Source organism: Spermophilus citellus (assembly GCF_964194105.1).
Source record: "Spermophilus citellus genome assembly, chromosome: 2".
NCBI classification, from domain to species: domain Eukaryota; kingdom Metazoa; phylum Chordata; class Mammalia; order Rodentia; family Sciuridae; genus Spermophilus; species Spermophilus citellus.
This window is the reverse complement of record NC_138183.1, coordinates 68,292,609-68,580,966: the sequence shown is the minus strand read 5'-3', so window position 1 is coordinate 68,580,966 and position 288,358 is coordinate 68,292,609. Positions and strand designations below refer to the sequence as shown.

At 38.0% G+C, this 288,358-nt stretch overlaps 1 protein-coding gene and 1 long non-coding RNA gene across 7 annotated transcripts; one reads left to right on the top strand and one right to left on the bottom strand.

Annotated features, from left to right (window-relative positions):
• Nucleotides 1–97,319: 97,319 nt before the first annotated feature.
• Nucleotides 97,320–249,825, bottom strand: LOC308642992. The gene is made up of 7 exons (XR_014020677.1): nt 249,640–249,825; nt 247,908–248,450; nt 172,155–173,491; nt 165,126–165,275; nt 162,872–163,103; nt 151,632–151,784; nt 97,320–97,479 (listed from the first exon to the last, which is right to left on the bottom strand). It is a non-coding gene; the product is annotated as an uncharacterized lncRNA (long non-coding RNA).
• Nucleotides 247,700–281,124, top strand: VLDLR (very low density lipoprotein receptor). 6 transcript variants are annotated; one of them, XM_081282509.1, is made up of 21 exons: nt 247,702–247,825; nt 248,277–248,419; nt 261,177–261,296; nt 265,819–265,941; nt 267,272–267,394; nt 269,079–269,450; nt 269,553–269,675; nt 269,760–269,882; nt 270,561–270,680; nt 270,785–270,910; nt 271,391–271,562; nt 272,176–272,394; nt 273,296–273,414; nt 274,878–275,017; nt 275,342–275,483; nt 276,712–276,858; nt 277,171–277,194; nt 277,710–277,793; nt 278,173–278,253; nt 279,100–279,269; nt 280,480–281,124. In XM_081282509.1, the coding sequence occupies exons 1-21, from the start codon at nt 247,725–247,727 to the stop codon at nt 280,513–280,515; spliced, it is 2,808 nt and encodes a 935-aa protein (XP_081138635.1). In that variant the 5' UTR covers nt 247,702–247,724; the 3' UTR covers nt 280,516–281,124. The 6 variants fall into 6 exon arrangements, with proteins under 6 accessions (XP_081138638.1, XP_081138640.1, XP_081138635.1 ...); XM_081282513.1 differs by lacking the exon at nt 247,702–247,825 and adding an exon at nt 247,984–248,111; XM_081282512.1 differs by lacking the exon at nt 267,272–267,394 and having other exon boundaries at nt 247,700–247,825.
• Nucleotides 281,125–288,358: the final 7,234 nt, after the last annotated feature.

Genomic DNA, 288,358 nt, shown 5'->3' with positions numbered 1-288,358 from the left:
GCTCTCTATTGTAAGAAATTGAATAGAATTTCCCCAAACCATAACCTTTTCCAAATGACAATCTTTTAATGGGCTTCCCCCTAACAAGTTTCCATGTATTTACTAGCAGACTAAAGGCATTTCCCATTTTTCCCCTTATTGGTTTAAATTTTGGCTTTTCCCCATTTTTTCCCATTGTGTTTCCCATGACCCTTCACCATGCAAAAAAGGTGTATACCTGTGCATATGTGCAAGAAATGAAGGAAAATTAATAAACCGGCAAGAGAATTGGAGGGCAAGTTTTGAAAGGAGGGTGAGGAGCTAAATTTATATAACCTAGAAAAAGAGAAGGCTCTGGAGGAACATGATAAAGTTACACTTCACAGAAGCAATATAAATGAAGGGAGGGAATTATTCATAATCTCAGAAGATGGCAGGACGAAGAACTGGCCCCAACCCATGGCTGGGAAAGGAAGTCAGGATGAATCATAAAGCCAGGAAGCCAGAGAGCTCTCCTGATGTGGAGACCATGACTCTTCCTTCTAGATCATGTTGGAGGGACAGGAGGGACCCAGCAATGTCATCATCAGCTGAGTAGTCTCACACGGAGCTTTCCCGCTCACTGCTCCCTGCCGGTCTGCAGTGTTCTGCAATATGATGGACAGTGGGGGCAGGGGAAAAGATAAATATGTATCATGTGGTGTGTGTGTGTGTGTGTGTGTGTGTGTGTATCCCCCCAATATGGACAAATTTCTGGAAGTAACATTAAAGAACCAAATTCCCTCCCTAAACAGAAACAGAAATAATTTCAAGCATAACACTCTAGTGACATGTGTTCATTTTAAAATTCTCTCTTGCTAGGTTTTTGATCAATTGGAGCTATTTTAATGCTTGTGAAGCCAAAAATTCAGGAGGATTCCTTTTCCACTGAGCTTGATAGCTTGGGTATTTGGTGGCTGATAAGAGGGCTCAGTGCCGCCAATATTGTAACAAGAACTTACAGGGGCACCTTTGCTACAAAGCACTGACTCTTCACTTGGGCCTGAAGAAGCCCAACGGGTAACTGAAAGCGGTATAAAGCTGGGCATTTCTGCCTTCATTGTATATCGGTCTTCTTTATTATCTTAAATGTTGACTAAGCTTCCTGCTCAGCTCTCACATAGGCATGTTACTCATTTAAGGAGTGTTCATCTAAAGCTGGTAATCTACCCCCTTCAAGGCTGGAGACACCAAGAGGACAGGGACTCAGGCATTTGCAAGATTTAAAGGGACATTCAACTGCTAGCTTTTACAGTGTCCTGTTTCAAACCCCTGAAACAGGGTACAGAAGTCGTCAGTCATATCCATTCATCTTCCAGGAACAGAGGAGCCTTAAACACCCCATGATGAGACTGCCACCCTAAGGAGGACAGATCATCACATGGGAACTGAATTTCCCTCTCCTAGGATCACAAGTCTGATAAAAGGACATCTCCAAAGCAAATGGAGACTTACTGCTCATTTATCAGTAAGGACTTCTCCAGAGTCACGCATAGAAACAGAACTGAGGTAATGATCAACAAGACCACAGTTTGACCAAGACTACTTATTTATGCATACTATTCTTTCCTACCCCCATTTATGCCTACTACTCTTTTCTTCCTCTATTTAAACCTAAAGCTCATGTTAGTATACCTGAAGATAGGGCTGTGCCACTTACTTGCCTTCCCAATATGGCCATATCAATTAAAGTTCCTTTTCTGCTTCACACCATTCATTACATGTGCCATTTGGTTTTTGGAATAACTGGAACTGATTTGTTGGAACCTCCAGGATTGAGCCTCTGGCCTAAGACCTTGACAATAGTACCTTTAGTGAATGTACCAAATGGAAACAAGAATCAGAAGACCAAGGTTCTACTTCTTAACTCTGCTGTCATATAGTCAGTCATGTGTTGCTTAATAATAGAAATATGTTCTGAGAAATTTTTAGACAATTTTTGTCTAAAATAATGTTGAACACATCATGCGTGAGTGTGTTCACACAAACCTAGATGGCCTATGTCAGTCACTCAGGCTGGCCTCTCAACTGTAGTCACAGGAGGCACTAAACAAGAGACGAATGAGCCTGCTGCTGGTGTAGCACAACACAATTTTACAGTGCACTTATTTTCTAAGTAGAAGGAATACATTCTAAAATAATCATAAATTGCATAGTAAATACTTGAATCAGTAGCGTACTTATTATTATCAAGCATTATGTGCTTAACTGTATACGCTATACTTTTATACGACTGGTGGCACAGTATGTTTGTTTTCTTCACGTCACCACAAACACATGACATCCTGTACTTGTGCTATGAAATTAGGACAGGTATGACATCACTGGGAAATAGGTCAATTGGAGCTACTTTAATGTTTCATCGTAGTCTTTGGGGACTACTAGATTTGGTCCACTGTTGACCAACTCTCATTATGCAGCACTGCATTATCTATTGCTTCATAATAAATTGCCACAGAGTTAAGAGTGTAAAACAATACACTTCCATTATCTCATAGTTTCTGCAGGTCAGGAGTCTGGATAAGGTTCAGCTGGGTCTTCTACTTCCAAGTTTCTCCCTAGCTGCAATAAAAGCATCATCTCAGCGTAAGCAAAAATAACTGAAACAGGAGCAGACCTCAATGGATCAGCAAGCAGTCTGTAATAAGCAGAAGTGAAATGGCACATGGCACATTTTCAGGAGCGAAAATGGTGACTAGCTACAAGAGGAGTCTGTCTTTAATAGGTTTTAGTGACAGTTAATCATAGCAGAATGTTTAGTGTGACTTAATCATTAGAGACTGAGAATATGCTGATTGGGCAGTCAGGAAAGTAATGGTGCAAGTTAAAGATCTAACTCAGGAAAACAGTTGTAAAAGCTTGAAACTCACAATACTGGGATGAAAGTCCAGAGCCCCGAGCCCATTGTTTGCCCTCCCCTCCTCCCCTCCCAGATCACACTATCCTCCTTTTCTCCCTGTGGGCTGTCATTTCCCTTTGCTTAGGAGATGTTGTTTTCCATATTCTTCATTCTGGTCTGTCCAAAAGGCTGTAATAAGTAATGTGGGTGGATCCCCAGGCATCTCAAGGCTTGACTGTAGCGGGATCCACCTCTTAGCTCACCTAGTGGTTGTCATCAGAAATCAGTTCCTCATGGGTTGCTGGACTGAAGCATTCAATTCCTTGCTAACCACTAGCCAGAAACTACCATCATTCCTTGCATGTAGGAGCTTTGCTTACAAAAGTATGCCAGCCAAGAAGGCAAGAGACTGAGAGTGCCAGCAAGACAGAGCCATAGTCTTTTTTAACCTATGTGTGGAACTGCCGTTTTTGAAATCATTTTTACTGTATTCTGTAAATTGAAAGCATGTTATTAGATCTAGCCCCCACACAAGTGGCAGGAATTACACAGAATGTGGATAACAGGAGGTGGGGACCATTGGAAGGTACATTAGAAGGCTGCCTCCCACAGCCTTAACCAGAAAAGAAAATTTGAAAGGTGGTTGAACCAGATGAGGGTCAGAAATTCATCTGTCTGCCATGGCCTGGTAGGTTGCATTAATTTGTGAAGTGAGTCACATGTGAGATAGTAAGCAGTGTTATGGGGATCCAGATGAGCTGTACGCACTCTGCTAAATCTGTATTATTTACAATCAAGTCACTTAAAAAGATATGGGCCAACCAGTGAGAATCTCAGTCCACATTGGAGCTGACACCATTCTAGCTAACATATTCTAGATGAGTGGCACATTCTCCTATTAACTGTATCACTTTCCATCCTGTGAAAGCCAATGGCAAAGGTGATTCTGTAGGTCTTAATTCCTAACTCTTATGAGGCATCAAATGACAATAACGACCACTAAAGCACTGGATTATTGCTTTAACAAGTAAACTTTGGTCACCAAGGGGAGGAAAGATGACTATCTGCTTCTCCTTATTCACACTTAGTCCTACTGGTATCCCTCCTATTGAACTAAATAGAGTGGCATTAACTAAAAGAAAGTCGTGTTGAGTTGAGGTAATAAATTTTGGTACAGATTGAGCATCCCTAAACCAAAAATCCAAAATTTAAAATGCTCCAAACTCTGAAACTTTTTGAGTTGCCAACATGGCATTTAAAAAGTTTTAATTTGGAGCATTTTGGATTCTATGTAAATATTCTAAAATCTGAAAGAATTCAGAATCTGAAACACTTTGGGTCCTGAATTTTAGATAAAGAACACTCAAACTATAATAAAAATCATTGGCATATTATCACTCCTTTGACAAATATTTATTGAGCTTCTTTTCTGCCTAAAGCTGCATGAATTCTGGGGATAATAGGATGTATAAGACATGAATTGTCAGACACTCCCAATGCACTGTGATATGTACCAGAGAAAAGGGTGTAATCCATAGAGAAGGGGAGGGAGTGGCTAGGTCTGTGTGGGGTAGCTTAGAACATGGTGGTGGGCCTCACCTTCTCCCAATAGGTAGGACCCACAACTCCCATTTCTGCTTTTGATGTCAGTATGTTTTACAATGGGATTATATCATTAATCCTCCTGACACTGTGGTTGCAGGAAAGACACAGGTATTACTTTGCCTAGTAGGATATAACCAAGTGGAAATCCTATGCCATAAATACAAGTTCTCCTAAGGACCACTCTGGCACCTAATGAGATCCCAAGGTAGGGGTATAATCCAGTCTCTGGTAGCAGTTGGGTTTATCAGCTCTGCTATACTCTAGAGAGGAGCTGGTTTGAAATCATTACCCATTGCTCCTTTGGGATGAAATACATTATACAGATGTGGCTAATAATAAAAACAATTATAACACTGTTATTTGTATAGTGTTCATAAAATTTCCCATTTGATAATAGTACAGGGTTTCAGTTTAGAAAGGGAAAACATCATATTGTTCCATCAAGTCTTAAATGGCCTGAGTTCAAAGCTCTTATAGGGATGGTTACTGACTTGGTTTTTGTCCCTGATGCAAATTCTATAATGAGGACAATGTTTTGAAGAAAAGGAAAAACAAGTTTTATTGCTTCCCTAGCAAGGATAAACATAGAGAACTCCTGTCCCAGTGGCTGTGATTCTGCTCGTTGGGGAGAACAGAAAATTTTAAAGAAGTGATTCATTCTAGGCATTCCCTGGATGTGTGTATGTAGGGAGGCAGGGGTTGTTATTCACTTGTTCATTTGAGGGAAACATTTTTGGGGGGTACTGGGACTTGAACTCAGGGGCACTTGACCAATGAGACATCCCCATACCTTTTTGTCTTTTATTTAGAGACAGGGTCTCATTGAGTTGCTTAGTACCTTGCTTTTGCTGAGGCTGGTTTTGAACTTTCGATCTTCCTGCCTCAGCCTCCTGAGATTACAAGACTGTGCCATTGCGCCCAGCTCATTTGTTCATTTGAGAGATATCCCTTTCTTAGATCTTCCGGGGTCATCCCTGAACTCTAATTTCTTGGTTTCTATGGTGGGTGTGTGCTCAAAGAAAGATAACTCAGCCTAGGATGGGGAAAGGGTAATCCTGTTTTCTACACACATAACCCCCAACCTGGGGGGTGGGGAGAAGAGGAAAAGAAAACCTGTCCACTTTAAAATAAGTATCAATGGCAGAGCAGCAAGGGCTATATCAAAGCATGAGATGACATTTTCCCAAGGTCAATTTCTACATTCCATTTCTATGGTAAAATGGGCGATGACATCTCTAAGCTCCTTCCTGCTGAGAGTGTGAAGTTGAATGGGGAAGTGACCCAAAGGCCTCCTTTTCTTTTCTTTCTTTTTTTAAAAATCAGGTGGGGCATGGACAGCTAAGAGTATTTAGGATCAGGGCAGTCCAGAGGTCCATGGTGGCAGGTGGTGGGTGACTTCATGAGTCATACATAGCATAGGGATTATACTAGGACACAATAAACAAGAGAGCAATGCATTACTTTTTTTGTAATCAATTAGAACAAAAGCATTTCAGTCAGTCTCTGAAACATAGGACAAACTTGTGACTTTAGAGTCATTTGTGATAGTTATTATTAGGCACTACCATATAAGAACCCTTTCTTTATAGCTTTCAACTTTACTTACTTTGGGTAGGGCTGACCCATGTGTACATCTTAAGTCACATTAAAAAATTTTTCTTTCATTTTTAATGTCCAGGTTTGAGTATGCTTTGGTTTTACTCTCTTGCCAGGTGTTTAAGACTAAGTTGGTCAATTTGACCTCATTCTTATCTACTCTTAGGGTCAACTGAGATTCCTCAGAGATCATTCTTGGGAATGTGTGAGAAGTCTCTTGGCTCTTCTAGTCGTCTTCTATCTATTGTGCCATCTGTCCAGATGGGTCAAAGTCTTGCTGACAATATGTGGCATCCCTTAGAAACATCAGGGACATTTCGCTCTTTGATGAGCCTCCTCTTTGCGGAGTGTGCACTGTTTGGCTTCCTGCTCTCTAGGGTCCTCATGATCCTCCTGACCAGAAAGTTGGGCTAATTACTGGAGTTGCAGTGCCCTTAGAGGTTTCTGTCTTTCCCTGTGTCCTAACTGACCTTAGAGGGCAAGGTCCATAACATTGGCTTCTTTTTCCTTGGCCCTTTTACTTTCTTCACTTTGGTATCCAAGTTCTTGGTTTTAAACTTCCATCAGGCCAGCTTCACTAGTCTTAAAACAGGAGTAATGGGTTTTTAACTTTAATGTCTAGAATTTTATAGTTATCCCTTCCATTTAGTATTTGCACTGGAAGTTGGCCTTATATCTTGTCTGTCCTGTAGGTGATGGCTTCTCAAACTAACTCAAGTTGTTATATTAGAAGGAGTACTTCTGCAAAACATTAACAGGTAACAGTTATAGAGTTTACAAAATAAAATTAACCAGAGTAAAAATATATTCAGTTTGTATAATAGTGATAAATCAAGAAATGTGATTTTTATAATCTTAAACCTTTACTTAGTTATTATGTATTATATCTCCATTGAGGTGACGGTACTCATTACAACAAAAATCTATCATTTGAACATAACTTTAAATGAGCTTAAATTTGGTCTATTTTGGAGCCATTCTAACATGGAGTAAGTTGAGATACAGAGCTTTATCTCAGGTATGGTGGGGCTCTTTACAATAAATTCAACACAACACAACATCTGACACATGAATCAAACAAAAGCTAAGAGAACTCCTAACTTTCTTTTTGTGGAAAAAGTGGCAAAAAGCTTCCATGGTCCACATGGTCAATCTTTAAACAAGTCAGGATCTCCTTATCATCTTTTGAAAGTATATTTAAATTCACATCCCAGTATAAAAAGCAACACAAAATTCTGTATGTATCTTATTGATAACAGGTTACCTTAATCCAGTTACAGAATATTAAGTGGCATAAATAAATACCCAATTAAATTGGCTATATATATTTTCTATATAAATCTGAAGGAGACCTGCTATAGATGATGTTAGTTTGAAGAACACCAACTTGGTAAAATGCTCTCTTAAGCTTTACATTTTAAAAATTTATATATTTGAAGAACATGATTACATCTAACATACAGAGAAGCCAATGTCACAATTACATAGATGGCCTTAGCTTTCACTTTTAAAGCAAAATTCAGAATCCACAGTGTATGATAACAACAATTACAGGTCTGCAAAGTTTAGCAGTAGTAGCAAAAATCAGAGTAGTCTTAAACCTCTTATCCATTTAGGAAACAATGTTAATGGTTGGAAATAGATTTAGTCAAATCAATCAGATAGATACCAATTCTAAAAGTGTGTCCCTTTTATGTCAGGTATAATGTATAAAAGAGAGCACTTATTTGCCTGTAAACCAATATGAACTTTCATTTTATAAACTTTTACAGGCTTAGATAAACATATTTAGTTTCAGATGTATACATATGTGTGTGTGTGTGTGTGTGTGTGTGTGTGTATATATATATATATATATATATATATATATATATATATATATAGTCACATATATTTAGGTTATTCATGAAAATCAAGCCTGGTCAACATTTTAAGTCATCTTTTTCTCTGCCAAAGAAGTATCCTAAAAGCAATTACACCTTATACATTTTATAACTCTGAAGTCTTTCACAAATTGGCACTCATTAGTATTAGGTTTCTTAATTGGCAGAATAGGCATATTGTAGGTATCTGGTGAAACTGACTCAATTCACATTTTAAAAAAGTGTCAAGAAGAGACTGAATCATTAATGCCTCTCTTTTCAGGGAGTATTTCTTTTTTCTTTGTGGGGAAATCTTGGTTAAGATAACATGGGTAACCTTTTTTCAGGGTCCTTTTGGTCTAAAGGGCACTCATTTATAGCAGACCTCCAGCAGAGCAGGTTTTGTTTACTTTTCCTGGAAGGTACTTGCAAATGAAGTTGTTGCCTTTTGGGTGAGGATATTACCTGTACATTTAATTTACACACACACAAAAAAATCTTATTCCAGGAGAGGATTGGACAGTCTGGCATATACAAATAAAAACAGTGCCTTACTTTTTTTCTTCCCAGTTTACATTCAAGTGGTTGGAGCATGAGATGTTGCTGGGGTTTTCCTGTCTCTCTTAGCATTATTAAAATGCCATGTCCCTTATTATTATCACAATGTCATCAACTTTAAGCAAGTTCCCCCACCGTCAATTGTACCCAGAGACTTTCTTTCTTTTTTTTTTTTTTTTTAATCTCCAGGGCATATGTCCAATGAAGGCCACATTGACCATACAGAGATGGTTATGGACCTCTTTCTGCAGAAATCAGCAGGACCAAGACAGTTCCCATGCATACATGGGAACTTATATTTTACTTCTGTGGGCAAAAGATTAGCATTCCACCTAGATACTAAAGGGAAGAACATTTTGTCCCCAGGTTATAATGTAACCATGCTGGAACCCATTGCTATGTCCTTTTTGACTGACAGCTTTCATCACCTGAATAAGATAGGATAGTTCGTCATCAGGCAATCAGGGTAATGGGCTCAGATTAAGATTTTTTTTTTTTTTAATATAAAGGCTACCCTGTAAAGTTGAACATTCCAGTCAACTCCTTTGTCCTAGACCTCTGGGGAAAGGAAAGTGAGGGTGGATCCAATTGCAGGTTACAGAAAAATTCAGACTCAAGGACTAAAAGAGCATAGCTAATTAGAAAGTGACAGGCCAAGTAAATAGCCTTGGAGTGCTCCCAATACCTGTACAACACAGATGCCAACCATCATCCCTGACAGTTTAATACCTGTTCAGCATCAACTCTGATCAATACCTTTATCCAGAAGCCAGAAGCCCCCAGACTAGTACACTCACGTGGAAAAAACCCTCCCTCAGTTTCCCCTTCTCATTGCCAGAGTTCCATCTTTTCTCCTCTTTCAAACAAATCTTATTCCTCTGACTTTTTCCCTCTGGTACTATTTGTGGATTTCATTCTTTGAACCCACGAAACAGGAACCCAGAAAGAAATCAGTAAGGCCCGCAGCCTTCTTCTGCCAGCACAAGCAGCAAATTGAACTCTGTTCTCAAACCCTAGTTTTGTTCCCGTGGGCAAAAAGGGGCTGGAAGGCAGGGCAAAGGCCAGGTCCTCTTTGCCCATTTCTCTATAGCCCAGGAAGCTTTCCTGGTATTTCTTTGTTCCAGCCCAGAGCTGGTGTTCCTGACCAGCTGATTTGTGACTGCCTGGGGCCAGGCTGAGAAGCAGTATTGGGACTGCCAGTACGGGCTTTAAAGGATTTAAATCATTTTTTTAAAATTTTTTTTATTGATTATTTAAAACATTACATAGCTCATGATATATCATCTTTCATACATTTGACTCAAATTGTGTTTTGAACTCCCATTTTCACCCCAAATACAGATTGCAGAATCACATCTGTTACATATTCACATTTTTACATAATGCCATATTAGTGACTGTTGTATTCTGCTACCTTTCCTATCCCCTACTATCCCCCCTCCCCTCCCCTCCCCTCCCATCTTCCCTCTCTACCTCCCCTGCTGTTGTTCAATTCTCTCCCTCCACCCCCCTTGCCCCTCATAACCTCTTATAATTTTATGTATCATTGAAGGTCTCCTACTATTTTCATGTGCTTTCCCTTCTCTCTCAGTTTCTCTCCCCCCATTCGTCTTTGTTTACTGTAGTCTTTTCCTCATGCTCTTCCTTCCTGTTCTGTTCTTAGTTGTTCTCTTTATATCAAAGCAGACATTTGGCATTTGTTGTTTAGGGCTTGGCTAGCTTTGCTTAGCATAATCTGCTCTAATGCCATCCATTTCCCTGCAAATTCTATGATTTTGTCATTTCTTAGTGCTGCATAATACTCCATTGTGTATACATCATTTTTAACCCTTTCTGCTGGTGTATTGCTGTCTTTGCATACTAGAGGCAGTGCCTTTTATACTCTCAACATCATTTTGGACTGTTCCAACTCCTTATTATGCAACTGCGTAAAGGCCTGTACAGATTTTTTTTTCTCACTTACTTTACCTCTGACAGACCAATTCCAACTTTAGGACTATACAATAATTCAGAAAAAAATTTCAAAGGCCAGATTGTTACAGTCAAACATTGTGGTTTTCTTAGGCTTATACCTATTGGTGGCCATTTCAGCCAATATCTTTCCCCAGAGACTGCCTATAGGATCAATGCAGTATTGTCAATGTCTTAAAAGGGGCAGTAATAGATAGAAACAAAAACATAGACAACCAGAGAGGATTCCCAAAATGATGGCCAACAGACAGAAAACTTTAAAACAGACAACGAGGGAAAATCCCCTATGTTCCCAACTTTTGCTTAACCATGAACAACAGTGGTGCCACAGATATCCCCATGAAGAAGGACCAGATGTTCCCACAAAGGGGAACCAGTTCTGTAGAATCAAGGGTCTCAGTGTGAACACTGGGGGAATTTACCAGTTGACCAAGGTTTTGCAACTTAAGTAAGTTCAGTTTTCTTTTTCTCAAAGTACACCAAGATGGAGCATTCCATACATTTCATGGAGAGACTATAGGAGTTCCCCAAAGCAAAAGGGGCTTCAGTAGCTGCTGCAACAATACTTCGGTCTGTTCCTTTACATGCAGGAATATCTCCTCTGATTCAACCAAATGCAAACTCACCTGTCTCCTAACTGTCCAGAAGTTGGCTCTTAACAAGTTTGCCTTAAATATTCAGCATGGAAATGGAGTTGCTTGGAGTACAAGACCTGCCCAACAGAGCTGGAATGGCAAGTTATTAAAATTCATGATAAAAAAATGGAAATACCACAGGTACCACTGAAATACAGAGGATAATCAGAAACTATTTGAAAACTTATACTCCAATAAACTAGAAAATCTTGAAGATATCAAGAAATTTCTATAAACATATGACCTACTCAAATTGAACCAGGAGGATATAGAAAATTTAAACATGCCAATTTTAAGTTATGAAATTAAAGATGCCATCAAAAGCCTACGAACAAAGAAAAGCCCAGGACAGGATGGATACTCAGCTGAGTTCTACCAGACCTTTGAAGAATAACTAACATCAATTCTCCTCAAATTACTGCACAAAATAGAGAAGGAGGGAACCCTTGCAAACTCATTTTATGAAGCTAGTATTACCCAGATGCCAAAACCAGATAAAGATACATTAAGGAAAGAAAACTTCAAACTACTATTCTTGATGAACGTAGATGCAAAGTTTTAAAAAAATACTGGCAAATCTTAAAAAGTTAGTGCACAATGATCAAGTGGGTTTCATCCCAGGTATGCAAAGTTGGTTCTATGTATGAAAATTAACAAATGTAATTCATCACAGATTTAAAGATAATAATTACATGGTTCTCACAATAGATTTAGAGAAAGAATTCAATAAAATATAGCATCCATTCATGTTTAAAACACCAGAAAAACCAATGATAGATTGTAAAAGCTATATATGGACAAACCCAAGGCTGATATCATTCTAAATGGAAAAAAATTGAAAGCATTCCTTCTAAAAACTGGTAAAGATGGATGCTCACTTTCACCACTTCTACTTAACACAGTCCTTGAAACTCTAGCCAGAACAATAAGGCAAATGAAAGAAATTAAAAGGATACAAATAGGAAAAGAAGAGGTCAAGTTACTTCTTTTTGCCAATGACATAATTCTAAATTTGGAAGACCTAAAAAATTCCATCAAAAACTTCTAGATTTCATAAATGAATTTTGCAAAGTGGCAGGATACAAATGAATAAATCATGTTTTTATATAATAGTGATGAATCAGCCAAAAGAGAAATTAGAAAAACTACCCCATTCACAATAGCCTAAAAAAAATTCACTACTTGGGAATCCATCTAACAAAAGAGGTGAAAAACCTCTACAATGAAAACTACAGAACACTAAAGAAAGAAATTGAAGACATTATTAAAATGGAAAGATCTCCCATGTTCATGGACAGGCAGAACTAATGTTGTCAAAATGGCCATACAACCAAAAGTGCTATACAGATTTAATGCAATTTCTATTGAAATTCCATTGTCACTATTAATAGACATAGAAAAAGCAGTCATGAAATTCATTTGGAAAAATAATAGGCCAGAATAGCCAAAATGATCTTTAGCAAGAAAAGCAAAGCAGGTAGCATCACAATACCAGACCTTAAATTATACTACAGAGCTGTAGTAACAAAAATGGCATGGTACTGGCACCAAAAGAGACATGAAGACCAATGAAACAGAATAGAAGACACAGAGACAAAACATACAAAGAAAGGTATCTCATACTGTAAAAAGTCACCATAAACCTACATTGGGGAAAAAATAGCCTCTTTTTTTGGTGCTAGGAAAACTGGAAATTCATACGTAGCAGAATGAAATTGAACCCCTACTTCTCACCCTGCACAAAACTCAACTCAAAGTGGATCAAAGACCTGGTATTAGACCAGAAACCCTGAACCTACTAGAAGAAAATGTAGGCCCAACTCTCCATCATGTCAGCTTAGGAACCGACTTTCTCAATAAGACTCATAATGTACAAGAAGCAAAATTAAAAATCAATAAATGGGATGGTATCGAACTAAAAAGCTTTTTTTTGCATCAAAGAAAATAATTCAGTGCATGAAGAGAGAGCCTACAGAATGGGAGAAATCTTTGTCACCTGAATCTCAGATACGGCATTAATTTCCAAGATATACAAAGAACACAAAAAGTTTAACAACCCAATCCACAAATGGGCAAAGAAACTAAACAGACACTTCTCTAAAAAAGAAATATGTACAGTCAACAAATACATGAAAAAATGCTCAAAATCTCTAACAATTAGAGAAATGCAAATTAAAACTACACTGAGATTTCATCTTACTCCAACGAGAATGGCAATCATAAAGAATACAAGTAACAAAAAATGTTGGTGAGGATGTAGAGAAAAGGGTAAACTTATACATTGTTAGTGGCACTGCAAATTAGTGCAATCACTCTGAAAAGCAGTATAGAGATTCCTCAGAAAATTTGGAATGGAGCCACCATTTGATTCAGTTATCCCAATCCTCAGTATATACCTAAAGGACTTAAAATCATCATACTATAGTGAGCCACATCAGTGTTTATAGCAGATAAATTCATAATAGCTAAGCTACAGAGTCAATCTAGGTGCCCTTCAACAGATGAATGGATAAAGAAAATGTGAGATACACACACACAACACACACACACACACACACACACACACACACACACTGGAATATTACTCAGCCATAAAGAGGAATGACTTTATGACATTCATTGATAGATGGTTCTGGAGACTACCATGCTAAGTGAAATAAGCCAATCCCCCAAAACTGAAAGTCAAATGTTCTCTCTGATGTGTGGATGCTAACCCATTGCAGAGGTGGGGGCATAAAAGTTCAGTGGAGTAGACAAAGGGAAATGAAGGGAAGGGAGGGAAAGACAGTAGAATGAATCTGAATCTGACAAAAATCTCCTAGGTACAGACATGAATACAACACAGTGAATTTTACACACACACACACACACACACACACACATACACACACACACACACACACACACGAATGATTTCTACTATCATGGATAACTAAAAAGAACAAAGAAAAATTTAAAAAGAAAGAAAGAAAGCCAAAGTGGTGGCTATTCTCAGGTACCGTCTCCGTTGCAGTTTGTTACCAGAATCTCAGTCTGTGTCCACGATGCCAATTCAATAATAAGAACACGAATTTGAGAAAAAATGAAAAGAGTTTTACTGCTTTGATAGCATAGGAGAAACACAGAGGCTCCTGGCGAGAGGTGATTCTACCCATCAGGGAGAACATAGGGTTTTTAAAGAAGTGATTCATTCCAGATGTTCCCTGTGTGTTTGTGGTGGGTTTGTGATTCACTTGTTCATCTGGGAGATACCCGTTCCTTAGAGCTGCTGGGGCCATCCCTGAAGTCTGAATTACTTGATTTTTGTGGTAGGCACATGATCAAAGACAGATAACTCAGCCTAAGAGGGGAAACAAAAGGTAATCCTGTTCCTCCCACCCCCAGGTTAGGGAGGGAGAGAAGGAGAAGAAGGAAAGACAACATGTCTATTAAAAAAATAAGCCTCAGTGGCAGAGCAGTAAGGGCTAAATTCAAAGCCTGAGGTAGACCACTGTACAGGATCACCAAATTTTGGACTGGAAGCATCAAGTCCAAAATTAAAGATAGGGTGCTCATATGAAATGTATAATTACTTAATATCAGATATAACAGTTTCACATGTTTTTCTTATGATACAGGAAAAGGATAAAGTAGTATTTCTCTCCACATTTATTTTACCTATACCATCTCTAATTTGATTATTATTGTTGTTGTTGTTATTATTATTAGCAAAATTCCTGCTTTGTCATTAGATACCTGGCTAATTCAAAAAAGAAGCATTTGCATATTGAAAACTACACAGAAAACTGCTTCAGCTCTCCACCTTAACTCTGTGTCTATCAGTGAATCCAAAATACTCTTTTTTGTGATCAGAAAGAAGGAAAAAATTCCTTGTATTTATTCATCTGGGAGCGGTTTAATCAGTCACTCTGTCTACCAGCCCTGAAAAGCAGTTCAAACAGCATCTATTCAGATTGAAGACCAATTAAATAATTATCAAAAGCATCAGGAAGACAGCAAGGATAAGACTCAGAGGAACACACAGAGTCTGGCAGAAAAACATGGTTGCTGTTTTGAATTTTCCCCTCACTCCCCATTTACTAAACCATGTGCTGCCATTGACCTCCACATATCAAACAGGGCCTTGGGCGGGCTCCGTTTGAATGCACAGACCTCCCTGAGCACAAAGGATTTCCCTGGTGTTTTGCAGGCTTAAGAGGAGATGCAATTTTTTTCCAGCTGAGCTGCCAGGCCATTCAGGCTTGCAAAAGTGAGCACTTGGTTCAGGACTGAGTGAAGCCTGCATTTGGTGTCTGTGCGTGAGGAGCTTGCTCCCTTGAACCATGCCTGGCACACTTGGTCTGCCTCATGCGGCCATAATCTTCAGATTGCTCAGAGCGGTCAATTCAGATCCTGGTTCTCTGTGGATAGTTTGTTCTTTGACATTTTCATTTTGTTTCGTCCTTGCACACACACACAAAAAAGCAGACCCAGGAAAATTTGAAGCAGTCCCTTTTAAAAATGAACTGAACCAGCCTACTCCATCCCAGCACCTGCCTGGGGATCTCCGTGTGGACTGCCCATTATTTTGCTGTCCCATGGGTGCAGCCATCCTGCTGCAAACAAGCCCCACACATTCACCCTTGCAGGAGACACAAATGGTCAGTAAATGGCCTATTCAGGGTGGGTTTGGAACTTATCATCTGTCTCAGAAAATGAGAAATCTCTGAGGTGGCCCAGCACAAAAGGATGCAAATGACAAAGGGTCAACAGCAGATGCTGAATAATGGAGTGGGAACAAATAGCATTCACAGGCTTCTTGTTTTTGGTCTCCCCCTCATTCTTGCCAAGTCATTTTCAGTCTCAGCTATTCCTATTTTCTTGTCCAAGGGAGTCGTGTGAGGGGCATCTGGACTGATTTCTGGGGAGGTTTCCACCACTGGATGGAAGTGGGCCTTTGCACTTTTTTGTTGAATGGGACATGTGTCTGCAAAGCTTTGTAACACTGGCTCCATCCTGCCCCATGTCACAGAGATGTCTGTATTTTCATGCTGCCCGCCTGACTGCATTGACGTAAACTTTGCAGAACAATTTGAAATCTGGAATGAAGAAAATGCGGATTTGCAAGAGTTGTCAATGAATTTGAGCTTAAAGACAAGGTACTAGATCTGTAATTTTTATCAAACTTAGACCATTCTTCAGTGTCAGAAACCAAGGTGGCGATGTGTACACAAAGACACATCCACATCTCTCACCTCTATGCATGTGATAAAGAAGCAAAGGTTACCAGATGGGAGGTACTGTATCACCTGAATGCAGATCAGTGAAACTGAAATAGTTATAAATGAAATGGCAGATGTAACAACACGAAGTCAAAATCAATATAGGGACACATTTTCTTTTTTCATGCATAATGCTAATAATGAAAAAATTTTTAGAATTGCTTAATGAAGATGTTTTTCAAGGGACAATTCCAAGAGCTTTATCAGAGTTATCTATGAGGTAGATGCTCTAATTATCTCATTTCTTCCATGAAAAAAATTAACGAAGAACATGAGCTGAGTGTGGAAGACCTAGGACAGAATCCCAGGAAAGCTTGCTCCAAACCTGGCTCATAATCAGAGGGCTTAGCAGTTTAGCACTAGGAAAAGTTGCATATTAACAGCAAAGTAAAAATAGCAAGAGCCAGTAAATGTATAGGTTTATTTTATTTTTATCTCTGATAAAAAAATTTTGGAAGCAGTGAGCCCATCTGGGAAAACAGACAGAGGGTTTTTAAAGAAGTGATTTATTTCAGGTGTTCCCTTGTATGCGTAGGGGGTTGTGACTAACTTGTTAATTTAGGAGACAGCCATTTCCCAAGGTTGGTAAGGCAACTCCTCATCATTGACCTACAGGTTCCTTCTTACTTTCCTGGGCCACCACCCTTACCAAGGCCTGACTTCAAATATCAGGATCACTTCAGGATACAAAAGTACTGGAACCTCAGTCATTATACTCAATTCCTGGAAGCAAAGAGGAGGAAGGAGAAGGGCAAAAATATACCCAAGCAGCTTTCTGTTTCCCCCATAAGGAGAGTTTCCAGAAGGCCCACCCAACCACATCCATGTCCATCTTACTGGCTTGAAATTAGTTATATGGCCACACCCACCTACAAGAGAGATGGGGATATAGGAATTTTAAGCAGAATACATTGTCACTTTGAATGAGATTTTCCTTCTCAAAAAGAAAGGGAGGATAGATATTGGTCGGGAGCCTGCAGGATATGCCATGGGTCCCAGATGGCTTCACTGGAGATTTGGGTACACCAGCCACAGGATAAGACAAGTGGGCCCTCATCCCTCCTGTCCACTTGTCTACTTGATCCTTTGATTATCATGGAGCCTCCTGGGAATACTTCATACTAGTTTAAATTGAACTTCAGACTTTTAGCACCTGACATGTCTGATGGTCGTGGCTGGGTGAGGTGAGGAAGACCCCAGAGACCTGTCAGGACATGGCAGGACCTTGAGAGAGAATTCACCAGGAGGAGGAAGGAATCTGCAAGCCTGAGTGTGAGGTGAGCCGGACTCTGAGCAAAGCTTGGTGGCTGATGTTAAGACCCCCCTGACGCCCCATCCCCCCACTCTGTGTGCTTGTCACCCTGGGGACAAGCATGCCTTTGCACGTCAGCTCACATGACTCTATAGTTAAGCTCAATAGCATGTCTGGAACAGCCTACTGTGGAGCTCCCATAACTCAGTATAATACAGAAGGAAGGAAATCATTTCTTACTGTTATTTCATGAGTCATTGTTGAATCACTCAGGTGACATGATGACTAAGTTTGTGACACCAGGGAGATCTATAGGGATGTGTGCCTCACGGAGGCAGACAGGGAAGGCAGCATTGTAGGAGCAGAGGGACAGAGAGCAACACCAAGCGACGTACATAGGATACTCCCAGATAATCTTTTTCATATTATTGGCAGGCTGTTTTCATGGGACTGGAAATTCAGTATATGGATATCAAAGTAACTTTCAGATTTGACTGTTACTATGTTCTCATTTATTCACAAGTATATGGATGCCTGGGGATATTTGGGTTATACCAGGGTTTACACAGGTTTCAGCTGAATTCTATTATTTGCTCAAATACTGAAGACTGGAAAACACAACTCAAGTCAAATGAATTTCACTTTGCCATTTTCCTTATCCTAAACTTCCCTGCTCAGTTCCATCCAATCAAATAAAAAGCTTTTCATAGAAAAGAAAGAAGATAAGCAAGACCATGAGATAAACAGAGGCATACAGAAGAGGCAGATAGGAAGGTATAAGGATGAGGGGAACAAAGTCATAATTCTTAAAATCATAATCATCATCAGAACTAACAATGGTAAAGTGGTAAGAGTAATGACTATTTTTATTTTCAGGATGGGCATTATATAACTTGTGAGATGATAGGCTGTTGACAGTTGTTAAAAAGCATCATCCTCATAGTCCATTTAAAAGTATTGGAATATTTCAGCACACCTTTCAAAATTCTAATTTTGAGACTATTTTACATTAGAGTTACTTACTGGCCATTGTGTTTAAGACCAGGACATGAAAGCAAAGTCCTGGCTCATCGGTCCCAATTGCTTCCTCTGAAAAAGGGCCCTAACTGTTTCTGCTTTGCTTAGCTGACAAAGATGATGAATCAAATTAGAAGATAATGATTAAAAAGTGTGTTATGATTTAATGTGATGTCACCCAAAAGCTCATGTGTAAGACAATGCAAGAAGGTTCAGAGGAGAAGTGTTGGGTTGTGAGAGTCTTAACCTAAGCAGTGAATTAGTCCCCTGATAGGGATTAACTGAGTGGTAACTGAAGTGGTAGGTGTAGCAGGAGGAAGTGGGAATTGGGGAATGGTTTAGGGATATATATTTGTATCTAGCCAGTGGAGTCTCTTTCTCTCTCTGCTTCCTGATCACCATGTGAGCTGCTTCCCTCTGTCACACTCCTCTGCTTTACCCCAAGGCCCGAGGAGTGGAGCCTGCCTTCTATGGACGAAGACTTCTGAAACCATGAGCCTCTCAAATAAACTTTTCCTCCTTTAAAATTGTTCTGGTCAGATCTTTATAGCCACAGCAGTAAAAAAGTGAACTAAAATGAAGTGTTTTATAAAGTTACCAGTTGTGTAAATATATAAAAGTTAATTCATCTGAGATTTTAAGACCCAGGCTTCATATAATCAAGCCAAATTCCTTTGAGAGAGGTCAAACCTACCTGATAATTATTTTCACTTAAAGATTTTGTAGATGTTGCTGAGTTCTACCAAAACAAAAGGACAAACCATGAGATACACACAGCATTTGGAGATGCAGAATGTGTCCTTTTGGATTTCAAGCCTGACAAGCAAGTACCAAAATAATATCCTCTGGACATTTCAGAATCTGTCATTTCAAAGACTCAACAGTGTTGTATGAAACATTCCCAAAACAAACATGCACACACACATATTTGGTTCTGATAATAGGAAATTAATTGATTTGAACCAGAACTTTAGATACATACTTAAAATTTTAAAAATTCTTTATAATATTAAACAGCTCACATAATAAAAGGAACTTGAATCTAAGTAAAAGTGAAATTTGGAAAAAAAAAATAGCCTGAACATTAAAGCCACTTTTATCTTTCAGGCATTGACAATTCAGGCAATTAAAAAAATCCCCCTTAAATTAAGGAGGATAGAAATTAAGGTGACCACATCTCTTTTGGATCTCAGAGGGAAACTCAAGGTAGACCTGAACCTGAAGCAAACTCTTATGGATACCACCACCACCACCCTTTACCAAATGATTGCAGAGCAGAATGCCTTGGTGCTAGACAGAGCAGGTGCAAAATGGAAAGTGTATCCTTAAGAAGTTGTGGACCATAGCCAAGTGAATGGTCAGATCTGTTACTTGGGTTTACATAGCCAGTTTGACCCATGGAACTTCAAGTTGTGAACTCGTTTTATCTTTCTCCGGTGTGTGTGTGCTAGGGATAGAACCCATGGCCTTGTGCATGCCAAGCATGCATTCCCACCACTGACCTACATCCTCAGCCCATGGACTTGTTTTAACGTGACTGATGACTGATATTGCTTTCAAACAGGAGCAAGTACAACTCTTCTGTGAACAAAGGCACTTTTACTCTAAGCCTTAAAAAATCCTCACAAGAAAATAATTTAAGAGAAATGAGCGTTACACAGAAAAAAAAAATCCAAACACAAAGGCAAGAAAGTGCTGTGAATGAGGAGAGGCAGCAAAGGAAGGAAATGGCCCCACAAAGATTTCTAACTAAAGTATAATTGGGTTAGCTGGTTCAATATTCAACAAGTTTTATGACAAATTATATTGTTATGGATGCACAGAGTCCTTCATACACATACATGGTTCAAATAACCAGAAAGTTACTTTACACTTTCATTTCCTATTTTATATTTAATTGACACATAATAATTTCACTTATTTACGTGGTACAGTGGGATGTTCTGATATGTGGATAGGATGTATAATGGTTAAATAAGAGTAATTAGCATATCTATCACCACAAACATTTGTCATTTCCTGTATTTTACACTGAAATAAACATATGTTTACATAATTTATACTCAAGCTATATAGAAAATATTGACAAATCACATGATGAATTATCAAATTAATTATCTGTAGGAAATTTTTAATACATTGCTCTTGAAAATTGATAGAATAGGCAGACCAAAAAATGTTACTGATATTACAGAATATTTAAACAAAATGATTAGCCAATTTGACTTACTGAATTTATATGGAATAGTATAACCAATAAATAGAAAATATACATTATTTTGGAGTACGCAGGGACATTTTTCAAAAATTGGCCATATCCCAGACAACAAAGACTCAACAAGTTTTAGTAAGACAGAAATGATATATATCCTGTTCTTTGGCACATTACAATTAATCTAGAAATCATTAGCAAAAAGATAATTAGAAAATCCTTATTAATTCAGAAATTAAAAAGCTACTTTTGAATAATCTATAGGTCAGAGAACAAATCATAAACAAAAATTTAGAAAACATTTTGAACAAAGAAAATGACTATTTTCTGTTAGTGGGCAGACATAACAGTATTTGGGAATTTATATCTGTAAATAGTTATATTAGAAAGAAATGAATAAAAGCTGAAAATTAATGAGGTAAGCATTTATCAATGGCAATCATAATAGAAACCAAATAAACTCAAAGAAAGGAAAAGGAAAAAAAAGATAAAAGATATGAACAGAAATCAATTTAACAGAAGACAGACGCAAAATAAATTGAGGCCACAAAGGCAAAAGTTGATCTGCTAAAAAGATAATTTAAAGTTGAGAAATTTCAAGCAAGACTGAGTAAAAACACTGGGCACACACACATACAAAATGAATGTCAGAAATGAAAAGATGGATATTCCAGAAATCTTACAAACATTTAAAAATGAACTAATTGGATACTTTAAATACTATATGTGAATTAAAAAATTGATACCATAATTAAATTATTTAAAAATACTGTTCTAATTTAAGGAGAAATAAAAACCTGAACAGTTTTTATAACCATTAATGAAATGGAATCAGAGTTCCTGAATCTTCTAAAGAAAACCACTGGTAGTTTCTATCACTGATTTAAGGGAAAACAAAATTTAATTTTATAAGTTCTTTTGTAAAAACACAGATTTAAAAACGATTCTAGTAAGGGTAATTTTTGCCATGCTTTAGCCGTCCTCCATCATATAATTATTCCATCTGTAATGCAAGTTGTCTATATGAGAAAATATGGAGAAGGTGCCACCAGTCTTAAATGACAGGTGGTGAGCATTCTTTGTACTAATGTTTCCATTGGCCAGCATAACTGTAAGGGAGACTGGGAAGCATAGTCTTAGGAATGTAGAGGATGTAGAAAGGGTGTAGCATACACATAATGTCTATGCCACATAGTAGTCACATTTTATGAGCCAACACCACTCTTTAACTAAAACTTCACAAGGTCAGTAATAAGAAGGGTAAACAATAAACCAATCTCTCATATTAATGAAGGTAAAAAAATCCTAAACAAAATGTTAGCAAATGTAGTGATATATACAAAGAGAAACACATTGGGACCAAACTGGTTTTATTCCAAGAATGCAAGGTTAGTTCAAAGATTGATTTGGAATACCAATTAATGTAATTAGCCACATTAATATGTTAATGAAAAATTAAATAATGATGTCAAAGGATAAAAAAAGCTAATGATAAAATGCAGCCTTATTTATGTTAAAAAATCCCTTAGTAAACCATTAGTAAAGAGGGAAATAACTAATTTAGAAAAATAGTATGTACAAAACACCACTCAGTAGATATCATGCTTAATGATGAAATGCTTTATGTTTTCCCTTTGAAATCAGAAGCAAGAGAACAACTATTATTACAATATCTGTTATTTCACCATGTACTAGAGGCTTTAGTCAATGAAATACGCCAGGAAATTTTTTTAAATTAACAATTGACAATAAAACTTCCACTATTTGTAGATGATATTTTATTTTATTTTATTTTTTTATTAGTTACACATGACAGTACAATGATCTTGACAATTTATACATTTGAATCAAATGGGGTATAATTTTTCATTTTTCTGATTGTACAGGTTGCAAAATTACATTGGTCATACAGTCACCTATATACATTTAGCAATAATAATGTCTAGATGATATTTTTTAAAAAATATATGAAACTTGTAGGAATAAATCTAACAAAATACATGTAAGACCTATAGAGACAAAAAGATTAATCTTTACTAAGAAAATTAAAGACTTAATAAATATACAGATGCTGTGATTGTGGACTGAAAGTTTCAATATTGTGAAAATTGTCAAATTTCCCCAAACTAATTTATAGATTCAGTAGAACTAATGGAATTTAACAGGTTAATTCCAAAAATGTTATACATATGGACCAAAATAGCTATATATACCCCCGAAGAAAACCAGAGTAGGAAATACTATTCTACTGCTTTTTGCAACATATTTTAGAAGAATTTAGACAGTATATGTGTAAGGAAATATACAAACATGCTGAGACAGAGCAGATAACCTAGAAAACACATCCATGCATAATGGTGTCTACGTACATGAAAGAGAAGCCCTGAGAAAAAGTAAGATGGAAATTATCTTCAATAAGTGGTGTTAGGATAAATGGGTAGCAACCTAGAAAAAATATTATTGGATTTCTATGTTATATCATGCAAAAAATGAATCCTAGTTTCATTAAAAATCTGTGAAAAGAAAGTTTACAAAGCTTTAAGAATTAACACAGGAGAGTATGTTCAGGCTGAGGCAGAATGGAAGATGCTAGAAAGCACTAAACATAAAAGAACAGTGTGATAAATTTAAATTAAAAAAAAATCAAGGGCCAAGGTTGTGGCTCAGTGGTAGAGCACTTACCTAGCATGAGTGAGGCCCTGGGTTCAATCCCTGGCACCATAAAAAATAAATAAATGAAAAATAAAGGTATTGTGATCTATAACTAAAAACATATTTAAAAAAATGATAATCAAGTGGGGCACGGTGATGCATGCCTGTAATTCCAGCATCTCAGGAGGCTGAGGCAGGAGGATCAGGAGTTCAAAGCCAGCCTCAACAAAAGCAAGGCACTAAGCTACTCAGTGAAACTCTTGTCTCTAAATAAAATACAAAATAAGACTGGTCATATGGCTCTGTGGTTGAGTGCATCTGGGTTCCATCCCCAATACCACCCCCACACACACCGCCTAAAATCAAGAACTTCTTTTCATTAGAAGACAATGACAAGGAAAGCCACAGCGTGGCTGTTTGCATATCACATATAACTTAAGAAGGACTAGTGTACAGAACATAAAAAAACTAGAAATCAATAAGAAAATCAAAGAACCTGAAAGGAAAAAAGGCAGAAAACTTGAACAGGCATTTCAGAAAATAAGGAAATTCTAGTGGGCAATAAACATGAAAAGATCTCAAGGTCTACGGTTATCGTAAAAATGCAAATTAAACTGTATGGTGATAATATACCTGCAGATATGCTTAACAAACAGGCAAATAAAATCTTAGATATTTGATAGTGTCAGTGTTGGTAAGAATATTGACCAACAAGTTGGAGTGTAAATTTATGAAAATCCTTGGAAAAATCACTCTGTAAGTATCTACAAAAGTAACAACTGTATCCTATGATCCAGCAAGTCCATTCCTACATATGTACCCAACATATGTTATGACAGTACATCTGGTATGAGACTTTTTTGGATAGAGTTCCAAAATAGACAACTCTACCCTTTAGCAATATTTAAGTTTTATAGCAATTTTTAAGAAATTCTGATACCATAGGCGGGGGGGATAGTGGTAACTGATGGGGGAAGAGGGATGGTTATGGACAGGAAAGGCATATAGGAGTCTTCCATGGGGGCTGGCAAAGTTCTTTTTCCTGATGTAAGTCAGAGAGAGAGACAGACAGGCAGACAGAATGACTGGGTATGAGGAACTGACACATCAGGTGGCTGTTAAATCACACCATTTACCCTGCACAAACTGGAGATCCAGGAAAGCTGATGAGTGTAATCGCAGTCCTAGTGAGAAGGTCTGAGAACTAAGGAAGCCAATGATATAAATCCTTGTCCAAAGGCATGAGAAGACTGGTTTACCATCTCAGGCAGGCAGGCAGGCAAGCTGGAAGAATAAAAGGGAAAATTCATTTTTCCTCTACCTTTCTACTCAGGTCTTCAATGGAGTTGATTATGCCCATCTACATTGGGAAGGGCAATTTACTGAGTCAAACTGATTCAAATGCTAATCTCATGTGGAAATACACCAACAGACACACCTAGAAATAATATTTAATCTAAGTACCATGTGGCACAGCCAAGCTGACAGACATTAACAATCTCAACCAACAAACTTTCTGCAAAGGGTCAGATAGTAATTATTTTAGGCTTTATGGGCCATACATTTTCTGTCACAACTATGCAACTATTCCATTATAGTCTGAAAGTAGGCATAGACAGCACATGAAGGAATTGGCATAGGTATGTTCCAATAAAACTTTATTTACAAAAAATGGTATCAGGCTGCATTCAGTCCATGGACCATATTTGCCAACCATTGTTCTACGTGATGGTTACCATGGGTGCTTGCTTTATAGTCATCTGTTTCATGCATTTTTTGTAAGTATGTCATATCTCACAAACACAAAAGAGCTCAGACTAAAGAAAGAAATTTAGCTCAACTGTTAAGTTTTAGGGTTGCAGAGTCAGAAAGTCTGCATGTGATTTGTACATTAAATTGCACAAGGTCCTGGGCCTTTAGCAACATCAGGCATACTTATACATTGGGGTCATGCTAGTACCCATCTTATTTGCTTTGAGACATAATTGAGGTGTCAGGTTAGGTGCTTAGTAGAGATCCTAGCACATATTAGCTCAGGGATTTTTATTTTCCTGTCAGATAAAAGATAGTCATTAAAGCATGTTCAACTACTCTTAACAAGACTTGAAAGAAGCTAAATGGTGTTGGCAAAAATTATCTCCTAGGAAAGAAATTTATAGAAGAATAGAAAATATACATTATGTTCTCTGTATGTAATGTTGAAATATCATATGTAGATGTTGTATGCTATCTACTCTTTTTGGAAAGTGCTTTTTTTGTAGCATACTTTGGGTATTAAACAGAGGATTTATGAAAGCATTTTTGCATGCATTCCAAACATAAATTATAAGAGAAAAAATAGTGTAAAGGAAAAAATTAATTACTCATTTCCTAACCAGAATGACTATGCTTTATACTTTAGGGAGGTCTCATTGAGGGAATAAAATCTGACTGTCTACAAGAGGATAGAACATTGTGGCAGGCAGAGCAGTGGTCCCTCAAAGATTTCCATATATGAGTGTCCTGAAACTATGAATATGTTCCCTTATGTGGTAAAATGAACTTTGCAGCTCTAATGAAGAATCTTGAAATGGGAAGAATATTTTAAATTACTTGGGTATCCTCAATGTAGTTATAAGGGTCCTTATAAGAGAAAATGGAAGGCAGGAAGATCAGAGTTTGAAGATGCTATGATACTGGCTTTAAAGATGAACAAAGGGATCATAAGCCAAGGAACATAAGGTCTCTAGAAGCTGGAAAAGGCAAGAAATTATTTTCTCCTGGTACAAAAGAAATGCAACCCAGCTATAACCTTAAACTTAACCCAGTTAGGCCCATATTAGACTTCTGGCCTCCAGAAATCTAAAACAAACTGGTGTAGTTTTAATCCACTATATTGTGGCAATTTATAACAGCAGCAATCAGAAACTAATAGCACTGTGCGTTCAATGGATAGAGAGTATCCAATTGGGCTCAAAAAATAACTCAAAAAATGTCCCCCCATACTTCATATTATATATTTTTATAATTTACACAAAAGGTGCTTATTAATGACCTGCTAGATACCAGACATTAGGGTTACAAAGATGAATTAACATGGCTCTAGTTCCTAAGCTTACAATATAGTACTGTGGGAAACTGTCTTCTGTTTCTACACATCTTTCCAATAGCTGTTATTCAAGCCTATCTTTTAAAGGACGTCTGTTTGTGTAATAAACATCCTTGGGATGGTAGAGATAGTGTCTTCCTTCAAGGCAGACATGCTTACAGTTTAGATTCAGTTTCCTTAAGCTTACATGTCCTCTCTTGTCAGGTAGTCCATTTCATGTTAATGTATCCTCTTGCCATCTTTGTGTCATCTTGTGGGAAATGGGATTGGAAAAATCAGCTCAAGAAAATGCTGCTTTTCTGTTTACTGCTCTCATTATAAGTAGTTCTTTGTCTCTAATCCAGATGTTTCATTCATTCTTTTAGCATCCAATAAATTGAAGTAGGTTAACTTGCTAGCTTACAGATATCAGGGTAAAATCAAATGCTTTGCTGTTTTCTGACAGTGTACACAAAACACATTTCTATGAATACCCTGGGTCAGGATTTACTAAAAATATTTATAACAGAAATGGAAAAGAAAGTGATACTACATTATATCAGGCCCTTTATAAATGTCTCATTAAGTCTTACATTATTCTGTAAGAGAGCTGTTGCCTGATATTTTAATGTCCACCCAAATGTTAGGTAAGATAACTGGTCACTTATGATTCAGATAAGAATGGTTCAATCACATCCCAATGATTTCACTCTTACATGTCTGTAAGAAAATTCAATGCCCCCAGAAGACTCCAGATGAATGGTTTTCAAATGGGGTGATATTCCTCCCCCCATCCACTTGGCAATGGCTGAAGATATTTTTGTGGTCACAACTCAGGGTAGGGCCATCACTGGCATTTAGTGGTTAAAGTTGCTGAACATTAATATGACAGCCACACAAAAAACTAGCCAACTCAAACTGCCAGTATTGCTGAGGTTGAGAAACCCTGCCCTAGTATATAATAATCTGACTCTGATTTCCTGCTGACATTAATATGTTTTGCTCTATTCTTTATCCACTAAGTTCTTATCTCACCTTGGTATATATCCAAACTCCCATTCCTCTCTTCCAAAAGGAGGGCACCCCCAATGTAAGCCTATTGCATGCAGAAGAAATTTTGCTGAAATTTTTTATGTATGAGGTAGAAGAGTAAAAACATCACATTATACAGCAAATGAATCAAATAGCATAATTAGTAACAGCCCTGCTCTTAAAGTCCTTTTAGTCACACAGGGCTGGACTCTTTCATTGTCTTTCAACAATCTGCTGGCTCCAGTCTTTGTGTAACCCCTTACCAGACTGTACAAGAATTTCAGATTCCTCTCAGTCTATTCGGAAGCCATTCAGTTCCCTCAAGACTCTACATCTGAATTCAATTCCAGGCCTTCTTTTAGCTAGAGCGGAGGGTCCTCAAACTTGAGTATGCATCTTTCGCCTGGGGGCCTTGTTATGACAGTTTCCTAGTTTTGATTCTACAGTTGTGGCTGTCAATCTGCTATTCTTACAAGTTCCCAAGTGGATTGATGCCAATGGTCTGGGATAACACTTTTAGGGCCATTATAAAAAAACACAACAAAAAGTCCCACATAAATTTATCTAAACAAAACAGCCATTATGTCTATAGCAGGACAAAGGACCCATGGATGCCTTGAAATAAAGGTCTTTCTATTACCTTGATCAACCCACTCCAAAAGGATGTGGAGATTCTGTATAGCATTCCCTGAGAGAGGAATTGGGGCTCAGAGAGCCTAAGTAATGAGTGAGGGCTATGACCCAGGACCTAGGTCTGTCAGTTTCTTATGCCCTTTTTTTATATAAGAGGTATTAAATGGGAAGTAAGTAACAAATCCCTCACTTACAATCAAGTACCATGAAGCAGACTTGGTGTGTAAAATTCTCAAACATAACTCAAGATGCGTTTTAAAATAGTGTATATACCAGCAGTAAGGATATGGACCTTTAACTGCCAGGTTTCATTATCAATAGTTTCCTAAAAAAAGTACAATAATGACATCATCAAATTCATAGCAGTTGATGAGGCCTGTGGTGGTCCTCGATGGCAATTAGGAGATGTCTGCATGCTACTACTGTTGGTGTGCAGGAGGAACCTGACCTGAAACAGTTGATATCCCTATAAAACCTTTGGGAATTGAGGCATAAATGACCTTCACAATGAAGAATGAACAAGTTGCAAAATGTCATGATACTACACATAATTTTCAGAGAAAATAGCTTACTGATGCCTCTTTTTCTTATTCCCCAAAGAAAAAAAAGCCTAAGTTAATCATCTGGAGTAAACTGGGTCACTGGAGCAGTGCAGGCTAATCCTGGCTGGAAACTCAGCTTTCTGGGATTTCATATTGATAAGAAAGGACACAGCACTTCTTGGAAAATACTGGTTTCTGGACTGCTTGGTATGTTGCTGTGAGTTTGCTTCATCTATCTTATTGACAGGTTGCTACATCAAATTAATCTTACACCCAGTTATGGCTGCTAAGATAAAAATCAATTCCCATGATCACAAAAAATGCCTATTTTCTGGACAGATGGTGAAACAAACACAGAGGATGTTCTTGATTATCACAGACAATGGCCAATAAGTGACCATATGTAAGGCACACAGAATTCAGTTTGATTTGAGGCGAACAATGTTCGAATGCACAGAAACTTCTCTTTAGAAGGTACTTGTTCGGGTATGATTTTGGATATACACTCCTCTCTACCTGGAATTAAAATTTTAGAGATAGAATGGACACACTAGCTTTGGTAGTGTTTGAAGTGCAAGTGATCCAAAAACAAACACTATGTCAGAGACAATGATTGTCCAAACAGGCAATTCCCCTTTCTTGGACGTTCCTTGGGTCTGGTTCATTTCAATGAGCCCACCCACCACATGATTGACCAGTCAATGAAACCCAGAACAGAGGACAGAAAACAAGTCACCAAGCAGCAAGAAAGTTCAGAGACAAGAAGTAGAGAAGAAAGGCATGGAAAGAGAAATTGGAAAAAGCTGGAGGAAGGGCTAGGCATTTATCAATTTCCCTGTCCTGATATAAGAAAGTACCACAAACTGGGGGCTTTAGCAATAGAAATTCATGGTCTCATAGTCTAGGGGCTAAAGACCCCAAATTAAGGTGGTGTCAGCAAGGCCATGCTCCCTCTGAAACTTGCAGGGAATCCTCTTTGCCTCTTCCTGGCTTCTGGTGGCTTCTGGTATCCCTTGGCCTATAGATGGTTTCTCCCTGTGGGTTTATGTTGTGTTTCCTGTGTCCAACTTTTCTCTTTTCATAAGGACGTCAGCCACATCAGATAAAAGCACCCCACAGAGACCTTATTTTAACTTGATTAGCTCTGCAAAAGCCTTATCTCCAAAGAAGGTTTCATTTTGGGGTTCTGAGAGTTAGAACTCCAAGCTTATCTTTATTTCTGGAAGAAAGAGGAACAGAATTCAACCTAGAACAGGAAAAAAAGAGAGAAAGGAAGCAAGATGAAATAGGGGAAATGAATAGACGTATAGTCTAAAAAATTAGCAAATAATAAAGAGGAGAGAAAATGAGAAGAGAATGACTTCGCAATTTTAAGAATTCAGGTGTTTCCCAATCTCTGACCAGCTGCTGGCATTCATTACTCCTGGTAACCTATGTCCAGCTATTGTGCAAATACAGAGAACAAACACAATACCACAGGTACTGAAACTGTTCAGTCCCCAAACCACATGATTGAATATTATATTCCTATCCAAAACAGTTCTATGAGGGACACTTCTCCAGTTGTTAAAGAGCAATTCTTAGTCAGGTCTGATGGTACATCCAATGACTCAGGAAACTGAGGCAGGAGGATCACAAATTTGAGGCCAACCTCAGCAATTTAGAAGACCCTGCCTTGAAATAAAAAAAATAAAAAGGTATGGGGATGTAGCTCAGTGAGAAAGTACCCCTGGGCTCAACCTTCAGTACAATAAGATAAAAAACATAAAAATAAATAAACAATAACAACAATAAAAATTTCTTTTTAAAAGTCAATACAAGTCAGGTGCAGTGGTGAACACTTGTAATCCAGAGACGTGGGAGGTTGAAGCAGGATGATCACAAGTTCAAGACCATGCTCAGAAATTTAGCAAAGCCCTAAGTAACTTAGTGAGTAATACGACCCTTTCTTAAAATGAAAATAAAAAGGGCTGGGGATATGGCTCAGTGGTAGAGCACCTCTGGGTTCAATTCCTGGCACCAACAAACAAACAAAACCAAACAAACAACAACAAAAAACTCAACACAATAAATGGAAATGCCATGAAGAATTTTCTAGGGCTTAGATTATTAAAATTATTGACCTCTGTAGATTTTAATTATGTTCTGCATCTAGGCACAAGGGGACAAATATGAATGGTATAAATAGCAGTATTCACCCAACAGTCTGGTTTTCAAAAGCAAAAAAAAAAGTCAAAATGATAGCTTATAATAATAGATCTCATCACCTCTTATATAATAGATAAAAATCTGAGACTCCAAAATAAGTCTTTCTAGATATCTACTGTACTGAAAAAAATGGGGCTATTTCTATAGAAAAATATTCATTTTTAAATGTATTCAAAGTTGTCTAAAGGGCTAAGATCCTGAGTGAGAGCCCCAGCTGAGACAGCAGAGCTACACAGCTTCAGACTTCCTCTCTATGTCACATGCAAAGCACATTTGAAAGGGTGCACAGAAACCACCAAGAAATTTTTAAAATATTGTACTTCAGTTTCCACCATAACGTATAAATACCACCAACAAAACCTGATTCGATTTGTCAAAACCTCAATACAGTTTTATCATGTAAGACATCTACAAATGGCTCTGGATTGTGTCTTGAAAGGGTAGTTTTCAATCCTGCTATCATCACTGGATCCAAATTGGGAGAAAGTACCTGTTTTCCTCCCACTTCCCCACTCCCCAGCTCCTTCTCTGAAAGCCTTCCTCCATCCAGGGGCCTCTCAGAGGATGTGACATGCATGGCTCTTTCATCTTTCATATCGTTTATTTTGTTTTATAATTGTTTAAAAATAAAATGAACTTGATCACACTTTTAGATCAGATGTGGAATTTCTTGCTTGATAGCAAAATATTGGTTTTCACTGACATTTAAGTAGATATCTTTGGGCCTTTTTAACACAGATATTATAATATTGAATTTTCCATGCCTTACACACACATTGCTACAGTCCCCTAAGGGCTCATATATTGGAATCTTGACTCTCAGTGTGATGCTATCAGGAGGTGCTGAAGACATTAAGAGGCCAGGCTTAGTGCAAGGCAGTTAGGTCACTGGGGACATTGACCTCAGAAGAAATTAATAGAGATCTCATGGGACTCCACTTAGTTCCTGCAAAAGAGGGTCATTATAAAAGAGAAAGACTGGCCCCTTCCCACTCTCTGGGTTTATGTCTTGCCATGTGATGACCATCACAAGTACTCTTGTCATCATGACACCATTTGCTATGACACCCTCCCCAGAGACCAAACCCAGGGAGCTAGTTGATCTTAGAATTTTAGCCTCCAAAACTGTGAGATAGACTTTTTTCTTTGCAAAATACTCAGCCTCTGGCATTTTTTTGTAGCAGTGGAAAACAGACTAGTATACACATCTTGGCACTTAAAATACTTAATCTACATTAAATGATTACCACTCTTAAAAAACATTTTATGACTTTACATCTTGATTATTTAAATTGTTTTGGTAAATAAAGACAGTACAGGAAAGAAAATGAGAATCACCTATAATTCCATCCTCTGGGGGAAAATCCTTGTTAATTGACATTTTGGTATGTTTTCTTCTAGATTTATTTCTAGGCATATATATTATTTTTCATCACAAAGTATACACTGTGATTTCAATGGCTATGTAGTTTTCCTGATATAGTAACTACTATGGTGAATATATTGTTAATTATATAATAAATTGTTAATATTTGGCTTGGAGCCAAAACCCTAGAGCTTCCAAATACAATTTCAAAGACCTCAATAGAATTTCCCTATCACTTCCTAGAAGCAGGCTCTGATGTTTTTATTGATGATGTACTCACAGTTTTGTTTTGTTAGGGCTTTTGCTCTGCTTTCTTGACAGGGTCAGCCAATCAAAGATTTGTTTGCCTTTACAAGTGTCCAACACAAGTTCAATAAAACTTGTACTTCTAAAATTGACTTCCCTTCCCTTTCCTACAAAGTTGTAGAATGGTTGGGAAAGGTGATTTGCCTCTGGTCTCTTCATCTCTCAATTAGCTATTTAATCCCTCAACAAATTTTTATTGAATATCTACAAAGAACAGGCTTTCTTTAGGTGCAGGGTTATAGCAGTAAATAAGACTTCTACTAGCTTGGTGCCTCCAGTCTGAAAACTGCTTATTCACCTGTAAACTACTATTTAAAAACAAGATCCATGTCCGTCCCACCTGAGTATCCATCAGCTCCAGCAAAGCACCTCTGTCAAAGTAGTAACTTAATACCATAGCTATTTGCCAAATGAAAAAACTGAGAACAAATTTCTTCAGAAAATAAATCAGTTTTGCCACGATCTTTGCAGATTTATTTATTTGATATAGAGTAAGCTAGTTGTAGTAAAAATACAAATATCTCTAGAAGGAATAACATATGAAATACCTTTTAGCCATTAATAGGGTAGTGGGAATAAATCTCTCAACCAACTGACTTCTAAATTGCAACTGTGAAAGAAAAAAAAGGAAGAGACACCAGTAAAAGGAAGATCAGGAAGAGTGGTTTGGGACAGATATGGGTGTCATTCAGTGATCAAAAATGGTACCTAGGAGGGTCAAAGTGAAGGTAGAAAAGCTAAGAAGACATGCTTTGCTGATTTCATAATTCTATTCATTGTTCTTATAAAGAGAAATGTATAAGACCCTTAGCATATTAAAAATGTTTGCCAAGAGCCTGCAGCACTAACTATGGAAGTGACAAATAACATGCCCAGTCCCATTTGGGAGCTGGGAGACAAAGACAAAATGAAGTCCCTCCCCTAGCATCCCTCTACAGAGAAAGATCCTGCCCTGAACACTCACCTACTCATACTGTGATTTATTTTCTGATTTACAGAAAGTATCCTAGTGGGACATTCTCTGTTAGGCAACATTTAGCTGCTTGAAATCTTGGTTTTGTGAAAGCTAGAATGTCAGCAAGCTGAGAAATATGAGCAATGGGGGTAAAAGCCACAGCTTGGAGGTAAGCTAAAATGTGACATCCTTATAAATAAGCCCTGTAATTTCTCCCCCATTGAGATTCTATTTGTTAATCATTCATGTAAACCTTAATGGAAAACAGATGCAGAATCAATTTGCAAGTAATAGTGTTCGTTTAAAAATCTATAAAGGTACTTTTACTATAGTGACACAAACACACAATTCACAATTATATTATCTATATAAATTTCATATATATAAAAAGTTAGAGCTGAATTGGCACAAAGAATCTGTGTGTGTGTGTGTGTAGAAAAAAATTCCTGGCATTATCTAGTAAATTTCCATAGGATTTATTGACTTGCCAACTTGCAACCAGAATGTCTTAGGTTTTATGTCCCTTTTGGAAGCTTTGACTATCTTTGGCTGGTTTGTAGTCTTTCATTCCAAGGGACTTTATCTCATGGTTTAAAGCAAGAAAACAAATAAAATGGAAGAAAAGGAACATCTAGAATTTTCTAGACATACCCAAGAATGTGCATTCATCCACACAAGTACTGGCAGATAAGCACACAAAAATACTTCCATCAGATTAAAATAAGATTTAACTTAGTAAAATGCCTTAGTATAGTTTAAGTGGGGTATCATTTAGAGGATCAGAATTCCTAAAATTCAAATTTAATTACTTCATTTCTGTACTTAAGAAACATCTGAGAATCCTCATTGAATTTGGACTGATGCTTAAATCTTGGCACGTTGTATCTTTTATAATTCATTCTTTAACCTTGTCTCCTATACAACCTACCCATAAGCCTACCTTTCTTTTCCAAGGAAAGATGATACCTCCTTTAGAAAAAATCTACCGTGAATCTTCACACTGGGCCTAGTGACTCTCTGCTCAATCCCCACATCACCTCTGCATGGCTCTTATCATCCACAAGTCTGTTGTCTTCATTGAACTGTATGCCCTTCAAGAGTATGTACACTATTTACATCATCTCTGTAGCTCTAGGATGTGGCCCAATACAACTTAAGTTAAAAATAATTACTTGTTAGACTGAACAAAATTGCACTCATTAAAACACTTCCTCTATGCAGATAGCTAAAACCTACCCAAGTGGAGTGGAACCTGAGTTGACTCTTCCAATGCTGGGCAAATTCCCACTTGGACAGGTTATGTGTCTACATGATACACACCTGCATTGGAGACGGTAGAAGCAGAATGGGTAGGATGATTTCTTCCCTTATTTTCTTGTTTCTTGCTCTTTAATCTCTCCCCTTACTCTGCCCTCCATGTGCCATCTCAACACACATGCACCCTCTCATCACGCATGCACCCTCAGATACCCACCAAAGTAAAATGGATTTTGAGGCTGACTGGCTCACTCATATGGAGACCTGGCTTAGATTAGGAGAGTTGGGTTTAAGTATCTTTTAGAGTGAAACAGTAGCTGTAACTATGTGAAGAGCATTAAAACAGACTTTTTTTTAAAATTGCTTACCAAGAAAACCATGGCCAACTTCTCTGTTTCACTGACTGTTTGCCAGTGTGGGACCTCGGTTTAGACTCTTGGTGAATCTCCCATAGCAGTTCCCAGAACCCAATGGCAAGGAGTTCAAAGAGGAGGAAAAAACAGGATTAGCATAAACTTTATTGGAAGGGTGTGCCTCCTACACATAGACTTACCCTAGATTGTCACCTAGCTGGTGAGAAAATACATCCATGGATACTTACAACCTCAGAGGTTAATGCCTCTGGGTCTACATGAAGGTTTTTAATTTTGTTTATTCTTGGTTCTGTGTATTTATTTATGGAGCACCATTCATAAGCCAAGATGGGCTAAATAGTGGATAAAGAAATAGATATGATTGCTGTCCTCAAGGAATTAATGGAATAGTGAGGGAAGACAGATATCTATATTTAAAAGTGTATAAAAATGTTACAGGGCATATGGGGTCTATATGAAGAAAGTGGCTCTTCCTATCTGGAGAATCCAGAACAAGCCCCACTATGGGAACAACCCTGGAGCCACATCTGAACAAATGGACAACAGAGGTATCCAACAGAGAGACACTTGCAAGCAATCACTTTAGCATGTGGGTGTCTTAGAAGAATGTGGAGGGGATTATTAGAATTTCTGTAGGCCTTGAGAGATATAGAGAAACATAAAAACTTGAAAAGCAGACAGAATCCATATTATAAAGACTTTAGAAATCAGGTTGAGAATTTTTGACTCTGTAAGAAAAAAAGTATTGTAAGTACTTTTTTGTAAGTATTAAAAGTATTGTAAGGTTGTAAGTATCCATGGATGTATTTTCTTCAAATGAGCATTTGAAGATGTGGCAGAATGATTTATTGTAATTATTTATCTGCATTTTCTGAGAGAGAGAGAGAGAGAGAAAGAGAGAGAGAGAGAGAGAGAGAGAGAGAGAAGAGAAGAGAGAGAAGATAGATAGATAGATAGATAGATAGATAGATAGATAGATAGATAGATATCCTGGAAGCAAGAGGCAGATGAGTGAGAGACATTTCTTCAGGTGGTAAGGGAATAAGTTGTTAAAATCTGGTGACGTGAATAGTGAGAACTTGGATAGTTACTTCATAGGTGTATCCCATGCACTGATTCTCCCATCTAGACAGAAACCTCTATCTCTCTGTGGGGCAAAATAGCTGTAGAGATGCCTACATTTTAGGAGCCATGCAGGTCTGGAAAACGAGGATATGAATAGCAGTCAGGACAGATGGAACATTGGAAACTACTTTTATTTTCTGGGCACTATGTATACATCCTGAATTTGTGGACCACTCTAGGGAGAGGAAAGGACCCTCACTGAGTACTATGATTGAATTTTTGGACAGCTATAAGAATAGGGATTTAGATTTAATAACATTTTTTAAAATGTGGTATTTCTCAAAGATCCAAGTCTGTGGAGTGATATTTATGTAGGCACAACAAAGTGTTTTATAAAGGAAAATAATAGGATCAAACTGTGCTTTTGGAAGGATAATATTTGAGAAAATCCACCTGGCATCCATGAATTTTATTGCAATTGGAAATCAGATCTTTCCAGAAATAAATAAAGAGGGACAGGGAGCAGAGAGGTTCATAAAGGAAACAAAATATAAGACTTTAAGAGAGGTCAGCCCTTCCCAGATGGAAGGAAGATAATCTAAAATTTGTGTCTAAGGAATGAGAAAGAAGAGATGGAGGCCAATGTCAGGCATGTCCTTGAGAGAGTTTAAGGTATAACACCAAGCCAGCCTGCCCAATTCAGCTCAGTCTTGCAGATAAATATGTAGAACACAGATATCTAAGAGTCCCAAATTTGACCATAGGTCTAAAAAACAACCTCAGTGTTACTGGATCCAAGTCCATGACTTTAGACATAAAGTATTATTATTATTCCAGAATTAGAAATAAGAAATCTCAAAGATTAAATTTTTTCATTAGGAGATCCAACATGGCGGCAGGCGCGGAGAGATCAAGTCTCTGACCTCTTCGGCTGTGCGGGCATAGGGAGTCGTAAACTGTCTAAATGCTGTTTGCTCAGGATCACTAGGCAATGCTGAGCTGACATGGATCTGGGGAGAACAGTCTGGGCTTCTCAGAACACACACCGAGCCTGGATCCGTTGCATTCAAGTTCCGGTTCGCCTGCTTCTCGTGACTCAGCACTAACGATCCCGCTGAAATAACTGGTCGGCCCTTCTGAACTAACAGAGGTAAAAGCCAACCGAGCCTTCATAGGCAGTGGCCAGAGGATTGAAACGGGGCTTGGGAGAGACAGTCAGGACCCACCCGTTGCATTGGTGACCCGGCAAAGGGAACGAACGGTCACCATTTGCATGGGATACCACCATGGCAGAGAACTGACGTCATGGGCAGAGGAGATAACTTCATTGAAACCAGCGGTGACAGGTGTGTAATCCCCTAGCCATCCCTCTCCACACAGCGGGGAAACCTTAAGGGCCCCTCCCAGCTCTCCCGTAAGGGCCCCTCCCAGCTCTCCCGTGAGTGTGATAGCCAGACCGAGGGAATCAGGAGTGGCGCGGAACTCCTGGCTACCGCTTCCACCAGTGCTGACAACTGAGGTCTCTTGCACCACAACCGGGAACGTGGCTACAGGAGGGCAAGTAAAATTCGCTGAGGATTCTCAGCCCCAAGCTCTACAAACTTAGGGTCTGAGGGAGGCAAACAGGGAGAGTGTGCCCAGGCGTTCATGAAAACAGGGCTCCCAGAAGCAGCAGACCTGGCGTGTAGCCAGTATTGTGGTGAGCATCACAGGTGAGTGGGGCCTGGCTTGAGGAAACACAAGAGAAGGCCCTAGACACTCAGGATTGGAGACCCGCCCAGTCTGGGAGGAGAAGCTGCTGCACAGTGATTGGTTCCCACCTATTGAGAGGAGAAGCTTGGCCCAGTGGGCGCAGCTCCACCTACTGGAAGAGAAGTTAATTGAACTCTATGACTGCATTTATTATTATTATTATTATTTTAATTTGTTTTTTTCTTTCATTTTCATTTTTGTTGTTGTTCTTTAACTTTTTTTAATGTTTTTAATTTTTTTAAATTTTTTTATTTTATTATTATTATTTTTTAATTTTAATTTTCATTTTTTTATAATCATTATTATTTAAAAAAAATTTTTTTCTTTCTTTCTTTATTTTCTATTTTTTTCTTTTGTCTTTTCATTTATTTTCAATTTTCTTATTCCCCCTTCCTTGAATTCTACCTGCCTACTCTCATTCTCTTTAGTGACTTCTTCCCTTCCCTTCTAATATCTTTCCTCCCAAGCATCAAATAAATTTATAAGAGTAAACAGTAACTCAGCAGTCAAACAGAACAAGAAGTAACATGAGCAGCATAAAAAAGCAAGGAAGAAAAGGAGTACAAAAAATGAAGGACAGCCTAAATATTCAGGAGGACCTAGAGTCATCAGAAAAATGGTCATATGAAGAACTCAAGGAATACCTTAGACAGATGGAATGGAACCTTAAAGAGGATACAAGACAGCAAATTCAAACAGTGAAAGAATACATTGAAAATGAATTACATAAAGAGAAAAAAGAAGAAGTTAAGCATCTTTATCAGGAGATAGAGATTATAAAAAAAAATCAAACAATAATTCTAGAAATAAAGGAAATGATAAACCAAATTAAAAACTCAAATGAGAGTATCACTAACAGAGTGGAGCAAGTAGAAACCAGAACGTCAGATAATGAAGACAAAATATATCATCTTGAAAAGAGTCTAGCCAACTCAGAAAGGCTGGTAAAAAATCACTAGAAAAACATCCAAGAGATATGGGATAACATTAAAAAACCAAACTTACCAGTCATCAGGACAGAGGAAGGTACAGAGATTCAAACCAAGGGAATGAGTAACCTGCGGAATGAAATAATTACAGAAAACTTTCCAGAAATAAAAAAGGAAACAGATATACAAATTGAAGATGCATACAGGACACCGAGCACACAAAATCACAGTAGACCAACGCCAAGACACATTGTTATGAAGATATCCAATATACAGAACAAAGAGAAAATATTAAAAGCTACAAGAGAAAGGAGGCAGATTACATTTAGGGGTAAACCAATAAGGTTAACAACGGATTTTTCATAACAGACGCTGAAAGCGAGAAGATCCTGGAACAACGTATTTCAAACACTGAAAGACAATGGATGCCAACCAAGAATTCTGTATCCAGCAAAATTAAGCTTCAGGTATGACAACGAAATAAAAATCTTTCATGATAAACAAAAGCTAAAAGAATTTGCAGCCAGAAAACCAGCATTGCAAAGCGTCTTGAGCAAAACACTACACGAGGAAGAAATGAAAAACAACAACCAAAACCATCAGTGGGAAGTGCCTTGGTAATGACAGAGGGCAGGGGGGAAAGCTAATCATGGAGAAACAAACTAAATTTTAGAAAAAAGATAAATAATCAAACATGGCAGTAAGTACAAACCATATATCAATAGTAACTCTAAATGTTAATGGCTTAAACTCTTCAATAAAGCGACATAGGCTGGTAACATAGATTAAAAAAACAAATCCAACAATATGTTGCCTCCAGGAGACACATCTGATTGGAAAAGACATACACAGGCTGAAGGTGAAAGGTTGGGAAAAAATATACCACGCACACGGTCCTTGTAAGCAAGCAGGGGTGGTCATCCTCATATCGAATAAAATCGACTTCAAGACTAACTTAATCAAAAGGGATAAGGAAGGACATTATATACTGTTAAAAGGAACCATTCACCAACAATACATAACAATTATCAATATTTATGCACCAAATAATGGTGCTGCGACGTTCATAAAACAAATTCTCCTCAAGTTCAAGAATCAAATAGACCACAACACAATAATTATGGGTGACTTCAACACACCTCTCTCACCATTGGACAGATCCTCCAAACAAAAGTTGAATAAAGAAACTATAGAACTCAATACCACAATCAATAACCTAGACTTAACTGACATATATAGAATATATCAACCATCATCAAGTAGATATACTTTTTTCTCAGCAGCACATGGATCCTTCTCAAAAACAGACCATATATTATGCCATAGGGCAACCCTCAGTAAATATAAAGTGGTGGAGATAATACCATGCATTTTATCTGATCATAATGGAATGAAACTGGAAATCAATGATAAAAGAAGGAAGGAAAAATCCTACATCACATGGAAGATGAACAATATGTAACTGAATGATCAATGGGTTACAGAAGACATAAAGGAGGAAATAAAAAAAAAATTCTTAGAGACAAATGAAAATACAGACACAACATATCGGAATCTATGGGACACAATGAAAACAGTTTTAAGAGGGAAATTCATCGCCTGGAGGTCATTCCTCAAAAAAAGGAAAAACCAACAAATAAATGAGCTCACACTTCATCTCAAAGCCCTAGAAAAGGAAGAGCAAAACAACAGCAAATGTAGCAGAAGGCAAGAAATAATTAAAATCAGAGCGGAAATCAATGAATTTGAAACAAAAGAAACTATTGAAAAAATTAACAAAACTAAAAGTTGGTTCTTCGAAAAAATAAATAAGATCGACAGACCCTTAGCCATGCTAACAAAGAGAAGAAGAGAGAGAACTCAAATTACTAACATACGGGATGAAAAAGGCAATATCACAACAGATGCTACAGAAATACAGAAGACAATTAGAAATTATTTTGAAAACCTACATTCAAATAAAATAGAAGATAATTAAGACATCGATAAATTTCTTAAGTCATATGATTTGCCCAGACTGAGTCAGGAGGATACACACAATTTAAACAGACCAATATCAATGGATAAAATAGAAGAAGCAATCAAAAGACTACCAACCAAGAAAAGCACAGGACCGGATGGGTATACAGCAGAGTTTTACAAAACCTTTAAAGAAGAATTAATACCAATACTTTTCAAGTTATTTCAGGAAACAGAAAAAGAGGGAGCTCTGCCAAATTCATTCTATGAGGACAACATCACCCTGATCCCGAAACCAGACAAAAACACCTCAAAGAAAGAAAACTACAGACCAATATCTCTGATGAAACTAGATGCAAAAATCCTCAATAAAATTCTGGCGAATCGGATACAAAGGCACATCAAAAAAATTGTGCACCATGATCAAGTAGGATTATTCCCTGGGATGCAAGGTTGGTTCAATATACGGAAATCAATAAATGTTATTCACCACATCAATAGACTTAAAGATAAGAAACATATGATCTTCTCGATAGACACAGAAAAAGCATTTGACAAAGTACAGCATCCCTTATGTTCAAAACATTAGAAAAACTAGGGATAACAGGAATTTTCCTCAACATTGTAAAAGCTATCTATGCTAAGCCTCAGGCTAGCATCATTCTGAATGGAGAAAAATTGAAGGCATTCCCTCTAAAATCTGGAACAAGACAGGGATGCCCTCTATCACCACTTCTATTCAATATAATTCTCGAAACACTGGCCAGAGCAATTAGACAGACAAAAGAAATTAAAGGCATAAAAATAGGAAAAGAAGAACTTAAATTATCACTATTTGAGGATTACATGATTCTATACCTAGCAGACCCAAAAGGGTCTACAAAAAAACTACTAGAACTAATAAATGAATTCAGCAAAGTGGCAGGATATAAAATCAACACACATAAATCAAAGGCATTTCTGTATATCAGCGACAAAACTTCTGAAACGGAAATGAGGAAAAACACTCCATTCACAATATCCTCAAAAAAAAAAAATAATAAAATACTTGGGAATCAACCTAACAAAAGAGGTGAAAGATTTATACAATGAAAACTACAGAACCCTAAAGAGAGGAGTAGAAGAAGATCTTAGAAGATGGAAAAATATACCCTGTTCATGGATAGGCAGAACTAACATCATCAAAATTGCGATATTACCAAAAGTTCTCTATAGGTTTAATGCAATGCCAATCAAAATCCTAATGGCATTTCTTGTAGAAATATATAAAGCAATCATGAAATTCATATGGAAAAATAAAAGACCCAGAATAGCAAAAGCAATTCTAAGCAGGAAGTGTGAATCAGGTGGTATAGCGATACCAGATTTCAAACTATATTACAGAGCAATAGTAACAAAAACAGCATGGTACTGGTACCAAAACAGGCGGGTGGACCAATGGTACAGAATAGAGGACACAGAGACTAATCCACAAAGCTACAACTATCTTATATTTGATAAAGGAGCTAAAAGCATGCAATGGAGGAAGGATAGCATCTTCAACAAATGGTGTTGGGAAAACTGGAAATCCATATGCAACAAAATGAAACTGAATCCCCTCCTCTCGCCATGCACAAAAGTTAAGTCAAAGTGGATCAAGGAGCTAGATATCAAATCAGAGACTCTGTATCTGATAGAAGAAAAAGTTGGCTCTGATCTACATATTGTGGGGTCGGGCTCCAAATTCCTTAATAGGACACCCATAGCACAAGAGTTAATAACAAGAATCAACAAATGGGACTTACTTAAACTAAAAAGTTTTTTCTCAGCAAGAGAAACAATAAGAGAGGTAAATAGGGAGCCTGCATCATGGGAACAAATTTTTACTCCTCACACTTCAGATAGAGCCCTAATATCCAGAGTATACCAAGAACTCAAAAAATTAGACAATAAGATAACAAATAACCCAATCAACAAATGGGCCAAGGACCTGAACAGACACTTCTCAGAGGAGGATATACAATCAATCAACAAGTACATGAAAAAATGCTCACCATCTCTAGCAGTCAGAGAATTGCAAATCAAAACCACCCTAAGATACCATCTCACTCCAGTAAGATTGGCAGCCATTATGAAGTCAAACAACAACAAGTGCTGGCGAGGATGTGGGGGAAAGGGTACTCTTGTACATTGCTGGTGGGACTGCAAACTGGTGCAGCCAATTTGGAAAGCAGTATGGAGATTCCTGGGAAAGCTGGGAATGGAACCACCATTTGACCCAGCTATTGCCCTTCTCGGACTATTCCCTGAAGACCTTAAAAGACCGTACTACAGGGATACTGCCACATCGATGTTCATAGCAGCACAATTCACAATTGCTAGACTGTGGAGCCAACCCAGATGCCCTTCAATAGATGAATGGTTAAAAAAATGTGGCATTTATACACAATGGAGTATTACACAGCACTAAAAAATGACAAAATCATGGAATTTGCAGGGAAATGGATGGCACTAGAGCAGATTATGCTAAGTGAAGCTAGCCAATCCCTAAAAAACAAATACCAAATGTCTTCTTTGATATAATGAGAGCAACTAAGAACAGAGCAGGGAGGAAGAGCAGGAAGAAAAGATTAAGATTAAGCAGAGACATGAGGTGGGAGGGAAAGGGAGAGAAAAGGGAAATTTCATGGAAATGGAGGGAGACCCTAATTGTTATACAAAATTACATATAAGAGGTTGTGAGGGGAATGGGAAAATAAACAAGGAGAGAAATGAATTACAGTAGATGGGGTAGAGAGAGAAGATGGGAGGGGAGGGGAGGGAGGATAGTAGAGGATAGGAAAGGTAGCAGAATACAACAGTTACTAATATGGCATTATGTAAAAATGTGGATGTGTAACCGACGTGATTCTGCAATCTTTATTTGGGGTAAAAATGGGAGTTCATAACCCACTTGAATCTAATGTATGAAATATGATATGTCAAGAGCTTTGTAATGTTTTGAACAACCAATAAAAAAAGAAAAAACTTCATAAAAAATTTTTTTTCATTGAAGCATTTATTCAATGAACATAGACTAAACACCACCATAAGCTAGATACTCTGCTAGGAACTGCCTTGGAGAACTCTGGTGATGGGAAACAAATATATAAGTAAAAATACATTAGATAGATAGTTGTAGATATATAGATAAGTACTATAGCAGGTTTTGATTGCCCCTAATAATGACCCAGTTTCTTTGAGAATTCTCCACTGTCCCCTTAGTGCAGAAATTTTTACAACTTAATACAACATCCTTGTTTTAATTAATTCTATCTGGCATGTATATAAACTGCAGAGTAGTCAATTAAATTCTTCAGATAATTTAGAATAAGGCCTGAGAAATAGTGAGTCTGAGCTTGTCTCTGAGGTCAAAGACAGCTTTAGTAAATTATTCATTTCTATGAATTTCATCAAAACTTTGTAATTTATTCATATAAAGTCATTCAGTATAACTTATCTTTTTAATATCTGTGACTTCTATACTGCTAGCCTCTTTTGCATTCCTAGTATTGACTATTTGTGCTGTATCTTGGTACTGCCAGAGATGTGTCAGTTATATTAGCTTTTCAATAAGTCAACATTTGGTCTTATTAATTCTCTTGATTTTGTGTTTATTTCTATTTCATTAAATTTTGCTGTTATCATTATGATATCCTTTCTTCTATTTCAGTTTCTTCTATTTTTTAGATTATTGTCCTGCTCATTAATTAACCTATCTTCCACTCTAACACAAGCATCCAAAACTATAAATTTTTAAGTACTTTTAAAATTGCATTCTACTTGGCTTGAAATCATTTTCTTGTGGTTATTTTGAAAAAATATGTTTCTGATTTTCATTATAATTTCTATTTTGATTCTTGGGCTACTGAGAAGAGTATATCTCAGTTTCCATACATATAGAAAAATTTCCTAAGTGTCTTTGTTATTGACTTCTGGGTTTATTGTACTGTGTTTGGACAACAGTTTTAGTCTTCTGAAATTTTTGAAGTCTTGCCCAGAATATGGTCAATTTTTATGACTGTTACATGTTTTCTTAGAAAAAGAGAGAAAGAGGGCAAGAGAGAGAAAGAGAAGGAAAGTGAGCACATTTTTATAAATCTTGAGTACAATATTATATAAATATCCTTTAGGTCAAATTGTTCAAATATCCTATATACTTAGAGCTCTGTGTGTGTGTGTGTGTGTGTGTGTGTGTGTGTGTGTGTTTCTGTGAATTCCTGAAAGATGTATTTTTAAAAATCTCCTAATATGGTCATGGGTTTACTTATTTATTCTTGGAATTCTTTTGTTTCTTACTTTATTTATCTTAAAGAAATATTATTATGCTTTTTTGCTTTATAATTTATTTAAGAAAATATTATTATGCTTATACAAACTTTAAAATGAATCCAGGGCCTGTGCATGTAAGGCAAGCACTCTACCAACTGAGCTATATCCCTAGCCCCAAGTCTTTGTTTCTTAACTAGAGTACTTGGTCCACTTATATTTAGCATAATCAGTCACATATTTCTATCTATCTACTATTGTATTTTGTGTTGTTTCATCTGTTTTGTCTCCTATTATCTCCATTCCTGCCTTATTTTGCATTTATGAGGCATTTTCTTTATTCCCTTTTGTCCCCATATTTGTTTCAAAGTTATATACTCTGATTCTATTCACTTGATGAGTAAAATTATAATTTTCAATATGCATATTAACTTAGCAAACTTAATCAATGCCCTTATGATTTCCTTACAAGATCTTAGGCCTTAATTTAATTAATTACCACATCCATAAGTGAAATGTTATTTTTTTATTTTAAATCTATTTACATATTCTAATTTGTTATACATGACAGCAGAATGCACTTCAATTCATAGTACACAAATAGAGCAGAATTTTTCATGCCTATGGTTGTACACAAAGTAGAGTCACACCATTTGTGTCTTCCTTCATGTATTTAGGGTAATGCTGTCCATCTCATTCCACCATCTTTTCTACCCTCATGCCCCCTCTCTAGCCCTCCCTCCCCTTTGCCATATCTAAAGTTCCTCCATTCCTCCCCCACCAACCCCCCCCCATTTATGGATCAGTATCCACATGTCAGAAAACATTTGGCTTTAATCTGACTCCAGTCAGAATAGCAGCTATTAAAAATACAAACAATAAGTGCGAGGATGTGGCGAAAAGAGCACACTCATACACTGCTGGTAGGACTGCAAATTGCAACCAATATGGAAAGTACTATGGAGATTCCTTGGAAAACTTGAAATGGAACCACCATTTGACCCAGCTATCCCTCTCCTAGGTGTATACCCAAAGGACTTAAAAATAGCATACTACAGGGACACAGCCATGTCAATGTTTATAGCAGCACAATTCACACCAGCTAAACTGTGGAAGCAACCTAAATGCCCTTCAATAGATGAATGGATAAAGAAACTGTGGTATACATACCCAATGAAATATTACTCAGAATTAGAAGAGAATAAAATTATGGCATTTATAGGTAAATGGATGGAGTTGGAGAATATCATGCTAAGCGAAGTAAGCCAATCCCCAAAAATCAAAGGCCGAATGTTTTCTCTGAAATGTTATTTTATGTGATTAATATATTTTCAGATTTCCTATGTTTTAGCACTTTTTTTTTTACTTTTCCTAGTGAACATCCTTTCAAATGCCTTTAGTGAATATCTCCTATTACCATATTCTCACTTTTTGATCTATGAAAATATTATCATTGAAAGATATTTTGCATTCATTTAGAATTCCAGGTTGGACATTATTATCTTTCAAATCCTTAAAGATATCATTCCAGTGTGTTCTGGCTTCCATTTTTATTGTTGTGGAGTTGGCTGTCTGTTACTCCTGCATGGTATTATGTAATTTTTCTCAGGCTGTTTTCAGATCTTGTTTAAGTGTCTTACAGTTTTTCTATGCTATGCATAGTGTAGATTCAATTTTATATATCCTTTTGGGGACTCATTGAGCTCTTAAAAAAAAGAAAAGAAAATCCTCAAGAATTGGACACTGCATCATTGTGGAAACTACCCTTTTGCCTTATGGTTTTAATTTTTTATGTAGTCTATATGTGTATTACCAGTATACACCACTGTACCTAGCTTCATCACACCTTTAAATATTGCCACTATGAGATTCTCTTTGAATCTGATTTGATTTTCCTCCATGAAATCAAATTAGAAATATGTATCTTAGGAATGATGGCAGATTAAAAGAATGGTGCATTCTCTAACTGCTCCTCAGCTTAAGATTCAAACAGAAGAAATATGGCTACTCAGTGATGTGGGTAACTTGGGGAATTCATTGAAATTCAACATTGGACAGTAAAATAATCAAAGACACAGAAATTTGGAGGATTTCAACATAAAATAAAAAGAATATGTTAGAGATGTGCCAACTTGGCTTGGGGCAATGGCACCAATGCCACCAGCCCACTGCAGAGGAAAGGAGCACAGGCAGAAAGAGAGGAAAGTGTTGTGAATAAAATAGGCTTGGGGGGAACCAGTGGAATATAGAGGGAGGCTGATCCTAACTAAGCTAGAGATGGTGGGCAAGTGGGTGATTGAAGAGTGATCAGAATTGCTTGGCTGATGAGCAGAGTCGCAACCAAAATCATTTGACCTCATGGCAGCAAGAAGAGGCAGGAGATCAGGAGCTTAAAACTAGTATTTTCAGTCTGATGGAGCAGTTACCTGTTCTAGGGTCCAGAATGTTCCTGGACCAGTGTGATGAAGATTATGCATAGGGTGATCCAGCCTGGGGATATTGAGGGAAGAGAGCTCCCTTTGTTACTAGTAGCCCAAATGAGCAGCTGGGAAGACACTAGAAACCAGTTGGACAGGCACATCTGCACTCCTGGTCTGATCCTGGGTATTCACATCCACAGCAGTGGAATATGTTAGACTTGTGGAGCAGTGGAATATGTTAGACTTGTGGAGCAGTGGAATATGTTAGACTCCATTCTAAGAGGAGAATTTGGGGGAGGTCCCTGAGCCCAGCTATCCAGCAGAGCCTGCATCTGGACAGCAATAGGGAATGTGGATTGAATCCCAAATATCTTTTGACAAGGTTCCAAGATACAGCGAGAACTAAACCCCAGACACAAGAGCTTCCCATTTAGAACTCTGTATCCGCTCTGCTCTGGGAGTACATTGACTTGTCAGTACTCCCCAGACAACCCTATCCTGTACTGTCAGACGAGAAACTGAGAGCCAATACAACCAGCTTTGGCTTCAAGCCACAACAGCTAGCAGCTTGGTGAGAAACACAAATAAGTCAGATTTAACAACCCCCAACCCTGATCAAAGAGTTACAGGGCACCCCCAAAAAGAATGCAAAGAATGGTATAATAGCATAAACAATAAAAATCCATCCTTGACAACAGTTTCAAGCACCTGAGAAACAAGTTATTTCTCACTAAGATTTTTTCCCCAATTAAAAAAATATATATATTTTTTTTACTCTTTTCCATCTTGTGTGATTGTGTGTGCACACATGCATATTCTTGCTGCACTGATAGGTTAAGTGTGTGTGTGTGTGTGTGTGTGTGTGTGTGTGTGTGATTTTTCTCTCATTTCTGCCCCTTTATTCACCCAATTTTTATTTAACTTTTTTTTTTTTTTTGGTGGGGTAGAGTATTATCGGTTTTGATTTGGCTTGATCCTTTTTTGTTCCTTTTATTCTTATTACCCCTTCTTCATTTTCTTTCCCCTCTAATAGCCAAATTTTCATGTCCCCTTTTCCTCTATTTCTTTATTACTTTTTAAAAAAAATTTATTGCTTGCTTTAAAATTTCTCCTTCTTTATAGCTGTCACTTGTAACACCTCTCATGATTCCCCTCTCTTTATTCGCTTTTGAATTATTTGACACTTTCTCTTGCCTTCCTAGCTTATTCTGTCTTCACTTAAGGATGTGTACGTGTGTGTGTGTGTGTGTGTGTGTGTGTGTGTGTGTGTGTTTCCTGTTTCATGCTGCTGTGGTTACTAATATAGTGTATGATATAGTTGATACCTGCTGTTAATGTCTGATCTAGTTCAAGGGTATTTATTGTTGGTTCTGAGTGTTAAAGCTGACCTCACTATTCTGCTTCAAGAATGAATTAGTTATATAGATGTCACAGTAGGCATTGGACATGTATTTAAAGACTACACATTGGTTACTACCATTATTGCTATTTCTTGCTCCCCCTTTCTGTAATAGGGTCTTGGAAGTTATTGGGACACTGTAAGTTTTCAGGGTAGAGATTCTGCTGCTAAATTTAACTCACAACTCTGCCATGTAGCAGTAAGCCTCACTCTACATGCAATCTAGCCTCATTTGAGCTCCAATATATTTCAACACATAAAATAGGGAAGATGAAAACCTCAAACCAATGACAATGCCCCAGATAGGAACATCTAGAGGGGGACCTCAGGTCACACTTACATAGCAAAGACAGTGAAGCCCCTAGAACAGAAAAGATAACAACACACCGAAGGGCACATACATCAAAGAAGAGGAACCCATCTCAACAAATGTGCAAGTTCAAGACCTCTAAAAATATGGAGAAATAGGCAAACAAGTCTCTCACCGAAATTTATAACTCCCACAAAAAAATCTACAGATATGGAAGAGGATAAATTTTAGAGAAAGATTATAAAATCTTAATTATTAAAATGTTAAATGAACTAAAGGAAGATCTGAGATATGAATAAGATAGCAAACACAGGAGGTTAAAGACCATTTTAATGAAGAAATAGAGATACTGAAAAGAAATCAATCAGAACTTCTGGAAATGAAAGATATGGTAAATAAAATTAAAAACTCACTTGCAAATATCACCAACAAATTAGATTATGTAGAAAATAGAACTTTGAGCCTCAAAGAAAGTACTTTAGTCCTTTCAAAAGGGCAAATTAACTTGAGTACTTAGTATGCAATAATGGAGGAATAAAGAAAGATCATGATCAGAATATATAAGAACTCTGGGACAATGTCAAGAGACCAAATTTGAGAGTCATGGAATAGAAATACAAACTACAGGCATTAGGAATTTTTTCAGTGAAATTATAGAAGAAAATGTTCCTAAACTTAGAAATGAGATGGACATCCACATGCAGGATACATACAGAACCCTAAATAGACAAGATCATAAAAGGACCTCTCCAAGACACATCATATTCAAAATGCCTAACATAGAACATAAGCAGACTATTAAAAGCAGCAAGAGAAAAGCATCAGTTCACCTTTAGAAATAAACTAATAAGGTTGACTTCTGACTTCTCAAACCAGACCTTAAAATCAAGGAAGGCTTTAAATGAGATATTCCAAGACCTAAAAGAAAACAATTGCCAGTCATGACTGCTGTATCCAGCAAAGATATCTTCCAGAATATAAGGAGAAATAAGAACTTCATGAAAAATATAAAAAGAATTCATGACCACTAATTCAGCACTACAAAAAATATTTTAAAATATACACACAGAAGCACTCAAAAACAAACTCCAAAGCTCCCAAATGGAGGAAGACTTTTTGAAGAAAGACTACAAGAAAATTAAGACCAAATTAAATGTATTAAGCAAACCAAAATGGAGGGAAATAACAAACTTCTATCTGTAATAACACTGAATGTAAATGCTCTCAACTCCCCAATTAAAAAACAGAGTTTGGTAGAATGGATTTTAAAAAAAAGCTAGCTCTAACTGTGTTTTATTTGCAAGAGACTCATCTTTTAGGAAAAAAAACCTATAAGGTGAAAGTAAGAGGATGGAAAAAAATATATATCCCATGAAAGTGGAGTCCATAAACAAACAAGAATAACTCATATCTGAAAAATCAGATTTCAAGCAAAAATAAATCAGAAGAGACAAGGTCACTACATACCATTAAAGAGAACAACTCAAGAAGATGACATAATGATAGTAAATATTTATGCCCTGAATGTCACACACATGATATATATGGATAGATACATACTTATTGACATTAAACCCCAGAGAGAACTCAGTACAATAATACTGGGTGATTTCAACACACCCCTTTCACCAATAGATAGTTCATCCAGATATAAAATTAATAAAGATATTTCTGATCTAGATATGACTATAAATCAAATGGACCCAACAGATATCTATGGAATATTTTACCCCGAAACAGCCAAATTCACTTTCTTCTCAGTGGCTCATGGAATATTTTCCAAAATAGTCCATATTCTAGGTCACAATGTAAGTCTTAACAAATACAAAAAAATTGATATAATTCCATGCATTTTATTAGATTATAATGAAATCAAATTAGAAATAAATGGAAAAAAATCATACGAACCACATAAACATAAGGAGATTGAACAATACTCTTAAGTGAGGAATGGATCATAGAAGAAATGAGAGAAAAATAAATAATTTCTTAGAAACAAATGAGAACAGAGATACAACACATCAACAAATTATCTGGGATAGTATGAAGGCAGCACTAAGAGAAAAGTTTATAGCATTGAGGGCCTATGTGAAAAAATGAAAGATTCCAAACAAATAATCTAATGCTACATCTCAAGATGTAGAAAAGAAAGAACAAATGACTTCAAAGTCAGTAGAAGACAGGAAATAATTAAGATTAGAGCTAAAATTAATGAAACTGAGAATACAAAAAAATACAAAGGATCAATGAACTAGAGTTGGTTCTTTGCAAAGATAAGCAATGTTGGTAAACCATTAGCCAAACTAACCAAAAGAAATGGAGAGAAGACCTAAATGAACAAAGGAGATATCACCACAGACTCTTCTGAAATTGAGAGAGTCATTAGAAACTATTTTGAAAATTTATAGTCCAATAAATCAGAAAATCTAGAAGATATTGACAAATTTCTAAACAGAACATGATTAAGCAATGGTATGGAAGCAGTGATTAAAAGCCTTCCAACAAACAAAAGTTCAGGACCAGTTGGATTCTTGGCTGAGTTCTACCAGACTTCTTAAAGAAGAACTAACATCAGTCTTCCCCAAATTATTTCACAAAATAGGAAGGGAGGGAACACACCCAAACGCATTCTATAAAGCCAGTGTATTCAGATACCAAAACCAGACAAACACACATCAAGAAAAGAAAACTACAGGCCAATATACCTGATGAACATAAGTGCAAAAAAATATCAAAATATTAGCAAATTGCAATAAAAATGCATCAAGAAGATACTGCACCATGATTAAGTGTGTTTCATAACAGGGATGCAAGATTTGTTCAACATACACAAATCAAAAAAATTAATTTATTCACCATATAAATAGAATTAATTCATCTCAGTAGATGCAGAAAAGGCTTTTGACAAAATCCAGGAATTTCATGTTAAAAATGCTGGAAAAACTATACATAGAAGGAATTTACCTCAACATTGCAAAAGGCTACATATGACAAACCCAAAGTCAACATCAAAGTGAATGGAAAAACTGAAAGCATTTCCTCTAAAGTCACAAACAAGGATGTCCACTCTTACCACTCCTATTTAATATAGTTCTTAAAACTCTAGCCAGATCAATTAGGCAAGAGAAAGAAATTAAAAAGCTTAAAATTAGAAAAAGAAGGAGTTGAAGTATCTGTTTCCTAATGACATGATCCTTTATTAGGAAGACCCAAAGAACTCCCCTGGAAAACTTCTGCAGCTGATAAATTCAGCAAAGTAGCAGTATACAAGATCAACATTCATAAATTAAATTTCCTATACTCCCGGAATGAATTTGCTGAGAAAAAAAAAAACAGGAAAACTGTTCCATTTACAATAATCTCAAAATAAAAACAAAAACAAAGCCAAACAAAATATAAAACAAAACAGAACCTTGAGAATAAATCTAACTATGGAGTTAAAATACCTCTACAATGAAAACCACAGAACACTGAAGAAATAAATTGAAGATCCTAGAAGATAAGGAAAAAAAGAAACTATATTCTTGGAGAGGCAGAAATAGTATTGTCAAAATGGCCATGTTGTCAAAAGCATTATATAGACAATCCCCTTAAAAATACCAATGAAATTCTACATAGAACTAGAAAAACAGTCTTAAAATTCATTTGGAAGAATAAAAGACCCAGAATAGTCAAAGCAATTCTGAGCAAGAAGAGTCATGCTGGAGACATCCCATTAACTAAACTCAAATTATACTACAGAGCTATAGTAACAAAAACAGCATGGTACTGACTGCAAAATAGACATAAAGACCAACAGAATAGAAGACACAGAGACAAACCACATTGTTACAGTTATCTGCTATTTGACAAAGGTGTCAAAAATATGTAGAGAAAAGATATCCTTTTTAAAAAATGATGCTGAGAAACTATCCATATGTTGAGAATAAAATTAGACTCTTATTTCTCATCCTGCACAAAAGTTAAACCAAAGTGTATCAAAACCTGGAAATTAGATCCAAAATTTAGCAATTACTGAAAGAAAACATAGGCACAACACTTCAACATATTGGTATGGGCACAAACTTTCTTACCAAGACTCCTAAACCTCAAAAAATAAAACCCCAAATCAATAAATAGGACAGCATCAAATTAAAAAACTTCTTCATGGCAGAGAAAATGATTGAGAGTGTAAAGACAGAGCCTACAGAATGGGAGAAAATCTTTGCCAAGTACTCCTACAACAAAGGATTAATATTCAGAATATATAAAGAACTTAAAATGCTTTATACCAAAAACAAAATAAAATAAAGACAAAACAAAACAAAACAAAAACACCAAAACAAAAACCCCAATCAATAAATGGGCAACAGAATTAAACATATTTCTCAAAAGAGGAAACATAAATGACCAACAAATACATGAAAAAGTGCTCAACATCCCTGGTAATCACAGAAATGCAAATCAAAACTCTATTGAGATTCCATCTCCCCAGTTAGAATGGCAATCATCAAGAATACAAATAATAAAAATTGCTGGTAAGAGAATGGGAGAAAAGGTGCACTCACATTGTTGATAGGATTACGGATTAGTAAACCACTCCAGAAAACATTATGGAAGTTCCTCAAAAGACTCCAAATAGGGCCACCATGTGACCCAACTATCCCATTTCTTGTTATGTTTCCCAAAGAACTAAAATCAGTATACTGTAATGATACAGGCACACCAACTTTTGTAGCAGTACAGTTCATAAAAGCCAAGTTATGGAACCAGTCCAGGTGTCTATCAACCAATGAATGGATTAATAAAATGTGAATGGATTAAAATGGATAATAAATGCACAAAATGGGGTTTTACTCAGCCATAAAGAAGGATGAAATTATGGCATTTGCTGGCAAATAGATGGAACAAGATAATATCATGCTAAGTGAAATAAGTCAATCCCCAAAAACTAATGATCAGAAAGTCAGGGGTCAAATGTCTTCTATCCTATACAGAAGCTAGAGACAAGTAAGGCACAAAAAGTGGCAGGGGTTAGGTGGAGTTGAATCTCATGAAAACTGAGGGAAGATCAGTTGAGTAGAGGAAAGAAATCAAGAAGAAGTGAAGAGGTATAGGAAAGGGAAAGAAATGGGGAATGATTCTTGAGAAAATTATGCTATGTATATATACAAATAAACCACAACAAATTCCACTTTTAGATATGACTATAAAGTATCAATTAAATTGAATAAATAAAAAGAAGAAAGACAAGCAAACTTGAGAAAGGGGAATGGGGAAGGGAAACAGAGGGAAAGAGGAAACAATGGGACTAAAATAGAGAAAACCAAATTCCATGCATGTATGGAATATTAAAACTAACCCCACTATTATGAAAAAATATAATGTACTAATAAAAGCATAAAAAAGAAAAGAAAGCAAAAAATAAATTAAAGATTTGTGGGCAACTAGCCAGGGACTAAAAAGTAACTCAGAATAGTTTTGGAAACTGACATAGTAATGGGAAGAATAAAGTTATGTTTTGATAGAAATTACAGTAATTTAATTATTTCAAGGAAAGTCAAGGAATCTACAAAGTTAAAAAGTTAAAAATTATATATATAAAGTTAAGAATTTTATACACATACACATGTAACCATTTCTTAAGTATTTAATCTCATTTTTCATTTTTTCCCTTTATATTCTTTCTATGTTTCATCTTGGATAATTTTTTTACTTATTTTGTAGTTCATTTACTCTTTTTCCAGTTCAAATAGGTTTGTTATTCCACTTGCTGAATGACATTTTAAATTTCAAGTACTATATTTTTTTATTTCTTGAATCTTGACTGTTTTTTTAAATATTCACTTGGTTATTCTTTATAGTTTTTTTGTGTAGATATTTTTATGCTTTATAACTTCAACAAAATAAGCATACTTATTTGTATTCTAGGTCTCATAATGCCAATATTTGAAATATTTAAGAATATTTTGCTATCTGTTGTTGCTATTTTTCTTGTTCATGAAACATTATTTTCTTGTGTGCTTAAATTTTTATGTTTATTGAATATTTTCCCTGGGAAAAAAAATTATTTCTAGAAATTCTTTGAGGATATGATAAAAGCACATTTCTCTGGAAAGAATTTGCTTTTCCTCTGTCATGAATCTGTGAGTACTGTACGTTTGTGATACGTTAAGAGGAGGAAAAATAAGAAGAAACTAGTAGTTTATGAAAATGTTATGTTACTTGGTGATTTGAATTTGGGCTATAAATCCATGTGAAGTATTTTATTTCTTGGCTGCCCTTATTAAAACATATAATCACAGACAGTGTTCTAACATCATAGGAGACTACCATTAGGCTCCCTACGTTGGCAAGGTTAAGCTTTATCCTCTCTACCTTACACACAGATTCCATGGACACTTAGACTCAAGTCTATTCAATTTAGAAAAGTAATATCAGCAAGATGGCAAAATAGGAGTTCTCAGTTTCCCTCACAGAAACCCAAATAACAACTATTCCCAGACAAGAATATCTTCATGAATATCTCTGAAAGCAAGAGAGAGGATAAGATACCTGATTAGGCCACAGTACTGAGAAAAATCATATTCAATGGGAAAAGAAATGATTTAACTTTGATCCTGTCACTCATCCCCCAAGTCAGGACAGTACTACCCACAGAGGATTCCCCTAGGATGACAATTTTGGCAATAAGAAAAGAGTGGGTGAGGGGCAGCTATCAGTCTCCCCACTGTTCTGGGACTCCTTGCAGAAGGCCATGGGAACCACTGAGAGCACCAGCAGGATTAGATTACTTGGATTCAATTAAAAACAAAGGATGGAGGAGGGTCTCACAATGACCAATGCACAGATTTGGTAGTGGCTTTGTAACCCAAAAATGGAGGTGCTATAGCAGAGAAATCAGCTCAAACATCACTTTGTAGGAAGCACAGGTCAGAGGCCTGCCATACTCAAGTTCCTAGCCAGTTTCCCCACTCAGCCCTGGCACTCTATATAACTCATGTAACTCTTGCTCAGACCAGGGGGGTTTCAGGTCATAGACTATCTGGAGAGGGGAACATCTGACTTTGCCTAAATCCAGTGACTGAGTAGTGACCAGTGCTCTCCTTAAACCTTCTTTAGAAAGAAGGCAAGCACAGGACATGAAGTGTCTGCAGAGTGTAACTTCTTCAGCCAAGCAGTAAAGTCATCAAGTCTTGGTACTCAGCTTAAGTCTTTTCTGGGAAAGTACATGTCAGTAATTACTTGCAAAGCAGAGCATCTGCTTCTGCCCAACCTCTGGTACAAAGCAGTGACCCCACAAAGTCTCAGTGTTCTGCTTAAGATTTTCCCAAACCAGAAGACAAGATCAGTTCTGTTTGTCTGTGAACCATGGCCTCTGGCATGGCCCATCCCAAGTGACTGAGTAGTGATTTCAGAGACCTCACTCATTCTTAGAACCCAATGTATGGCCCTGCCCAATTACAGATTCCAAGTGGCAGCCTAGAAAGAGCCTGTAACTCTGCCCAATCAGAGGTGATCACAATACCCAGCTAATAGCTCCAAACAAAAATTTCTACAGACCATTGGTATATCCAGTAGTTCCTCTCAAGCTCAAAGATAGGCAGATTTGGACAGACCAATGCCAGAGCTCAGGCCCCAGCCTAAGACCACTCCCACTGACTGGCAGACACACTCTGGAGCCCAGGCTCAGGCCTAAGAACACCTCCCAAACCATGAGGGAGCCCTGGCCCAGTTCAGGCCCAGCACCACCTAGTGGGCCCACCTTGGAGCCCAGGCCTCCATCTTAGGACATTGCAGTCATTGCTATAGCCCTCCCCATGCAGCAGCCTCCACCTCTGACAACAGACAAGTCCTAGAGGCAGCTGCATCTTAGGACAAGCAGCCCAAAGCCACTGTAAGGCCATCCTTTCAGCCCCATCTCTGAAAGTGGTTGCATCCATCTTGGGCACCCCCACTCCTATCTCAAGTTACCTCTGCTATTGCCACCACCACCTTTAGTTGCAGTAGCATCCATCCTGTGACACTATCAGGTACTGGAAGTCCAACACCAAGGTGAGGTACAGGTAATCTGCACAGACACTGCAAGATTATAGGGTAGAAGCTATAATACCTCAGATCCACACTGCAAGAAAAGAAGTCACATAAGCAACATGAAATAACAAGGGAAGAAAGTGCCCCAAACAAACCAAGATACTATAACAATACAATCCATGGTCAACACAGTTGATGAAATGTCAGAGAAGAAGTTCAGAAGGTTCATAATTAAAATGATCTGTGAACTAAAGAATGACCTAAGTGAGCAAATACAAGCAAAAACTGATCAGTCCAACAAAGATATAAGAGAGCACATATAAGCAACCATCAATTATATCAACAAAGAGATAAGGGAGCAAATACAGGTAGCAAAAGATTAGTTCAAGAAAGAGAGAGATTCTGGGAAAAAATAATGAGACATTCTTGAAATAAAGGAAAGAATAAACCAAATAAAAGCGCAATAGAAAGCATAACCAACAGACTGAATCACTTGGAAGAGAGAATGTCAGATAATGAAGATAAAGTATACAATTTGGAAAATGAAGTTGACCTCATAGTGAAAATGATAAGAAACCATGAACAGAACATCTAAGAATTATGGGATAGCACAAAAAGACCAAATCTAAGATTTATTGGGATAGGGGAAGGAACAGAGAGTCAAACCAAAGGAATGCACAATCTCTTAAATGAAATAATATCAAAAAAATTCGGGCTGGAGATGTGGCTCAAGCGGTAGCACGCTCACCTGGCATGCATGCGGCCCGGGTTCGATCCTCAGCACCACATACAATCAAAGATGTTGTGTCAGCCAAAAGCTAAAAAATAAAATATTAAAAATATTCTATCTCTCTCTCCCTCTCTCTCTCACACTCTCTCTTTAAAAAAAAATTCACAAACATGAAGAATAAATTGGAAAATCAAATACAAGAGGCTTACAGGACACCAAATGTACAAAATTATAACCTATCTACACCAAGACACATAATAATGAAAATGCATAGCATACAGAATAAGGATAGAATCTTAAAGGCCACAAGAGAGAAGAATCAGATCACATACAGGGGGAGACCAATTGGGATCTCAGCAGAAATTTTTCAACCCAGACCCTCAAAGCCAGGAGATCCAGGAACAACATATACCAAGCTCTGAAAGAAAAATGGATGCCAATGAAAAATATTTTATCCAGCAAAATTAAGCTTCAGATTTGATGATAAAATACAAACCTCTCATGATAAAAAAAAAGTTAAAAGAATTTACAGTAAGAAAGCCTGCACTACAGAGCATCCTCAGCAAAATATTTCAGGAGGAGGAATTGAAAAACAACAATGAATATAAGCAAAGGGAGGAACTATACTAAAGGAAAGGCCAACCAAAGGAGAAATAAAGTCAAGTGAAAAAACAAAAATAAACAAAAATGTATGTGAATACAAATCATATTTCAATAGTAACCCTGAATGTGAATGGACTAAACTCATTAATTAAAAGACATAGACTAACAAATTTGATTTAAAAAAAAAACATGCAACAATAGTGTTGACTTCAAGAGACTCATCTCACAGGAAAATACATTCACAGACTAAAGGTGATAAGGCTGGGAAAATAGTACCACTCACATGAACCATGTAAACAAGCAGGGGTTCCATCCTTATATCAGATAAAGTACACTTCAAACCAAAGCTAGTGAAAAGGAATGAAGAAAGACATTTCATACTGCTTAAGGGTTTATACATCAATAAGACGTAAAAATCATAAATATTATGATTGATTTTATGTTAATAATATTGCATTTTTAATAATAATCAAAAATTATGCCCCAAACAATGGTGCATCTATGTATGTCAAACAAACCCTTCTCAAATACAAGAACCAAATAAATCATAACACAATAATACTGGGTGATTTTAATTCACCACTCTCATCACTGGATAGATCTTCCGAACAAAAACTAAACAAAGAAATTTAGAACTCTCAATAATTTGGACTCAACAAACATACATAGAATATTCCATCCATTAACAAGCAAATACACTTTCTTCTCAAAGCACATGGATCCTTCTCTAAAATAGACCATATATTATGCCAAAAAGCAATTCTTAGCAAATACAAAAAAAAAATAGAGATAGTACCCTGCATTCTATCTGACCATAGGGAGTGAGATTTGAAATCAATGATAAAAATAAAAATAGAAGCTACTCAAATACCTGGAGACTAAATGATGGATGGATAACAGAAGATATAAGGAGGAGATAAAAAAATTCTTACAGGTAAATGAAAACTCTGAAACAATTTATCAAAATCTCTGGGACACGATGAAGGCAGAGCTAAGAGTAAAGTTCATTGCATTAAACTCATTCATTAAAAGAAGAAAAAGTCAACCAATAAATGACCTGACATTATATCTGAAAGCCCTAGAAAAAGAAGAACAAAGCAACACAAAAGTAACAGAAGACAGGGAGAATTAAAATCAGGGTAGAAATCAGTGGAACAAAAGAAACAAATCAAAAAATTGACACAACAAAAAGCTAGTTCTTTGAAAAAATAAATACAATTGACAAACTCTTAGCCACCCTAATGAAAAGGAGATAGAAAACTTAAATTACTAAAATTCATGATGAAAAAGGAAATATCACCACAGACACTATTGAAAAATAAAATACAATTAGAAACGATTTCGAAAATTTATACTCCAGTAAAACAGAAAACCTTGTAGACAGCAACAAATTTCTAGAGGCATATGATCAACCCAAAGTGAGTCAAGAGGACATACACAACTTAAGCAGATCAATTTCAAGCAAGGAAATAAAAGATGCCATTAAGCACCTACCAACCAAGAAAAGCCCAGACAGATTCATAGCTCAGTTCTATAAGACTTACAAAGAAGTATTAATACCAATACTCCTCAAAGTATTCGATGAAATAGAAAAAGAGGGAACCTTTCCAAATTCATTCTAAGAAGCTAGTATCATCCTGACACCAAAACCAGGCAGAGACACATCAAGGAAAGAAAATTTCAGACCAATATCCCTGATGAACATTGAGGCAAAAATTCTCAATAAAATTCTGGTAAATCACATACAAAAACATATTGAAAAACTTGTGCATCAAGACCAAGTAGGGTTCATTCCAGGGATGAAAGGTTGATTAACATGTGGAAATCAATAAATATATTTTATCACATCAATAGGCTTAAAGATAATAATCATATGATTATATCAATTAATGCAGAAAAAGCATTTGAAAAAATACAGCACCCTTTCATATTGAAAACACTAGAAAAACTAGGGATAGTAGGAACATACCTCAACATTATAAAAGCTATCTATGCTAAACCCCAGACCAACACCATTATAAATGGAGAAAAATTAGAAGCATTCCCTGTAAAACCCGGAACAACACAGGTATGCTCTCTTTCACCACTTCTAATCAACATAGTTCCTGAAACTCTAGCCAGAGCAATTAGACAGACAAAAGAAATTAAAGAGATACAAAATAGGAAAAGAAGAACTCAAAATATCATTATTTGCTGACAACATGATTCTATACTTAGAGGATCCATAAAGCTCCACTAGAAAACTTCTAGAATTAATTGAATTCAGCAAAGTAGCAGGATATAAAATCAATACCCATAAATCAAATGCATTTTTATACATCAGTGATGAAGCCTCTAAAAGAGACATTAGGAAAACTACCCCATTTACAATAGCCTCAAAAAAAAAAAAAGTTGGGAATCAACTTAACAAAAGAAGTGAAAGATCTCTACAAATGAAAACGAAAGGACCCTAAAGAAATAAATTGAAGAAGACCTTAGAAGATGGAAAGATCTCCCATGCTTTTGGTTAGGCAAAATTAATATTGTCAAAATGGCCATACTACCCAAAGTGCTATACAGATTTAATATATTCCAATTAAATTCCCAACATCATTCCTTATAGAAATAGAAAAAGCAGTCATGAAATTCATTTGGAAAAATAAGAGACCCTGAATAGCTAAAGCAATCCTTAGCAAGAAGAGTGAAGCAGGAGGCATCACAATACCAGACCCTAAACTATATTACAAAGCTATAGTAACAAAAACAGCATGGTATTGGCACCAAAATAGACATGTAGACCAATGGTACAGAATAGAAGACATAGAGACAAACCCACATAAACACAGTTATCTCACACTAGACAAATGAGCCAAAAACATACATTGGAGAAAAGATATCCTCTTCAACAATGGTGCTGGGAGAACTGGAAATCCATATGCAGCAAAATGAAACTAAACGCCTATCTCTCACTATGCGCAAAACTCAACTCAAAGTGGATCAAGGACCTAGGAATTAGTCTAGAGATCCTGCACCAAATAGAGAAAAAATAGGCCCAAATCTTCATCACATTGGATTATGCCCTGACTTCTTTAACAAGACTCCTAAAATGGAAGAAATAAAATCAAGAATTAATAAATGGGATGGACTCAACTAAAAAGTTTCTCCTCAGCAAAAGACAATCAATGAGGTGAAGAGAGACCCTACATTTTGGGATAAAATTTTTACCACATACATGTCAGATAGAGCAGTAATCTGCAGGATATATAAAGAATGCAAAAAAACTTCACACACACACACACACACACACACACACACACACACACAAAGAAAAAAACAACCCAATCAATAAATGGGCTAAGCAGCTAAACAGATACTTCTTGGAAGATATACATTCGATCAACAAATATATGAAAAAATCTTCAACATCTCTAGTAATTAGAGAAATGCAAATCAAAAACTACTCTAAGATTTCATCTCACTCCAGTCAGAATGAAAGCTATTAAAAATACAAATAACAAGTGTTGGCAAGAATGTGGGGGAAAAAGGCACACTCATACACTGCTAGTAGAACTGCAAATTGGTGCAACCAAAGTGGAAAGCAGTATAGAAATTCCTTAGAATACTTGGAATGGAACCACCATTTGTCCCAGCTATCCCACTCCTTGGTCTGTACACAACAGACTTAAAAATAGCATATCGTAGTAACTTAACCAAGTCAATGTTTATAGCAGCTCAATAGCTAAACTGTGGAAGCAACCTAAGTGCCCTTCAATAGATGAATGGATAAAGAAACTGTATATATACAAAATGGAATATTACTCATCATTAAATGAAAAAAAAAATGGATGGAGCTGGAGAATATCATGCTAAGAGAAGTAAGCCAACCCCCAAAAAACAAATATAGAAGGTTCTCTCTGATAAGTGGATGCTTATCCATAATGGGAAGGGAGGCTTGGGGAAAATGGAGGAACTTTGGGCAAAGGGGAGGGAGGGGAGAAGAGGCATGGGGCAGGAAAGATGGTGGAATGAGATGGACATCGTTACATGTATGACTGCACATACAGTGCAATGCTATATCATGTACAACCAGAGAAATGAAAAGTTGTGCTGCCATTGTGTGCAATGAATCAAAATGCATTCTGCAGGCATATATATCTAATTAAAATTAATTAATTAATAGTTTTTTTTAAAGACAGGAAAATTTGATAAATGTCCTTAGGTCAGAAACAACTTCCTTGTGTCTCTTACATCTCTCAGTTTCCACTCTAGATTTAATTCTCATAAATATATTGTTCCTTTCCTCTTACCTCTCAACTATTTTCAAAATAGTTTTCTATATTTTATTAGTTATTTTTGATTCTTAACATTAGAAAGGTTAGTATAGATGTTAATCCTAATGTATTAACAGAAAAAAATCTTACTTTTACTCTAGAATGGTAAAATAGCTATTATTCCTTAATTTTCCTTTTTGTTTAGAATTCTAGGACAAGAGTTATTTTCCTTAAAATTTTAATATAGTATTTTATTCTGTTTATTATTCATTTATTGGACTATTGTTGATGTTTAATATAGTAAAGATTTAAGGTTCATTACTACATTGTATAGCTGTTATTATAAAGATTTTTTATTTGTCTTTGTAATTTTATCCAAGTACAGATTTAGCTATGTCCCTTAAGTTTTGATATTGTTCTACTTTCATTAGGCTCGGTTAATATATTTTCTAAAGTTCACTGATTACTTTTTCCTTGATCTATTGGATATCTAAAAGAATACTGCTGAATTGAAAAACATTTGGGGATAGTCAATTTATCTTTTCTTATTGATTTTTAGATTGCTTATAATATGATAAGAAAATAAATTACTTAAATAGTTAAAATATGTTACTTCTTACTTCATAGCCAAGCAAAAAGCTAAATTTGGTAAATAGTCCATGTTTGTTTGAAAATAATGTATTCTGTAATTGTCAGGTGCAACATTTGATACACACTCACGTTTGTAAGCTTTGTTGTTCATATCCTCTCTGTTTTCTTTGCTTCTTTTATAAGTTATTTAAAAATGTTGCAGGTGCTAATGCCTCTTAAAAATTCTCATTTCTTGGGTAGTGGTGTTCTTCTGTGATCTTTCCTGAACAGGATTGAACCTAGTGACTTACCTCTAAGGAAAAGTGATAGGATGGAGCTTCTAATACAAAAAATATTCATAACTTCTGTTGGTCGTTAGCTTCCTCATTGTGATAGAAGTCAGTTGCCATGCACTAAGTAGCCTTATGGAAGGTTTTTTGCTGCAAGAAATGAAAACAAATTTTGGTCAATCACATAGAAGTGAGACCCTACAAGTCCATTGACTTTCAAAGGAATGAGCAAATACTGTAACAACAATATTGGAAACTGATGTTTTCTAAGATGACCTTTAAGATAAGGTTGTTGTATAAGACTTATTAAGATGTAGGTACCTTCCAAGATTCACAATCTACTAAAACTGAGACAAAAGTATTTATAGTTCTAGTAATATATATATATATATATATATATATATATATATATATATATATATATATATATCATAAGATTCCCCATCTTAACTAATTTTTAGTGTACAGTAATGATAAGTACATTCACATTATTTTGTAGCCAATCTGCAGAAATATTTCCATTTTTCACAACTATACTCTATGCCCATTAAGAAATAACTCCCCAGTACCCTCTCCCTGCTGCCCCTGGTAACCTCAATCCTACTTTCTCTCTCTATGAATCTCACTATACTGGTTACCTGAAGTAAACAGAATCATACAATATTTGTCTTTTTTGAGTGGTTTATTTTACCTAACAAATGCCCTTAGGGTTTATGCCTATTGTAGCATATGTCAGAGTTCTGTTCCATTTTAGGGCTGAATAATATTCCATTGTATTCATATGCTATGTTGAATTTTTAGATACGTACTATTTCTACCACATTCATTTGTTCATGGACTCTTGGGTTGCTTTTGCTATTGTGAACAATGAACAGAGGTGTAAAAACCTCTAGGACCCTGCTTTCATTTTTTTGGAATGTATGTCTAGAAGAAGAATTGCTGGATCGTATGTTAATTCTGTATTTAATTTTTTGAGGAAATGCTATACTGCCTTTCATAGTGATACACAATTTTTTAATCCTACCACAAGTTGAAAAGGGGTCTAATTTTTTTTTGTATCCTTACTTTGTTATTTTCAAGGGTTTGTTTTTATAGTAGCCATATTAATGGTGAGGTGAATTTTATTACTTTTTTGCTTTGGATATTTTGAAATTATGTTAATAAGTGCTTTAAATTCTTATAAAGGTCTGATTGAGTCTTTTATAAATATAAAGTGATCCTCTTTCTTTTTAACATATCTATTGTACAAAACTTATAAAGAGTATACTTTCTCTGATAGTAACAATGCTACACTAGATTTCTTTTTCATTGTTATTTTCATATATATTTTTTCCTGTTTCTTTTTAACATTTAAACTCCTGCTGTCCTTATATTTAATGTACAGCAATTAGGTTGAGATGTTTTAAAATATAATTTGATAATCAGTCTTTTAAAATTGAAATATTTTGTCCATGTATATTTAATGTAATTACTACATGTTTGAATTTTAACATATCATATTCTTTTTGATTTCTATTTTTTCCAGTTAGTTTAAAAATTGTACTTTGATAAATTAGTTTCACAATTTTGTATTCTTTTCCAAGTCTGCTTTGTCTTTTTCTAAGAGTGTACTCTTCTCTCATTTTTGTTTTCTTCTTTATCATCATTAGGAACATGTTTATCTTATAATTTCTTAAATTTATTATTTCAGTTTTTGGGGGAATACCAATCCCATTTTATGCTATCATCAATTCCTTTTTGTTGTAGGTGGATTTTTTATCAGGTATTTTCTAAGTTTTATGGTGAGTTTATCACAAGTGTTTCCTTTGCTTTCCCTGAGAAGATCAATATGCATTGAGTTAAAAAAAATCTTTCTTTAAGTGGGGTGTGGTGGTCACAGGTCTGTAGTCCCAGCTACTTGGGAGGTTGAGACAGGAGAATCATAAGTTTGAGGCCAGTCTGAGAAACTTAGTGAGAACTTGTTTCAAAATAAAATTTAAACAAAAAGGGCGGTGAATATATCCCAGTGGTAGCACATTTGTGTGCGAAGTCTGTGTTCAATACTTACTACTACAGAAAAAAACAAGAAACAAACAAACAAACAAACGAAAAACCTTGCTTTAGTTGAAGTGTACATTTTTTGTTCAGGTCCTGATGCTGGGTTTATTATTATGCCACATCTAGTGTACATATTGATTTGCTATGTAAAATTTCTATGCCAACTGGGCAATCTAAGTTAGAATACCATTTATGTTTAGGTTTTATTAAAAAAAATATTTAACAGGAAATTTTTTGCCCAATCCCAAGGACAAGAAGAGAAGAAATTCCCAGCCATTTCCCTGGTCCAGGACTTGGAGTTTTCTAATATCATTTTGTGGAGGAAAACAAAACAAAAGCAAAACAAAGCAAAAGATACATATAACTATTTGGGTTCTTGTTTTTACACAGTTTTCTACTCTGCCTGGGCACTAACCAAGCCTTCTCTCCCTGCATGTATGTTAAAACTGTAGGACCCCCAACCTAGTCTAACATTCCCTTGGGAAGCCTGTCCTGGCATTAGCTTCTGCACTCATCATTCTGGGGATATACTCTGTTGCTTGGAAATGAGGAATTTCTCATTCTATTAAGTTCAGCCACATTAATTTTATTTTTTGCATTTATTCATATTTGTATCAGGAGAGAATAAAAATCTATACTCAGTTCAAAATGGTGTTGGAACTCTTAAGTCCTACACTAATACAAAGGGACACAATAATGTCTAATGTCCCTTATGTACACTTGAATCAATCTGTGAAATATGGTATATTAAGAACTATGTAATGTTTTTAACAACCAACAATAAAATAATTAAAAAAAAAGTTCTACTATTTTCAGTACTATTTACTTTCGTGTATGAACACTCATAATGAATTCCTGTAGTTTTTACCTGTTACTAATTCCTTAAATACCAGATACTCTTATTGGAAGAATTTCTACAAGTATTACATTTTGTGATTTACGTTCATAAGGTGCTAGATTCAAGTTCAGTTCCATATTAGTGTCTCAATGAATGATGGAAAGTGCGTGACCAGTTCTTTGTCTTTTTTTTTTTCCAAAATATGAGATCTGCATTTGTTATCAGTGTCATTAAGTCTATTTAGGATTATGCCACCTCTCTTTTTCTTTGAAGCCTATGGTAAGATTGTCACTCTGCACGCCCCCACCCCCAGATTTAAGGCAGTGTGACTGGCATCAGTCATTGAAGTATGAGTAGATGATACCACTTCCTGGTGGAAGCTTCAAAAGTTAGTAGTGTGGGCTTAACCACATTTTCTTTTCCCTCCTTCACATGTTGACAATGTTCTTTATAGTGTTGCTTCTTCAGCCTAGGTCCCAGAATGAGACACATGCAGAGTGGTGTTTCTAACCACCTTAAAACTTACATGGAATCTCACTGAAAATAAACCTTTGTTTTTTATGTTTTGGGGGTTGCTTGTGATGGCAGCATAATTTAGCCCTTCTTGATTGATACAAGAACAAGGGGGACAGCTTATTTTCCACTGTATTCCCCATAGTTTAGCACAAAGCCTAGCACAGTCAGTGTTTGTGATTTACTGAGTCAAATTTTAGAAGCAGAACTCTTAACTCCTGTGGTAACAGTACCAATATAGAAGCTTTCTGATCTTTTCTCATATTTGGTCTCAAATCCTCAAAATATTCCATCCATCTTTCCATCTGGAGTGAGTGAGAAGAACATTTGACTTAGTTACAAATGAAAATCATTTTGTCTGGTACAAAACCCACTGGAAAAAGGAAGATGATGGGCATTTCTTTCAGTGGGTAATCTATTACTACATGTCCTGTAAACACTAGATATTCTATTCTGTTAACCTATAAGAAATAGAGCTAAGTAGAGGAAGAGGCAACATTTTGTTTTTTTAATTTGAAAGAATAAGAGGAACAACACTTTCTGAACACAGAATTCTATTTGGGAAGTCTTTTGGCAATTATTGAGTCTACTACTCTGAATACAAGAAACCCATCTTGAAAAGTATGTTTTGTTCTGAGAAGATATGAAGCCATTTTTGGTATGTGAAGCAAGATGATTGGATTTTCCGTTAGAAATGTGTATCCCCTTGGTCATACAAATATTTTGTGGATTTATTTTTTTTTCTAGTAGGTAGAATAGCTGTATTATATATTATCCAAGCATAGAGACATTGGAGAGTTAAAGAAGGCACTGCTGTTAATTATACCAGGACAACGAATAAACTGATATTTTCCAGGACAAACTGTATGAATACCTTACAGATAGGGACATGTATAAATGTGAATTTCATAGCATATAATCAAGGCTTTTAAGTCTTTTAAGTTTTAAGTACAGCCAGCAGAGTGATCAAAAAGCCAAGGGCAGAAAACATCATCTTCAATAAAGATTTCAATGAGTAACATCATTTTTCCACCAGCTGATTTTCACTAACCTTTCCTCAGACAGGCCCCTAGTGGGAACTTTCATGCCCCACAAATTATTTGTTTTCCCTTGAAGGACCTTTTGGCACCAGCAATCTTCTACCTACACCCCAAAGCAAACTAAATGTCATTTCCTCTAGGATGGCTTCTCTAACATCCCTGCACATGGCTTGTCTCTGGCCACTGGGATTCCCCAACACAATGCAGACATTTCTCTAGCGGTACAACCACATTATATTGCATTTCCCCACGTTTGTCTGCATTCTCCCAGGGGCAGAAACAATGTCTTACTTCTTTTGATGTCTAAGAAAACCTTTTTACCTAAAGGTAATAGGAAATCATTGAAAGACTAAACCCAGAGTTCTAATCATTTAAAAAGATCATGTTTATAAAGACTTCCCAGCTTGAGCATGAGCTAAAACGAATAAAAACAATGAACTGGTTTGCCAGCTGTTTCCTGATTCACAGGGAAAGAGAGAATAATTCTGAGGTTGAGGTAGGGGAGAAACAAAACATCACTCCTTCATTTTAATTACAGTTGACTGGGGCGCCATTGCAGGATGGAACTCACAAAGCTGTGACTGCAAGAAGCTGTGTGTTTATTATGTTGGGGGAAACAAGGTAATATGCCAATCTTTAAGAGATTTTGAAGGACTGTGTTGTAGTATATCTTCTAGGAATGAAACTGAATCTAGATCATATCCCCCCAGTGGCAATTACAGAAATTAAGAGATGTGGAGAAATCATCTGCTCAGCTCTCCCAGCACAGCAGGTACAATGTCACCTGAGCCATTTTTATGAAGCTCCTGTCACTTCCCAGGAGTAGGCATTGCTCCTAGCAGAACAGAGCAGACTGCTTTGGAAATATAAAACAGGCACTTGGCTCCTAATGCTAGGTGGCCTTGGAAAAGGATTGTAATTTCACAGATGTTAAATTGGAAGCACGATTCTACAATCCAGGAGTTAAAACTAATGCTTGAACTACTGAGATTTATTTGTATAAATTTATACAAACATATAAATATATGTGTGCGCATGAGAGAGAGAGAGAGAGAGGAGTGAATTCTTTTTTCTTCAGGACCAAGAGGATAAAGGAAAAATCTGCCTTTATGAAGCTATTTTTTGTGAGAGTTGATGAGCTGATTTCACTGAAGCCCATGGAATGACAGGCAGAGATACTCAGAGTCATGTAGTCCTATCTACAAAGCACAGCACAGGACATGCAGACTTATGGGGTTCCTTTGGGCTTCAATTCTGGGCTGATACTTAAGTGATGAGAAGCATGAAATATCAATGTTCCCCACTCCCACCCCCAGGGCTGAAGTTTGTACAGCGCAGGGTATAGGAAAGAGTGCTGAGGTCATGGGAGGTGGCATTAGGAGATGGCACAGAGAAGCCATCTGACATCCCCCACTCCCTGCAATGAGTCCACCTCAGCCCCCACCATCCTCTGTTCCTTCAACAAGTACCTGCAAGACCTCTACTATGTTTATGGTGCTGTGCTAAGTAGTGCAGGACTAATGGCAAAATTGGCAGCTTTGGATCTTCAGATTTCCTGGTCTGATGGAGAAGGGAGCCACAAAACAGATCATCATCATCATCCACCGTTGATAGGCATGCTATTGAAAATGTGTGTGGTTGTGGCAACATGGCCAAAGGAATCTCTCATTGTGGTTATAATTGTAGAGGAACTGGAATTTGGGGAAGGCTTCATATATGGTTCCCTGTTACAAAAACCCTATTTTCTTAGTGAGGTATTCTTGGTCCTCCTATCTATGTCCCCAGTCGTCCAGTCTCCCATCATTGTGCCAGACACCAACTCTCATGCAGTCTGCATGATTCTCAGCTTTGTCTTCTTTGTTTCCTGACTGGAATGTTGCCATTTCCTCTATTGATCTGAATCTGATCTGTTGAAGAGCAGCTGAAGTCCCACCTCCTCCATGAAGCCATACCTGATTATTCCTGCCTATGGTGATGTGCCCATTCTGGCCTCATTTTTTGGTTTTGATTTTATCCTGCATTTTGACATCTTTATATCCCTTATCCAAACACTTGGGACCAGAAGCATGTCAGAGTTCAGATTTTGGGGGTTTGAAATATTTGCGTACACATAATGAGTTATCTTGGGGATGCCTCTCAAGTCTAAACACAAAATTCATCTGTTTCATGTACATCTCATACACATAGCCTGAAGGTAATTTTATAAAATATTTATAATGTGGCTGTAGTTTGACTGCAATCCATCACCTGAGGTCAGATGTGGAATTTTCCAGCTGTGTCATATAGGGGAAATGAAATTTTCAGAATTTAGAAATTTTGGATTTCAGATTCTCATAAAAGAGATGCTTAGTCTGTTTTGCTATAAAGCTCTTCTAGTATTGATTTAATACATGCATTTTTCTTTTCTCACTAACTAAAATTGAAAAGCACTAAATGACGGAATCCATTATCTAATATTCTATTCAGACCCTAGTAAAGTATAGGACAGAGTACTCAGTAAATACTAGTTGAATGGATGAACATAGGCATTTTGCCCCTTGAGGGAGATTCAGGATGAAATTGACCCCCCACACACACACACACACTTACTAATATTGAGAGCCTTACTTTTCTGTGGCTACAAATCTGTGTAACCTTCCCCGCCCCCCCCCCCAAACCTATCCATACATTTATCCATTCATCAAAGTCTTTCCTGAGGGTTTGCTATAATCCCTACTTGGTACTTGCGAAACAGAGATGGACTGACACCCCAAATGGGAGGACCAACTCCTAAAGGGGTAAGTGGGTTAAAGTGTTATGAGTTTTCTGTTAGGGTGGGGTGGGGGCACAGGGAATAAAAGCTGATTCTATCACAAGAACAAACACTGATGTCATGAGGCAAGGGATCTTAGGCTCTTTAGTGTTGACTAAGGAATGATGTAGCTGGAGTTGGAGGTTTGGGAGGAGAAGCAAAGTGAGAAGAGCAGTATCATAGAGTGAAGGCAGCCCAGGGGGACCACATGCCCTGCAATTTGAAGAACAAAGCAAGGAACCTTGAACATCAGCCAGCCGTTTTGTCTTGCTTTGGCTTAGGATGTGCCCTTTCGACATTCCAGACCTGATTCCTTTGTTACCTTACATATTTGAACATGCCTTTTTCCTACCTTTACTGATGATGTGCTTGACACTTTGCCAGGAGGTGAAGTTCATGGCTGGGAGTAATTTCTCCTCAGCATTCTGAGAGCATTTCACAATTATTTCTCATTTTCACTGTGGCTGGAGTCAAATGCCATGCCATGATTTTTGATATGTGAGATTCTTTTTTCTTCCCAGCTCACTCCCAGAGTTTTTAGGATTCTCTTTTTCCTTTGCTATCACTGAAAATCTGCCTCCGTGTGCTTTGTTTCAAAATTGCTTTAGTTGTGATAAAATATACCTCACATAATTTATCACCTTAAGCATTTTTAAGTATGCAGTTCAGTGTCATTAGTATATTTATATGTCTGTCTGTTATTTTTCAACTCACGGTTTTAAGCAATTGATGGGTTCTTACAAGATGGAGATGCACTTTTTATTTCTTTAAATAATTTCCCCTTCTTTTTTTATTTTTTATTTTTTTTATTGGTTGTTCACAACATTACAAAGCTCTTGACATATCATATTTCATACATTAGATTGAAGTGGGTTATGAACCCCCAATTTTACCCCAAATGCAGATTGCAGAATCACGTCGGTTACACATCCACAATTTTACATAATGCCCTATTAGTAATTGTTGTATTCTGCTACCTTTTAATTTCCCCTTCTGTTTTCTTTCCTCTCTCTTTCTAGAACTTCTGTTGGATCAATGTTTGATTTTTTTGAATGTACTTCTATGTCCTATCTCTGATTATTCCACTCTGATCATTTGTTCTACTTTGAGATTTACCTTGTCTTTTAATTCTTCACAGAATATTTTATTTCCACTATGTTAGTTTTCTATTTGTTGTTTCTTGCTCTGATCTTTATTTTATTAAACAACATCCCATTTTCTTATTGATACAAGATATCATTTCTCCAAGTGTAATACTTGTGGTTTTCCTTTTCTTTTGTTTGTGGCACTGGGGATTGAACCCAGGTGTTCTCTACCATTGAGCTATACCCCTGCCCTATTTATTTATTTTTATAATGGAAGTTTGAACCCAAGGGTGCTTAATCACTAAGCTACACCTCAGCCCTTTTTATTTTGAGATGGGTCTCACTGAGTTTCTGAGGCTGGTCTCAAATTTGCAATCCTTCTGCTTCAGCCTCCTGAATTACTAGAATTAGAGACCTGTTCTACTATGACTGGTTGTGATATTTTGAAGTGTTCTTGTAAGTCCTTTCTTTACTCCATGAACCTTTTAATTTATCCTGTTTGCTGCTGTGAGGGTCTCTTTCCCACTTTGGGGGGTTTTCCTTAAATATCAGTGGCTGGCTACTTGCTCTTGGCTAAGAAAGTGTCCCTGGGCAGCTGAGTGGACCATCTCTAGGCATGGATAGAGCTGGTTAAATCAGTCAGGGACCTAGTAATTTTCCTGGTGAATTGTTGGCAAGTATCAGTGGACTTTTCCTTCAGCTAGATTTCAGCAATCTAAAAACCCAGCCAGAGAAGGACAAGCATGCATGTTTTATGACTTGCCACGTAGACTTTTACTTACTGTTTTTAGCACAGTAATTTCATTCCTGAACCTGATATGCTTACCTTTAGGACCCATCAGGTTCATCTTTCCCAGTAAACCTCTCAGCCCCTCTGAGCATGAGGCAGGGAAGGGGTCTGGGTGCCACCTACTTCTTATAACATCTCTAAACTAAACCCTCCCACTTTAATGAATTTTGAGAATCTTATCACCCCTCATTTCTAAGATTTTCCAGATTTTTGCCCATTAATAAGCTCCCCTGTCAAGCTTTCTTCATTTTGCTTAGTTAGTTATCATTTATATACTACTATCTTCCAAAAGTTTTTGAAACCTGTCATTTACTGTCTTGTCCTATTCTCACTTCTTTATGGTTTTTTGTTGATTTGGTTTGGTACCAGGATTAAACCCAGAGGCATTTAACACCTGAGCCACATCCTCAGCCCTTTTTATTTGTAAACAGAGTCCTACTAAGTTGCTTAGAGCCTTGCTAAATTGCTGAGGCTGGCTTTGAACTTGCAATCCTTCTGCCTTAGCCTCCTCCTAAGCTGCTGGGATGACAGGGGTGTGCCACTGAGACTGGCTGAGTTTTTGTTCTCTATTATTCGAAGAATTTTCTGGATAGAGTTGAGCTTGACTTGTGGGTTTATGTACCATATTTAACCCATACTCTGTTTCCTTATATTAGATTATTAGATCTTAGATTACTCCCACAGATTTTCTTGGGGGATCCTCTTACCCACTTCTTCCACCCTATGTCTAGAGCTATAGTATAATGTTGCCATATTTAGCAAACAAGAACACAAGACACACAGTTAAATTTGGACTTCAGACAGATATTACATGGCACATACTTATTCTGGAAAATCATTTGTTGTTTTCTGAAATTCAAATTTAACTAGTTATCCTATATTATATTTGAAGCTTATCTTAGTTCAGGCCAGTACAAATTAATGGTTTTTTTTTTTTACTCAATATGTCCATCCCAGTTTTATTTTTTATTTCAAATAAGTTTCATTTGATGAAGTTGGAAATACTAGGGTTACTATCTTAGATCTTCATTGTTACATGTTGATTTTTCACTTTAGGAAGAGAAAAGAGAAATTCTTATAGGAAATAATAAAAAAATTAACTATTTTAGCCTGCCTCCTATATACCAGGCCTGCTTCTGAGCTCTTTACATGAATCATTGAGATGAATGAAGTGTCAGTTGGCACAATTTAAGGTCCCAATCTTGGTAACATAAATACAGTCATACGCCCCAAAAGAATGTTTTATCCAATAACAGACTGCATGTGTGAAGGTGGTCACATAAAAATTATAACACTGCTGAAAAATTTCTATCACTTAGACTTTTGCAGCTGTCATAATGTTGTATTGCCATATATCACTTATGTGTTTGTGGTGATACTGGTATAAACAAACTTACTGCACATTCACTGGCTTTTCAACAACAAAATTTATTTTCTTACAGATTTGGCAGCTGAATATCTAAGATCAGGTGTGAGCATTGTTGGGTTCTAGTGAGGACCCTCTTTAACTTCTTTTTATTACGTCACACAGCAGAAGAGGGACAAAAAGAGCTCTCTGAGGTACCTTTTATAAAGGCACTAATCCATTTGTGAGGGCTCTACTTCATGAACTAATTATTTCTCAAAGACCCCCACCTGCTAATACCATCAAAGTTTCAATGTGAACTTTGGGGAACACAAATATTCAGTCCATAATACAATCCTACATACAAAGAATCTTCTTATCTAAGCTTTGGCCTTGTATAACCCAATACTTACATGTAATGTCATAGCGTATGCCTGAGTAGCCCTTGTCTGTTTTGTTAATGCTGTTAATGCTGAGAAGACAATACTAAATATTTACCTGTGGTTCAGGGTTTCTGTGCCCTCCTAAAACAAGATAAGTAAAATATCCGCTCTAACATTTTTCTTCTGCTAAGCTAAAGACTTTGAATTTAATCCTTAAAGCTTTGGAGAATTGCCACATATTTTTGACAGTGAAATAACATGATCAAATTTGGATTTTTTTTTTAATCATGCTGTAGCATGGAGACTGACAAGCCTGAAGGCAAAGACTTTTAGGTGACTATTGTAGTGAGTAATCTGAGCAAGAAAAGATAGCATCCTGACTAGAGAAGAACATGTGAGAATGAAAAGAAAATGCAAGGAATATTAAAGTAGCGGCTATTGACTTGGAAATTGGGTAGCTGTGCTGAGGAGGGAAAAGCTCAAGGAAGTGCCGACTTTCTAGCTTAGGCCAATGATGGCGAGTAAAGCCTGCACCAAGAAAAGAATTTCAAGAAGAGGACAGACCTTGGGGCAGCAATTATCACTGGTTCTCTCCCAAATGGTTCTCATTCAATGGGATGTGGGGAGGTTCTTCTAGGAATCAGGAATGTCTTTAGCTTTTCCTAAACTCCAGCAAGAAGAAGCCATAAAGATGCATTCAACTTACTGAAGTCACCTGCAAACTGTTGCTCCTGCCCTGGCTATGAACTCAGTCGTTGAAGGAAGGCCTTCCATTTCCCAGGTGATGGTGCTGTCCTTTCAAGTGTAGGGACATATGTCAGCAATGGTCAGCTCAGCAACAGTGGCAAAAGGCCTCATTTTGCTCTGGCCCATGATTATCAACAGGACTGAGAGGAGCCATTTTGTGCCAACCTGAGTTGAAATTATTCATCCTGGACTGGGACCTGGTGGAACCAAATGGGACTGACTCTAGAGGGATCATTTTCATGCAATCCAGGAGCCATTCCCCTTTTGCTTTCTCTCTTAACTTTTGGATGACATCATTTGCATCAATCTCTCTCCCTGCACTAAATAATCTGCTTGGAATAATGACGTCAGGAATAATTTATCAGCCACAATCAGCACCTGCCACTTGCTCAAGACCTGGTCACAGTATGAACTCTGTTGTTAATACTTTTTTTGCTCACATCAAATCTCATTATTGAGTTGATTGAATTGGTTGAGAGTTTAACATTAACTTTCATGCCAGTTCTTTGCCCTGTTAATAACCAAGCCAATAAAGGCACCTGCTATCTCTGTTAAGCTAATGAGGCAGGGGAAAGGGATGGAAAGGATGGCAGGTGAGACCAGTTCTTCATCCCCTGAGCCAGCGTTGCCCAGGCAACTTATCCTGCTACTGTAAATGGCAGTGTTTTGCTTTTCAATGTTTTTTTTCTCTCTCCCCTATGTTAGTAGACTTCCATTCCCTAAGGATTGGCCCCTTTGCTTTGTTTTCTCAAAGAACCTATAGGATGAACTGGAGCTAACAGTCTCATGGCAATTCTAGACATAGCTTCTCCATTAATTTCTATTGCTGTCAATTCAATTTCTTTTTGAAAAAAAAAAGTTGTACAGAATTGGCAGCACAATTTTGCATGCAAAATTACCAGCACAAAGCAGCAAATGATTGTAGTGCTTGGGAAAAGGAAGGCATAGGTTGAAAGACACATTTAAAGAACTGGGGATGGGGAGGCGGTTCCGAAATGCATATCTCCAGCTGAATAATTGTAATGAGTGCATAAAGCAATAGGAAAAGGGTTTCCAAAACTTGCCACGCTGTGAATTCAAAATGCATTACTGTGTTCAAGTTTGCCTTATCAAATAAATTGCTAAACTCAAGTCAAAGGACAGGGAAATAATAGATAACGAAATAGAGTTTTACGTGGGTAGCTTAGAATATGGAATTTCAGTCAAAGCGGATATTACATCTTACTTACAGGAATCCAGCAGAAGTGATCATTGATCAGTCTATGTGAGTGTGTTATTGCTTTGCTTTTTAACAAGCCCACCTTTCATGAGGAAATCATGGAATATAATGAATGAAATCTAGTGTTCAAATGCTTTCTCTCCTAAAAGACTCACACTCACCAGCTGGCCCTGCAAACAGTCCACAAGTCTCCATGTCCTAGTCTCTGTCCGGGTGTAGTGGTGCATGCCTGTAATTCCAATGACTGGGGAGGCTAAGGAAGTTCAAGGCCAGCATCAGAAACTTTGTGAGCCCCTCAGTGTTTAGTGAGATACTGTTTCAAAGTTAAAAAAGGGCTGAAGATGTGGCTCAGTGGTAGAAATCTTCAGGTTCAATCCCCAATACTGTGGGGGAGGAGGAATATGGTGTCTGGAATAAAATGGATTTGGAGGGAGAGCGTTCATTCTGAGCCTCAGTGTACTACTCTGAAAAGTGGGAGCAAGTAGAAGAAAAAGCCAGGAAGCACCCATGATTGTGTAGCAATAGCTACACTGCTATGGTTCAGAGACTTGCCTGTAAGAGTCCTTTCAAGTCTTCCATTCTCCAACTGAAGGTCAACACACACCATCCGCTTCCTTTGTTTCCTCCTGGGAAATGCTTCCTAAATCCTTGCCCCCCCCCGCCCCCCCCCCCCCCCCCCCCCCCCGCTTTTTGTTGCTGGCCACAAAGACTCCTGGCTCTGAGTAGGTGGAGAGGCTTGGTTATTTGCCAGACTATGATGAGGATTCCCCTGGAGGACTATGTCAGAGGCGCTAATGAGTCTCTGTTTAACTGTGACTGTGTGCTCCCCTGGCAATTGGGACAGAGAGAAACACCTTGCACAACAATTAGCTTTTCACAGCCATTAGCAATTTGTAGTCATTAGCACAGGCAGAAACAGCAAATAACACTCAGGAAGCAAATACCACTGTGAGTCACAACAGGACTCCTGAGCAGCATCAGCCCCAGCAAGTCAGGGCACTGAGGGCCTGAGGTCCTCTGTGCCTACCCACTCCAGCTAATGAATTTTGTGACCCAAAGTGCCTCCATTCTTTCCCATCCTATCCTTGAAAATGCCTGCATCAAATTCATTATTTGTTTCAATGAAATGTAAATCTTTCAGAGAAAAAGTCTGGAAGATCTAGTGCATAATAAAGCAATTTTGAATTGCCTCAAAGATCAAGAAGCCTAAATAAGGCTGGAAGGAGCCATGTGAATAATTGAAAATTGAATTGAGTGAAACCTAGGGCAGTGCAATGATTTAGTTCCAGAGCTGTTGAAAGCAGCATTCCTGAATACTGAAACCACGTATATCTCTAGCACTAGGGATCAGTTAAATAATTGTGCTTCACCCATCTGATGGAATATAATGCACCTTTTAAAAGACAATATTTTGGAACTAGAGTAGATTACCTCAAAAAGGTTATAAAACATTATTAACATATGATTCCATTTTTATAGTGAAAAAATTATAGACACCTTCTAAAATATTAGTGATCATCTCTGAGTACTGGGAAGGGCACGGGTGGTTTTTGATTTCCATTCTTTTGCTGTTTTTTTTTTTGTTGTTGTTGTTGTCTTTCTAAAATAAGCATATGCAACTGTTGGGACTAAACATAGGGGGAAAGAGAGCAGACTGAGAAAGTAAGCCCTGTTTGGCTTAGTGGGCTTAACATGACTAAAGATTTTAAACAAATTATTTATTGAAGTGTAACATCTGTACATAAAAAGGCACATATAGTACATACACAGTTTTAAGACTTTTTTTTTCCACAAAGTGCATAAACCAGTTGCAGATGAGTCTACAACGATGGTTATACTTGTGGTTCCACAAACATGAGTCTGTGTGGTGAAGGGTGACTGTAGGAGGTCAGCTCAGAAGGGGTCAGGGATGCAAGCTGGCAGCCCAAGATGGGAACCCTGAGAGCAAAGGTGGTAAATTTCCATTTTATAGATGTAGAAACTGAGCCACAGGGAGTGATCATAACTTGAATCTGACAGCTGTTCAGTGGAGGAACTAGGATTCATTCCCAGTAAGGCTTTGGTATCCATGCCTCTCCAAGGAGAAAAAGTACAGCTGGAGCAACTAGCTGAAGGCCAGGACATCTCTAAAAGCATAATGATGGGAGAGAAGAGAAAAATGTCTTTAAGGGATGGTGGGAAGGCTCATGTTAGGGGAGAGGGATAGAAAAGACAGTTTCCAGCAATTTCTACAAAAGGCAGATTAGTGAGGAAATAAATTGTTCTAAGTTTGGTGCTTTTGTGCACTTAAACTCCATGTGGAACTGAGAGGTAGTTCTTGAGCCTGGGGGACCAATGGTGCTGAGCACAAGAGCTCTGGCCTCCTTTGGTTGGCTAGGAGGAGAATGGGCTCTGATTAGTATTTTCTTTGTATGTGATGATTGGTAGGGAAGCAAGGCACTACCCATAATCTTCCCAAATATTCACCCAAACTCCTTTTCCCCTTGGATTAGCTGTTCTGGGAGAACCATGCAGAGGGCACACTCTGGGCTAGGAGTGCCTCTAGAGGATGTGAGGTTCATGTTGAAGGCTGAGTGTGACTACAGCAGAAAGTCACCTTCCAAAACAGACTCGGCTCAGGAAGGCTGAGCCTGGGAAGTTTCCATTTCACCATTTTGTGAAGATCGCCAAAGATAAATGCCTAAGAATTCAGTTTTCTTAATTAACTCAGTGGTAACACCATGCTATTCTAAGAGGACTGGGCATGAGATTTGTGACCACTTCCATGTAGGTCAGTAGCTTTGTATTGGCACTTAAGCTTTTCATGGATAGGGGCTGTGTGGTGGTTCATTTCTTATCCGCAGTGCTTAATCAAGTGCCTGGTAAGTAGAAGATATTAAAGAAATCCTTACTAAATGTACAAAACACACATCCTAGGTTTTCTAGAGCAATATCACTTTAAATACTCCATGGCTACGTACACTGACTTCGGTCCAGAAGGAATGATCACCAGAGACTTAGGTCTTAATGTGACTGACAGGAATTTCTGGGAATCTTCAAGAGACATTTCTCAGCAGTAGCTACTATACCAGTAATTATTTATATATTCATGACAGGTAACACTCTATGTTTTTATTGTGGACATTTTTCATAGTTCTTCTCAATAATTCTTTTTTCCTAGTAATAGAAATGAATTTGAAATGAGACAATCAAAGTTTCACAGAACCTAAAATTGCATCTAACACCTTTTCAATCAATTGTTAAAGTCTTACTAAATGCCAGTCTTATACTCAGTACTAGGAATACAAAAATCAATAAAAATAGAACTTACAAATGTGAAAATGGACAAATTACAACACAAGTTGGATAGTGTTTATATGACACAAGATGCCTTTGGTTGCAAGTAAGATAAAAATACTGGCTACAACAATAGAAAATTTTAATCATCTCACAAATCATGGAAAGTCTAGATATAGATCATTCCAGATTAGTTCAACAATTCAATAATATCATCAAAAACTCCACGTTCTATTATTGTTCTACCTTTGCTCTTTGGACTGTTGGCTTATGATCACAAAATAATTGTTGCAGCTCCAGGTACCACGTTCATACTGCATCTAAGTCATGGAGGAGGGAACTTGCTGCTTCTCTTTATAGCAGGAAGCAAAAAGCTTCTGAGTCGAACCCACCAATAGACTGTCCATTTGATCTTATTGCTAAGAACTAGGTCCCTTTCCCATTCCCAAAGTTATCATGGGGAAAGGAAAATAAAATTTCCATGCTTGACATAAGCTGACTACCCTTCATTCCTTCTGGCTGGGGGAAGGGCTCCATCCTCCTTTAGCATGTTGCCTTGCCCTATAAAATAGGGAACCTAGAACCTAAAGAAGATGAAAAGGGGAGAAGACATCAACCAACAGTGATTGCTCAGGATTGAGTATATAGTTAAATGTGTCAACGTATTTTATTTTCTGTAACTTGATATCATGTCTTCCCTGACGAGTGAAGGCTACTCTAAATCCCTGGCCTTTCCCTACCACTGCCCTGACTTGACTGCTTCAGTGCAGGGAGTGAAATGAGCAGTCGGATTCAACTCTGGTCTTACCCTTGAGCTCTAATAACTGTAACCATCCAGCCAACTCCAAAACTTGGCTTGTTGAGGTGAGTGAGTGGGAGTTTGGGATGCTGGAGGGAAAGGGTGAAATTCAGGTGAACAAAAGAGATTGGAAGTGGTTTTCCTCCCCTAAAAGCAAGGCTCATATCAGGACTCTGTATTCAGTTGACTTCTCCTGAATGAGAAGGAAGGAGACACACTTTGAGAAGGTCAGAATGGTTCAGCTACCTTCTTGTTTCAGAGGAAAACTAAGTGGAGCCCCAGATTCTATCTTCAGAGTACACAGAAGAGAGCAGTAAAGAATGGTCTGAGTCTGGACAGAAAAAGAGGAGCTGACTGGAGGAGAGCTATGTGGAATATGTGACTTTGGTCAACACATCCAGACTCTACTTTAACAAAGCCACAGTCAATACACTGGTGGCTATATACTGTATGGCATATGTAGTATATGACACATATATGTAAATTATACATATACACACATATATAATGGCTATAAGTAGTAAATTGTAATATATTACATTATAATATATATCCTATATATTATATATAATGGCTATATAATACTGCTATGTATAATACTGCTATATAAAATCACATATCATATATGATTGATATGAAATGATATGATTTATACAATATCCTGTAATATAATACAGTAGTATAGCAATACAATATGATAACTAAAACTGAGCACTAACTATATGGTAACAAGGATGCAAAGTACTTTCCTTATGTGATTACTCATAATCATGCCCACAAGTAAGTTCCATTATAATCCAGAGGCTAAGTACCTTGTGCAAAGCTGCTCTGATAAATGGTGGACCCAGGACTCAGGACTGCAAGGTTGTCTGCATCTAGAACACCTCTCCTCACTTCTTTTTTCTCTTATTTCCATTTGCCTCTTTCCTTACAAAGGTCTCAATGAATTTGGTGATGACGAGGCAAGGTGGTAACCATATATAGGATCCTTGAGAGAATACAAATGAAAAATAGTTTCTGAGGAAAAAAAAAAGATTCTACTAGCTAGAGAAATGAAAGAAATCATACAAAAATTACTTTAAATGTTTTATTAAAACATTTAAATTTTAAAGATTACCTTAAATGAATTATTTTAATAATTCATTTATAGTGTTCTTGTTTTATAGAGTTCTGGAGAAGAAAGAATGGAAGAGGAAATTATATAAAGAGGTGATCTTTCTCCGTCATAGAATTCATCCAGATTTTTGTATGTGTTGTCAAAGTTTTGCAATTCCCTTTGGGTTTTTCAGCAGTCGTTTTCTCATCTAGATGGTTCATTCGTTTACTCATTAACTCAAGCACTCACTTTATTCCTTCATTCATTTATTTACCAAGTCTTTGGCTGGAGGCTTATGCAGTCTCTTCCATGTCCTGGGGACCAAGGAAGATAATGGAGGCTTAAGGATAAAGAAATAGTGTTTCCTGCATTAAATGGGATGGAATGTAATATGCTTACCAGGTGTTTTCCCTTTCTGATCCACTTTCAGTTCTCCATTATCTGTGAACAGTCCCCTGCTATGGACCCATCTCCTTGGCCTTCTGGAAGGGCAGTGTATACTGTAGGGAATTGTGCATCGTTGATTGAGAACTGGGGTAAAGGTCCGGAATACAAGAGGCTAAGAACAGAGGACATTAGATATGCTACCTGTATGTCCACCTGGAAAAAATTCTGGTTTAGGGAGCCCCTGGAGGTTCTGAGATATCAATTCTATAGGATTTAAAGACATTAAAGCTTCCAGGAACTGATTAACTCAGCATGGTCTCTTCAAGATTTCCCACCCATTTACAGAGGGGCAGTGGGCTAAGAGCACTAGAGGAGCCAGGGACAATAGTTATTCTCCAATTCCCCTAAGGAGTTAATTAACTCTTGCAACTGATAACCCCTCTCCTGGTTTTGGCCTTCGATTGACTCAGGATCCTAATGATATTTTGCCTCTCCAGCACATTCCTCTATATGCTAACAGTGGTGAGCACTGTTCTCAGAACAGCTCTAGAACTGATCACATATCTATATGTCCTGGCTTTAGGCTCTTTACATAAAGTCTCCAGCCATCCCACCCTTGAAAGGTGTTCCTGATCACTAACAATGGCCTAAGTAAAGACCAGCTTCCCACAACCATGGTGGATACTCTAAGCAGGTTTCTATGCCTGAAGCAGTAGGTCTCCAGAGGAGGTCTTCAATTATGATAGTTCCCCAGAAAGATGTGAATGATGAGTATGATGGAAAGGACAGGACAATGGGACCTAGGAGACACCCCACAACCACTACCACCATGGCCTGGACATTTTGTTCCTATTTCTGTGCCCTCCTCTCCTCCTCTGCAAAATAAATAGTTCAGACTAGATGAGGCCTCAATTCCTATCAGGCTTGGACAATCTATGACTTTCTGAGTGCTGTATGTTATCTGCTTTCACAGTTTGCACTGAGCATCTTACTTCAGAGATTTAGCACACCCTGATGTTCACTCAAGTGTCATGTTCAGTTTCCATGATAGGCATCTACCAAGCACAGAATCCCTGGGATCTCTGGGCTTCTGGAGTGCAGTGCGTAGATGGCATTCCCAGCCTAGTCCTGGGGGAGACGTGGAAGCAACTCTGTAGAAAGGAACTTTAGTCTATGTTCGAGCCAATCTGACCCCTTGGCAGAAGGAGTCCCTGGGGGAGGGGAGCCATATCCGAAAGCACTGAAGCATGGGCAGAATGCCCTATGGGCCCACAATCCCAAGTACCTATGAATAGAGAGAGGGGAACAGACAGTCCCTGTATGCCTATTTGGAATCTAAAGTCCTATTTGATCTTAGAATTGCGGAAGCCTGTGGGACATGGAAATGCTAATGCCCAGAGGCTGGGCACTGTAGTGGAAAGAGAACTGGCTTTGGAATCAGAAGTTCTGGTTTGAGTCTCAGCTCTGTCCTAGCTAGCTACGTGACTAGGAGCAGGTCTCGTAACCCTGATGAGTGTGGGTTTTCTTGCCCGTCCAATGAGGAGTTTTAGGTCTTCCCCAATGACCTCATAGGGCTGGTCTTTCTTAGTTACTTTTTCTGCAGGTAGTGTACAAACACCCTGGTGAAGATGCCTTAGTCACAGTCTGACAACACTATTAGGACAAGATAATGATAAAATTAATATTAATATTTGTAGCAAAAATAACATAATCTCTATTGCTACCAGCTGTTGGACTCTTATTATGTAGCAGACACTCTGCTAAAGATATTTGAAACATTATTTCATTGCCCAAGGCCGCATGGCTACCAAGTGTTATGGCAGGACTCCACACAGACATCTCTGACTCAAGAGCCAAGGTCTTAATCTCATGTGTGCTTTATTCCTCAAGACCAGTTAACCAGGTTTTTTCAAGTTCTGGCTCGCTTGGAGAATGAGAGTGAGATGTACTGGCTTGTCTACTTACATATTAGTAATTAATCAATTAATAATCTTTTAAATATCCAACACAGAAGCTTTGGAAAACCATATGTGAAAAACTATTTACAGATTAAAATTAAATAAATAAGTTTACATAAAAAAGAAAGTGATTCTATTTTCACTAGTAGCTAACCAGCATGGCTAATAATTGTCTTGTGTATGACCTTTTCTTAGGCTTGTAACAAACAGGCATCCATTCTGAACCATCCACCCAGACCAAAAACAAAAACAATAACCAAACCCCCCTAAAAAAACAAACAAACAAACAAAAAACTACTGATCACCTACTCTGTGCCAAGTATCTACAGCATGCCAAGATTCAGTGGTGAATGGGTGTTTCTGAACTCGAGGATCAATCTAACAGAAGGTACTGATAGAGAAATAGTTTGGGAATATGAAAATCCTCTGATGGAGGTATGAATAGGGTACTAAGAAAAAACAGAAAATAAGATGCTAATTGGGACTGAGGGTGTCTGAAAAACCTTTCTAGAAGGGGCAACAGCTAAATTGAATGGAAATATTACTGCTGGTAAAGAAAGACATGGTGGGGAAGAAGGGAGAAGGGATGAGGCAGGACATTTCAGGTAGCGGGGTATCTTATGCAATGACTAAGGGACACAAGAGGCCTGACCCACTCAGAAAGCCAAAATAATCTGATGACAACAATTGCAGTTATACAATCTAAGGCAGGAAGGTGATCGATAAAACAGAGGCCATGGCATAAAGGGCCATGAGTGTCTTGCAAAGAAGTCTGGACTTCACTGTAATCACTTTGGGAATCAATTGAAAAGGTTCAAGCTGGATGAGGCAGTATGGAGATGTGGGTCCTAATCCCATTTGTGTGCTACAAAGTACACACCTCGTTAAAAAGTATTTGCAGTAAACCCACCAAAAGATGAAGATCCAGCCTCAGGTAATGAAATCAGGAATGGAGAGAAATAGAAGCAATAGTGCTTAGCAGAATGAGGCCACATGACTGAACGAGTTAGGGAGGGCATGGTGTGGAGAGTGCTCACCTGTTTTATTCCAGGTCCTTTACCAGTTTAGCTGGAATGACTCTGTGTCTTGCAATTTTTATATCCACCAACCCATATTTTCTGACATCCCTCAGCTTTTCTTTTGCCCCATATTTTCTTCTATCTCCCAGAATATGAACTCAGATGTGAGCTGCTGTATCAAATCCAAAACTTTCAGTGGTCTAACACAGTACAAGTTTATTTCTTGCTCCTGTAAGAATCCTCCCTGGACAGTCAGTGGCTTCCTTCCACGTGAGAGTTCAGAATGTAGGTCTCTCCATAGTTATTGCTTTTACCATTCCCTGGGGATTCAGAAGGCTTGGCAGCCAGTGAAAAGGGAAAGTACAGAAAAGATCCCTGCTACTTAAAATCCCCACCTGCACATCCAGTAGTAGGAACCTGACACATGAACACACTGACTGTCATTTCTATCTCTATGTACCTAGGTAAGGGAAGAAGCACCAAATTTTGTTAGAAAGCTAGCCACCTTGGTCACACCCAAAAGATTTTAACTCACCCCTGCTCCCGTCCCTTGTCTAATTTAGTTGCTTCTTCTCTTACTTGATAGTGACTGATCTTTGAAACAGTTACAAACACTTTCATTGATCTGGATTAGATATTGAAAAAGGAAAGGATTCCTCCAATGCATAAACAACAGAAAGAGGACAATTCACAAGCTTTCCATCACAAGATAAAACCATGGCTATTTTGCAGCTATGTAGCAAAGGGCACCTGACTGAGAGACAGGCTTCAAAGTTTCATATTTCAAATTCTGGCTTCATCAATAACTTACAGCATAACTTAGGAAAAATGTGTATTTGGATTCTTTGCTCAATTTTTTTGCATAAATTTAAATGAAATGTGTATTTTGTTTTATCATTTACTGTTGTAAAAATGTTTTTTACAATTTGATTTTTATTCACAGTACATTTGGGGGGCACATTTCCATGTCAAACACATGTATCCATGTAATTTTAAGAAATGACCATGTCACATTATATCTTTCTTTAGCTTTCTTTTCCATTTAAAAATTTTTTTTAAAATTTATTTATATATTTTTAAAATTTGTTTTAATTAGTTACACATGACAGCACAATGACCTTGACATATCATACATTTGAATTAGATGGGATATATTACAATTCTTATTACACATATAGAGCTCAATTTTTCATATCTCTAGTTGTATACAAAGTATATTCACACCAATTCATGTCTTTATACATGTACTTTGGATAATAATGATCATCACATTCCACCACATTTATAACCACATGCCCCATCCCTTCCCCTCCAACCCCCTTACCCTATCTAGAGTTTGTCTATTCCTCCCATGCTCCCTCTCCCTACCCAACTATGAATCAGCCTCCTTGTATCAAAGAACACATTCAGCATTTGTATTTTTAGGATTGGCTAACTTCACTTAGCATTATGTTCTCTAATTCCAATCATTTACCTGTAAATGCCATGATTTTATTCTCTTTTATTGCTGAGTAATATTCCATTGTGTATATATGCCACATTTTTTTATCCATTCCCCTATTGAAGGGAATCTAGGTTGGCTCCACAGTCTAGCTATTGTGAATTGTGCTGCTATAAACATTGATGTGGCTGTGTCCCTGTAATATGCTGTTTTTAAGTCTTTTGGGTATAGACGGAGGAGAGGGATAGCTGGGTCAAATGGTGGTTCCATTCCCAATTTTCCAAGAAATCTCCTTACTGCTTTCATATTGGCTACACCAATTTGCAGTCCCACCAGCAATGTATGAGTGTGCCTTTTCCCCCACATCCTCGCCAACACTTATTGTTGTTTGTATGCATAATAGCTGCCATTCTGACTGGAGTGGGATAAAATCTTAGAGTGGTTTTGAATTGCATTTCTCTAATTGCTAGTGATGATAAACATTTTTTTTTCATGTATTTGTTGATTGATTGTATATCTTCTTCTGAGAAGTGTCTGTTCAGGTCCTTAGCCCATTTATTGATTGGGTTATTTGTTTTTTTGGTGTTTAGCTTTTTGAGTTCTTTATATACCATAGTGATTAATGCTCTACCTGATGTGTGAGTGGTAAAAATTTGCTCCCAAAATGTAGGCCCTCTATTCACCTCACAGATTTTTGTTTTGCTGAGAAGAAACTTTTTAGTTTGAATCCATCCCATTTATTGATTCTTGATTTTAATTCTTATGCCACAGAAGTCTTATTAAGGAAGTTGGGGCCTAATTCCACATGATGGAGATTAGGGCCTACTTTTTCTTCTAGTTGACATAGGGTCTCTGGTTGTATTTGTAAGTCCTTGATCCACTTTGAGTTGAGTTTTGTGCATGGTGAGAGATAGGGGTATAATTTCATTTTGTTGCTCATGGATTTTCAGTTTTCCCAGCACCATTTGTTGAAGAGGCTATCTTTTCTCCAGCATGTTTTTGGCACCTTTGTTTAATGTAAGATACTTGTAATTTTGTAGGTTAGTTCTATGCCCTCTATTCTGTACCATTGGTGTACCAGTCTGTTTTGGTGCCAATATCCTGCTGTTACTGTTGCTTTGTAGTGTAGATTAAGGTCTTGTATAGTGATGCCACCTGCTTCACACTTGCTGATAAGGACTGCTTTAGTTATTCTGGGTCTCTTGTTTTTCCAGATGAATCTCATGATTGCTTTTTCTATTTCTATGAGGAATTCCATTGGGGTTTTGATCGGAATTGCATTAAATCTATATAGTGCTTTTGGAAGTATGCTCATTTTCATAATATTAATTCTGCCTATCCAAGAGCAAGGTAGATCTTTCCATCTTCTAAGGTCTTCTTTGATTTCTTTCTTTAGGGTTCTATAATTTTCATTATATAGATCTTTCACCTGTTTCACTAAGTTGATTCCTAAGTTTTTTTTTTTTTTGAGGCTACTGTAAATGAGGTAGTTTCCCTCATTCCCCTTTCTAGAATTTGTCACTGATATATAGAAATGCCTTTGATCAGCTACTTTGCTGATATTATCTACTAGTTCTAGAAGTTTTCTGGTGGAACTTTTAGGATCTTCTAGGTATAGAATCATATCATCGGCAAATAGTGCCAATTTGAGTTCTTCTTTTCCTATGTGTATCCCTTTAATTTCTTTCTTCTGTCTAGTTGCTCTGGCCCGTTTTTCAAGAACCATGTTAAACAGAAGTGGTGCAAGAAGGCATCCCTGTCTTGTTCCAATTTTTAGAGGGAATGCCTTCAATTTTTCTCCATTTAGAATGATGTTGGTCTGGGGCTTAGCATAGATAGCCTTTATGATGTTGAGTTATATTCCTGTTATCCCTAGTTTTTCCAGTGTTTTAAACATAAAGGGGTTCTGTATTTTGTTAAATGCTTTTTCTCAATAGAGGGTGCTTAGAAAATTGTATGACCCTTACAAAAACAAACAAACAAACAAAAAACAACAAAAAATCTGGCTGGTGGATATTCAGTTTTCATTCTCATTTCTATTGAGATGATCATATAATTCTTATCTTTAAGTCTATTGGTGTGATGAATTACATTTATTGATTTCTGTATATTGAACCAACCTTGCATCCCTGGGCTGAATCCCACTTGATCGTGGTGCACGATCTTTTTGATATGTTTTTGTATTCAATTTGCCAGAATTTTATTGAAAATTTTTGCATCTATGTTCATTAGAGATATTGATCTGAAGTTTTCTTTTCTTTTTTTTTTATGTGTCTTTGCCTGATATTGGAATCAGAGTGATATTGGCCTCATAGAATGAGTTTGTAAGTGCTGCCTCTTTGTCTATTTCCTGAAATAAATTGGGTAGTATTGGTATTAGTTCTTCTTTATAGGTCTTGTAGAACTCAGCTGTGTATCCATCCAGTCCTGGACTTTTCTTGGTTGTAGACTTTTGATGGTGTCTGCTATTTTGTCACATGAAATTGATCTGTTTAAATTCTGTATATCATCCTGATCCAATTTAGGCAAATTATATGACTCTAGAAATTTGTCAATGCCTTCAATATTTTCTATTTTATTGTAGTACAAGTTTTCAAAATCCTTTCTAATTATCTTCTATATTTCTGTAGTCTCTGTTGGGATATTTCCTTTTTCATCATGTATGTTAGTGATTTGAATTTTCTCTCTCCTTCTCTTCATTAGCATGGCTAAGGGTCTGTCAATTTTATTTATTTTTTTCAAAGAACTATCTTTCTGTTCTGTCAATTTTTTCAATTGTTTCTTTTGTTTCAATTTCATTGATTTCAGCTCTGATTTTAATTATTTTCTGTCTTATACTGCTTTTTTTCCTGATATTACACTTAAGTCTTTAATACATTTTTACCTAATATTTGGCCGGCGGATATTCAGTTTTCATTGTTTGTTTGTTTGTTTGTTTGTTTTTTGTTTGTTTTTGTAAGGGTCATACAATTTTCTAAGCATCCTCTATTGAAGATATAATCCTTTCCCCATCACATATTCTTGGCACACTTGTCAAGATTAGTTGACCATATATAGTTTTTGAATAAATGTTTCTTCGTTTGCTATAGGCCCTTATATAATTCACCAATACTTTAAATAGTTGCTAGGTTTTTTAAATGATTATACCAGTTAAGGCTCTTTTGTAGGGAAGCAGGTCTATAGAGTTCCCCATACTTCCCCTCTGGAAATCATATCTTTATAATTATCTTTAGATGAAACTTAACCGATTAGGGTAAAGGAAATAAATTAATGAAAATACAAAGAGAATAAACCTGAAGTGTAACTAATTGGGAGATTAGTGGTAATTAGTATTTACAGATAGGTTTATTTGTAGCTCATTAACTGAAAACTTGCTTCATTTGTTTTGTAGCTCATTAATCAGAAAACTATGTTGAGTGATAGGGCTCTAATGTGGTTTGACTTTTTAAATAAATTCCAAGATTTGGATATCAAATTGCAGTGGAGCATTAAATAACCACTTCAGGGGATTGAAGAATTGGTGATTATGTGAATTTTCTATAATGCAAATAATTTACTATCTCAAATGTCAGTGCTCTTATATCCCCAGTAACTAGATGGGTCATAATATATCTGCTCTGTACCAAATCACATGTTTGCAGAGCTTGCATAGTAAGAAATTATTTTATTTTATAGAACATATAATGTCTGATTTAATTAACTAAGAAATATGTACCGAGTATCCACTGCTTAGAAAGTCACTGTGTTAGAAGACACAGATAATTCAACAAATGTATAACAAGGAAACTGTCTCCAAGAAACTAATCATTGAAATGGTAATATATCCTCTAAAAATAATTTTAGAGTCAACATTTTTTAATGACAGCTGAGTGGTACAGAGGGATTCAGAAGTGTATTAGGCCCTTTAGGTTTGGAGTTATATTTTCTGTTACAATAATGCCTTCCAACAAGAGCAGTCTTTTCACCTTTATTCTCATAAAATTTGGGGCAGGGCTCAGTGGGGAGGATTTCTCTCTATTTCATGAGGTATTATCTGGGGAGTGGTCAGGATGGGGTTGATGTTTAAGGCTGGGAATTTGCTTTCAACATGTTCCTTCATCTAACTACTTAAAATCACCAAAAAGTTCTTTGATTCTCTTTGATTGATTTATTTATATACTCCTGAGCTACTGATGAGAGTTACTGCTTCATAAAGCTCTAGGATGTAGTCTCCAGAGGGAACCACCTTCATCTCCTGATCATCATCAGTGGTGGAAGGAGGCTCAGTGGTGCTAAAGATGCTGATACTTTGGCTAGGAGTGTCGACAGGCACTGTTGTGAGACCATGAAAGGAAATTCTCTGAGGAGGTAGGTTTAAATTCAAACACAGGGTGCATTCTCTGCAGGTCAGTGGTCCAACCTGCCCCCTACTGAGCACTGGCCTTAACATTGATGAGAAATTAGACAGTTAGTAGACTTCAGGTGAAAATTGGATAATACAGTGGAGAGAGTATGAGTCTTGGGAGTCTATTTGAGGTGGGTTTGCATCCATGCTCTGCACATACATTTGTCACTTACATTTTTCCCAATAGAACTTTGTCTTTTTCCTTGTCACTTTTTCTTTTTAAATCATTGAGTGTTATAGAGAGAGCTGAATGAAATAAATTAATACATCCAGTAGAACCTGAACATTGCAGGTATTCAAAATAAAATAGCCAATCATGTTCTTTCCTATCTTATCCCTACGAGAAATGGAAAGTGATGAAACTCCAAGGCCTCCAGCCAATTATTGAGTCCAAAATTATATCATGTCTCTCCTATTCCTATGGAAGTAGCTGAGGGGGGATAGAGTCTAGGAAAATTGCTAGTAGAGTAATAAAATGGTAGAGGCAGGCCCTGTGCCTGTGAGAGCCAGGAAGCACACTGTTACATGGAGATGCACTTGCAATTGATGCTACCCAATTCTAAGAGCTTTAGAGATCAGAATTCCCACTCTATGTATTTCAGTAGTTACTCCAGGACACATTATCATAAAACTAGTAAAAGAATTGTAGTCACAAAAGATTTTGTTTCTGCAAAAAAGGTTTTCAACATAAGTTTCCTCCACCTTATGTGTAAAAGATGCAAGCCAACTTTCTCTTAAAAATCCACTGCTTGATTAATTTTCCCTCTCCCCAGCTCTACCTGTAATAGCCAGATGTTTTGGGTATCACTTTGCAATTCAAAATCTGAGACTTTCATCGATGCTTCTTGATTTGATGTTCCAGGTGGCTGAGAAGAAAATGGACTTTAAGCGATTACTTGTGGCTTTGAAAGGTCATGATCTACTTCCTTCAGCAGGCTGGAGAATGTCAATCTGCATCTGAACTTTATGCCTCACATTTTTCTGATTATGGATACAAATCATCTGACAGTGGTAGTTGCTCATTCTCAGGCATATCCAATGCTAAGTTAGGATAGGGCTCAATGCTGATGGGCACTTCTGTGATTGGCATTCTAGAAGTGCATTTGTTTCAGTTCTATTCTGCTTTTCTTCCTCAATTCCAACATCAAAAGAACTTAAAAACTTTGGCTGATGGACAGAGCAGAAAGCTATTCTTTACTTATATATAATCATTTATACATGTTGAGCTCACAAATTTTGCCAATCTTCCCTAGTTCAAATTTTGCATATAATTAGTTTACTAGATAATGTATCTGACACGTTTAAAGAAAAATATTGCAAGAATAATGAGCATGAATATTTGAAACATATAATGAAAATTTCAAAATTCATAAAGCTGTTATTATTTTGACATCACATCAAATCATTGACCTAAGGAACACTTTGATCATTATCATTATGAAATATTATTTGCATCTAAAGTGTAGTACAGATAGAAATATAATGAAGATGTTTTTCACATATACTACATTGTTAATAGGTTCCAGCTCAATGAAGTAAATTCAGATGTTTAACAAACATTTATTAAGAGTCTATTTTATGTCACACCGTGAACTGGCATGGCACTGCAGTTAAAAGGCCTAAATCTAGTTGAATGTACAGAAAACAAATTTTATATACACACATAAAATAATTATAGATTGTAATTTGCACTCTGAAGAAAGCAGTGTGCCAGGACAATGAAGTTTACGAGGTGATCTTCTTTAGGTAGAACAGTGAAGGCCACATTTGAGATGAGGCCGATGAATAAGAAGCCAGACAACTGAAGAGTGTCAGGAAGAGTATTTCAGGTAGAGGAAAACCAACATTGAATTGTGTCAGAGGAAGAGAATATGGCCTGGTGTGACTAGAGAAGAATGGGCGAGCCGTGTTGGGATGACACCAAGTATATTTTCTGATTGTCCCTACACAAGGAGCAGGAGACTTAGAGAGTAATTGTTGAGACAAACAGAAGCAATAAATGACAAAACTTGGCCTGAAATTCTGGTCTTCTAATTGAAATAGCAAGCCTATTCTCTTATTTAAAGACAGGAAGATAAGGGAAGAGATGGCCCAATGAGGCAAAAATCATTTTTCCTGGCCCCTTCATACTTGATGTAATGCTACACATGAGTTTATTATATCCCTTCCTACTTTATCCAAAAGAATATTGGCAAAGACAGTTCTAGTATAATAAAAATGAGAGGAAAAATGACAAACTAAAATAGAGAGGAATATTATTTTAAAAATAAGTGAAAATCACTATGACGATGGCAGAACAACATAATATTTTTAACAGTAGCACTAGATTAAGACGCTCTTCAACTTTGTTGCACACTGGAATCTACATGGAATTTCTTTAGTCATTACTAGTATCATTCAGTTTGTAAAATACAAGCAAATTGACATACATCTAGGAATTCTGGCTTCTGTATTTGTTGGTATTTTGTCTTGACTTTGAGGTAAAATTATTTTAATTATTAAGTTACAGCAGATGTTTCTGGAAAATGAACTCTTAAGCTACCCGGGGATGAACACCATTAAAGGAGGGACATGCTGCTACCTCAAAAATTATAAGGAAACTCACCAGAGGGGAAAAGAGATGGGATATTGTCATCCACAAACTCACCAACACGAGAGATGGGGTACCAATGGTAATTATAAGGGTTGTGGAGTTTGCATGCTTAACCTAACCAACCATTAATTCAGAGCATAATATTCCAATAAAAAGCCCTCTCCGACAGCACTCAGAGACCCTTGACTACTAAGAAGAAAGCAGATTAGGCCCAGGACCTGCTTATGAGAGTCAAGTTGCAGAGAAGGTAAGCCCTATTAGATCTCATAGTCAAATCAAGGCCTTGACAGGGAAAAAAATAGGACCCTAAGACATGGACTGAGGAAATGTAGGTGGCAGAATTTGAGAAACCAAAGTCCTCATAATCCTTAAACTTTCTGGGCTTGTTGAAGTGGCCCACTACTTTTTGCCTAAAAATACTGTAGAGGCATCCCTTCAGCAAGATGCCTTACAAAATAATAATATTCCTTCCTCAAGATTTGTCCCCTCTTCCCCTCAAGACATTAACTTTGTTGGATTGGCTAATGTACAACCAGAAAACAATTTTACGCAAAGCAACTTTTTATATACTGTTTTCACTTTCTGTATCAAAAGTGGTGTTTCTGTTGCTCAACACATTTTGAAACTCCGTTTGTGCAAAGTTTTCACATTTGCAGTGCTTTTATGGCTCTAAATGTGTATAATATGACATTTTGTGATGAATGAATGATTAAAAGCTCTGGAAGTTCAAGATCAGATCTGCACATTTCTGTGACCTCCATCCAAATAGGTCCTTTCAATGACAATTAAATATAGTAATTTAGTTCTTAAATGTCCTGTGCATGTCAGGCTATTAAGGAGAAAACTAGTTTTTTTTTTTCCTGACTCTACTCTTAGGTCTGCTGTAATACACCAAGGTCTCCTGGGATAGTTACTCTGTTTTACTTATTAGGAGCGTATGCTATTTTGTTGGATAAAGTAAAGCATCCACATGCCAAATATAATTTTACAAAGTTCTTTGGTATGACAGATGCTACACAAATAAAAGAAGACACTTGAAATAAATGACAACATACAAGAAAAGCTTCCTTTAGAGCTTTTCAAATCTGGGAAAGACTGTTAGGGAGAAAAGAATTCCGTGGAAACAGTCTGTGGTTCAGCCTCTTTACTGGGCCAACCTTTCTTATATTGAGCCATATTGAGCAATCCATCTACATTGTTTCAGAGAGTATGGAAACATATTTAGGTCACCTGTGGAATAGCTCATGATTTTTTAGTTAGCATCAGAGGATGGGAATTGTCCCAACTTGCTTTGTCAGTGCAGGAAGCACTCAATAAATATTAGGTGAAATAAATTCAGGTCAGACTATGTTCCCAGTGCTAGGTTACTAAGATAAATAAGACACATTCTACCCTGGAGGAACTCACAGTTTGGCAGAAAAATCAGAGAAGCACACAAAAGAGGATAATAAAATATGATATAAGCAAGTTTCTTTGGGAATCTAGTAATGAGTAAGATTGATTGTTCAATGGAATCGGGCAGGGTTCACAGGAAAGGTGACATCCTTTGAGACCCTCTAGGCAGAGAAGCCAGGAGAGAAGTGGGAGAGGAGGGGGAATTCTAGGAGGCATCTATGAGATCTTGATGAGTGAAAGCACTGAGTACGTGCATGGCTCTCTACAGACTGGTGGGAATGAAGCATGAAGATGCTGAAAAGGGGACAATAAATTAGATCTGGAAAAGCAGGTTGAGGTTGGGTTGTCAAAAGCATTATAAATCATGCAAAGGAATTTGAATTTCATTTTCCCCACTGAAAAAATCAATGCTTGGAGCTCCAAATTGCCTATAGAACTGAGTTTTCCAAAGGCTATTCCTGAGCGTGTTAGTTCTATAGGTGTTAATAGGTGCTGTACCATGACCCATGTAGCTTTTAGTTGAAGGTAAGAGAATAATTATCTGGGACAGATAGCAGGGACTTGTGGTGGTAAAAAACAACATCCATAGAGAATTTCCTGAAATGTGCACAGTTCTTCTGACCCTTGTGTATGTTAAACCAATTTCACCTGCATACCTAGACCCAATAGTTTACCACCTCCTTTAGAAAGGACTTTGCCATTCTGCTCTTCATCAAGATGGCATTGGCCTATACTTAGAACTGTAATAAGAAAGATTTTGATGCAACATATATGGTGCCTCATTTAAAAAGCCAGTTGGTGTCTTAAAGTATGTGTGTGCTTTAATTGATGGTGTGTCAATTTTTACTCTAAACACTAGGAAGCTTAGAGCCAAATTTGTACCTCATCTCCAAGTAAGAATATATAGCACATGTGTTATGGTTTAGGTATAAAGTATTCCCCAAAAGCTCATGTGTGAGACAATACAAGAAGGTTTAGAGATGAAATGATTGGGATTATAAAATCCTTAATCTAATCAGTATAGTACTCCCTTGGATAGAGATTAGCTGGGTGGTAACTATAGGCCAGTAGGGTATGGCAGGAGGAGGTGGGACATTAGGGTTGTGCATTTGGGGTTTATATGTTTGTCAGTGGTGAAGGGTATCTCTCTCTGCTTCCTGGTGCGATGTCCTTAGCTACTTTCCTCCACCACACTTTTCTGCCTCACCTGGGGTCCAGAGCAATGGAAACAATCATCTATGCATTGAGACCACTGAAACCATGAGCTCTAAAATAACTTTTCCTCCTCTAAAATTGTTCTTATCAAGTCTTTTGGTCACAGCAGTGAAACAGCTGATAATAACAGCATGTATTTTTGAGTAATGACTGAACCCAGCATTTTATCTGACTTACTTCATTTGTATTCCCTTTGCTATGATGCTTTCATCTATTTATATGATCCTATTGCACGCATTTTTAACCTCTCTCTCTGATACTTTTGAGGTGAAAAGCTGAGATCAAGAGAGATAATGAATGTACATCATTTACCACAACACCTGGCATGCAGTACATACCAACTCAAGATTTGTTTCTGTTATGCTGATTTTTATCAATCTTATCCACTTCATTGCAGAAGTATAAAAGCAGCATATCCAACTGTCAGAAAAGTTTCTTCAATTCTGTTTTCATGGCCTCAAGTTCCATTAAGCACTTAAGTAAATGGACAAATATTAAGTTGAGTAATTACCAAATGAAAGGACCTAAACCCTGTGTCATGAAAAAGAGTTGACATCAGTTATTTCATTAGCTATTACTACTGTAAATTACCTTTGTTCAGAAAATACAGTCATTAGGAGCTCTAAGTACTCACAAAACAGGGAAATCACTTCTAGGTCAAGAGTTCTAGGAAGTCTTCCCAGCAAAGGTGAGATTTGAACTAGACCTTGAAGGATGAAGAGAATTCATCTAGGCAGAAAGGAATATGGAAGCTCAATAAAATAAGGTAGAGAGGAAGGGGAGATACCATCAGAAGAAGACCTCATGAGAATATGAGATTCATAAAGGGAACCAGTGGGTGGCTGACCAGACAAAAGTTCCTGTCCTCTCCTTCCTCATTGTTCACATTTCAGCATTAATGCCCTGCTCCATCATGGGTCCTCTCATGAAAGAAAACCCAATGCTGTTCTTTGAGAGGCCTCTGAGCCCTCTTCTGTATCCTTTATCTGTTTTATAACCAATAAGAAAATTAACTCAGGTGTAGTAATTATAGGGAGCTACAGACACCTTGTCTACTCTCCCATGAAATTCCTACACACAAACAACTGTGTTCTATTTTGGAAAGTTGAATACTTAGCAAAGAAAGTACAGGAAGTGTGAAATGAGAAGGGGGGGGGGGCAGCAGAATTCCCATCTGTGCAGACACTAAAAGCCTTTTATTAGGGAACGTGAGAGAGAAATCTGGTGAGTTCTTGCAGCGATGACTGGACTGGTTCCAAGATGCAGGCTCTACATGGCAGTGGCCAATATGGCTGATGCCATTCAAAGGTCAGGGTTCCCAGGTTCCTCCACCCTGTTTAAAGAGAAGAAAATGTATTGTTTTAAAAATGTTTCAGAGTCTGATATTTCTAGAACATTAAATATTTGGAGGAAAAGGTTCAAAGATGTTCATTTAGATAATTAATAATAATCCTTATACCAAAGAGGAAAATCAATTTAAAACTGTAGTGGTGAAATGTGAGCCAACAAGGTCTGTGGAGGATTTGATTGATGTGCACAGGCCAGTAAGTTTATGTCCATTGTTGACAGAAGCCTTAAAAGCTGAAGGATGAAGATAACCAGCTAAGAGTAAAATTCCAATTCTGATTTGTTTATTTATACTCTGACTTATGCCAAAATTATTTGAGCTTGCCAAAATTTAAGCTGAGAAATTAAACTTCTCAGAAACTCAAAGAACACCTACTTATATTATTGAGTATCTTATTTCTTAAAGCAAACACTAAACTCAGTTCAAGGAGTTTTGTTGTTGTTGTTGTTGTTTTTTTCCATTTTGTCCTTTGACACCATCCTCAGAGTGAAAAGAGCATTCACCAAACCAAAAGTTCACTTGAGTCAAACCTATGCTCTCTATTTCTGTCCTAAATACCACAGAAAAATATGCTTCACAAAGGGAACGTTTTTAATTAAAACTTTTATTGAAGTATAAGATAAAGATATGTACACAGATCACAAATATATAACGAGATACATTTTCACACTGTAGGGAGGTTACACTCAAATTGATTTTGGAAGGATAAGAAACTATTGGCTGGGGGACAAAGTGAAGAACACAGAGGGACCATCATGTGGTGCATGAGAAAGCAGGTCACATCCTGAGCCCTGTGGTAGAGCAATAGAGGAAGACGGGAAATGTGTGGAGAAGATGAGGTCTGCGTAGGTAAGATGGAACTCCATCATAAAGGACCTTGCTTGTCATCTAGGGAATACATACACTATCTTGAATGTGATAGAAGCTACAGAATATTCTAGGGCCATGGAATGACAAGATTGACTCATTCATGTGGCTGTTTGGAGTCAGAACTGGACAAAGAAGCCAGAAATGTATAAAAGAAGCCTAGCAATTGGAAAACTACTAGAACAGAAGCTTTATCTGAAAAGAGGGGTGGAGTATGGTAACTTGTGATGGAAAGTAGGTGATTCTTTGAGAAAAGCCTGGATTTGACCCAACATTCACCCTAAGAATCTAGATGGCTTCTAATGGAACACAGAATATAGGGCAGAGGGGACAGGAGAAGAGTGTGTGTGTGTGTATGTGTGTGTGTGTGTGTGTGCATGTGTGTGTGTGTGTGTGTGTGTGTGTGTGTGCATGCTCACCACACATGCCAAGTTTCAGTGTGCAGAAACCATACACAGTAATTCATGCAGAAAGCTTCTGGGGCCAGTAGACCACCTGCTAATACCCAGCCTGGTGTAGGCAAGGAGACTCTGCTTGAAAGCGGAAAGGCCAAGCATATGTGAGGGACCTCAAGCCAAAGAGCTAATGCTGATAGTCTGAAAGCTCTGCCAGGATCTCACAGCAGCCCCCTGTCCCCTTTGGAGATCAAGATGCCAGACTGAGTGAAGATAACCCGCCCAGCTCTCTGCTGGATGCAAGAGAAGATTCGAGAAAAAGACTATCACTGATTGAAATTGTAAATTCAATAGGGATATTTTGTGTAAATGTACCTCATGTGATGGCTTGGTTGGAGCCCAGGAACTTAGTTTTAGGATTTCCTTTGGATACTCCACACAGCAAAGAGTTATTCAAGATGAAACAAAGAGATGTAATTAATTTAATAAGTTCAATTTTATATTTTAAAAAATTAATTTACTTTTATTTCTTCTAAATATAAAATTGGTAAACTATGATAAAGTATGAAAATCCATGAAAGTAGAAAATTTGTGCCCCAAATTCCATTGGCTAAAAAGATCTGTTATTGGGGGGATCACCCTTCCTTCCTCCTTTCTTCTCTACCTCTTGGTCTCCACAACCACCCCACCCCCCCACCCCTGACACACACAACTCTCCCCAATTCTCTATCTTTTCTGGATACCTATGCAAAATAGCTTTGTAATAGTTTATTCAGCATTTCTATATACCTGAGGCATATGGAAAGATGCCACATTCCCTGTAAAAGGAACCGGGAACTTGTGTCTGTCAGGTTTGGAGAATGCTGACTGTCACAAGAGAGAGTGCCCTGTAAATAGAACCAGATTTGAGCTGAATTTTGTGATCAGAATAAATTTATGGCAAGTCACTTCATTTCTCTTAGCTGTATTGTTCTCATCTATAAACTAAGGTAATATAATTATGACCTTCCTCACTGTTTTAATTCTCTTCTATTTAAGCTGAAGCCATTTTCTCCATCCTTCATTTCCAGAAAAGCTGGAGAAGACTGCAAGTTTCTCAGACACAGGTACCATAATCTTATTCAATATGTCCCTTAAAAAACAAAACTTCATGAATGAATGAGGCAGTAGTTGTTTGAATAACCTTGATGATTTCCTTTCATCAATGTACCCATGAGCTAAAAACAAAACAAAACAAAAAAACCCAGTGATAGAAAAGAGACCTTAAACTGGAACAAGTGATACATTCAATTTCTAAGAAGTTTGCCAGGATGAGGCAAAAAGGTGGATATTCATTGGTCGCAGGTGAGAATGACCAAAATAGGAGTTCTCAAAGACTATGAACAAAGCTTATATAACCACTCCAGGATGCAAATGACCAGTGTCTGACAACTGACACAGGAGAACCTAGGCTTGGCTTTGGCTCATAGCACCCTCAAGTGTGATAGTGTCAATGACTGATCATCTCTGGCCTCGTGAGACAATAAACTGATCAAATTGGTGGAACCAAGAGTATAACTAAAGAAGTTTGCTATGTCATCTATTTGAAGCCAGTATAACCATGAACAAATTTAAAGCGATAGGCCAAGTAGCTAGCCCACTCCCCTTGTACTCTTAGGCTGTTAGGAAAGAAAGTGACAGAGAAGACACTCTGCAGGAGCCCAGGGAAAGACTCTTGGAGGAAGTGACATTTTAGAAGAAACAAGAATATAGGAAAGAATAAGGCCACAAGTGAAGATATGAGAGAAGATTTTTCTAGCCAGAAGAAGAACTGATTCAAAGACATAAAGAGGACATGAGCTTGGTGTTTGTGAAATACAATCAAGGTTTAGTAGACCCAGAGCACAGACGGCCCTGAAAGCCATAGAGATATGGGGAATGGGGTGACAGAGAATTTTGCAAATATTTGATGAAGATATGATATGACTTACACTTCTAAAAGTTTGTTCTGGTTGCTACATAGAAGACTAGAAGCAAAGATACCAGGTAAGAAGCAATTGCAATAACCAGGAGAAATATCATGATATCTTTGTTAAAGTACTAGTCATGGAGCTGGATGCTGTGGCACATGCCTGTAATCCCAGAGGCTCAGGAGACTGAGCCAGGAGGATCACAAGTTCAAAGCCAGCCTCAGCAAAAGTGAGGCACTAAGCAACTCAATGAGACCCTGTCTCTAAATAAAATACAAATTAGGGCTGGAGATGTGGCTCAGTAGTCGAGTGCCCCTGAGTTCAATACCCAGTACCAGAAACAAAAACCAAAACCACAAAAAAAGGTAGTAGTCATGGAAATGCAGAGAAGTGGATGCATTTAAGATCTGATTGAAGGCAAGTTCAGGAGTGTTTGTAGATAAATAGCTTGTGTGGGTTAAGTGAAAGAGAGGATTCTTGGCTTGAGCAAGTGGGAAGAAAGAAGTATGTAAGCACTAGTTATGGTGTGTGATAATAGAAAGGAATTAACAGTTCCATAATGGCCACACAAAGTGTTAGATACCTCTGAACATCCACCTGAAGATGTCAAGTAGGCAACTAAAGTTAGAAAATTTGGAGGTAAAACACAGTGAAAAGTAAAGACCTGAGAGTCATCAGCATATGAAAATGGACTGGTTGGAATCAGATGAAGAGATCAGGTAGGTGTGAAAAGAGGAGATGAGTAAGGATTTTGAGGCTTTTTCACAGTAGGGGTCACATTGAGGAACTGGACCTAGCAAAGGAGAATGGGAAAAAGTGACCAAAGTGATAGGAGGTAGAAGAAACCTCAGGAGAATGTGGCATCCAGGGAAGCTTCTAGGAGCAGAATACCATCTAATATTTCAATGCTGCTAACAGGTCTAGTAAGATAAGAACAGAAAACCAAGAATTTGATTCTAGATAAAGGAAATCCTATTAAGGATCCACAACCACCATGTTCCTACAGCATTTAAGGACTTGGGAAAAAGCCCTTAATGATTAGTATATCCAAGAGTCTAGAAAATAAAATTGAAAGACAGGACTTTCTTATGTGACTGTTCTAAGATGCAGAAAATCTCAAGTATATGCAATATGAAGGCAAATAAACATCAGTTTTAGCAGTCATTAAGACAAGTAGCTTGAAGTACTTCAAGGTAAATGTAATTATCTTTTTTAAAAATATATTTTTAGTTGTAGTTGGACACAATACCTTTATTTTATTTATTTATTTTTGTGTGGTGCTGAGGATCAAGTAGAGCCTCACATGTGCTAGGCAAGCACTCTACCGCTGAGCCAAAACCCCAGTCCTGAAATGTAATTATCTTAATGAGCAGAATGAATCTACATGTAAAACTGCACATCAACAGGAAGTAAGAATTATATGTAAATTGGTACCAGTCCAGCAGTTAAGTTTAACAATAGCCATTATATAACTATTAGAGTCATGATCTCAATAGCTGATGTTTGGGTATATGACCCACTGAATAATGGTTCTGTTTGATAGAACCATCTTCATTTAGGACAAGAATCAGTGTAGCTTATTAGGGGTAGAGAAAGAACTCTGAGGACATAAGTCAGCATGAACCTAGAGCGGGAGCATGGGAAGATTAGATGAACTCTAGATAGGGCTAAGGGGAGGGAGGGGAAGAGAGGTGCAAGGGGGTAAAAAAAGATGGTGGAATGAGATGGACATCATTATCCTAAGTACATATATGAAGACACAAATGGTGTGAATATACTATGTATACAACCAGAGATATGAAAAATTGTGCCCTGTATGTGTAATATGAATTGTAATGCATTGTGCTTTCATATATAACAAATTAGAATTTAAAAAAACAGCAAGGCCTAGGGCAAATAACATTTTAAAAAGTGAAAAACAGTTCAGTAGTGGGGAGAGAAAAGAAGACAGACTAATATGACTGGGAGATAGAATGCTATTATAGAGATAGCAGGGTCCTAGGAATTGAAGTATCTATAACATTAAATTTTAAGTGGTTTGCATTGCTGTGATATAATATGTCTAAATCTTATCCAATCTTTTATAAAATTTATGCAAAAAAGTACCTCATGTTCTTAGAGAAAAGACCTATAGTTACTAACGTTTAGGAATTTCTGAATTAAAACACCCTATTCCTTACCCAAATATTCTACAGTGTACCTTAGAGTGGACAAGCCAAGTGCATAGAAATTCTATCAGCAATTTTATTTGTTTGTTTGTTTTTGTACCAGGGAGATTGTTTAGGGCCTCACTAAATTGCTGAGGCTGCCTCAGCCTCCTGAGTTGCTGGGATGACAGGCATGTGCCACCATTCCCATCTTCTATCAGCATTTTAAAACCTAACTGTTAAAATATGAACAGATAGCCTAGCACAATGTGACATGTAAGGAAACCCTTTAACATAAAAGATACAAACACCAACCAACGCAGAAGAAAGGACACACACACACACACACACACACACACACACACACACACCCCACACCAGAAAAAAGAAAACTATAATCAAACTTTACCCAGAAAAATAAGATGAATTACCTACCCTTAAAATAAGGGTAAGATGCTATTAAGAAAAAGGAATAAGCAGAGATTGTTATTAGAAAAAAGTGAGGGTGTTTAGAAATTTAATATGATAGCTGAAGTGTGTGTGTATGTGTGTATGTGTGTGTGTGTGTGTGTAAAATTTGGGAAATACAACTATGAAAACATCTCATAATCTTTTTTTTTAAGAAGTAGAAGAGATGAGACTAGAGGGCCAATGCAGGAATTCCAACATCCTACCAATAAGATTCAGAAAGAGAAAAACGTAAAAAGCACAATTACAGAAACATTTTTCTGAAGCACATAAGTCTCCAAATTGAAAAATCCTATTGAGCACCAACATAATAAAGGAGAAAAGACCCATGACTTCTGTAAACTTGCAATACACCAGGGAGAAATAAAAGTTTTCAAGAAAGGAAGCATTAAATTTCAGCACCATTTAATGTGCTGAAAACAGTGCCTTGAATAGTATGGGCTGTTTCAAGAGGTGAGAAAACACACAGAGAAAGCTGAGTACATTCACGTATAAATGGTCAAGTTATAAGAATGGCAGTGAATACCTCATTCGTGCTATCAATGGAGAATACAAACATTTTCTGACATTTAAGATCTAAAAACACATTGCCACCCATGCACCACTTCTCAAGAAGTTTCTACAAGATGAACCTCATCTGAAGTGAGCAATGAGATAAATCAGGAAAGAAGAAATGTTATTTAGAAGACAAAGAATCAGCACAGGAGGAAGATGAAAGAAATACCCTGCACAATAATGAAAATGAGTCTTAGTAGGATAATGGTGCTAACGATTAGAAAACAAGCAATCCAGATATAACCCAAGGGCAGAGACAGACAGGAGAAAGGTTCTTTCTCTCAACTCTGTCTCAAAATAAAAAGAGCTGAAGATGTGGCTCAGTGGTTAAGCACCCCTAAGTTCAATCCCCACTACCAAAAATAAATAAATAAACCAACCCCAATTGATTGAGTTATCTAGTACATTCACTAGTGTAGGCAGTTATATATCAAGAGGCCATATTGCTTGTACTTGGGAGCATGAAGGCAGAAGCCACACAGTTTGGTTGCCACACATTCCAGTTCTAGTCCTGCTTTTATTATCTTATATGAGCCAGTGCACTGCTCTGTGCTCGTGTTTCCCCTCTATAAACTATACATCATAGAGTTAACCTCAGAGATTAATTAAATACATTGATTAAACACATCACTATATTTAATATGCTGAATATTATAGGCAGTTGCAAAAGCTGATATAATGTAACATATACAGAGAAAACAGAGTACATTTTTCAAACAAGAAAATTATCAGTTCTTGGAAAGATAATAATTGAATAAGAAAAGACATGCAATAGTAGCATGTCTCTTGGCTCAGTAGTAAATATCTTCATTGTCAGAATAATGTAATATTGAAAATTAAAATGCAGGAAGGGTCCAAGAATGAAGAGAGAAATCTTTATCTAGCCTAAGAGGAAGTGAATAGGGGTAGCATTCTATTTAGAATGTGGAATTACATGTTAAAAGAATAGCTCAATAAGTTTGAAGTTTGCGCTGAAAGAGCAGAACTTGGCTAATTGTGGTCATTTGGTTGCCAAATAATAAATAGTAAATAAAATAATAAAGAAGAAAGTACGGATATGGGAGGATCAGGTGTTCCTGCAATAATCCACAGCAAAAAGTTCCAAGAGAGGCCTCAAGGTCAGGGTTGGTGGAACTACCTGTCCATCAAGGAGTATGCACTACTGGGAAATAATCCCGGAAGTGAAGAACTGCCCTCTTCAAGTATTCCGTTTCATAGGCCCATAACACAGCTCCCCGTTTCCTTGGAAGTTTTCCTTCCTGTATGGAAAAGGGACCCAGAGGCAAAGCCTAATTATGAGGTAGGGAAACTTTTTTTCTATTTTTTTTTTTTTTTTACTTCTATCACCTAAACATGAGTTAAATTGCCTTAATAATACAATCAATCTTTAAAGAAAAAAGAAAAAAATAAATTTTGGTCTGAAATTATTATACTTTTAAAGTAGGAAGTCCAGTCCTGAAACAAAACAGAATTTAAAAGCAGGCAACTGACATATAAATAAAGGAACAAATATCTCTGCTGTTCTCTGAAATGAAATGGATTCTGCCAAAGAACAATCCAAAGGATGAGAGAGAAGACATACAAGTTCTCCGTGTGAGGATAAAGCTGAAGGGAGTCTGATTGTGCCTGAGTCCCCTGTGCCCATTCAAAGCCAAGCCCAGCTGTGAACATCCCCATGACTGTGAACACTCAGCATCAAAGGCACTTTTCTCCATCAGTGATTCATCACCAGGGCGTGTGCTCATCCCTAAGCAGGCCGGTTGGAGGTACTCAGGGCCCACACTGTCTTAAGCCACAAGATCAGCTGGCTTGCAGGAAGTCCCTTCATTAGGTACTTCCCTGCCTGGGGGACAGATGTGTTTGGATTTCAATGAAAGAGCTGAAATTTCAATAACAAAACTAGAGACAGCTGCTCCAAAAATCCAGGGGGAGACCCGGGGGTCTTGGTGTTGTTTATTGTAACATGACAACACTCTTCTTGTTGCTGCCAACCCTTAGCAGAGGCCAAGGCCTCTGGTGCTGGGCCTGGAGATGATCATGTTTCCAGCTGTGTTCAGAAGAAGCAATATGAAACAGTCCCGGGACACCTGGCTTGGGACACAGAAACACTAAGAAACTACCTGAGAATCAGATCCTGCAAAATATAAGCCAATGGACATTGATGGTGATGGGAAGTGAAGCTTTTGTAAGAAGCAAAATAAATGTAGATGATTTTTTTCATGTGAAATTAATAGTAAATTGCCTTAAATGTATAGTTCCTGTGAATTTTGATGATTTCAACAATAAGCAGGAGCACTGAGTACTTAATTTCTGGTGCTTAATTTCTTTGAGCATTTCTCCACAAAACCAATTCATGTTAGCCAGTTCTCCTAGAAAAATATTTTGGTTTATGTTTTCACTTTCCTCCCCTAGGTTAGAGTTATGGTAAAAAGCAAAGGAGACTGAGGAAGGAAACAGACATTTATTCTCTATTTTGCCAAGTGCTGTCCTGTGCTGAGCATTGTTTTACTTTGATTACACAATCACAAAATTTTTTCGTAATTCTTAGCAAGGCATTATTATGATATTCATTTTAAACATGAAAAAATTGAAAATCAGTTTACAATATGTCTAAATAACCAGGCTAATAAGTAGTAGAGCTGAAATGAAATCTTTCTGAATCTTAAATCTATGCTGATTTTGATATCTGCACTCTTGTGTTCATCACAACATTGTTCACAATAACCAAGAGATGGAATCGATTTAAGGGTTCATCGACAGACAAGTGGATAAAAAAGTGTGGCACATATACACAGTAAAAAGTTATTCAGTCTCAAAAAAAAAAAAAAGAGAGATGGAAGGCCAAGGGGTGTGGTGCACACCTGTAATCCCATTGGCTCAGAAAGCTGAGGCTGGAGGATTGCGAGTTCTAAAGCTAGCCTCAGCAATTGAAAGGCACTAAGCAATTCAATGAGACTCTATCTCTAAATAAAATACAAAAACAGGGCTGGGGATATGGCTCAGTGGTTGAGTGCCCCAAGTTCAATCCCTGGTGACACCCCCTATCCCCACAAAAAAAAAAAAGAGGAAATTCTGTCATTTGAAACACAATAAGGATAATGTATGCAAAGTGAATAAGCCCATCATATAAAGACAAATATCATGTGATCTCACATATAAATGGAATCCCAAAAGCTCAAACTTGCAGAAGCAAGATTTAGAGGGGTGGGTACCAGGGGCTGAGGAGAGGGAGAAGAACTTGGGGAGATATTGGCCATAACATACATTTCAGTTTGGCAGAAGGAATAAGTTCAAGAGATCCCCTGCACAACATGGTGACTATGGCTAACCACAATGCTGTGTGTACTTAAAAATGAATAAGAGAATACAGGTGTGTTCCTACCACACAAAAAAATTTAGTATTTGATTATCTTGATTTAATTATCTTGACTGAGCCTTTCCACAATGTATAGCTATTTCAAATATATTATACATCATAAATACATACAATTTTTATTTGTCAAGTTAAAAGAGTAAATGATAATTTAAAAAGTGAAAATAAATGAGGAAAGAAAAAAATCTATTCCCTTCCTTTTATACCATGTTCCTTCTGATAAACCCCAAACCCAGACCTTTGTTTTCTCTCACACAGTGAGGCAGAGTCAGAGCTAATAAAAACAATGCATCCCTTTATCCCTGTAAGCCATGTAGAAGAGTTCATGATTCAAACGTGAGAGTGAATGTGCTTATTTCTAGTTTATCAATTAAGATTCCTGCTGCAACACATTTTTCTTTTTTGCCAAGTATTTAAAAATCTTCTTTATTCATTGCTTCTCACCTTGCCCAACTAAAATTGGCAAGCACTGTTATCCTCAGTTAATAACCCAAGTTACCCAGGGAATAGCCTGGATTAGAAGCTGTGATACCCAAAGCTCATGGATAAGTGTTCTGTCTCCTATCTAGACTCAATGAATAATTCAGAGATCTAGTGGGTGGAAATCCAGTTAGGAGTCTGGCAAATTTGATTGCTTTTGAGCTGTGGCAGCCAGGACTCTACTTCTGTCCCCTCCCTAATCGCTTCTCCTTAGGGGAAATCCTCTCATTCCCCAATCCCTTAAGAGTTGGTATAACATAAGGTGATGGTCCCAGCCCTCTTCCTGATTCTCTTTATTCCAAAAAAGTATTTGAGCTCCTATTATATGTGCAGGCTAAATGCCTGTTGGCTTTGGGGTCTATTTCTGGCTCTTCCCCTAATGACCTGTTAGCTTCTGGTTACTTTACAACCCTGTCCAGACAGGTCCTGTCATGATTCTGGGGGTCAGACAATGGGTTCTAATGATACACTTTCTTCCCTATCCTTCCAGCCCCAGGGAGATATCATCTTCTAGTTGTCACTAACCTCTGGTCCCCTCATAGCTCCTTCTGGATTCTCAGATTTCCCATCACCCTTTTAACCAACTATCTATATTATATAGCCATCTGTTTGAAAGACCTAGAGGGCTATTTTCCTGGCTGGATCCTGAGGGACACAAACAGCATTCTCAGTGACAAGCTATAGAAACCAACCCTGAAATTTTAGCAGGAAATAAATGTATTACAAAAGATATCAGAAAGCTTTAAGAATCTCTAAGAGGACCACAGTACCAGTAACAGAGAAAGAGAAGAACGCTGCTCAAAAAAAAAAAAAATCTCCAAGCAGAACTTTTCCATGAAGTCACTATCACCACCATGCTTAATGTCGAGGGTTGTACACAGGTGCTTTTGACTCTAGATTCTGGAAGCTACCATTAAAATTGTGGTCTCTGCCATCATCTATCAACTGAATCAATTCTGGCAGTTTCCTACCTCTTTATGATATTAGCTTCCAACTTAGAGACTGGCATGGATACATCTGATTGTTGCAGTACAGGTGATGTGCCTAACCCTGGCTTCAAGGAGAGATGGCGATGCAAGTTAAGTGACAGCTTCAGTCCCCATGATGGGATATGGGCTTGTCATAGGAAGCAACGTTCCCTAAATACCAGATGGGGATTTAAATGCAGAGGAGATATTTTAGTTTGAGCAGATGCTGAGATAAGGATTCAAGTATAAGTAGTTTGGGGGAAGGGAAATCCCAGGAAATGGGAGAAAAGGAAACAAGGGAAGTAAGATCGGAGAGAAAACAGCCTGTGGATAGTAAGTTTTCACTATGGATGACTAGAGCTAAATACCACTGGGAAACCTCAGAGGAGTTGTTCCGCCCAAGGGGCCAGGAAACCTATGTACCACCCACCACCTGCTACCTGACACTACTGAGAACAGCTGGGGGGTCAGGCTTAATTCCCTCAGGCCTCCAGCCTCCCTCCCTCTTCTGTGAGCTCAGTGGGCCTCAGAAACCAGAGAAAACATTGAGGCGAATTATAGGTGCTGGCCTTTGAAAGTTGGCAGGTGTAAACTGAAAAGTTGAGGGAAAGAAAATATGGTAGACCCCAAGTGCAGGAGGAAAGACAATAGTAAAGGTAGACCACATTAAGCCAGTGGTCTTGAGATTCAGACACATAAACAAGCAAGTACAACAATAGCAGTGCACAGGGAGCTATAGCTAGACTTCTGGCCTCTGAGATCCAGGAGAATGGGGATAGTGTCCTGCTCATTTCTGAACTCCATTGCCTAGAGTGGTACTTATTCCATTTGTGCTTACCGGCCCTACACTGAATGGCCATTTGGACATAATACTAGTCCATAAATACCACTTGAAGATTTTTGCAGCCCTGGAGTATTACTCTCATTGTCTCTGTTTCTTACTATAATCCATCAAGTGGATATGTCCCCATTTTACAGCAAAGCAAGTGGAGGCACCCCAACTATCTCCTAACTACTAATTGTTCTTACCTCAGCGTGGATGTGGTTACTCTGAGAGGCTTGCCTGCCCAGGCTGCCCCTTCTCCAAGGCAGGGTTATCTCTATCACAAAACCATCTTGGTTTTGTAATTGGCAACTCATTCTCATGTATTCTCATGAGCTGAGCTCTTTGAGAGCAGAAGCTGGGTCTGTTTTGCTCAGCAACATCTGCTCAGCGTCCTGGCTCCTTCTCACATGTTCTACATGCACAAACATCATTTACACTGATCATTTTTTGAATGGTTTGAATAATCTAAGAGGAGGCAGTACTGAAGCTTGAACTGGAGTCTGCCTGATCCTCAAATATCTCCTGTAATTTGCTAAGCAAAGTATCTATGGCCATATAAAATCACAGTTGGCTTAAATACTGCTATATTAAGGTCAAAAGTAATGAACAGAAAGTGTCCAAGAACTTCTCATAATCATCAGGCTGAGGAATTACTAAACAGAACACAAGCTAGAAGGAGGACAATGTCCCTTAGAGAACAAAGTCCCAGATCCATGACTTTGATCTGGCTGGACAAGATTTAAAATTTTCCTTAAATTTAATATTCTAAAATTCTAATGTATTTAATATAATCTCTAGGTAAAAGGAAAATCATCCCTCCAGCACTGATGACTAATCGACTTCATCAGCTCACTAAAATAATTCTGAAATCTTGGAGATGAAGTGATTTTTAAGGCACCTGATAGGGTTTTTCATGCTATTTAGCCATTGCAGAAAAGCCTTTTCAAATTCCCAAGTGTCAGGCATACACAGCCACATTCAAACTGAAGGGGAAGAAGGAGATGGATATGTCCCCATTTTACAATGGAAAATTTCAAAGGTTTTCTTTTTCTGTCTTATTTAGCCAGACAATGTTCTCATTCCTTCCATTCTGCAAAGTTAATGAGAGCTGTCCATCCTCCAAACATTCACTTCCTATACATCCTCAATTCTAAAATGACCAAGAAGCAACATAGATTTAATAATAGCCTTTGGGTGCTAGGGGTAGGCTTTAGAGGTGCAGGGGCGAAGTGGGAGATGGAACAGGCAAGAAATGCCACATGAAATGTTTACAGAAATGACAATGTGACCCAAAGAATGACTTAGTATTAAAAAAAATTGATGACACATAAAATCTTGGGAAAAAAATTAAATCTTCCAACTGGTATTTATGGACTGGTATTATGCCCAAATGATATATCTAGACATAAATAAAATATAATGGCAAAAACAAAAGAAGGCTTCACTTAAATTATATATATAAAGAAGTAAAAAATACATTTTAAAAATTACCTTAAACCACTTAAAGTATTTGGCTTTCTGAAGCTAGTAAAATGAAAAATTACTACATGAATCAATATATGTACATAAAGTGTGAGTGCTTTGATAATCAGTATGTGCTTTCCTAGTAAAAACTGAAAAAAAGATCTAGGTTCCACTTGAGTTCTATTTCTTGTGGAGAAAAATACGCCAGTGCCTCATCAGCTTTCAAATGGAAATCTGTGAGTGCAGAAAATCAGATTGACAGTCCATCAGTCTGACATCCCTTGACCTGATGGCTGATTCAGAAACTCAGAAGTGAGCCTGGGGATGTATTTCATGTTTTTTGCCCCTTCACTAATTTCTAGCACCATCCTGACACAGTGCTCACAAATAGAATTAAGAGGACAGCCAAAAGCAAAGAATTCCATTTGATTCAAATGTATGCTATGTCAAGATCACTGTACTGTCATGTGTAACTAATAAAATAAATAAATAAATAAATAAACAGGTGTGTGTCACCCAGCTCAGCCCCCATACATAGGGGGATTTCGCTTAAAATCTCTCCTAGACTTTCAGGGGGAGGGACTATCAGAGTGAGCCTGCATAAAGACTAAAGGAGAGCTAGAGGCACCTGACCCTCAACTCCCCCCCCCTCCCATCAGCGGCCAAAACAAAACCTGTCTAGCCAGCGCTGGGGAGGGGCAAGCAGAAAAAATCAAAACCATAGAGTGCTGGGGATCCCAAAAGCCAACGGTGTGACCCCGGAGATCCAGGCTGTCTGAATCGCGCGGCCTGCCCCGAGGCTACAGAAGGCGTGGCGCCCCAGAGAAGGGGTTAACTAGTCAGCAGGGAATTAAGTGGCTGCGACACGGTGGTATCCCACCAGCCAAGCCCAAGCCCGCACTGACCCCCGGGCTGAGTTCGGGATTGTTGGCGGGGACGGAAGCGGTACAGCCCCACCCCCCACAAGGGACACTCCACTAAGGTAACCAGCGGCCACCATCTTGGACAGCTGAAGTATCCACCCCCACTCTCCAACAGATTGCAACAACAAACAGGTGTGTGTCACCCAGCTCAGCCCCCATACATAGGGGGATTTTGCTTAAAATCTCTCCTAGACTTTCAGGGGGAGGGACTATCAGAGTGAGCCTGCATAAAGACTAAAGGAGAGCTAGAGGCACCTGACCCTCAACCCCCCCCCTCCCATCAGCGGCCAAAACAAAACCTGTCTAGCCAGCGCTGTGGAGGGGCAAGCAGAAAAAATCAAAACCATAGAGTGCTGGGGATCCCAAAAGCCAACGGTGTGACCACGGAGATCCAGGCTGTCTGATTCGCGCGGCCTGCCCCGAGGCTACTGAAGGCGTGGTGCCCCAGAGAAGGGGTTAACGAGTCAGCAGGGAATTAAGTGGCTGCGACACAGTGGTATCCCACCAGCCAAGCCCAAGCCCGCACTGACCCCCGGGCTGAGTTTGGGATTGTTGGCGGGGACGGAAGCGGTACAGCCCCACCCCCCACAAGGGACACTCCACTAAGGTAACCAGCGGCCACCATCTTGGACAGCTGAAGTAACCACCGCCACTCGCCGACAGATTGCAACAACAAACAGGTGTGTGTCACCCAGCTCAGCCCCTATACATAGGGGGATTTCGCTTAAAATCTCTCCTAGACTTTCAGGGGGAGGGACTATCAGAGTGAGCCTGCATAAAGACTAAAGGAGAGCTAGAGGCACCTGACCCCCAACCCCCCCCTCCCATCAGCGGCCAAAACAAAACCTGTCTAGCCAGAGCTGGGGGAGGGGCAAGCAGAAAAAATCAAAACCTTAGAGTGCCGGGGATCCCAAAAGCCAACGGTGTGACCCCGGAGATCCAGGCTGTCTGATACGCGCGGCCTGCCCCGAGGCTACAGAAGGCGTGGCGCCCCAGAGAAGGGGTTAACTAGTCAGCAGGGAATTAAGTGGCTGCGACACGGTGGTATCCCACCAGCCAAGCCCAAGCCCGCACGGAAGTGGTACAGCCCCACCCCCCACAAGGGACACTCCACTAAGGTAACCAGCGGCCACCATCTTGGACAGCTGAAGTATCCACCGCCACTGTCCGACAGATTGCAACAACAAAACAGGCACAGAGTACAGTTTGAACTGCCGAGAATCATCACTGAGGGGAAATCTGGTCTAGCAGGAGAAACCAAGGCTAGCAGGAGAAACCAGGAGCCTAGAGGCAAGGCCCTCGCGACTGGGCAGCTGTAAACTGCAGGCCCACCGGCGACAGTTCACCCACTGCCCGCGTAACTGGGCGGTAGGAGAACGCCCTCCCGTTGGTGACGGATCACCTGCCCGCAGCCTGTGATACTGGGCGGCTGGAGTCTACCCGCCTGCCACGACCAGGAGCTGAAACCACACAGAGACAGTCCAGTCACACCCCCCCATTAGGGCACCCCGGCAAGGAGACTGGGGCCCGTCATAGCAGAGTAGTGTCGTCACTGGAGCTCGAACGTCGGAATTCCTTCCCAGCGGAATCCACGTTAGCAGTCATACTTCAACAACACAAAGGAGAGACATCAGAGCAATACAGAAACAAAACAAATCTATAGAGGAGAGCAGAAACACGATAATCAAAAAGAGCTGGAAAGTAACGTGGACAACATGAGAAAACAAGGGAAAAAAGGATTACAAACAATGCAAGACTACTCAATTCTACAGGAGGACATAGAAACTTCAGAAACAGGTATAGGGAAAGAACTCAAGGCATACCTAACTCGAATGGAAAGGAATATTAGAGAAGACATGAGACAGCAAGTCCAAGAAATAAAAATATATTTTGAAAATGAATTAAACAAACAAATTCAAATGGCAAAGAACGAGCTCTACCAGGAGATAGAGATATTAAAAAAAAATCAAACAATAATCCTAGAATTACAGGAAACTATAAACCAAATTAAAAACTCAAACGAGAATATTACAAATAGACTTGATCAAGTAGAAGTCAGAACATCAGATAATGAAGACAAGGTTTATCAACTTGAAAAGAATATAGTCAACACAGAAAAGATGCTTAATTCCCATGAGCAATCTATTCAAGAGATATGGGATGTCATAAAAAAACCAAATCTGAGAGTCATAGGGATAGAAGAAGGCACAGAGATTCAAACCAAAGGAATGGACAGCATATTAAATGAAATAATTCTAGAAAACTTCCCAGAGATGAAAGATGGAATGGATTGCCAAATCCTGGAAGCCTACAGGACCCCAAACATTCAAAACCATAATAGACCAACCCCAAGACATATAATTATGAAGATAGCCAACGTACAGAACAAGGAGAGAATATTAAAAGCTACGAGAGAAAAGAGGCAGATTACTTTCAGGGGTAAACCAATTAGGTTAACGACAGATTTCTCATCACAAACTTTGAAAGCGAGAAGATCCTGGAATAACGTATTTCAAACGCTGAAAAATAATGGATTCCAACCAAGAATACTATATCCAGCAAAATTGAGCTTCAAATTTGACAATGAAATTAAAATCTTTCACGATAAACAAAAGCTAAAAGAATTTGCAGCAAGAAAACCAGCTCTGCAAAGCATTTTGAACAAAACACTACAAGAAGAGGATGTGAAAAATAGTGCCCAAAACTAACAGCAGGAAGTATCTCAGTAAAGGGGGAGGAAAATAACCAAAAAGCAAAACTAACCAAACTAAAATAAATTAATAAATAAAGAAGCATGACTGGAAATACAAATCATATCTCAATTGTAACCTTAAATGTTAATGGCCTAAACTCACCAATCAAGAGACATAGGCTAGTAAACTGGATCAAAAAAACAAATCCAACAATATGCTGCCTTCAAGAGACTCATATGATAGGAAAAGACATACACAGGCTGAAGGTAAAAGGTTGGGAAAAATCATACCACTCACATGGCCCTCGGAAGCAAGCAGGAGTGGCCATACTCATATCGAATAAAATCAACTTCAAACCTAAGTTAATCAAGAAGGACAAAGAAGGTCACTATATACTGTTAAAAGGAACCATCCACCAACAAGACATAACAATCATCAATTTGTATGCACCCAACAATGGAGCTGCAACGTTCATAAAACAAACTCTCCTCAAGTTCAAGAGTCAAATAGACCACAACACAATAATTATGGGTGACTTCAACACACCGCTCTCGCCATTAGACAGATCCTCTAGACAAAAACTGAATAAAGAAACTATAAAACTCAACAGCACAATCAATAATCTAGACTTAACCGACATATATAGAATATATCAACCATCATCAAGTGGATACACGTTCTTCTCAGCAGCACATGGATCCTACTCAAAGATAGACCATATATTATGCCATAAGACAACTCTTAGTAAATATAAAGGCATGGAGATAATACCATGCACCATATCTGACCATAATGGAATGAAATTGGAAATCAATGATAAAAGAAGGAAGGAAAAATCCTACATCACATGGAAAATGAACAATATGTTATTGAATGATCAATGGGTTATAGAAGACATAAAGGAGGAGATGAAAAAATTCTTAGAGTCAAATGATAACACAGACACAACATACCGGAATTTATGGGACACAATGAAAGCAGTTTTAAGAGGGAAATTCATTTCTTGGAGTTCTTACCTCAAAAAAAGAAAAAACCAACAAATAAATGAACTCACACAACACCTCAAAAATCTAGAAAAGGAAGAGCAAAACAACAGCAAATGTAGTAGAAGACAAGAAATAATTAAAATTAGAGCAGAAATCAATGAAATGGAAACAAAAGAAACCATTGAAAAAATAGATAAAACTAAAAGTTGGTTCTTTGAAAAAATAAATAAGATAGACAAGCCCTTAGCCACGCTAACGAAAAGAAGAAGAGAGAGAACTCAAATTACTAACATACGGGATGAAAAAGGCAATATCACAACAGACACTACAGAAATACAGAAGATAATTAGAAAGTATTTTGAAACCCTATATTCTAATAAAATAGAAGATAACGAAGATATCGATAAATTTCTTAAGGCATATGAATTGCCCAGATTGAGACAGGAAGACACACACAATTTAAACAGACCAATAACAAAAGAAGAAATAGAAGAAGCCATCAAAAGACTACCAACTAAGAAAAGCCCTGGACCAGATGGGTATACAGCGGAGTTCTACAAAACCTTCAAAGAAGAATTAATACCAATACTTTTCAAGCTATTTCAAGAAATAGAAAAAGAAGGAGCTCTTCCAAATTCATTCTATGAGGCCAACATCACTTTGATCCCAAAACCAGACAAAGATACTTCAAAGAAAGAAAACTACAGACCAATATCTCTAATGAACTTGGATGCAAAAATTCTCAATAAAATTCTGGCGAATCGAGTACAAAAACATATCAGAAAACTTGTGCACCATGATCAAGTAGGATTCATTCCTGGGATGCAAGGATGGTTCAATATACGGAAATCAATAAATGCTATCCACCACATCAATAGACTTAAAGACAAGAACCACATGATCATCTCGATGGATGCAGAAAAAGCATTTGACAAAGTACAGCATTCTTTATGTTCAAAACACTAGAAAAACTAGGGATAACAGGAACTTACCTCAACATTGTAAAAGCTATCTATGCTAAGCCTCAGGCTAGCATCATTCTGAATGGAGAAAAATTGAAGGCATTCCCTCTAAAATCTGGAACAAGACAGGGATGCCCTCTATCACCACTTCTATTCAATTTAGTTCTCGAAGTACTAGCCAGAGCAATTAGACAGACAAAAGAAATTAAAGGCATAAAAATAGGAAAAGAAGAAATTAAACTATCTCTATTTGCGGATGACATGATAATATACTTAACAGACCCAAAAGAGTCTACAAAGAAGCTGCTAGAGTTAATAAAGGAATTCAGCAAAGTGGCAGGTTATAAAATCAACACGCATAAATCAAAGGCATTCCTATATATCAGCAACAAAACTTCTGAAATGGAAATAAGGAAAACCACTCCATTCACAATATCCTCAAAGAAAATAAGATACTTGGGTATCAACCTAACAAAAGAGGTGAAAGATTTATACAATGAAAACTACAGAACCCTAAAGAGAGAGATAGAAGAAGATCTCAGAAGATGGAAAAATGTACCCTGTTCATGGATAGGCAGAACTAACATCATCAAAATGGCGATATTACCCAAAGTTCTCTATAGGTTTAATGCGATGCCAATCAAAATACCAACGGCATTTCTTGTAGAAATAGACAAAGCAATCATGAAATTCATATGGAAAAACAAAAGACCCAGAATAGCAAAAGCAATTCTAAGCAGGAAGTGTGAATCTGGAGGTATAGCGATACCAGAGGTCAAACTGTACTACAAAGCAATAGTAACAAAAACAGCATGGTACTGGTACCAAAACAGGCGGGTGGACCAATGGTAAAGAATAGAAGACACAGAGACTAATCCACAAAGTTACAACTATCTTATATTTGATAAAGGGGCTAAAAGCATGCAATGGAGGAAGGATAGCATCTTCAACAAATGGTGCTGGGAAAATTGGAAATCCATATGCAACAAAATGAAATTGAATCCCTTTCTCTCGCCATCCACAAAAATTAACTCAAAATGGATCAGGGAGCTAGATATCAAATCAGAGACACTGCGTCTGATAGAAGAAAAAGTTGGCTACGATCTACAAATTGTGGGGTCGGGCTCCAAATTCCTTAATAGGACACCCATAGCCCAAGAGTTAACAACCAGAATAAACAAATGGGACTTACTTAAACTAAAAAGTTTTTTCTCAGCAAGAGAAACAATAAAAGAGGTAAATAGAGAGCCTACATCCTGGGAACAAATCTTTACCCCCCACACCTCCGATAGAGCCCTAATATCCAGAATGTACAAAGAACTCAAAAAATTAAATAATAAGATAACAAATAACCCAATTAACAAATGGGCCAAGGACCTCAACAGACACTTCTCAGAGGAGGACATACAATCAATCAACAAGTACATGAAAAAATGCTCACCATCTCTAGCAATCAGAGAAATGCAAATCAAAACCACCCTAAGATACCATCTCACTCCAGTAAGATTGGCAGCCATTATGAAGTCAAACAACAACAAGTGTTGGCGGGGATGTGGGGAAAAAGGTACACTTGTACACAGCTGGTGGGGCTGCAAAATGGTGAGGCCAATTTGGAAAGCAGTATGGAGATTCCTGGGAAAGCTGGGAATGGAACCACCATTTGACCCAGCTATTGCACTTCTCGGACTATTCCCTGAGGACCTTAAAAGAGCGCACTATAGGGATACGGCTGCATCAATGATTATAGCGGCACAATTCACAATAGCTAGACTGTGGAACCAACCTAGATGCCCTTCAATAGATGAATGGATAAAAAAAATGTGGCATCTATACACAATGGAATATCATGCAGCACTAAGAAATGACAAAATCATAGAATTTGCAGGGAAATGGATGGCATTAGAGCAGATTATGCTAAGTGAAGCTAGCCAAGCCCTAAAAAACAAATTCCAAATGTCTGCTTTGATATAAAGAGAACAACTAAGAACAGAACAGGAAGGAAGAGCATGTGGAAAAGACTACAGTAAACAAAGACGAATGGGGGGAGAGAAACGGAGAGAGAAGGGAAAGCATATGGAAATGGTAGGAGACCTTCAAGGATACATAAAATTATAAGAGGCTATGAGGGGCAAGGGGGAGGGGAAAAAAAAGGGAGAGAATTGAACAACAGCAGGGGAGATAGAGAGGGAAGATGGGAGGGGAGGGGAGGGGAGGGGGGATAGTAGGGGTTAGGAAAGGTAGCAGAATACAACAGACACTAATATGGCATTATGTAAAAATGTGAATATGTAACAGATGTGATTCTGCAATCTATATTTGGGGTGAAAATGAGAGTTCAAAACACAATTTGAGTCTAATGTATGAAAGATGATATATCATGAGCTATGTAATGCTTTAAATAATCAATAAAAAATTAAAAAAAAGATCACTGTACAGTCATGTGTAACTAATAAAATAAATAAATAAATAAATAAGCAAAGAATGAACATTGCAAAGACTCTTCAAGGATCTCAGCATATATTCCAAGATAGCACAATGAGAACCAAAAGCCAGACAAAGATATTGAAAACATACACACACACACACACACACACACTCACACACAGATACATGAATATATATATATATATATATATATACATATATATATACATACACATATATATTGTATGAAAGAAAACATTAAGATCAAGAATGCATATAAAAATTTACATCACATGGACTACAAAGAAAAAAATACGTGGCACTGATAACCTGTCGCCCCTTTATATGCTCTCATCTGAGCTTTAAATAACTCTAGAGTTGGATTTAGCTTCAGAAGCCATCTTAACACATTTCCTCAAAAAGTCACTCCAGATGATTGGGTGTCCAACCAAGAGAGAAATTTTTGCCCTCATCGCTGAAGTTTGAATCGTTCAATCCATGAATGTTTGCAGATATTTTAAACCCTGGCTACACTGAGCTACTTATGATCCTTAGATGTGCCATGCAATTTCAAGTACCTGTAACTTTTTTCATTTAGTTTCTACTATGTGAAAATAACTTTTATTTAATATTATTTATTTAATATTCTAAAATTCTAATGTATTTAATATAATCTCTAGGTAAAAGGAAAATCATCCCTCCAGCACTGATGACTAATCGACTACTCTTTTTTTTTTTAATTGGTTGTTCACAACATTACAAAGCTCTTGACATATCATATTTCATACATTAGAATCAAGTGGGTTATGAACTCCCATTTTTACCCCAAATACAGATTGCAGAATCACATCGGCTGCACATCACATTTTTACATACTGCCATATTAGTGACTGTTGTATTCTGCTACCTTTCCTAACCTCTACTATCCCCCTTCCCCTCCCCTCCCATCTTCTCTCTCTACCCCATCTACTGCAATTCATTTCCCTCCATGTTTGTTGTCCCATTCCCCCCATAACCTCTTATATGTAATTTTGTATAGCAATGAGGGTCTCCCTTCATTTCCATGCAATTTCCCTTTTCTCTCCCTTTCCCTCCCATCTCATGTCTCTGTTTAATGTTAGTCTTTTCTTCCTGCTCTTCCTCCCTGTTCTGTTCTTAGTTGCTCTCATTATATCAAAGAAGACATTTGGTATTTGTTTTTTAGGGATTGGCTAGCTTCACTAAGCATAATCTGCTCTAGTGCCATCCATTTCCCTGCAAATTCCGTGATTTTGTCATTTTTTAGTGCTGCGTAATACTCCATGGTGTATAAATGCCACATTTTTTAAATCCATTCATCTATTGAAGGGCATCTGGGTTGATTCCAAAGTCTAGCAATTGTGAATTGTGCTGCTATGAACATCAATGTGGCAGTATCCCTGTAGTGTGCTCTTTTAAGGTCTTCAGGAAATAGTCCGAGAAGGGCAATAGCTGGGTCAAATGGTGGTTCCATTCCCAGCTTTCCCAGGAATCTCCATACTGCTTTCCAAATTGGCCGCACCCGTTTGCAGTCCCACCAGCAGTGTACAAGAGTACCTTTTCCCCACATCCTCGCCAGCACTCATTGTTGTTTGACTTCATCATGGCTGCCAATCTTACTGGGGTGAGGTGGTATCTTAGGGTGGTTTTGATTTGCATTTCCTTGACTGCTAGAGATGGTGAGCATTTTTTCATGTACTTGTTGATTGATTGTATGTCCTCCTCTGTGAAGTGTTTGTTCATGTCCTTGGCCCATTTGTTGATTGGGTTATTTGTTTTCTTATTGTCTAATTTTTTGAGTTCTTTGTATACTCTGGATATTAGGGCTGTATCTGAAGTGTGAGGAGTAAAAATTTGTTCCCAGGATGTAGGCTCCCTATTTACCTCTCTTATTGTTTCTCTTGCTGAGAAAAAAACTTTTCAGTTTAAGAAAGTCCCATTTGTTTTTTTTTGTTTTTTTTTCATTTTATTCCATTTTATTTATTTATTTTTTTTTTGTTATTCTATTTTTTTTTCCTTTTTTTTTTTTATTGGTTGTTCACAACGTTACAAAGCACCAATAGAAAGTCCCATTTGTTGATTCTTGTTATTAACTCTTGTGCTATGGGTGTCCTATTATCGACTACTCTTATCTACTCTTTTACCTGAGGACATCTTATTATGTTTTTTTTTGTTGTTGTTGTTATTGTTGCTCTATACAACAATTTCCACTTTTGCAACGGATGTCTAACTATACGAATTATGGGTAGTGGTTAATTTGTTTCATGTCTAGCGCAAGGGACATGGAGTTATTAAAAAAATCATGACCAAATCACCACAATAATTATTATCATTATTATGAAACATAATATATTTACATGTGAAATACATTTCAGTCAAAACAAAAACTCAAGAGGGAAATATTGATGAGATTTATGCACTGGAATTCCTTTCCTAATTTTTAAAAATTTGTTCTAATTAGTTATACATGACAGTAGAATGAATTTTGACAATATTCTGATTTATATGATGTAGAATCACACTGGTCATGTAGTCATATATGTACATAGGGTAATAATGCTTGATTCATTCTACTATCTCTACCCTCTCCCCTCCCTTCACTTCCCCTCTACCTGATACAAAGTAACTCTATTCTTCCCTATACCCCCGATTGTGAATTAGCATCCACATATCAAAACATTCAGCCTTTGTTTTTTGGGGATTGGCTTATTTCGCTTAGCATGATTCTTCAGCTCCATTTATTTATCGGCAAATGCCATAATTTCATTCTTCTGTAAGGCTGAGTAATACTCCAATGTGTATATATACCACATTTTCTTTATCCATTCGTCTGTTGAAGGGCACCAAATTTGGTTCCATATTTTAGCTATTGCAAGTTGAGCTGCTATAAACATTGATGTGGCTGTGTCACATAAAGTGAGTCATTATATAAAAATTTAGTGTAAATCTGCAATCCTATTGTAAAATATAACAAGGATAGAAATTCAAACATTTCACTTTGTCCTAAACTTCAGAAACTTCTATCAAGGCAGAACATCTTACACCACACAAATTATTTTAAGGGTTAGCAAATGTTCTAGTTCAGTTGTTCCCACACTGGGCTGATACCCAGAATTATAAGGGGAACTTTAGAAAAATATAGATTTCCTGGCTTCTCATTTGGCCTGTGACTCAGCATCTTTGTGGCATGGGGCTCAAGACTGTATTTTATAAAGTCTCCCCTAGGCAAGCTGAAGAACAGCCAGGTCGACTATATTAACTGATGAGTTTTTACAATTAAATGCCTAAGCTGGGAACACTGGAAAAATATCTCTAGTTGATGCATATTTACATGCAGGCACTCCATATTTGGATTCCATTTCTGCTATCAATTTCAGGGAATATATAGGTTTGTCCATGTACTCTTTTTGCTATTTTGACACTCTAGTTATGGGAAAATCAAACTGCTCAAAGCTTCAATCTTCAGTCTACTCAGAAAACACTTGGGAGGAAAACTTTATTAAAATTCAATATAACTGATTTATATAACCATGAACAAAAACTGTTTTTTTTTTCACATTTTCAAAGACAGTGTGAAACTGGGTTTTTAAAATAAGTTGTCTTTGATTTTGTTTTTCCGTACTAGGAATTGAACCCAGGGCTTCATGCTTGCAACGGAAGCACTTAACCCCTGAGCTACATTCTCATTCCTTTGTATTTTTTTATTTTTATTTTTTAAAGAGAGAGTGAGAGAGGAGAGAGAGAGAGAGAGAGAGAGAGAGAGAGAGAGAGAGAGAGAGAGAGAGAGAGAGAGAATTTTCAATATTTATTTCTAGTTCTCGGCAGACACAACATCTTTGTTGGTATGTGGTGCTGAGGATTGAACCCGGGCCGCACGCATGCCAGGCGAGCGCGCTACCGCTTGAGCCACATCCCCAGCCCCCTCATTCCTTTTTAATCTTTGAGACACAGAGTCACACTAAGTTGCCTAGGTTGGCATCTAACTTGCAATCCTCCTGCTTTTATTTATTTTACATAGTAAATTTGTTTTACATGATCAATGTACCAAAATAGCTTACTTTTTAAGGTTTCTGTTACATAACAACCTAACTTCTCAAATGAGAGTTTGCTTATGTTCAGAGAAATCAAAAATTATAATAATATTTTATAAAGCTAGAATCATAGGAGGTGTAATTTATAGCTTGTTTGGGGCTAAGAATTCACACCATAAAATAAAAGGAAATTTGAATCTAGTAAACTCGTTAATTGGATGTTTTCTGACAATCCTTTGAGCATAGCTTTACAGGTAATCGATAAATACTCAGTGATTAGTCTCCTGTTAACAATGGTCTATGCCTATTACCTCAGTTGGAAGAAAGGACAGCAGGGATACAAATGAATGCCTTGATTCAAACCCAATAAATAAATAAAAGAGAAGTGTGTCTGACTCTCAAACAATACCTTAAGCTTGACACCACCTTGTATAAAGATAGGCTGGTAGATAAGAAGGACACCCGTGTACATCTAAGAGAACTATTTGAAATTCCATCACAAAGCATTCATTTTCATAAGCCATGAATTTTCATTCTATGCTCTCTTTTTCTGTTTGAAAAGCAAGCTGAAAAACAAAAACAGAGTACAAACCTACCTGCTTCTGCATCAGACTGGGTATCAGCAGACTTTCCCTATCTCTGGAATGTGTCAATTTGCCTTTTGGGTTAAGATAAATTTGGTGGTATAGGAAATTTAAAATCATGGCTGTGGTAGGCCTGATAAAGATAATGCTATAATATTAAAATTCCTAGGTCTGGGGAGGGAGGAATGGGAAGAGGTTGATCAATAGGAACTAAGTTATAGAAAGACAGGATTGAGAAGTCCTGGTGTGCTGTTGCCACATAGGATGACAATGATTAATGATAATGTACTATATATTTCAAAAGCTAGAAGGAGTTTGAATGTTTTTATCATAAAGAAATGATAAATGGTGAAGAAGACCGGTATGTTCAACCTGACTTAAACATTACATAATGTATAAATGAATCAAAATATTGCATTATCTCATAAACATGTAATATTTTATGTTTTTATGTATCAGTTAAAAATACAATTAAATGGGCTGGGGTTGTGGCTTAGTGGTAGAGCACTCGAATAGCTCATGCAAGGCCCTGGGTTCAATCCTCAGCATCACATAAAAATAAATAAATAAAGGTATTGTGTCCAACTACAACTAAAAAATAAATGTTAAAAAAATACAATTAAATTACATAAGAAATTACAACTCTCACAATTCATGCATGTGATTGTGGAATAAAATTGAAGTTGTAATTCTCATGTCTGGCTATGGAAACAGAAAATCTGGCTAATTTTCCAAATTTTCACTTCAGATCTGGCGCATGGATAACATCAGAAAGGAAAGGACTTATTGTGGCAGTTTATATTTTCCAAAAAATTACCACATTAATATTTCTGATTCCACAGGGCCCTCTCCTCTTGGCCTCCCCACTTGGAGAACTTGTTACTCGTCAATCAAGAAGTAGAGTCCTTTTTCCTCTCCCTGAAACTGGGGAATGCTTTGTGACTACACTATCAGAATGTGAAAGAAGTAATGCTTGGTGACTTCTAAGATTAGGTCTTGAAAGTTGGTAGAACTTCCACCTGGTTCTCTCTTGGGACACTCACCATTGAAACTCAGCTATCATATTGTGAGAAAGACAAGCAGCCACATGGAAGGGCCACCACTAGGTGGTCCCAGCCAACAGCCAGCATCAACCTTCAGACACTTGAGTGTTGGTTGCAGATGATTCCCTGCTTCAGCCTTCTAGTCACTCCAGTGATGTCAAGTAGAATGCAGAAACTAGTGGGGTGGGGAAGGGGAACATAGGAGGAATAGACGAACTCTAGATAGGGCAGAGGGGTGGGAGGGGAAGGGAGGGGGCAGGGGTTAGCGATGATGGTGGAATGTGATGGACATCATTATCCAAAGTACATGTATGAAGACACAAATTGGTGTCAATATACTTTGTATACAACCAGAGACATGAAAAATTTTGCTGAATATGTGTAATAAGAAATATAATGCATTCTGCTGTCATATATAAATAAAAAAATAATTTAAAAAAAGAAAATGCCAAACTGTACAATGTTGTGCCAGTCTTTATGACTGACTCATTTTTGTCTATATTTTAAACTAAGGTGATCACTAAAAATTGCAAAGCAACATTGATATTCAGAATAAAATTTCCATTTTCATATCTAAAAAAAATGGCCCTACCATGCCTCTATCAAACTACAAACCTATGAGTAAAATATATGTTATTTTTTGAGCCATTCATTTGAGTGGTTTGTTTTGTAGCAACGGAAATACATATCTAGTGTCTTAATTCTGTTTGATCTTCTATCAACAGTTTAAGTCACTTTTAACCAGGAAAACAATTTAACAATCATTTAGCAGTGATTTTGTCTGCAACGATTCATGTATCTGACTCTCTTATAATAATTGCCTTGGATACACTATGCTTTGGGTGACACTATTTGACCGGCACCATGTATGAGCTATGCTTGTTCAACTTGTGCCATGTGAATTCTTTTTTTAAAAAATGATGAAAGGAATACACACTCATGAAAATTCAAACTGTACAAACTTTCAGCAAAAACATACTGCTTTGTTGCCTAACTCCCTCTAAATGAACATCTTTCTGGAATAACCATATCAGATCTAGCACATATCCTTTCAGACCATTCTTGACTTCTCTATACCCTTACACACGCATACACACACACCCTAAGTATGAATCTTAGTAATTTGCCATATATATCACACATTTCTTTTCAATGCATTGTTAATGTAAGCCTATTCATAGTAAAATTAGGAAATTGAGATCAAAAGAGGAAGATGATGATAATGATAACAGTCACCATTTTTTAGTTCTAATCGTGCACCACTTATACGCTATATTTATCCTTTACATGCTAGATAATATATAATTTTATGTGCCAACTACTTTACATGCACTATTTCATTTAGTACATTGTCTATTAAAGTATAAAGAAATCTTTAAGGAAAAAGAGCTCATAAAACAAATTTAGAAAGAAATAAAACATATTCTATATTCTCCAAACATTGTTGAAGCAGGCAGGATGCATTACTATGCCCCTATACAGATGAAAAAGACCTTTCAGGGAAAAACAACAACAGTTAAACCACTGGGTATGTGCAGAAAAGATGTATGCTGTCTGAAGAGCAAGGTTCATGACACAGGTGGCTCAAACCACATCTGCATGTAAATCACTCCAAAATGTATACTCTAGACCAGACTTCTTTTTTTTTTACAGACCTTTTTTCCCTTTATTTATTTATTCATCCAATCATGCATTAATTTACTGAGCACCTACTCTTTTTTTTCTTTTTTTATTGATTATTTAAAGCATTACATAGCTCATGATATATCATCTTTCATACATTTGACTCAAATTGGGTTTTGAACTCCCATTTTCACCCCAAATACAGATTGCAGAATCACATCTGTTACATATTCACATTTTTACATAATGCCATATTAGTGACTGTTGTATTCTGCTACCTTTCCTATCCCCTACTATCCCCCCTCCCCTCCCCTCCCCTCCCATCTTCCCTCTCTACCTCCCCTGCTGTTGTTCAATTCTCTCCCTTTTTTTCCCTCCCCCTTGCCCCTCATAACCTCTTATAATTTTATGTATCATTGAAGGTCTCCTACTATTTCCATGTGCTTTCCCTTCTCTCTCCGTTTCTCTCCCCCCATTCGTCTTTGTTTACTGTAGTCTTTTCCTCATGCTCTTCCTTCCTGTTCTGTTCTTAGTGGAGTATTATGCAGCACTAAGAAATGACAAAATCATAGAACTTGCAGGGAAATGGATGGCATTAGAGCAGATTATGCTAAGCGAAGCTAGCCAAGCCCTAAGAAACAAATGCCAAATGTCTGCTTTGATATAAAGAGAACAACTAGACCAGACTTCTATTCTGAGTTCTAGACTCATATATCCACTTGGATGTCTCAAACATGTGTCTACCTCATCAAGCCTGTTTTAGTCAGCTTTTTCACTGTTGTGATGAAAAGATCTGACCAGAAAAATTTTAGAGGAGAAAAAGTGGTTATTGGGGGCTCACAATTTTAGAGGTCTTAATTCATAGGCAGCTGGCTCCATTCCTTGGGGCTTGAGGTGAGGCTGAACATCATGGTGGAAAAATGTGGTAGAGGAAAGTGGCTCACATGATGCTCAGAAAGCAGAGAGAGAGAGAGAGAGAGAGAGAGAGAGAGAGAGAGAGAGAGAGAGAGAGACTCCATCCCTAGATACAAAATATATACCCCAATGACCCACCTCCTCCAGCCATACCCTACCTACCTCCAGTTACCCTCAGTTAATCCTATCAGGGGATTAATTCACTGGTTGGGTTAAGGCTCTCATAGTCCAATCATTTCTCCTCTGACCTTCTTGCATTGTTTCACACATAGCTTTGGGGGGACACCTCACATCCAAACCATGACAAAGCCCAAGATTCCAATATTTATGACCTGCCCCACACATAATGATGTTCTCATACTTTCTGGTACCCCAATCCAACCAGTTGTGCAAAACTCAGACAGATTGGGTAATACCTTAAATACTAGCCCCTATTAACTCAATTTAAAGTCAAAAATATCTCTGGAACTTCTCTGCTTCTCTCCATTTTTATTGCCAAGACCCTAGTCTAATTTATAGGCATCTCGTACATAGACTATGTAAGACACTGCTGTTTCCCTCCCAGCTTGCCACCCAGGTCAACTGAAACTCCCTCTCCATGTTGTAGCTAGAGTGACCTTTTAAAAGTGCAATTTTCATCATTTTACTCTAAGGCTTAAAGTTCTTCAATGGACAACCCCTGTATTTAGGATAAAAATCTCAGATGGTTCATATTTTTTGTCTTCAAACTTGTATGTTCCTCTTCCTGTCACATTTCAGCTACAAACCCTTTAATTTTCTTCAAATTCACCAACTTCCCTCCTACCACAGAGCCTTTTCATGAGCCCTAACATCTGTCCAAAATGTTATTCCTTCATCTGGTAATCTCCTTTTATACTTTAAGTTCTCATCTTAAATATCAGTTGCCCAGGGAATACTTCCAACATTTCCACAGTCTAGTGTGTAGTCCTATTTCTACATTCCATCATAATGCCACAGGCCCCTGTTTCACAGCCCCATCACAATTTGAAGTTATAATTTATTAAAGTAATTTTTAAGTATATAGCTCCTCAACTTGACTATAAGCTCTTGGACATCAAGAGCCAGTGGTGTGTTGGAGCCAGCTCACATTGACTTGCAACTCCTGATTGTCCCCACTTGTTCTCATTCTGCAGAACATTGATGGCTTGAAATTGGGTACAATGGGAGTATTTATACCACGGAAATTGAAAAATACTAAAAATCAGAATTTTTCCTCCTGGAAAGCCAGTTAAGCATTTGTCAGCAAAGACCATGTTTGCCTTTCTTACTAACACACTTACCTAGCACAGTGTCCAGCACATGGAAGGATTTCAATAAATATTTGTTGAATGAATGAATTAATGAATGGCTATTCTAATCACAGGCTCTGATTGATGCAGACCTGCAATGAATGTGACCTACATGAACAAACATGTTTCCAAAATGCTATTTGTTCTTTGTTTTCAGAGTTCTTTATTTTTAAAATTGGGTTATTTCCCCCCACCCCTCTCAGTACCAGGGATACTGATATAATTGAAGCATGCAATTCACTGGAGGGCACAGTTCCCCAATAACAAACTGGTTATGTTACAACACATGTAAGCCTTGCAACCAAAAAGTATCAGCATTTTCCTCTAGCTGTCATTTTTATTGTGCTTTTAGAACTGGTAGAAAAAAAAATTCAGGAGTGATCAAGTTGAAAAGCCCAAAGACCCTAAGAAAGTGTAGCAATCATCAAGTGAGAGGACAAGGGCTGTTCTCAAGTGTAAAACTATGGACATTATTTAACTATATGACTTGCTCTAAGTTTTAGGTCACTAATGATAATCATGATTTATAGAATGATATATATCTACATGGTACTTTCTCAAATTCTACCTCTTTTTAAAATATAAATGCTTTCTAGAACAGATATATCTCTTCAATTAACTTTCTTAAGGACTCAAAGAAATTCAGTTGGGTTAGGCTAGATGTGAAGGAGTTGAATGATAATGGGATTGTTATTGGTTATTTATGAATTATTCTTCAAGGTTGGTTCTGTCCAATACTGGAAGAACAAATGCTATTTGGTTTCCTTTCATGTGTTCTTTATGAAATCCCAGGAAATATTAGAAATCTCTTTTCTGTTTCTATGAAAAAACTCATTAAGTTATATAAATATGATTTTCCAAGAGTTAGACTTTACCACTGAAAGTAGGTATCTTATATGTCATGCTTCTGAATCATATCAATAATTTCCACAACTGAAAATATAGCCTTCTTTCTTATGGCATTTCAAAAATCAAAGACACTTAAAAAAATGCCAAGAAGTCAGGAGAAAGCCTTGTATTCCTCCCATGGAAATCAAAGAGAATAAAATTAAAGGAATGTCTAAGAAAATCTCTAGCATTCCAAAGCTTTTTTATGTCAGCAAAATAAATTAGCTTATCAAAAAAATCTTTTTAAAAAATAGAGAAACCAAAAGACACCATATAGAAAAAATTCAAGGACAAGTCAATATTAGAAAACCTATTAGCATATTTCTCTGAATTATAAGTCAAAAGAAAAACAGCTTTCTCCTTGTTTTCCTCCTACCTCCTTTCCTTTTTGATCAATTCAGCCCAGAAACCGTTAGATAGGTCCAAGAAGGAGTAGCATGTGCTGGAACTTGAGTAGTGTGAGAATGGATGGAAGATGAGTTTATATAAAGGTGTGGTCATATAAATAACTATCTTGAGGATAATGGAAATCAAATTTCTTGCTCTCAGAAAAGGGAATTACAAACATGGAAAGGAGAAAACTGGATGGTTTATTGGGTGGATGTGTGGACAGTAGACAGACAATGTAGAGAATCACAGACATAAATGTGTGCATGTACATACACATAAACATTCGTCTATTCTCCAGCTTAGTCCACGAGGAGGGACCTGGAAACAGTGACACCCAAAGACAAGTGAGCATACCTTAGAAATCAAATCTTGGTTTCTAAATATCATTCTCCATTAAAAAGAAGCTGAGTTTCTTGTAAAAATAACTGGTTATAGGGCTGGGCAGACAAAGTACAGATGAAATTAGAGTATCTTCTTGTAACAGAGAGTAAGGAAGTGCTCAGAGAATGAAAGGGATGTACCACAAAGACACAGAAGCCAGTTTGAAGGGGCTCCTACTAGCCAAATCTGGGATAATTTGAACAGCAAAATGACTTTAATAATACATCATAGCATGACATTTAGATGTGAAAGTCTGAGTTCATTCTGACATAAACAGATAAGTAAGTATTTGATAAAGAATGAGATATTTATACAGTCTCAATGTAACTTTTCACAAAATTAAAATTATTTCAAATGGAAAAAGAATAACTTTAAAAAAGAGAAACCTGATATACAGTATCTTAGTTGAGTTAACCAGTAACTGGACAAACTAAAATTGTGTACCACTCTATAAGATACAATGAGAACACAGTACTTCATCTGTGATATTTTTGGCCAATATATATAACCTGAATCTAACCATGAGGAAACACCAAAAACCTGATGAACAATCCACAAAAGAACTGGCCTGTAATTTTCAAAAGAATCAAGGTCAATAAAATCAAGAAAGATTAAATAATTATTCCAAGGAGGTTGAAGAGATGTAACAACTAAATGCAACAAATAATTTTTTAAATGACAGTTTTATTGAGATAAAATTCACATCTCATAAAATTCACCCTTTCAAAGTAAATGACTCAACAATTTTAAATATATTCACAGATGTGCTAAGACAGCATCAGCATCTAATTTTAGAACATTTCTATCACTCCCCAAAAGTAACCCCATACTCAACAGCAGTCACTTCCTATTCCTTCTCCCAATACCCCCAACTCCTACATAATACTAATCTACTATATGAATGGATTTGTCTGTTCTAGGTCTTTCAAATAAATGAAATAATGCAACATCTGGTCTTTCATGACTGCCTTCTTTTCTTGGCATATTGTTTTCAAGGACCATCCATGCTTTGCCACGTAGCAATACTTCATTCCTACATTGCAACAGCCCTCGTGAGTCTTTAGAAGCCTCTGACAGAGGACTTCTGTGGTGCCTCCACTCCTCCTCCTTCGTGGAGTGAGTTTAATCATAGAAACAGTATTTCTTATCCTTAGAAACTCTCAAAAATTTCTGTGCATCAGTCCTTGTTCCCCATGTCACTTGACAATGCTGAGAAATGTATCACTGGGTGATTTCATCATGAGAACATCACAGAGTGTACCTTGACAAACCTAAATAATTCAGCCTGCCTACCTCATTCCTAGGCTAGTGGTGTGTGTGTGTGTGTGTGTGTGTGTGTGTGTGTGTGTGTTATCTCCTGGAGCCACAATGAACAAGACGAGTTAAATCAAACAAAAGAAAATGATGCAATCCAGAGACCTGGTAAACACCAGATTTATGAGGCTGCTGCCAGAGTTACACAGCATATCATATTTATAGTAAACTTATTTTTATAAGTAGGAGTATGCTCTAAAGCAATGATAGAATGTGTAATATAGAAAATACATAAACTATTAACAAAGTCATTTACTATCCAGTAATACTACTATACATAACCACATGTGCTGTGTCTTATACAACTGGCAGCATAGTAGGTTTTACATTGCCAGAAACACATAGGCAATATGTTGCACGATGATGATGTTACAATGCCTATGTCCTCAGCAGGTGATAGGAACTCCTAGGCTCCATTATAATCTATTAATTAATTAATTAATTAGAGACAGTGTCTCAGTATGTTGCACAGGCTGGCCTTGAACTCATGATTTTCCCACCTTAGCAACCTGAATAGCTGAGATTACAGGGATGCACAGTCACCCCCAGCATGAATTCATTTTTTGACATATAAAAATTGCCCACACTTATAGAGTGCCATGTTAGGCTTCAGTACATGTACACATTATGTAATGCTCAAATCTATGATCTCCTTAAACACCATTCTTTGTGGTAAAAACATTCAAAACCCTTTCAAGTTTTTAGAAAATATACAGTACAATGTCATTGTCTATCATTACCAACTATAGAATAAAACACCAGAATTTAATTTTTCCTAACTATAACTTAGTACTCTTTGACCAACTTTACCCCATCTCTCTTTTTCAGGTACTCTCCCTAACTTCATGGTAATTACCATTCTACCCTTGACTTCTGTGAGATCAAATTTTTTTTAATTCCATGTATGAATAAGATTGTATGGTATCTGTTTTTCTATTCCTATCTTATTTCACTTGACGTAACAACCTTCATTTCCAATTTATGCTGTTGCAAATAAAAAACTTAAATTCCTATTTTTAGCTAAATATTATTCCATTGTGTATACCTACCACCTACCACACTTCCTTTATCCATCCATCAGTTAATAGATACTAACTAAGGTTGTTTTCATTTCTTGACTACTGTGAATACTGCTACAACAAACTCAGGAGTAAATGTACCTCTTCAACATACTGATTTCAACAAATTCTAAAAACCTAAGTCATATTAAATACCTTTTCTTGACCACAATGCAATAAAATAAGAAATCAATAAAAGAAAGACTTTGGAAATTATACAAATACATAGAAAATAAACAACATATTCCTGAGCACCCAATGAATCAATGAAGAAATTGAGGAGAATTTAAAAACCTCTTGAAATAAATGAAAACAAAATCATGACATACCAAAACTTTTGAGATAAAGCAAAAGCAGTACTGAGAGGGAAGTTTATAGCAAAAATCCACCTCCACTGAAAAAGCAGAAAGATCTTAAACAACCTATCACTGCACTTCAAAGAAGGAGAAAACAAGAACAAACCAAACACAAAATTAGTAGAAGAAAAGAAATAAGAAAAATCAGCATAGAAATAAATGGAATAGACTAAAAATAACACAAAACATCAATAAAATTGAGTTTTTTAAAAAATAAACAAAATTGATAAACTGTTAGATTAACTAAACAAAAATAGAGAGAAAAAAACCTCAAAAACAATCAGAAACAAAAAAGGAGACACAACAGAAACACAGAGGATCACTAGAGACAATATGAACAGCTATATGCCAACAAATTTGATAACTTAGAAAAAATGTACAAATTTCAGAACGTATACATACCTTACTAAAACTGAATCATGAAGAAACAGAAAATCCCAAAACACCAATAATGAGAAACAAGACTGAATCAGTAACAAATAAAATTCCAACCAGATGGTTTGACTGTTGAATTTTACCAAAAATTTAAATTTAAAGAACTAAAATCAATCCTTTTAAAAATCATTCTAAAACATTGAGGAGAAGGAAATTATTCCAAATCTACTTCATAAGACTAGCATTACCCTGACACCAAAATCAGAGAAGGACACAATAAAAAATAACCCTATAGGCCAATATCACTGATGAAAATAGTTGCAAAAATTTTCAACAAAATACTAGCACACTGAGTCCAACAGCACATTTTTAAAAAGTTACTCACAGGCTGAGACAGGAGGATTGCAAGTTCAAGGCCAGCTTCAGCAAAAGCGAGGCACTAAGCAACTCAGTGAGACCCTGTCTCTAAATAAAATACAAAATAGGGCTGGGATGGGGGTCAGTGGTAAAGTGTCCCTGAATTCAATCCCTGGTAGCTCCCCCTGCCCCGCCCAAAAGTTATTCACTATGATCAAAAGGGATTTCTCCCAAGGATTCAAAGATGACTCAACTTATACAAATCCATGTGGTACACCATATCAACATTAAGAAAGACAAAAACATACGATCATCTCATTAGACCAGAAAAACATGATAAAATTCAATATCCTGTTATGATAAAAACTCTGAATGAATTGAAGGAACATACCACAACATTAAAATGAATGTCATATATAAAAATCCCACAGCTAACATCATTACTGAATGGGGAAAAGCTGAAAGCTTTCTCTCTAAAATTCAGATCAAGACAAGGAATTCCACTTTCAGCACTTTCATTCAATATAGTATGGAATGTCCTAACCAGAGCAACCAGCCAAAAAAAAGAAAGGAAGTAATTCAAGTGGAAGATGAGGAAGCACAGTTGTCATTGGTTTTCAGATGACATGATCATATAGAAAGAAAACCCCAAAACTTCACCAATCTATTAGAACTAATACATGAATTCAGTAAAGTTACAGGCCACAAAATCAACATACAAAAATCAGTTTAAATAGGCAAATGGCCAATTATCTGAAAAAGAAATCAAGAAAGCAATCTCATTTACAACAGTCCCACAAAAAAATAAAATAAAATAAAATACTGGGAATAAATTGATCCAAAGAAATGAAAGATCTCTACAATGAAAACTGTAAAACACTGATAAAAGAAATTGAACAAGACACAAAAATATGATCAGCTCTATTATAATCTTATGAAACCACTACCAAATATGGATCTGACATTATTGACCAAAATGTCCTTAGATTATTAGGTGGTACATGACTGCAATTAATTTATGGGTTTGCCTTCCCTGTTAGAAGATAAACTGCTCAATGGCAAGGTCAGTGTTGTATTTGTGGTATTTCCAGTGTCTCCTCTGTGCCTGGCATATACTGAGTGATCACTAACTGCTTATTGAGTTGAGTTGACTTGAAGATATTTGGAGAGAAAGCAGAATTTTAGCAGCTGCTCAAATGAAGAGTGGCTTATGCATACTTAGAATAACTATGATGACAGAAATAACAACTAATATTTTTGTCTTGAACAAGTTCTATGCTCTTTAAATATACTATGTCATTTAGTTCTCAGAACAATTCTAAGTACTATATGCTATTAATACCTTGAAGAAACTTTTCCCAAATCATACAGTTCTATTAAGTGGATGAGCCAAAACTTACTGAAAAAGAGAAAAACATTAACATTATTTACACATATACATGACAATAAACAAAATTTGAATATGATCTACCTTCACAGAGAAAACCCCCTTCCAAGACATAATAAGCCTTCTCCTGAATTTCATTTACCTACCCCTGCAGCATTTTTTTCCCCAGAACTTTGTGATCAGCTGAGTCTTCCCTGGTACAGGTGCACCTCTTTACAAGTTTTGAAGCCAGCATTCCTGGCTTGATATTTCATTGTCTCTCTTACTTGCCTGCATGCCATTTGCATTCTGCCTGACTTATCAAAATGGCAGAGCTTTTCACGAACAGCTCCAGAAAGTCACCTTTCACCTTTCACGAACAGCCTAAGAGATAGAGAGGTGCATACACTGCCTGTGTCCACCCCAGCCCCCAGAGAACCACATCACATGATCTGTGGGGGAGGTAATGACTGTTGATGTGTGTGTGCTCTTGTTTGTGGCAACTGGGCTGAACTGTGCCTAAGAAAAATGACACAGATTTTATTTTATTTTTTTGGTGTACAAAAATTCCATATTATCTACAAACCATGAGAACCAGAAGCATATCTGGCAAGAAAATAAAGCTGGAGGTGTAAGGAAAGAACAGATTAGGAGAAGCCCTGAAATCAGGCCTCTGAGTTTAGATTTGATGTGGAGGGAAATGAAGATCCCTTGAGGGTTTCTGAGCAGGGGAGTGGTGTGATGAAAACAGTGATTAAGAAGATGAAATACAAGCAGGACAAATTGAAGGGAAGAACCAGAGTCTGGGAGGAGGCTGAAATCCAGGCCCAAGGGAGGTGGAGAAGGCAGGGTAATAGGAGAGCGGGCTATGATTTTATATAAATTAATTAACACATGCCCACCCCTAATTCACTTTACTATCAAGTTACTACCCAGGTTTTTTTTTCCTTCTTGTTTTTATGTTCCTGCTATATATGGGAAAGCAAAAATAAACCCAGGAGGAGCTGAATATTTTCATTAAACCGATAATAAAATTTCATCTCTGTGAATATAATGGTTTAACTGTCTGAGCACCCTGCTGAGAAAATGAGCTTCATCATGAGCATGTGGAACAGTTTGTTGGGCAGAAATGGATTTTAGGAAAATTTATTTAAAGTCCTTATTCACAGAATAAACAGCACAATGAAAACAAAATACTTTTATTAAGGCAATGTCCTGAAGATAAATCCCATATGATGGGATAGAAATGGCTGTCCTCAAAGTATGGGCTCTGGCCCAAGAGTGCTCCCAATTTGTCCTGTGGGACTCTAAAAAATGTCCTATCCAAGTCAGCTCCTGCAATGGCAGGAAGAATAGGTTCACTCTCAGGCATATTGGCCAACACTGTTTGCCCAACTCCAACTCAGGAAACCCTACTCCCTCAGCTCTAGGCTCTTTAACTTTGGATACAATTTTAAATGATCCAGAGACACAAAGGTTATTTTTAGTCAAGTTTAGATCTGGAAAGAGCTCAAAGAACCTCTACACCCATAGTTGAATATTTTCAAGATGTACAACCTTTGTTGCCAATTAAATCTAATGGAAATATAAAAGACCAAAAATATTAAAATTGGGATCCTTGTGTAGGGGTGGGAGTGTAAGGCCCAGAACTCCATCTACTCACTCCAGTTCCTTCCCTCTTTTCTAACTCACACACACTGTGACAGACCCTGAGTTTCGCCCTATGACCTGGGGGCTTCAGAAAAACTAGATTGCAAAATTCTTTTATTATTATTATTATTATTATTATTATTATTATTATTATTAGTTATGCATGACAGCAGAATGCATTTTGACTCATTGTACACAAACGGAGCACAACTTTTTATTTCTCTGGCTATCTACATTGAAAATCTAGATTGCAAAATTCTTAAGAGGCTGGTGTGTGCGTGTGTGTGCGTGTGTGTGTGTGTGTGTGTGTGTGTGTGTTGTGTGTATGACTTCTTGTGACAGATGAAAAACTGAAGCCCGGAAACCTTAAAATACGACTTCCATTTCCAGTTGTATGGCACACTAAATAGCCTGAAAAGACATCTTCTAGAAATACATAGAACACTAGCTAAATACAAATATCCATTTAGATATTCCAATAAGATGAACCCACAAAGACAAACTTACCAGTTTGACAATAATGGGCACAATCTATGACCCAGTAAGTCCCTATTTACGAATGTATCCCAGATCAATGTTTTTTCAGATTGTCAGTGGAGATGCTTCATTGAATTATACAATCACTTTGGTAAATTCCAACTGGCATTTCCTGGGTGCAGAAAATAGACTAGCTTAAACTGGATTAAACCTAAATAGAAGATAACGGTATTATTATGAGAAACTTATGTTCCATATACTTTTGCACACATACAAACACACATAAGTGTAGCATATACATAGGCTGGGTTTCCATGTAAAGTATACCTTTTAATTTGGGTATAGACAAAACATTTTGAAAAAAATAATTTTAAAAACCCCACTGTCTTAGAGGACAAGAAGATGCACCACAATACTCATTGAAGCATTGTTTATGATAGCATAAAATTAGAAGTGATTCAAGTGTTCATCATCTGGAGAATAGATAACATATAGTAGTCTGATTATGAAGCATTATACCACAAAGCAGTTCAAATGAATGAACCAAAAGCTAAACTGCTGGAATACAATATGAAATTCAAAAGTAGCCAGTTGTAGAATAATATGTATAGTGTACTCTCATTGATCTAAAGTTTTAAAATATGCAAAACGATAGTACATATTATGGACAGATGCATGTGTTTACAGAAAGTATGAAAGCATGAAAATTCAAAATAGTGTTTATCTTTGGGGTGTGAGAAAGGGAAATGGTATTTAGGGGAAATCTACAAAGAACTTCAACTATGTCAGATATGAATTCATCAAAATGTTAGGATTGTTCAAACTGCATGATGCATATACAGTTTTATTATTTTATTCTTTTGTTGTTGATTAAAAATATATATTTTAAGTCATAGAGACTAACCTGAAGCCAAATGGCTCATTGCTGGAGTCTTCTAGACTAAGCCCACCAGGTAGGATCCTGATGGATTCCAAGTTCAGTCCTTCTACATGACTCCCAGTTCTATTATAAGTGTGCAGGCTGAAGGATTTGCATCATTTTGGTTTTAATCTTTTAAATTTATTTTTACCTGGGAGAGGCTGTTCCCCTCTGTCCATCAAGGCCACATCTGCTCTGGCCAGAAATAGCACAGAGCATATCCACTCTGTGAAGGCTGAGCTGTTACTTCACAGTTTGTCACTTGGTGCGGTTTTCCAGCTTCACTTGTGCATTGCAACAAAATGTTAAGCCACTGAAAGGTCACTAGAGAGATGATCTAAATATTTAAAAAAAAAAAAAAAACAGAAAGAGAGAGAGAGATGGAAACAGAAAGCCAAGGGGGAGGGAGGGAGGACCAGCTCTGAATGAGGAAATAGGCAAACTCTAGGAAGTGATCAATTTAAATCAGAATATTGCTGAGAAACCACAAAACAAACATGGCTTTTATTTTAGATGACTAGAGTGATTTGGAATTGTCGTGTTTTTATAGCCTTTAACGGCAAATATACAATCTAACAAGACGGGGGTTCATCAAATTTTTTCTAGTCCGACTTCAGACAAAAACAAGAGGACAAACGATGCCTTGGCAACGACTGGAAACTCCTAACATGGAGAGATTTATGGTGCTTTGGAAAAGTTCAGGGCAGCGGTTTTATCATTGCTCCTTTACACACTTCAAGTTACATAAGAGGCTCTGACTTCTCCACTAAATACTTAATCATAACCTCCAGGTGAGCCTGGGCTTTTCAGGCGGGTGAACTAATGTTCTTTTTACTGTTGAGGGAGTGATGCTGGCAGAAAATGAAGGTAATCCTCGGAACACAGGACCCAGAATATATCAGTGCCTGGAATTAGGAGGAAAATTGTGTCTTCTGAATACATCTTACCCTAGAAAGCCCACTGTTAGGGATGAGGAACTCATTCTGTTTGTGCTGTTGGGGAGAATTCAGATCTGCGACAGAACTCCTGGAGCTGGATCAAGAGCAAATGTAGCAATGACTAGCACTGATGGTTCACTGTTCTGAGCACTCACTGTTCTGGTCATTCAGAAGTCCTCATTTAATCTTCATCACCACAGGAAGGTTCTATTACTAGCTCCATTTTACAGATGAAAAACCTGAAACAGGGAGGTGAGGTGATAGATCTCAGGTTCCCCAGAAGAAGTTGTGGATCCAAGATTTAGACCTAGTCAGTTGATTGGAACATCCTGGCCTTTTAAGTGCCACAGTAAGTCTGAGAGGTGATATTTGATATAAGGGGACACTGCAACTGAGATGGGTCAGTTCCAAGTTATGGTAGTAGCCATCAGGCCCCTGTTTCTGTTACAGGCACTGCTAGAAGGAGGCATGGATTGGCAGGACACAGGAGTGAAGAAGATGTGTCACTAAAAATCAGAATTCTTTGTTTAGAGCTCCTAGCAACCCAGAATATCTGCTTCAGGAATGGACAGTGACTCTTCAGGGCTTGTGCATATCTTGTCCTGCCTAAATCATGGTTAATCTCTGCTATGCCATCAACACCCAGAGTATGAAAATGGAGATGGACTTGGAAATGCTATTGGTTAAAAGTTAAAAGATCTAAGGGTGGGTCCAGTATTGCCATTTACTAGCTAAATGGATTTACCCTTCCCAGTATCCTTTTCCTTGTCTATGATAAGAGGGGGAAAAATGCCTACTACATATGATAGCAAGAATAATCCAGACAGAGGCACAGACAACTCCAATGGGCACAATAGGAACTTTTTGTTGTTGTCCCTAAGTCAAGGAGCACATTACAACACAAAGCTCAAACGTCCATGAAAGACCCAGGTGTGTCCCAAAGATTCTTTACTATAGTGCCATCATTAACGTTGGTTCGGGTCATTTTTCCTTTTTTTTTAAAGAAATTTTCCATAGATAAGAGGAAAACTGTTAATCACCAAGGTCCCTGCCAATTTCAATATTTTGTGTTTTTGTGTGCAGGGTCCTAGAGGACCAAACCCAGAGCTTCTAAGTGATGAGTTGAGCTCTTTAGGCAACTTTACCCTGCTAAGGCCAACAGTCAGATTCCTAAGGTCCCACCAATCACACAGGAAATATAATTGCCCAAAGATAGACAGTGTTTACAACTGCTGCTAAGATCAAGTGTAAGAGAAATGAGAATTCTGTTTTCTACTGTAGCTGAGTGGACATCTGGTTTAGTAGGCACCCTGCTAGAAGAGGGGATCCTGGTATTCCAACCCTTTTGTTCTGGACAACACCAGACACAGGAGGAATGCAAGACAGGGTTAACTCTGAGGGTGATTCTGGCCTTGTGGTGGCATGTGACTGCTTCACTGATAAGTACCACTTGAAGATGATTTGGGGTATGACCAGCTGCAGCAGGCTGTGAGCCACAGCCAGAGGCCCCACAGGCACCCCGCCTCTGCCTTGTTCTCTCCATGGGTGGTTCTCAGCATGAGGCACGTCCAACGTGGCAGCTGTGACTTGAGTAGGTGACTGTTGTGTGGTTGAAAGCAGCTATGTGCCAGATGAACGCTCTGCCAGTCCCTTCTAGAATAGGGCTGATCCTAATCGGAAGGAAGCCAGCCCTGACAGGACCAGAGAAAGCCAATCCCCTGGGGAGCATTGGCTGGGAACGATGGAGCCATTCCCAAAGGGAGAGGAGGGAAGGGATCAGTCACTCTGGACTGAGAATTCACTGCACAAAGTGAACCCCAGAGATCCCGTCCTCTGACAGCCTACAGCAGATGACAGGAAAGCCTGCCCTGTGGAACACATAGCCCAGCCAGCAGCCTGGAGATGTGTCAAGAGGTCAGTGAGCTGAGTCGCTGGCACAGTGTCAGCGAGATAAGCATGGGTAGCCTTCCAAGTCACCATGCAGGACACATGACCACACACCACTCTGTCTCCAGCAGGCCAGTGTCTCCCACTCCCACCCTGGGGCCACTGGACTGGCCGTTCCCTCCTGAGGGGCTGGCCCTCAGGTCTTGCTCAGTTGGTTTTCTTTTGCAACTCAAGTCTCATCTCAAACATCCCTTTCTTAGGCCTCCTGTGATACAGCCTCCCTTAATTCTCTAGCACAACACGCTTTTTGGTATTTTTAATAGTTTTTCACTATATAAACACATACTGTTCATTTCATTTGTATACTTATTGTTTACTTTCCTTTCTAGAATGTTTACTTAAGGAGAACCAGCGTCTTCGGAGGGATGGGCGCTGTGCAGGAGCACCCACACTGACTCGTGGAGCACAGCACTTGCCAAGCGTCACATTGCAAATCTATGATAAAGGGCAAAGTCACACCAGGCCTTCCAAAGTCACGCCAGTCTATGCTCAGCACCTAGAAAATTATCTAGCATAAAATGAAGGATCCATAAAAATCAGTAGAATTAATAAATAGAATTAATTAACAGGCACGTACTGGCACAGAGTTTCTCGGTGATCTGCAGCAGTGAGAATTCAAGGCTCCTAGGTGGCTGTAGCACACACCTTTGAATATCTCACTATTTCATGAGTCATTCCCTCTTCCTCTCTCCCATTAAAGATCTGAAAATCACTCTGATTCCATTGGTTCCTGGCACCCATGAACTTACTGCATAATTTTTTTTTTCATTTATAAATACTTTGATTATAAGTAAAACCAATAACAACGACTTATTAAAATATACTGTGATTTCAACAAATAGGTTTTCATTTTTCTCAAATAAAATTTTTTTTTAAAAAACAGAAATCTTGGTGGAGGAATGAAAACTGTTTTAAAACTGATTTATTGTGATTGTTGCACCACTCAATGAAATTACTAAAAATCATTGAATTGTACACTTGAAATGAGTGACTTTTATGAAATGTGAAATATATAAACAGACAAAAGAAGAAGAAGCAGGAGCCAGAGCTGGTCGTGGTGGTGTACACCTGTAATCCCAGTGACTTGGGAGGCTGAGGTAGGAGGATTACAAATTCAAGGTCAGCCCCAGCAACTAAGTAAGGTCCTAAGAAACTTAGTGAGACCCTGATTCAAAATAAAAGGGGCTAGGGATATGAGCCTGTGGTAAGTGCCTCTGGGCTATATCTATAGTACCAAAAAAAAAAAAAAAACCCAAAGAACAAACAGAAGGTACGCAGTCCAGTGTTAGTATGGCAGCCCAACTATACTTGGGCATGACCTTGGGTTTTTCTCATTCATGGCCTCCTTTCCTGACATACAGCTTTCATCTCATGTTTGTCACATCATGGTCATAACATGGCTCCTGTACCACCACACATCATATCTGCATTCCAAAGAAAAAAAGGAAAAGCAAAGAGAAAGTCTCACCAGGTGAATTTGTTCCTTTTTATAAGAAAATAAAAACTTTCCTAGAATTAAAGTCAGCCAACTTCTACATTAAACTAGGTCACATGGTTAGTTACTGAAAAGAGAAATGGGGTTACTACCACTGGTGCTGACTATCAGAGTTGGCCCCTGAAACAGGAGAAGGGATCTGTTTTCCCTGAGGTCAAGCTGTTGCCTTGAAAAAATCAGGATTTTAATGGAGAGATGAGAGAGATAGCTGCTAGTTATGCCATAGTTAAGTGGATATGCAGTGGACATTTGATCCCAAACTGAGCTATCAACTCTCTTTTTCAAGAATTACAGTTAAAACACACAGACACTGAGTTTTTAAGTCAGATCCCTTAAACTGTCATGCTTCTGAACCTTCTGAAAACTTGGATGTTTGCATTCTTTAAAGTCCATCTTGTTTAAATATCTTCCCCCAAAAATGTCTTTTTTTCCCTTAAGTCAGCTCACAGTAGTTCATGTTGTTAAAAAGCAAAGGCTCTTTATGGTAGGAGCATCCAACGTCCTGCTTGGCCCAGGCACCATGTGCTGCATGGCAGTCATCCACACCTCCTGCGGGAACCACGCAGTCCCTTGTACCATGGTGCTTGGAGGTGACCCCAGTAGTGTAGACATTATGTCATCAGCATGACAACATCTTCCTCCTTTTCTTCACCTCCAGACAGTATTTGCTGAGGTCCCCAATACAGAGAGAGGCCTTGTTGGGACTAAAGGAGTACATGTGACAGAGGGATGGGGTTGTGCAGGAGCTAGAGGAGGTCCACAGCTGCTGAGTGTCATATCACAGGTCTGTGATAAAGGCCCAGATCACACCATGCCTTCTGCTTGTTGGCCCAATGCAGTTTTTGTTGTTGTTGTATTTGTTTTAAGTCACTCAGTTTTCCAGATCAAACACACACATCCTCATACAGTCTCCACACACCCCACCATCAGGAGAGATCCTAGCCCATAAAAAGCCTGGCCAGCCCAGTTGAGGATTCCACCCCTGCTAATAGCCACAAGGAACGTTTTGATGTTTTGTGGCAGATGATAAGGATTGTCAGTCAAGCAGAACCCTGTAGATCTCCTGTGCGATCATCTGTGAATTGGATCTAAATTCCTTTTTAATGTACATCACTCTTAAGCTTCTGCAAATTTTAAGCAGGATTTCTCAAAATACGTTGTTTACAACTTTCAGGTTTTCAGGGAACAAATGGAGCGGTGATCAGAAAACTTTTGGAAGCACCTGATCAAAGTTAAATGGCGTCTTCATTGCCAGACATAGTGAAATCTTTAATGCTCCAATTTGTCTGGTGAGTTTTAAGAAAGGAATGGAATATGAGGCATTTTCCAAATTTGTTTGAACACTGATTTTTTTTTCTTTAGCATATGTTAAGTCTGATGACCCAAGACACAAATTTTTAAAACTCTGTTAGTGAGGAAGGGTGCAATGGTGCACCCCAAAACCTACTCAATACCCATTTTGGTTGCCAAGAAACATATTCTGCACCATGGTTTAGGTTGTGATCAAACCTCAGTGTGTTCCCAGTGAGTGTGGCCAGATGGTTCTTCATCACAGCTGCTGTCCAGGGTAAAAGCACATTGGTCTAGGAGGGTTGTGCACTGTGCCTTTGTACTAACCATATTATTTCTCTCATCATCAGGTTACTCTCCTTCAAATTAAGCATCTTAGGTCAGGTGAGAATAGGACGAATAGACTCACAGTTGGAGACTTTAACCTGCTATTGTTTCTCTTCTGTTCCAACACTTCATCAAAGCAATTTTGGTTGATGTGAGCCACACTAATCTCAATGACATGGTTCATGAACTAAAAACGTATTAGTCTTTTTTTCGATCTATCTACCTTCCTAAAAAGTCCACCTGATACAACATGACAAAAGTACTTTCCACCAACATGCAAATGTGTCCCTAAGATATCTGGCACCAATTTGGCTGCTTCCTAAACTTATTTGCTTTAAGCATCCCTAAACTGGCAAAATGATTTTAGGAGAATTAAATGCCTAGTTTGGCAATGGTTCTATCCAAGCATCCTCAGGACATCTGAAAAGAAAAGCTTGCTTCCCTGGGAACCTGTTTTCCTAGGGGTAAAGAGACTCAAGTCAAAGGGGAAAATAACTCACAAATCGCACAATTTAATAATATAAACTCATGAAAGATGTCTTGGAGAATCCTATCTCCAAAGGTTCGACATCATCAGCCCTGTAATAATAAAAAATTTGTTTATCCCCAAGATGAATATTTTCAGACTATATTAATAAGGCTTATTACCCCCCTAAATTTACTCTGTCCTTACATTCCCCTTAAACTGAATTTTATGAGGTATCTGAGATAACTCCAGATTGCAACTACAGCCTTGTATGTTATCCCAGTACAAAAAAGAATGGTGTTCTCTGAAGGGATGGGAAATAAGAATATTAAAAGTAGTGTGATAGGAAAAGAACTACTAATGATGGCAGCAGAGGACACAAATCCTATTCAGTCTTTGACAGAGGATTTTGTGGGTTGAATAGTGTCCCCCATAAAATTCATGTGTTGAAGTCCTAACCCCCAGGAACTCTGAATGTGACTTTATTTGGAGACAGGGCACTTTTAGAGGTAACCAAGTTAAAATGAGTTCATTAGGGTGGGCCCTAATGAACCGATGTCCTATGACAAGAGGAAGTCTGGGGCTGGGGAGGTAGTTCAGTGTAGAGTGCATGCAGGAGGCCCCGGGTTCAATCTCTAGTGTCACAGGGGGAAAAAATAGGGAAGAGGAATTGTGGATATAAGCAAGCATAGAGGGAAGGTGATGGAACAGACACAGGGTGAAGAGGCCATCAGCTAGTCAGAGAGGCAGTCCTGGAACAAATCCCTGCCCAGTCACTCTCAGGAGAAACCAACACTGCCAACACCTTGATTTTGGACTTACAGCCTCCAGAACTATGAGACAGCCAATTTCTGCTGTTTAAGCCACATGGTTGGTAGTACTTTGTGATGGTAACCCTGAAAAACATAGCTATGTTCCTGGACAAGTCTTTTAGTATCTTGGGACCTCAGTTTCCTCATCTATAGCATTATGAGGCAGATTGCCTTTGAAATTATTTTAATCTCTGAAGGATGAACATGATCTCCGACTAAGTCTCCTGAGATATAAACATGTGCCACCTTCTAAAAAAAAAAACTCTCCCCATTATCCACAGATCAATGGATTATTGGCAGGTAAAAACCAGCTTTGATCATTCTGTCTGGCCATCCTAATTTATTGTTCAGTAACGACATTAGAAAGAAAAATAAGGAGGAAGGAGGGTTAAAGTCACTCCTATGAAAGGCAGCCAATCTATAAGTTTATGTCTTTTCACAAGAAACTCATCATTCAAAAAAAAAAACTGACCTCTTATAGATTCCAATGCAAGTGCTCATGTGGAGCACAGATGAAAAGATCATTAATAAATACAAATTTCATGGTAGGGTTCACCATGGCAGAACTTCTCTGAAGTAAACAGTAAAAGCACACATTCTGTTCTCTCTTCAGAGCCTGTTTCTGGGCTCTCTACCACTAAAATGTTTATCATGAAAGGAAATCATTTTTTCAGGGACAACTACTAAACTTTCAAGTGTTGCTATCCTGTTCCATCTCACCAATAAAACAGAAAATAACAATGGCTTTTCATGACATTTATCAACCTCTCATCAGCATGTATCATTCTGGTATAAACCCAGACCATTAATGCATCTTCAAAGCCTGGAATATAGAATTAATGCCAGAATCATAATGGGTAAGAGGCGCATTTTGGCAACTGAAAGAACAATTCTAAATGTCTAAGTGCTATAAAACAGAACTGATGGCCCAGCTCCCCTTCTCTGCACCTCATCGAATGTACACTCTCCTGCCAGAAGAAATAGGAAGATAAGCATTCTATTCTATGGTATGATTTTTTTCACTGCCAACTAGAGGTGACCTTCTTAAGCAGCTGAACAGCAGCCTGGCATCCACTTTACTAAAAGAAAAATCAACATACTTGGCAAATGTAATCCAGCATACGAATACACAGGGCTTGTATTAGGCAGGGTCCCTATGAGATGGAATGCTCAGGGTAATTCAAAGAAGTTTTATTTACTAAGGAATTTTTTAACAAGTGTGTACATAGAATAGAACCATATGAGTTTGCACATTCACCCAGGGTTAGAAGCTGAAGCACTTTTATCATACCTTGGCCCAAGGACACAAGGAGAAGAAGTTATCATCATGTGGAGAGGAAAGCTATTTTGTACAAATTGTCTTGAAAGGAGATATAGCCCAAGTTGGTCTCTTAAGAAGGGAGTAACACCCTGCCTGCCCTTACCTCCTTCTCTTCATCTTGCTGCCAGACATTCACACCCAACCAGAGACAGAAAGCATGGTGCCCACTGATGTGACTCATAAGGCTCAGTCCCTGAAGTTCAAATCTGGATGGGTGATTGGCTGATACGTGGCATAGTGCTGAATCACAACAACAAACTCATCAAGATACCTATAAATTTTGAAAGCAGAAACTTCTCCACTTCTCTTCCACATTCTACCCAGCTACATCATTTGAATACCAACCAATTATCTAATTTGCTAACAGCAATTAAATTGGCCAACAATTCAATTCGGTGTGCATTCCAACCACTCAGTTCCTGCAGACTCCACAAGTTAAGGGCACAGTTTCAGAGGATGCTATCACATTAGGTACCAGCAGCATACAGAGTCCCCAGGCTAGCTGTATTTTTCTGCCCAGTCTACCACAAATTGGAGGAATCCCCCTATTAGGTTCAAAATTTGCTAGTATGACTCACAGAATTCAGAAAAGGTTCCTACTTTCTAATAAGGTTTTGTTATAAATAATACAATCAATACTAGCCTGGGGCTGAGGTTGTGGTTCAGTGGCAGAGTGCTTGCCTCACACGTGAGGCACTGGGTTCGATTCTCAGCACCACATAAAAATAAATAAATAAAATAAAGGTATTGTGTCCATCTACAATTAAAAAATAAAATTTAAATAATAGCCAAATGGAAGAGGTTTATAGGGCAAAGTATAAGTGGCATGAGACCCCAGAGCCCTCCCTGTGTATCATGTGCTCACCAACCGGGAAGCTCCCTTAACTTCATCTTTTCAGAGTTCCTATAGAAACTTCATTATGTAGGCACGATTTACTCAATTATGGGTGATTGAACTCGGTCTCCTGTACCAGAGATGGAGGTGGAGTGCAGAGGGGCAGCTCTATCTGTCTAATTAGGTGGTTGGTTCTGCTGAATTATCTAAGCCTACCCCTTTTCAGTCACTTCACTAGCATATGAATGACACTGTTCTCACTCAGACAATTCCTAAAGTCTTAGAAGCTATGTGCCAGAAACTGGGAGCAACACCAAATATAATTTGGATCATGCCACACCAGCACATTGTACCGTGCCACATAATAGACACTTATTATTCATTTATGAATGTACAATATAGTCTTCAGCAGGTCACTCTAGAGTTTTTTCTTCATTTCTCTCATGACATAACTGAAAATTTTAAAGCCTAAATTCTTCATGGTTTTAAGGTATGACCACCCTCCAGCTGGACAACCTAGAGAAGACAAGCCCAGCCTCCTCCCAGAATCTTAGGCCACATCATACCTCTAACATCACAGCCAAAGGCAGAGGAAAGATCTTTACCTAGACTTTGTAGAGATGGAACCTAACCATCTAGGTTTGACCATCTTCTCTAGTCTTCTCACAGTTTCAACCCTTTCTTCCACCATCAACCTACAGGTTCTGATATCCTTAAAAGGAGTGTTACAGTTTGGATCTGAAATGTCCCTCATTTTGCGTTGAAGACTTGGTCCCCTGGGCAGCAGTGTTGAGAGGTTTGGCCTTTGGAAGGTTATTTGATGATGATGGATCTGACCTCACTAACCCACATCTGGATTAACCCACTGATAGACTCATAATTTAATGGGTTTTGGGGAGGTGGTGGGAACTTAGGAGATGGAGGGATTAGCTGGAAGAAGTAGGTCTTTGAGAGCATACCCTCTGGCCCAGTCTTCTCTCCTTCCCCCATCCCCGGCCTCTCTCCTCTCTTTCTGCTTCTAGGCTGCCAGGAGATAAGCAGCTCTGTCCACCATGTCCTCTCCTTTATGATACTCTACTTACCACAGGGCCATACTCAAAAGAGTCAAGTGACTGGGGACTGAAACAGCTGAAACTGTGAACCAAAACAAACCTTCCTCCTTTAAGATAATTTCTCTTGGATATTTTGTCACAGTGATAGAAAGATGACTAATCTAAGGAGGAAGCTAGAGTTGGGCATTTTCGGGAGGTCATGGGATACGATTTTTCTAATGACATATGTTGTACATCATGCCACCAAAAGCTTCTAGATAGTTTCCAGTGATAATTTTAAAAACCCCAAGTGATCAATATTTAACATATGATAGGGAAAACTGGGTTACTACCAGGAGAAAATTTAAAACCAGGAATGAAGAAAATATAGAATGTGGTCAGGCTATTCTAACTCATTCTGAAAAAAATGAAAATTAAAAATAATCATGGCCTAATCAGGGCATCAACTTTACTAGAAGAAAAATCAACATATTTTGAAAATGTGGTGTGAGAGTTCAGGATTTGAATAGGAGGGAAAGAGTGATAGAAGTTTTCTCTCCATAAGCAGAGCTGTCCTTTTGTAGATTGTTATGCTTCTCTATGGCTAGTAATAATCTTCTAATATAAACCAAAATGAACAAAACTCTATGCAAACTCTGGGTTCTCAGCCTGACTAGGTATGCAAGGACTTGGATTGGTTCTTATAGAGAACGTCTTTAGCCCTGCTCACATACTCCAGGTCCACCTTTCTCTGGAAGTGGGGTGTCCTTCAACTTGAACAAAAACAAAAAGTGGGATTTCTTCAGCTGAGTGTCCTTCCTCTCTGGCCAATGTGTCCTCTGTGCATGTGACACCTCTTTGATCAGCAGCACACAAAATTGTCACTTCAGGCTCCAATCAGAAAATGTATCTAAGAACACTGTGATACACAGCTTGCAAACATTGGCTAGAGACACTCAATGTTGGAAAAAAACTGCCTAAGGCCATTGTTCTAAACCCGACTGATAATCATCCTAACTGACACAGGGGGAGGGACTGATGGGAACAATGAGTGGAGTCGTTTAAAAGAAAGCAGAAAGAGAATAGAGTGGATATGTTGGTCCCATCCAAGGCGAACTGAGTCACAATTTCTGGCAGGTGGGGCCTTTTTAAAGTCTCATTATCTCCATTTATACAATGGTAAAATTCATAATGATTATCCTTTTCATACTTTTAAATTATAGTTACTTGAATTGGCTACATTAAAAACAATGGAAATTTTTCAGAATATATTCCTGGGAGACTTGCCCTACCCATACCTAACCACACCCTTCTGATAAACTTTACATAGTGACAACCTATGCATTTTACAAATGTTCTCCAGGGGCTTCAGATAGTCTCTTCCCTTCATCCAACCCTATCTGCAGTTTAGATCCACTGAGCACTAGTTCTATATTATAGTCAGTTGCTAAAAAGAGATATATTTGGGTCACACATCTTAATTCCCTACTGACATATGTTAATGGAATTATTATTCAACAATACACATTTAGATCAGCAGTGCCTTAGATGAGTTATGTAGTTGAATTTTACATTATTACATATTCTGGAAAACTACAACTTCACTCATCTTATATGTTACCCAATATCTATTCCATAAATGTTTATGAAATTCCATGTCAGAAAAGATGTGGTCCCTCCAGTTGAATATGGCTGTGCCTTTCTAACCAATGATGACAATGAGATATTGCAAAGCATTGCCCTAGAGCCTCAGCTTCTAGGAAACACCCCCCCCCTTTTTTTCAGCAATAACAGTGCACAATTGAATGAGGACCCTTAAGAACAGCACCTTGAAAAACGGTGTTGTCCTAGACACTTTCTATGATAATAGATATGTTCTACATCCACACTGTTAAAGTTCAGTGGGGTAGTGAGTAACCACTTGTGGCTAATGAGAACTTCACATGTGACAAGTGAGACTGAGGAATGAATTTTAAGTTATATTTACATTTTCAAATTTTACTTAGTATCAACTAATTTAAACTTAAGAAGTCACATGTGGCTAGTAGCTACATTGAACAGGGCAGTTGTAAGGCCACTTTTTTTTTTTTCTTTTAAACTTGTACTTGATACTTAACAAATAAATAAAATAATACCAATATTTTAGGGTACTTTCAATTTAGCTGTTAAACCTATGCCTAAATTGTAAGAGTGCCACTGGATTTTAGTAAAATTATTTGAAAGGATTTGTGCATACCTGCTCTTGACTGAGGAAGTTCGCTGCTCCCATTAAAAAGAAGATTCAGGTCGTCTCTCTGGGCAGCCTGATCTAACTGGACATGCCTCTGGTCTGGGCTGTGACTGTTCCCACTGCTGGGACCTGATGACAGAACTGATGACCTTCCTCTGAAGATTGCTACCACCAAACCCCACCTGAATGGCAGGGCTATTCCCTGTACTCTGTTCTCCACTGTTCCTAGCCAACCTGGTGAAGGGAAGGCAGGAGGAGGCTTAGGGTGGTTTTGTTTAATTCACACATAGAAGCATGTTCTCAGTTAAAGGAAGAACTCAGTGGGTTTGCAGGGTTTCTCAACCTCTACATTATCGATATTTGGGATCGGATAATTATTTGTTGTTGGGAGTTGAATTGTGTATAATAGGACAGAGAGCTGCATCCCTGGCCTCCACCCATTAGATGCCCTGGTATCTCCCACCTTCCCAGTGGTGATTACCAGATATTTCCCAGACATTCAGAAATACTGATTTAGTTCAGTCTTGGGCTGTGGCAACTTAAGAAAGAAACTAAATCTTAATTTTTTGCTTCATTATTTATATTTTTTTAATGTTCAGTACCTAGCAGATGCCTGGTTCATGATGTGCACTCAACTAAATATAGGTGCATTGCCACTATTGATGAAAGAATGAATAAAAGACCAGAATTACTTTTTAACTATGTAAAGATCCCCTCAGTGCCTAGCATAGTATAAAACCCAATCAAAAATGTTTTCTGGATGGTTAATATTCTTTCAGGTTTTAATAATATACAGAACTCATTACTAAAAATTATTTGAAGAAGAGAAATTATAGGTAAAATAAATGTTTTGCATATCTGAATATTAGGGTTTTAAGCAAAGAGTGCAAACATAAAAATGTAGTCTCACCATTTCCAAACCAAGTGCCATCAATCAGGGCTCCTTCACTTATCTACCTCCTCACTGAAGTCCATCTAGGTACTGAGGTAGGGTTCCTTCCTTGCTGACCACTGTAGCCTGTCATCTGTACCAGACATGCTCTTGGGGAAACCCAGCTGCTCCCTGCACAAGAAAAACAGAGAGCTAGGTTCAGTTTGCAGTTCCTGAACCTTTAAGGTACATTGCCACTAGATAATGCTTTTATCTCATTTGTCATAATCAAGCCCCAGAGAATAATTCTACTATCTAATTAAAGCCCAACCTTTTGTACTGAAAATTTAGGGACTGTCTCACCTCCGAGTACAGACAGCATAGCAGAGGGAAAATAAAGGCATTCCTACCACATACAAATTTAAACCGACAACACATTTAGCATAATCTGTCCTTCACTGTCTATTTACCTAAACTCTTTATGGTATTTTAAGCTTCTGGATAAGATTTTTAATTTAATAGGAAATATTACTCTCTAAATTCTATATCACTGGCTGTGCATTTAAAGAACTTGCTGCATCCAAACGACCAAAATCATTAAGTCACACTGCTACGATACCAGGGACAAGGTCAGAACATTTATTATAATTAAACAAAAAAGGTAGAAGGAAGAGAGAGCAACTTGTTTGTAGAAATCATCCCTCCCCATAGAGTAGTGGATTGCTGGATATAAATTAGAATTACCTTGGGAGCTTCTAAAAAAAAGAAAGTGTCTTACTTTAGAATAATCTTAGTTTTATGGAAAAATAGCAAAAATAGTACAAAAGAATTCCTATTTACCCCATATCCAGTTTCCTCTTTTATTAGCATCTTACACTAGTGTGATATAGCCATTACTCTTAGTGGGCCAATATTGATACATTGTTACCTAAAGTCCATACTTTATTCATTATCTCCTCAGAGATTCCTTAAATTCCATTTTCTTTTCCAGGATCTGTCTAGGATATCTCATTATACTTGGTCATCATGTCTCCTTAGGCTCCCATTAGCTGTAACAGTGACTCAGAGTTTCCTTGTTTTTGATGACATAGACTTTATTATTTATTTACTTATTGCAAATTACTGGCAATACATTTATAAAATGTCCCTCAACTGGGATTTATCTAATATTTTCCTCATGATTAGACAAGGTTTATGTGCTTTGGGGAAGAAGACCACAGAAGGAAAGTACCATATTCATCGTACCCAAGGAAGAGGACATAGTACTAACCTGAGTCATCACTACTGGTGTTGACCTTGATCATCTGGCTAAGGAACAGTGCCTGACAGGTTTTTCCAGCATAAAGTTACTCCTTTTTGCTCTTTCCATTCTGTACTCTGGAAGGAAGAGATCATGTTCAACTTACACTTGAGCAATGGGGAGTTATGTTCTAGGTCCTTAAGAAAAGAGTATCTAAGTATATTATTTGAAATTATTTAGCATAGAAAATTTACCTGTTTTCCTCCATTTTAAATTTATTCAATAATTTGCTCGTTGTGCTATGAACACATGAATTTAGTTTATGCATCGGGTTTCAATCCAGTACAAATTTCTTTTATTATGCAAATATTCCTTCTTTGAGCTGGGCACAGTGATACATCCCAGTGGCTAATCCCAGTGGCTCTGGAAGCTGAGGCAGGAGGATCCTGAGTTCAAAGGCAGCCTCAGCAAAAGGAAGGCACTAAGCAACTCAGTGAGACCTGTCTCTAAATACAAATGCAAAATAGGGTTGGGGATGTGTCTCAGTGGTCAAGTGCCCCTGAGTTCAATCCCCAGTACCAAAAAAAAAAAAAAAAATCCTTCTTTGGCCACTGGGGGTTCTTCCTGTTGGCTCTCTTTCTTTGACATCATTGGTGTGTATGTGTGTGTGTGTGTGTGTGTGTGTGTGTGTGTATGTGTGCGCGGGGCGGGGGGGGGTGTTTTCTGTACACTTCCTTACTTTAGAACTCCATGCTCATCTTTTGTATTCCCTACTCTAGTTCTAGAATTCATTACTTACCCAAGTCGTGGTTTCTTTTGAAAACCTTGGAAACCAAATCATTATGCGAGGTGTGTTTGCTACTACAGGGTTGTCACTAATTTAGATCATCTTGACTGATACACCAAGAAAATATATATGTATAACTCATGTATATAAACATATCTATTTCTATATGCTATCTAGAAATATTTCTATATGTAAAATTTTGTATCTATATTAAGCTAACAGGGTTCATATCATTACACCCAATACTAATCCATTACCACAATGGATGATTCCACATACAAACACTCCTTCTCTTGTTTATCTGAAACCTCACATAACTACGGTGAGAAACGTGGCTCCTACCGTTTCATCCATTTACTTAATTGTTCAAATCCAGTATGCCTATATACCAGCATGAGAATTGTTAATTTGACCAACCCCCTGGGGAAGCAACTTTATCAACTAGAGTATAGTGCTTATTTACAGTTCCTTTAGCTTTTAGACTTACAGGGTTCATTTACTTCCAAAGCTACTTAGTCAGTCCCCTTTTCCTCCATACAATTGAGTGAGATTGTTTCATATATTTGTAATACAGATAGATCATCACAATTCTGTGTTTCATCCTAGGATTCCCCAATCTTTTAAATGATTTTTCAAATTTGTATACATTAAGGTTCACTCTTTGTGCTATTAAGTTCTATGGGTTTTGACAAATGCATAATATTATATAACCATAATTATAATATAATGCAGAAAAGTTTCACTGTCTGAAAGAATCCCCTGTGCTTCACTTATTCAGCTTTCTCCTCCTTCTACCCCACCTCTGGCAACTATTGATCTTTCTACCATTGTTATAGGATTACCTTTTCCAAAATGTATACAATTTGAATCATAAAATAGGAAGCCTTTTCACACTGACTTCTCTCACTTAGCAGCATGCATTTAAGATTCACACATCTTTTTGAGGCTTGATAGTTCATTTCTTTTTATCATTGAATAATATTCAATTGTATGGATGTACCTACGTTTGATTATCCATTAATCTATTAAAGGGTATCTTGGTTGCTTTCAGTTTGGTCAATTATGAGGAAAGCTGCTATAAATATTCACATGCAGGTCTTTCTGTGCACATATATTTTTAAGCAGTAACTTAAGCATTCAAATCATTAAATATGTAGTGATTCGATCACTGATGGTATGGTAAGACTCTGTCTAGCTTTGCAAAAAGCTGCTGCACTGTCTTCCCAAGTGATGGAATCATTTTACATTCCCATCAGCAGTGAAGGAGAGTTCCTATTGCTCCACATCCTTATCAGCAATTAATATCAGTCGGGTTTTTTGTTTATTTGTTTGGTTTTTAATGTCAGTCATTTTAAAAGATATGCAGAGTTATCTGGTTGTAATCTCCAATTCCCTAGTAACAAATGATGAACATCTTTTCACCTCCCAATTTTCCATCTTTCTATCTTCCTTGGCAAAGTGTCTCTATTCAAATATTTTGTCTATTTTAAAACTTGATAGATTATTGTCTTATTGTTGAGGTTTAAGTGTTCCTTATATATTTGAATAGAAGTCCTTTATTAGAAATGTGTTTTGTAAATATTTTTCCCCAGTCTGTGCCTTGGGAAATTCTCTTGTCCTGATTTCCTTAATAGTGTCTGTCACAGAAGTTTTTAATTTTAATGAAGTCCAACTTACTATTTTTTTCTTTCCTAAAATCATGCTTTTGCTTATGTGTCTAAAAATTCCTTGTTGAACCACGATTACATAGTTTCTTTCCTGTTTACTTCTGACAGTTTTACAATTTTGTACAATATATATATAGGACTATAATCCATTTTGAACTAATATTTATTAAAGTGTAAGGTCTGTGTGGGTTCTATTTTTTAAAAAAACTTATGGATTTTCAATTGTTCCAGTGCGATTTGTTGAAAAGCTTGTCATTTCTGTGTTAAATTGCCTTTGCTCCTTTGTCAAAGATAGGTTGAATTTATTTGTGTGAGTCTACTTCTAGGCTCTCTGTTCTTTCCTACTGATCTCTGTGTCTGTTTTTTTTCAATGCAACACTAGCAAGATCACTGACTTGTACAGCAAGTCTTGAAATCAGATAGTGAGAGTCCTCCATCTTTCTCTCCTTGTTTGGTACTGTGTTGGGCATTTCTATTTTTTTAATAGCTTCCCAGATGATTCCAAAGTATAGTTAAAGGTAAGAACCAGTGCATTGAAGGCTGCTGGGAACAGAAGCTAGGATATGGATTTTAAAGTCAAATAGGAGCCTTTTGTTTAAATTCTTGGTTTGCAAGCAAGTCATTTGAAATCTGGGGCTTTAGTTTCCTCTTCAGAAAAGTGGGAGACTCACAGGGCTCTTGTGAGAGAATGTGGTGGAATAACCCAGCCTAGGAATGAGCAATTGACTAGTCAAAGTGAGAGTTCCCTTTCCTCTAAACGCTTTCTTGACCATTATTTTGGTGTACTCTGATGTAACCATTTTATACCAAATATTATGAAGCACCAGTATAATTCTTACCATGAAATACATCCTGATAGATGCATGAATATACAAGATGGGTTATAATCCAGCATTGCTTCTTCTAGTAATTGGCTGTCTAGATAGAAAAAAATAAGCCTATTTGACAAACTTTATACAAGATTCATCCCCATGTTGAATCCATGGGGAATTAACAGTGCTCTATTTTTTAATGACTTGGGGGAAATGATAAGAATTTCCTAACATATAGAACCACTAATAAAGAATAGTAGCAAATAGCAAAAATGATTTTAAAGGGTAAAGAAAATATCTTTTAATTAGAAAAATAGAAATTAATCAGGATATTTTTTGAAGGGAAAATGGCTCTTGCTATGACCATAGCTTTGTTACTTCTTCTTTGGACAGTTCAGTGCATAGTTACATAAGTGAGAGTATTAGGTAGAAAGTATAGATTTTTAACCTAAGATTTTTATGTAAACGTCATCTTGCTTTTCAAAAGCCCATCCTTAATTTTACAGAATAAAATATAATGCAGATACAAGCAAGCAATCAAACAAATAGCAACAAGAAAACCAAAAGCCAGAAATGGTTAAAAAAAAAAAAAAGTGTGTGTGTGTGTGTGCAGGAGTCTAAGTGCTAACATTTACCAAGTACTCACGTGTCCAGGTTCCATGCTAGGAATTATACACATTTAAATTACTTAATACCATTCTCACTTTACCAAGTCTCAGAAAAGCTTTGTAATTTGCCAGAGGGCATAAATCTAACAAGACACAGCCAGGATGTTACCCAGGTGAGCCTCCAATCCTGGTCCTCTATTCCTACTCCAGGACTCTCTCTACCGCAATGCTCTCTTCAATTTCTTAACAGGAGAAACATCATGGGAAACATTTTAATTTCACAAAAATATTCCCAAAGTTCCTAGCTATTTTCTAAGCTGGATCCTAAATCCTGTTTGTTTACTTGTTTGGATATCCTAAGAACTCTGGCACTACTCTGTTAGCATTCATGAGAGGAAGGCCATCTTTCATTCCTTGCGCATCTCCCCCAGCATGCCCCAGACAGTGGGTCCTGTTGCATCTCCTCAGGTGTCATTAGTGAATCCCTGAGGCCTCCGTTCCTGCTTTCAAAAGATCTGGCCGCCCAGCAGTGGTGGCAATAATGAGACTCAGTCACAGCATAACAGACACTGGCAACTCACAGGACAGTGGGGCCAGGCCCTGCTGAACTCCTCATAAGAAAAATGATGACAAAACTCAAAAAATGAAAATGCCAGGGGGTCAGAACTGGTCACGGAAACCACAGTAGAATCCAATTAAGAGTTGGTATTTCCCAGCTTCTCTTGTGACAGGTACTTTTGTGCACAACTCCCTGTCATTGCCCTGAGGAGAGGTGATGAGACGCAGACCAACAGAGTGGAAAACACAGCTCTGAGAGGGGACCCTCTGGAGCAGTCCCAGTCGCAGGTGCAAAGTAATTCCAGGGTAATTAAAGACACTTTAAGATAAAACAATGTTCTTTCACACAAACTGGGACTTAAATTTCAAGGTTTAAAAATTTTTAATGTTTAGTTGACTCATATCATTATATAAATTTATGGGTTACCATTTGATAATTCAATACACATATACAACGTGTAAGGATCCAATCATGATAATCAGCATTTCCATCACCTCAAACATTTATCATTTCTTTGTGTTGGAAGCTTTTGAACTCCTCCCTTCTAGTTTTTGAGAGCCCTATATCCTTCCCCTCCCACCTAAGCTGGAATCCCAGGTGGGAGTGTTTTTAAAGTTGCTGGTCTAGGATTGCAAATCTCTAACTTGCAAATCCATAAATTCAGATTGGTCCACTTATTCAGAGCTACTCAAGTTCACAGGAACTTCCATACTAACTGGCTTAAAAGATCTTAAAACACAAACTAGAATGCCAAGGGGTTTTGTTGTTGCTATTTAAGAATAACAATTTTGCTTGTATGTTTATTTATAATGGTTGCCCAATTTTTTTTATTGGTCATAAGATTCATATTAGAATACTCTCCTATGTCAATTAGCTATTGCTGCATAACAACCGTGCCAGAACTCAGAGACTTAAAACAAGTAAGCAGTTGATTTTGCTCACATATCAGAAGTCAGCAGAGAAGTTCTGCTGATGTGGATACAGTCCAGCTGATGTCTCCTGGGCTTACTCAGGTTCCTGTGGTTGTACTGTAGGCTAGCTGATCTGAAGAGACCTCACCTTTGTGCCTGGTGTTTTCTGGCAATCAGCCACAGCAGACAGGGTAAATAGCCTTGCTGATCATCATTCATTCAGTTAGAATGAATGTGTTCCCATGGGGCTGCAAGATTCAGAGGATAGAGAGAGAAAGAGCAGCTTTCAAGCCTCTTACAAGCTTTCAAGGCTTATCCCTGGCACACTCTCACTTCCTTCTCATCCCCTTGGCCAAAACAAATCATAAAGCCAACACAGGTTCAAGGGGTAAAGACATAGTCTCCACCCATGGAACGCATGAGTTATAAAGTCACCTCTTATGGGGTTTGGATACAGGGATGAAGAATAATTATAGCCACTTTGACATCAATCTACCACACTTCCCTTCCTCTGGCTCTTGGAAACTGAATTACTAAGCAGAGGATGCTTGGTGAATACAAAATCAAATATAATTGAATGGTGCGCAGGGGTTATTTAAACCAGGCTTCAAAAGAACTTGAACAGCCCTGCCTCCAAAACCAGAATGAACCAGAATCCCAGTTATTCTCCCCTACCATCTCTCTCTCTCTCTCTCTCTCTCTCTCTCTCTCTCTCTCTCACACACACACACACACACACACACACACACACACACGAATGTCCATTTGGAGATCATTTCTCAGGGTGTATCCCCTCTGCAGATGATTGCCACTAAACTCTCCTATTATTATTGCTGGTTTCACTTTTAGGGTGATACCTCTTTCCATGTAGTAGATTTACCTTTTGTAATCTCTACAATTACTGTTTGGGTTTTAGTCAATAAAATTTAATTACTGCTGAAATTGTTTCAGGAAGAGATGGAGGAACATAGTTTAGAGAATACTTTGCTTTTTTATTTCATTGGCTATTGCTCTAATGACCAGGAATTTCTGGTCCTGGGATTCATAACCCAGTAGAATAAATACCTTGTGAGCCACAAGTTTATTGCACACCTAGGAACATTTCCCAAACTGATCTGAAACTGAAACCTGGTTGTACTGTGAAACTCCAAGGATCCCAAACCCTGTTAGAGTAAATTAACACTTCGGTTTTCAACATGGCTTTGCAATGAGTGTTTCTGTAGAAATTAGTTTTCTAGGTCGCTATTCCATTACCCAGTGCCCTCCTTATAAGAGCCCAAGGGACAGATTTCTCTCTGATTTCGGAATGGGAAATGTGTGCTGCTTTTTAGAACTTGGAATGGTTTGTGGTAGATCCTTCTCCAGACTATGTGGACTGTATAGGTGAGAGCATTTCCTTCTTTGCATTACCCACTCACCAATTTAATGCCACTTCCACGCCCCATCTCCAGCAAGTGCATAGATCCTTCTGGTGTGAATTTCAGCTGATAACCTCACAGTGGCTTTGCCTTAACTTTCTTAGTTCTATATACATTCATTTCTGCTTCCTTATTCAAATATTATATATTTATTTGGTTCTACTTAAGATACTTATTTAAGCTGCCTTGCATGCTTTATAGAACCTCAAAGAGAGTAAATAAATAAATAAATGCAAATTTCCCAAGAAAGCTATAGTTTAATTTTCTTCAATGCTTTTTGAAAAATGTCTCAGTTTCATCTAATTTGATGGAACTCAGTTTTTGATTTCAGGTCCTGAGGCTGAATTAATCACACTTCTGAATGGTTCATTAGCTTCTTTGATCCAACAAGAACCCTCTCATTTTCTTTCTTTCTGCCCCTTTATTCCCCTCCTATTCCTCTGCTCCCCAGGGCAACCATTCCAACCATGTCCTTTGTTGGCAAGGGTTCTTATAAAATATATAGGTTTAAATAAATGGGACTTAACTATATACAAATAGTGCTGTTATAAACATCAGTCTGTTTCTTTTTCATCCAGCACTGTTTTTAAGACCCACGTTTTCTTCCTATGAGTAAAATTTTAAGATCCATGTTTTCTTTTGCTAGTCTGTCACTTCTCTCTGCTGAGTAGAATGAACCCAACACATTTTGCCTCTTCACTCCCCAAACCTCCTCTCTCTTCTTCCCCACCCCAAGTATGCTGCAATGACCAGCTTCATATGCAGAGTGAACATTTTTGAGAATGAATGGATGACATTCATAATTACACTAGGAGAACAGCAGTATACTATGATTGTCACAAACAAACTGGGACACCTCATCATCTGACTTATATAGGACACCTACAAATTCTGAGAATTCCTTTGTAGCTGGAAATAGATTTGGCTTGCTGTTTCAGAAAGTAGTCATAGAGTTAATTTTCTATTATACAAGTGTCCTCTGCAGAATTTCTGTACCAATCAATAATCCCATCAACCGTGCATAAGGGTTCTCATAGTCCCAGATCATTCATTAACACTTGGCATTACCCAGCTTCATAAATGTTGCCAGTCTAGTACATGTAAAATGATATCTCATTGTTAATTTATTTTGCATTTTCTGTTGAATTTGAACATCTCTTCATATTCTTGCTAATTTCTTGAATTTCCTCTTCTCTGAGGTTTAATTCTTATCTTTGCCCATTTTCCATTGTCATATCTATCTCTTTATTGATGTTTAGGAGATGTTACTTTTTCTAAAGTAAGTATACATTTTCTTGTCTTCCTAAATAGTACATAATGACTATGACTGTTTCTCTGAAGAATAGGGTCACATGAGAAGTAACAATGCTTGATTATAAGATGCTAAAGAACCTTGAGGTCAATGTATATAAACCAATCAACATCTAAGAACCATCTTCACATTTATTTATTTGTATATTTCTCCTAAGACACAAAGAAAGACAGTCAACTATAAGATGCACTAGACAGAGTTAAGATGCCTGTCTTTGCAGAAAATTACTGAGTCACCAGTTAAAGAAGCCACATCCCAAATGACTTCCTCAGACTCTAGCAAATCTCTTTTTTAAAAATCATAGTTATCAGTGTCATTTGTCTTAGCAGCATATTCCAAAACGACACAAACAATAGATCATGGGTACTGCCACTCAACCTTTTCTCTCATTTTTATGTAATTCACCTCGCTTATTCAAGGATATGGGGGAGGCTTATCTGTCATCATTGATGAGTTTGGAAGTTCAGTAGAAGGTTTGATTGAAAACTTAGAAATTCTTCATCCTCCAGGAAAGATGTCACTTCTGAAGATATGTTATTGGAATACAGATAAAAAATAAGTTTTAATTCACAAAACATCAACTAAATTTGAAACAGTTGCCTGAAATATTGTGTGGAGAAAACTTTGGAGGCTGAGTAGGAACTTGGTAGTTAAATATTTTGATGGATTAGTAATGTCTGCAACAGCCCTGGTGAAGGGTCTAGGTAGGCTGTGTGTTTACCAGCTCAATCTGAATAGACTCTCACAGTGCTTTAATGTCTGACTATGAAATAAACAAACAAACAAACTCCTGGCATAAGTATGTTTCAAAAATTAATCTTGAATGTTATGTCTGAAACCTTAGTATATTATTTACAAGATAGAGAAAAACTGTTTCATATCACCTCTTAGCTTCATTTCTGTTCTGGAAAATGCTTGGTTAATAGTAAAACACAGAGTCCCCATTTTATAGATAAGGCCACTGGGGCCCCAAGAAATTAGGCAGCCTTTCCAAGGTCTTAGAGTCAGTAAGTGAGGATTCAAATCCAGATGTCTCACACTATATAATAACCAGTCTTAAAGACTGCATCAGTTTGATGCTTGCAAAAAAAAAATATATGGCAAATACCTCATCAGGAATTAGTGCTATTTTTCAGAGTGACTTACCTTTTAAAATGGTTCTCAGCTCATAATACTGAAGTGGAAATTAAGAAGAAAATATGTAGAACTAATCAGAAACAAAACAACTGTTGCTTATCCATTGATATAGTTTATAGTTTGAATTTTGAATGTCCCCCAAATGTCCATGTGTTAAAGTCTTGGTCAACAGCCTAAGGCACTATTGGGAGGTAATGGAACCTTTAAGAGGTGGGGCCTAGTGGAAGGAAGTTAGGTCATTGGGGGCATGTCCTAGAAGGTGATATTGGGATTCCTGTTTCCTCCTTTCTTCCTGGCTGCTATGAGTGAGCAGCTTTGTCCTCCGTATGCTCCCTATCCTGGTGTTCTGCCTCATCACAGACCCAAATGTAGTGGAGCCAACCAATCATTGACTGAAACCTCTGCAACTGTGAGCTACAATAACCCTTCCCTCCTTTAGGTTGACTCTCTCAGGTATTTTTTCAGTGATGGAAAACTTACTAACACATCTATCCATGTGTTTCTGTAACAATCAGAATGTTTATCATTGCCATTTTCCTGCAGACAGTTTTACATGGATTAACCATTTAGTCATCCAAACAATTCTATGAAGCAAGTATTTCTATTGTATGCATGAATAAATGGGACAGAGAAGCAAAGTAACTTAAACATGTCCCCAGATCATACAAATGATGAGTTGATGGAGCTAAGATCCCATCCTGGGTATTCTGTCCCTAAAACCCAAGTTTTAAATCCACTGGTCCTCTTTATTCAACATTTACAAACTTTTACTTTGGTTATACTCTGGGTTAGACATAGGTAAAAATTATAAACTCTTTAACTTCTTACCTCTCTGAGTACTTGGAAGCATAAAAACTTTCTGTGTGACACTTGGAATGTGTTATAAAAATAAATTAGTTCCTTCATTTCTATAAAATGGTTCAGGATATAAAATTTGCTCAGAAATCAGGGATTTTTTTCTCTTTATTTCCGCTGAGTTCTTTTGCAGCTTCATGATTTCCACTTTTTTTATACTTCTTTTCCAATACGATGACCTTCTTTTATACCATCATCAATTTCCCTAGGGATAAAATACACATGATTCAAATATACCTTTGTTGCTCTTAAAAACCTTTGTCTTCAATTACTAATAGGCCAAAGATGCTGAGGGACCTGTGATTTTTCCACCTGGGGGAAATTTGTCATAGGTTCTGTAGGATATTTGGGGGATGATGGTGCTAATTATTTTGCTGCGTGTGTGTATGGCTTTGGCAAATCATATAACCCCAAATATCTTGATCACTTCCTACAAATCTGTAGGGAACTAACTGTAAGTTGCCACAATAAACTTCACTAGAAATTATTTATAATGCCTAATTAAATATCACTTGGCAGAATTTTATGGAACGGAGCTTATTGCTTGACTATTCTCTATCAGACTTCAAAGTTTCTAAACCTTCTGGAGAACCCTCTTGAATTTATGATGAAAAACCAATGACTCTACAGAAGCAAAAACCAATGACTCTACAGACTAGAATTGAGCTCACCAAGTGAGTTGAGGCTGGCAGTGGCTTAGTTCCCCAGCCACTGCACTGCCAGCCTCAACTCACTTGGTGAGCTCAGTTCTAGTCTGTCTGCAGGATATACTGCCTTAAGCTTTAAATACATAAATGATTTTTTCCCTCTTCCCCATTGTACAATTTCTTTAACCTCTTTTTCTCTTTGCTGTTGTATTAATTTTTTACTGTTATTATAATATCTGCTATTTATAACTTTCATGGCCACTCTGTTCTATCTGGCACTCCCATTCACATTTTTCCCACTTTTTCTTCTTTCTCCATTTCCTGTTGCTCCTCTCCCACTTCTTGACTGGGGCTGAACACAACATCCATTCAAGTGGTGGTTCTCAATTTGGCCCTTTGGAATGGGTACCTCTCCCCACACACACATTTAGCTGACAACCCCCTGAAATTACATAACAACTTGGGTTTGTGTGTGAGTACACGTGTACAAGTGCATGCACTTTTCCAGGGAAAAGACTTTGGCAAACCCTATGGATTACCTACCCCAAAGTGGTTCACAGTTACCCATGCCCTTGACTTCCATTGCCAAAGAAGATGAAACCTAAAATTTTCAATTTCTCAGCTTCCTTTGACTTAACCAATGGAAAGGAAGACATCTTCTTGAATAAAAAGCAAAGCCTTGGTAGATGAAAACAATTGTCTTGAACCTACTCCCATTATTCCTGTTTGAAATGTGAGTGTAATATATATATATATATATATATTTGCAGCAGCCATATTACAGACTTGAGGCTGGTGCCTGCCCATGAGGGCAGAAGAGCAGAGTTGGAAATAGCTTCAATCCCTTGGATCACTGTTCCACTTCAGGACTCTCTACCTCCAGACTTATTTTTCCATGTTATGAAACACACACACACACACACACACACACACTCTTGATAAGAAGTAAAAGTATAGCTGGGCACAGTGCTACATGCCTGTAATCCCAGCATCTTGGGGGGCTCAGGGCAGGAGGATCATGAGTTCAAAGCCAGTCTCAGCAAAAGCAAGGCACTAAGCAACTAAGGAGACCCTGTCTCTAAATAAAATACAAAATAGGGCTAGGGATGTGGCTCAGTGGTCAGTGCCTTTAAGTTCAATCCCCCATACCAAAAAAAAAAAAAAAAAAAAAAAAGTAAAAGCATTAACATAAACTCTAAAATTTTCTTCTCATTCCCTAATGTACTTTGCGTATGGCTTAGGGGCAATCATCTCATTTCAGACACCTTTGCTAAATAACTAAGGAATTACTATTAATGGAAATCAGCAAACTTAAACAGCATAAATGAAATGGGTATGTGGAGAGAGAATACTCAGAAAAGTTACTATCAGGACAATGGTGTGAGGTCATTTTTAGTTTATATGTAAATGACTGAAAGAACATGCATAGAATGTTAATGATGGTGGTCTTTAAACTAGTGTGTTCATAACTTTCTGCATCAGTCATGTATTAATTTGCAATTAGAAGAAAAAGAAAAAATGTTATTTTAAATAGCCTAATAGTTCAAGACAGGCCTTCCTCCCCAACATCACAAACTTACTTTTTCCTTTAAGATGCCCTGGTTGCAGTGATAAATGTCTCTCTGTTTTGAACAAAGATGCTTCTTGTTGGGCCTGGCCCGTGGTGACAGCCAGGTAGGTGTGGTGGTGAGGACAAATGATGAAGCTCCCTTCAGGTGGTCTCCAGGCTGCTGTGTGGAAGAGAAGTTTGGAGTGGAGAAAATGAACTCTCTGTGGAATGTTGCTGATGGTCCCTCCCTCATGTCAGTGGACTTCTGCCTTGTCTCAATGCCCTTATCACAAAACATCCCTAATTCTGATCCCTGTCAAAGAATGGCAGGCCATTAGCTCTGATGCATCCTCTACCCCACTTCTGCCTTTTCAGAGATGGGGAAGCCAAGCTCAAGGGTATGTCCAAGATCAAAGTCAATAGTCACAGGGTGGACACCAGAACCCAACTACCCATTTACTACTACCACATCACTACCTATCCACTGTCATGCACATGGTGAGCATGGTGCTGGGTGCTGCCCATGTGGCCTCTCATCCTTGTAAAAACCTATCAGTTGGTGTTGTCATCCCTATTTTAAAGCTGAAGAAAATAAGGCTCACACAAATCACGGATTTTTCCAAGGCTAGGAAAAGGAGAATTTGGCTTTGGCTCTGTCTGGCTTCCAAATTTAGGTTTTTCCATAACTTCAGCTATTCAGCACAGTTTGTCTAATCCGGCATGGATGTGCCTATGCAACATTTTCTCATAATTCCTCCATAGGTGTCTTTAGCCTGGAACCTCAGAAAATCCATTTCAGTGCCACATTCCTCTCTCCTTCCATGTAGGAAATGCTTCCTGAAAGAGCCTGTTCTCCCAGCAGCTGGTGATATTTGATTTGATTAACACCCTGGGACCTATCACCAGATTTAAAGATGATGCCTAATTAATTGCTTACATTAAAGAGCTGGCACTTTCTGCATTTGGTTCATACTTCCAGCCTCAATCATGTTTTTATTTCAGCAATAATATTTACATGATTAGCAAATAGTCAATTCATACTCTGATGTGGACCTAAGCTGTGTGTGGGGCTTCCCAAAGCAGATGTCCTTGACAGGTGTAAAGAAATAGGTTTTCTTTCCATAGCAAGAGCCAGGAGTAGGATCTGCTTGTTTTTCAATGAAAAAATTGTGCTTGGATTAAAAAAAAAATATTAATTGGGCATTCTCATATTCCATGGGCCAGACATTGCAAAGGCCCTATTGAGGCAAAAAACAATAACAACATCAAAAAACACACCAAAAAATAGTGAATTATTGAAGTCATATTAGACTTAACTCTATTTTTAATCTATTTTCTCTTCTAATCTAATCTATTTATTAGGATCTAGATGCATAAATTAGGAAAAGGCTTTCTATATTTGACAGCTGAAGTTTCAAAAGGCATTTGCTAAATATTCCAAAATATTTTCAGGCAAAAGCCAGAAATGTGAGGCCTGGATGATCCTGAAATTGAATCTGTGATATTAAATGACCTTTATGATGTGAAAAACTGGAAAGAGGCAAAGAACTACAAGACTATTCCATGTAATATTCTAAATCAATAATTTTGATGGTGATACAAAAAAGCAAGGTTATATCTTTTGATAACCAAAATTGAAAAGAGTGTCAGCATTTTGGATAACAAAGTTCTGGACAGATGACAATGGCTTGAATCCCAACATCATGAAATTTAGTAGGAATAGATGCCAAAGAACAACCAGCTCAAGTACTCCATGGGGAAGATGTGGATTTGTGTCCTCAGTGTGAAGAAGATTTGAGGACAGCAATCACCACAAGCTTGACATGAGGCAACCATGTGTATGTGGACCAAGTCATGACACATTTATTTGGCTGTGCTTGTATAAAGTAGAGTCAGTCAGTAAGACCTCTGCTCTAGTAGTTGCTCTTCAGACACTCCTCAGATATTGCACTCAATCCAATTCTAAGTAGGTTGACCATGTATGGTGTTATTCTAATCAGAAGTCTTTTGAGAAGGGTTGCTAGTGAGAATTAACTTAGAAAATAGCCAAAAACTAAGACTTGTGGACAAATAAGAACTGTATTCGCTAGTTATAAAGAATAGAGACTGGAGGATATTCAGAAGAGAGACTCAAGGATGGGAAGAGCCTCCAGGAAATATATTATGAATCTTTTTTTTTTTTTTGAGAGAGAGAGAGAGAGAGAGAGAGAGAGAGAGAGAGAGAGAGAGAGAGAATTTTATTTATTTTTTAGTTTTCGGCAGACACACATCTTTGTATGTGGTGCTGAGGATCGAACCTGGGCTGCACACATGCCAGGGCAGTGTGCTACTGCTTGAGCCACATCCCCAGCCCTAGATTATGAATCTTTGAAGAATGGGATGTTTGGTTTGGAGAAGAGCAACCTGAGGTCGATTTGAGAGCTTTTTTTTTTTTTTGACATATTCAAAAGTAGCATGTGGAAGACGCATGGTACTTGTAGATTGCTATAGTTTGGATATGAGGAATCCCTCAAAAGCTCCTGTATTAACGCAGGAATGTTCAGAGTTGAAATCATTAGATCATGACAGCTATAACCTCATCAATGTATTAATTCATTTCATAAATTAACCATTTGAAGGACGACTACACTGGGTGATGATTGTAAGCAGATGGGACATAGCTGAAAGAAGCAGGTCACTGGAAGTGTGGCATTTTGGATTACATATTGTCCTCCTTCTCTCTCTCTCTCTGTTTCCTGGCCACCATGATCTGAATAGCTTTCCTCTTCCATGCCCTTACACCACGATCTTCTGTCTCACCTCCAGCCTTGAACAGTGGAGTTGGTCATCTATGGACTGAATCTCTGAAACAATGAGCCAAAATAGATTTTTCTTCCTTTAAGTTGTTTTTGTCAGGTATTTTGGTCATATTGACAAAAATCTTACTAACACATGGATTGTGGTTCTTGAGATATACTCTAAGGCATCTGGGTCTTGATAAAATGACTACTTCTCAGAAGAACTCTTGCCCAAGAACAGGAGAATGACAAAAGCTGACCACCTAGATGTTATAATGCCAAAGAGCAATTTGGAGTGCTTAAGCCAAACCTTCAAATTGTCTCATTGTCTTTCTCCCTTGCCATCCATTTCCACTTCAATGGTGATTCTTTTTTTGTTGTTATTCTAATTGTCCCCAGAATGGACCTTGTGAAAGTCTTTTGAAAGCTTATCCATCAGTTCATGTTCATTTCCTACATAGGTCTTCAAAAATAGAAATAATTCCTTCTTAATTATATAATGATTTTTCTCTCTGTTTTTCAGGTCTCAGAAGCTAGGCTTCATGGAAGTTATATACACACAAATCTGTGATTCATTGGGCCCTCTCAATAGTTTTGCATATATTTATCAATTTTAATTGGCAATCATTTACCAACAATGGGGTTCTATTTGGAGTTGAAAATCTTCAATATTCTCCTTTGCAAATACAATACAAATGCCATATTACCCTGAACTGAAGACCTCATTGGTCTGCACTTGAGAAGACTGAGACTATTAGAACAGTGAGAACTCTAGAGAAAGTACCAAGCAATATACCCCTAAGAGAAAAAAAATGCTTCCAATTATATTCTACCCCAAACTTCTTCACATCTAGAGTTCAACTCTTCTGAGTCACTTTTCATTTCAGAATTGGCATATTTGTTCCCATTTTTCATATGATATTGGAATTTGTGTCATCAAGTACTTTAAGAACTCTGCATTTTTTTCAAAAGGATTCCACTATTACCTCCAGAATTTTCTTCTAAGAAACTAACAGTCAATAAGCTTTGATGGTGTTACTTTCTTTTCTTTTTTAATCTAACCAGCAGATGACAACAGTAGATTCTCAAACAATTAGGATTTTTCTTTTACCCATAAATACTTTGTCCACTGAAACTTTGAGTAGTTGGAGTTATCCAGTAATGCCACCATAATAACAAAAGTTGCTCTGTGTAAGCAATGACAATTATGTCCCAATGGCACCAGGCCAACAGATAACTGGAATGTTAAAATGTCATCTATAAAACGGATGTGTTAGAAAATATGGCAAGTTCTTTTGTATATCTGCCATTGTGTCCTAGGCTATACCCTTTATCCAATAATCCCAGCACTGCTTTCTCAGTTGGCTATGACAGTCTCTCCTGGCTCCTCTTTACTTTACCTGAGTCTTCCCAAGTACTCTACTTGATTGTCCTTTTCTCCATTCTACACACAACTTACTCTACTTTGTAAAAATTCCTAGTCATTTCAGTTCAGCTGCTTTTCCATTTTATGGCCATCAACTTATTGAAAGCAAAGCAAAATATAAAAGGTCAATCAAGATTTTGCATCTTAAAAGACATACTACACCTCCAATTCACTTTATTAAGAAGAACTGTACAGATTTACAGTCAAGAGGTAGTTCTTCATATTATGAGACTGACGCGCTGCCTACTGCGCTAAGGAGGCAACCTAAGAGTTAGTTCTTAACTCTCGCTGTGAAGTAAAATAATCTGTAGAGACTTTTAAAAATGTGGATTCCAGTGTGCTACCCTAAGATTCACTGACAATGACTATCCACTTGCAGGGTGGGGTATGGGGGGAGTAGGCACTTGTGTTGTTCAGAGTTCCACAGATTAATGTGACATGTCATCTAAGTTGCAAACCATCAAATGACATCAGGAATTTTCTGTTTCATCAAGGGACAACTCAGTAGGCATACACTAATGCAAATTTGTAATGAAAAGGCCCAACTCTAAGTGTGCCACAGAAAATTATACATAGGAACTGATGACAATTTTGTTCAACCACGGTGTTCACACCATCCTGTACTGAACATGATTAACTAAGTGAAGGACATTGTGATGACTATGCAAGGGGTAGATATGTGAAAGTGAGGCAGAAAACAAGGATGGGATTTCCTTTTTCCCACTCATCCAATGTCCCAAAGGGTGCTTGGTCTGAGGCCACAGAGAAGGTAATCTGCATTATCCAACCACCAGTTTACAGATCAATTTCAGGGGCAAGATGAGCTGAAGCATAATTAAAAATTGGTTCCAGTAATGGGATATTCTACAGACTTAGAGCAAAAGGTTGTACTCATGAAAACTCAAACTCAGAAAATTTGCAAACCCCTACATAAAAGAGCTCAGAGACTGACTTTTATGACTACAGAACTCTCTGACATTTTCTCCTAGTTATCTTCACTTTTAGCAATTTTTTTTTCCTGAATTTTAGGTAAATATAAGATTCCCCTCCTTGTCCCAGTAAAAGTAGATGATGGGTGATTCTACTATTGGCTCTTTTGAGTTATACCAGGGAATTCTGAATGCAGTTTCCATACCAATGTCCAGATGACCTGTTGCTCACCTAGTAGATCCAGGGACCTCTCACTCACAACCAAGAAGAGCTAAAATTGATTATCTCCTGTCAATTTCTTTTCCTTCTGGACCTAAAACAGAGACTGGAAGCAAGAACATCAGAAGCATTTATCATTGCAGATGAGTGCCAACGACTTGAAACACTTCTGCTTTTCCTCTTGCTACACTGTGCTGAACACACACTGTGCCTGGCCTTTTACATGCCTTATCTCATTGACTCTCCATCCCACTCTATGAAGTAGGCATTATTGTCCATCCCTATTTTGCAGACAGTAAAATAGACAAAGGTTAAACACACAGCCAAGGTCACACAGTAAGTACAGGCTGAATGCAGGAATAAATCCCAGAACTGATTCCAAAGGTTTATCAAACATTAAATATATTTAAAAGTCAGAGAGAGATGGGTGGGTTAGAGAGATAGATAGATGGAGAGATACAGTCAGATAAATACCACAGAATACATATTACAGAAGCTAGGTGATTATTGTAGGAGTTTTCACTGAACAATTCTTTAACTTGTTTTATATGCTTGAAAAAATTTTTAAATAACTAGGGGAAAAAGAAGAAAAGCAATAATGGAATCAAAGACATGATCAGTTAAAAATTCTTTTAAGCATCTGTCTCATGCTTCACTACCTTTGTGTTTTATAATTTTAAATTCAATTTAGTTTGACAAATATGCATTAATGTTTTTTTTATGTTCCAATTACCAAAATATCTGCAAGGCTAGGATACCAAATTCATGGTGGGTGCTATGGATGCACAAGATGAAACTCATCTGGGTTCACAACCCAGAGCTGACACAAACCCTCCATGCAAAGTTGATTTTCATAACAGGCCAGCATGTGTGAAGTGGTAAAACGAACAAACAAACAACAACCCCCCACCCCCAGAAAGGTGGATAAAATAATAATAATGAAGAGGGCTGAAAAGGTGTCTGGGAACAGATGAAACTTGAATTGTGCCTTGGAAAATGGAAGATGTCAAAAGGACAGGGAAGAGGTGCAGTATGAGTAGTAGGAGCAGTTTGAGTAAAGGTGCAGAAAGGGCAAGGAATGGACAAGGAAAAGGGAGATGCTGTTGTGGGAAGAAGGAATCATACCCAGCATTATCCACCAAACTTCACAAAGGAGATGCCGGTCCCTCCAATTTCATTTTGTTGAGCGCACAATTACTAATCAATCAAATGGAATGATACCTAATTTCAGATGTTGTTTCAAGGACTCAGTGGTTGAAAACAGTGACAGCTCCTAGGACAGTGACAGCCACACTGCCAGCAGCAAATAAGCAGAGCTGGGTGAGCTACACCCAGGAACCTGAAAGGCTTTGCTTAATCTAGCTAACATAAAAATGGTCAAGATTTGTGCTGAGATTCACAAAATTCCAAATTCCAAAGATGAGGGGCTGTGTGGTTGTGTCAGGTGTGCCTGATGTGTTTTAATTTATTGATTGATTGCATGGTATCACCTTTGATTTCACATCTCCATCCATACAGACAATTGCACAAGAGATATAACTTTAGTTTTCCATGATGACTTTTCTATTGGGGGCCTAGATCCAGTGTCAGAACCATAACTTTACTCAATGCTGCTTCCTCAACCCCTGTCCCAGGGGGCTGCACTGGAGCAGGGGAATGGGGGTAGGCAGGCCCAGCTCTGTGTGATGCTGGCTCTGCACCAGCATACCTGAGATGTCTGGTTCCTATGAGTCTTGCTATTGAGCTGTTGCCCAGTCTGAGACTTCGGGTACAGCACTCTCTCTCAGCCGCTGACACAGGAGGATTGACTGCACTGCTTTCTGGCCACAGGGATGCTAGGAAGCTCTGGGTCCTTTATTACTATGCAGAGCACAGAGGATTCATCCTAACACTTGCACACTGTGCCAGATGTGCTCAATACCTTGGGGCCAGCTCAGACCATCTGTCCTCTACAGACCACTTATTCATTTCTGTTCTTGGGGTCTACTTGGGAAGTGATGGGAACCTCAAGCCATCTGGGTTTTCTGTCATCCAGGACTTTCCCTTCTGGGGATCTGGGTCTGGAATCTCTTTCTCAAAGAAGAGAGGGGCCAGGGGCATCTAACAATGCCCTCTGCTTCCCCTCTGTCCCTCTGCCTTCTCTTCCCTCTTCTTCTCCTCTCCCCACCAGCATTTACCTGCTCTCTTTGCTTCCCTGGACCCAGCCCTATCCTTACTGCCCTAATAGCACATCTGGAAAACCTTATGTCCAACCAGGGCTAGAAGCCCTGCTCCAAATCATCATACAGTTTCTATGCCAAGTGCCCTCAGGGTCTTGCCTTTTGAAAATCAAAAGCCTTTTTTTTTTTCTTGATCTTTGGTGAAACTTCTTTTAATGGGGTTGCAGATAGAAGCAGAGGCAACAGGAGCAGCCGGCATTGGGGGAGGATCATCTATTAAAATATCACTCTGCAACAGTGTTCTTTCACCCCTTTAAATTGAGTTTATCCCTTGAGCAAGAGGGACATTTTCTTTATAGCCCATCTTATTCTTGTGTCTCAGAATTTCATTTTCAGGTGACCTGTCCTCCACAGGATTATGAGGTAAAATCCCAAGGTGATTCTGAGACCTAAAGATGGCAAATGTCACCTCCTAAGGCTCAGTGCTGTGGCCGATTCTCTGGAGGGCTCCTCAATAGATGCAGCAGAAAGATCCCAGGCTGAAAATCACCAAAGCACATAATACTCTGGAAGTTTAACAATTAACTTAGGTGAATTATATGGTTGGTGTGCTTGCTGCACAGTCTTTGAAAACCTGTAACGCAAGATCTGTAAGTGGGGCTCTTGTGCTTGACAAGCTTCACATGTTATAATCCTATCAGGAAATTAGATACTTCTGATACCACCACCTGGTCACACATGGCTTGCTTGTCTCTTGCCCTGTTCATGGAGACTTCTGTCCCTTTTCATCCTTCGGATCATGCCTTTGGATAAATGCTAGAGTCATTCTTTCAATTTTATTTACCATCTGAGGTTCATATGATAGTCTTTCTATCAACCATGAGGCCTGCAAGAGAAACAATTTGTTGATTTAAACATAAAATCAAAACCAATGATAAAGATGTTTGAGAAAAATATTACCCTGATTCTTTTCTCCACTAATGGCCTCCCCAAACAAGGCCCTAAGGAAATTCATTTTTAAAAAAATAACTCTATATTAGAAAGACCCCTCAGTTCAAGTCAATAAATACCCATAGGACCTATCTCTCACCATAATCCCAGACAGGTAAGGCTCAGGGATGTGGCTCCCCATTAAGCAGAAAGAAACTTTTCTTGTCACAAGTTAAAGCCCTCCCTTGGGGTCACAATGATCACCTTATGAATGGTGATTGGGAACAATAAATCATTTCCTCCTGCTAACAGTGCTGCTCAAATTGGTTCAAAATGTCAGACTCTCTAGTGGAATGAACCTCCCAAGGGTATTAGTAATATTTCTAGGGAAAAGGGAAGGAATTAGAGAGGGTGGGACCTGCATTTCCAAGATTTAAAGGGAGACATTCAGTACTTGGTGCCTTTGTCATCTCACATGTATTATTTGACAATACCCACAAAATACATTGACCTCAAATTGCTAAGTTTTTTATCTATTTTCACGCATCCAAAGAATTGAACATTAATTATGTAGTTGAACTTTTATTATTAAGTAATAAAAAGAAATACAAATGCACAAAGTCATCTGTCTGTCTGTTCTCCTTTCCATCTACTTTGAGAACACAAATATAGGTCATCAAACTATAATGCTGATAATATACAAAGAATATGCTGATTAGGCTTTGCAATTCTGAAATGATAAATCACAAAGAGCTCAAGCAGTGGTCAATTTAAACAATATCCAGAAATATTTTTACTTAATTTGGTATGATGTCATTCACTGCCATTGCCTTCTTGGTATCATACAAAATGCCCAGAAATTTCTCTCCCAACATCTTCCCTCAAAACAAAGCACATGCTTATAAGACTGTCCCTCACCTAACCAGACATTTTCTGAGAAGCACGTACAGGTATTTTTAACTAACTCAAGGCAACATTTGGATCTGTTAAACATTTTTCAACTCCTCTGAAGTCTTCGCTAAAACAAGGAGAGTCCATATAGCTTGCCATCTGCCTGACTTAAAGTAGTCTAAGGCAAGAATCATCCGCATGCAGAGTTAAACAATGAAATTTTCTAAGTGTATACATTACATGCTGTGAGAATCAATAACCTCTTCTCAAACCAGCAAATTGGTTTCAAGTATTCGGTCCACTGGTTACATCCAACAGCTGCAAATAAGAGGCCACCTCCTGAGCGAAAGGGAAGGTGGAGATGTATTCTTGAAAAATGTGCTCTCATCATTTCTGTTCTTCCTACTGCACAGATGATATTTGCAAAACTCTTTGGAAGGAATTCTGGATTTAATTTTAGGCAACCCTCTTTGTTGGAATTTTACTAATAAAGTTTTTTTTCTTTTTTTTTAAGTACTGTGTACTACCTCATTTAGTGAAAATAATTCATGGTAATTGTTTATATAATTTGGTATTTTCTAGATGTTAGAGTCTTCTTAACTTTGAATGAAACCAGATTACTCTACCAAAAATAATATTAATACTCTCTAGAAAATTTTAACTGAACTATCCGGACCTTCTACTAAGCTCTGCTCTGGGACTATTTGTCAGAAAATCTCCTCATTACAAGTAGGTTTTTTTGTGGCCCTCACAGGCAGGTAACCTGTTTTTTTTTTTTTCTCCTTTCCTTTCTTTTAATTCCCTGAGGACCACCCACCCTTCTCTCCAGTGGTCACTGTTTGTCATCGCCTTTGCAAATTGCCTTCACTCCCAGGCTCCCAGAGGGTTTCCAACCAAACCTTCAACCTTGGAAATCTCCTTTCATCTTCTTCCTCTTATCATGAAGTGTTTACCAAGAACTGTTCGCACAAAGTTTGACTACTTTTATTATCTGGATGAAAAGAGAGGTCTTCCTCCAGCAAGGCAGGCTGCTGTGTCTTCTATTTAAGTGCACATACTTTCAAAGGGACATTGAGGGAAAGGAAGAGGAACCTATGCTACTCAACCGTATCATCTGGCTTTCTGGCAAGATTTTCCTATGAATGGCCCCCGAGACTCCCCTCCATTCCATTACTCCACCTTTACCCCTGCTGACTACCAGTGTTGCAGACCTTAGAAATGCCTCTGATAGCATCCTCCTTCCATGGAGCTCTGGGAGTTGCTAGTAATTGGAGACCTCTTTCCCTCCATATCCCCTGCATCCATCTCAAGGCTGACAGGAGTTTAATAGATCTCAGAGGTTAAAACTACTATTTAAAGACATGACAGGTTAGGCAGGTTTTTATGGTATGGCTTGCAAATAATACGAACATTAATTATGTTTTATTTACTAATAATCCTACCCCATTATTTGTAAAAGGGACTTTAACTTTATTACTAATATCATTCACAAACTATCCGAGAGAAATTATGAATTACAAATAACTGAATGATACTTCCCATCTTTGAAAACCAATGTAAGCAGAGGCTGGTTTTGTTGTTGTTATTGCTGTTTATTTGCTAACTTTTGATTTCCGTCTGAGAAATAAAATACCTAAATACCTTTCCACATATTTATTTATTTATTCATCCAATATTTGTTGATCATACAGTTGGATGCTATGAGCAAAACAATAAAGCAGAGATTCCCTGCCGTTACAGAGCTTACAGTCTAGTAGAAAAGACAGCTAGATAATGGAGAGAAAACCTAAGAGAAATACTACAGTGATGATTGGTAAAAAAGACAGGTACACTAGGCTAACCTAGGAATAATCTGTAAAATCTAAGAGGCGTAAGGAAGTTGGGTGAAGGCAGCAGAAAACAATATTCCAGGAGAGAGAACAATATGTATAAAAGCCATGTAGCAGGGGAATTTGGCAAGGAAAGGTCCTAAAAAGCAGCCCACATAGGGACACAAGGAGGGAGTGGGGTACAAGAAGAGGCTGGACAGGTGGACTGGGGCTGCACCGGACGGGACTCTATGGAGAAAGTGAAGGAAGTCATGCGAGATAATGACTGCTGTGTCAGGGTGGATGGAGACAGACTCCACTGTCTGCTCTATAGTTGGCTGTTATCTATAGTTTTTAGGTATTTATCATTTTACTCTCTTCCTGCTATTTTATTTTAAAATTCCCTATTGTTTGAAAATAAAAAAAAACTACAGAGCCCTTCAGCATTATTCTACCAATATTTACAAGTCCATTTTTAATACTATAAGAGTCCCAAATGCTTTGCTAACACACACACCCACACACACACACCCACACCCATACACACACACACACACACACACACACACACACACCACTAGATTTCTGTGGGGCTGGGCTTGCCCTGGGGCCTTGTACCTGCCTGTTGTGCACATGCTTGCACTCCGTCCATCACTGAGTTACACCTCCAGCTCTGATTAGCATTTTTAAAGTACATGTGGTATCTTTCCTTTATAGATATATATTTTCTACTTAGTCTAATATCCTTCAGTGAAAAGAAAATCTGAAAGTTTGATGTAGTGGTGGAAGATTTTTAGCTACAAATAAGTAAAATCAATGAATCAACTTTAACACTATAGAGAGTTTATTATGAGAATATGAGTGTGTCTCGTGGAATCACAAGCAGAAACATAGAGGCTTCAGTCTTTTTTCTCCACTCTTTAGTTTGCATTATGGTTATATAATGGCTCCTGTATTTACATGATCTATGTTTAACCCTAAAGGCTGACCCTCAGTCCTAAAGATGGAAGTTTGGCCCAGCAATGGCCAGGTGTTCAATCTGGGAGATTAACTATGATTGGGGGTGGCTGGGTACAGCAGTTCAAGGAAGAACTAGACAACACCAATTCTGAGTTTCCAGAGAAAGGAGAATTGTTATGAACTTGGCTGACAGCCACATGGAGAAGGAGGGAAACAATAGCTCTTTTACTTCAATGAGCACATGTTAAGACCCAGCCATGTTTCAGGGCCAGCCTAGGCTTATGGATACAAAAACTGGTGCAAAAAAAAAAAAAAAATTCTACCTTCAGGGAGTATAATAACCAGCATGATACCTAGACCTCTATTTATATGTGATCACTTACCTGTAACATATACCTGAAAACTTATAATGTACAATATAGAACCAACATGAATGATATTCATACTGCAAAATCAACACTAAACATTATATTGGACACCAACAAAAAATTTTCAGACAGAATGGCACAAATTCAAAGTTTTATTCCAGTTGTTAGATGCTAACAAATGAGCAGGAAATACAAAATAAAATTTATCATGCAGATAACTTTGGTATTTCTATTCCCCATCATTCATCTCTCTGCAAGTGAAAGGGATATACCTACAAATTCATCATCAGAAAAAAAATGAACATTGAAAATGTACAACATGTCAATCAAGGTGCTAGGTAGGCCCCTACCTTAGGAGTAGAAAGCACATCAGATTTTGAGCCAGAAGACCTGAATTCTGGTCACATTAGCTCTGTGACCTCCTGTGTCTGTGGGGACGAGTTTCACATGCCTATAAAGTGAGGTTCAACCCTCCCCCTTCATTGTCAGCACGGGAAACAGAATTAAAAGAAATTACAAGCATGAGAGTCGAAAAAGAAGTACAGAGGAGGCAGCCCCCCCAAAAAAGTGTGGATTATGAATAAAATTAAGAAAATGGAAACTCACAAGAAGTGCTCTGAGGTTGGGAAGCTTGGCTGAAAAGAGAAGAGAATCTATGTAGATGCCAAGGTGAGAGATAAGGCTGCAAACTCAGACAGGAGCCTTCTGCTGAGTATTTATAAACATAAAACAGGCTGCTGGGGAGTGAAGAACAAAGGGAATAGATACAAACAGGCCAGGCAACAGATCCTGAAAGACTCCAGACTCCGGGTTTGATCTCCAGGTGGTTAACCCACAGGCTGTATGTTTCCAATTTTCCCCAATGCGTGACATGCTCCTCACTTTGCAGACTGAGCTGTGTTTAATCTTTTCTTTTCAAACAAAGCAGAGAAAAGGCACCCAGTGATTATAGTAGCTTTGGCCCACAGAAAAGAAAAGTTCATATTATTTCCTTCAGCTTTCTCATCCAGCACAATTACCCTTCCATCTTATGGCCTCGAATTCTTCTTTTATGTTTCCTTTTTATGATAAGCTTACATTCAGATTAACCGTCTCTCAAGAAGCTTTCATCTTCTTTTCAGTTTCTCATATTTTTTTGGCTCTATAAGATGATATTTTTGCATTTTCAATTTTCACTAAATATCCATTCATTTGTATGAGTATTTTTGTACATTTAAATGCCATCGGTCTGTAGCATTTCAAATCACTTGTAGTACTTTAGTTTTCTGTTGCTGTCTCAATAAGATTCCAAATGCAGAACAGGGGATGTAAAGCTCCTTTTGATTGAATACGTAATTAAAGCATCATTAAAAAAACACTACTTTCAGAGTTCACTTCTATTTTAATTAAAATATGCAATATCGATGGTGTCCATGTTTCTCCAAAGGGGCAAAAGCTGGGTCTGAAAGTCTTAGATTTTACAGTGATTTGTGGCCCTCTTAACCTCAACCCCACCCAACTACAGAAACAGATATACAGCACTTTTGTGTTATTAAAATTGCATGGGAGATGGGAACAATTAGGGGGAAAAAATCTTAAAAAGTCTCCTTGGTGTGGAAATAATAAAAAAAATAATAAAGTTTGAAGAAAACAGATTTAGGAATGTATATTTGCATAGCACATCAGGATAGAAGACAGTTAAATACAATCTTCCATTTGATCTCCACAAAAACCAGGTGAGGGGGCTGAACTTGTAGCTTAGTGGAAGAGCATTCGCCTCTCATGTGTGAGGCACTGGGTTTGGTTCTCAGCACCACATAAAAATAAAACAAAGATATTGTGTCCATCTACAACTAAAAAATATTTTTTTAAAGAAACTACATTTAATATATATGTGTGTATATATATATATATGTGTGTGTGTGTGTGTGTGTGTGTGTGTGTATATGTATATATATATTTGAAAAAAAAAAGGTGAATTTGGTATCTTTTCCAGACCTATCTTGATGATCAGAGAGGTTACTTTTTTTTTTGAGGCTACTTTTAATTGTATGACTTGGGTGGCAAATCCTCCCTCCATGTATGAAAGCACAGCCTATACATATTTTTAAGGCAGTTCAGCTAATATTGATATTTTAAGTAGGCTAATTCTTTGCATTGGGTCTGTCCATGATATTTAGGATGTGTGGAAGCATCCCTGGCATCTACTCACTACATTCCCATAGCAACTCCCCATCATACCTGATAGAATAACATTGCCCAATGTCTCCCCAGGGACAGAATAGGGGAAACCAGTCCTGGCTGAGAACCAACTGATCTGAAGCCTACTTATAATGAAAGATTATCTATTGTTTTTAAATTAATACATGTTGCATGGTAGCTAATAGTTATTGAGCATTTACTATATACAGACTTTATAACAACTGGTCATTTAATCCTCCCCAAAACTGAATTATGTGCCTATTTTATAAATAAGAAAATCTGGGCCATATGATTGTAGATAGCAAGTTGTGAAGGTAAAATATATAAATACTGGTCCTACATTTATTTTACGAGGAAATGCTTGAATGAACTTGTAGCTTAGTGGTAGAGCGTTCGCCCCTCATGTGTGAGGCACTGGGTTCGGTACAAATATAACTATTTCTGTTATAAAATTAATCAAAATAATTATGATTATTACATTTGCTTTGAATTTAAACCTAAGTCTGAGCACTGAACCACACCATACTATACTGTTTCAGATTCAAAATGTTGTCAGTTATTTTCAAGTTTACATTATTTCTCCTATGTTATTCAATTTTATGTACAAATGTCAATTTCTTATAGGTGTAATTTTTTAATTTATTGATTTGTTTACTCCAATATGCTCAAAATGAATTTATAATAAAAAGATGTTTAATATAAGAATATATACTAAAAATGTACTTAAAATTTTTATCTATATGCTTACTATGATCCCATTATTATAAAATATTTTGTATATTGTAGTCTTACACACACATATACACATATGTATACCCAGAAAAAAAGACTAAGAATGCATATCTCTCCACAGGATTTGCCTATGAAAAGTAGGAAAATGAACATCGCTAATTTTTGTCTTTTGCTTACCTATATTTTCAATCTTCTCTATGATAAGCATGTTTAATAAATTATACAAAGTAAGTATTTCTTTAAAAAAATAAAATTTGATGAATTAGGTAAATAAGGATAACATTAGGGGTAGAGGTAAAATGTTTTATGTTAAACAAGATACCTAATTTCAAATTGCTAGTACACTGAAAGAAGAGGAGTACCATGTCCATAGATAACTGCCGACTAGCCCGTGCTTCTCAGTTTTCTAATTTTCTAATAAGACTAATAAATATTCTTTTCCAAATTTTCAAAGATAATTAAATTTAGAGAGAAAATTTCAAGTTGCTCTCTTATATGTTTTTCTTAAATCTTATATATCTGCTTCTGCTTATTTCCAGCAAAATTACAAAAAGACAATATATGAAAAAAAAATGAGGAGCAAAAAACATCTGTGCAAAAACTTGACCACTCACATACCTTATCTTATGGAGTTGATAATCATGCAGACATTATTTCCTGTTCAGATGACAGAATTCAAAACTATTATTTCATGACTTGCAAATACTGTGACAGATAAACAAAGTGAATTAGACTGGGTTCTAAAATAAATCCGCACTTGATTTTTCTTTATACCTCCCATCAACTGGCATATTCTGGGAGACCATTACATTACTACTGGGCTCTAATGAATGAATACACTAAAGAAAAAGTGTCTTAGAGAGAATAAGAATGACAAATGACATGAGAGATGCCAGGCTGAGCCGGAAAGATAGAGAATGGCCAGTTGTTTACCAATTTCTTTTATTTCTCCTGGGAACACAAAGCTAGACAACAAAACCAGCATGCTTTTCATCTAGGTATGAAAACATGATCAATTTACATCCAAGGGAATGAGGGCAAAAGTCAGAAAACTACTTCTGAACCTGCCCCGTAAGACCTATCAGCTCTAGGGAGAGGACTCTGAGGAAGAGGAAAATTGCCTGATCAGGAATACCTGCATTGGAACAGGAAAAAATATCTTCCGTTAAGCCTCTGAAATTTGGGAAATGTTTGTTACATCGGTAGCTGCCCTGACTAAGACTTTAGTTCAACCTGAAACCACGAATGTTCAGAACCAATCCCAGAACTGGAAGCTCTTTCAGATAAGCTGCTTCATAAACTCTCTAATGAATGCTGCCGCCAATCTGTTTTGCCTTTGGAGACACAGAACCACTGTTACTAGGATAAAGGCAGGAATGTGAATAAAGTGCTTAAAGTCACATCTGAACAAAGGCATGTGAAATAAGAAAATTCCTTGAGGCTCAGGATATGGCTCAGTGGTAGAAAACTGGCAAGGCTCTATCTGCAGTAATACACACACACACACACACACACACACACACACACACATGAAAGAAAGAAATAATTGAGAAAAAAGAAATCCTTGAACTGAATGTACTTATACTTTAAAAGATCTGTTTTCATTTCTGTGTACTTTTGAAAATGGTGAACAAAACACATGCTTGATTTCAATATAGGCAGGAGATAAACATGAGCAACTAAAAACATGGCAAGAACAAAAACTCGTTTATCTCACTCCTGAAGAAATATGGAAATAAACTGTCCAACAGACCCAAGGTATTTATCTTAAATCCTATTATTTCCAATTAAACTTTATTGAGCATTTACTATGTGTGAACCAATATGCTTGTCATCAGAGATAGAAACATGAAAGAGGTTGCCCCTGTACTTGTACACACCCTGTTTAGGAGACAAGGATGTAAAGTTAATTCTATAGTATGAAATTGACATTCACTAGATATGCCCAAAGGGGCACAACAGAATACCAAGAACAAACGTTTACTCCCACCTGGAATGACTTCACAAAGGCAGTGACCCATGAGAGTCCCAAGTCTATGCTGGATAAAAAAGTAACTTCTTTTACTTTTCTTCTATCATGTGTAAATTAGTAGCTTTGACAGAATGCCATCTAATTACTCAGATAAGGAAATGCAATAAAAAATAGGGAGGCCCCCTTATCGATAAGAATTTGAATACATGCCAACCATTTATCTGTATGTGCCAGTCAACATCTGCTCATATAATATAAATAACAGAAAAAAATTAATTATGTAGTACTAAGTTTAAAATAAATATAAATGTGCTGCATTTCTCTCTGGAGTCAATAATTACCCTTGGGAAGATACTATGCAAATCCTTTTGTTCTTCAAACCTTTGCCCATTGTGTCTAGAGTTCATGAGTAAATCCATCTGTAACATCTGCAGTGGCGATTTTCTATGTTCTGAATTATTTTCATTTGTTTATTGAGATTCTACTGAAAAGAGACGGTTGCTTCTCCATATACCATTGATTTTCATTGTTTATGTACTGTATATTTGAGAAATCACTTACTTACTAACATGTATTTGTAACTTCCCAAAATATTCTCCTGGTAGATTCTTGGTCATTCATAAAGGTATGCAGAGTAGCAAAAAAATAAAAAATAAAGTGCCCAGTGTGCACATTCACAGCTGAGATCAGACAAGGTGATAAATGCCTCTATTTCAGCTCTCCTGCTGTAAACAAGTCTTTTTGCAGTCTAAATAGACTAAATAGTGCTATATTTTTCATATTTTTATCCTTCATTTGGTAATTTTGCTGGTTAAAATGTCCCTGATCATAATGAGGTGCTGTCTCATGTTCCTAAGCACAAGAAGCCAATGATGGGGCTGGGGATGTGGCTCAAGCGGTAGCGCGCTCGCCTCGCATGCGTGCGGCCCGGGTTCGATCCTCAGCACCACATACCAACAAAGATGTTGTGTCCGCCAAGAACTAAAAAATAAATAAATATTAAAAATTCTCTCTCTCTCTCTCTCTCTCTCTCTCTCTCTCTCTCTCTCTCTCCTCTCTCACTCTCTCTTTAAAAAAAATTTAAAAAAAAAGAAGCCAATGATGAGCCTTACAGAGAAAATACATGTCAAAGAAGCTTCTTTCATAGAGCATTCATCTCCAGGATACATAGAACTCAGAAAACTTAATACCCAAAGCCAAATAACCCAATCAATAAATGGACTAAGGAACTGAACAGACACTTCACAGAAGAAGAATCATGAGTTGTCAACAAATATATGAAAAACATGTTCAATATCTCTAGTAATTAGAGAATGCAAATTAAAACTACACTGTGATTTCATCTCATTCCAGTCAGAATGAGATGAAATTGTTACTTGTAACAATAACTGTTGGTGAGGCTGTGGGGGAAAAGGTACACTCATACATTGCTGGTAGAAAGACAAATTGGTGCAATCACTCTGGAAAGCAAGATGGAGATTCCTCAGAAAACTTTGAATGGAATCAGCATTTGATCCAGCTATCCCACTCCTCAGTTTATACCCAAAGGACTTAAAATCAGCATATTACAGTGATGCAGCCACATCAATGTTCATAGCAGCCCAATTCACAATAGGTAAGCTATGCAATCAACCTAGGTGCCCTACAACAGATGAAGAAAGAAATAATAAAAAAAGAAAATTAAAAAAAATTGTGATATACACCCACACACACACACACACACACACAAAAAGGAATATTACTCAGTCATAAAGAAGAATGGAATTATAGCATTTACAGGTAAATGGATGGAACTAGAGAATATCATGCTAAGTGAAAGAAGCCAATATTCAAAAGCCAAAGACTAACCGTTGTCTCTGATATGCAGTTGCTGACTCACAATAGGCAGAGAGGAGGGAGGAGTGGAGGTTCACCAGATTGGTCAGGGGGGATGGGGGGGAAAGGAGAGAGGATGGGTATGGGAAAGACAGCATAATGAATTGGATGTAACTGTCCTATGTTCATATATGAATACATGACCAGTAACCCCACATCATGTATAACCACAAGAAAAGAAAGTTATACTCCATGTATGTATGATATGTCAAAATATATTCTACTGTCATTTATAACTAAAAAGAACAAATTTTTAAAAAGAGACATTTTTCAGGTATGAGTTATACAGTGCTGTGTCTCTGAGTTCAGTGTTAATGAATCAACAAAATATATAAAACAAGGTATTTTTAGACAAAAATACATAAAACAATAAATACTATGTATTGATTGGTTAACCATGGGCTCACAGGAACCTCAACCTCTACTTCCCCTAGGAGCAACGGTTCAGTATTTGCTAGTTCTGTGTTCTCAGTGACTTTAAAAAACATAACACGAATATGAAAATCACCTCTATTTGACCAATTATTTGTTTATGTCACTATAAATTCATTGACATATATGTTATTCTATGGTTTATCATCCATATTATCATTATGAACTATTTTGCTCAAATTGTTCCATCTTTTAATTAGAATAATAATGTTACAGTGAAAAAAAAATCCAGTGGCAACCACCTTGGCTAGAGGGTCAACACCAATATCACCAATATCACCAATAAGAACACATGTTAACATCATGAATGCTGTGGTTCAGAGCACAGAAAAAGGATAAAGCACCAATTGTGTGGTGTTCTTGACAGGGACACATAATCTCAGACCAACAGTGAGAAGATTTTAGACAGGCCTGACTCAAGAGACATGCAGCAGAATAATGAATCAATCCTGCTTGTGGGTATCCAGGTCATGACAGACGAGGAACAACTGAGGACCTGTAGCAGATAGCTGGAGACTTGACATAATGACGACTGTAGGCAATGAGGAATTCTGAACGGAATCTTGGGAACAAATCAACAGAGATGGGAGTGGAAAGTTTCCACCTAAAGTTCAAAAGAAGTCTTCAGAGGGACGTGGTGCTGCACACCTGTAATCCCAGCAGCTGGCTTGGGAGGCTGAGGCAGGAGGATCTCGGGTTCAAAGCCAGCCTCAGCAAAAGCAAGGCACTAAGAAACTCAATGAGACCCTGTCTCTAAATAAAATACAAAATAGAGCTAGGGTTGTCGCTTAGGGGTCAAGTGTCCCTGAGTTCAATCCCCAGTACCAAAGAAAAAAAAAAGTCTTCAGATATGGTATGGTATGAATGCTAATATCTAGTTTTTTTAGATATTTATTTATTTATTTTAGTTGTAGTTGGACATAATACCTTTATTCCACTCATTTGTTTTTATGTGATGTTGAGGATTGAACCCAGGGCCCCATTCATGCTAGGTGAGCGCTTTACCGCTGAGCCACAACCCCAGCCCCTAATATCTAGTTTTGATACTTATACTCTAATATGTAAGAGGTTAACAGTGGATGTACTGACATAAATAAACCCTTGTACTATTTGTCATTTTCCTATAAGTCTAAGAAGAGTTCAGATTTTTATCACTGGGCAGTCTTGAATATCCTCACCTGTAGAAGTTGCACAGGAGGGCAGGATGAGGTGGGAAACCCCGTCTCACAGACCATGGACAGAGAGAAGTGTTCAATTTCCCAAATGATTTCTCTAAATCCCAAAAATGTTGGTCCACGGGGAACAAATGCTTTGTATTTTAAGATATTGTAGAAGACCTGCTTGTTCCTGAGCCAGATACTTGGCTTCTAACTGGTGACCTTGGGCAAACCATAATCTCAGTTTCCTTATCCTTAAAATAAAGAGGGGGAAACAAATAATCTACCTTATATGTCATAACCCTTAGGGTATAAAATCTTATGATTCTAAACTAATTTTACTATTCAGCATTTGAAATTGTGTACTGTAAGAATTCCCTTTTGGATGCTTATTTATTCTGCTTTCTTAGTAAAAACCAGCAGTTTTGACATTTTACAGGAAATCCATGAAACAAATCATATTAGTTTGAAGAAATTCTGCAGCAGTGCCCCCTGAAGCTCATCTATAAAATAGATGCAATTTACATGCTCACAAACAATATAAATATACCTAAAACATCCAGAATTATGCAGCTCTTTAAAAGCATCAGTCACTAAAACATTACATGGAAAAACAGATCATAAAAGTGCACATGTATAATGCTCTCCGATTAACATTGTCTCATGCAAATGTTTTTAGATGGAGATGCTGTAGAATTTCTGATAATACCAGGGTAGGATACTATTTTGAGAGACATAAGTTACTGATACAATAAAATGTATACTTTATATTGATAAAATATAGCACTAAAACAAAATATTTTTTAAGGACAATTATAATTTGTCAGAAGTTGCTAAATTGGCTGAGAACTTTAATTTCTGCCCATTTTGTGACATAAAATTGAGAAATTCTAGGAGAGTAGAATGAGAAAGCAGTGGAACTGGTAACCATCAGTGTGTGTTGGTCACTCTCCCATGGTGTCCGAGAGAGGTGGGGGAGGCAGAAGTTGAGTATGAACCTCTTGTGGGTTAATGAGGTCATTTCTCCTCCTCCCTTTCTCACATGAGAAATTCATTCTTTTTGTAATAGTTTAAGAAAAGAAAACATGAGAAACAAGGATGAAGACAATAGTGGAACTCAGTGTTTGATGCTTCACATGGGTAATAATTCTTTACCTCATTTTATGGAAGGCAAGAGAGGTACTCTCAAGAAATTAAAATTTATATATTTTGAACCATAGTTAATACATGTTAAATTATTCAGTCAAAAGCTAATAACTCATTAATGCTTTAAAAACACACCCTAATATATTTAATTAAATTTAATTTAAATGGTAAAATTCAATATCAAAAAACAATATGGTGACCAAATTAGTGTAGAGTTAATACTGAAGACATATCTATGTGGGTTTTCATTCCTACTTACCTTGCTCAAGTAACTTCATTCTGTAGGTCTTATTTCATCATCTTTAGCATGGGAATGATACAGGTCATACCACACAGGGTTATTAAATGAATTAATATACATAGTATAGATAAAATCCTTGGCATAATATATAGTAAATGCTGTGTACATAAAGATTATTAGTGTGATGTAACTTTATAACAGATAAATGGTATTCATGCACTTGCATAATTAATAAGCATATAAAGAAATATTGCAAAATATTAACAATGGTTACCTCTAGGTGGAAGGAGTATGGCAATTGTGTTTCCCTTTATTAGATTTCTGTCTTTTGTTTAACTTCCTGCAATATATAGTTATTTCCTCTATAATAAGAAAACACACATTGACTTAAAAACTCAGCAAGGTAAATAAAACTTTAAATCCACAAATACATTATTTTATGTCTTCCTTTCCTTTCAATGACACATTGTCTAGTAATTTCTGACCCAGGCAAAAAAATACCCATATGGATGGACAGCTCACTTTCACTTTCACTTGACTTGATCTTGACTGATGGTAGGGTGAGTTTGCAAGATGTTTTCATGGATGGGAATTAAAAATGATTTTAAAAAATGGAGGGAAGGTGGAAAGTAAAGGAGGAAGATCTCAAGGTAGTAGCAAAACTATGAAAAATAAGAGACAGGAGAGGAAGAGCTAAAAAAGGGAGTGCTGCCAAAATTCTCACAGGCCAAAGAGAGCTGCCAACAGAGCATCAAAAGAAAGGACCAGATTTTTATTGCAGGGTATTTTGTCCAAGAACTGTACCTAGGAAATAAGATCTATTGGAGACTGGTGCTCTGTCTGATAATATAAAGAGCTTGGAAGTTGTCAATCAATTCTAACAGAAGGTAAAAAGCTGAACAAAGTAAAAAATCAAGAACTCTTCTTAAATCTGTAAGAGAAGTGAAATCACACAGGGCAAGCTGCTGCTCCCAAACTGGAAAGACTGACAGGTGCATACTGAGAATCACAACTTATCAGGGCAGAAACTCATGAGCAGAAGTCTTTACAGGAACCAGTGTAGGAAATGTAATTGTTGGAGGTTCAGTATGGACAACTCTGAGAGTTAAAGGCACCGAGGACCTAGTCACAAGCCTGCCTCACCCTTGCTAGTTTCAAATTCTGGACCTCTACCAAGTTCTCACAGTGAATATCAGGGAAAAATTCCCTCATCTTTCCAGCAGAAGGGCAAAGGGAGCCATTTTGATATATGTCATAACATTTTATTCTATTTTAATAAGATCTGTGTTCAGGAGAGTCTGTTTGATCACAGCGTAACTTGCTGAGGTTTTATCAGAGCCTAAGTGATTTCAGGGAAGGGAAATACCCAACTCCAGCCCCTCCAGCCATCCTGTCCCACCTATGGCATGAGAGAAGTGAGAAGCACTTGTGAAGTTCAGAGTTCAAAGTCATGGTCTCAGTAAAAGATAGGGACCTAATCATTGACTGTGTTGGCTTCCCCTGAACCACACCATCACATTACTAGAGACCTATTTGAAAAAAAATGTATTTCATCTAGTACATCATGGTTGGCTATAAAGAAAACTTAGACATACTATGAAATAACACACAGGTTAAAGAGAGAGAAAGCATCTGAATCAGACAGATCATGGCAGGGATATTTGAATTATTAGACTGGGAATTTAAAACAAGTATGATTTACATGCTGAGTGCTCTAACGGGTAAAGTAGACAGCACTGTAAAACAGATAACCAAGCTAAGCAGAGAGATGGGAATTCTAAGAACCAGAAAAGAGATTAGAGATTTAAAAAACACCATAAAAGAAAAGAAGAATGTTTTTGATGGGCTCATTGGTTCATAACTCAGCTAAGGAAAGAATCTCTGAGCTTAAGGATATCTCAACAGACACACCCAAAATTGAAAAGCAAAGAAAAAAAAAACAGTGATTGACAAAAAAAAAGTTCTACAGCAATATCCAAGAAGTATGCATGGGGCAATTATGAAAGGTGGAACACACACATGAAAGGAATATCAGATGTCAAAGAAAGGAATAGAAGAAATGTTTGAAATGAACTGTGAATTTCCCCTAAATTAATGTCAGGTACCATAACACAAATCTAGGAAGCACGGAGCGCACTAAGCATGATAAACGACAAAACAGAGCAATACAAATGTCAAGTAGGCATGTAATTTATAAACCACAGAGAATTAAAGATAAATCAGAGACATTTATGGGTACGTTTTCTATAGAGCAAAGCAAAGATTAGAATTACATCTGACTTCCCTTTGGTAACCAGACAAGCAAGAAGAGGGCAATATTTCTGGTGTTGAGAGAAAAAAACCACCAGCCCAGAATTCTATACCCTGCAAAATTGTCCTTCAAAAATGAAGAAGATATAAAGAGACCAGTCTTTCAAGAAATGTTGTCAAAAGTTATTTAAAATGTTTAAACATTTAAAAATTATTTTAATTGAAAAATAATTGTGTGTCTTTATGGGGTATAATGTGAGGTTTTGATCTAGGTATACATTATAGAAAGACTCAATCAAACTAATGAACATATTCATTACCTTACCAATTTATCATCTTTTATAATGAAAATGTTAAATAGATTAAATTTGGATATACACACCAAAGTTAGATTACTGGATCATATAGTAATTATATATTTAACAGAAACTTGTACACCATTGATAAGAATATATGTTAGTACTGACATTTTGGAAAACAGTATGAACATTCCTAAAATATATCAAAGGGGTTCTTTAGAGAGAAGGAAATTGGTATAGTTCAGAAACTCAGATCTCAATAAAGGAAAAAAGAACATTAGAGAAGAAGAAGGATATAATAGATAATACATTGCTCAAAATAATGATAGCAACAATCTATTCAATTATGTATGGTTATGTGTGCATGCATACACACATACTTGTGTATGCTTATGAATTAGTAAAATTAATAATAGCAATTATACAATGATAGGAGAGAAATTGGGATTTTAGCATTTTTCTAAGGCACTCAGACTAGTGTCTTAGTCTGCTTTCTGTTGCTATAACTTGCCGCAGTCTGGCTGGGCACAGAATAACCTAGCCACCACAAAGCATTGTAGATTCAAACAGCAACTCTTTATTCCCGAACTCTCACCAACACTCTACCCACACTTCCCGTGAACACCCTGCCTCCATTTGGCTCCGAGCACCAATTCTCTCAGAATCCTTCGGAACTCCAAAGGAGCGGCCCCTGAGGCAGCAGGATACGCCCTAATCCTGGACCCGCCCTATTCCCAGCAGGATCCACCCTAAACCCAGAGCCACCCTAATCCCTGAGCAGGGTCACCTTTCAACCCCAAATGCCATGCATCATTCCTACTTGCTATGACTCTCAGTAATAACTGAATACCACTGACTAGATAATTTATGAAGAATAAAGGTTTATTTGGGTCATAGTTCTTAAGATTGAGAAGTTCAAAGTTGGATGGCCTCATCTGATGAGGTCCTTCTTGATGGTGAGGACTCTCTCCGGAGTCCAAAGGTGCACAGGGTTTACATGACAAAATAGATGCAAACATGCAACAGAAGTAAACAGGCTTTTGCAACATCTGCTCTTAAAATAACCCATTAACCCATCAATTCATTAATCTACGAATGAGGGCAGAGCTCTCATTACATAATCATCTCTTAAAATTTCACCTGATCTCATCTCTTAACATTTCACATTGAAGATTAAACTTCAACATGATTTTTTGGTAAGGATATTTAAACTATAACAACTGTACATGAAGCGTACAGTGGTATTTGAAAGTATACCTGGGCTAGTTGTAAATGTATATTGTAAACTCTAGGGAATTCATTACAAAAACTAATGAAATGTTAAGAAAGGAGAAAAAGCAAATTATTTAAAATATTCATTTACAATCATAACACTCAGAAAAAGAATGGAAGACAAAATACAGGAACAAAGGATAAGAGGAGGGAAGTAGAAAAGAGTAACAAATGGTATATGTTAATCCAAAATTCTATCAATAATCTCTTTGAAATTCAATGGTCTAAATGCACCACTTAAAGAAAGATAGATCATCTACAAGAAACTCACTTTAAGTGAACAACACACATAGATTAAAATTAAATGGGGTTCAATTATCCAAGAAGACATCACAATCCTTATGTGTGTGCATCTAACATGAGAACATCAAAACATGTGAAGTAAAACCGATAGAATTACAAAGAGAAATAGATGAATCCACTATTATGGTTAGGAACTTCAATATCCCTCTATGAGAAACAGGTCTTACAGGAAGAAAATCATTATAGTATAGTTGAACTCAACAATACCATAAATTAACTGGACATAATGGGCATCTACAGAACAATTCATCCAACAATAGCAGAATGTGCTGTCATGTCAAGTTCACATGGAACATTCACCAACAGCTCACATTCTGAGCCACAAAACATAGTTTAACAAACTGAAAAGAACAGAAATCATACAATGTCTCCTTTCCAACCAGGATGGAATAAAATAGAAGTCAGTAACAGAAAGATGGCTTGAAAAACCCCAAATACTCGGAGATTAAACAGAGGTAATCATAAGGAAATTTCTTAAAAAAATTTTTTGAACTAAAGTAAAAGAAAAACACAATTTATGAAAATTTATGGGATACAGTAAAAGTAGTGCTTGGTTTAAAAAAGTATAGCATTATTTTTGTATATTATAAAAGAAAAATTCTAAAATGATTTATCTAAGTGTCCACCTTAGGAAAGTATAAAAGTGTAAATTAAATCCAAAGTAAGTAGAACACTTTCTAATAATGAAATGAAATAATGAAAATTAGAGCAGAAATCATTGGAATTGCAAAGAGAAAGTCAATGGAGAAAATCTACAAAACCAAAAGCTTTCTTTGAAAATTTAAGTAAATTTTACAAGCCTTTAGTTAGGCTGCTAAGAAAAAAGATCAAAAGCTGACCCAAAAAATCAATAGAAGAAATTAAAGAGAGGACATAACTGCAGAAATCATGGGCATTGAAAGGATAATAAAAGATAGTATGAGCAACTCTATGCCCCAAAATGTGATAACCTAGATGAAATGAACTAATTCCTTGAAAGATACAATCTGCAGAAATTCACACAACAAGAAATAAAACTTTGTATGGATCTCCACCTGATAAAGAAATTGAATCAATAATTAAAAACCTTACCCCCACCCTCCCCAAAAGTCCCAGATTCATGTGGGTTTATAGATGAATTTTACCAAACATTTATGGAAGATTTATCGATTTTATACAATTTCTTTCAGAAATCTGCAGCAGATGAAGTACTTCACAACTCATTCTATGAAACCAGCATTACTTTAACACCAAAATAAGACATAAACATTACATGAAAAATCATAAACCAATATCTCTCGTGAACTAGACAGAAAAATTCTCAATAAACTTTTAGCAAATAAAATCCAGATAAGGATAAAATAATTATATGTACTATGATACAATGAGATTTATCCCAGATATACAGGAGTGTCCAACATTCAAAAACTAGTTATTATCATGCATTATATCAAGAAAAGAAGAAAAATCACATGATCGTATCAATAGGTACAGAAAAAGCATTTGACAAAATGCAATATACATTCAGGATAAAAAACTCTTAGTATACTGGGTATAGAAGGGAACTTCTTCAACTTGAAAACAAATATCTTCAAAAACCTACACCTAATATACTTAATGTTGATAAACTAGAATATTTTTCACTAAGATCAGAAATAAGGCAAGGACATTCCCTCTCACCACTGGTTTTCAACCTCATACTTGAAGTCTTTAATTATTGCTAATGCAATAAGGCAAAAAAGGAATAAAAAGATGTATATATAGGGAAGAAAGAAATAAAAATATGTTCACAGATGATGATTATCTATGTATAAATTTCAAATGATTCAATGACAACCACAGAAAAGATCTTGGAACTAAAAAGTGATTATAGCAAAGTTTTAGGATACAAGGTTAATGTAAAATAACATAATTATTGATTCAATTTCTTTATTAGATACAGACCTATTCAAATGGTCTATTTCTTGTTATTAAAATGTCACTTGCTTCCCTATATACTAGTAATGAACAGATGGAATTTAAAATTAAAAACTAAAGAGTATTTGTATTACCACATTAAAAATGAAATATTTATCTATCAAAATATGTACATTTTGTTGTTAGAAAACTTAAAAATCCAGATGAAATAAATCTAGGAAGAACTAAATAAATGGAAACATGATCCACATTCATGGATAGCAAGACTTAATATTGTCAAAATATCAGTCCTTCCTAAATTGACCTATGAGTTCAATACCACCTCAACAAAATCCTAACAAATTATCTTGTGAGTATAAGCAAACTGATTCTAAAGTTTATAGGCACGGGAAAAAGACCAAGAATACCCAATACAATATTTAAAAGGAAGAAGAAAATTGGAGGACTGACAGTATTAACATCAAGATGTTCTATAAAGCTATAGTAAATCCAGATGAAGTGGCATTAGTGAAAGAATACAGAACTAAATGGAACAGAAAGAAACCCAGAAATAAACCCAAACATATACAGACAGCAGATCTTTAAGAAAGAAACAGAGAGCAGATCTTTAAGAAAGAAACAGAGATACAATGGGGGAAAAAAGATTCTACTCCCTTTATAGGAAAAAACTCAAGTGGATCACAGAATTAAATATAAAACACAAACTATATAAATCCTAGAAGATAACATAGGAGAAAATTTAGATGACTTCAAGTTTATTTTTTTAAGAGAAAGTGACAGTGAGAGAGAGAGAGAGAGAGAGAGAGAGAGAGATAATTTTTTAATTTTTTTTTTTTTTTTTAGTTTTCGGCAGACACAACATTTTTGTTTGTATGTGGTGCTGAGGATCGAACCCGGGCCGCACGCATGCCAGGCGAGCATGCTACTGCTTGAGCCACATCCCCAGCCCATGACTTCAAGTTTAGAGATGAGTTTTTAGATAGATAAAACATCAAAGGTAAATCTATTTAAAAGTAATTAATAAGTCAGACTTTATTAAAACTAAACATCTTTATGAGAGATATTTTCAAGAACATGAAATTACAAGTCACAGACTGTGATAAAATACTTGCAAAAGACAAATATAACAAAGGCCTATTATCTAAAATACACAAAGAACTCAAAAATTCAATAATGAGGAAAAAGCCAATTCTATTAAAAATGGTCTAAGCATCTTAACAACTCACCAAAGAAGACATACCGACACAAACAAGCATATGAGAAGGTACTCCATATCCTATGTCATCAGAAAAATGCAAATTAAAATGAGATACCCCTACACACCTATTGGCATGGCTAAAATCCAGATCACCGAAACCACCAAATGTTCCACCAAGGATATGGAACAACAGGAGCTCTCATTCATTTCTGGTGGAAATGCAAAATGGTGCAGCCACTTTGAAAGACAGTTTCTTACAGAACTGAACACACTCTTACCATAAGATCCATCAGGTGTGTTTCTTGGTTTTTACCCAAAAGAATTAAAAACTTGTGTCCATATAAAGATATATTCATGGATGTTTATAGCAGCTCTGTTCACAATTATCAAAACTTGGAAGTGACCAAAAAATCCTTTACTAGATGAATGGATAAATAAACTGTCACTCATCTAGACAATGGAATATTAGTAAGTATTAAAAAGAAATGAGTTATGAAATCATGAAATGACACAGAGGAAACCTAAACACACTAAATGAAAGAAGTCAATTTGAGCAGATTTCATGCTAAATGATTCCTGCTTTATGACCTTTCAGAAAAGGTGAAAGGATAGAGACAATAGATCAGAGGTTCCCAGGGATTGGGGGAAAGAAGGGATAAATAAGTATAGCACAGACGATTTTTAATATGATGAAACTATCCTTACAATATTATAATGGTGGATACACTTATTCATACACTTGCTCAAACCCACAGAGTGTAGAAAAGCAAGAATGAATCCAAAGGTTAACTGTGTGCTCTAGGTGATAATGATATGCCAGTATGGGTTTCTGGGATGTACCACCTGTGGACAGTGTTGATAATTGGGGAGGCTAAGCATATGTGAGGATATGGGTATGTAGGAAATCTCAGTACTATCCACTCAATTTTGCTTTGAATATAAAACTTCTCCAAAAACAAACAAACAAACAAAAGACAACTTTAAAAAGCTATTGGATATCTAAAACCGAGAATATAATTAGAGTTTACTGTGATGAATGAATCTTGTCACACTGCTGAGTAGCCATTCTGAATGGCTCTTTTCCACTCCTGCTCATAGGTTCATGATTATTTTTATTTCATTTCAATATTTTGTGAAGACTTCTGACAGTGATAAGGATCCAAACCACCACCAGATTAAAGAACTTTTTATTTACACTTCCTACTCTAATTAAACATCTAGTTTATTCTTGTTACCCACACAACTGTAAAACTACTATAGAAGGCCAATGACCTCACATAACCCCTATGTAGACTGGGGAGCAACCTCTGATGCCCTTTGCTCTTGGATCAGGAACTTCCCTTAACAAAACATGACGCTACTGACCTACCACTAGGAAAACTGTTCCAATGGGGCTAATATCTGGTGATTACCCAACCACTTGTAGTACTACTAAATTGTCCCCAGGGATCTATTTGCTATAGCTGACCATGGCGAAAGGTATAGCCAGTGACCACAGGAAAGATTCAAGTTGACAATATAACTAAGGCTTGAATCCATGCCTTGGTTCATTAAATTGATGAACCAAATAGCTGTCCACCATTCAGTCAAGATAGGATTAGAATTTAGACAATTGCAAAGTAAGATCTGGCAGGCTCTGAACATAACTATAATTCAATTCCACTTTTTTTTTTTTTTTTTTTAGGAATGGCTAGAGGATATTTACGGGTAAATCCTACATGAATTATTAGAAGTCACTAAACATGTTGTTAATAAACTAAACATAGTATGTTACCAGAGACTACCAAGGATTTAGTCCATATTTTCCAAAAATAGTTTAGTGTCAAGTAATGTTTACCAACATCTGATAGCTCCCATTGGGCATGCTCCACATACAAAAAGAATTCTTGCAAATTTTTAGAAAGGATATTTAGGAAGGAGCCTCACTACTGTTGATTTGAGTTGATTGGGTTTTTAATTAAGATTAATTTTCCTTCTTAATTATAAATTCCTCTTAATTTATCGTCTTCATTATGGATTTAGCTTTCTGTGGGTTGTTCAGAGAATAACAACAAATACTGTTTGTTTAGTCCTGGCCCTATGCTGAAATCTTTACATGTCATCTGTTGCCCTTAATTTCCCTTTGAGACAGATATTAATATCATTCTTATTTTACAGATGAAGAAACTAAGGCACAGAAAAGTAAGCAAATTGCCTAATATTATACAACTGGATACTGAAAAGCTAGTATTCAAACTCAACAGACACTTACTATAGATTAAGGAGTCAGAAAACTTTTGGGGTTAAGGACCAAATACTAAATATTTTGGGCTTTGTTGACCATATTGTGTCTGCTTGACTCTGCTGTTGCAGCCCCCAAAGCAGTCACAGACATTACATGAACAAATGGGTGTGGCTATAATAAAATTTCATTTATAAAAACAAGACACAGGCAGAATTTGGCCTGTGGGCCATAGTTGGCTAATCCCAGCTCTGTGGTCCTCACTCTTAACCATTATGCCATTAACATTTTGCCTCTTAGCTTTCAGTAAAACATATGCATTTTATGAGACTGAAATGCCCTAACACTCTACCAAGATACAAAGGCATTACAACTCAAATATTCATCATCTAAGCCCTTACTGATAAAGGAGATAGAAAATATATGCCTGTACAGGGGTGTACATTCATTGATGATGTGATAAAATCTTGTTTGATTTCTTCCTTTTTTTTGCAACTTGTAATCAAAATGAGCATTCGATTATTAGATTATTTGATTATTTAAATTTATTCCACAATGTTCTAGGATGTAAAATATTTATATAGGCCTGTCATTTTAAAGGTCAATATGTAAGCCACGTGTTTTGTTTTGTTTTATTTTTATGATCCAGATTTTAGGCCTGATGCTTTATTTAATCTTGTTGGAACACATGAGGGAGGGAAGTGAAGGGATCTTTTGAGCCACTTTGGATGGCTGTAGTCCAAAATATTTGAGAGTCACCACATTGTGGGAGTGAGCCAGGGAAGCTCTAGGGCTCTTTGGCGCCTGGGATACTACAAATGGCAGCAGTGAGGAGTGGGGATATTCTATTATGTTCAGCAATAGTCTAATGTGATGGTTTCTGTTAAGGACTAAATTGTGGCCCCACCCCCAGTTCATAATTTGAATCCCTAACCCCCATGGCTATATTTAGAAATAGGGCTTTTAAGGAGATAATTAAGGTTAAGTGAGGTCATTAAAATAGGTCCTGAATCCAAAAAAATTGCCTGTCCTTGTAACAAGAGGACAAGACACCTTGGCTGGCTCACTTGCTTTTGCAAGTGCTCCCTATTTCCCGTCTTCCCTCTCTCTCCCCCTCTCCCCCGCCCCATCTCAGTGCACACTTAGAGAAAAGGCCCTGTGAAGGTGCAGAGATAAGGCAGCCATCTGCCAGCCAGGAAGAGAGGCCTTGCCACAAGCCAACCCTCCTGGCACCTTGATTTTGGCCTTCCAGCTTCCAGAATTGGGAGAAAATAAGTGTCTGATATTAAAGGTGCCCAGTCAGTGGTGTTTTGTTATGGCAACCTCAGCTGACTACTAGGGTGAAAAATTTGAGGTAGAAAAATTATATGAACTTCCATAAGCTATTAGTTAACAGTGTATTCATTGCCAGTTGACTGTGAGATATGTTACACATATATAAATACACAAATAATTAGAAACAATGAATTCAGTAATACCTATATGTTAGTAATCATCATAATATATAAATATGTTTTGGAGAAAAAGTTGTATATATATTTTATATATGTATTATTATTTTATATTTAATCTGAAAATAATATTTATCTGTTTTCAGAGTTGACCCTTTACAATAGTAACTCCAACTGACCCACTGGCATGCCTGGTCTTTGGGATACAAATAATCTATTCCCAGCTCCTTTGAATTCTGGCTAAATCAGCTTAGTCCCTCTTCCATAGCTGCCTCCCTTATGAGGGCATGGCACACAGAATGAAATGTGTCAGTCACAGTTTGAGAAAATGATCTAATATCAGGGATCCCATAGTCAGGACAGATTTTAGGCTAGATAAGCATCATGGCTTCGATGTGAATAAAAACTGACCTGTAGCTATACAACTTATTACACATCAGTCATATTTATCTGAGACTGAAGTTCACTGGGAAGAAGCACCAACCTCTTCATCTTAGACTTGCTTCTATGTCCCTCGTAGCATTTGTGATTGGAAGAGCTTAATTAATATTGATTACCACAAGAGGCATTCAAGCCAATTGTTTTGTTTCCAAACCTCGCCCATCATCAGTATCAACTAAGGAGCTTAAAACAGAGTGTTACAATGCTGCCCTGAGCATCACTAAAAACAGCATGTTTATTACACTCTGCTTTATTAATTCAGATGCAACCATTCAGAACCATTTCCTATAGTTACAGGTGGAAACTATGCTAGATAAATTGTCATCAGTGACCTCAATTAATGGCCACCTCATATCCTCTCTCTTTGCCCTATAAATTTGTAGTGCCCTCTCACTCTGAATCTTGAGATACCCAAGTGGCTTCCTGTAGCCAAGAGAATTTTAGCAAACTTTTCACAAGCAGAAACTTGAGAAAGAGCTTACCTGCATAATTCTATTTCCTCTCTTCAGTTCCCAAAGATCCTAGGCTAGCCTGCTGGAAGGATAATATGAGAGGCACATGGGAAGAGCTGAGTCATCCCGGCCAAGGCCAGGCTTGACCAGGCAGCCCCCAGCCTACTCACTAGCTGACTGCAAATACATGAGTAAGCCCAGCTAAGATCAATCAAAACCAACACATACCTGCAAAACCACCCAGTGAACTCTAGACCTGGGAGAAATAACAAATGGCTCTTATTTTAAACTACTAAGGTCTAGATTGTTTTATAACATCACTAACTGTTACAACTACCATTGTGCAAATTGAACAGAGAGACAGGGCATCTAAATTAAAGAATGGGCATTGATGCTGTCAGAGAGTCTTATCGAAAGTTTTGATTTCTATTCTGTATCATAAAGAAAAGAGAAAAGGGGGATTTTCCAAAGTCAGGTCTCTGGGAAATACTAAGTTAAAGATTAGCTGGTTTTGTTGCTACAGAATTTTAAAGCCTTTTGTTTAATCATGGGAAATCTTCCAAAGGAAGCGCTTGTAAGAAATGTTTCTGAAATTCATTTGACCATAGAACCTTCTCTATCCTCCACACCATGCTAAGAATCACACAAAATGAATATCCCTAGGATATACGTTGAGACATTATTTAAGATGAATTGTTCTTTCTGCACTTCAGCATGAAAGTTATAAGAAGAAGAATTGAGACTACATAAAGGATCCAAACAAGATTTATCAACTCTAAGAATTAACCAAAGATGGACTTGCTGACCTTGTAAGCGGTGACCCTAAGCCACAGGACTGAAAGCACTCGTAGAGAGATGAATATGAGGTTTAGATAATTTTTATGATGACTAGTTTCCTCCACCTGAATTCTTATTTCCCAATAGCATGGCGAAGAATAGATTACTTCTTTCTGTTGTAAACATAGTTAAAATGTCAACCTGGCCAGTCTATGGTGCCCCATTTTTTTGGTTAAACACTAGCCTGGATGCTGCTATTGGTGGTGCTTTGTCAAAATGATTGATATTTTAATCATTAATATTAATCAGTGCTTTTAAGTAAAGTGGATTAATGTGGGTGGGTCTTATACCATCATTTGAGGGTCTTAAGATCAAAACCTGAAGTTTCACACAGAAGAAGGATTTCTGTTTCAAGCCTGCAATACAAAACACCACCCCAATTTCCAGTCAGTGGTCTACCCTGCAGATTTTGAAAATCCCATAATCCTGTGACCAAATTCCTCAAATTAACTCTTTTTCTTTAATTCTCTATCATGCGTGCACACCCACACACACACTTATTAATATGTGTATGTATATATATATATATACATAAAACATATATAACATATATATTACATATATATATATACTACATATATTACATAAACATCTCTACAGATGACTTAACACAAGTAGATATCAAGCATCATTTATATTTTACCAGAATCCTAGGTTAAAAATATCCAGATGCTCTACTGTGTTTCCTTATCCTTGCCTTGGGTAAACCAAAGTGTTAGGTTTCCCAATTTCCCACTGCATTTCTCTGAGGACTTTTCTGAGCAGTCAGCTGAGAGGAGGAGCTCATAATTGCATTATAGTGATAGCCAGGAGGTGACATTGCTAATACTCCCTTTTTAAGAGGGGCAGATGTTATGAGTCACCATGGGTGGCATAGTAATTTTGCAGCTGTGTAATGTTTGTAAGGAACTGACAGTCCCTTATGAACCACAGTGACCCAACTTGGCAGGGCCCCAGCACCTATTTATGGCCTGAAATACAGGGGAAAAGGTCAGAGGAGGTGGTTCTGTCTTCTAGAATTGAGTCAGACAGATGATAAAACTGCATGTCAGAGGTAACACAAAGTCTGATTTACTGAGACCTGTTCTCTGAGAGCCTAACCAAACTACTACAAATCCTGTGTTGATATGCAATATCTGCTCATTTAGAAAAAAAAAGAGAAAGAATTGAAAAAGACCCTAAAATAGAAGAAATAAATAAAGAACATATCAAGTATAGTCTGGTAACTGCAGGGATACACACCTGAAAAACCCACCCTGCCAGAGGACCTCACACTGCAGCACTGGCCATCCATAACCAGATCCTCGAGGACAAATTCTGGTGCCAATCACTCATGTATTTCCTGTGCCTTGTTCCACACTTGGTACATAATGGGAGCTTAAAAAATACATAGTGAATGAGCTAGTAGGTACACAAAGTACTTCACATTCACATATCTAGATAATCCAGTCAAGATTGTTCGTTCTACCATTGAGCTAAGCAAGCCCAGCATGATCCAGCACTGGAGAATATTTTTTTACTAAATTAGCTTTGATACATATGTGTGGGTTTTGAGTTCTTCAAGTCATTAGGACTAGAGTCTTTTTATTTGTGTATGTAAGTTTGTGTTAGTGTGCTATTACAAAGAAGCACAGACTGGGTCACTAAAGCAATAGAATTTATTTTCTCACAGTCCTGGAGGCTACAACTCTGAGATGAAGGTGTTGGCAGAGTTGGTTGGTTTCTTCTGAGATGTCTCTTTGGCTTGTCTTTTCTCTGTACCTATATCCTAATCTCTTATCTTAATTTCTTAGAAGGATACTAGTTGTTTGGATTAGGGCCTACCCCAATGACCTAATTTGATTGTCCCTTCAAAGGTCCTATCTCCAACTATAGTCATGTTCTGAGGTAACAGGGTTTAGGATTTCAACAGAAAACTTTTGGGAGATACACAAGTACACACCCTCAAAAAGATACACATAAGATAACATCTGTTTTTACTTTGTTTTGTTTGTGCTGCTGAAATTAAATCCAGAGCCTCACACAATGCTAGGTAAGGCTATACAACTGAGCTAGGACCTCTGCCAGATATGTATGTAAATATTTTCATAATTAGGAAGGGAGGAAGATCTTTACATCTATTCTATCTTCAAATCCCCCCATCTGGTTGTATAGTTAGACCCCTTCTTTAAGTGGGAAAGGGAATGCAATAATGAGATGTGTTTTCTGTATCATTTTCCTTTAATTGATACATAAACCACTTCCAGGCTAATTAATCAGTTTCACCCTCATTTATCTCAAAAGTTTATTATTCCTTTTAGAATTCTTAAAAACTAAAAGAAGTGGGAACACAAAAATCTACAAGTGGTCCACGGAGAAGTCATTAGATTATGCAAGCCCTGGGAACTAACTGGATCTGGTATCCCTGTGTTGCCAGCGTGTTCTACCCTAGGTGGCATATGATGGGTACTCTAAAAATATATGGTTAAAGTGATGCTCATAGGGAAAATCTCTGGGTCCCAGGTTCCTATGTTCATGTTTCAGAATCATATTTGCTCCCTGCACAAGATTACCATGTGCTGACTCGTGGGCTCACTGTACCCTTAATTTTCAGAAAATATTTATGTAAAATACTAACTTCCTGGAGTTCCAACAGACTTGTGTTTGCAGCCATTTAAGTTAAACAGGAGATAGAAGACTGTAGAATATTACATGCCTATAATCCTAAATTCAGTGGCACCATAAGATCATTAGCACTGTCCATTCAGAGATGAACTCCAAGGAGGGGTAGAGCTCAGAAGTATTGCACATGCCTAGCATGTCCGAGGCCCTGGGTTTGACCCCCAGCACCACAAAACAAGAATTAGAAAATAAAAAGATGAGCACACTGAATCAAATGCAAGCAGCCACTCTAGGGTATCTAAAGTCCCTATTACTAACACAGTGTATTCAAAAGCCATGCACAGGTCATGGTCCACCATATTCTGTATCTGGCTTATGACTGGTTAGTCCACTCAGATCCTTGATTGAATAATTTTGATCTGGTTAACTTCTTATTTTCTGATGCTTGTCTCAGACTTTATAAATAGTCAGTTTCTAGTATTCAGGGTTTCACATCTATAATCCAGCCAACCATGAATCAAAAATATTTGGGAATTGGGGAAAAGTCCCATTTGTACTGAACACATAAAGATCTTTATCTTGTCATTATTCCCTAAATAACAGTATAACAACCATTTATATAGCATTTACATTGTATTGGGTACTATAAGTAATCCAGAGGTTATTTTAATATGTGTATATGTTATATGCAAATAGTACACCATTCATTATATGGAAGTTTTTTTGAACAAATTTTGGTAACTGCATGGGGTCCTGGAACCAATCCTCTACAGATGCCAAGGGTAAGGAAGCTGTATTCTAATTCTTAAAACGATGTGGTTATCTATCTGGTGGGGTGGGGAAATAAATAATAGCTGCCATAACACAGTGACTAACCAGCAAGTTTTCTGACTATTTGTTCATAACAGAATGTAAATAAAACAGAAAACTAAGCTCCATATCCCCCATATTGACACTGAGGAGTCTTGGTTGATAGGTATGTAGATGGGCCACAACTTGCCTCTTGGGAGAATTCCATTATTAACAAGCCAAAATCTATTGATTCTATGGTGCCAATGAACATCAATGACCAAGTCCCAGAATACCAACCACCAGGACTCATAGTGCATACAGTTCCACATGGATAGAAGGTTTTAAAAGTGTGATATGATGGGCACTAAACTCAGGGTCCTGATCACCGAAATTCAGAACTTAGCTCCATAGAAGCTATATCTCAAGTCGATTTACTGAGTCTACTTTTTCTGTTTATCAAATCAAAATATCATCACCTAAATCCTAAAAAAAATCATTAGAGGATTAAATAAGAAAAGGAATCATCAATCAATTTGCATGTATTTACTGAGGCCCCATGAGGTATTCTAGGATCTGGGATACAACTGTGAACACCCCTGCTGGGATTATATGTGAATTGGGGAGGGGGAAGATGGACAATAAATCAATGAGCAAATAACTAAGCAAGGTCAGGATGCTATTATTTTAGACTTTACACAGTTGAATTTCATTCTCTCTTGGGAAGCAGTTGGATGATGCAAGTAGTCGAGTAACATGAGTATACCTGAGTTTTAAAGGATCCCTCTGGTGCTGTGTGGAAAAAGAACAATAGACAAGATTGGAAGTAGGGATACAGGATAAGAGACCATAGCATTGTTGAGGTGAATATCACTGGAGGCCTGGACTTGAATAACAGGACAGAGAAGTAGGTGGAATTAGGACATTTTTTTTTGGGTGGAGTCACAAGGATTTGCTAATAGACTAGTTGAGAATATGAGGCAAATAGTGTTACTCAGTATGTGTGGAGTTGGAGGTACTAGAGAGAGTACCTGTCCCACTTAGGTACACAGATTTAAAGGAATAAGATTATACATAGACATCATTTCTAAAATCAGAACATAATGACTCATAACCAAGATCTTCACCTTAACAAGACAATCTGGTACCACTGCCAACAATATGAGACCAGACCTCAAGGGTTTTAATATAGCTAAGTAAGGGATATGTCAGCTAGATGGGAGTCTCCCAGACATCGAAGCATATATATAAAGAAAATTATAGAGGCAGAAGCTGACTGTTCCTTTCCAAATACCATCAGAAATATGGGAGTCCTTTGCCAAGGGATTTCAATTATTATGGTCCCATCGGCCCGGCCATCTCTATTGTAGGGACTGATAGAAGGGAGCTGTAGCCAACTGTCTTCGAGCATCCTGCCTCTTTGGCAAGATAGGCCTGATTGTGGAGATGAATGCTTATTACTTGGCAAAGATGGCAGGTGGTAATAAGGGAAATCCAGCTGTTGGAATCACAACCAAATGGCTATTTACAGGGGAATAGGCACTGAGAATAAAAGGGCAGACACTTTGGGAAATCATTAGTCCTTGACCCAGGTCAAACATAGACCCTTTCTTCTGTGGAAGTCCAATCTATAGTATCACCTTTAAATTAAAGGGCAATAAAACTGGTCATGCTTAGAAGTGTTTAAACAAGAAAGCACTGTAATAATTTTTCATCCTTAATGCTGTATAGCAAAGAGACTTATGGGTTGTTTTCAATGACTGAAATATCAACACTAAATTTTGTTAACTCTTGCATAATTAAGTTGAAAATAAAACGTTTTTTTGAAAATGGCATCCTATTGACTGACCTTAGAAAATACTTATGAAGTGTCTGTTAATACATGAGATTTATCAAGTTTCAGAAACCATTTTACATACATAGATATTAAAAATGACTGCAACTTGAAGCTTTAGGTACACAGACAAAAATAATTTGAAAATAGATTATTCAAAAATAATTTGAAAATAGAGTATGCTCTATCTTATCTATTATCTTCAGTGTCTTATACAGAGGACACTGAAGATAATTCTTAACAACTTACACTCATTACCATGACCATTAGTAATCATGATGCCCTCAGAAACCACTGACCTCCATAGAGGGACATGTCCCTGCAGTAAATAACCACTCTTAAAAAGAAAGTAATAATTTTTATTTGGTCCCTCCCTATAAACCACAACTTTCTCTTTCAACTGCTACTGGTGTGTTTCACTTTAATAGGGTGCTATGCACTGAATTGTGTCCCCCTAAAATTCACAAATTGAACCTATAACCCAATATGATGGCATCCTGGGGGGTCCTTGGGAGGTAGTTAAAATTAGATGAGATCAAGGGGGTGGGGTCCCTTATAAGAAGAGGCTCTTGTTCACACAGAAGAAGACTATGTAAGAAGGCTGCCATCTACAAGTCAGAGGGAAAGCCCTCACCACAAACCTTACAGTTTGCACCTTGATCTTGGACTCCCAGCTTCTAGTACTATAAGAAATAAATGTCTATTGCTTAAGCCTGGTGTGTGGTATTTTGTTATGGTAGGCTTAGCCGACCAGACACAGGATGACCATGTATCATTTCTGATGTGTTGCTTCTAATCTCCTGTGAACAAATTTTGCTTAAAATATATATTTGGAAGCAGTTCATGGGTGCTTTTTAATTATTTATTTTGACTTTTTAAGGCCTTCATTACCTACATTCAAACTCTGGATTAGGCTGGGAAGGGTAGGTGGTAAATGCCTATAACCCTCAGCTACTAGGAAGACTGAGGCAGAAGAATTGCAAGTTCAAGGCTAGCACACTGCTCAAAATAAAATTTTTAAAAGGGCTGGGAATATAGTTCAGTGGTAGAGTCCTTGCCTAACATGTACAAAGCCCCGGGTTCAATCCTCAGAACTGAAGAAGAAAAAAAGACTCCAAATAAAATTTTGGAATTTGCAAGCTCAGTATTTACATGTGTTTTCTAGGCTGCTAATAGCTGAAAACTGTTTAACAAAATTAACAATGCAGACCATAATTGTTGTTTTGCTTTGTTTGAATTTAAGGAAAGAGAGAAAGTCTTCAATTGTCTCTTACCTTTGAGTAAAGAAAAAAATCTTAAAGCCTTCTTAAAGGAGATGAGCGTTTCCTCTGAGAAATTATGATAATGTGAATGGTTGAAAGATTTTTTCGGGGGTGAGGGCAAACAAATGTATATTATAGAATTTATTTTGTCTTCAGGGATATAGCTAAGATCACATTTTTAGATGTTCATCCTTCCTCAGAGTTTGAGAATATTTGGGAGGGCTGTTGTTAACAAAATCTCTCAAATAATAAAAATAATTAGCATGTAGCACATGTCAAACGTATTATTACCGTGGCTGGGTGACAAGATAAGCATAAACTGCAAAAGACTATTATGCTCAGAGTAAATAAGGTGACTTCTGACCAGTTTTAGCATTTGCTGTAGGTAGGGGAAGCTGGATGCTTGCGGGGACTTAACAATGAGAAGCTAGAATACCTAAGAGAATGGGGTCAAGGAATACCTGACCAGGGGCCTGCTTAGGAGATTTTAAGATTATCAGTTGCAAATAAGATCCCAAGGGGGGAAATAAAATGTACTCTTTAAGCAATGACTTGTTATTTCATGTACATGTTATGCCATGTATAGATAATGAGAGTTCCAGGGTGTATGAGAGGAAAGGAAATGAAACTGAGTTATAAAGCAAATAAAGGAACCGTTTACTGATTTCAACTTCCACCCCTGGAGCAGAGCCAAGTGCGTCATGTGGGTAATATGATAATGAATACAAATATTCTATGGGCCAGGTGCCAAGACATTAGGAGTGGCCATTGAAAAATGAAAACTTAAAGAAGTAAGAAAGAAAACGATATAACTCTCATCTTACCTGTCTTATGATCACGAGTTTCCTGTGTAGAGGTAGATTTATAGTACCATCTCTCCCCCTAGAAAACTTTGCAACCTAGGCACAGCAGCTAAGACACAGAAGGACAGGTAGCCAACGTCTATACAAGAAATAGCCACTGGGACTGGGGAAATAGCTCCATGGTAGAGCAGAGCACTTGCTGAATGCACAGGGCCATGGGTTCCAAAAAAAGAAAAGAAATAGCTACAGTTCTAACATAGCTTACTGAGTATTCTCACCTAAATTATTCCTAAAACTTTACAAAAGAGATCGCATTATTCTTTCTAACTTTTAGATGAGAAATGTAAAACTCAAAAAGTTAAGTTCTTCACCCCACAGCAAGAAACTAAAAAGGGTCAAAGAGGGGTCTCTAACTTAGATATGTCCACATTCATTGCTCTTCCCACCCGCTATATGACGACATGGCACAGCAGAGAGGAGTCTTGATCCTATAGCACCAGGTTAGAGCACGCCTGACAGTACAATAAAAATGAGATTCGAATAAAATAATCTACATCCAAATCATTAGTTTCATATTGTATCTTCCATTTCCTAACATATTTCAGTTATCTTAGTCTGCCCAAAAGTACAGTGACGTCCTGGCTTAGAAAAGACGTCTCATCATTCACCCTACGGTGTATCCTATTCACTGGAAAAATAGGTATCTGCTCACAAGCTATGACTATCATTCATTGCATGGCTTTCAATTTGTTGTCTGTGGGCAGCACTTGAAAAGACACATCTTGTTTGTAATGAATGACAGGATAATTTCTAGCAAAGCTCAAGACTCTGGACCAGCAAGACTGAATGTGTTAAGTGAGATTGAAAATGCCACCACATCAAATAGTTTGAAAGCTTTTTCAAAGTTTAAAAATTTTCCAAGGCATGTCCAAGAATCACCAAGTTACTCATACATGTCATTAGTTTGAATTGAAAAATATTTCAAAGGCACTTTTACACAAAGATTCTCAACAAAGATTTTGTTTTCCAAAAATGTCTTAATTCAACTCTGGTCTGATCCGCCACGTGGAGTACTGTCTAATCCATTTTACCACACATCCTTTTGAGCCTGACTTACCTCAATTCCACAAAAAGTTCATGAAGATTCCAGGGTTTTTCTTTTTCCTGAGTTATTCTGAACTTCTCATTCAAATCATTAAGTTTGACACTTAACACATGTCATCTATTATTTTTTTCATACAGAGATGTCATTAATTCCTTGTCAAGATAATACTCTCCTCGAGGATGAGGATTGTGTATTGTACACTTCATAGTATACACTAACCCTACTAGATAAAGTAACTGCATGATCTCTTTAAAATAGTGGGAATTTAGAAGGAACTGAAATACAGTGACAGAACAGTAAAGAAGCCGGGCAGGGTAAGGCAGCCCACAAGTTAACAGCTTTCACTAGACTCCAGCATTTCTAGTGTGGGGGTAATGGGCAGAATGATCCAGAAGCAGGGCCTCCAGTAAAAGCAGGAACAACAGAGGGAATAGAGCTATTGACAGACATCATAGAAAGCAAAGTCAAGGTAAGGCTCTCCTGAATTTTCTCCCCTGTTCTCACCCTCCAACTTTCCACCAGTGCCTCATTTTGGTCACACTTTGAGATCAGAGAAAGAGAGAGCCTGTATCGGTGATGCACCCAGAAAAGAAAGAAAGCAAAGAATAGATCCAACGTAACCAAGCAGGTGACAGAAATGGTGATCAAGGAAACCCTCACTGTAGATCTTTAAAATGACAAAAATAGCTATATCTATTTCATAGGATGGATAAAGGATTAAAAGTATTAATTGAGAGATTAAGGTAGGGATGTCAGCAAGATTGCTGATTATAGATGCCTGCTATGTTTCCCTCCACCAAAACAACAGACAAACAAACAACAAAAAGAAAGTGACAACAATTTCACTGGAGTGTTTGATGCCGAGCATGGGAATACTGTGGGGGTGTGGCAGACTACAGAGATATGTGGCAGCCTTATAAAGAAGGGAATAAACCTTCATCTTTAACATTCCATCTCCAAGATCAACCCTGAACCAAGACAGACTTTGCTCAGTGAGGAAAAAGATAAGCAAGGACTCCCAGCAATCCCCACAGGGACACCTGAAGCATTTGCTGCTGGAGAGGCCTGAACCAGGTAGAAGCTGCCAGGTCACCACACCCACCACATTGCCTTGGAGAAGGAGCTCCACCACTTGCACCTCCTTCCACAATAGCAAAGACCCAGCGTTTGGGGTTTCCTCTGGGGACTTCTACCAATGAAAGAAGAGGCAGCCAGAGGAGTAAGTGGTACCTTTGGTGGTCTCCTAAGGATAAAGTCACAGATAATTTATCCTGGTGCTCAGGGTCACCCTGACAGGTATGAACCAAAAGGAGACTGGCTCTTGAAGGCATCTCAGCTCGGCTTTGAATCATCTTCATCCCTGAAATTGGATTATGGTGATTCCTGATGCAAGAGCTGCCAGGCAATTAGAAGAAAACATAAATCCTCCCTGTAGGAAGAAATTACCCTGGGCATCAAATTATTTCTACAAATGATTCTTTCAGTATGACTTCTGAAACATCATAAAATAATGGCAAGAAGACAAGAAAAAGAGACATCAGAACCAACAGATATTAGGACTTTTCTATTAAAAGTGGATTCAGACACTGGACTCATCAGGCATGAATTTTAACTATGGTTGTTAAATGTTGATAATTGTTGAAATTGAGGGATGGGGTCTGTGAGGTCATACACTTTTTTCAGTATATGCCAGAATTTTTTATAAGAAAAAAATCTATGAACCAATTCAAGGAGAGTCTTGGTTGGCTCTTTTATGTTTCTGTGAGGTTTATTGGTATGCTATGAATAGCAAAGACTACATAAAATTTTTTTATTTAATCTTTCAAGAAAATGAAAGGTCAAATTGTGAATTTAGCTCAAAGTAGAAATTATTTTAAAAGGACATATTAGATTGGGGAAAAAACTAAATAAATATCCTATAATTGAAAATTACAATTGCCAAAATTAAAATTTTTAGCGGATCAAGTTAGAGTAATTTATACCCAAAGAGAGACTTAGTGGACAATAACTTAGAAGACAAGATCTGGGGAAAATTTTTGGAATGTAAGGGGGTAGAGAAAACAGTGAGAAGCTCTAAAATTCTTCTAGAATCCTACTGTGGAAGGAGAGAAAAAACAAGACCAAGGCAACATTCAAAGTAACAGTAGATGAGAATTTACCAAAATAATGAAAAACAACAACTTCTAGGTTCAAGAAGTTCTATGAACACCAAGGAAGATAAAGAAATGTTTACTTATGAAGGTCATGGAAAAACTATTGAAAACTAGACACAAAGGGGAAAATTTAAAAGTAACTAGAGTAAGAGGAAAATTACCTTCCAAGAAGTATTGAGACCAACAGCCATCTTTTCAATACAATGAAGGATGGCACTGGTGCTGTTGCCTTTTGTAGGGAGGAAGGAGCCATAGAGACTTAAGAGGACTTTAGGATTGCTGTCTTTAGGAATGCTGTCAGCGATCTACTTCTTGATTTGATGCTGCTTTGTGAATGCCCATCAAGCTAGGTATTCATATGCCTCATGCACTTATCTGTATTTTTGTGAAAATTCACACAAGCTTAAAGAACAGATTGTAATAGAAAGAATTTTATCAAATTATTCAATTGTATTGCCCTCCCTCACTTTATTTGAAAGCAAGCTTTTTTTGGTATTGGAAAAGTTTAGGCTATAGAAAGGAAAAGGTTGAAAATTCGAGAGAGAGAGAGAGAGAGAGAGAGAGAGAGAGAGAGAGAATTTTGTAAGACCCAGGTTTGTAACCAAAACTAGCCTAACCTCATGTTTCTTGTTTGTAATCCTAAAGAAGCCTGACTGTAATAAATGAAGAAATATGTCAATCACAAGTATTCAGAATCATGGCATGTTAAAGATGCTCCTAAAGTTCTTAGTTGAGATGTTGAAAGTCACTTTTCCCCCTTAACTAGTCACCATCTACTGTTCTTTATTATTTGTCAAAATTTAAACAACAAAGAGGAAATACTATGTGTTTTCAAGTTATCCCAAATGTAGCATGAAGTGTCATTATTTGTACTGTTTTAGAAAATTTAGTTTTCTCTATACTAAAATTTGTATGTTTTTAAAATCACAGAAACAGAAATAGAATGATGCCATTCATTGCAGTGGTGAGGCCTTATCCATGCCACTTGTCACACTCCCCAGGGCTGCCATGAAATCATGAAGAGGAGCTAATTGCACATAGTAAGGGTTTTAATTGAGGAGCACCTGACCATTACAGCGATTTCCACTTCCAGAAGCATCCCAGCTGCCATTGTTATAGAGTAGCATAACTGAAAAGAGTGGGACTAATTGGAGCAATTAATTAAAAGCACACAATTAGCTCCTATGGCAGAATTTTTTTTTCACTTTCTTTCCTCATTGCTTGAGGCCTGTGAGGGTTTTTATTGAGTCTTACCACACTCAGGGTTGTCTGTGCTGATAATTAACAAGGAGAAAATGGAAAGAGAGGGATTGAGCTTATAGCTCTACCAGGTGATGGGGCTTGGCCACTTTCCTCCTGGCAAGCCAGGAACTGAACAAATAAAACTCCAGAGCCTGAATGGGAACACAGGAGGGGGTGGGTCTCAATGAGAAGTGCTGAAACTGAGAAATTTAATTCTCCTGCCAGTTCCTCCATCTGCAAAAAAGTAAGATGACTATTACTTGTCTGTTTCCCAAGAATATGGAGAAGATTCATCAATGATTATGGTGTTGCAAGAAAGAACACTGTCCTTTAAGGTGGAGCATTGCTACTGCCCAGGGTAAGGTTGGGGGATTTCAATATTTGACACCTGGTTTCTAGAATTAAATCTGTTTTGTTTTTTGGAGCCTTCTCTGAATGATACAAAGGAACCAAAACATCTCAAGGAAGAAGTGAAGAAAGTTAAGAAAGGAACATATTCTTTTCTACCCACATCCTGATATCATGGAAAGTTGACCCAGTTTTCACCTAAAAACATGCCTGGAACATACCAACAAGCCCGGGAATGCAGGGTCGTCCACAAAATCCCTCCTACATACAAAATCAAGGAGTCAGGCTGAAGTTTGCTCCTATTTTTTGCCACAAAAGAAGCTAAAAGTAAATAAGTGAATTGAAAGTACAGATCCTTATTCACAGGCTGGGGCTGTAGCTCAGGGATAGAGTGCTTGTTTCGTGTTGCACAAGGCCCTGGCTTCGATCCCAAGTACCACCACCAAAAACACAACAAAGAAAAAACAAACAAACCTTTGTTAGTAAAGACTTTCTCTGAAAAAAATGTCACTAGTAAGTCTCATTAGTCTGTAAAGGATCTACCTGGGTTTTGCTTTGCAACCTTTTCCTGGGGTGTTTTGCTATGAAATAACACTCTACAAAGCTCCCTTCCTCCATGATCAATCTCTGTTCCAATCATAGGGAGCTGGAATCATGGTGACAAGGCCGCATAAGGAGGATGCTCCAGTGAGCAAGTACTATGAGTTAGGCTCCAAAGAAAGCTCTTTTTCATAGCTTCTTTCATGGTCCAGTACGTGTCACTTCTGAACAAGAAGATGAACTTGGAGATTTTTAGTTACAAATAAACCAAATATTTGTTTCAGCTTTTTAATTCAAGCCCAGAATTATAATTACACATTTTTTAATTATAGTTTCACATACTTAAGATGACTGAAGAAACATGTAATGACAAAACACCAACCAGTTCTATAAATTCCTACACATCATATGAGAAATTATGAGCCTCTAGAAAACATTGCAAAACCTATCTAAAAAATCTCAGCTAAAAACCTAAAATCTTCTGAGGTTTATTTAAGAGGTTGAATTTACCTTTACTTCCAACTTGATTCAACACTTAGCTACTGTCACAATGACTAAACATTTGATTCATTTCTCTTTAACCTGAAAGGATTCATATTTTCTTGGTCATCCTCCAGCTAAATGCACTTGAGTCACAACTCCTTGTGTTTAGTAAATATGTACAACGCATAACCAATCAAAAATTTATGGTGCTTCAGTGATTGATGTGAAATGCCAAAAGGTTTTAATTGCTTTGTATACCCAAAGCTTCCAGCTTACTCCAACAAAACCAATTAAGTCACTGGCATAACATTTGGCAGCACAGAATAAATATATGTAACCTCAAATTACATTCATTACCAAAACTGTTTCAATCATTAAGGGTGAGAGAAATTATGTCAAAATTGGAATGATATAATGGTATTTAGATGGAAGAGGTATTTATATACTGCCTTACCTATCAGACTCTTCACCTTGTAAGGACTGTGAAGGAGAAAAATCTATAAGACACATTGGCACTAGGAAGCAAATAATTATATGCACTTGAGGGCCCCCAATTTTAAGTTGAAATCTTGGAGATGTTCATACAGACAGCTTCCCATTTGTTTCTATCTGAATTAAGTCTAAGTATCTTTAGGCTGAAGCAAGTCAGTCTACTAGCATAAAACAGAATTATAGAGACAAGTGACAAGAAGCAATGACTTTTCCTACTTCTCATCCCAAATATGGTCTAAATCTGACCACTGCCATGAAGGAGAAGACAATAGAAAGTGGCAGGGCCTCATTCCACTTAGAAATAGTAATGACCTTTTATAATTTAGTCATTATGTGGAATCAACAGGAAACAGCAAGCTACAATCAATGGCTGGCTATGATATCCACTAATATTTGAATGGATCAAGAATGTTTTCAGTTGAAAGTAACAGAAAACCAACTAACACTGACTTAGCTAAGGCTGTTTTCCTTACACAAGGAGTCTATGTGTGGGCAATGGCCAGTGTTGGTTCAGCTGTTTAAAGAGGGCAGCACCTGTACCTCTGTCATTCTCCTGATCTCTTCCTTATGTCTGTAATATCATGGCTGCAAGATGACTACCAATGTCCAGTCATCACATCTGAATTCAAGATTAGAAGTTAGGGAAGGGGTTTCTAGTACCACCAAAAATGAGCCTCTTTCCCTAAGCCCTCAGCAGAATTTGATTTACATGTAAGTGGACAGAATTGTGTCATGTGGCCATGACTGGTTGCAAGAGAGTGTAGGGAGACATTTGGAGAGGTGTGTGAGGAAGTTCTTGGCTGGGGAAGAGAAAGAAGTAGGGCCTGAAGCAAGACAGAAATGAGGAAATGACAGCCTTTAAGATCACAAGGATAAATATCCAACATCAGATTTTTTAGGTAAAATCACTAGAGGAGAAAACATTTCCTTTCTTTAGTTCATACACAAAGGAAAATACTTCAGGAAAGAACAGAACATTACACCATTACACATCAGCTTACACAAACAGAATGAGTGAAAGGGTTTCGCTGGACTAACTCAGTCAAAAACAGACCCAGAATATGTTAGGAGTTTCACTGAACCTTCCTTAAAACTGACAGGATAAACTTGCAGTTTATTTTTAGTATTTGTGTCTATAAAACAATAAATAGGATATGGGGGAAATAATACCACACTGAGATACAGAAGAAACCCTTGCATTGGACAAGGCATGTCTTGACATTCAAACACCTAAATACAGGAAACATTTGACAATCAACTAAACATCATGGTAATGAGAAAGGCAAGATAATTGAAATTTGTTGCTTTAGAAAGAATTTCAGATATAAACTGTAGAGTTGAAATTTTAAAAAAGTATAAGAAGTGCTGTAAAGTTTTTCTAAAACCTCATGGGTGAGATGGCTAAACGGGAAATGCTATTTTGGTTCAGGAACACCCCTTTTTTTCCCAAGTGCAGTAAGCTCTCCATATCTGGGGGTTCCACATCCGAATTCTGCATATTGAACTAAACTCAATGAAAAATATTTGGAAAAAGTATTGTCTCTGCACTGAAAATATGCAGACTTTTTTTTGTCATTAGTCCCTAAACAATATATTATAAAATCTATTTGTAGAGCATATACATTATAAGTAATATAAAAATGAGTTAAAGTATCCATATGTGCACAGATTATATGCCCTTTTATCTGAGGGACTTGAGCAAAAGATTTCAGTATCCATGGGGGAATCCCAGAACCAATCCCCCTCAGATGTCAAGATACAATCGTATAGCAAAGTTCAGTTGAGCCCAGATATTTTGGCCAGGATTATAATTTCGCTAAGTATGTTTTTCAAGCTAATAAAATAAATACTACTTAAGTTCTAATGTGCCTTGCTACCAAAAGGATCTTAGACTAGAATATTTTTGTTTGCTCAATTAACCAAGTGGTTGTGAACTTTTTCTATCAGCTAGACACATTTGGGAGCTATAAAATTTACAGATGCCTTGGCCCCCCTAGTTACCTGAGAAATTACAATTTAATTGGTGTAAGTCCAGTCAAAGATTTACTTGTTTGGTTTTTGGTCCTTTGTTGATTCCCATGTGAGGAGAATTAAGAGCCACTGGATGAAGAAAATACTAATGGCATAAAAGATGTAGTGTTGGAGCACACAAAAACACTAATGAGTGAAAATTAGTATCATTAGTCAGAAATACCTTTGGGAATATGTCAGATGCCTAAATAAATTGATTCCCTTTCTAAGAATATGTCTTAAAGAAATGGGCAAAGAATCAAAGATTAATATACTGAAATATTCACTGTAACATCATTTATTAGTAAAAGTATCCAATAATGAGTACAATTAAATAGACTGACACATTTTTATTAAAATATTTTCAAGGAAAAACTTCAAAAATGAGAAAACTTTCATGAAGTTTAAATGAAAGTATGATTTAAATTATAAAGAAATGCATGCATATTAGAAAAAAGGAAGCAAGGACATTAAAGCAGTAACCAAAGAGTATTCATAGGAGTCTCATGGTGGGATTACAGATGACACTGGTGAGGTTCCTTTTTATCTTTAATGTACTTTTTTCAAACATTCTGTGTACACTTGTTAATTTTATGATCAGGTAAACAAATATTTCTTTCCAAAGCTTTTAACTGCAGCATTTATGAGTCCCCATGTGGTTGGAAATCCCTAGTCTGATTACTACGAATATTAACTGAAAAGAGGAACTTCTAGTTTAAAAAAAAACAACATAGGTTTTCATCATTTAAAGATCAGGTCAGTAATTCAAAAGTACTCAAACTATTTTTTTAAAAAATGTTTCCATAGTTCCTTTATGAAATTGTGTGTTTATATAAAATATAATCTAATTCAAAAAATGTCATTTTTAAAGGAATACAACTGTATATAGTCAGAATATATAACAAGATTAGTTCAATTTTCTGTATTGTAGTTGTCAAAAATGTTAACATTCTAGGGAAAATTTAACCAGAAATATTTTTAATATGTTAAATATACTAAGTAATCCATGATATAATAAATAACATAGGAAAGCTGTAGATATTTATTTGTAAAGGTATTTTCCTACCTAGATACTTTCTCTTTTTTTTCCCCTCTCTTTCTATACATTCCCTCTGTCCCCATCATCTTCCTCCCAAAAGGACAGCTAGCCTGTTGCCTCTCTGAACTATAAGATTCACAGAATTGACACTTGCAACATTTAGCTTTGCTTCATGGCAGCTCATGGCTGCACCGAGCACACTGCAGCATTGGTTTCCATTTTTATATTCCCCAGGGAAACAGCTGGCTTAATATCATGGTTATCCAGTTAATTGCTGTTTTGATGACTTGGGGTAATGACTTGTATAACCCCCTTAATTTAAAGCATTTCAGAAAATGTGCAGTTGCTCTGTTGGGTAAGAACCGGAGTCCAGTGTAAGTCACCATGCTCCAGGGATCAAGGGAACAGGATAGCCTCCACCTCCAGGCCACCCTAGCTGAGAAGTTGAGAGAGAACCTGATCACCCAAGGGTGCTGAGGGCTGAGAACACCTTGCTATTTGCTTATGAGTGTTGGGTTAGGAAAAGCTCTAGTGGCTTGGGAGATCCAGGCTTGAGCTTTTACCATTCAAGTCATGAGGCTGGAACACACTGTAGGGAAGGTGTGGATAGTTACCATGGGACACACAGAGGAACAGTACAGCTTATATGGATTAGGCTCAGCCTAATTAGTGCAGAAAGAAGCCAAACTAAGAGCTGATGTGATTAGAGAGTCCACATTTGCTAAAGGCAAAGACAATGGACTATATATAGATTGTATCCTAGGCAGGCTTAGCAAAGGAGCTAAATGGAAATTAGCTCAGAAAAACCTATAACACAGGCAGTTTGTCTTGGGGCCCTTCTTAGCTGCTCTGCATGCTGGCTTTCCCCAGCATCAACTCCAGATTCTGTTTTTGCTCTTAAACAATTGTCAGCCAATTCCCACTAACTCTAAAACATAAAAGGGACTGGTTGGCAACATTCTAAGCAGTGATGCTTCTTGGGTCTATTTACATTTTGTAGGGAGAGGAGAGGGGGTGTATAGAAGTTCCCAGTAAGGAGCCAGTTTGCTGCCTTGCACTACCAGTAGCTCTCCTCCCCCAAACCCACTCAATAGCAAACTCTGCTATGGGGCCTGAGGCAGCTCTCTCTCTGTGTCATCATCCAGGGAACTGGGCAGAAGAACCATGATGGAAGAAGAGGATCCTAGAGATCACTGAAGATTTCATTTATATCTTACAAACAAATCAAGTCTGTCTTCTCTAAAAAGACACAAAGGCACTGACTATTCATCTGAACTTTATAATTTACTAGCCCTTCATCTCAGCTCTGCCAGCACCTGAGAAATTCAGCAAGGGCCCAAGACTAATCCTTGAGAAAATATTAATGAACATATTATAATAGCAAAGATCACTGAACATTCACTATGCTTTAGACACTGCATTAAAACTTTAACGTGTGTGCATCATCATAATCATCATCATCATCAATTCCCAGATACAGAAACAACTTCAGAAAGGTAGAAGGATTTACCCAGGTGTCCTAACAAGAATCAATGGAGCCAAGAGCCAACCAAGGCAGTCCCATGATAGAGCTATGTTTTGAACTGTGGTAGAAGGAGGAGGCAGAGGGAGGAGAGAAGAGTCATTGTGAGACGGGGACACCTGAATGCTAATGCTATGTCAATCTCTTCTGCTAAGCACTTTTTGCCCATTACCTCTGCTTATCATACTCTAACATAGGTTTCTTTCACCAACCCGTTTTCCACATGTTAAAACTGAGGTTCAAAGGGATTTGATGATGTGCCTAAGATCCCCCAGCTGGTAAATGCTAGAGTTAGCAGTGTTTCAACAGCCAAATGCTCCAGTGATATCCGACTCAATATTCTTGCTGCTGCCAGAAAGGCATTTACTGAGCAGTCTGCTTAGGAATTTAAACTTTGGGCATCTTATAATATTTAGGAGGATGAGAAATGGTTTCATTTGGGTCTTTTTTAAAAATGTTTTATGTTATTTGGTTTGTTTTCCTTCAAAAGCCTGAAAAAGGAGACTGGTAAGAGAATCCTCTAATACCATAACATGACCTTGAATAGAGATGGCTCAACAGCCCAGAGAAAAAGTGGATCAATTACTCTTTCTTACAGACCACAAGTTTAATCACTGGGGGTTATAACACCAAAGAAACCTAAAAATGGAATATGTAAAAATAGAGGGTCATTCTTCAGGAATATCATCATTTTACATACAAATTGAATATCTCTCCCCATCACCCCAGGCAAATGCTATCTACAGCATGTGTCCTGAATCTCAGATGACTATTGGAGTCTATTACTCACTATATTATCTCCATGGTATTTGATGATGGGACGAAGAAAATTTTGGCAGGCTTTATACAAGGCAAATCAATATTTTCCATTTCCCATTTATGTATCATGACAATTCACCAGCTGAGAGGACAAGTATGAGAGAAAAAGTCAACCCGACTGATGAGTCAAGGCCAAGAGAGAAGGAAAAAATAGTGGAAAGAAAGGAAGAAGGGTTAGAAGAAGCAAAATAATAAGAATGTCATAAAGAAACTCATAAATTAACAACAACACATATAATAAAGGTGGGGGAACCAGTGAGAAGGTCCCCCACATATACCCAGCACCAGCCCAGCATTGTAGGCCTCATTCTCTGTGTTCCTGACAACAATTCTTGAAGTCCTGGGAAGCAAGAACCTCAGGTCCCAGATTAACCACCAATAGAGGGCCTAGGATCTTGAAACTGGATAATTGCAACATCGCGCCTGCTAAGCTCTGCCTTAGAGTTCACCCATTAGAGTTATTTTGACATATCAGGATCTAGGATCCCTGAAACATTTTCATGCCTTGCATCCTGGGCCCATTCTTACTCACAAGGACCTGAAAGTCGGCAATAAGGGCACAGAGCTGTGCAGATCTAGGGGCGAAGCCAGATTTCAGCCAGGTGGATAAGCAGCCCTTACTACCTCCAAGATTGCTCTGGTATGTTACAATGAGGAGGTTGCATCAGAACCCACTGCTTAGTTTCTTCACCTAGATGAAGAAGAGCTTGGGGATGGTGTACATTAAAGATATCAAAGCAAGCCATCACACAGTCATGGAATCAAGAAATAGCCATGAGCCAGCATTACAACTATAGACATTAAATCCATGGAGAGAGAGAGAGAGAGAGAGAGAGAGAGAGAGAGAGAGAGAGAGAGAGAGAGAGAGAATATGAATATGAATATGAATGAGAGAATGAGATCAAGAATACTGAAAACCCAAGTTGAGTTTCTTGGAAAGTGAAGTGGAACAAGCTGGGCATGGTGGCACATGCCTGTAATCCCAGTGACTTGGGAGGCTGAAATACAAGGATTGCGAATTCACAGCCAGCCGCAGCAACACAAGGCACAAAGCAACTCAGGAATACACTGTGTCTTTTTTGTAATAAATACAAAAAAGGGCTGGGGATGTAGCTCACTGGTCAAGTGCTCCTTAGATCAAGCTCTGGTGCCCCGATGCCCGCAAAAATATGAAGGAGAACAAGGAAAAGTCACTAAGAATCTGGCTACTTAGAGGGAAGACTGGAGACACAACACTCTGGCAGGAACAGCTTCTAGGTGCATCTGCTAAACTCTCCTCCACTTACTGCTTCCTCACAAGTTTAACCCTGGGGCACACAATCTTTATTTTTCCTATACAATTTAGATACAAAGTTTGTATTAAATTTGCTTTGGGACTGTGCACAATCCCATCTAGCACACATCCCCTTCAACACAACTTGAGCGTCCCTTATCCAAAATGCTTGGCAGCAGAAGTGTTGCAGATTTCAGAACAATTTGGATTTGAGTTCTTGGATTAGGGATGCTCAACCTGTGTAATGAAGTACTGATCCAAAGCAAGAGGACTGCCTGCCCTCTGTTAGGTCCTGTTAGCACAGCTGTGGTAACATAGAAGGACCATCAGATGAATCATTTGGACTTGTGAGATATTCAAAAGAGGTCAACTTTAGGAAGAGCAAGAGGAAGAGAATGGGACTCAAGCATCTAAAGACTTTATCTATATTTTATGAAAAAATGGGGGGTTTAAAATATTAATTATAAATTTTGTATGTTTTTGCTATATATATTTTTAATGTATCAAAATGTAAAGATTAAACAAAACAAATGATGACAGGGGTAAAGGGCAAGGGAAGGTGGAAAAGGTGAGGTAGGGGTAGGTAGGAGAATGTGAGGGAGGAGTGAGACCAATGAGGGAGAATTGGAGAAAACTTCTTGGTTGAAAGGCTCTAGGAGATTATTAGTAACCACCATTAGTAAACCCCAGCTCTGTCAGGTTGTAAGTAAACAAATGAAAGGAAGAATAAAGATAAAGTTCTCGAAGCCATGAATAGAGCACCAGACATTCTTAGGATCCAGGAAAAGACCCAAATAAGTCTTCCTAGGAGCGGTGCTATCAAAGCTCCGAAGGAAAGAAAAAGATTATAGTCAACAGGAAAATTCTGATTTTTTTTTCCAGAATTCCAGGGACCTGGCCACCATCTGAACCTCTCACCAGACACTTTAAATTGATTCATATAGTTCAGTATGGAAGTGTTTCTCTAGCCTTAAAACAAAAGCCATTGAGAAAGCCTGATGAGGTGGTGCATGCCTATAATCCCAGCATCTCTGGAGGTTAAGACAGGAGGATTGCAAGTCCAAAGCCAGCCTCAGCAACAGCAAGATACTAAGCAACTTAGTGAGACCCTGTCTCTAAATAAATACAAAATAGTGCTGGGAATGTGGCTCAGTGGTTGAGTGCCCCTGAGTTCAATCCCCAGGTACCTCCTCCTCATCTCCACCCCACCCCAAAAGCCATTGAGAATAGAGAATTCACTTTTCAGTTAAATTCTGAATAATTATGTCAGGAAATGGACCTTCTGTACAATGGGGAGCAGCTACAGTATATTTACTTTTCTGAAACATGAGCATGGGCTGGAAATAAGCAGACCACCTGGCAATCACCTACCTGTTACTCTAGACACACACAAAAAAACTCCATTCCCATTTCAATAGAAGAAAGGTTTTTATTTATAAGACTTGAATATTTAGTAGTAAGACTAAGTAACTTATAAAATCTGCAGTGTCAGAAGAAAAAATTCCAAACACGTATTCTTTCCTTTCATTAAGTGAATACTAGGTAATGGAAGCAGCTTCTCAACTGCAGGCAGAATCCATCCTCTCATTAATCCCAGCTGCTTCATTACATCAATTCAAAGTTTCTAATTTCATTGTGTCTTTTCAGATACTTCCACCATTTATAGGGAAGGTAGGATTTTAGGTGGTTAAAGTCACATATGGCTGAATTTCTTCAAAAGAAATAGTTCATTAGCAGTTTCTCTCCTTTTTTTTAAAGGTGTCAGAGAACAAAGCAAAAGCAATCATATATAGTGCCACTGATTTCTGTAGGTCACATGTGATAAGAAGAAGAAAGTTTATCCATATTCCTTGTAGCCCCATTTCAGTCCTTGGAGAAGGTGGAATTTGATGGCAGCATCTGGTGAATAGAAAACTTAGAATAGAATTCAGGAAAATGCATTTACCCATCCCTTCCTGGAACAGACGGTAATAGAAAAGTGCAAAGAAAAAAGTAACACATTTCAGGTTGGGGATGTAGCTCAGTAGAAGGGCTCTTGCCTAGTGATGCCCTGGGTTTGCTGAGGGCCATTGCCAAATAGGAATGACGCATAGAAATTTCCTTGCCAGCGTACCCCATGTTAAATGGACTTGCCTTGGAAATTCTCTGTGACATTGCATGTGTGTTTGAGAAAGGTGACCCTGCTCAAGGACGAGGGTGGATCCAGGTTTAGGGTGTATCCTGCAGGTTTTAGGAAGTATCCCGGTTTAAGACAATCTGGGTTTAAGGCAGTTCCAGATTTAAGGTTATTGCTGCTGGGAATAGGGCGTATCCTGCTGCCTGAGTTCCCGTTGAGTTCTCGTGGAATTGAGAAAGTATTTTGGGACGTGAATTGTGCGGCAGAACTTGGATTTCCCCAGAACGTGTGTAGAGGCCGGTGTGAGTTCGGGAATAAAGAATTGCTGTTTGAATCTACAAGGTGTGTGGTGGCTCGTGATTCTGTGCCCAGCCAAGACTGCGGCATGGGTTCAGTCCTCAGAAACAAAATCGGAGGTGGGGTGGGGTGGGTGTGGAGAAGGGAGACATTTAAAATAATAAGGGAGCTCGAGGTGGCACAAGCCTGTAATCCCATTGTCTCAAGAGGCTGAGGCAGGAGGATTTCGAGTTCAAAGTCAGCCTCAGCAAAAGCAAGGCACTAAGCAACTCAGTGAGACCCTATCTCTAAGTAAAATACAAAATAGGGCTGGGCATATGGCTTAGTAACCCAGTGCTCCAGAGTTCAATCCCTGGTATCACCCCCCCAAAAAAATTTTAGTAATAAGGGAACAAAGAAACCTGTACAAGGTCAAGCTAGAGGTCATTTAAGACATGCCTTCAGTGAATATCTGGTTGTATTTAAGCACCTGAAACACAAAATTTCTGGGAGGGAGAAACATAAAATGTTACAAAGTGAACGGATTATTAAAAAGTATTTGTAACAGGGGAGGCTAGTGTAAATGTAAATACCAGTGTTTCCCTCTTTAATAATGGATTACATTTGTCCCCTCCTTAGTAAAGAAAAAGAAAAAAGAAGTTCTTAACCTTGGAAAAAGGTGACTTCTGGAAAAGATGCTTTTAAAAGAGAAAAAAACTTGATCAAATAGCATCAAAACCTATTATTATGACCCATCAAACATTCTATTTTTACTTCTTTTTATGAAGGGCAAGTCTTATACATGCTGATGGTTTTAAAAGGATCTCAGGAGGTGCACTTGTTCCATCTTGTGATAACATAAAATTGAGTCCCCAGTCTTGCATTCAGGGGAGAGACAAAAGTTTCCCAAACTCTCTAGGGGCTTACATAACACAGTCATTTCTCCTTCTGTTTCTGTTTCAGCTGGATCCTCCCCACACTGGGGTCTCACCTCCCAAGATCCCTCTCCTCCCTTTACTGATCCCCAATCTGTTTAAACAGCCTCTTTTCTTAAAGCCTCACTTCCTTGTGGCATGTCATGTATAATACACTTTATGGATGGTCTGAAATCATGGTGATAATGGATCACAGCACCCTGTACATTCCAGGAATATAAAGTGTAATAACTTATTTTATGCTGCTTAGTTAAGTGAAAAATGATATGAATTTGTATGCACATCTTGATTGTGTTAACATTGCCCATGAGGAGATTTTAAAAAAAAAAAGAAGGACATATGCAAAAGTGTGAATAGCAATGAAGGTAATAAAATTATCATTCATTTTTTCTTCTCCTCCCTCAAATGCTCTGCATCTTCTTTGATGTACTCATCCTACATGCAGAGGTGGGTGGCCTTCTCTTCCAGTTTCCAAACCTCTGGGTTCCCTTTTTGCATTGATAAGGGAATGTCACCTCCACCCATGAACTCTTTCAAGTCTGTGGTTTCACACTCTCTCGTCTGCTATGAAGAGCTGTGTTCTAGGTGCTCATGAGAGATGACCTCTAACTCTGTGCTGCCAAATATTTCACAAAAGTTCTGTTGAAACTGAATAGCATAAATAGCATAAAAGGACCTGGGGGTTTCTTACTTTGCTTTACAGAATCAGACTTGGAAAATGCAAACAATGAGGGATGTCATAGAAAGCAATCCTCTTACAATCCAGGGCCAGGCACTGTGGGGTAACTGAAGAAATTGATTAACAGAGCTCCAAACATTGTTTTCATGAGTAATTGAGAAAACTTACTTCTGTTTTCAGTGCCAAGGACAATTGAGCTCCTCCTAAGAAATTTCATCTTTTTAAATCACGTAATCAAATAAAGTTCCCTCTTTGTTATAGTTACTAGGAAGCCCATAGCCCAATTATTATTCTGCAGGCACACATTTTCTATAACTGCCTTCCTTTCTGTATTTTTCCCTTTAGTCCTCATTTATTTTATATGCTTTAAAAAATTTGTCCCAAAGTCTTAACGAAACAAAACACTTATAAGAAAAGTACTAGCCCTACTGTTACAAAGGGGGGGAAACATGAAAAACTGCCCACAGAATAATGGAGGCATATAACAAGAACTTCCCTTCATTCTTCATGAAAATGACAGCCAGTGAGATTCTCTTATGGCAAAACAACACTGATAAAGGAAAGGAAGAATGCTGCTCCAACCTTCAATATTTTCTCTAAAAATCCTGGGCTGTTTTCCATAAGAAAGCTGGATCTCTTTAAGAAGCAAAATGTTTTCATTGAATACATTCAAACAGTTTTTCTCTGTGGTTTGTCCCAGGAAACTCTGTATGTAGGAGAGTGCCTGGTTGGTTGCTTTGCACCAGCATAAGCACACAACTAATATTCATTTTTTAGGAAAAGAATATAGATAAGGATCAATCAAGTCAATTACTCTTCCAGGGACTGTCTATGAAGTATAGGTCCTATTTCTGCGTAGCTGAGAGTACAGCAACAGGAGATGGCCAATTGCAATTCCATGGCAGACCTTATGGACACTTCCTATTGTATCAAGGTCACTGTGTAGTGTCATACTTCCTAAATTACTCAGAGGTCCCTGTGGGGCTTTGGGATGAAGTATTAAGAGTGAATGCTCTATATTAAGGGCCAGAGAAGATCCGCTTCTGTGTTTGTAACACTGCATGTAATGCTATCCAGAGGTGACTTGTTTCCGTCTAAATTATTTTTTTCTAGACATATTCCCTTCCCTTTTTGCTGAAATGAAGTTGTACCTTGTGACAGGGTTGTTCTATGTAGCCTGTTTTAACTATTGCTCTTCTCCTAGAATATATGGCCCCCAAAAGATGACTGCATTACTCATAAGCAATAATGGTTAAATGGAATAAGTCCTTACCATGTGCCAGGAACTATGAAAATATTTTTTATTACCACCCTGTGAGGTCGGTGTTGTGGACTGAACGTCTGTGTCCCTCCAAAATTCATACATTGACATTTAATCATCAAGGAGACAGTATTATTAGTTGGGTATCTTGGAGGATCTGCCCTTCAAGTATTAATACTCCAAATAGTATTAGACCCTTAAAACAGAAACCTGAGGGAGCTTGTTGGCCCCTTCTACCATGTAAGGACACACAGAAGTGCCATCTAAGAGGAATGAGCCCTGACCAAACAGCAAATCTACCCAGCACCTTGATCTTGGACTTCTCAACCTCCAGAACTATAATACATTTCTGTATTTACAAATGACTTCATCTAAGGTGTTTTGTTCCAGTAGAAGGAATGGTCTATCCCCATTTTAGTGTTCGGGCTCAGACTGCTAATTAACTTGTCCAAGGTTACACAGCTACTAGACAGAAACAGGAATTAAACCCAGATCTATCCAACTCCCCAATAAACACTCTTAAACATGACATGATTGAGACTCTGTTTTTCCAGAAGAGCAGAAGTCTAAACTCTCTTTCCATGGCCGGCCCACATGCAATGGATCTAAGAAGCCTCAAGTAATTCCTCAGGGCTAGGGCAAGTTAATCCTTCTTTCTCCCACTTATCCCCTAGAACTAGAACTCAGACCGGCTCTTTTGATCCCAGAAGACCTTAATAGTTTCCTACAGAAGATGGATACTTTGGAAAACAAAATTAGGCCAGAAATCTGGGTCCCATGAAGTTCAAAATGGTCTTTATTGGTTATCCCTGAGTTTACTGCAGGGCATGGACACTCCCGGCTATATCCAGAGCAGAGTAAGGCTGGACCCTTACCCTAGCACCTCTCAGTGACAATTCGGCACCCCCAGAGCATGCCTTGGAAACATGAGAACACATTTTGATTGTCACAATGCCTGGAGTTGTGTTGAGGCTGTGATTGTGCAGACTTTAGGAGTCCAAACACTCTGCCAAACAGATGACATGGCCTACTCATCAAGGAAAATGGCCTTTGGGACCTGAATATACAAGAAGGCTAGGCATCAAGAGTTTTCCCCTGTTTATAGCTGTCTGAGAAAAAGTCCTAGTTTTATTTTATGTATAAGCATAAACTATTTTTTCCTAGGTCTAATATAACTGAATTTTCTAGGAATACAGCCACTATGTCTAGTAAAAGGAAGATTGGTGTGCATTTTGTTTGGAACATCACCAATTTTAGTTCACTATTTCAGAAAATCTTATTACTAACAGCTATAGCACTTAGGATATGACAGTCTCCAGTCTAGTATACATGCATCAGTCAGCATAGGGGCTTCCACATTTACAGAGATGCTACATAAGCAGTGTCTGGCCACGGCACTTCATCTTCTGACCTGGTTGGGCCCTGTTGCTTTATATCAAATTCTTTCCGTTCATTCTCCCTTTATATTATACAAAGCACATTATTTTCATAGAACATGTGTGTGGGTGTTAGCTATGATTTCCATTTGGGGACAGAGAAGGAACATCTATTTCTCATAGGTAGGAGTAACTGATAGTATTGAGAGCTGCTCTCTTTCTCCAATTAGACTGCAAAACCCTGTCTAGGAAGCATGGGTCTTTGGGTAAAATGAAGTATGGTTCCCTATCCCATGTTATTTCATCTGAAGGTGCCCATGCCAAAAGTGACTCAGGCTCCCAACTGCCAGTTCTTTAGGTTTTACACACCAAAGCCATGTGCTCAAGTCAGAATTCTTTGCATGTTGGAATAAGGCAACATCCAGCGCCATTGCTCACACCCAGCATGACTCTTTTTATCCTCACTATGCTTTAATACAAAGATCTTTATATATTCCAATAGTACTGGATCACGTAGCCCACACTAAAGGTTTATGTAACCTGAAATTATAATGAAAAAGGCCTAGATTTCAATACCTTCCTTCCCAGGAAGGCCACTACAGTCCTTATGAACATTCACTTACTCCTATCCCCCAATCTCCCTACTATTTTGAATTCTGAATATCTATGCACTGTCACAATGAAAACTTCGCTGGACAGGCTTCCAGAACCATCGATGATCACTTCCATGTATGTTCCCACCATGGGAAGAAAGAAGGGCATGAATTATTTCCTTTCATCAGTTGAAAAAAAAAGTGAAACTCAGCAATTATGGGACTTTTTCAAGGACATATAGTGTGTGAGTTGTAGAGCCTGAATGAAAACCCCAGCTTCTGAATCCAAATGCCACCCCAGAGAAGAAAGTCTAAACTCTCTTTCCATGGCCAGTCCACATGCAAAGGATCTAAGAAGCCTCAAGTAATTCTTCAGGCCTGGGAAAATTAATCCTTCTTTCTCCCACTTATCCCCTAGAGCCAGAACTCAGACAGGCTCTTTGGATCCCAGAAGACCATAATGGTTTCTTATAGAAGATAGGTACTTTGGAAAACAAAATTAGGCCAGAAATCTGGGTCCCATGAAGTTCAAAATGGTCTTTATTGGTTATCCCTGAGTTTACTGGAGGGCAGTAAAGTGATGAAAGTGGAAAATTTTGCAGTTATCTCAGATTCAAATGAGTCCTTCAATAATATAGCATTATAAAATGCCTTCTTTCTTTCTTAAGCAAGGCAACTAGAGTCAAACTTTGGAGAAACAGAGAGACTATTACATATAATTTAGACAGTATTTTATAACCAATATAGATCAGAATTCTTTTCACATACAACTTACAAACTCCCACCTGTTACTTTTACATTTGGTTATTAATGGGACGTGCCTAGGCAATTTAAAATTTTTAATCAAGGATTTGAAAATTTCATTTTGGAATTATTAAACACCACTGGCTTATTAGCCCCATTCATTCCTGAACTCAAAGATCCTTCCAATCCGTTTGAATCAAATGTATGAAATATGATATGTCAAGAGCTTTGTAATGTTTTGAACAACTAATAAAAAAAGAAAAATAAATAAAATAGTTGATTCCAACATGGCGGCGGGCGCAGAGAGATCAAGTCTCTGACCTCTTCAGCTGTGCAGGCATAGGGGGTTGTAAACAACCTAAATCTGTTTGCTCAGGATCACTAGGCAATGCTGAGCTGACATGGATCTGGGGCGAACAGTCTGGGCCTCTCAGAACACACACTGAGCCCGGATCAGCTGAATTCAAGCTCCTGTTCGCCTGCTTCCCGCAGACAAACAGCTGTGACTCAGCACTAATCCATCCGGCTGAAACAACTGGTCAGCCCTTCTCATCCTATGGAGGTAAATGCCTACCGAGCCTTCATAGGTAGTGGCCACAGGTTTGAAACGGGGCTTGGGAGAGACAGAAAGGACCCACCCATTGCATTGGTCGTCTGGCAAAGGGAAACGAACTGTCGCCATTTGCAAGAGATACCACCATGGCAGAAAACTGACGTCACCAGACTGCGGCGGAGGAGATAACTTCATTGAAACCTGTGGCTACAGGTGTGTAATTCCCTAGCCTTCCCTCTCCACACATCAGGGAAACCTTAAGGGCCCCTCCCAGCTCTCCCGTGAGCACGATAGACAGACCGAGGGAATCAGAGGTGGTGCGGGACCCGCAGCGCAGAACTACCGCTCCCACCAGTGCTGACAGCTGAGGTCTCTTACACAAGCTACCGGGGGCGTGGCTACCGGAGGGCAAGTAAAATTCACTGAGGATTCTCAGCACCAAGCTCTACAAACTTAGGGTCTGAGGGAATGGCAAACTGGAAAAGTGTGCCCAGTCGTTCATGAAAACAGGGATCCCGGGAGCAGCAGATCTGGCGTGTAGCCAGTATTGTGGTGAGCAGCACCTGTGAGAGGGGCCTGGCTAGAGGAAAAGTGGGAAGTGACTAGACACAAGAGGAGGCCCTAGGCACTCAGGATTGGAGACTCGCCCCGTCTGGGAGGAGCTGCTGCACAGTGATTGGTTCCCGCATATTGATAGGAGAAACTTGGCCTGGTGGGCACAGCACCACCTACTGAAAGACAAGTTAATCAAACTCTAAGACTGCATTTATTAGTTTTGTTTTTTTCTTTTTTCCTTTTCTCTTTTTTTTTTGATTTGGGTTTTTCTTTCATTTTCATTTTTCTTTCTTGTTGTTTTTTTTAATTTTTTTTACAATTTTTTTAATTTTTTTCTTCTAATTTTAATTTTAATTTTTTTTATTATTTTTTTAATTTTTTTTTCTTTTTTTATTTCCTACTTTCTTTCTTCTTTTGTCTTTTTATTTCTTTTCAATTATCTTATCCCCAATTCCTTGAATTCTACCTGCTTACTCTCATTCTCTTTAGTGACTTCTTCCCTTCCCTTCTAATACCTTTCCTCCCAAGCATCTAATAAATTTATAGGAGTAAACAGTAACTCATCAGTCAAACAGAACAAGAAGTAACATGAGCAGCTTCAAAAAGCAAGGAAGAAAAGGAGTACAAACAATGCAGGACAGCCTAAATATTCAGGAGGACCTAGAGTCATCAGAAAAATGGTCATATAAAAAACTCAAGGAACACCTTAGACAGATGGAATGGAACCTTAAAGAGGATACAAGACAGCAAATTCAAGCAGCGAAAGAACACATTGAGAATGAATTACATAAACAGATAAAAGAAGAAGTTAAGCATCTTTATCAGGAGATAGAGATTATAAAAATAATCAAACAATAATTCTAGAAATGAAGGAAATGATAAACCAAATTAAAAACTCAATTGAGAGTACCACTAACAGAGTGGAGCAAGTAGAAGTCAGAACGTCAGATAATGAAGACAAAATGTATCATCTTGAAAAGAGTCTAGCCAACTCAGAAAGGCTGGTAAAAAATCACGAGAAAAACATCCAAGAGTTATGGGATAACATAAAAAAACCAAACTTACGAGTCATCGGGATAGAAGAAGGTACAGAGATTCAAACCAAGGGAATGAGTAACCTGCTGAATGAAATAATTACAGAAAACTTTCCAGAAATAAAAAAGGAAACAGATATACAAATTGAAGATGCATACAGGACACGGACCACACAAAATCACAGTAGACCAACGCCAAGACACATTGTTATGAAGTTATCCAATATACAGAACAAAGAGAAAATATTAAAAGCTACAAGAGAAAGGAGACAGATTACATTCAGGGGTAAACCAATAAGGTTAACAACGGATTTTTCATCACAGACACTGAAAGCAAGAAGGTCATGGAACAATGTATTTCAAACACTGAAAGACAATGGATGCCAACCAAGAATTCTGTATCCAGCAAAATTAAGCTTCAGGTATGACAACGAAATAAAAATCTTTCATGATAAACAAAAGTTAAAAGAATTTGCAGCCAGAAAACCAGCATTGCAAAGCATTTTGAGCAAAACACTACACGAGGAAGAAATGAAAAACAATAACCAAAACCATCAGTGGGAAGTGCCTCGGGAAAGACAGAGGGCTAGGGGAAAGATAATCATGGAGAAACAAACTAAATTTTTTTAAAAAAGGATAAACAATCAAACATGGATGGAAGTACAAACCATATATCAATAGTAACTCTGAATGTTAATGGCTTAAACTCTCCAATAAAGCGACATAGGCTGGTATCATGGATTAAAAAAACAAATCCAACAATATGCTGCCTCCAGGAGACACATCTGATTGGAAAAGACATACACAGGCTGAAGGTGAAAGGATGGGAAAAAATATACCACGCACACGGTCCTCGTAAGCAAGCAGGGGTGGCGATCCTCATATCGAATAAAATCAACTTCAAGACTAAGTTAATCAAAAGGGATAAAGAAGGTCATTATATACTGTTAAAAGGAACCATTCATCAACAAGACATAACAATTATCAATATTTATGCACCAAATAATGGTGCTGCGACATTCATAAAACAAATTCTCCTCAAGTTCAAGAATCAAATAGACCACAACACAATAATTATGGGTGACTTCAACACACCTCTCTCACCATTGGACAGATCCTCCAAACAAAAGTTGAATAAAGAAACTATGGAACTCAATATCATAATCAATAACCTAGACTTAACTGACATATATAGAATATATCAACCATCATCAAATGGATATACTTTTTTCTCAGCAGCACATGGATCCTTCTCAAAAATAGACCATATATTATGCCATAGGGCAACCCTCAGTAAATATAAAGGGGTGGAGATAATACCATGCATTTTATCTGATCATAATGGAATGAAACTGGAAATCAATGATAAAAGAAGGAAGGAAAAATCCTACATCACATGGAAAATGAACAATATGTTACTGAATGATCAATAGGTTACAGAAGACATAAAGGAGGAAATCAAAAAATTCTTAGAGATAAATGAAAATATAGACACAACATATCGGAATCTATGGGACACAATGAAAGCAGTTTTAAGAGGGAAATTCATCGCCTGGAGGTCATTCCTCAAAAAAAGAAAAAGACCAACAAATAAATGAGCTCACACTTCATCTCAAAGCCCTAGAAAAGGAAGAGCAAAACAACAGCAAATGTAGCAGAAGGCAAGAAATAATTAAAATCAGAGCGGAAATCAATGAAATTGAAACAAAAGAAACTATGTAAAAAATTAACAAAACTAAAAGTTGGTTCTTCAAAAAAATAAATAAGATCGACAGACCTTTAGCCATGCTAACGAAGAGAAGAAGAGAGAGAACTCAAATTACTAACATACGGGATGAAAAAGGCAATATCACAACAGATGCTACAGAAATACAAAAGACAATTAGAAATTATTTTGAAAAACTATATTCCAATAAAATAGAAGATAGTGAAGTCATCGATAAATTTCTTAAGTCATCTGATTTGCCCAGACTGAGTCAGGAGGATACACACAATTTGAACAGACCAATATCAATGGATGAAATTGAAGAAGCCATCAAAAGACTACCAACAAAGAAAAGCCCAGGACCGGATGGGTATACAGCAGAGTTTTACAAAACCTTTAAAGAAGAATTAATACCAATACTTTTCAAGTTATTTCAGGAAATAGAAAAAGAGGGAGCTCTTCCAAATTCATTCTATGAGGCCAACATCACCCTGATTCCGAAACCAGACAAAGACACCTCAAAGAAAGAAAACTACAGACCAATATCTCTAATGAACCTAGATGCAAAAATCCTCAATAAAATTCTGGCGAATCGAATACAAAAACACATCAAAAAAATTGTGCACCATGATCATGTAGGATTCATCCCTGGGATGCAAGGATGGTTCAACATACGGAAATCAATAAATGTTATTCACCACATCAATAGACTTAAAGATAAGAACCATATGATCATCTCGATAGATGCAGAGAAAGCATTCGACAAAGTACAGCATCCCTTTATGTTCAAAACTCTCGAAAAAATAGGGATAACAGGAACTTACCTTGACATTGTAAAAGCTATCTATGCTAAGCCTCAGGCTAGCATCATTCGGAATGGACAAAAGTTGGAGGCATTCCCTCTAAAATCCGGAACAAGACAGGGATGCCCTCTATCACCACTTCTATTCAATATAGTTCTCGAAACACTGGCCAGAGCAATTAGACAGACGAAAGAAATTAAAGGCATAAAAATTGGAAAAGAAGAACTTAAATTATCACTATTTGCAGATGACATGATTCTATACCTAGAAGACCCAAAAGGGTCTACAAAGAAACTACTAGAACTAATAAATGAATTCAGCAAAGTGGCAGGATATAAAATCAACACACATAAATCAAAGGCATTTCTGTATATCAGCGACAAAACTTCTGAAACGGAAATGAGGAAAAACACTCCATTCACAATATACTCAAAAAAAATAAAATACTTGGGAATCAACCTAACAAAAGAGGTGAAAGATTTATACAATGAAAACTACAGAACCCTAAAGAGAGAAGTAGAAGAAGATCTTAGAAGATGGAAAAATATACCCTGTTCATGGATAGGCAGAACTAACATTATCAAAATGGCGATATTACCAAAAGTTCTCTATAGGTTTAATGAAATGCTAATCAAAATCCCAATGGCATTTCTTGTAGAAATAGATAAAGCAATCATGAAATTCATATGGAAAAATAAAAGACCCAGAATAGCAAAAGCAATTCTAAGCAGGAAGTGTGAATCAGGCGGTATAGCGATACCAGATTTCAAACTATATTACAGAGCAATAGTGACAAAAACAGCATGGTACTGGTACCAAAACAGGCGGGTGGACCAATGGTATAGAATAGAGGACACAGAGACTAATCCACAAAGTTACAACTATCTTATATTTGATAAAGGGGCTAAAAGCATGCAATGGAGGAAGGATAGCATGTTCAACAAATGGTGTTAGGAAAACTGGAAATCCATATGCAACAAAATGAAACTGAATCCCTTTCTCTCACCATGCACAAAAGTTAACTCAAAATGGATCAAGGAGCTTGATATCAAATCAGAGACTCTGCGTCTGATAGAAGAAAAAGTTGGCTCCTATCTACATATTGTGGGGTCAGGCTCCAAATTCCTTAATAGGACACCCATAGCACAAGAGTTAATAACAAGAATCAACAAATGGGACTTACTTAAACTAAAAAGTGTTTTCTCAGCAAGAGAAACAATAAGAGAGGTAAATAGGGAGCCTACATCCTGGGAACAAATTTTTACTCCTCACACTTCAGATAGAGCCCTAATATCCAGAGTATACAAAGAACTCAAAAAATTAGACAATAAGATAACAAATAACCCAAGCAACCAATGGGCCAAGGACCTGAATAGACACTTCTCAGAGGAGGACATACAATCAATCAACAAGTACATGAAAAAATGCTCTCCATCTCTAGCAGTCAGAGAAATGCAAATCAAAACCACCCTAAGATACCATCTCACTCCAATAAGATTGGCAGCCACTATGAAGTCAAACAACAACAAGTGCTGGCGAGGATGTGGAGAAAAGGGTACACTTGTACATTGCTGGTGGGACTGCAAATTGGTGTGGCCAATTTGGAAAGCAGTTTGGAGATTCCTGGGAAAGATGGGAATGGAACCACCATTTGACCCTGCTATTGCCCTTCTCAGACTATTCCCTGAAGATCTTAAAAGAGCATGCTACAGGGATACTGCCACATCGATGTTCATAGCAGCACAATTCACAATAGCTAGACTGTGGAACCAACCCAGATGCCCTTCAATAGATGAATGGATAAAAAAAAATGTGGCATCTATACACAATGGAGTACTATGGAGCAATAAAAAATGACAAAATCATAGAATTTGCAGGTAAATGGATGGCACTAGAGCAGATTATGCTTAGTGAAGCTAGCCAATACCTAAAAAACAAATACCAAATGTCTTCTTTGATATAATGAGAGCAACTATGAACAGAGCAGGGAGGAAGAGCAGGAAGAAAAGATTAACATTAAACAGATACATGAGATGGGAGGGAAAGGGAGAGAAAAGGGAAATTGCATGGGAATGAAGGGAGACCCTCATTGCTATACAAAATTACATATAAGAGGTTGTGAGGGGAATGGGAAAATAAACAAGGAGAGAAATGAATTACAGTAGATGGGGTAGAGAGAGAAGATGGGAGGGGAGGGGAGGGGGGGATAGTAGGGGATAGGAAAGGTAGCAGAATACAACAATTACTAATAGGGCATTATGTAAAATTGTGGATGTGTAACCGACGTGATTCTGCAATCTGCATTTGGGGTAAAATTGGGGGTTCATAACCCACTTCAATCTAATGTATGAAGTATGATATGTCAAGAGCTTTGTAATGTTGTGAAGAACCAATAAAAAAAATAAAAATAAATAGATAAAATAAATAAAATTAAAAAAAAGATCCTGCCAAATCTGAGGAAGAGCTAGAAGCTTTAATGGCACTATTTCTGGGATGCTTTCTTCACCAGAGGAGGAACACTAAGGCCTCTGTCCGTTTTGAAATGGATTGCTGCTCTGACAAGGGCCATTTCCTTTCCCTTAGCGAACTGAGGGCTTCACTCTGAGGGTCTCTGAACCCTGGGAGACCATGCCAGGCTCTGTGGGACAGCTCTCCCAGTTACCTCTAAGAGCTCATCTAGAAAGTGATAATCTGAGGGCCACACACAGATCTACCAGGGAGAGTAGCTGTGGGTTTCTGGAACCTGGATAACCACTAATGGGAATAACTCCAGGCAGTATCCGCAGGGCCCACCATCAGAGTTTATATGTATAGACTCATATCTGTTCTCCATTATCTATAGCAATGTACACATACCACAGAATCATGCTGGGTTGTCTAAACTACACACAGTGGAACCTTGCTGTTAAATTATTTCCCAGAAACAACTTCAGTACAAGATAGGTGTCTCTTGTACCTAGTCCAAAACTGTGCTGCTGCATTATGCAAGGATTCCAGTACAACATATGGCACCTATGAAAGGCCCATGCCACATGCTCCAAAGGACAGAACTTTACCAATGCTTTAAACATTTCAGATTGAAGTCCAGGTTCCAGTAGGAATTTCAGTAGGTTATAGAAGGCATCGTACATATAAACTAGGTATAGATTAGTCACTTTAAGGACTCTTAAGTGAGCACTGGGAGCCTCTCAGGGTAGGCTCCTTGGATGTGGCCCCAATATTATAGAAATGTCAATGCCCAGGAAGAAAATATTAAAAATAATCAAAGGAAGGCAAAGTTACATGGCAAATTAATAGTAATGCTTTTGTGATCTCCAACCCTAATGAAAAAGACACATATATAATAACAAATTTCACAGCTCCTGTCCCACATGACACTAGAGGTCAAGGTCAAGTTTAGGTAAATGAGGAAAAAAATGACTGTATTAGGGAGTTCTGTGTGGAGATAGGGGACAAGGAGCTCATAGAGACAGGTAAAAGCAGGAGGTTCTAAGAGCTTAGGAAGGGGAAATACTGAAACTTTCTCAGCAAGAATATAAGAAAATGAGATAAGATGATTCTGGCAGTGCAATTATAAATACATACCACCAAACACCACAGTCTCGTATCCAATCCTAATAAATCAGAGATTCCCACCACCCTCCCAAGAAGATTTTTTAAAATTCCCAAGGAAGTATTTGGGGAGAAAATAGGAAGAGCCCTTCCAAACTCAGTTAGCTACTTGAAAGGAAATGTCAACTCTCTGCTTTGGTTGTAAACTCAACATGTACACTGCCAAGTCTAAATACAGGACAAGTATTTATAGCTGAGCAAGATTTGCATGGCCAGTAACATTCCTACCATAGATACTTTGGTGATTAAAAAAATAAAACACTCTGAGGGTCAACAGGAGACTGAGGGAGTTAGAGAAGGAGGAAATGGACAGTGGTTGATCAAAGGGTACAAAGTTTCAGATAGACAGGAGGAATAGGTTTTAAGAGCTATTACACAGGAAGGCAATTATAACCAATAATAATATATTTTGTAACTCAGAGTAAATTTCCAATATCTCACCATAAAAAAAACAATAGATAAGTGAGGCAATGAGTATGTTAATTAGCTTGATTTAATCATACCACATTATTAAGATATCACAATGTACCCCATAAATGTATACAATTACGATTTTTCAATTGAAAATAATATTAACAATAAATTTAAAAGTAAAATTTAAAAATGTGAAGATGAAAATGAAGGAGGAGGAGAAAAGAAAGATTCTAGATTAGTTACCCTTTCTGACAGGATATCAGAGGGGCTTGCAGAAATAAACAATCCAAAGGCAACTTATATCAGAGGCAAAGGAAATTGAAAGAGAATTTGACCTGATAAATAGTTCCTGTTTCACCTTTGATTTCCAAACAATCTTTGGGGTAATATTTCCAATAATTTCTTCAGTGAATCGTCTCCTGAAATGAACTTGGTTTGAGGAAATGATATTAGATCCACAAGGCCTAGCTCCACTTCTCTTCATGAGCAGAGCCTCCTGAGATTTCTCAAGACAGCCAAACAGCAGGCAGAGCAGGGTTTGATGGGGTGGGGAATAAAAAAGGAGAACATAAGCAACTTTATTAGATGTGATTAAAATTTCCTTGCAAAGACAGAAAAAGAAGTTATAACTACTGCAAATTATGGCCATTGCTTTTATTTTCCCTTCAATTTACTAACAGAATTTTGAACTACTGCACTTTACTACAAGGTTAAAATAAGAACAGCAGAGGGAGGATGTCTTCAGTCCCCTTCTTAAGAGTCCTTCCTACAAGACCCTAGGTATGACCCAAAGTGCTAAATCAGGTTTACACAAATACTACTTGGTAACTCCCATTTTTCTTTCTTTCTTTTTAGTTTTGTTTTGTTTTGCTTTTTTTTTTTTTTTTTCCATGCTGGGGATGGAATCCAGGGCTTTGTGAATGCTAGGCAAGTGTTCTACCACTAAGCTATCCTCCACCCCTTTTTATTTTGAGACAGGGTCTTAGAAGTTGCTGATGTTGGCCTAGAATTTACCACCCTCCTGCCTCAGTCTCTGCATTGGCCACCATGTTGAGCTCATTTTATTTTTGCCTTGCTTCAAGAGAAGATGCCAGATAAACATCAGTTCTAAGAATGACCATTTGGAAGAAACAATGGAGTTCATCCCTTAGATGTTCTAGCCATGATAAGTATTAATGTTCATTCTCCTGTGAGGGTTAGGATTCAAGGACACTTTGCATGAACTCAGTGAGGATACTTATTTGTGTTTGAGCTCTTCCAAACTTCTGAAAAGAGATTATTCTCCTTAGACTCAGCCCAGGGTCTCTTCCCAGGGAGTAATGATGTAATGTTTGCATAGTACTTTGAACCTACTCAGAATAAAGGCAATGTGCAAATTCAAGACATTCTTCTCACACTATGTAAGACATAGCTGTCATTTTTTTTTCACATGGAGAAAACTACTCCTCTAGTCAGGAGAATTTTATGAAATCATTGTACAAGGAGGAAGAGATCTTCCATGACCTTCTTAGATTGGCTGTTGAGTGTTTTGAACAGTCTTTATACCAACCCTCTCTCCCTCTCTTTGTTCTTTCTTGCAGACCCTGGCAAAGAGGAGAAAGGGACAAGGGTAGAAATAAAGAGAGAAAATAAACAACAATCCATCTTACTTATAGTTGCTGATCCCCTGAATGGTGCCTTTCTGGAGTTTACCAAGAAAACCTGATTGAAATATACTGCCTATATTTCCGAGCAATTTTACTGACATGATAGGCAGGTTCTGCATGTATTTAACCATTATTTTTGCCTTCAAGGTATTTACTTCTTATTATAGGACAGGAATATGTTTTAATTACAAAGATATTGATGATACTGTGGTTAAGAAAGTGAAAGGTACTACCATTAAAAGCAGCAGAAGTCTCAGGTATATCTTATTTCTAAGCTGTCCCATCCCAATCCAAATGTTCCCCTCTCTTTCCACAATGTACCTCTGATCTGTCCTTCCAAATAGCCTTTCATTATTTTCATCCCAAAGCAAATCCAAGTCAATTTAGGAGCAAGGTCTGATTTGGGTCATTAAGCATCAATTGTCCTGCAACTTGGGTCAATAACCATGAACTCCTCAACTGTACAGAGAAGTCTCCCAAAGATTGAAGCTTCTTTATTTCCCTCATTTGCATGGATCAACTATTGAGAAAAACAATGAAACCTGGAAAACTTCTGTTTCAAGGTTCTAAGAATGTTCAATTTCTCCTAGGGTAAAGGAAAATAATTCTCAAGATCTTCAAAAAGAAATCCAATTTCTACCAAATTCTGTTCTCACCGTGATTTAGCAAAATAACAACCTTGTTATCCTATCAGCTAAAATCACTACTCCTTTATGCTAAAAAATATACTTGCTTTCCCACACAACTCATTCAAGAACTCCTTTAAGAGTTCAGTGGAAGACCCAGCTTCTGCTAAAAGGCTTCTCCAATTACAATGAAATCCCCTTAACTCTTTGATCTGTCTATCTATTTATTCCAGACTTCTGACTCTAGGAATCATTAAGTGGTCTTTCCTTTCTTAGATGGCAAACTCTGTCATGCCTCATAATTGAGTGGGCACTCGATAAATGAATGCTATAGTACTCTGAGAAATAATACACTTCCTATTGGCAGCAAATCCAAGAGAAACTTCCTTAGAAGAGAGGACTGTCAATTACCACTTAACAAGCCTGAGCTGGCTCCCGTAGAAAAAGCAAACAAAACAATAACAACTTCCTCTCCAACAGCAGTCACATCACTGTCTAGCTGCTGCCCTCCAGTCACCTGGCATGCTGCTGGTCCCACGGAAAGCACACAACAAGTCCTTGTTGGAAGATTGATTCATAAAGGCATGAGACTTGTGATATGTAACCCATGATCTGACAGGTAGATGCCAGCTGAGTTCCTCACAGTCTGGCTCTGCCCAACTTCTGACCTCCCATGGTCCTTGGCTCTTGTACAGCTGACAAATCTAGTAGGCTGTGAGATGCTGGGCCAAGAGCAGGATTCACAGAGCAAGACCTGGGAGGCTATTCTGGAACACTAGCAAGGGCCTGCAGCAATTGCCACAAGATCCCTCTTCTCCATGCAGGTGAAGTCTTGTTCAAACTTTCCTGTACTGGTTTCCTTCTATATTACCCCCACCCCACAGGTCAGAGCTTTGGGCCCCACACCAAGTGATTCATAATTAGAATGTACATTAGACTCACCTGGGAAACCTCAAACTATTTATGCCCAGGCCCTACTTCCAAACATCCAAATATCCTTACTAGAGTAGAGCTCCAGTACTCCTATTTATATAAGCTCCCCAGGGGATTTTAATGTGCAGTCAAGATCGAAAACCACTGCCTTACATTGTTCAAGCCCAAAGTCCATCCTCTAATCCCTTTGTCTCTCTTTCACATTGCAACTATTTTTCTTTATCATCATCATCTTCTTCATGGCAACAAATATTGTTATTAACAATAGTAGCTGCAATTATTGAGCGTTTATTATATGGCAGGCACTGTTCTAAGTGCTTTAATTGTATGAATGCATTTAATCCTTAGAAGAAGTGAGCGTACTTGCTAACCCCATTTTTCAGATGAAAAAAACTGATGCATAGGGGTAGGTTAAATAATTAGACTAAATCTTATAGCTAGGAAGTTCCAGAGCCAGCCTTTGAGCGTAGAAAACCTAGTTCCATCACCCAGTCACCCACACTGCCTCTCTGCATTCATTTAATTAGCAAAAGTTTTCAGCAAACTACTGGGTGTCCCCTGGATATTATACAGAGAAAATAATTTCTAAATATGCATGCCCAATTTCTTGATCAAAAAACTTCAAATGTTTAGTAACTGCTTTGGGATAAAAATCCAAACAATATATCACTGCATTCTTCAACTGTACTCACCTACCTCTCTGATACTTCCTCCACCTTAAGTCATGCTACCCTCCAACAATTCTGAATTACCTGTTGTTCCTAGAGCCACCATATAACACTAAAAGCAGGCTCAAAAACTGGGACTCCCCTTCACTCTCCAGATATGCTCATTATCATCATTAGAACTGATCATAAATATATTTCTAAAGCAATTTATGGATGCTAGGATAAAAACCTTCCTTTGGGAGGTTTTCCTTCCTTTGGTTCCTATTTGGAGCCTTGAATAGTCCTTTAAGAAGCAGTACAATATGAATTCAAATCACACATATAATTAAATAAAAACAGTAGATACTTTAATTATGCACTTCTACAAAATTCCTAAAAGTTTTAAAATAGAATTATGCCTGGTGTGGGGGTGTGTGCCCGTCATTCCAGTTACTTGGGAGGCTATGACAGGAAGATTTTAAGTGTAAGGTCATCCTGGGCAACACAGTGAGAACTTGTATCAAAATTTAAAAAAAACAAAAACATTTTTAAAGGGCTGATGATGTAGCTCAAAGGTAGACTGTTTGCCTAATCCTGGGTTCAATCCTCAAAACCTAAAAAAAATAAATAAATAAATGAAAGGAATTACATGGTAAAATTGTACATATTTAAAGAACTTTCTACCTTATTATAACTTACAGATTAAAATTCTTATGTCCTAACAAGCAATTTATGCTTAACTAGCTTATGAGGGGCCACAAATTCCCCATTTGAGTAGGAACCTGTTTTAAGAATGCATTCTTTCAATGCTCTGGTACTACATTTCAAAATCTCCAGCAAATTGCATTATGAAAAATGAGAACAAACATATTTAGGGTCAGAATTATAGGAATTAATTATCAGAGTGGTACAGCACCTCATTCCTGCATTGAAAAAAAAAAAGAAACCCCAACGTTTGCAAAATAAAGGACACTTCTGAGTTCTCAGTGCAGCCCAGAATCTGTCCGATATTGATCTACTTCAATTTAAAAGGTAAACTATTTGTGATTTGCTTTATATCTCCCAGGTCTGTAAATCTGTCCCTTGCCTCATCTGACATCCCATTCTCATCTGTCATTGACTAGACAATGACAGTTCATCCTTTCTTTGACCAGTTGGGACATCATTCTATTAGGTCACCCAACTCTTAAATAATGTCCCCCTATTCTGCCCCAAATAAAAAGTTCAGACATTACAGAGTCATCTGATTTCTCATAAATCTAACCCATGATGTCTTGACTGTGGCTCTGTTGACATTGAATTGGCTAACTCTTTGTTGTAAAGAGCCATCTTGTGTATTGTAGGACACACAGCAGTATCTGTGACTTCTAGTCACTAAAATGCCAGTTGTACTTCTTGCCCAGGAATGATAAACTTCTGAAGACCTTGAACAATGTCAAATGAAAAGGACAAATGTTTTTTTGCAGGGGCAAGAGGTGATGGTATAATAGCTTCCAATTGAGAACCACTGCTTTAACCTCACACTCAATACATTCTGGAGTTTCTCTTCAACTACAAATAATTTATGCCACATCTGGCCACATTCTACTTTCTGAAATTACTCAAAAGCAGTCTACAGCCATACCACACTGAATGCACCTGATCTTATCCAAAATTATTAAAAAAACAGTATGTGAAATTGCCTTTGGTTTGAGATTTTTAAAAAATCATTCTTAATAGATTATAAATTTGACTCAGGTTTAATTTTTATTATAAGTCTACATTAAGCATTTTATTTGGGGTTGAAGCAGGGATAGGAACTTGATTTGGCCAGGATATAAAAGAAAGAAGTTGTTCAAGACAGTCCTTACAAATCCTAAATTCCTCTTCTGAATGTCCTCCAGAGGGCACTGGGCACATCAATTCTTTCTTTCTTTCTTTCTTTCTTTCTTTCTTTCTTTCTTTCTTTCTTTCTTTCTTTCTTTCTTAATCTTTTATTGATTTTATTTTTTTAAATACACGACGGCAGTGGAATGCATTATAATTCTTATTACACATATAGAGCACAATTTTTCATCTCTTATATAAAGTACATTCAAGCCAATTTATTCTTCTATACATGTATTTTGTTATTTTTGCATTACAATTCTTAATACACATATATACCACAATTTTTCGTATCTCTGTATATAAAGTACGTTGCACATCAATACCATTGGGTGGCCACATGTGGAGTTTTGCCCATTGCTTTATGGTAGCACCACAAGTCACCCTTGAGAGGGCATCTTTATCAGTTTAGTGCAAGTAAGAGCTTAATCTAAATTGACTAAACAACAAAGGTAATCTATTGGCTCAGGTGAGAAGTCCCATGGAACATCACTTTCAAAACAAGCTGACCTGGGCCCAGGATTACAGTTTGGATGCTGTTTCTGATTCTCTCATATTCCTCTTCTCCAAAAGTCAGTTTCATCTTCAAATTGACTTCCTTCCTGGGGGTACAACGGTAAAATGGCCAGCAGATCTGGCCTTATGCCCACATAATCACATTACTTAGTAAATACCTTTCTAACCAATTAAAAGTCCCTAGAAAAAGTCTTAAGCTTCACCACAAATGAAGCAACTTGGGTGATGTATTTAGAGTTTAAGTATCCAATCATTGTGGACAGAGAAAGCCACAGGTTGACTGGTTGAGGCCCTGACCAATCACAGTGGTTGAGGAAGGAAGTTATACATATAGATTTAGAATAGTGGTTCTCAAAGTGTCTTCCCTGGCACCAGCATTCCACGGGAATTTGTTAGAAAAAAAATCTATTTTTGGCCCCTTCTCCAGACCTATTAAATCCTAAACTCTGGGAATGGAATTTAGCAATCCATGTTTAAATAAACCTTGGCCATCAGATCATCCACCTGTGGATCCCAGAGAGAAGAATAAATTCTACGCATTTCACTGGGCTGTCACACAATTAGAAAATGCTGAAATGGAGACTTGGGAAGTCACTATCAAAATTCTTCCCAAGAAATATTAGGGACTGAATTGGAGCAAATTATATTCCACGTTCATATAATTATGTCAAAATGAACCCCAATATTCTACAATGGACTAATAAAAAAAGAGGTTTATTTTGGAAAGAAAAAACAAAACAACAACAAAAAACTTCCCAAGGGGATAGCTCTTTTTCACTTCTTACTTCCAATGCTGGGGTTGCAGAAATCAGTGCTACAAATTAGCAAATTAGTTTGAAGATGACTTCTGAGGCCTGTATTTATGAGGCTAAGGGCTTTGAAGAAAAGGAAATGACAAGCATCAATCTTAGCATTTTTCTGTGGGCCCTAACCTACTCCTTTCAGAGAATTTGGAGAAATAATGTTTCAAGTATTTGAAAGAAGTAAAGCCATGTAGGATTTAAAACTGAAGAAATTATTCTCTAAAATAGTTTCTTAATCATGACTAATCCTAAGAATCAACTATAATAAAGTTACATATACAGATCCCGTGGCCCCACCCTAGACCTACTGATTCAGGGTCAAGGAAGGGCCTGGGAATCTGTACCAAGAACAGTAGTTTCTTTTTCTCCTTTCTTTAACCTACTCTCTCACTACTGATGCCTCTAACTAATTTCTCTTCCTCTAGTCTTAGTCTACTCTACCCCCCAAAGAAGCCACCTCTCATATCACTGACAAAGTAATCTTTCTTAAAAAAACTAACAAAACTGGACGTGAGACCTATGATCAAAATCTGTAACAAGGCCTTGCCATGCTTCAATAGATAAAATCTAAAGTCTCTGTGTGTCATACTAGGCTCAACCTAATCCTGTCCTTCCTTTTCTTCTGCCTTACTTCCCATCATTAGTCCAATTGAGTCTACCCATCCTGAGTCTCTTACACTGCCTTGAATACATGCTGCTCTTGCGCTTTAATTCCCTCTGCTCATCAGGTCTCTCTTTCCTTCTTCCCAAGTGTTCAGTGAGGTAAATGCTAGGTTATGCTGATGTAACAAAATATCAAGAGATGAAGAAGCCAAAATTTATCTCTCATTCACTCTATGTCAAGGTTTATTTCTCATTCACTCTATATCACCTATAAAGACAGGTGATAAATAGTTTAGGCTTGATAAGCAATATATAGTATCTGTTGCTGCTGCTGCTTTTTCTTTTTTCTTTTATTTCTTCCATCTTTTTTGTAAATCTTTAAAAATATTTTTAAAAATCATTCTTATTCATAGGTCATATAAAATCAATCACTTGCTAGACTTAGTCCATGAGTTCTAGTTTGCTGACCCCCTAATGTATGTAGTCATTTCCAGAGACATATAGGCAGCTGGGAGCTACTTAGATGAGTAGTTCTGAGTCACTCAGAGACCTGGGCTAATGAAACAGCACCTTTGGAATGTTTTGGGGTTTTTTTGTTTGTTTGTTTGTTTGTTTTGTCACTGTACAGATAAAAAAAGTCTCACACAAGGAATAAATGCCTGTCTGGAAGAGGCATCTATAACTTTTGCTCACAAATTAGCTGAAGTTAGTCTTTAAAACAACCCAACCATCAGGGGGCTAGGGATTGCAATCCAATCATGTGCCCAGAAGGAGGGAGAATTTAAATTACTTGGTAAAAATCATGAGTATGCTCAGCTCTGCAACAGATCTCTGTAAAGCCTTTTCTGGTATCCTCATACTGAAGCCAGATTAGCTGCTCTTTCTTTGTAATCAATTTTGTAGCCCCTTGAGCATCTCTGCCTTATCATTCAGTAATGGGGCACTGCAGTTGCCTACTTGTTTGTCTCTCCCACCAGATTCTCAGGCCGCTCAGATAACCACCTCCATATGCCCAAGACCTTGCAAATAACCTACCTTCCTGGGATGTTCAGTGTATGTTACTTAAACAAATCAATGAATGTGGCGAATTGTGGGAGAGAATGGGATTACCTATGCATTTACTGGAACACTTCTAGAAGCCAGCAGTATCAACTTCTCTAAGCTAACTAAGTTCATCCACATCAATCTCCACTCATGATTGATTTATTATTTTACAACTAGTTACTTTCTATATCAATTAATACATTCTTTCTCTTGTCTCATCTACTCTTTGCAAAGAGCTGGTTTTTGAAACCACAGAACACTCTGATATTATGTGGGTTGATTTTTTTTTTCTCAGTTTATAGGTCAGAGGCAGGCACAGAGAAACCCAGTGATTTTTTCCAAGATACACATCCAATCAGAAAGTTTGTTCTTCCCTTTGATTCAACAAAAAGATACAGGATTGAACACAGAGCTATAGCTAAGTTTGCCAACAGTTTATTTTATGCCAGAAAGCATAATACCTGTTTGTCAAAGATAAGTCTTATTGTACTATATCAATGTTTAGCTTGTAGTGTACATTTCTCACAGAATAAAATGTTAAAAACAACTACATCATTCTTTATTAATGCTGTGCCTTTTCATGTTGATTCCATCCATGTCCTCTACTCCCTTTTGTCCTTAGTAAAGTGGAAATGGCCTTTTCCCAACCCCAAGAAAACTGAACACATCATGCACCTAGGGTGTGACCATTCACCTCAGTGCCTGTGAGGTGGACAGCACTAGCATGCAACTGCACTACCAAATGGCACAAATTTAATTTGTTTCACATGCAACATGTGTGTGGCTCCTGCAGTTTTCATGTAACCACAGAGTGAGCAAAGTAGCATTCACAGTGAGCTGGAGTACAAGTCTTCATCTATACATCAAATAAAGCCACTTCATGTTTTTCAGTCACAATCTGGATAAACCCGGATAAACCAAAATGTATCCTGACTCAGAATTTTCCTCATCTCTCTGTCTCCTGGGGATGGTAAATTCCCAAATAAACATCCCTTCTGCTAACTAGCTTTGACAAATGCCCAGGAGAACCAGGGCAAGGAGAATACAGCCAGTAGTGCCCTCTACTCCTCGGATCAGCAACCAAATAGAGCCAGGACATGATATTATTGAAATCTGCCAAGTTTGAGTCATTCAAGGTAAAAACAACTTTTTAAAAAGTATAAAAACTCTTCACTGAAGGTGCAATAACTCCCACTCTTGTTAGCTGCTCAATGAGCCACAACAGACAACGCACCTCAACCAGGGGAAATAAAGTGTGCAAGAAAACTGAAGTGCACAAAAAGCAAATTATAGGCTCAGGAACAGTTTGGCACAAAACAAAGATCAGTCCTTCTAGGAGTGTTGCTTTTGCTTCCGTTTTTCTTCCCTTAAGCCTTGTAATTGAATGTTACAAAGTGTATAAAGAAAAAAAATCTACTGGGGTCCCCCTCCCCCAAACCAGAAAGGTTAAGCTTTTAATTACAGGCCCTCAAACTATCATTTTGTGCAATTAGCAATTAACTATAATGGTTGATGAGAGAATGCAGAGCTGCGCTAGCAATTTCCCTCCTCCCCATCCCAGACTGGGTTATTTTAGTCTTGTTCTATTACAGAGAACAAGCCACAACCGAGCGCTCTCTCTTTCTCTCACTTAAAGACACATTTAATTTTTAGCAAAATGGCATCTCAGCGTGCGATTGATAGGTATCCCGAACCCCACATCAGAGCAGCACAAACGTTTGGAACCCCTTCTCTTTGTCACTTTCTAGTTGGAGAAAGGAGGCCCCAGAAGATGCTACCTACCGGCCCCAAACCAGCCTCTGGTAGAGAGGGTGGTAGAGAGAGATGCTTGCTGCCTCTAGAAGGTGCAACTCGTCCCCCCACCCCCAGCCCCTTCCCTGCAAGCCCCGTTATTGGGGAGGCGGTGGCAATAGCAGCAATAGTTGCATCAGTGCTAACTGCTGCCGCTGCTGCATTTACTGTTGGCGGCTGCCGGAGGGTACAGTAATGACTGTAGGGAGCGCACAGCTGCTGCGGCGGCAGGTTCCCTGGATCAGGAAATTAGGACAGACACCCGGGATTGGAGGCGAGGGCGGTGCGCGAGCCAACCAGCGGCCGCCCCGGCCCCCCGTGAGCCCCGGGCGGACGCGCCGGGCCCCTGGAGCAGTCCGGATGGCGGCGGCAGCCGCGGCCACTGCCACTCACGCAAGCACGCTCACACTTGCACACACACTCGCACACCCCCGGCGCAGGCACCCGGCTGCTTGGCGCGTGTGAGAGCGGCGCGTGGAGGAGGGCTCCAGCCACCGCCCCCCCGCTGACCACTCCCCCTCCTGCCCCCTCCCGGCTCCTCACCCCGCGCTCCAGCCGCTGCCCGTGTGGGTGCTCCGCGGCTGGCTCCTTTCTGGTGTCTTCTCCTTTGCTCTCAGCTCCCCACCCCCTCTCCCTCCCCCTTCTCCTGTACCCTCCCCTCCCCTCCCCTTCTCTCCCCTCTTCTGCAGCGCCTGTATTATTTTCCGCCCGCAGCCTCGGCTTGCACCGCTGCTGCAGCCCGGGGAGGTGGGTGGGTGGGCGGGCTGGCTGGCTGGTGGGGAGGAGATTGTGCAAGTTGTAGGGGAGGGGGTGCCCTCTTCTCCCCCACTCCCTTTCCCCCCCCCTCTAACTCCTTCCCCCTCCTCTTCCCTTTCCCCCTCCCCGCCCCCACCTCCTTCCTCCTTTCCGAAGGGCTGGTAACTTGTTGTGCGGAGCGAACGGCGACGGCGGCGGCACCATCCAGGCGGGCACCATGGGCACGTCCGCGCGCTGGGCGCTCTGGCTGTTGCTCGCGCTGTGCTGGGCGCCCGCGGACAGCGGCGCCACTGGAGCCGGTGAGTGGGGACGCACCCCTCCGCAGACGGCCTGGAGCAAACCAGGGTGCCGGGAATATGAGTGGGGGCCCTAGGCGCCGGTCTTCTCTAGCCCACCCCCCTCCTAGGAGGCGCCGCTCCGCTCTCCTCCTTTCCCTCCCCACCCTGGTGGCGCTTCTGAGCTGTCAGCGCCTCGGCTACAAGGCTACAGGGAACCGAGCTTGGGGAACAGTGGGGTTTTGGGTGTCCTAAACCCTCGCTTGAACTAGTCTTCATTCCCTTATGCCCCCTCCCCCAGAGCTACTGCTTTGCCTCGTTTTTCACACCCTTGACAGGGGCTGGGGACTATGAGCTTCTGAGCCACTGAACAATGGTTCTGCCTCCTCTGCCAGGCGGAGTGTTAGGAAGAAGGCAGAGAGCCGGGCCTGGCCGAGAGGTGCGCGACAGCCCAGGGCGCGCCCCTTGGACTTAAGTAGGGTGAGAGCCTACTGGCGGATGGAGGTGGGCATCTCCAAGAATGCGGGGCGTCAGGTGCTGGCCGGGGCAGGGAGTCCCCCAGCAGCAGTGAGCTGACGCACGTTCGGTGGGCGGCAGCCCGGGAGGCTCCGCGGAGCTGCCAGAAGTGCGCAGCCTGCGCACCCCAACTGCGACTCCCCAGGCCCCAAGCCGTCTCGGTGGCGTGCGGGTTAGAGTGTGGCTTTCAAAAGGGCTCTCCTTGAGGTGCTTCTCCACACCTCTTTCCACTCCGGGGCGGCGTGTGGAAACCTCTTGGTATATGTACATACTCCTGATGCAGCTGAACGGGGGAGAGGGGTTGGACACAGACTTAATCAGGTTAGTTTGCGGATCCTGTTTCTCACTGGGCTTCCTCCAGAGGAACCGAGTACTAGTCTAATGACTGTAATTAGCCTTCATTCTAAACAATAGATCAAAAGAGTAGCGTGAGAGCTGGTGTATGGTTGTGGCTTGTTGTGAAAGGCAGGGTGACTACCCTTGAGTCCCGGGGGTCAGCTGCATTGGGCCTGGAAGCCCTGTCCAGTGTTCAGCCACTCTCCCACTTGGGCCATACAACTTCCCTGAGCAGGCGACAGCAAGCCTATCTTAAGAAGGTTTGGTTAGCGTCTTGGCGGGCCCCTGAAGTGATCTTAAGAGTGACACAAAGGGGCTTGCTTGCCAGCCAGTTCTAGGGAAAGGGGACTGAAAGCTGTCTCAGCCCCTAATACCCATTCCAGAGTCCTTACCTCCTATCGCCTGGTGGCTTAGGAGGCCCGCCCGCCCGCCTGCAGTCACGTGTCTCTTGAAGTGAGAGTGAACTTTCAAATGTGTGGTCAAGCAGCCTCTCCGGCAATACTTGGGGTTTGTAAAAATTCCGAATGCCCCCTGCCCTTTGGTTCGACTGTCCGGAGCGTGTGAAACTGGGACGGGCTTTTCAGTTCTTTGCCATTGGTTGGCTGCCCGGTCACGTTTAGGTGGGTCACGTGGCTCCACGGAGTCTTAATTTAGCTGCCTGAGAAATGTTATCTTTAAGAGAAAGTAAGAAAGCACAGGTTACTAGCTGGCTGTAACCTCAAAGGCTTTCCTCTGTCTGAACTCTGAAAAAGGCGAGAGTGTCCTGAAGGTGGAATGTGACCTGTAAGGAAGGAACCTAAGAGCCCAGAAAAGCCCTTTCAGACATTAACAATCATTAATGGATGAGTAATACTAACTTATTAAACGATCTCTCAGAATAGTGCCAGGACTTGCATTATATTTTTTGCAACATTTCAAAACACTATACCAGAAACTGCCTACAATTATCCAAGCAAGTGAGAGAAAATATTGATTTTTTTTTTTTTGGCTGCACATCCCTTTATATTCTTGGATTTTAAGAAATACTAACTTTGCACATCCCTGTGGAATGTGAGGAATACACCTAAAGTGTGGAAATGAATTTGTCAAAGCCATATGTTGGTCTTGAATTAGATAGGTGAGGATCCCTTTATTACATGTGAAATAAGGGACATGCCGTGTACAGTGGAAAAGATACCCGTGCAAACCTAAATTTGTCAAAAGGAAAGAAGTAGTTCCTTTGTGAACTGGAGCAAATTTGGCTGAGGCAGATATTGATCCCAAGCCAACCCAGACTGGCTCCTGTCTTAAGTTCAAAGTCCCAGGACATGTGAACTGACTTTCTGTCCTCGGTCTTCTGTTCTTACCATTTCTCTCCAACTCTCCTTCCCCCCAGCACACAATTACTTTGCTGGTCCAGAATACCGTAGGACAGGGCAGGTGTGCACAAGACTCAGGGCAAAGAGCTTAAGTGAAGACAGCAAGAGAAGTTAGTATACTTGGGTGCAAATTACCTGGGGGTTCTAGGAAATTTTCCTCCCACCTAGATATAGATTAAGATCTGGGGTACCATACATTCTTCAAGGCTAGAGTCTAGAAGAATTAAGGTTTGTGAGAGCTATTCAGATACGGTTAGCAACAAGCAGAAGAATAGGAAGAAACTTCTTTTATTGTGGGGAGTGGGTTGATATAAAATTGGCAGTATTAATAGACCTAAAGTTAAAAAAAAAAAAACAAGAAAAAAAACTGAGACAATGAGAAAAGAAACCTGACCTGTCTAGGTAGAACTGAGAGAAGGTACAATAATGACAATAATGATGGTAATCTTTGCCTAAGTCCAAGAATGGGACATGTTAACAGGGACTTTAAAAACAAGTCACTAGAAATTATATTGTTAAAAATATAAAACAATAAATCTCACCATTATGTGTAATTATGCACCATTTTTTTAAAAGGAAGACAAACCAGGTAACCAGCTAAGCCCTTGTAGGCAATGAGAATTGCTTGAAACAGTTTTATCCCCTCAATCATCCTCTTGCTCCCTTCACTTGGCACTTACCTGTAGTGCTTGTCCTATGTTATTTGACTTTTGCTTTTAGTGCTCACGTCTTCAGATACCTAAAGCATGCATATCAAGGCCAAGTTCAGTAGAGCTGTCAAATGTTAAGACTTCAGTACAACAAAGTGCATATTTAAACACTCAGCATAGCTAGCAAAGGTGGCAGCCTCCATCATCAAAAGAAATACAGCCCTGATTGAAGTGTTTGTTCCTTTTATAAAAATTGAATAACCATGTGCTTGACTTGAATTTTTGTTATAGTCCTGAAAGAGGTGAAAAGTCCTTGTGAGCCCCTTCTTTTCCAGGAGGGGTAGCAAACTGATATGACAAAACTAGACTAGAACAGGAACCAGCCATATGGCTTCAGGTTTTGATCCAAAAACCCTTAAACTTGGCACACAACATCGAAATATAGATAATTCATAGTAAATAGCTGGGCCATTTTCTATTTCTCACAGACTGTGAATCATGTTCTTCTCAATACAGGGACTAGTGATCTAGAGGAGGCTGTTACCTATATCAGGTTACAATTAACTTCAATTTTCATTGGGACTTTCCTTTGGAAAGCCACATTTGCATGCTAGCCTATTAGATATTAAATGCATTACAGGGCCATGAGGTCTATAATGACCCTCAGAATATGCATACTTGCCTCATGAGAGCATCTCATGGTTAGGCCAAGTCAACTGCCCCTAGTGTGGTTAGTTGATAGGTTCAGAATTGCTTGGTTTATTCCCTTCTAATTTGATCTCAAGAGAGTACCCAGGCCACAAACTACTTTCTAGATATACACTCCAAAAAATGCTTTCTTTGAGATTATGGGTGAGATGTACTTGTTGAACAGAAGTAAATGGTCAGGGACAAACCCCTGTCCCAAGCTAAAGATGGGCAAATCTAAGAAATGGTAATATTTCTGAGGACTTAGGGTCAAGTATAAGAGAATTTGACTTTGTAAGTGAAAATATCTCAATTTCACTCTATGCATTTATCAATCTAAATTAGTGTCTCTTTGCTATCCTCTGCTGTTGGCTCAAAATAAAAACATTGAACACTGTTTCTACCAACGAGTTAGACACACTAACAGCTCTGTGGATGCTAAATAAGATGGCAGGTGATACGTTAAACTTAGCCCAGTTTCCCTTTCTTATGATGTCTCCTAGGAAAACTTGGGCCTGCTAGTTATTTTGAGGTTTTCAATTAACAATTAAGCAAGAGAGTGCCTCTTAGGTGCTGTCAGAGTAGGTACAGAGATTCTCCTAGAAATGTCTTCATGTTTGCTCAGACATCCTTTGCCTGCTTTGTATCTTAGCAATGCTGTATGGCTATGGAAATGAGTATGCCTAGCCCTGTATTGAAGAGAGAACTTTAGGGAAAAAAACTACAGAATGGGGCCACCGGCTAGGAGTGGCTGATCTGCCATCCTCTGGGGGTTTATGGGTTAGCCCTGAAGACCAGGAGTCTTAATAGGTCTAGACATAGTGTTGGGAATTGGGTGTGAGTATGTGAGGGGAAGTGAAACTTGCCAAGCAAGGGAAATCGTAAAGCCTTGGTGATCAACAATGTTTGCATGTTACTTCATGTGTTACAACTTAATATAGTTCCCAATATGGTGAGTGAATAGGATTCCTATTTTATAGACTGCCTGTAATCCTTAGTATTAAGAAAGTTTTCCCAAGACCTGAGTTACTGAAGGATCTCTAAGTTTAATAAATAGGTTATAAACTGAAGCCAGTCTCCATTGTACATCTGCTTGAAACCAGTAGATGTACTCCCACGGAGCACCCACCCATATGTCGTATGGCACCAGACAACACAGTGACCACGGAGTTCATGGCATTTCTTCTAGTGGGGAAGTCAAACTGGGAAATCAGTGATCCAAAGACATACTAGGATAGGAGCGCTGAATTAAAGGGAATAGATCTGGTATTTATTTAAGATTTAATCATGAAAGCAACAAATGGCAGCTGAAGATTGCCAGAGTTCCCATATACTATTGGAGTTATAGCTCATGAAGTTTCACTAAACTCTCCAAGAACTTAGACTTTAACATGATGCCAGGAACTATCCCATCTCTGCAGATGATCTTGCAAAGCTGATACAACTCAAGCAACAATGGATTGCTGCCAGCATGACCAGAGAGCATCACAATGGCAGAAATAAAATCTGAGTCCAGGAACATCAAACTCAAACTTACCAGTTAGGGGCTGCTGATTCCCAAGTACTGGAATCTATTCACATGGAAATGAAGCTGACACACTCATTCTGACATACAAGTGTGTGAAAGTGTATTGTTTTTTAATGATAATGTGCCATAAGCAGGAGATGAAGGTACTCTCATAGGCATAGGAAACAGGGGCCTTTATAACCTGAACTTTCAAAATATTCTAGCTTCTAAAGCAGGTAGTCACACTTAGTTTCAGGTTCGGAAAAACTAGGGAGAATGTTCTAACAGAATTCACACCAGCTTTATTAGTGGATTAACAAATCAATGCATGCATCCAGGACTAGTAACTAGGGTCTAGAGAATCTTTAGATGTCAGACACTAGCGTCTGAGTTATAAAGATGATCTACAGGCCCCACCTTAGGAAATCTGCATCTAAAGGTAGAAACAGGTAGATAAGCACATCTCAGTGGAAGGTGTTTGTGGGCATAGGGAACTATGGTAAATAGCCAGACCACACCTGGTTCTGTCCCAAAAGGCACATGAGGGCCTCATTGAAGAGGTACCATCTGAGCCCACTTCTGGTGGATGAGTGAACAGGAGTGACATGGGCAGGTGGAATCAAAGCAAATGTGGAGGTGAGCTGAAGCATGAGGAAATGACTGAGGCCTCTTAAAGTGTTAGCTCAGCTGCTATAACCTGAGCAGGTGATGACCAAAAGAGAAAAGTTTAAACTAAATCCTAAGGACAGTGGGAATCCAGGAAATGATCCCATCCTTGGCTCTTCTGGCCATTCTGGGTTGCTTGAATCACTGTCTCAATTTGGACAGAGAATGTGACAGCCTGGAAGTAAAAGAACAGGAGACCTAAATTTAGATCAAGTGAGTGATGAGGGCTTAGATATGGCCAGGGCTAGATGGCCAAATGTCAGAAGAAAAGAATCTGGGTTCATTTCTCAACTACTGATTTAGTGAAAACGATGGGACTGATTATAGCTAGGACACATGAAGAAAGGGAGATAGATTTTAGAAGAATCTCTTTACTATATGTACCTATTAAGGAATCCAAATAAGTTTTACTTGCAATAATGGACTCAAGAGGTTGTTATCATCACTTCTGTTATAAAAGAGTAGCATTTATCTCCATTTATCTCCTATGTCCTTTCAGTGATGAACATAAAGGCTTATGAGGGTTAATAGTATGAATAGTAATAGAACCTTGAAAGAGCCTCTTCTGTTATGTATAGAATTCACTGCTTAACCTTATTGCCATAGTCTTAAAGTATACTGCAAGATCAACACAATTGACATTAACTCTTCAGAAATGCAAGTGAGGGCCCCACCTGGACCCACTGCATCACATTCTGAGGGGTGGACTCAGCATGATGTGTTAGCAAGTCTTGCAGAGGATTCTGATGTACACTAGGGTTGGGGAACAACTGTTTTAGTTTACTACCCACAGAGCCTTATAACTTCCTGGGTGTATCATGTGAGAACTTTTGCTCTGCCTTGACTAGTGTGCTTAGACAAACAAACCAAGAACTGTAGTCCTGTTAGAAAAAGACTTGCTAAGGGAATTCTGGCAGCATTTAAAAAAAACTATAATGGGAAAGGGAAATAGGGGTCTAGCTCAATAATAAAACTGTACTAAGAGAGTATCATTCTGATAAGTGAATACAATTAATTCTAGATTAATTTAAGCCAGCTCTATTATCTAAATTCCAAGTCAAAATATTCTAGAAGGTACAAAGTCCCGAATTGGGTGCTTATTCTAGAAGGTACATAGTCCTGAGTTTACTCGTGTGCATGATATCGGAAGGTAGAGTGCCTGGCTTCACATCCTAGCCCTGCCCAGGATGATCTTGGGCAATTTCTATATTTCTCTTCTCCAAACAGGTTTCCTGAACTTTAAATGGGAAGTAATAATGCTGACCATGGACAACTGACGATTAAATGAGTTAAGAGACATGAAGTCTTAGAGCCATGTTTGACCAACAACAAGAGCATTCAATTATTTATCTTTGATTCTTATTATCTTCATCAGATGTAGATGGAAAAACTGTTTGACAATCGAACTGTAAAATTCACTTATTTCAGTGATTAAGAAAAATTATCCAAAGTAGTTAGCAGTTTGTAGTTAACTCCTAAACTGGTTCTTAATGTTTCCAAGGCTGACTTTAGGATCAGAACCTCTTAGCACCGTGTTGCAATAATTTCCCTCTGATCAACCTCCTACCCTGTAGAAAAACTTCTTTGCTGACTCAGAAATCTGTTTATCCTAAAAGGAGTTTTAGTCTATGAATAGAAAAATTGGCTTTAAGTAGCAAGCATTAAAGGAGAAGTGAACTAGACTAAAAATAAATGCCCTTGGTGGCCCAGAAGTGCCAAAACAAATGGACTGAAGAATTTCCAGCAGATGATAACACCTTTATGCTTGAGCAATGAGGAAGGACATGAAAGAAGTGAATTCTGGGCTGGATAGCCCCATAGTGTTGCCACATGAGCCCCTCTGTGCAGGTTCAAGTGCATGCTGAGCCTGAAACTCAGAGACGTCTCTATATTCTAGGCATTCATGTTGGAGCACTTCTGCCAAGATGCCCACTGAGAGTCCTATAGGAAAGTTGTATCCTATCTTAGAATCTTGGTTTTTACTGTAAGGTCTGTGCAGTTTTTAACTGAAGCTTAATTGTAGGAACAATTAGACAACAGCAGGCTGACTTCTATGTGTATTAAAAATCCTGAATCTTTTGGAGCCAAGCGAGTTGCCATCACGTCTGGGTAGCTTTAAACTGTTTAGGTAGCAAGTCTCATGGGACACTGTTGCCTTGAAGGAAGTTTGCGTAGTCTGATTCCATAGATATGAGTGACAGTGAAAGCAAGTGATTCTTGTGGAATTCACTCACTGCTAATTTAAATAGACACATCAGTGAGTAGGTACAATGACTCAAAGGCCTCTCACCCAATGGGACACAATATTCATTCTACTAAGTATTAGAGCTAGAAGGAAACCTAGACAGTGCAATTTCTTAAAGTAAGAGGACCCTTTTCAAATTATCTCAGAAAACTCTAGTATTGAAAAGAAAATCTTCCTGGGTGAAACAACTGGGGATTCCTCCTCCAAGGACTTCCTCCTTACTTCAGTACCCCTGAAGCCCTAAGCAATTCCTGTGAAACACTATGACTATAAGGAACCCACTGAGAATTTTATTTTACTCTAACTTTTCATCTTTCTGAGCAGAAAAATCCTGGATTGTAGAATACCTAGTGCTTTGACTTCCAAGGTAATTCTTTCAGGTATCATTAGGCTTTAGCTTAACCTGAGAATTAAAAAGAACCTCGAGTGTTGATGATTTCAAGTTCAGCCTGTTCCCTTTATGAAAATATAATACTGAACTTGAGATTTAACTGTCATGGATGGAAACAGACTACAGGTCTACAATCCTGTAATCTTCAGAGCTTTAGAAACCAAAAGCTTCTTAACTCATTTGGTGCTTTAAATTCTCCTGGACCTCTTTGTGCAGTAGCAGTCCCAGTTGAACACTGAAGATGGAAAGGTAGACTCTTTGGGGGAACTTGGAGGGAAGACCCACAGTATTCTCATTGAGTGGCTGAGATCTTAGTATTCAATATAGCATTTGAGCTCTTCCTGCTCTTCATGAAGCAGGGAATTAAATGGAACTGGATTTCTGCCTATGAGAGTCTCTCAAAACAAATTGCTTAGAAAGGTAGTAAACAGATAGGGATGTCCATGAAGCTTAAGGTCTTTATTTGCCCTCTTTTTTTAAAAAAAAAAATATTTTTTACTTGTAGTTGGGCACAATACCTTTATTTTATTTATTTATTTTTATGTGGTTCTAGGATTGAACCCAGGGCCTCACACATGCTAGGTGAAGGCTCTATCATTGAGCCTCAGCCCTAGCCCCTTTATTTGCCCTCTTTAAAGCATCCTTTATAAAGCCAGCTACCCTGCCTGCTCCCACTCTCATCTCTCCCCTCTTTTAGACAAGCAGGGATGTATTGGTAGTACATTGAACTCCTAATTCCAGTTGTCCCTCCTTCCAAATGGAATGTCATGTTTGTGTGATGGTGAAATGCAGCTTTATGACAGGCAGACAGCAGTTGGGTGCAGTGGACACATGGGATAAGAAAGGCAGAAATTAAACTCCTTATTGCCTTAGGATATTGGAATGAACACTAAGAAAATCCTATGTCTGTTATGAGCTTGCTTAATATACATTCCTGAGGCAGAATTGCTGGGATTCTAAAATAACTTATTATACTTGGTAGTTTTGTATTACAACTAAATTCACCTCTTCGAGGTAATAGAATATTGTATGCTGGCATTTAATCTGAGGTCAGCTTGAGCACCTGCAAGATCTGTAGCTTAAAAACTAATTTTTAAGAAGGTTATCTTCCAAGTACCTCACTTGGGACCTGGAAGTGGTACATCATTTGACAGTGGAGAATCATCTTTTGACATCTACTGTTAAGCTTTATCCAAGGCCTGATTATATGTTTATCATTCTGACTATGTCAATGTCAGTGCTTTTGTCTCATTTTGACTTGACCTTTGATAAACTAAAACACTTAAAAAATTCAAAGCCTTTCAATCTTCACTGTATTCTAACAGCAGTTCTCTATGTTCTCTGCCTACAAATAGTTATTTTACTACTTTTTCAAATAAAGTACTCAAAGTAGACTCTTACTACTCCCACAGTCTTCACAGGTTGTAAGGACACTGAACTATTGCAAGTGGCCCCTGGAACACGAATCCACACATTAAGAATATTCTAAGCATACATGGTTAATGGGGGCAAGAGGAGGAGGCAGCCAGGTACCTCACACTGGCTTAGTGGTAGAAAAAAAAAAGGTGGTACTTCTAAATAACTATCTCTATCTCTTCTTATTTCCCATTATAACTCCCTAGAATCTTATATTCAATTAAAATATTTATAGAATGAATAAATATTATGAAATGCTGATAGGAAATGCCATTAAAACATATTGCTTTGCAGCTAGATCCTAGCTTGACTGGACTCTTGGGATTGGAAGAGTAGATAGAGTTTTAAAAGCAATGTATTTAGTACCTGAAGGTAACCACAACCATATGGTAATCTTCACTGGAACCAAATTTTAATCTCCCCGAGAATTAGCCAGAAAGCATAGAATGCTGCCTAGCAGCAGGGGGTGGTTGATACTAGGGAGACCAACTAGAGTATTGTGCACATAACACAAGAGTTCCAGTCTGTGCTTGTCTCTATAGTATCTGTTCTTAAGCCAGCACGTCCCAGCTGCAGATGCTGAGAGTGGCAGGAAATCGGAAGGCTTTCTGCTTGAGTCTCCCCCGCCCCCCAACCCCATTCTCCCAGTAATCATCACACACTACATAAGTCCTCTGGCTTTCCCAAATATTTGTGCATGTTGGCATTAAGAATCAGGTCTGTGCCTTTTATTTCAAAGCAATCGTGTCCTCCAGAAGGACAAGCTGTCAATGATAGGGGACCCCTGTCTTCTGTGCCAGGCAAAAAACTGAGTGTCCTCCTTCAAGTCTTAGTTCATACTACAGTGAGTTAGATAGCAAACACTAAGCCAATGAGAACGGGCTCAGAGATACCGAATGCTGGTCTGTGGTTTAACTTTCCTTTCCTTTCCTTTTCAATCATCACTAAATTAGAAACCATTTCCGTTTGCCTCTTAACTATACTTCCTTGTTTCTTTTGTCTTAGAGCTAATTCATAAATGTGTTTTTCCAATTAGGCCTCAATTTCTAAGATGAGGAACCATGTCTTAAACCTCTTTTTCTACCCTCTTCTTGCTGATTCCTTTCTAAATCTGCTTTACTTTGTGATAGGAACATCATTTATGAATAACATTATAGATGTGGACAAGAAATGCCATTAAAGGATTAGGATTTGGCTGCGTGATTGTAGCCACACAAATGGTTTAAACAAATGAGAGAATGAGTCCAGAGGGGGATGGGGTGCCCTTTGTGGACTATTGGCAAACTAGATTCCTTTTATCTTCATCTGGTTCCTTTGGCCCCAAATCACTATTCCAGCCACCGTGTCCAATTTTTAGGAATCGAGCTGGAATAAAGGGAAGGAAAATGATTCCCTGATTTTTTAAGGATACAGCCATACATCACTTAATAATGGAGGTACAATCTGAGAACTGTGATGTTAGGCCGTTTCATCACTGTGCTGAATCCGAGTAGTTAACTTACACAAACCTAGATGTTGTGGCCTACTATACACCTCAACAATACAGTGTAGCCTGCTGTTATTGGGCTATAAATATGTACAGGAGGGAATTGTACTGAATACTGTAGGCAACTGTAACATGATAATAAGTGTTTGTATATCTAAAAACAAAAGGTATAGTAAAATAAATATGGTATAAAAGATAAAAACTTGTGCACCTGTGTAGGGCATTTATTATGAATGGATCTTACAAGACTAGAAGTTGCTCTAGATGAGTCAGTGAGTGAGTGGTGAGGGAAGAGAAGGCCCAGGACATTACTGTGCTGACTTTGTAAACGCCATGCACTTAGGCTACATTAATTTCCAAAAAAAAAAAGAAAAAAAAAAAAGAAAAGAAAAGATTTTTCTTTCTTCAATAATAAATTATTCATAATTTTTTGCAACTGTTTGTTGTTATTTGGGTTTTGATGCTGGGGATGAAACCCAGGGGCTGCACACTATATAGCAGGTGCCCCATCACCATGCTGTATCTCTAAGCTTTACTGAAATTTTTTGGCTTTATAAACCTTTAAACTCTTTTTAGACTTTTTGACTATTTTGTAATAATACTTAGAACACAAACACACTGTACAAAAATATTCTCTTTATATTCTTATTCTATAAAATTTTTTCTGTGTACAAAAACTTTTGTAATTTTTACTTTTTAAACTTTTTTGTTAAACACTAAGATACAAATACACACATCAGCCTAAGTCTACAAAGGGTCAGGAGCATCAGTATCCCTGTCTTCTACCTCCACACTTTGTCCCACAGGAAAATCTTCAGGGGCAATAACATGCATGAAGCTGTCACCTCCTCTGAGCCTTCTTCTGGAATCCCTTCTGAAGGGCCTGCCTGGGGCTCTTCTGGAGGAGGTGCCATTCTTTTCAGAAATATATCCATGGTGGTGTGCTTGGTTTGTGTCCTTTTTGCACTATAGATTTGCCTATAAGCAGATAATGCGCCAGAGCATTGTGCTTTATTAATGAAAACCTCTAGGTATTGGGGTCCCTATTTTCAAACTTTTTAAGAAGCTTGTTTAAGTCTGCAAGAGGTTCTGCTAAGCCCTTCACTGTGAATTTTCTCAGGGGTTCTTTTTCTTCTAGTTTTTTTCCCTTATTTTTCAACTATGTATTCTCTGGCAATAGGAATTCTTTAACTTCAGTTTAGTTTTTTGAGACCACTGTCCTAATCTGCATTCCATTTTGACCAAAACATCATGCAGCACTTGATTCCATTTCTTCCATTAATATTGGCATTCCATGAGCCAGAACTTAATATCCCTGTAAGAAAGGTTAGGAATCTAGAGATTGGTATTAGCCTGTGCCCAACTGAGAACTCAGTTATTGTCAGTCACTGTCTTAAAGGCCCATCCCGTGCTGGCCCCTGAGTCTGCAGCTGTCCCGCTAGGGTCCCCATTCCTAGATTTTAGGTAACTTGTATTTCTAACTTTCTACCCTGGCTTTGCTAAATGTTTCTTCCTTATTCTAGGCAGAAAAGCCAAATGTGAGCCCTCCCAATTCCAGTGCACCAATGGCCGCTGTATAACCCTGCTGTGGAAATGTGATGGAGATGAAGACTGTGTCGATGGCAGTGATGAAAAGAACTGTGGTAAGTGAAGAGCTCAGTCACCTCATTTGTCACCTCCCTTGGACTCGTGCATGTTACTGAAATGCGATGATGGTATCTTAGTTACTACAAATGTGTTGAGATGCTGCAAATAAAATGCACACAAAAGAATTGCTTTGAACCCAAGTCCAAAGAATCTATACTTCCTGGTCCACAGGAACATAATTGAGTGTTTGACACGGGGTTATCAACTTGAGTATGGAATGTTGAAGATAAAGTGGAGTTCCTTTCAGATGACAGGACCTGGTTTATCTTAGATCTGGCATATGGGGTATAGGAAGCTGAGGAAAGGGAAGGGAGGACCAGAAATAGAGGCAAACCGAGGTTGCTTAGAAGTAACTTTTTAAAAATTCTCAAACGGCTCTGATCCCAGAAAAGAAAGCAAGTTGTGGACACTACAAAATCCACCAAAGTTTTGGCGTGGTAATTAACCCTGGGCATAGAAACTACAAGCCAGCAAAGATGAAAGATCAGATAAGGATTCATTTCTAATCCTGTTCCCACAATAGTTGCTGATTCTAAAGCATTAAGCAGGGCGGAAGACATTCTCTCCCCAAGAGAATGGGGATATAACATCATACCATTGATCAGTATCAAAAGATCATTGCGAAAAATGCTTGTGTGTGCGGTCTACATGACTTCACATCAAACAGAACATCTGAGAGCTACATACCAAGGTCACGTTTAGGTACCTAAAGTACATGGCTGAAGTTTCCTTTTTGAACCCTTTCTTTTGTGTTGTAAAAATCTTGAAGCAGTTTTGTGTGCAAATATTGGTACTACCATTGACATTTACCTTTTAAGAGATACCGTATACAGTTGTTCATTATGCACACCAGAAACACAGAAGAAAAACAGAAGCTAAACAAGGGTCTTCAAATGCCATCTTGTAATGCTCTTACCTTCTTCTTCATGCAACATTACTAAAATGTTATAAACATTGTCTTATGCTTGCTCTTCCTGATGCAATATCATGGGTGTTTTCATGCCTGTGTGCAGATTAGCAGCTCTTTTGAAAGCATAGAAAGTCCACTCTGCAATCTTGGATAAAAAAGTTATCTCCAGTCTCATGACCAAGAATAGTTCTCTTGTGCTACACGTTTCCATCATTTGCATTTAACACTAAGATTTTAATCTATTCCACAAAACATTAAGTTCCATGCTATTTCTAGGTTACCTAGGTAATACAGTTCTCAACAAATATCTCACAAGAAAGACCTCATTCTTTTCAACTGTTCTTTTGATCTAAGGAGCAATTCTTCCCCTATTCTAATTGTATATTGGGCAAAACCCATTGCTTTTTCTTAAAAAGTAATTATTCTCTTCATGTTGTAGAAGTCTTCTTTTATCATCTGACTCAGTAGAATCCAGCCTGGGCCATCTTAGGGTAATTATTGTTTTTTCCTAAAATACCCTCTACTAGCCATAGTAGGAGGATTTGGGTCAAGGAAGAAGATAGATGAACTGTACAGTGAATCAAGATCATTTGAAGTAGGAGAACTTAAATATATTATTGGTCAGAATCTGTTGCTGTTTCACAGATGTAAAGAAGAGAAAGAAAGTGGAAACTTCGCTCAGGAAGCTCTGATTGCTTATTCTAAAATGTTTCCTGATGTAAGGAAAAAGCTACATAATTACTTAAAATTTCCAAAGCCACCTCCTGCTTCTCCTGTCTAACCTTTTGATAGGGAACTTGATTACAATTTCAGCAGAGCTCTTTCTTTCAAGCATGACAACTAGCATATTTAGTCAACTTGAGTTTAGATTCCATGAGTTATGTGCTTCTATTGGCCCCAGTAACTCATTTTTTTTAAATGTTAGGCTGAGCTGGTAAATAAGTAACTGAGACACCCTAAGTATGTAACTGCTGGTTCACCTCCCTGGTGGCACATTGACATTTCCATCCATATCTCAAGGTCCAGTTCAAATGTCTTCTTTTTTCTTTTCCTTTTTTAAAATTAGTATTACTTTTAGGCATGAACTCGGGGGTATTCTGTCACTGAGGTTCATGTTTAAAATTTTTTTTATTTTGAGACAGGGTCTTATTACTGCCTGAGACTGACCTCAAACTTGTATCCTCCAACCTTAGCCTCCTAAGTTACTAGAGTCACAAGCATGTGCCACTATGCCCAGCTTCGAATATCTTTTCTTTATTCCACATCCCTGGCCAGTGTTTGCTCAGATGGAGGGAGATGAACTCTTTAACAGTTTGTTGGTCCCTATTTATCTTTGTGTGACACTTTGTTCCACAGCCAGTCTTTCATATTGTCATGATATTTTCTACTTCTTGAAATCATGTCCTCTCTTTATGGCCATTCCCCTACTGCCTCTTTTGCAAATTCTAAAATACATCATAGGTTGAATTATACCAATTAACCCTGATGACTCTGGGTTCTTCCCAAACTGCAGAGAATGTGGGCCTCAGAGAGCACTGAATGTGTTAACACTGGGGCTTCTCTGTGAAGGTGATTTTAGAAACAGGTGTGAATCTAAGCTAATATGGCCTTTCTTATTTCCATAGCTACTTAACTCAAGGAGATGAATAATCCTTTTTGGATTACTATAATTCATCAACCCATCTTGAGTGTTAGAAATTGACTATACTCACTATAGCCCCACTTCACAATATCTGAGGCTTAACTAGAGTGGCCCAAGGGTAAGCCCTAAATACTGAGACTTTTACATTGCTTAAGCCTCTGTCTTGAAGTGGTCCTTTTCCAACTTTTAGCAAATTGTGGTCTTTTAGTTGATTTACAAGCAGAGTATATTTATTAGAGAAGAATGTTTCAAAATGGAAATTCAGGCCAGGTGTAGTGGCACACATCTGTAATCCCAGGAGCTTAGGAGGCTGAGGCAGGAGAATCGCAAGTTCAAAGCCAACCTTAGCAACTTAATGGGGCCCTAAGCAACTTAGTGAGACTCTATCTCAAAATAAATAAATAAATAAATAAATAAATAAATAAATAAATAAGGGCTGGGGATGTGGCTCAGTGGTTAAGCACCTCTAGGTTCCATTCCTGGTAGTCCTCCCCCAACACCCCCCCCCACAAAAAGGAAACTCAAGTAGGAAGTATAGGAACTTAGGCCAGGAAAGAATATAGAATAAGGAAGAAAAGCTGTGGGCATCCTGTCTGGCTACTTTATCAAGACTGTTTCATACTTTATGGCTCATTTGTGTTTGGGTGACCAAGCTACCTGGTTTGCTTAGGGTAGCTTGCTTTCATGCTTATTTTCCTGACATAATTAACAGTGACCCCTTGAACAGTGAACTGCATTATAATCCTAAGCATAGAGGAAAGACCTGCCCTAGGAAGAATTAGTAGGACTGACCCCTTGCCTTGGGCTATTTTGACACCAGCAGTAAGCTATGGGAATTAGCTCTGGCAGCTTCAGTGTCTTTTAGCAGGTTGATGTGACACCACCCTTTGACTGGGAAGGTGGAAACATCTTCTCCCTTGAATGTTAAACAGCTCTTGTCATAGTTCCCTTTAAATTTTATCCCTTTTCTATTGGATGAGTTCCTTGTCCCCTGTATACCAAAAAGGGTGACAGTATTCAACACTGGGGCTTCACCTTCTATCCACACACTAAAACATGTTTTATGAAGAGATGCCTCTAGACCAGTGTCTTAGCTATAAGAAAAATACCATAGGCTGTGTGGCACAGACAACAGAAACGTATTTCTCACAGTTGTGTAGCCCATGAAGCTCAGGGTCAAGGTCCTGGCAGATCTAGTATCTGGTAAGGACTCTTGTCCTTATTTGTGGTGTGAAACTCCTCTGAAACTCATGCTGAAATTTTATTTCCAGTGTAATGGTGCTGAGATGTGGTGGGACATTTAAGAAGTGACTTAGGTCATTAAGAGAAAACAGAGCCTTTCTCCCTGGACTGGGTTAGTTACTGAGAGAGCAGATTGTTACAAACAAGGATGCCCCTTGTATCTTGCCTTTTCCACATACATCCACTTGTCCTTCCATTTTCTGCTGTGTCATGGCACCACACGAGGCCCTGACCCGAAGCTGGGCCGATGCTGGTGCCATGTTCTTGGACTGCCACCTTCCAGCCAAAATATATTTCTTTCCTTTACAAACTACCTAGTGTCAGGTATCCTGTTATAGCAAAAGAAAGTGGGCTTGAACCAAGACACTTATGCAGTACACAAATGATTTGGAAGAAATTCATGAAGAGAATACAAATATTAGTTAATCTCAGCATTCCAAACAGGCAAGAAGTTCATTGTAAGGTGTCCCTGGCCTGAAAGACGATGAACAAAGTTTGTCTTTCCTTGAATTTGGTATTATCCAAGTTTCTCAAATGAACACCTTCATCTGAAAAAAAATATATATATGAGTCTTCCAAAGTTGTCCTGAATGTTGGCAACTGAGCATCCATCAACTCAGATTTACTTTTATAGGAAATATATCAAAATGTAATTGGGGCTCTAAGATAGGATTGGGGTCTTGGGTGAGTGGCTTCAACTTTAACTTGGGAATGAACTTTGCAGTGAAGAAGACATGTGCAGAGTCTGACTTTGTGTGCAACAATGGCCAGTGTGTTCCCAACCGGTGGCAGTGTGATGGGGATCCAGACTGTGAAGATGGTTCTGACGAAAGCCCAGAACAGTGCCGTGAGTGTGACTTGCTTCAGATTTAAACTCTTCCAAGATGTTTTGTGTTTCATAATTTTAAAAAACTGCTTAATCTACTACTTGGTATTCATTTTACTTTGCCTGCCTTAAAGTTTAGGTCAATTGACTCCAAGGTCATTGAAGTTATTAACAGTTGATCAGTCTCCTGTAAAGAACAAGACTGACATTCTCTTGGGTAGCTTCACTCTTGAACACTTAAGACGGAAGGCAGCAGATTTGATTAAGAACTCCTTGACTAGGTGCATAGATTTTCAAATGCTTGATAATAATGACTCTGAGCAGATGGTACTCTGGTCCTGGAAGCTAAGTCAAGACGTGAGGGTTCCCTGTGGGCCAAGCTTTTAGATGCACAGCTTTTCATATTATGAAAGAAAAGCTGTTACTGAAGGGGCAAGGTGAATAGCAATTGGGTGATTTCATGACTTTTAACAAACTTGTCACTTATAGTTGCTAAGCAGGGACCTTATAGTTTGTTCTTAAAGAAACATCATAGACATGCAAATGTACATCTTTGTCTGTAGGCTGATATTCAGGGGAAAGTCTAAGACCATAGAGGATGATGGTTTGTGATCATATAATTGGCATGATTTGAATGTAAAGGTAAAGAAAGTCTTAGAATTCATGTAAGGCAGGGGAGATCTGCAGACACAGAAAAAAGAAGGATCAACATGAACAAAATTTAGGTCCAGAATATGATGATAGGGAAAAAAAAAAAACTTATGCTAAGACTCGCAATTTTTTAGGCATGAAGCTAGGGGAATAATTATGATATTAGTTAAGGCAGGTGAGTTCAAGACAGGCTTTACAAAGATTCAGCTTCAAATGTTAGTGAAGGACAACCTGGTAAAGTCAAGATTTAGGGCTTATTCCTACTTTGCAAGATGTAGATCCAGTGGATACCGTGATGGAGGCTTATCAGGGAGCCTAGGCCATGGACGGTTTCATAGGTATTAGCCCATCTGGCCTTTGATGAAGTGGGGTTAGGTGACAGTATCTGTATGTCCACTTCATATCCAGGAGATAAATATGGCCTAGGAACAGGCCAGCCATTCAACCTAACCATGCCAAGTAATACAAAATCCAGAACTGAGCACACCATGGAGCCTTGAAGGAGTGACATGGTCAAGGTTCTCAGGTGCACTGCCAGGTGGCATTGGTTGGCACAGCTTCTAAGGAATAGAGCTGGCGAAGGATCTGCCCAGTGTGCCAGGCCACCAAGGTACAGGTGTTACACTTCCAGGCAGTGCAGGAGCAGCAGCTTTGCACTGATCGGTTTTGAGGCTCTTTTGAGACTGTATATCATCAACAGATATGAGAACATGCCGCATAAATGAAATCAGCTGTGGCGCCCGTTCTACTCAGTGTATCCCAGTGTCCTGGAGATGTGATGGTGAAAATGATTGTGACAGTGGAGAAGATGAAGAAAACTGTGGTAAGAAGATCAGTGTGCAGTGGCATATCCCAAAGACCCTTTTCCTCAAAGAAGGGTGGGCAAGGGAAGTGAACTTAAGCATGAAGACTTATATTGACTCACTTTTCAGTGACTTCACTATCTGCTCAATCCTTGTCCTTCATAACTGCCCTAAAATTCTGAAAGCCATTCTCATGGTAACTAGCTATTGTGTGGTATTTCTTTTAGGAAAATAGAAATAAGAAGGTAAGTCTTTCAGGGCAGTTATATTTAGCAGTAGCTCAGGGAAACAGCAATCGTGTGAGCTTTTGGCTCTGTTATAGTAATTCATAGACCTTCCTCACTTTGGTTCAATAAAACTGTAAGGTGAGTAGGGCCAGCAAACACATTCATAGGTCTTAACTAGATTGGCTTATTGGAATAAAAAAATTACTTGAGTATTATACAAGCATTTTTTATCCCCAAGCTAGATTCTGTTACAATTTTTCCCAAAGTTATGGTGGCAGAGAGGCATGCATTAACATTGTTGCTAGGAAATTCCTGAAGAAAATTCTACCCAATCCTTATCTCCTGTCACAGTTCCTATCTCTGAAAGCTATCTCTTTTTCCTATTCTTTCATGTTTCAGTTCTTGGAAAATCTATAAAATACTACATGTTACAGGTGAGGCCCTGGGAAAATCTCTAGGTTGAACAAACATTGCTTTGAGTGTTCTTTCAACCTACCACCCTTTTTATATGGCCTCTAAGACCTACAGCTCCTGAGTCTGATGAGTGTGGCCTACCGATGCAGTACTAGACCAGGGAGTATACAGGCCCTGGCAGCTGAAACACCAGACCTGCATGGAGAAGTCACCTCCTGAGGTCAATACCACTGCACCTAGTCCAATGAGTTTTAGTGTTCAATCCTAGAATTCAGAGCTTTATACACTGGTAAGCCCTGGAGCTGCCAAGTGTTTCCCTCACAAATTGAGACATTGCTTCCCAAGAGAGTCGTGGTCTCCATTCCAGTCACCACCAAATTGTGACCTTTATCTGTTTGGCAGGAATTTTAAGTCAAAGTACAAACTGGCTAATATGATTAGCTTATCATTATTAGCATACCTTGTTGCCAGATTGTGTTTCAAGCCATAGCAATGACTTTTAAAAATTGAAAGTGTTTAAGCTTTATTATTGTTGATCCTCATTTAAAGGACCAAAAAAAGAAGAAAAAACGTATAGTGGTGTATGGCTTACTTCTTTTTGGTGATAATGTCTTAATGCTTACTGTATTGTGTTACCTGTTTGCATAATGCATGCTGTGCAACCTGGCCCTGGCATGCATTATAATTTAATTTAGGTGTAATTTAATCTCTGCCTTCCAAAATGAAATCTCTTACAACAGTTTAAATTTTTAATCACTGTCCCACTAAGAGTCAATTGTGGTTCTCATGTCAAAATTAATTTCTAGTCTTCAACTATTTTCTTGGTCCTTTATTTCTGTTCTTAACTTATTCATAGTATGCCTAAATACTTTTTTTAACCTGGTGAGACTGATTCTTCAAACTTTAAGAACTTATTCTTAATATAACTCAGCTATAGCTTTTAAGTTAAGCTTGGAAGCTAAAATTAATGATCAAAAATCAATATAGTTGCTTTTTTGGATAAGAGTCTTGTCAAAAGAGCAATGCTGAAGTGCTTTCAATGGGGCATCTTCTCTCTTCTTAGGCAACATAACATGTAGCCCAGATGAGTTCACTTGCTCCAGTGGTCGCTGCATCTCCAGGAACTTTGTGTGCAATGGCCAGGACGACTGTAATGATGGCAGCGATGAGCTGGACTGTGCCCCACCCACCTGCGGTGCCCATGAGTTCCAGTGCAGCACCTCCTCCTGCATCCCCATTAGCTGGGTATGTGATGATGATGCAGACTGTTCAGACCAGTCAGATGAGTCCCTTGAGCAGTGTGGCCGCCAGCCTGTTATACATACCAAGTGCCCGGCCAGCGAGATCCAATGTGGCTCTGGCGAGTGCATCCACAAGAAATGGCGATGTGACGGGGACCCTGACTGCAAAGATGGTAGTGATGAGGTCAACTGTCGTAAGTAGCTTTCTTATCTGCAGGGCATGGTCAGTTTTCTTCCATATATCAACTGGGGATAGTTTAACCAGCTTCATTTCTTTGTGTTTCCTCCTTTTGTAGCTTCTCGAACCTGCAGACCTGACCAATTTGAATGTGAGGATGGTGGCTGTATCCATGGCAGCAGGCAGTGTAATGGCATCCGAGACTGTGTTGATGGTTCTGATGAAGTCAATTGCAAAAATGGTAAGGGTTTTGGGGGGTTGGTTAGGCAAGGGATTGCTTAGCTTAGATCCACTAACGGAACCTCTCTTCTGTTTCTTGTTGTAGTCAATCAGTGCTTGGGCCCTGGAAAATTCAAGTGCAGAAGTGGGGAATGTATAGACATCAGCAAAGTGTGTAACCAGGAGCAGGACTGCAGAGACTGGAGTGATGAGCCCCTGAAAGAATGTCGTAAGTGAAGGGGTTGCTCAAGGACAGAGTGGGCAGTTTGATTCAATCCATAGTGCTAATGCTGTTTGGATCTTGCATGATGACTGGTTAAACTTTTAATGAACTATAATTTAATTGAATTGTTAGGCTTGAGGGTTAAGTTTTATGATTTGAAAATCCAGGCAGTGACAGACTAATTTGAGTTTAGCCCCCTTAAAAATAACTGGGCAGGCACAGTGACACACACCTGTAATCCCAGTGCTTCAGAGGCGTAGGCAGGAGGATCATGAGTTCAAAGCAAGATTAAGTAACTTAGCAAAACCCTAAGCAACTTAATGAGACCCTGTCTCAAAGTAAAACTAAATAGAAAGGGGAAAGGGCTGGGGATGTGGCTCAGTGGTTAAGTGCCCTTGGTTTCAATCTCCAATACCCCCCCCCCCAGAAAAGGATAATTGATGGGCAATAGAGAAACTTGACTAAATACTGTTTAACTGATAACTTGCCAGGGATATTAGGTTTACCATTTCCCTCTATCCACCCTAAGATGCATAACTATAAAACAAATAATTAAATCTTAGAAAAATCATGAGTCTGGTGAAGCCAACTAAACAGTTATCACAAAGCCTGAATTTTAAGTGAGTAGGGTAAATATCAATTGAGAATAAGTTGTCAAGTGACTTTGCTACATTTTTATTTCAGATGTCAATGAATGCTTGGTAAATAATGGTGGATGTTCCCATATCTGCAAAGACTTAGTTATAGGCTACGAATGTGACTGTGCAGCTGGGTTTGAACTGATAGATAGGAAAACCTGTGGAGGTGAGTTGAAGAAGAGATTCTAGTCCCCCCGGGGAGATGGGAAAGGGCAGAATACATCTAGCAAGGCATAGGAACAGCAAGACTAATTCTAATTTCCCTCCTAGATATTGATGAATGCCAAAATCCGGGAATCTGCAGTCAAATTTGTATCAACCTAAAAGGCGGTTACAAGTGTGAATGTAGTCGTGGCTATCAAATGGATCTTGCCACTGGCGTGTGCAAGGCAGTAGGTAAATGGACTTGGACTGGTGTTGCTCTGGTACCTTTATAAGTAAGTGCTTATAAAAGGTACAACCAGTGGCTGCAACAGTCACACCAAATACAAAATTGAATAGTACTGGAGAGCAATGCTACTAAACTCCTAGTGCAGTAGGCTAGGTTACATAGCAGACCATTCCTCACACATTCCTTTTGCATATGGTACCATGAATTCTTACCATATTTGCTTACTTTCTGCTTCTGAAACTAAGTGCAATTCAAATAAGTAACCTGTTTGTCAGCCACCTTGTGTGGAATGCTTAACCCTAGACCGCCTTCCGAAACAGTAGGAAGCACCAGCAGGTCCCCAGGGCAGGAACTTTGGACCAGGGGCTACCGAGGTGTTCAGTACTACCTTTGCTTTGCAAGCACTCCTCTGCTGGGAGGAGGTGACTTAGAAAGACCTTGTCATCTTACAGCAAAATTTAGTCCACCTGACTTTTATCTTTCAGGCAAAGAACCAAGTCTGATCTTCACTAATAGAAGAGACATCAGGAAGATTGGCTTGGAGAGAAAAGAATATATCCAACTTGTTGAACAGCTAAGAAATACTGTAGCTCTTGATGCTGACATTGCTGCTCAGAAACTGTTCTGGGCTGATCTCAGCCAAAAGGCCATCTTCAGGTAACTTTCAGTTCTGTTCCTGGGCTTTTGGCATAAGTCACTGTCACTTGGCCTGTGGGAAGGTTTGGAGGGGTTTCTCTCATCTCTAGCTCCAATCTAGCATCTAATTATCTGGGAGTATTAAATCTAACACTGATTCTTTAGCTATTAAATTATTGTCCATTCTTAATTAGAAACTAATTGTTGTAATGTAAAAGGTAGCTAAAGCTGTGAATCTGTAGCAGATGACATCTTAATTTCTCATATTTTCTCTCCTTTCTCTATGGTTCACTGAGAACTCAGTTCACTGAGTTCACTGATACTATAAATAGAAATGATATAGCAGCCTTTTCTTAATTGGATTCTTAGTGGGAACTTAGAAACTCAGATGATGGCTACTGAAACAAATAGCTTCACTTAGAACTTTTGCACATATATAGAATATGTATCAGTAACTACAATGTTACTAACTTAGCATGAGTGAGAAGCATGGTTGAATAATTTGAATGGTAAGCTATGGTTTACTAGAGTTCTTTCTGAATAAAGCCCTTGACCATTTTATAAGCAGAAAGCCCATTCTCCAGGCTCTAATGGTGTCAAACTCTTAAATTTCTTGTGACCTATTCTGTTTCAGTGCCTCAATTGATGACAAGGTTGGTAGACATGTTAAAATGATCGACAATGTCTATAATCCTGCAGCCATTGCTGTTGATTGGGTGTACAAGACCATCTACTGGACTGATGCGGCTTCTAAGACTATTTCAGTAGCTACCCTAGACGGAACCAAGAGGAAGTTCCTGTTTAACTCCGACTTACGAGAACCTGCCTCCATAGCCGTCGACCCATTGTCTGGGTTCGTATTCTATGTTTGCCATCGTCAGTCTTTTGGATGCTATCTGCTTAGATCAGGAACTTTCCTCATACATCCCAAGATTAATCAGAAACAAAGAATTTTCCAGTTCAAGGTGTCCAAGGTGCCATGGTGGAGCAACCTTGGGATGGCCCCTCTATATGGCACGTCCTTTCTTTCTGGCTCCTGTACATGTGACTGTTGGGTGGCCTTAGGGGAACTGTACTTCTGGTTTTATGTTTTGACTACAGTACAAGCTCTGACTTAAACCTTATGCCCACCCAGCTTCTATATTCCTCCTCCTCCTCCTCCTCATCATCATCATCATCATCATTATCTGAAAACTTTGCTGGGTTAGTTCTAAGTTATTGAACTTAAATACTAGCATGAAATGCTGGGATTTTAAGCCATAGTCCCTGAAGGCTTCCAAAGTGCAAGTTGTTTAAAAGTTCAGTTGAAACAAATGCCTCTCTAGAAACATATTGCTGAGGGGTTTCCTTAAGTTGCCACTAAGTCATATAGACAGGTAGCTTAGGAAGTTAACTAAAGTAATCACAATTACTTCTTACTAAGTATCATTAAAACATAATCAGTCAGCCCCTACTATAAAACTTAAGGGTATTCTTTTACTCCTCTGAGATAATTCAGTGTTTTAAAAGGAAATACATAGCCTTGACTTTGGACTGAAACTCAAATGTCAGAGTGATACCGATTACCACAGTTACTAATGAGCTTGTAGATTCTTAGGGTGAAATTTGATTTACCCAGAATATAAATTAAATCCTTAAGTCTCACTATTTGTCTCTAAAGAATCAATCCCCAGAGTTTTCTATTTCTTTTGTTTCAAGCTACCACTATATTCCTTCTCACCACTGAGACATAATTCTGATCTCCCTCTTCCCAGCTTTGTTTACTGGTCAGATTGGGGCGAACCAGCTAAGATAGAAAAAGCAGGGATGAATGGATTTGACCGACGTCCACTGGTGACAGCCGATATCCAGTGGCCCAATGGGATTACGCTTGGTGTGTATGTCCTTCCTCCTCACCCACCAAATTCAACTCTCTTCATAGCATTTTCATTTATCTCCATAGTAAACTCTGGATTACAGCAGATGACTTTTCTAGTTTCCTCTATAGCAGGAACTTAGATAAGAGTACCCAAACAACACAAATAGAATGGTAAATTTAACAAAATAATAATGCTGTTCATTTGGCCTAACATGGAACACAATTTCAGGGAATCTTGCTTTTGGAGATTCTTCTACTGAATATGATGGGCACAGGTGCCTTGGCCTTTCTAGAATCACAGGCCTGTAATAGTTTTCTTCTGGTTCATTAAAGAACTATAAAATTCTAACCTCTTTTTTTTTACACTTTTATTTGAATATAAAATGACAGAAAGTGTGACATTCAGAAGTTGCTGTCAGAGACACATTCATGAGATTTTGTGGAATAATGGTTACTTTGGTAGAACTGTGTTAGATTTTTGGATTTTTACAAGTTTATTTACTGATAGTTGCTGGTTTCCTTAATGCTAAATGTGTCATTTTCATTCATTGGTAAACTTTAAGAAACATGGTCATTGTAGAAAGTTATAATTAAGTCAACTGAATAGACTTTAAATTGCTAGTTTTTATACTTTACCTTGAGACAACAATCCTTATTTTTAGGAGTAAATACATTTTTAATCATGATATTCTTTGGTCAACTATGAGCTAAATTCCAAGATAAGGTATCCATATGTTTACCACTTTTTATCTTTGAAGATGAAATTCTGTTAATAAACAGGATGTCAATTTGTTTTGCTAACTGAATATTTGGATATTCAAATTTGTATTAGTGGTAATACAGAAATATTTACGTCTCAGAGTAACAGATATAAAACAGATGTGAGATGAAAAAGAATATATAAGAAGGCATACATAGAAATAAGTACGTGCATTATTTTTCATGCATATTTTCATTATATCCAAATTAAAATACATTACATCTATGTGTGTATATATATATGTAAAATATAGGTGTATATGTATATATTATGTATGTTTATATATATTTAATATGTATTTATAATATATATTCATTTAGCTTCAATATTCTTAGGCTGTCATAATAGTGAAACAACATGAGTATTAGGTAGCTTAAACAACAACAACAAAAAATATCTTCTCTCAATTCTGGAAGATGGAAGTTCAAGTTATAGAAATCAGCCTTTTTTCTATTTCCTCATATGGCCATCTAACCTCTTAATACTTTCTATCATATAACATTTCTTAAGTCAGTTACTTTGAGAGTCTTCATTTGTTCCCCCAAATGAATCTAAATACAGATTCTGTATGCTTCTTCATAAGTTTTTGGGGAACCATTAAGAAAAGAACCCCTGCTGGAGAAGGAACCATGAAAGTAGAATATTAGATTCCTCAGATATTTTAATTGTAAGCCAGGGCAATAATTATGTATCATATGGTGTCAATTTTTCTACCTAGATCTTATAAAAAGCCGCCTCTATTGGCTTGATTCCAAGTTGCACATGTTGTCCAGTGTGGATTTGAATGGCCAAGACCGGAGGATAGTACTGAAGTCTCTGGAGTTCCTGGCTCATCCTCTTGCACTAACAATATTTGAGGTAAGCTATGTGTCTCACATTTGAGTTTCCACCTTTGAGTCACTATAGCACTTGGATGAGAAAAAACAAGGATGGGGAAGGACAGGAGAGTATAGGACAGCTTGAAAAATTGCTTTCATTTAAAAGCTGGTACAAATTAGAAACTAATTCCTCAAAGCACTTCAAGAAACCTGAACTTGCTTCTCTTACAGTTTTACATCTAATGTCCCAGAGCAGCATTCAATAACCTTAGTCCATTAGATAGCCAGTAAATAATGATGACCCTAAATAATTGACTTCTGTTAATCCTGGGTGTGCATGCTAATTGTTGGGGCTCTGTTTCAGGATCGCGTCTACTGGATAGATGGGGAAAATGAAGCAGTCTATGGTGCCAATAAATTCACTGGATCAGAGCTGGCTACTCTAGTCAACAATCTTAATGATGCTCAAGACATCATTGTCTATCATGAACTTGTGCAGCCCTCAGGTAACCTAGAGAAGCAAGTCCTTAGTGGTTACTTATTGGTCACTTCTGACCCACAACCTACTGGGAATCAGCAGCTCTTGAGCAACTCTATAACTTTCTATAAAATGAAATGAAAATTTTGCCCTCCTGCACTCTACCTTAGATACCTCACACTTGATATTTCTGCCTTCTTAGGGAAATGGCTTCAGAATGTCATCTTTCTTTCAACCCTCAGTGTCAGACGTTGTATTTCTAATTCTTCCATACCCCTTTGGTTCTTCTTGCTAAGCCTGTTGCACCAGTCTCCATAGTAGCTTCTGTGCCACAAACTTTCCCTACTTCTAGTTTTCTGGGGTTTCTCTAACAAAGTACCCCAGATTGGGTTTATTAAATAATAAATTTATTTTCTTACAGTTCTGGAGGTTTAAATCCAAAAATCAAGATGCTAGCATCTTGTTGGTTCCTTTTGAGGGCTGTGAGAGGGAGACCTGCCCCAGGTCTTTTTCCTTGGCTTACAGATGGTCATCTTCTCCCCTTATCTTCACATCATCTTTCCTCTTCACATGCCTATGTCTCAATTTCTTTTTCTAAGAAGGACACAGTCATATTGAATGAGGGACCACCTGATGACCTCAGCTTGGTTATCTCTGTAAAGGCCCTGCCTCTAAGGTCACATACTCAGGTACTGGGGGTGAGGATTTCAACATACAAATTTTAGGGAGGGATGCAGTTCAACCTATAACACCTACCTTCCTCCTGTGACACATAATATTGTGCAGATCCTCAAACACATCTGGCCATATTCCATATTTTCTCCTGTTCAAAATGCTCAGCTCATCTATCTAAATGAAATACTCAAACTTTCCTTCCACTGTATAAGAGCAAGTCAAGGTAAAGCCAGGAGAACATACACTTGGTCTTCTCCTGAGATGGACAAATAGTGACATACCTAGCTGGGGACATACCTAGCATGTTCAATGCCAAGGTTCAATTCCCAGTGCTGCAAGACAGACAGACAGTGAGAACTTCATCTCCCTTCCTTGCCTCCTTCCGAGACCTGCCTGTTGAAAACATAAGTCATATTCTGCACTCAAGGAACCTCCTAGAATCTGGTGTCCTTAGAGCATGCTCCTGTGCCCTGACACTATTCATTTACTGGTCTTGAAGCTTTGACAAAGTAAGCAAGTTTAAGCTCCATGGAGAAAGAAAGCACTTGAATTCCTATTCTAAAGAATTTATTTTCGACTAGGTAAAAATTGGTGTGAAGAAGATATGGAGAATGGAGGATGTGAATACCTATGCCTTCCAGCACCACAGATTAATGATCACTCTCCAAAGTATACCTGTTCCTGTCCCAATGGCTACAATCTAGAGGAAAATGGGCGAGAATGCCAAAGTAAGGCTTATTGCATTTTGACCACAAGCAGTACATATGAAAGGAATAAGACACTATCTATAAAAAACTGGCCTGGATTTTAAGAATTCTGTTTTACCTAACCCTTGAAATAGATCAGACATGTGCTACTATTGCATGCCACATGTTCACCTCAGGACTTCAGAACTGATCTGTAACCTATTTCAACATTAGATAAATTTATAGGTGACAAAGTGTCAATGTATCTCATTCCAATTTGTGCCAGTTAGCACTGTAACAGTACTGAGCTAGTCAACTGGAAGGTAATTAAAGTCTTAATGTTTTCCTCCACAGAAGGCACACTGCAATTATTCTTAAGTAAGTCCATGGTTACAGGAAACCTGTAGCCTCAGTGGGTGACACTGGTTTAAACTCATACTGAACTTGCATGTTAATCCTCTGTTCTTGGTTTTTGATTAAGTAACAAATTAAACTTGCTTGTTGTGAGCAAGGGATATGATGAGGCTTTTATTAGCTTAATTCTGGGTCATGACAGACTTTATTGAGAAAATAGCTGCAGGACCATCTGGTAGGCCTGGTACATCAGAGCATCTTGAGAACTCATCTTGCAACTTCCAGGAGCCTGGGTATTACTGACAGGGGTTAAGTGTGGCTGTGCATCTTTTTGAATTGCCGAATTCCATATGAAAACTGTTCTACCCAAAGCTTCATGTACTTCTGTTTTTGCATGAAGACTACTATTTCTCTCAAGTTGGACACATACATCTATTTCACTTGATGTTACAATAACCTCTTGCATGGCTTGTCTACACTAAACAGCTAGCCATTTGGGAACCTGGGCATTACCCAGGTTCTTGGTTTTTGTAATTCAGGTACTTCAACTACTGTGGCTTACAGTGAGACAAAAGATGCCAACACAACAGAAATTACACCAACGAGTGGAGTAGTTCCTGGAGGTATTGGGTTCAGTACTACAAACTGTTAATCTCCACTAACAGCCACACTCTTTATATCCATAGTGTACATAATTAATGCAGCCTTTAACTACTAGTTCTGCCCCTGATTGGTAACCTATATTTAAACTCTAAAGACTTAGAACCTGCATATCCTAGATCTGCCTGACTTAGTAATGCTTCTATTATAGAATTGTGAGTGAAATGGCTCCTCCAGCCTGTGACTGAAATACTCCTAGGCCAGAGTTGCTCCTGGTATTCCATTATTTTAGTTACTAAACATTGATTTTGGTTGCAAAGGTATGAGGCTCTCTACCTGATGGGTAAATTTCCAAGTCTGAATTCAGACTCTTGTAAACTGATTGATTTTATTCTCCTATAGGGATCAATGTGACCACAGCAGTATCAGAGGTCAGTGTTCCCCCAAAAGGAACATCTGCTGCCTGGGCCATCCTTCCTCTCTGTAAGTAGATTCCCTTCACTTGGAGATCTAATGAACATCTTAGACACCTGATGAACAGTGCTCATTTATTTAGAGCCTCCTTCCCATGGCCTCTTAGGTTGCCATAGAATTTGTGACACTGATTTATTCTTACTCTCTTTCCCCACCTGGTACACACAGAGTCCATATTTTCTACACATTGGTTTTCTTAGCACAGTAACAGGAAATGCTGATGTTCAATAATTTCATGAAAGGTGTTTATTGCTTTCTACTTTAGAGTTTCTACTTTAGCCTATTATCCTCATTCACAATAAGTCCCTTTAATAAGAGTTCTGTTCTATTCACCTTTGAAATATGCATAATGCTTTATGCAGATGAGATGCACAAATGCTTAAATTCTTTCTTCAGGAGAGGTGGGTAAAGATTCTCAAACCCAGAGAATCCTTAACTACTTTTAGTTTATATTCTATAAGTCCTATGAAGCTGTTATAAGACATATGAATTCTAAGGCACTTTGCATAAATGGCCTCTTTGTCTTAGATTATTGGATTTCAACATTGCCTAACACACCAGAACCCCTGAATAGCTCTCCAGAAACTTATGAAATTTTAATTTAGTCTTCCTGGGAGTGGGGCCCAGGACTGTACACTTGCAAGGATGGTTGTGACTAGCTTAGTGTTTAGAATACTACAACCCACTAAGGTGAACTTATTTCAAACCCCTGGCTCATATATATTCCAATTTCTAGTTGTCCCAGTTCCCTAAAACATGAAACTTATTAAAGTTGGTTATCATGGATCCCTGAATATTACCTTTCCTATGTGTTCTGAAACTAAAACTCATTTAGTCACCCTCTAACTTTTTCAGTGCTATTGGTGATGGCGGCAGTAGGTGGCTACTTGATGTGGCGGAATTGGCAACACAAGAACATGAAAAGCATGAACTTTGATAACCCTGTGTACTTGAAGACCACTGAAGAGGACCTCTCAATAGACATTGGTAGACACAGTGCTTCTGTTGGACACACATACCCAGCAGTAAGTCAGCTTTGTGTCTTTTTATACCATAGCTTAAAGTGAGACTTTTTGAAAAGGAGACCAAAACTTGAGCCCGAGCTATCTAGGCTAAGAAGGGTCTTAGGATCATGGAACCACCAAACATTTCATCCACTACCAGATATCAGACAGACTAGCTTGTAAGACTGTAAGTCAGTAAGTTAATAAGCATCTCACCCATGCAGGATAGCAAGCAGGTCAAATCAAGGTCATCACTATAATATTTGAGATATTTTTAGTTACAGAAATGACATGTAAATATTAGTACAAACCAAGTAGCTCCTTGCCTACTGGACACCTAAAAGCAAATTAGTAACTCATGCATAGGGATTACCTATAAGGAAAATGACTTGAAGTCAGGGTATTGGGTAAGATTCACTTAGCCAAAATACTACTAGATGGTTTACTTATAAAGTACCCCATTCCACCAAGTATAGCTAGTTTTTCCTTCAGCAGTAGAGTCACTCACTTGTTCTTCAGGTGGAACCCACATCATTATGGGAACTTAGGGAACAGGATAAACAAAACATGTGCTGAGTACTCCCCTCCAAGCTTTCTGGTGAAACAGGTAATGGCCAATTCAGGGCACACATGTGTCTTCTCACACTATTCTCCAAGCATTATTATGACCATTATGTAGAAAAGCCAGAATAAATAATGCTATTTTCACTGTCTACCAAGTATGTATAAGTTGAGTATTCCTTATGAAAAACACTTTGAATCAGAACTGATTTGAATGTTGAGTTTTTTCAGAATTTGGAATATCTTCATATTCATAATGAGATTATGTTGGGGATAGACCCATGTCTGAACTCACAATCCATTTATATCCTGTGTACACCCTATACACATAGCCTGAAAGTAACTTTGTGCAATATTCTTAGCGTGTGTTCATTTTGACTGCAATCCTCTCATGCGAGGTCAGGTGTGGAATTTTCCATTTGCAGTGTTATGTCAGTGCTCACAAAATTCCAGATTTTAGAGCAATTTGAATTTCAAATTTTCAGATTAGGAGTTTGATTCAGGTTAAATGCATGAGTGCTACAACTTAATCATGTTTTGTACCTGGCTTTCCTACTAAGAACTTTGGTCTCTGACCAGCCCCAAAACAAAGAAAGCCCGTTTTAGAGACTAGAGTTACAACCAGTGAGTAATCACCAAGTTCATTCTAAACATTTTTATTTTTCCACAGATATCAGTTGTAAGCACAGATGATGATCTAGCTTGACTTCTGAGACCAGTCTCAACCTTTGAGGTATAAACCAATAATGCCCCACTTCGGAATGGTAACCAAGCCAGCAGCTGAAGTCTCTCTTCCTCCTGTCTGGAAGATTGTCAAGATCTCTTTGCGTGGATCAAGCTTGTGTACTTGACCATTTTTATATGACTTTTGTAAATATTCTTGTCCACATTCTACTTCAGCTTTGGATGTGGTTACCAAGTATCTGTATCCCTTGAATTTCTAGACAGTATTGCCACCTCTGGCCAAATATGCACTTTCCCTAGAAAGCCATATTCCAGCGATGAAACTTGTGCTATAGTGTATACCACCTGTACATACATTGTATAGGCCACCTGTAAATATCCCAGAGAACAATCACTATTCTTAAGCACTTTGAAAATATTTCTATGTAAATTATTGTAAACTTTTTCAATGGTTGGGACAATGGCAATAGGATAAAACGGGTTACTAAGATGAAATTGCCAAAAAATTTGTAAACTAATTTTGTACGTATGAATGAAATCTTTGACCTCAATGGAGGTTTGCAAAGAGTGTTCAAACTACTGTACATTTTTTTTCAAGTGCTAAAAAATTAAACCAAGCAGCTTAACCATGGTTTGTGCCTATTCCTCTCAGATGAACTGCTTGCTGTAAACAGCCTGAGTAGTGTCAAGTGTTCTAACTGAATCTAGGAGCCACAGTTCTCTATCATGTGTAACTAAGCCTGTAATTGAGCTACTTTATCTTACAACCAAGTACTAACTAAAGAATACAGTACCATTTGATGTATTATCCCCAAATATTTCTTATTTTGTAAAAATAACTTTATTCTTGCTTACAAAAGAGTTCCTTTTTTCATTAATCTGACTCCTTATCTACAAACATGAGCTAAGATTTCTATGAATTCTTTTACTTCGTACTTAAGTCTCTGTTTTCCGTGTTCTGTCATTATCTATGGGTCAAGGACAAGTGCCTTCTAAGGCATAGGGGGGGGACCTCTCTTATTAAAAAGCCTGTTATCATCCCATGAAGATGGCTGAGGGGTATAATAAATAAGCAGTGCCACTCTTGAACAATCGAAGATGGTGTTTCTCAGTGTGAGTCTAGGAACAGCAGCATCTGCATCATTTGGAAACAGTAGAAATGCAGATTCTTAGACCCAAACCCAGATCTACTGAAGCAGAAACTCTAGGGGTGGGTACCAGGAACCTGGAACAAACTCTTGTGCTGATGCTCATGTAAACTGAAGTTGAAAACCTCTGTTCTAATGTGTTTTTTTTTTTTTTGTGGGGGAATATAATTAAAGCATCTTCAAAATTGTCATCCTACCTGGCATAGGACAGATTTCATCTATGGGCACCTTCCAGAACTTTTAGTATGAAGACCAGAAAAAGAGTTTGGAAAGAAGAAAAAGGACCAAGGGGAGCTTAGTGACCCTTCCATCAGGTTGGTCATCGCATTCTTCCCCTGAAGTCTCCAGATGCCTGGAAGCAAAGAGATATGTAAGGCATGAAGCACTGAGCGGCTGCTCTACGTCCAATATGAGTGGGGAGTCGACAGTGGAAGGTGCAGCAATCCCTCTGGGACTAAGTGACCAACATAGTAGCAAGAGGATGAATAGAAGATGTTTTGAGAAACTAAATGGATTGGTGAGGGTCTCATATTTCACTTATATATGGAATATAAGTCAGTTACCATTTTTGCTTTTGGCTTAGGAAAGGAGATCAATAATGCTAGAGGAAGGGGAGGTGGATTTGTCATTTCGTGGATGCTCCCTTGTGATTCTGTTCAAATGGACAGAAAGAGAAAGGACAGATTTGGGGCCTTTGTTTAGTGGGAGGTGTGGAAGTCAAGCATGTAAAAGGCAAAGGCTATCGTGGTCATGGTAGGACTGTCTGCTATCAACTTCAGAAGGTACAGTGAGCACACAGAATATGGTAAGTAGGTCAACATTCATCCTATCTAAACTCTGAAGGCCATTTCTTTGGTGTTTGATCCCACTGTGATCCAAATCCACTGATTAATTTTTTAATTGGCATACTACCAGGTTTGCTTTTAGAAGCTTAAAGATACCTGTGCTTTCTTTCCTCTTTTATGAGGCGACACAATAGTAATCAACTACAAGACCCAAAGTCATAGTTTTTGCAAGTAAAATATTATTCAATATCATCTTCTGTAGAATTCCAATCTCCAGTGTCATCTTTCAGGTTCTGGGTACCAATTTCCAACCCAGAAAGAGTCTAAGGTTGTCTGTCTGTCTGTCTGTCTGTCTGTCTGTCTGTCTCTCTCTCTCTCTCTCTCTCTCTCTCTCTCTCTCTCTCTAATCTTATCCTCAATAAAAATCCAAGATACAACTCATTGTATCTAACTTAAGAAATTATGAGAGATGCAAACTCTTTTGAAAACAACAAAGTAACCAAATCTATTGAGATAAAAGTAATTATATGGCCAGACTGCTAGTCAATTGAGCATGTAATAATAGTTCATGAGGGACTAGTGCCTTGGATTTTATCACCCAAAGATGATCTTAAGGAATTCTATTGAGACGTGTTGGCATAAGTTTGTTGTGTCTCTAGAGTTTAATGCAGGAGAAGAAAATTAAATAAGAGGAATGATACTGAAGCTTATTAAACACTAGGGAGAATATGTGGTGTTAAATGAGCTTGTTTCATGAAGTGACTAAAAGTGACTTTAGGAATTGGTGCCAAGGAATGATTTATCAACAGATTTGTGGCCCCTGGTAAAGAAATCCAGCCAAGTCTCTGAATCCAAATTTGTAAGTGGCCTTTGCAAGCTATCAACTATTTGGCAAGAAGTAGTCCTAGTTGATCACTGGTCCATTAAAACATTCTCATAACTATTTGAAAGCGTTGTTATTATTTCTAAACCTTTGGTTCTTTATTTTTTATTCTAATTGTTATATATGACAGCAGAATGAATTACAATTCATATTACATAATAGAGCACAATTTTTCATATCTCCAGTTGTATAAAAAGTATATTCACACCATTCGTGTCTTCATACATATACTTAGGGTAATGATATCCATTCCATTCAACCATCTTTTCTACCCCCAAGCCTCCTCCCTTCCCCTCCCATTCCTTTGCCCTATCTAGAATTTGTCTAATCCTCCCATGATCCCCCTTCCAACCCCACTATGAATCAGCCTCCTTATATCAAAGAAAACATTTGGCATTTGCCTTTTTGGAGTTGGCTAACTTCACTTAGCATTATATTCTCGAGCTTCATCCATTTACCTGCAAATGCCATGATTTTATTCTCTCAATGCTGAGGAATATTCCAATGTGTAAATATACCACATTTTCTTTATCCATTCATCTACTGAAGGACTTCTAGGTTGGTTCCACAGTTTAGCTATTGTGAATTGTGCTGCTATAAACATTGATATGTCTATGTCCCTGTAGGATGCTGTTTTTAAGTCCTTTGGGTATACAGCGAGGAGAAGGATAGCTAGGTCAAATGGTGGTTCCATTCCCAATTTTCCAAGGAATCTCCATAATGCTTTTCATATTAGCTGCACCGATCTGCAGTCCCACCAGCAATGTATGAGTGTGCCTTTTCCCCCACATCCTCGCCAACACTTATTGTTGATTGTATTCTTAATAACTGCCATTCTAACTTGAGTGAGATGAAATCTTAGAGTAGTTTTGATTTGCATTTCTCTAATTACTAGAGATGTTAAACATTTTTTTCATATATTTGTTGACTGACTGTATTTCACCTTCTGAGAAGTGTCTGTTCAGTTCCTTGGTCTATTTATTGATTGGGTTATTTGGTTTTTTGGTGTTTAGCTTCTTGAGTTCTTTATATACCCTAGAGATTAGTGCTCTGATGTATGAGGAGTAAAGATTCGCTCCCGGGATATAGGCTCTCTATTCACCTCATTGATTGTTTCTTTTGCTGAGAAGAAGCTTTTCAGTTTGAATCCATTCCATTTATTGATTCTTGATATTAATTCTAGTGCTATAGGAGTCTTATTAAGGAAGTTGGGACCTAATATGACACGATGGAGATTTGGGCCTACTTTTTCTTTTAATAGGCACAGTGTTTCTGGTTTAATTCTTAGGTCCTTGATCCACTTTGAGTTGAGTTTTATGCATGGTGAGAGATAAGGGTTTAATTTCATTTTGTTGTATATGGATTTCCAGTTTCCCCAGCACCATTTGTTGAAGAGGCTATCTTTTCTCTAACGTATGTTTTTGGCACCTTTGTCTAATATAAGTTAACTGTAATTATGTGGGTTAGTATCTGTGTCCTCTATTCTGTACCATTGGTCTAACAGTCTATTTTGTTACTATTGCTCTGTAGTATAGTTTAAGGTCTGGTATAGAGATGCCACCTGCTTCACTCTTCTTGCTAAAGATTCCTTTAGCTATTCTGGGTCTCTTATTTTTCCAGATGAATTTCATGACTGCTTTTTCTATTTCTATGAGGAATGTCATTATGATTTTGATTGGAATTGCATTAAATCTGTATAGTGCTATTGGTAGTATGGTCATTTTGACAACATTCATTCTGCCTATCCAAGAGCAAGGTAAATCTTTCCATATTCTAAGGTCTTCTTTGATTTCATTTTTTAGCATTCTGTAGTTTTCATTATAGAGGTCTTTCACCTCTTTTGTTGATTCCCAAGTTGTTGTTGTTGTTTTTTTTTTTTTGAGGCTATTGTAAATGGGGTAGTTTCCCTTTCAGAGGATTTATCACTGATATATAGAAATGCCTTTGATTTATGCGTATTGATTTTATATCCTGCTACTTTGCTGAATTCATTTACTAGTTCTCAAAGTTTTGGGGTGGAATTTTTTGGAGGGATAACAGGAACATATCTCAACCTCATAAAGGCTATCTATGCCAAGCCCCAGGCCAACATTGTTCTAAATGGAGAAAAATTGAAAGCATTCCTTCTAAAGACTGGAACAAGACAGGGATGCCTTCTTTCACCAATTTTACTTAACATAGTTCTTAAAACACTGGCCAGAGCAATTAGACAGCCTTTGGTTCTTGACAAACACAAGGCAAAATAATTGAGGCTTCAGAAACTTTGGCACTTGTTTGTTTCATTCATCTTTTGAAGTCAGCCTCTTTCAAAAATAGAAGATGGGCTTGAAATAGCATGACTATAGGGCACTTAAAGAAGTAACTTTCCAGTTAAGAACACTGTAGAGATTCAAGAACAACCTAAAGTCTAGCTTTTAACTCTCTTCAACTCACACCAAAAAATTCTGGCAGGGTTTCTCTTGTATCATGTGATTTCCTAGAATTCTTACCAAGTGAAATCTTTCCTAATTAGTTTGTTATTTTAAACTAAATAAAAGATAGTATGCTTTCTTTTAATATTAAAAAAAACCCATAGATCCTTTTACTAATTTAGGCTCAAGAATAAAGAATATACTTTGCTTACCTTGATTTCTAAATTTGAGTCCTTCGGTTTCATGATCGTTTTTGAGGGGTAAATTGTGAATTATGCATTCATTTTGCAGCAATATTATGGACCTGACCTGTGAGAATTCTGCGATACATAGAGGAAATTTTCAAAGGTATCTTGTTTTAAGATACAGGGAAATGAATTGGAAGACAAAACAATGATTTTATTGTTTGTTTGCTTAGGTGTTTTCTGTTTCTTTGGTCATTTGGTTTTTCCACTTATTTCTGTCAACCCATAGTGGACTTTTCCAGCTCCAAATAGTTGTTTGTGAAGGAGAATCACACATGTTTGTATATACCTCATTCACATTGACCTTCACATATGGAAAGCTGAATCTAAGTTAGCAGTGAGGGCCTACTATGAAGTTTGGAGACCCATAGATAAGGACCATCACTCTGGGGTGGCTCTTGGACCTGTCTAGTGTTTTTGAACTTGGTTCATCCAAGAAACAGGAATGAAGTTGGACCATAGCTCAGAATCCCCGGAAGATCTTCCATCCATGAACACTAATGCAAGAGTAAGACAAGTTGAGGTTGGGGAGTTTGATTTCCTTCAGATGGGAAGTCTGGAGCAGTAGGCTGCATGGTCAACAGCACAGACTCCTGTATTGGTCTTGTGTGTTGTAGTTAGGCAAGTTACTAAGCCTCTCTGCAAAAAGGAGAGGAGAGGCACCATTTTACTGTGACATGGTAAAGAGTATGAGCAATGACTGAACTCAGCATTTAGCATCCATGCAGGTCAAACACCACTATTGAATATAGCTATCAATACTGGACATCAGTGTATAGAAAGAAATCACAGTCCAGAAAATGTAAGTGATTTTACCAGTGAATTTTACAAGTAACTTTACTGAGTCTACTGTGTATTTGACTGTTATCCAAGTGCTTTCCACCATATCTCTCTGTTGAGATCTAAGTCTGAAATGTAGGCAGTGATGTGACCGGGTATAATTAAAACGTCTTAAAGATTTACATGGTTTAAACCCTAAAACCACAGCTGGTACATGTCTGCCTCAATCTTGATTAACTTACTACCTAGGAATGGAGATAAACATTTGAGGGCCTACATAGTCTTTAGATGGTCACTAGAGCACTCGAAATCACCCTTAAGTTCCTACCACATGCTTGCTTAATGTTGTGCTGAATGAATGATCTCATGTCTCTTATTGGATTTTCACAAAACCCACAAAAGGCATGTATTATCTTCATTTTACAGATGTGAAAACTGAGGCTACAAACAATGTGAGATTCTAGTCCCCTGAGCTTACTGCCAACCCCTCCCAGAAGAGGATGCTGTGCTGTGTGAAGGTTAAGCTGGAAGTCACATTATGTTTTCTGAGTCCCCTTTACTACTAATTTTTGGGTCTTCAGCAGTTTCTTGGGTGTCTCAGATATCCTTCTGATCTAGCGGTATGTAGAAATATAAAGCTAGCACTACTACTTCAGTACAATATAGAATAACTGTCCTGTATCATGCCTTTAAGATGCTAGACATTCCAGAATTTTGGCCATTCAAGTGAAGTGAAAATAGATTTCTGGATTATATTGAAAAAGATTCCCTAAAGGACTGTATAGAAAGTCACATCATTCCTAAATGTAAGATATTGGAGGAAAACAAGCTATAACACTATGAATCCTAATTTCTAAGGCTCTCATATAGGCCGAGACATGGTCAAGAGGATAGGAAGAACTGCAGTTTTTCAACTGAATGATGTTGCTATATAACTACAGAATTGGATCTTAAGCATTCTAGGTCCTAATTCATACCTGGGTATTTCTCAATTTACTCACATGCATAGGGAGAAAAAGACTTTTTTTTAACAAAACTATTGACTTTGTCAGAACTATATTGCCCTTCTTAAATGTCACACTTGATACTAAATTATGTAATTACTATGTAATTACTGAGGAGTCCAGTGCACACAACCAAGTTATCATCCTCAGGATCTTCAGAATTCTAAAGGCACGTGTTGGAACACATCCGGTCCTGTAGATAAGCAATTTTCTTTTACTAATGATCTGTACATTTATCTTAAATAAAAGTTTATTTTTGAGATAATTGTTGTAAGCCTTTCCATTTTCTAGTGAAATTTTATAATTTCAAATTTTTGCTCATATCTTTCCCCTTCCCTCAATTGAATTGCTGGAGATGATGTAGTCATCCATTACTGGGGGACAACAGGGACCTCAGACTGAGAGAGAAAGTCCACTCTTTCACCACACTTAGAAGAATGGCTAGTGCCCCACCCTGGGCAGCCAGAGCACTACCTTCTCACACACATCCCCTCTACCCATATCCGAAAAAAAAACAAACTCAAAGCTACTATCACCAAGGAATGTTCTTTAGACCAGAATTTCCTCCCAGGGGCTGGCTGAGAACAGGTCATACCTGACTAAAGGGAG

Excerpts from the sequence above, each read along its gene's own strand:
- VLDLR (XM_081282509.1), top strand. The coding sequence starts at position 247,725 with ATGGCGGCGGCAGCCGCGGCCACTGCCACTCACGCAAGCACGCTCACA. Across the intron at positions 270,681-270,784 it reads AGATAGGAAAACCTGTGGAG|ATATTGATGAATGCCAAAAT; the intron begins GTGAGTTGAAGA and ends TTTCCCTCCTAG. Across the intron at positions 270,911-271,390 it reads TGGCGTGTGCAAGGCAGTAG|GCAAAGAACCAAGTCTGATC; the intron begins GTAAATGGACTT and ends TTTATCTTTCAG.